Consider the following 224,447-nt stretch of genomic DNA (forward strand, 5'->3'; position numbering starts at 1 on the left):
AGACTTTCTGGACAGACATTAACCCTAACCCTAACCCCTAATCCCTCACCCTAACCCTACCCTAACCCTAACCCTAACCCTACCCTAATCCTAACTCCTAACCCCTAACCCTAACCCCTAGCCCTAACCCCTAATCCTAACCCTAACCCCTAATCCTAAACCAACCCTAACCCTAACCGCTAACCCTAACCCTAACCCTACCCTAACCCTAACCCTACCCTAACCCTAACCTAACACTAACACTAACCCCTAACCCTAAACCAACCCTAACCCTAACCCTACCCTAACCCTAACCATAACCCCCAACCCTAACCCTAACCCCTAACCCTAACCCTACCCTAACCCTAACCCTAACCTAACACTAACCCTAACCCCTAACCCTAAACCAACCCTAACCCCTAACCCTAACCCTCCTTGAAGGGAGTCGCCAATATTTCTCAGTGAATGAGCACTAATGTGGCTTTCTAGATTGACTGTTCAGTGGGTTGGACAGAGCATTAATTTAACTTAATTTTTTTTTAAAATTTTTAAAATCTTGTATGTATGTAATTACGTCATGACATCAGAGATATGCAAATTAGCACATGATGTCTAGCAACATCTAGTGACTTTTCCTGCAGACTTTAGCTACTTCCCACTGAAAATAGTTGGCAACACTGCAGACAGGTAAGAAGTCATTTATACATACATGTACATATATTGCCCATGACCTGGAAGTATGCATTTATAGAATTTGCGGGAAAAGGTCAACTGTCCAGCATACTGTGATGTCCACAATACAGTGAGTCTAGCTGAGTGAGTGAGTTAATTTAGGTGACACAGGATTAATTTATGCTTGATGCTAATCTTTAAAAATAAGGTTAGCTGACTAACATTCACAGTTAGCATTAAGTTGGATCCTACTCTTCTAACGCTACTTACCAACATCTTCATAAAAGACTGAGGATAAAATTACACATAACCATAGCAACAATACTCATGCTTCAATCATTCTGTTATGTAATGTTATGTTGAAAATGTTAATAATTAGTAAAAATGTTAGAATTTCTTATCCTAAAATAAACCACCTAAACTGTTATGTTTAAAATTAATAATACAACAATTAATAATACAAATAATGCAAAGGAACATAATGATACTTTAACTTTGACATGCTATCACCTTACACAACAACTTAATGTTTTCTTTTTTTTACACAATGCAAATATTAAAACGCTAGTCAAAAGATCTTTATAACAGGTTGATAAAATTATATTTGTCCAGTTGGACAGTTCACCTACTGTAATATGGCCTTTTGCACTTCCTTTTATTTCATTTACATATAACAGCACATACAGACACTCCATCTGCACTTGTGATCATAATACAAAATTTTATGCTAAATAACTCCAGTAATTAGTAATTAAACTAACTATAAATAACCCACACAGCCTGTTTACATAAAGCCTTAAATGCCATCAGGAATCATCTTGGTTTTTTCTCCCCTCTGTTGTTGACTCATGCAAACAACTTTTCACACCACATTTCCATCAATGTTAAATACTCCCCCTCAGGGCCAAATTAGCACCCAGCAGGAGCGGACTTCCCCAATAAATAAATGCCTCGTGGCGGGTTGATAAGTCACAGCTCCTGGTTTTCTATTTGCCTTTCCCTGATTAACACAGGAAGTCACTGCTCAGACTTTCACATGCTGTCAACCACTCACCCGTCATCCCCAAACAGTCATCAGCGGGGGAACATTTGGGTGTGAGGTCGAGTCAAACAGCAGGGGAGTCCTCGTCTTCCTGTCTGGAGGTGCAAATGAATCAGTGGAGATCCGTCCCAGCAGCTACCTGTTGAGAAGTGACTTTAATGCCACTTTCATTCATGTCGTCTTGTGTCTCCTGCTAGTTAATTAGCAACCTGGTGGTTCACGACCTTCTGACTGGTGTTTCTGCTAATGTGAAGAGACGTCAGTATTTACAGCTGTAATGATTTAAAGTTCACAAACACGGAGCAAATCTTTCACGCTGTTTGTGAGTTTTTACACATTACAAAAACACAACTTTCCAACTTTACATTTCTGCTTAAAAGTTTACTTTTATCAATTACCTCGGTGCTCTATAGGACAAAAAAAGGCCTTTTGAATAGTCAATACAAAACAATTATGTTATATCCTTTGTTTGGAAATACCTTTCTAAATATGTGTGCAGACTGAACATTAAGCCAATTTTATAGGCGGCACGATTGCATACAACTTTAGCCAAAAATGTGCACTTTTTCCTTTTTTTTTTCCTGTTTTATGACTTCACTTCATGTAAGTAAAGAAGTAAGTAAACCACTCAAAGGTTTGTGTGTGTATTTGCATCAAACATCTATTGTTCACATTGTACAAAAGTTAGCTGTGAGCTAGTTAGCTGCGTGCACTGATCAGGGAATGAAGTCGTACAGCTTCAATTGTTTTAACCTGAAACTGAAAGTTGGATCTGTAATTTCAATACATGTTTTTATGGAGGAATAAATTGAACTTCTGAACATTTTCAGCTTCTGAACACATCTTTGCTTGACCTCCTGCCTGCTGGAGCAAATCTGCATGCTTTCACATTAACTCATGTTTTTCATTGACTTTGTATGAAATAACATCACAACTAACGTTTGCTGTGGTTCAGTCTGAACAAACCATAAAGTGCAACACACACAGGTGGTAAAGGACTCGTAAAAACACCCACACCTATTGCCATGCTTGCAGGATGGTAATGCTGGTCAGTTTGTTGGTCCACCACTTTCATCCAGACTGAAATATCTCAACCACTCTCAGCCTGCCATCTTCCCCAGAGGATGAATCCTCATCCTTGTTCTGGTCTGAATCAGTGGATGAGTTGGTAAACCTGGTATGGTTTCAAGAAAACCAAAATGCATTTAAAGCCAGGTGAGAGAAGAGAGAACGTTCTCTCCTCTTATTGGTCAAATGTGTCTGGGGCAAGAGTGAGAACATAAACACAGGAAGAAGCTCCAATCTGCCCAAATATCAATAACATATTCTTTGTAGTCGGTCAGATTGAGGTCGTATCACATTCCCACCACAAATGAATTGCTCCAGAAATGGTTTGTGACCAGACTGAGACCACTTCTTCTAAAGGGTCTCTGTGTGGTTGTTTGATCCAATTGCTGTGTTCAGATCTGACAAAACAAATTGTACCGAGGAGGAAAACCAACCAGAGTCACGTCTAACCAGACTGACCTACACACTACCATACATCAACTACTGTTTCTGTTTGTATGGAACGGTCAGTGTACACTTACAACTCTTCTGACTATCAGCTCTGTGTGTAATCATAACATGTCCTTTATTCTCATTAAAATCAAGATGAAATGAAAAATGCCTTTTTAACCCTAAATGGGTTAAAAATCACATCCCCGGACATATTGTGCACCTATTTAACAATATGCCAAAAAAATCAATATCTTTGTATTCGTATATCAAAATCCAATCAAAAATCTGATGTTTTCTTCCTGTAAAACAAAATATGACATTCTTACATAGGCATGAACCAACCAATAATATCATGACATTCACCCATCAATCAATCTTCAACTTTCAGCAGCACAGAGCTAAGATTCATTATGACTTCATTATGACCCACTTTTCAACATTTAAATCAAATTGCTCTCAACGTTATGTCCCACCTGTCTGTCCTGTTTCACTCTGAAATATGTCACAATACGGATGTTAGATACTCGCGAAGTGTTTCATCTGGACTTTAAGTACATCCATGTACATCCATCTCTAAATGCATCCTAACAGGATCATACAGAGCCACTGTGAGTTCATCCGAGACCTCCACATGTCTTTATCCAATCCAAGTGAAATCCTCCTTAAAACTCTGTACCTTTGTAAAACCTGAGGTGGGGGGCAGCCCTCTGATGACAATGTGTGTTTTCAATTAGGGCAGGCTCAGAAAAAGATTCCCATTCATCCCTTTAGTGGCTCGTACACAACCTCCTTTCACCTCGACCCTGTCGGTCCCTCTATGTTTCCTTCCTCTCTTAAAGATTTACTCCGATCTCCTTCAGAGCTGGTAAATCCAAATGAAATCCAAATGGTTTGTTTGTGTGCAGACCCTCCCGCTCTGTGTAAATGTCAGCCAGCTGACAGGAGGAGGCTTGCTCACAGCTACCAAACACTGCTCTTTTCATTGTGGACTCTTTGTGGCCTCCATTAGTGGTGGAAGTCGGTGGCTGAGAACTGAGCCGGCTGTCACGTCTGATTGGTGGAACATGAAGGCCTCTCAGCGCCGCCACTTCTCGTGGAAAGTGAACGCATACCGCTCAGGAAATGAGATGTTGAAGATTTCACTCAACAACTGGTCAAGTAAAACCTACAAATACACAATCCTCTTAGGTCGAATTACTTTTACAACTCAACTGTGTTAACATTGTTTTTAAAAAAGCCACATTGGAAAAGCTTCCCCAGAGTCTTGGAAAGGTCACTATCAACTCATTGATAAGTAATGTTGCTTGATAACTTATTAATCAAACTGAATTTCTCTTTTATTTCACTTAATGTTCATGTTTTTTTTACCCTAACCAATCAGCAGTGACTGTCACTTTTTTATGGCTGTAGTTTGGTAGCTAGCTATTCTTAATTCTGCCCACAAAGCTTTGATTGGTCGACTGTTTCTCCAGCCAGTTTTCCAGGACTGGAACCAAGCGCTAAATTGAGGGGAAAAAACTCAAAAATGTCAGCAGTGATGTCTGAAAATTGACTGTAAGCAGCCAACATTTTCTTCTTCATTTCACTGCTGCTTTTGTCGATGTCAGATAATAAAGCTACAAAACTTACCAGACAAGTAGAAATTATGCTAAATCACCAGGATCAGTAAAGTACTCTATCTATCTATTGATTGACAGCCATGAACTCCCACCCCTGACTTTAGCCTTCTCTGATTGGTTGAATGGGCGAGGCTCACTTAAAAACATTAGAAGGGAATTAGAACTAAAACCAATTTGTTCAAAACCACAACACACATAAACACAGCACTAGTCATACATTAAGTTCTAGAATTTAATTTGTGTTGTCTCAGTACCTAACAATACTGTGTCCTGAGCTGGACACTTTTTGTGTTAACATTCTATTAAGATTTTGCTTCAGCCACTGTTATAAATGATCATGTAATGTTTCCAACTTGTTTAATGGTGTTCTTGCCTTTCTAACCATATATTGTTTTATCACTTTATATTTGTCTTAGCTAGAGTCAGAAAAAGGATGCTATCGCCAGTCATTCAGCTGTGCGCTAGGCTTGTCCTGATTCGGACACCCCTCTCTTCACGCTGTAAACACTACATGCTGCTGATTTTACAGGGTTTTCAAGTTATTCCTGAATTGATCAAGTCTACACCAATTGTGACAAAACATCCCGGACTGTACTTCCATCTTTCACAATAAGTTAACATGCTTCAACAACTCCAAATAATGCAGTTCAGGCTCCTTAATTTCCATTTTCACCACATTAACAAAACATCCAACAGGTGGTGGTAAACTTTCCTCCAAGATCAGGCACTTGCAAAATACCATCTGATGAATTAAATTTAGCAATTATACACTCATACAAATGCATATAACAATTGCCAGTAATACACAAGTATTTATGGCAGGACTGTAAACATAACTGTTTATGACTAAAATGGTAATTTTACAACATAAAATAGACAGGAAAAATGCAAATAAATAAGACAAACAAAATTAAACATTTAGACACCAATAACACCAAAAGTCATCATCATCCAGCTCCTCTTCCCAGCCCACTTAAATAGTGTAAAACCATTTTTGGCAGTTGTCACACTGGATCCATGACACCAATCCTTCTGAACTTTCGGGCAGCCGGGGACCATGGGAGGCACAAGAGGAAGCCAAGGGGGTTGTGGGACCGGTGATGGGAAGGCCGGAGCTGGTGGCTGAAGCAGCCCTGAGGGACATTCTGTAGCTGAGGTGGGAGTCACCAGGCAGAGTAGAGGAAGTGGCTGCTGGGCTGGTGTCTTCAACCCACTGCTGTTCTTCTGGCCGCTGTTCTTCTGGCCAGAGGTTAGGTCTCCCACCTTGCAGCACGGTCCTCCACCTCCCTGATGACATCATACATCTCCTGAGCCGTTAGGATCCAGGTCTTGGTGGTGTTCCTCCTGACCTTGCTGGTGTTGAAGGTGAAGTTGATCTCGGCCAACTTCATCCTCAACTTGGAGGTGGGCCAGGTCACAAGAGCTGCCTGGCTTCAACACATGCACACAGAAACACACTCACAGGTTATTTTCATTTTAAATCATGGTGCATAAATATATGTGATCTAGACAAACAACTAAACAACTAAAACAACTTTTTAAAATCTTATGTCAAAATGTTTTAGGGTTAATTTTTTATGTCTACTGTCATGTTGTACATATCAGAAAAATTATAATGTATTTTTCATAATATACACATCACAAAGCACAAAAAAGGCCAATCTAAACAGGTGAGTTTTTAGTTACAATTTAAAAGAAGCAACAGATGTGCACTGGCACAGACCCTGAGGGAGGACATTCCAGAGGTTAGGGCCAGCCACACTGAAGGCTCTGTCACCCACAGTGCAGAGCCTGGAGCGGAAAGTGGAGAGTAGATGGGCATCAGAGGAGCGTAGTGAGTGAGTAGGTGTTTAGGGATGGAGAAGATTGGCTAGGTAGGGAGGCGCCAAGCCATGGAGAGATTTGTAAAGAAGGAGATGTACTTTGAAACAAATGAAGTATTTAACTGGAAGCCAGTGCAGTTGCTGAAGCGTATGGGTGATGTGCTCCCAGAACCATGTTTGGCAGAGAACTCTTGCAGCCGAATTCTGGACATACTGTAGTCTATTTAATCCCCAGATGGGTACACCAAGGAGAGGGGCATTACAGTAATCGAGTCGGGATGTAATAAAGGCGTGGATGAGAGTCTCTGCAACAAAGGGGGAAAGAGAGAGGTGTAGTCTGGACATGTTCTTCAGATGGAAGAAGGGAATTTTGGTGATGTTTTTTTAATATGTGTGTCAAAACAGAGGGTGAAGTCTAGAGTTACCCCAAGATTTTTAACCTCAGCAACAGAGGATGTAATAAATCCAGGAATGGCTAAGTTTTGATGGGGGACTTTGCAAAGTGTGGCTAGGGAGATAATGAGGTTCAGATTTATCCTGGTTTGTGTGTGAGGTAATTGCAGGTCATCCAAGCATTTATATCATTTAGCATTCTTCCAGGTTGGATGGTGGTGTGTGCGAGGGCTTGGTGTGTATGTAAAGTTGTGTGTCGTCAGCATAGAAGTGAAAATTGAGGCCATGTCAACAAATTATATGTCCCAAAGGAAGAATGTAGATAATGAACAGTAATGGTCTAAGAACTGAGCCCTGGGGAACACCACGGGAAAGTGAGGGGGGCATGGGAGACCTAAAGCTGCTAATGGAAACAAACTGTTTTCTAGCTGTGAGGTAGGACTTGAACCATGATAGTAGAGTGCCAGTGACACTGAGTATTATAAAGCAGTGAGATCTAACAGAATAAGTATGTTCAGGTAACCAGAGTCTACAGCTACAAGCAGATAATTCTTAACTTTGGTGAGGACAGTGTCAGTACTGCATTTTGCCCTGAACCCAGACTGAAACTCTTCCCATACATTGTTATTTGACATATGAACCTGGAGCTGGCTGGCTATGGTTCGCTCAAGAGGATTGACAAGAAATGGGATATTGGAGATGGGTCTGTAGTTCTTATAGTCCTCCAAGTCAGTTCCAGGTTTTTTTTAGGACTAGAGTAATAGCGGCCATTTTTAGACTTGAGGAAACAGAGCCAGACAGAAGGGATGTATTAATGATTTGTGTCAGCAGGGGGCATAGGACAGACTGACATTATTTAATTAGAGGAGTGGGCATGGGGTCAAGAGGGCATGTGATAATCGTTGAATTTATAACAAGTTCAGTTAGATATAACTCATCGACAGGGGAGAAAGCCGAAAAACAGCTAACAGGGAGGGGAGGGTGGGTGGTGATAACATTAAGTTGCATGGACAAATGATGTAACTGCTGGTAGATGGAAATAATTTGCTCTGGAAAAAGTCTATAAAATCACAGCAGAGTTTATTAGAGGCAGCCAGAGGAAATTGTTTAGACGGTTGAAGTAGCTTATTGACGGTTTGAAAAAGGCCTCTGGGGTTACCTTGTCCTTTTGCAATGACGGTAGAGAAGTAGGTGGTCTAAACCTTGCTCAGAGCTTCCTTATAGGTTCTGACATGATCTTTGTAGGTTAATGCATGCACAATGAATATTGCAATTTAACCAGGGGAATGAATTGACAGAGGAAACAAGGCTCCTAGCAAAATGAGACTTGTTCCCTCCGTCAATTCATCCCCCTGGTTAAATTACAGTATTCGTTGTTTCAAGCGTAAATGTCGGAGGGTAGAGCGACTGTGGAAATCCATCAAGGTCCATGTGCACCGTCTCCATTACAAAGACCTTTTAACTGAGTTGAAAAACATGGTTAAAGATGTCAGGGCTTCTTACTTTGCCGACTTAATTTCCTCCAATAAATGCAACCCTAAAGTCCTGTTTGATACCATCACCAACATTATCACTCATGCACCTCCAGATGTGCCTGATTTTTCAAATAAGGGTTTTGGCAACTTTCTCTCTTTCTTTGTGGATAAGATTAGAGATGTCAGGGCAAGCGTCATCCCCTCCTCTACCCCCTTTTATGCCTATCCAACTCAGTCGGCAATTTTGGACTGCTTCTCTCCTATTTCCCTACAAGACCTCACTGATCTGGTGGGCAGTATGAAACCTTCCTCCTGTCCTGTAGATATTTTACCAACATCCATGCTTAAAAATGTACTTGGGTCTATTGGTCCATTCTAGGTCTCTATTATAAAATGCTCCTTGCAGTCTGGTTATGTCCTTGCCCATTTTAAACATGTAGTTGTTCATCCTTTTCTGAAAAAAACTAACCTTGACCCATCCCTTCCCATAAACTATAGGCCAATATCTAAGCTGCCTTTTATCTCAAAAGTTTTAGAGAAAGTTGCTGCCAAACAGCTCACTGCTGTCTTTACTGCACACAACATTTTAGATAAATTCCAATCTGGTTTCTGTCAGAAGCATTCCACTGAAACGGCTCTTCTCAGAGTCTCCAATGACATAATGATGTCCTCTGATGTGGGTGAATGCTCTGTTTTGGTGCTACTGGATTTTAGTGCAGCTTTTGTAGATCACGTCATCCTGACTGAAAGGCTTAGGCTGTGGGTGGGTGTCTCTGGAAGCACCCTGGACTGGTTCTCCTCCTATCTCTCGGATGGGATTTTTTCTGTGTTGCTTAGACCCTACGTGTCTGAGACTGCTGCTCTTTCCTGTGGTGTGCCCCAGGGTTCTGTCGTGGGCCTATATTATCTGCTCTGTATATGTTTCCCTTAAATCATATTATTAGCAAATTTAACAGTATTTCTTGTCACTGTTACGCTGATGATATTCAGCTGTATGTCTATTTTAAACCTGATGAAACTGATACTATCTGTTTTGCACAATTGTCTGACTGCCATTAAGGACTGGATGGCTAACAACTTTTTACAACTTAACACAGATAAGACTGTGGTCCTTATCATTGCTTCAGATAGCATAGCTTCCAAGGTTGCTCAGTGTATTGGGTCCCTTTCTTTAGCTGTACAGTCTAACCTTAGAAATCTCTGTTATATTTGATCAGGCTATGCAATTTGATCAGCATATCACATAAATCCTTAATCCATTCATGTTTCTTGCATTTAAGAAACATTGCCAAACTCAAGTCTGTTGTATCACAACCTGAGCTAGAGATGATTATTCATGCTTTTATATCATCCTGGCTGGACTACTGCAATTCCCTTTCCACCTGCCTCAGCGAGTCATCCCTGAACAGTCTATATATGGTGTAGAGCGCTGCTGCAAGGCTGTTGACCAGGTCCAGAAAGTGCGAGAGGCACACAGTTGATGTGAGGGGCATTTGTGACTTGATTCTTTGTTTAAGTCATTTCCGTGGCAACTTTTTTTTCAAGACGGCCCACTTTTCTGCCCCCCCAAGTCAACTACAGATTATGTCAGTCTGTATCCAATATTTTAATTGGTTAGACAAAGCTGTGTAAAGCTAGTTACCAAATGCACTCATATGAGTGCAGGGTTTAGGCATTACATCGAAAAAACAGACACAACTTGTAGCAGTAAAGATTGTCGTCCAAATGTGTTCTTACGGCTTTCTCTCATCAAAGTCACTTTTGTAAAGTAATTGGACATTTAAATGTCCATGTATTCATATGAAATTAGATATGTAGATTCTTAGATATGTATGAATTAATTCCACTTATACCTTGGTGGCGATTGCTAAAATGAACCCCCATAAAAAGACCAGAAAGTGCGTCAGACCAGATGTGTCCGACTTGGGACAACAGCCATGGAGAGTGTCCAGCTCAGGACACAGTTCCACTACCTGAGTGACAAGCTAAAGGTCGTGCTGTTTGTATTTTTTCGCACCAAACAACCAATGTACCAACTGTACAGATGTTAGCTGTTAGCTAGCGAGCAACTGACCATGTCACCAGTAACTCTGGTTCTTTCTGGTTTTTCCTTCCAGTGTCTCTTCTTTTTCCTCTCATCTCTGTACATTTATAAAGCAGATTCTTAAAGCTGCAAAATAAATGCAATTTATTTGCTTGAGTTGTAACATTTTCGATTTATAGGGATGCTTCTTCAATGTCGAATTTGTATCTAATTCATGCATGTATCAGTGCCCCCTTTGAAATTCGCTTTGCATTCTGTTTGAACACAGTAACATCTGACTTCAGATTTGTTGTCATGGTAACATTCACATAAGGTAGTTGTATTTTTAGTGGTATAAAATGACTAAGTACATTTACTCACGCACTGTACTTAAGTACAGTTTTGAGGTACTTGTACTTTACTTGAATATTTCCATGTGATGCTACTTTATACTTCCACTCCACTACATTTCAGAGGGAAATATTGTACTTTCTACTCCACTACATTTATTTGACAGCTTTAGTTACTTTTCGGATGAAGATTTGACACAATGGATAATAATGGATAATATAACAAGCTCCACCAAATAGTGATTTTTCCCTCTAAACTTCTCACATGCTTTCATTTCACAGATTTGTGTATCAGAACTTTGTTTTTTCTTCTTTCCTCTCCCATAAATCATCTCACGACCCCTCAGATTTATCTGCTGACCCTTTGGAGGGGCCCAACCCCTAGGTTGGGAACCACTGGACTAAACTAGCTAACTGTATATAAAGTAGTGTAAACTAGCTCCACCTCCAGCAGCTACAACAGTAACATGCTGCTCTAACACTGATGCTTCACTATTAATAATCTAATGATGTCATATATAATAATATATCAGTCAGAGGGACCAAACCACTACTTTTACTGCAATACTTTAACTACATCAAGCTCATAATACTTATGTACTTTTACTGCAATACTTTAACTACATCAAGCTCATAATACTTATGTACTTTTACTGCAATACTTTAACTACATCAAGCTCATAATACTTATGTACTTTTACTGCAATACTTTAACTACATCAAGCTCATAATACTTATGTACTTTTACTGCAATACTTTAACTACATCAAGCTCATAATACTTATGTACTTTTACTGTAGAAGGATTTTTCATGTAGGAATTTTACTTGTAATGGAGTATTTTTACATTGCTGTATTAGTACTTTTACTGAAGGATCTGAATACTTCTTCTACCACTCTGTATTTTTAAAAGTTAGCGAACAGTGCTCACCTTTATCAGGTGAAAAATTTAAAACTCTGGCGAAAAATTTAAAACGTTTTTTCATTACCTCTCAGATGGTTTGGTATCAGGATTATCTGTTTCCACACAACTTATTTGTGTCCTGCATTTTTAATCTTTGTTTTTATATGTTTTTAATGTTGTATATGTGAGAATTCAGGTACATTTGGTATTTTATTCTGTTCTTGTTAAGCACATTGTAATTGCTGATTTTTTAAGTATACAATCAGCAATTACAGTGCTTTACATAAACTAGTGCTTTACATAATTATGACATGGTCTGTTGTACTTCTAGACTGCAAATTAAATTTGAACAGATCATTACAGATCAAACATTTTACTTTTTTTGCTGTGTTCTAACAGTAGTTTGAACATCAAATAAAAAATGATGGTATTAGTAGCTTCAGACATTTATCTCAGGAAAATATTCAGTTAGAAAACATGAACAAACATTGTTTTCTTTTTAAATACTCCTAGTGTAATTACATCAAAATCTGTGTTCAAATGCCATTTGGGGAAATTTAAGAAGCCAAAAATCGTCTTTTATAATGTGTATCGCATAGGTGGTTACCTATTTCATAGTTCTACTGTATATTCATTATCACAGAGTTACATAAGTGGGAAGTTACAATCCAGTGAGCTAGAGTTAATTAAAACAAATTAATCATGACCCATTTCCCTGATTCACCCTTGGAGAAGTCAACTCTGCATAAAAAACAGTCTAGCCTTGTTCAGCCTCATTATTGAATTTAAAATAAAGCTTCATTATACACACATTAAAATATTTTTCTCCAGACTCTTTTCTGCCTCGGTGGTCGACCATTAGACGAGCCTCAGTGCGTCTGGCTCATCCTGTGCATTTTATACTGACGCAGGTTTTCTGAAAGCTAAATTTAAACTATTTAATCACCGAAACTCGATCAAACTGTGTGTAGAATTAAAAAAAAACCTGCAACAGACAGCAGCTACAACTCCCACTATTAGGGATGAATTATAGATATATCTTTTGGGGAGAATTTCCACCTACCTATACACACTACTTTTTAAAAAGTGCACTTTTTTTTACACTGCATGGTCAAAAGTATGTGGACACCTTAACATAACCTCCACTCTTTCAGGCTTTCCACAAGATTTTGGAGCCCGACTGCAGGAATTAGCTTCAGTCCAGTATCCTATCCTATGAATCACGTTCATACTGGGCATACTGGACAGGTCTCGATTTAAAGGAAGCAGTGTGTCCTTTATGTCCAGAGATAGAGAACTGGGAAAACCATTTCTTTACGGAGCATGCCCCTGTGACAAATGTTGACACAGGAAATAGTTCCCAAACACAGGTACTTGCACTTCAGGTGACTGTGGTGCTAATTTGGAAGAATAAACATCTATTTAAAAGACATTATTGTATTTGGTTTTAGGAGAATAAATGTTCTAATTGGATTACAAATTGGTGTGACTCTGATCCTTTATATTTATTGTAACAATAACCAAAAACCTACCAGCAAAGATGAGTTGATTCCATACATGAGATGCAGTTCAAAGCAGTTTCTATGACATTTCAGGAAAAAAAGAAATTTAAACAAATAAAAAGTTGCAAACAAACACACAAAAAACAAAGAAGACACGATAAGGCTCTCATTTTAGTACAGCTGTCTAACCAACATTAGACTAAGTGCTGAGTATTGATCAGATATGATGTAATATGTGATTATAGATACTGATTTTGGATACCTTTTTGAATTTAACAAAAGAAGGCAAAGTTCTTAAATGTTGAATGTTGTCTAAACACAAGTAGCCAAACACAAACTTCTGAAAATCTTGAATTATCTGATTGCAGAATAAGTCTAGAAAGTTTTTTGATGTCTGATTGGATCAAATTCAATTTCATTCTCAAAAAACATGGAAGATTTGGTCAATATCAGTTCAGTTTTCAAGCAATTTAGAAGTGTTTTTACATTTTCCTGTGTGATTCTTGATGTTTCAGGGATCTTTCCATGAATTATATCAGAAATCAAATCTTTGTGGCCTTTTCTGTGTTAAGGAGGCTGAAAATTAACCCCAGCTGTATGTAAAGAGGCTTTCAGGACAGGACAGCCAACATGTTAGTCCTCAGTATTTCACAAATCTGACTCACACAGCCCTTCAGTCATGCAGCTAATAGCCAAGTGACATTTGGAAGTGAGTGGAAAAGACGGCGAACGTTGGAAAAGAAGGAAGCATGAAACTGGTTTGATCCCATTTTAGTCTTTCTCAGAGATAAAGGACACAGTGGCAGTCTTCACACAATGAGGCTTCTGTCATTCGTTGTTCCATTCAAACTTTACTGTACTGGAAAACTGTTGAAGTTTAAAGAATGTTATATATGTCAGATGTCAAAGTTATGAGAGTGTTGGAGAGAACATCTTGATGATTTATTCTTAAAGTCTTACCAGTCAGTGGAACTAAAAATGTAGTTTTGAGGGAAAGCTTGAGGAAAGGTTAAGACTTTAAAAAATCACAAGAATTCAGCCTCTGGGGGCCACAAATGTGAGTTTAGATGCTGATTTTGGATACTTTACTTTGAGAAATATAAAAAAGAAAAAATACCTTTGAGAAATGTAAAATACAAAGTCCTTTTTTTTCATTTACCCAAAGAAACCAAAGCTCATAAATGTTTTCTCAATATAAGCAGCCAATCTAAATAACAGCCTCAGTAAAATGTCAGTACTCGACAGTTTTTAAAACTTAGTGATACAAGAAAGTGTTGAGGTTTGATCCCCAGCCCTTAATAATTAATAATAACTAATTTTAGTCATCTTTGCCCACTGCTACCTCTATTATTATTAGTCATATTTCTATAATTATTATTGTTGTTGCTGTGCTTCTCTGTGTCTCTCCCTCTTTCTCTCTCTCTCAACCCAACCAGTAAAGGCAGATGGCGTCCACCTAGAGTCCAGTTCTGCTCAAGATTTCTTGTTAAAGGGGAGTTTTTCCTTGCTGCTGTCACCAAGTGCTGCTCATGGAGGAATGTTGTGTCTGTAAAATAAAAAATATGATCTAGACCTGCTCTATGTGAAAAGTGTCCTGAGATAACCTCTGTTGTGATTTGGTACTATATAAATAAAATTGATTTAATTTGTCTTATTTAAAGAATGCTGTTTAACACCATTAATTGTTAGCACTGTTTTATATATGTATATTTTCAGACCATTTGACTGTGTTTAGGTCAGTTTGGTCAACTTTGCATTGGTACTATTTCATTTTTCTGATACATTTAGCTATTTCAGCTATTTATTTGGGCAACTGTTCCAACCATTTATCCATAACTTTTCACTAACTATTTTAACCATCCATCCATTGCTTTTAGCCATTTCAACCATATTTTTTTAGCAATTTCTTCCAACCATGTATACCTATAACTAACTTAACCATTCATTTTACCTAACTATTTCAACCATATATTTCAATCATAATCTATTCCCAGCATTTATACTTAAAGACCTGGTATTATGTCCCTTTTTAATCTGTGACATTTTATTCACCAAAAGTTGTTTAGATTTCTCTAAATCCATGTTTCCTCACAGCCCAGATTCCTCTCTGTCCTCCAGCAGGTTGTTTCCAAAGCTATTTACATCAAATCTGCATTATTACTGAGCACCTCCTCTGATTGGCTGGAGGTGGGGCCCATACCTTCATCCCCAGCCAATCAGAAGACGACCTAATGAATAAACCAAATCACTGTGATGTTGCATTAACAACAACAACAAAACACTTTCAGGTAGACAACTGGCAGTTAATATGTGAAATCGGAAAACTTTTGTTTATTTCCATAACATCCATAACTGTTACATTTAAAGATACATAGTTAAACACAGCGGTCTGACCTGACAGGATGTTTCAAACGTAGCTGAGGGTTGCTAGCTTAGCTTTAGCACAGATATATTATATTCCTTTAGCTGTGTAACAGAAAGAAATCATGTTTTAAAACTTCATCAAAACACTGGAGATGAAAAAGCTGAAAATCCTGCTGTGTCCCATCATCAGCCTAATCCACCCCAAAGCTTATTTTTCTTGTTTTCCAGCACTTAAAAGCTAACTTAACCATTCATCTCTCACTTTGAGCTAACTATTTCAACTGTTTATAACTCTGCTCACTTGATGATTTTTAGTGTTAAGATGAATTTCTATTCTAATTAGTTGAAACACAAGTACCCCAACTACTTGTACCCCCAACTACAAATTGGGGTACAAGTACTGTGGTTGGGAATCACTGCTCTCGATTAGTCTGAGAGACCTTTGTGAAAGCAGCCTCTGATCTGTGAGAGGCAGCAGCCAATGGAAAAGACAATTCCTCCACCAGGACCAATAAAATCTCACACTGTGTTTTTCATCTGCGAGAGGCAGCTGAGAACAGTCGCAGCACTACTGTAAACAGAGCTACTCCATCAGCTCTGCACTGATGTATTACTGCAGCAGAAAAATGCTCAGCCACGCTATATATTAGGTCATTTGGCTCAGCGCTGGAATCCCATTTAGCAGCTGATAAAAGCATTTGGGATGAATGCTGGAGCCCTAGGGCGGCTTGGAGGAGTCCCTCACCTCATCTGGGTTCAGTCATTGAACGCTCTCCACGGAGCAGTTTGAGGCCGCTGGTTGGACGGCTGCAAGGGAAAAGTGTGGGCAGACTGGGACACGCGCAGATGAGCAAGATCAAAGGTGCTTCTGGCCAGCGTTTAACACTGGAAAAACCATCGCACGCTGCACGGGCCAGAGAAGAAGAAAAGACGAGGAGGTGGAGGTGGAGGTGGTGGTGAAGTCAAGGGCGGGGAGGGGGTGCTGTATTAATGGTCCACTTTATTGCTTTGTACTGTTAAAATTAAGAGGTCAGATTTCATGACAGCACTTCAACCGTACATGCTCGTCTTCTTCCAGCCTGGTTTCGGTTACTGTTTCGGTTTGCAGAGACCCGAGAGGACCTGAGAAGTCAACCTGACTGACTGCTGCTGGATGATGATGATGATGAGGAGGAGCAGCTGACAGCTTTTATTCAGGAAGAGTCCTCTTTAGTCACATAGACTGCACACACTTAAATCAATAAATAACTTTAAAACAAACACTAAGAACATAATGTTGGCAGAACGGGATGAACGGGAAAACCTGCTGTTATTGTCTGAAATCAAGTTGTGAAAAAAAACGAATAAATCAACTGATTTATAGTCAATACAGGGTTTTATTTTATATAGATGGTGCTACACTAGTGATGGAGGCTTTCCAGACGTTTTGACAGAAGTTTGTTCACACGTGTAATTCTTTTCACCAAGTGGGACAAATCATAGCTGTCAAAAATTCCCAACTCCATCTTGCAGTTTTAGAAAAGTACTTTCACATCATAAACTCTTCTGTTGCAAATTTTATATTATAGTAATGGTTATATCTCTAGCTCTAGTCTCTATTCTATTTATATTTATTCTGTTTATTTCATATATTTGAGTTAATTAACGACTATAAAGATATTCAATTAATCTAATTAGTTATGTATTTTAGACTTTGATTGTATGTGTTTCTTTTACCGCCCTCATTGTTTTTGTATTTTGATGTATGTCAAGTGGCTGCTGTAACACTTTCATTTCCCTTTGGGATCCATCCATCCATCTGTCTGTCCATCCATCCATCCATCCGTCTGTCCATCCATCCGTCTGTCTGTCCATCCATCCATCCATCCGTCTGTCCATCCATCCATCTGTCTGTCCATCCATCCATCCATCTGTCTGTCCATCCATCCATCCATCCGTCTGTCCATCTATCCATCCATCCATCTGTCTGTCCATCCATCCATCCATCCGTCTGTCCATCCATCCATCCATCTGTCTGTCCATCCATCCATCCATCCGTCTGTCCATCCATCCATCCATCTATCTGTCCATCCATCCATCCATCCATCCGTCTGTCCATCCATCCATCCATCTGTCTGTCCATCCATCCATCCATCCGTCTGTCCATCCATCCATCCATCCATCTGTCCGTCCATCCATCCATCCATCCGTCTGTCCATCCATCCATCCATCCGTCTGTCCATCCATCCATCCATCCATCTGTCCATCCATCCATCCATCCATCGGTCCATCCATCCATCCGTCCTTCCGTCCAGTCCCTGAAATGTTCAGGAACATTTCCTGCATGGGGTCATGGGTGAACGGGGGCAAGGATTGATATTCAGGGAAATCTGTACCGCCAATTTACCACCTCAAGACTTAGTAACATTTCAGGGAAAATGCTGGTGCGGTTGTGTTGTGAATGAAAGCTGTAACATTACAGGGACGAGCACATAAAGGGTTTCATCCGTCTGACGAAAGACGCTTTCACATGGAGTGAGCGAACCAATCACAAGACTCCGCTGATGACGTATTTCAATCTGTGACTTGCTCACCGTTGCCTTGCTAATGCCTTCGAGGGTGATTGTTTTGCAGACTTGTTCAATATTAAATACATAATAATAATAATAATAATAACAACAACAACAACAACATTGGCACTGGACAAAAACAGCTCCTCGTCCGCCATGTTCCTGAAAATAATAAAAGACGTCTTCTGCCTTGCCCCTTCTTCTTCTTCTGTTGAGTTTTATGGCGGTTGGCATCCATAAGTGTTGCATGACCATCATCTGCTGGACTGTCCCTCGCACTATCTATTTTGGCATTGCCATGGCATGTGTGAGAAAGTGCAAATCACTAGCAGTGCCTAAAGGTTATCCCAGTAATTTACCGGGAATTTCAATCAATCAATCATCAGGTCTTGATTCTGAAACTGTCCAGGGTAGCATTAAATATTTAACATAAGTTCGGGAGAGTTTTTAATGCAAACTCTAATTTTTCTTAAAATCCACCAATAAATGTAAAGGTAAAACAAAAAAATTGCATACAAAAAATAAATATTTTTGCTCAGGTTAAATGTGTGTTTTTAGGTTGTTTCTTTTATAGGGAACAAAACATTCATGAAACTTTTTTTTATCCTTAAGTTGTGCAAGGTTTATGTCATTTATTTGTACTTAAGTGTTATGAAACAAAACATTTCCCACAGAAAGTCACAACTAGCTGAAGCTAGCAGCGTATTTACCATCAAAATGTTACTCACCTTGTTTGTCTAAATTAAAACTTTCCTTTGTGGTGAACAGTGTCAATCTATAATCTACATGTTCTGTTTCAGTCATACTTTGATTTTAACTGAAGCTTTTATCTTATATTCTGATATTTAATGAACCTCTAAAACACTCACTGCATGTAAAGTGAGAGTCTATAGAGAGCAAAAGAAATAAAATCAAGAAATGTTGTGAATTTCAGTGTTTCAGTGACATAGAAAGTGCAGGATTATTGTTCCCCGTCTGCTGGTCAACTTTTCACCCCAACACCTGTCAGTCATCCTGATGAGCTGTTATCTTGCCTGAAGCAGAAATAACAGAGTAACAGGCGTTAAGGACAAACAAATCAAGCTGCAATTAACAAGAATTAAAGTTTTAAGTCCTGCTAACTTCGCCTACAGGCTGCAGCAGAAGTCAAGAAGTCACCAAAACCCTCAGGATTCATGTTTGGCCTGTCTTGTTTAGTAGAAAGCTATTCACCAAACTGTAGAGTCATTTTGCTAATAGAAGAGTTAGGTTTGTTGTTTGTTAGGTTGACAAATAGCTCCACCATTAACTGCTCCTAAAACTACGTCTAGTTTTTACATTTCTGTTTTTACACCTGTTCAGTAAACAAGATACATCATGCAAATCAGACAGCTTCAGCTTTGGAATTGTTGAAAGTGAACAGTAACAGAAGATGGACCCAAATACAGTTTAAGAAGTATCACTCTTAAATCCAAATATAGCAGACAAAACAAGACAGAGAGAACAGAACAGAACAAAGGATCCAATAAGACTGAACTGGCTGAAGAGGCTGTAAATGAAAATCACTCAAATCTACAGAAATAAACGCCAAACAAACTCTTTTTCATAATGTGTTGAGGACGAGTTACACAGAGCCCAGCAAATGAACAAAACTCACTTTTTTGTCTGTGTTGTCTCCTTTTTCAGTATTAACTACTTCTTTACATCAACTGTCTCGCTAGACATATTTTCCATGTTAAAACATGTACAAACAAAATATCAAACACAAATCAGCATATTTTTTCTCTGTATCAATTTTTCATAGCTCTACACACCACTTAAAAACTTAGTTTTAGCTGTAATTTGCATCATAAATGCACTGACACAGATACTAACAAGTATCACTTGGACTAACGTAGAACTAGTAAATCTCTAAACTGTGTCTAAACAGTCCACAAACACATTCAATATTGTGAAAACACTTTAAATATCACTAACAATGTACATGGAGCCAGTTGGAGTGGACCAAGAAACGAGTGTGCAAAATAATGCTAACTGTTTGTAGCGCTTAACATCTAATATAACAGTGATTATGCTAGCTGTTTTATGGCTACGCTAGCTAGTGGTTTCTCACACAGATAAGGAATTGTTCAGAATTTTTTCACTTTGATGGAGCTAGGCTAGCAGTTTCCTCCTGTTTCCAGTCTTTGTGCTATGCTAGGCTAAAAACCTGGATGTTCTGAATGCGCAGAGATGAAACTGATATTCATGTTGTCTTCATGTTGAAGTGTTCATTTAATATATGACTTGGTTGCTTGATAGCTGGCAGTCTTAACATGTCAGCTACATAACATTCTCTAGCTAACATCATGTATGTAATTAGTACTTATAATTAGTGCTTCGGACATTGGGGGGTGATTTTAAATAGTTTTAAACAGCCAGAATATAATTTAATATGACATGCTCTGAAATTAACATTAGCTTGTGAGCTAATCGTAGCCACCAAGCACCCGATGTCAATGGATGTTGTTTTTTGGGCTAAATCTGTTGAAAGTTGGGTCACATTTAGTTCCTATGATTTGGTCCAAATTTAGCCCAAGATGGACGTCTTTTTCAGTTTAATATAGCCTTAAAATATGATTCAATTCAATTCAAATTACTCCATGCATCCCTCAAGGGGCAATTTAAGGCAAGCGAGTCTGCAAACAAGTACACACATACAATTTATTCACACACATTAAAGTATAAATATCTAAAAAGACAAGACATAGCTAAAAAAAATACTAATATGACAATGTTAGAGTTTAAATACACAAGGATCAATGGCAGTGGCCGGTCTTTAGTCGGCCAACGATATCCAACAACACAAAAACTCACATTATATCAGAAGTGTCAAAGTACATTTATTAGTCTGTACAAGGTAAACTGACCCCTTCCTGATGGCTTCGGGTTAATGTAGTCCTAGGGGACATGTGGGGTTGTTGATAATCTTATATGCTTTCTTGAGGACTTTTTAGAGCTGCGGTTAACAACAGTCTTCAATTGGTTCTTGTCCTTTTAACAAAGGGATGTAAACCAGCAGATAATAATAATAATAATAATAATAATGATTGCATTACAACTTCCTTGCAAACCATCCAACCATGACAAACTATTAAATTTACAATTATTATTACATTTTCAAAATTTCCAGGTGATATGATAAATGTGTGTTTTTCCCCAAATACTCACCGGATGGATACAACTCATTCACTAATATTGCAAATAGAAGTTCCATCATATTTTTTGACAATACAAAACATGACTTACTGTTGCTACCATCAATCATTTAGTTATTATATTGGTTTGGGTTTTTTTTTTAAATCAATATTCTCACATTGCTTGGCAGATGGGTACAGGACATTCATTCTCTTGTAGCTGCTTTGAGCTCCACTGGAAGAATGTGAGAATTTTTTTGGCATCTTTAAAGAGTTAGTGATAAACTGAGGCTGACATTATGCCTGATCTCATTTTTCTACAACTACCTCTGCAGTGGACACACAGAGATGAAACTGATATCCATCCTCTCAGCTCACTCTGGGGAAGGCAGCTCACAAGAGGATTTCCTAAAAGTAAAAAATAAAGTAAAAAGGCTTTTGCTCCCAAATTTCCATTTTTTCATTTGCATTAAAGCTGCATATGAAAGGTTCCTCCTCTCGTTTCTCTGCTCTTCATCTGTTGCAGCTCATGTAAGACGATCAGCCGCTGGACAGCCTCAGCAGCTTCCCAGGTGACTTATCAATTGTCTCTTCTTTAATCCGGAGCTTTTCTGAATACTGAAATTCCTAGAAGATTGTCTGAGCCCCAGCAGACAGCCAGGAGCCATCCTCCTCTCCGAGCTAATATCATGAATATGTGGAGAACTTGGACAGGTAGCCAGATCAGGGAAGTGCAGCGTCTCTGCTGTCGCTGAAGCCAATAAGTGAGTGTGAGGTGACACTTCACAGACTCCGATGATGAACTGTCACACCTCTTTAGTTTTGACCCGGAGTCGTCTAAACCCGCCCACATCGCTGGTTTCCACATCATCATCTTCAAATGGTCCCACACTGTCCGAGACTGTCTGAGTTTTATCATGAGAGCCGGGTCTCATGGGAAACTTGTTCTTATATATGTAGTTAATTGAGGACCAAAGGGTCAGAAAAGGTGACTGGAAATATGCCAGTTTAACCAGCGAGATGTGAGAGATTTCTGAGTGGGACATTAAAAGGCCTGCAGGTTGTTGCACCAGTGATCGAAAGAAAAAAGCTTCTGCAGCAGTTATGATTATTATTTTAGAAATGGGACTGACCTGAGATCAGTCACTACCGTTTCCACATTTAAAAGAAAACTTTAAAACCTTTTGCTTTGTTCAAGCTTGTGGCTGAATGACTGATTTTTATTTTTAATTTTGTGAAATTGTGTGTGTGTGTGTCTTAATTGTTGAGTTGAAAACATTACACAGGTGTCACTGGAGTCCTGACATGTTGTGGAGGGTTGAGACCAGACATCACCTGCTGGAAATAATAAAGCTTCATATCTACATATGTTACGATTCAAAAGTTTTGGATTGAAGTATTCCAGAAAATTTGATCAATCAACAATGTAATTAGTGGCTGTTTCTGCTGTTGCCAAAAAGAAGATTTTTGGTAAATGGAGAGATGAAAGGTGCTTTACAAATAAAATTGACTTGACTTGTCTCGTTTAAAAAAGAAAAGTAACGGCACATCACATTGGAGGAAAGCACAGCTATAACTACATAAAAACAGTATGAACTGAAACGTTGTAAAGTAATAAATATTACAGCAGTAAGCGAGACAGTTAACCTGAGGAGATCAGGTCGGCAGAGTCAGTAACATCTTTTAAATGTCTTCTTAAAACACTTTAACAGGAAAGATTTTTTATTGTCTTTGAACTGTTTTGTGTTTCTATTTCTGTTTTTATATTATCTTGCGTAAATTCTTATCATTATATTATTATGAAGTATGAAATCTGAATACTTTTTCAGTCTCTGGAGGTGATGTCATGTCAAACTAAATTTAGCTCCTTGTTGATTAATGAGCTCTTCACGCCGTATTTCCTCTCTAAAAATACACGTCCAGGTGAAGTTTGTGATGAGCCGTTGCAGACAGGAAGAAAGACGTGTCTGTCTGTCTTTAAAAGACGAGGTCAGAGTCACCCAGCTGAGGTCAATCCTCCTCCTGTTTTTTAGGAAAACTTCCACCTCCACTCTGAGGACTCGTGTGTTTAAGCGCTGGAGCTCCATTAAGAAAAATAACCGGCCACACAGGCAGCGGGACGGTCTGGTCCACCACGGTCCAGCAGCTCCTCCGGCCTCGAGGACGAGCTGAGAGACGGAGGGAAAAACAATCCATCCTCCGTTTGATGCTGCTGCTGCTGCTTCACAGCTGCTGCAGGCACCAAACTGAGAGAAATGAGCCAAATAGACTCGTGAAGATTGTTCCTCCATCACACGGAGGAAAAGATGATGTGACTGAAACATAAACTGGACGCGCTACGTTAATTCACCTGTTTGTCACATGAGAAGGTTCGAAAAAAAGCAAAACCTGGTTTTCAGATCAGGAGAGTTTTGATGAGTCCTGGACATCCTTAGTCAAATAATGAAACCAGGGCTTAAAATTAACTTTTTTGATTTCCAGCCAATATGGCGACTAGATTTTAAGAATTTCCACTTGCCAAAATGTTTTCTTGAAATAAACCAGATCAGTGGTTTCCAACCTTTTTGTCTTTTGACGTCTTACAAAAAGCAGTGTGTAGTCGGGGTCACATTTCACATGTCTATGAGTTGTTAACAGCTCCACCAAATAGTGATTTTTCCCTCTAAACTTCTCACATGCTTTCATTTCAATAAATGTTCAAATGATCCAATATTTCAGCAAAAATCAAAGATTAGAGAAAAAGTCCAAAAACTGAAAACAGATTTGTGTATCAGAACTTTGTTTTTTCTTCTTTCCTCTCCCATTAATCATCTCACCACCCCTCAGATTTATCTGCTGACCCTTTGGAGGGGCCTGACCCCTAGGTTGGGAACCACTGGACTAAACTAGCTAACTGTATATAAAGTAGTGTAAACTAGCTCCACCTCCAGCAGCTACAACAGTAACATGCTGCTCTAACACTGATGCTTCACTATTAATAATCTAATGATGTCATATATAATAATATATCAGTCAGAGGGACCAAACCACTACTTTTACTGCAATACTTTAACTACATCAAGCTCATAATACTTATGTACTTTTACTGCAATACTTTAACTACATCAAGCTCATAATACTTATGTACTTTTACTGCAATACTTTAACTACATCAAGCTCATAATACTTATGTACTTTTACTGCAATACTTTAACTACATCAAGCTCATAATACTTATGTACTTTTACTGTAGTAGGATTTTTCATGCAGGATTTTTACTTGTAATGGAGTATTTTTACATTGTTGTATTGGTACTTTTACTGCAGTAAAGGATCTGAGTACTTCTTCCAGCTCTGCAAAAATAGCAGCCGGAAGTTAAGAGACGAAACAGGAAATGAAAAATGTAAAAACTACTACATGACGTCATCCAGGTGTTGTTATTTTATGGTCTCTTAGTGTTTAAATTTAAATAAATAAACCTAACAGAACACAATAACACATAAATATAATAACTTTATTTATAAAGCACCTTTAAAATGACATGACTGCTACTGCTCTCACATGACTGACTGTGATTGGCCTGTAGGTGCGGCCCTCCCAGCGTGCTCATTGGCTGTCCGACCCCCCGCTGCGTCTATTCCCCGTGGCCGCCCCCCAATCAGCAGACAGGAAGTAGAACCTCCTGGTCATTACGACTCGTTCTGCTTCTTTCCTCCGTCATGTGGTTCTGATTTGGACATGAGGCAAAGTGTTTTCATTGGCCGGCGTTTCCTGCTACAGACACTCTTTTGTGCCTCGTCCTCTCCACTTTTATTTCCTTTAACATGGAGGTAAGAGGCCGCTCGGCTTTTCTTCATGCAGCTAATTGGGAGGTGGTCTTTAAGTGAAGCACTTTGCCCCCCCCCCCCCCCCCCCCCTCCTCGTTATGACAGGGTTAATGGCTTTAGTGAGTGGGTACTTTTTACTGGTCCTCCAGGGTCCTGAGACCTGCTGTTCTCTGCTGGGCCTCACAGCCAATTACAGTAATCAAAGCCAATGTGTGGCTACAGAGAGAGGAGCCACATGTGGAGGTTCAGGTGTAAAATAATCTGTGGAGGCTTTCTTCAGCAGGAGAATAAACTCCTTGTTTAAATCATATTTACACTCCCGCGTTCGTTTTCCCCCCATGAAGGTAAAAAAAAAAACCTCCAACCAGAAGATTTTTAACAAATTAATGCTCAAAGAACTTCTTTTGGAGATACAAAATAAATCGCTGGGATAATGAAATATTTTAAGGGATATTTTACCTTCTTTAGGAGCTAAATGAGGCTTAAAATATTTGAGGAGGGAATTAAAAATGTATACAAATAATCGCTTCATCAGATTAATCACAACTGACTGTTTGTGTGTTTAAACCTTAAAGGACGAGTTCACAATGTTTCACGTCAGTCCAGAACCAACAGTCAGGAGCCCAAATGAACATTAAAGCTGTTTTTCTTGCTGTAATCATTCCTCCTGTTTATACTGACCATTAGAAGATCCCTTCATAATGACCTTACAATGGAGGTGATGGAGGAAAAAATCCACAGTCCTCCTTCTGTGCAAAAATGTATTTAAAAGTTTATCTGAAGCTAATATGAAGCTTCAGTATCTTTCAACTTTACAGTCTTTTTAGTACCAAAGTCCCTCTTTCTGGCTGGACCACAACAGCGGGGCCTTATAACTGAGGTTGTCTGAGCGCCCTAGTGACTGAGTGATGAAGTTACACCATTGGTCGGCTGGCTGTGTTGGAGTTTCCTCATTGGCCGTTGCTCTTTCAAAATGAATTGACACAAGATGATGGAAGTGGAGGACGGCAGCGATGCAGAGCGACTGTGTGAAGTCGGTTAAACTCCTGTTTAAACAGACGCGTAGCAGCGTCTCTGCGTCTCCTCCTCTACCGTCCACGGCGATCGACTCTCCGACTGACATCACCGTCAGCAGCCGGCGGGAGAGACGCTCCATGCTGTGTTTGGATTTTATAACTGAACTGATACCTGGACGCAAGATGTTTTCACATCACAAAGGATGAAGAACAGCATTAAAACAGGAGTTGTGGTGTATTTTCCTTCCAGAGCGACCTGGTACATCTTGTACGCACTGTTTGCTCTCCTTTTTTGCCGGCATTAAAGAACACTTTGCTGCTTGGACCTCTGACTCCTGATTTTTTATCATCTAAGAGTAGTTTTTGGACCTTGTGTTTTTCCAATTGCCTTCCATCGATTTGACACGACAGAGTCTTGCAGGTAAAACATGTGATTCAAAAGCTGTTATATGAGGTTAGTGTGGGCCAGCTGGTCTGCAGGTGCGCTTGATTTGACTGTAACTGCAGTAACCGGGTGGAGATAAACCTCCTGAATTTGCAACCAAAATGCTGTAAAAACTTTCTCACCACAGTCTCCTTAACTGAGAAAGAGTCAGAAAAAAAAGTGCATAAAGAGTTAAAGCAGCCAAATAATCACTGTGACAAAACACTTAATACAGTGGAAAACAAGAGACGTCCGCTGAGTGAAACAGATAAAAGATCAGGAGGACTTAATGATAATTAGAACAGTTATAATTAAACAAAATCAGTTCTTTTTCAAATCAAACATCCCAAGATATGAGTGGAAAGTTTTGTTCTTGCAGCTGCATTTATAACCTTTTTTTTTTTTTACTCAAACGTAGCCTAATCATGTCATGTGACATGTAAATATTACTGGGACCACTACAGAAAATTGCAGGTGAACATTAAACATCCAGGAATTCACATTATAGACACGACGGCTGACTATCACTGCAACACATTAACCTGCACGGTCCAGACATATACGAGGTCTTTTTGTCTTTTTGAGGAAACACAAAGAGGGAGTTTGATGTTAAAAAGACTGTAAATGTGTCAGATATCCACTTGATATGACTAACTCAGACTGCTGAAGCTGAATAGAAGTTTCACATCAACTTGAGTGCAGCGCCATGAACGTCTGCTGTCTGACAATATGCTCCATTTTTCACGTTTGTACGATTCATCACTTCGAGACAAAGACACACCTTGTTTTGTTTTCACCTGCCTGTAACGTCTTCCATCATCTCGTCTGAAAAACAGCTGCAGGTTCCCACGAGTGGCGTTCACACAGTAAAAAAGTGCCGAACCCGGACCTGCAGCACAGATGTTTATTGAGTCTGTTGGGTTTATTTTTAGACTGCAGCGGGGTCAAAGGTCAGCTGCCACACATCTGTGCAGGCGAGGTGTCTGGAAAACCAATCAGAGGTGACGACAGAGCTCCAAACAAACTGCTAATGGACTCTTTAATGTTGATTCTTTGTGTAACTACGGTGCAGAACATAACTTTTCATCTTAAACTCAGTTTTTTTTACCCTTAAATTTTCCCTTTAAGTTGTTCATTATTATAATCTGATTTTTTTTTCATTGCAGCATTTAATAAAAAATGAAAATATTCTGGTTTCCTGGTGCATCATTTTAGACAATTTTCCCCAGAATTTGGCAACATACAGTATTGAATATCTTTGGAAACATCTGCGCTCAATATGAAACTGAATACCTTCATTTTAAACTTAAACTCACATTAAATTAAAATATTTTTAATGGGAATTTAAGCTGACTCTCAATGGATTGTATTATATAATGTTATTTTAATGTTGTTATTTTAATTTTATTTGAATTATCTGCATATTTTAAAGGGTTTTTAGGAGTAAAAAAAAACATAAAAGTTATTCCTTAAAGCGAGCCTCTAACTTTCACTGAGGAAACGTCTTTTCTTTTGGTTCTACTGTTGTCACATCCTTCACTGTGATTATGGCTCATTAATGTGACCGTCCACATCTGAACCCCAACAGTTCGCGTTACTCTGACTGAGTGACTAACGGCAGGTAAAGCTTCATTTATACTCCCGAGCGGACACACACGGACAGCTGCGGACACCACGGACGGGTAGTTGATGTGTTCCTACTACCTTCTTGGGTCCGCTCGGAGAACACGCTCCACACGTGCGCAGTAGATCTACAGGAACACAACGTTGTGTCCACGCAGACACAACAAATTGGACTCGCAGACGCGGGAACTATAATTTGAGCTTAAGGGTCTCGCCCCGGCAGGTGTGGCACTCTATGTCCCACTAATGTTACGATACACAACAACTTCACACATCTCCAAGAATACAGTCTGGTGGACGCTAATACGTCTTAGCGCTGTTGATAACGATGCCAGTTACATGTTGGCAAGCTAACGAGTGATCGCAGTTCACAGAAGAGCTGATAAATACATGAAAACAGGACGCGTCTGGCAACAGATACTATTAGTGGTCATTGTGACAAAAATGAACCCGGTTATGAGAGGTTTAGGTTTAGCAGAGGCAGGTAACACTAACTCTAATGCTGCCGTACTTTGTAGCAGTCACCCTGCTAATGTTAGCATATTGAATCTCAGCAACAAAAAATAACAGAAAATGTGATCACACATAGTAACCAATGCAGAGCAGAATTATTAATTTATGATCCTGGTAGAGTAAGTAGAGCATTACTTTCCACTTTATTATTGTTGGAGTATGAGAGGTTAATCTTGTCTGATTTCACTCTTTTCTTCTTACTTGTAACGCTTAATGCTCTGGTTGATGGCGACTGTTGTATTTCCCCCGACATGTTTGTTGTGGTCACTTTCTTTCTTGTTCTTTTTATGTTTTATGGTATCTGGCAAACTCTCAAACAAATGACTCACTACCGCCAGCCGCTGCTATGGAGTGTATCATTGGTGTCTTTCCTTTTACATTGGAACCTTTGTTCACACCTTGTTGCTTGGGGACATAGATATGACGCTCAACCGATCAGACCTGACCGCTTTAGTAAAAGTAGGGTTTAGCAGCTAAAATGAAACCTAACTCTATCTAAGAATTTACTTTACTGAGAAGAATATGAATGTACAAACCAGATTTGGTGAACCAACTGACTGACACTGCCAACCATAGAGGCTAGAATGGCTAAAAATATCAATTATTGCAGCTTTAAAGATAAAATCCAAAACTTGTTTTATTTAAAATATATATTTTTGCATTGTTATGTTCTCATTTATTAAAATGAGTTGAAGTGTGTTAAAGGAGAGGCAGACAACCTCTGCTTACATCACAAAAATACTAATGTTTTTAATTTTATGTGTCATTTTCATGAAATAAAACATTAATCTTTAAGGGGAAAGAACAGACGCATTACTTCACAAAGCAAAAGCCAGATATCTAACCGCGTGTGACTGTTGTTTAGGCCGTACTTAATCATGAAACATCAGGATCTGGATGCCACTGTGACCAAACTTTTTTACGATGTATCTCCTCCTCAGAAAACAACAGCAGAGTGACACATCATGTTATATATCTCTGTTTTCCACAGACAGCAGATCTTGTGTCTCTGTGTTGTTTCCACGTCGCTGCAGCAGCTCTGCAGAGGAAAGTTTGTGCTCTGGGAAAGCCCCCGACCCTCTGACACATGTCCCCCTCCTCTGTAATTGCGCCAATTACTTTTCCATAACAGCCCTGAAACACTTATGTATGTGGTTAGAATAACAATTTCCACATGAAACACTTGTTCATTCATAAGGTCCAGAGGAGCGGAGGGATCCTCTGCAGACGTCACAGCAGTAAACGCCGTGCTGTGGAGACGAGCTGCAGTTACATGTGATGTCAAAGCTGCAGGACGGCGGCGGCGGCGTTTGTTTCCTGAACTCTGATCTGTGATTAGCGAGCGGCTGCCACCCTGCCCTCAGCAGCAGGATGGGACCATCCTCTCTGATGTGCTGCTTCTTGTTTTGTGTCCTCAAAGTACAATCTGATAAACACATTTAAGATTAATGTCGATAAACTGAAGACAGAAAGTCTCATCTTGAGTTTCTGGATAGTTCTTGTTTAAAAATGCCTCGAGATCTTTGCTCTGCTTCAAGCAAAAGTACTCAACACCAACCGGCCCTTTAAAGACAAAATGTCAGTTTAACACATGAAATATCAATATCAGATTAAGCAGATTACTGTGAAATCCCTGTATCACAACCTTGCTTTAAAGTCCAATTGAAATCACATTTAGTCATCTTTTTGCAGTCAAAAATGATTTCATTGTGTTTTCTAAATGGTAATAGATTTTTATTATTATTAAGGTCTTTGGTGAAATATCAGAAATGGTCTTTTTGGTCTCTGCCAGCTAAAGAGGCATGTCTGTGTCTGTGTTTGATTGACAGCAGCTAGAGAGGCGTGTCCGTATCTGTGTTTGATTGACAGCTGCTGGAGGGGCGTGTCGGTGTCTGTGTTTGATTGATAGCAGCTGGAGGGGCGTGTCAGTGTCTGTGTATGATTGACAGCTGCTGGAGCGGTGTGTCGGTGTCTGTGTTTGATTGATAGCAGCTGGAGGGGCGTGTCTGTGTTTGATTGACAGCAGCTGGAGGGGCGTGTCGTGTCTGTGTATGATTGACAGCTGCTGGAGAGGCGTGTCGTGTCTGTGTATGATTGACAGCAGCTGGAGCGGTGTGTCGGTGTCTGTGTTTGATTGATAGCAGCTGGAGGGGCGTGTCGTGTCTGTGTATGATTGACAGCTGCTGGAGCGGTGTGTCGGTGTCTGTGTTTGATTGATAGCAGCTGGAGGGGCGTGTCGGTGTCTGTGTTTGATTGATTGCAGTTGGCACATGTTACACCATGTGAATGGAGACAAAGTAAACAAACTGCTGTGGCTACAAGCCACGGACAGACAACGTGTTGTTAGCAGTGGTGTTGAAGAGTAAGAACTAAACCAGCACCTAACGGGTCCGAAGTGACATTTGCAGGTATATTTGTTTGGTGGCTCGTTCAACAAGCTAAGGTAAGTAGTAAGAAAAGTTTATTTAGTATAACACCTTTCACAGAGCAAGAACACAAACAGCTTCACAGGATAAGACTATAAAGCAGGAAAAAAACACTAAACAAACAATAAAACATAAGCAACAAGACATAAAAAACACATAGAATTACAAACACTAGACTAGAGGATGGCCAGTCTGCACAGATGAGTCTTCAGCTGCTTTTTAAAGGCGTCATCAGCGACCGCAGATCGTATGTCAAGTGGAAGAGCGTTCCACAGTGTAGGGGCCACAACGTCAAAGGTACGATCACCTTCTGTTTTAAGTCAAGAGCGAGAGACAACAAGATGCAGGACAAGCGAGACCCTTAAGCTAATGTGGGTTGTTGTTCAGAGTCTGTGGCTCTTGTGTTGTGTAGCAGGATGCGATCAGGCTCAGTGTGACCGTCTGCTCTGCAGTGCGACGTTATTGCTTTAGTCAAAATTTGATTTGCTGTGTGGAAATAAGGAGTCCAGCTGCATAAGCAGATGATGGAACGGTATTTAATTGAAATAATGTAAAACTAGGGGACGCCATCATGACATGAAATAACGTTTGCTCAAAAAACACACAAATCTACACTGGATTCTTCTTCTTGGATGCTTTATCCATTCCTCAAATAAAAATATAAACTTCTTGTCCGGAGTCAAACTGTGCGACATGACAACATGAATCTTTCAACAGCTGCATGTTTCCTTCTTTCTGCTGCTTGGTTATTTTCAGATCCTCTGAGTTTCATGCAGAGAGACTGAAAGAATGAAGCAGCTTCGAGCCAAATGGGTCACAGAGTCTGAACAGCACGAAGGAGAAAACACAGTCCTGATGTCTGCATCCTGTCCAGCTTATACAACCTGTTACAACCTGTCCACTCTCACCCGCCGCTGAGGGAGATGATGTCAGCGTCAGTGTGGCGAGAAACAGAACCGCAGCAGGAGGCCGGGTTCACATCCATGACATGACGAGTGGAAGAAGTTACATAATCTGTCATTAAGAAGGTGAGTGCAGCAGGATGTTTATAGTTTTTAGTTTATTAATATCCCCCTTCTGAGGATGACATCATGGTAAACAGTTTGATTTGATTGGTTGATGGAGTGATAAGCAGTCTATTTATAATGCTGCTTCTTGTCATTGTGAGGAGTGTGCTGACACACCCGGCTGTCAGCACATTGTGGACGGGTGACCGAGAGGCACGTACAGCAGATTTACACCCACTGACTGAGCACAGGTCAAAGGTCACGAGGTGAGCTCATCAGTCTGTCTCAGGTTTGGTCCAAAACATCCGATAAAAATGATTTTTCTACCCTTTTGTCTATTTTTAATTCCTTTAATTTACAGGCTTATGCGGAAAGTCCTTATACGTCTCACTATGTTACCATATGTAGTATTTTCAGTTAGGCTTTTCAGATATTACATTATTTTGCATGTGAGCGGTACTACACACTACATATACAAGTCTTAAAGTGTGTTCAGACAGCCGTTTGTGTTTATTCACCCCAAACAGCCGAAATACCAACTGTATGTTAGCTGTGAACTAGCTAGCAAGAGACGCACCAACTGTTTCTGAGCGTTTGTGTTCAGTTCAGCTTCAAACTGAGCGTCAGTCTCGTCCAGTCTCTCCTTTTTTCCTCTCGTCACTCTACGGTTATGAAACACATTCATAAAGCTTCGGGATATGTGTGAGTTTTTCGCTCGAGTTGAAACATTTTCGACTCGTGCGGACGTGAATCTGCGCCACCTCGTGTGCAGCGCGGGTGAGCCAACTGTCAATCACAGCTGTCAATCAACGCGCACACGGCAGACATCAAAGTTACTACAAGTCTTCAAAGCTTATTAATGGAGCAATAATTTCCAAAATGACCATCAGAACACTTATTAGAGGGTCTGAATTACAGATTGAGACCTTAATGACACGTTGAAAATAATGATTGACTCAGTATTTCTAGAGAATTGAGTCTTTTTGAATCAGTTGGAACTTTAAGGTACTTAAAGTAGGTTGATCTAAACACACTTTGAATTGCATTCACCTGTACAAATAAAGTTTGATTGATTGATTGATTGATTGATTGATTGATTAAAGCGTCTCCTGTATGACTGCTGTGTTCAGATCTGCCCAAACGAGTCATATCAAAGAGGAAAACCAACCAAATTAAGTCAAATTAAACCAGACTAAACAAGTTACAAATCATTCATCGGGTCGAAATCAGAGTTTATATTCAGACTTTAGATCTTGTAGTTCAAGGCCAAAAGGTTTTTTACTAGAAACCAAACAGAGAAACTGATTTGCTGATAACACTCGTCGTCTTCATTAGCGAGTCCCGCTGAGAGCAACTTCCACCCCAAAACAACTGCGGCACTCTGTTCAGCTTTAATCTACGGATAAACCTTCCGTCCTCCTCTTCCTCTAATGAGCTCATGTGTGATTTTAGTTCTGATATCATGTCCCATCGTTCTATTTTAAACCCAGAAACAAGCCATGAACCCTCCGGCGTCGTCTCCTCCCTCCAGGCCGTCCCGTCTCGGAGGTTTCTAATCCCCTCGGTTTTAATAACGGCGATGAGAGTGAAGACGGAGGAACTAATTGTCCGAAGAAAAGCAACACGGTTCAAACTGTGTTCTTTGGCTGACAAGTTCGCAGAAATCATCTCAGTGTAATGAATCTTTTCTTTTCTTCCTCTCTACCCGTCGTTACTCTGCTCTACACGCTCCCTCCTCTTCCTCAGCTCTGTTATTGATCATCTAAAGATTCTTCTGCGCTTCCTGGATGCTTTTAATGTTTGTTATGAAGCCCGACAGATACATCCGTCAGCTGATATTATCGGCTGATATTGGCCTAATATTTTTTTTCTTGTATTTGTGTTTTCTTTATTTATAATTATTAATAATTATTAAGTTTACTGTTTCAGTGCACTGATGTCATTTTGGACAATAAAGTTTATTGTTAAACTGTAAAATATCCTGCGTCCGTTACATCTTTGTCACAAGTGATTGATATTGATATTGATTGATATATATCCAAACCCCAAATAAATCCAGTTTATTATCACATTTCATTATTTGGTTGTTTTTGATTAAAAGTTACTAAAACAATTTCTTATTTATCAAAAGAGTTGCTGGTTAATTTCCTGTTGATCCAGAGTTATCTTTAATTTTAACTGCAATGCTCGGTTAAGTTAACTCTGGTTAACATGTTTCAGATTGTTTGTTTAATGTATTTTTGACACCATTATGAACTGGGTTAATATCAGGGACGTCCCAGTCAGGATTTATTGGCCCTGATCATCTGACGACCAGAGGTCCAAATTTATGGATCTACTCTTCTCATTGGGAAGTGTTTTTCTGTTTTTCTTTTATATTTATGTGCGGTATGTATATTATTTGAGTAATCAATAAGCTCATTTTGACTTTTTTCCTCTCCCCTCTTTTCTTCTTGTTTGTTTGTATTTGTTGGATTTTATTTATTTAACAGGTTAAAATCAATCACACTTAAATTTATCTAAAAGACACAGCTGACGTCAAACTTTGTCTCCTAGAAATTACATTTATATTCAACTAAATTATAATGGCAAATATGTTTAGCAGGAAACATGATGTTTTCTGTCAACATGATGAGAAAACATTAATTAAAGTATCTGACAAGTCGTGAAAATGTCGATACTAAGCGTTTACGTTGTTGTTTTTAGACTCTGACTTAAGAAAAGATAATTTAAGTTTATTAACATTAAACTGAAACAATGATCTTTAAGTGCTTTTATTGTCTAAACCTGAACACACACAGGATGTGAAGCTCAACGTCCACCATCAACCGTGACCTCTGACCTTTGACCTTTGACCTTCGGCTGCAGTCAGATAAAGAAATGTAGATTACTGTTCTGGAAAAAACGTTATCTGTGAACATAATTACACGACGTAATTGGGAAAGTTAGTCGTAGTCTAAGAGACTCTCAAGATACGACCTGAAAATTAGATAATATAGACGTTAATTCATACTGAAATACAGTTTACTCAGCATACAAAGTAAAAATAATGTATCTGAGCTATTTGATCTAAATACTAAATACTGAAGGTCCTGGTTCAAAATAATTGATCTGATATCAGTAGAGCTGAAACGATTAGTTGATTAATTGATTTTTTTTTTGAAAAAATGCCAAAAATGTGCTGCTTTTAGCTTCTCAGATGTGATGATTTTATGCTTTTCTTTGTCATACGTGATAGTAAACTGAGTTTATTTGAGTTTTGGACATCATTAATTAATTAAAAGGAATTTTCACTATTTTCTGACATTTCATAGACAAAACAATCAATTAAGAAAATAATTGGCAGATTAATTGATAATTAAAATAATTAATATTAATATATTAACTATAATTGTTATTTGCAGCCCTGATAAAATGGCCATTATAGTTTCCCAGAGTCAAACATGACGTCTTTAAATATCTTATTATGTCCAAACAACAGTCCAGAACTCGTTAAGATTTACTTCCTGGTTCGTGTATAAATGAGTCTGCAATATAAACTGTAGATTAGAACCAGTTTTAAATGTGAGTTTGTTGGATTTAATCCAACAAGCAGCAGGATTTAAACTTTGATTTAAACAGATTTAATCCCAGTTTTGTGGTAGTTGTAAAGTAAACTGAACCAGTGGATTGACTCTCTTATCTCCACGTGTGTTTTCACTGCAGAGCTGTACAGAAACTCCTCCAGGCTCCGGGACGCTGTGTGTGTGTGTGATCCGCCCCAGCTCGGGTTACTCTCTCTGGGTGTGGAGCGCCGCGCTGAAAGCTCCTCTTCCTTGTTTTGATTGTGAGCAGGGAGAGGCCCAGACTCAGGCTCCAGGATGCTGAATTCTAACAACATGTCATCATGGGACATGAAGAACCGCAGAGCTGCATCAAGACAAGTTTAGAAATCCTGAACAGCTGATGAGAGATTACAGTCGTAGCCAAACAGATTTCTGAAGATCAAAACTACACTTGGAGAAAATATAAAAAGACAAAAATCTCTGCAAGTAGAGTCCAGGTAATCTGTCTATTAGATAACACAAAAATCTTGTCTGCAAGGCTGATATTTTGTCCTGGGAAGAGTTCATTCTCTGAGGAGCATGAATGTGCTGGAATTTCACGTAAATCTGCCCCCAACATCTGTAGATACCTTGGCCAAAGTGTTGTTGAAGTCCTGATAAAGGTGACAAGTCAACAAAATCATTTGGATTTGTCCTCCTGAGAGCAGGAATATCCTTTTTAACAGTGCTGGAAGAAGTACTCAGATCCTTTACTGCAGTAAAAAAGGAAGTATTGCAGTAAAAGTACATAAGTATTATGAGCTTGATGTAGTTAAAGTATTGCAGTAAAAGTACATAAGTATTATGAGCTTGATGTAGTTAAAGTATTGCAGTAAAAGTACATAAGTATTATGAGCTTGATGTAGTTAAAGTATTGCAGTAAAAGTAGTGGTTTGGTCCCTCTGACTGATATATTATTATATATGACATCATTAGATTATTAATAGTGAAGCATCAGTGTTAGAGCAGCATGTTACTGTTGTAGCTGCTGGAGGTGGAGCTAGTTTACACTACTTTATATACAGTTAGCTAGTTTAGTCCAGTGGTTCCCAACCTAGGGGTCGGGCCCCTCCAAAGGGTCAGCAGATAAATCTGAGGGGTGGTGAGATGATTAATGGGAGAGGAAAGAAGAAAAAACAAAGTTCTGATACACAAATCTGTTTTCAGTTTTTGGACTTTTTCTCAAATCTTTGATTTTTGCTGAAATATTGGATCATTTGAACATTTATTGAAATGTGAGAAGTTTAGAGGGAAAAATCACTATTTGGTGGAGCTGTTAACAACTCATAGACATGTGAAATGTGACCCCGACTACACACTGCTTTTTGTAAGACGTCAAAAGACAAAAAGGTTGGAAACCACTGGTTTCATCTTTAACAATGTGTTGTATTTTAAAAGCTTGTTATATTATCCATTGTGTCAAATCTTCATCTGAAAAGTAACTAAAGCTGTTAAATAAATGTAGTGGAGTAGAAAGTACAATATTTCCCTCTGAAATGTAGAAAGTAGCATCACATGGAAATACTCAAGTAAAGTACAAGTACCTCTAAACTGTACTTAAGTACTTGAGTAAATGTATTTTTCACCTCTACGGTCTCTCATATCAGTCATGGAGCGTTTTGCTTTAAAAAAAAAAACGTTTTTAAGCATCTAACTTCATGTCAAAGCGTTTCCTCTTTATTTCACAGTGCAGCTGCTCTGATGGATTCATGTTTTCTAATAGTTTCAGCTCTTCTAATACCACGTCTGACACTGATCAATGTGTCTGCTGGTTTTTTGGATTCTTCTTTTCACTCTTTGGGAACATTTCTGTGAATGAAACTCGCCCACAAACAGTGTTGCAGGTCACCTTATATGGACATTTTAGGGGTGTCGAAGAATGTTCATCTCCTCGTGAACAGGTGACATTCATCAGGCTGAAACCAGACGTTTACAAAGAGTTTGTCACATTCAAGCAAATTGTTGGAGCACAGGAAAAAAAACAGAGAGATTCAGGAAATGAAAATGTTCTTTGCATTGAATATAAAAGTAGAAACCTGCAGTATTTCAGAGCATATCCACCAGTGTTGAGAGCATGATGGAGTGCAGGGTGGACAACCTGTAACCCCTCATCCTTTACTTCCTGACAAACAGTGGAGTCCATTGAGCAGAGACAGGAAGCAGAGGCGTCCGTGTCCTCGGCTGTCTACAGATACTTTAAATCAATCTGGACTCGATGAAAAGGTGTCAGACTTTCTCTCTGATGTTAAAGGACGGGTTCACAAATTTTCAAGTCTGTCCTATACCAACAGCTAGGAGCCCAAAGGAACATTAAACCTGTTTTTTATTGCTGTAATCATTCCTTCTGTTCATACTGACCATTAGAAGATCCCTTCATAATGCACTTACAATGGAAGTGATGGGGGACAAAATCCACAGTCCTCCTTCTGTGCAAAAATGTATTTAAAAGTTTATCTGAAGCTAATATGAAGCTTCAGCGTCCAAATGAGTCAAATCAAGTAGATATCTTTCAATGTTACAGTCTTTTTAGAGCCAAAGTCCCTCTTTTTGTTACTATAAATATGATATAAACAAACAATTAACCCAAGAAAATTATCTTTTAAAAACAAGGACACAATGGAGCTGCAAAGAAAAGACAAGGAACTGAGAGGCAAACTCAGGCGGGCAGAGGATGCACACAAGAGACACTTTGAGGAGACACTGAAGGCTGGCAACCCCCCAAAAATATGGGAGACCATGAAAAACATGACAGGTATGCCAAGAAAACACTACAAGTCATTTGTGACTAACGATGAGCTGGCGTCTGCAAATGATTAACACCATTTTCACCAGGTTTGAAACAACTTGGAGCTCTGAAAGATGCCGGGAGGTGCTGGAGTCAGTAACTGTGGGGTCTGAAGATAAGAGTGGAAATCTCAGCAGGTCAGGTGGCCAACATCTTTCGACATCTCAGTACACGTAAGTACTGACAACATCAGTGCCTCTATTCTGAAGACATGCAGTGAGTAGCTAACCCCGGGGTGGCAGCCCATTTTCCAGCATTCACTAGACACACACACTGTCCCCACAGCATGGAAAACTTCACACATCATCCAACTTCCTATGAAACCATGCCCCAAGGAGCGCAATGACGTTCGACCTGCAGCCCTGACCTCTGTATTAATGAAGTCATTGGAGAGAATCATCTGTCAACTGCTCTCTTAGTATATACAGGAAAAACTTGACCCGTACCAGTTTGCATACAAGCAAGAGCACAGCACTGAAGATGCTGTTGCTACCCTCATACATCTGGTTTCAAACGAGTGGGAAGCTCTGGGTCTGGAAAATGAGGCTAATGCAGAAGTGACTTAAACCTGCATTCTCTCTAATGTCCAGCAGGGGGCGACTCCACTGGCTCCAAAAACATGTCTGATTGTATAGAAGTCTATGAGAAAATGACTCTACTTCTCACTTTATTTATTACCTCAGTAAACACTTTCTTAATGAGTTTATGGTCTCAATCGCTAGTTTCAAGTCTTCTCCAATACAGCATGATGTTCATTTTGTAAATTATGGTCCTGTTAGTAAAAAAGGTGAGTAAAATAGACGATAAAGCAGGGTATGCTTTAGAGTGTGGTGACGTTGTGATTGACAAGTCACTAGCATACCTATTAAAAGACCCTCTAAGGAGTCGGATGTTCAGTTTTGTTTCAAGCCTGTTTTTCGCTAGCCAAAATTAGCATTGGCGTTAGCAATATCACAGTTAACCATAAACTGTAAATGCACTGTGCTAACCAAGCTAGCAGCTGACGCTAGCATTATGGTCAGCTCCACCTTCTTGTCCAAATATGGTGTCTTCTGACTCCAAAAAACCAAGATGGCGACGGTCAGAATGCCATACTTAAGGCTTCAAAACGGGAGTCCACAAACCAATGGTTGACGTCATGGTGTCTATGGTTTCAAAACATCTGGATGCACTGAAAATAAAACTTAATAAAAAAAGACTTCACTGCATTCAACACAATACAGCCAGACATACTGCTCTGCAAAATGCCCCCCCCCCCCTCCAGTGTGCTTAACCACTACATCATCAAATTCTCCAATGATACTGCACTGGTAGCACTGATGATGGAGGGGGAGGAGCCTGATGTTCACCTGGACAGTGTCAACAAAGTGGTTCAGTGGTGTGATCGTAACGCTCTCATGTATTTTGTATTTTGTATGGTGTGTTCTGTGCGGTTTGTTTTTTTTGTTTTGGTTTGGGTTTTTTTGTTTTTTGTTTGTTGTTGTGCTGTTGTATGTTTTGATTGTGGGGGGACTACAGATGCAAATTAGCTTCGAGCTAACTCCGGTGCAGTGCATCTTTAATGTTTAAAACTGCACACTGTCCCAATCAATAAATCAAATCAATCAATCATACTCAATACCCTCAAAACACAGGAGATCATCTTCAGAGCCACACAAGACTCAGGTTACAACTCATAACCAACCCATAAAACAAAGATCATCATTCAGATACCTGGGGGTGCACATGGGCAGTGCACTGTCTTCAATCTACCATGTGGACTTCATCTGCAATAAGGTACAACAGAGAATTTACTGTTTAAGGAGACTCATGTCATTTGGAGCCAGGAAGGAAACCCTCAATCTATTCTTCTGCTCCACCATAAAAAGCATCCTGCGATACAGAGGCTCAGTCTGGTTCAGTGGCCTCTCAGTCCAACTGAAAGCCAGGATACTACAGCTGCTGGGGATCTGTTCAGGTCACTCTGTGGAAAGCTCCTTCATAAACAGCTGCATTAGTGTGCCCTCAGATATCCTACATGAGGAGTACCAACTTCTGCCCTCTGGGAGGCGCCTTAGGGCTCCAGACTGCAAGAAGAAAGTACAAGCACTCTTTTGTTCCTCACTCTGTAACACAGTGTAACCAACAGAGGAACACGAGGAGGTGATAAACCTGTGTTTTCTCAGATGTTGCTTATATATTGTATCATATCATTTTGATGATTGCTGGAGGGTGATCATACAGATGTTCTTTTATTTTGAATTATGTTATTCTGATGATTGTTGGAGCATGTGACGCAACAACAGGGAAACACTGTCTGAGGAAACACAAAGAGGGAATTTGATGCTAAAAGACTGTAAATGTGTCAGATATCCACTTGATATGACTAACTCAGACTGCTGAAGCTGAATAGAAGCTTCACACAGACTTTTAGTGACTGTGTGGACACACTGTGGATTTTGGCCTCCATCACTTACATTGAAAGCACATTTGAAGGATCTTTTAATATCCAGTATGAGCAGGAGGAATGATTACAGCACTATTCTTTAACGCTGTCCTCACAGTCCAGTTTGAACCCTTTTCTGACTGAAAAAAAAGGAAAGTAAATTCCCATCTCTTCTACCCACGCTGTCATTCGACTGTCCTGTTATGTAACAATCCAACCGACCATCCTTCACTGAGGGCGCGGCAGGCAGACGTCGTCCCAGCTGTCAGCTCTCGGTTATAAATGAACTTCTTCTTCTTCAGTCACGGATCTGTTTGTGTCTGTTGCTCAGAGAGTTTGTATGAACGTCACAGAGAGCCGAGGAGGGAGGAAACTACAACATCTTTACAAACTTCAAGCCAATATATACTGTATATTTGAGCAAGCTGTATATACTGTACATAACCATCTACTGTGTGTGTATAAAGTAACATCACTTTTTACACATTTATCTCAGTACTCTTTCACACCTTTGCACTATAGGAACGGTTTCAGCTGTGTATAGACATTGTATGTTGTTGTCCACTTGTTGTTTCTATATGTATGTATCTATTTTTCACAAACGTGCTTGCACATAATGGTGATTATATTTATGTTTAATTAACTTTCTTTGGCTTGTTGTCCTTCACCAGAGTCAAATTCCTTCTATGCATAAACATACTTGGCCAATAAAGCTGATTCTTGATTCTCTTTGGCATCTCTGCAGCTTTATGAAGCTTTTCAGCTTCTTTTACCTGCTAGGTTTGGTTTTGCAGCACATTTCCTGGTGAACATAGTGGAGCATTTAGCAGCTAAAGAGTCAGATATTTCCCTCCGGAGTCGATAGAGAGCAAAAACAGAGCTAAAGGAGAGTGAATATTGGACTTACATTCACCAGGTGGACAGATATCTGTTAAATGCTCCACTATGTTCACCAGTTAGTCTACAGCTAACTGTGTCTGTTTGCTGTTTGGTGCTGAGCAGGTAGTGTACAGCGGCTTTTTACAGCTTTTTCTCTGAAAACGACGCTATGAGAGCGCTGAGAGTGAACCAGAGCAGTAAAGTTGCAGCCGAACAGATAAACAATGAGCTGAAACTCGTTATAAAGCTGCATAAAAAAACAGATTCTCACTGCTTTAAGGATTATAATTTTGGTCTGTAAGTTTCACTTTTGTCATTAAGTCCCTTCTGTCCATCCAGGTCGTCTTCTGATGTGTTTTATTGCAGGATTTCTTTACAGAGACGATGTCAGATACTTCTTCTCTCCCTTTTTCTCACTTCTTCTTACATTAAAGGTGTATTTGTGCCACTACTTGTTCTACATTTAGATTCTGTTTCTCTCTCCATGATCTGGTTTATTTTCCCTGAACTTCAGAGCCACACAGCAGCCCTGCCCTCCTTCTCTTTGTGGAAAATGTTCTCCACAAATTAGCTATCCAAACATCACTTCCAAAAACGGACAAATTGAATAATTCAGCCCAATTAGCTGAACAAACACACACTTTCACGCATGTTAATGGAATTAACGAGCTGTACTTAACCGTCTGTTGATATTTCCGTCTTTAAACCAACATCCTCCATGTCGTAACATTGATTAACTCCCAAACAACACAGGCAGGAACCTCGAGCCCGACGGGCCGACACTCGTCCAGGTGAGGTCTCTCTGTCCGGCAGACCTGAACAACAACACCAGCATTTCCAGGCCACCAAAGAAGAAGAAGAAGCAAATACAACACGCTGATTAATTAACGACAACTTCACTTCAGAAAGGTGTTAACTTAGAGAGGCACTGAGTTGACTTCTGGCCTACAGTCCAAAATAAAAACACTGAGCAGCTTCCAACAAACAAAAGTCATTATAGTGTATAAATAATGTTTTCATTATGAAAGGAAGCATTTGTGAGAGAACTAGAAATCTTGGTGTCGTCATGGACACATTGAGACAAATCAGCCGAATATCACCTTAAGAATATACTGAGAATTTAAGGATTTATGTCTAAGCAGGAGACATGTCACATGTCTAAGCAGAAAAATGTTTATCATCCGTTGGCTCGACTACTGTAACAGTGTCTTTAGAGGTCGATCAGTCCTCACCAAGACACATCAGTCCAATTCACAGGAGTCGGTCGCAGCAGATGTTTATAAGTTCAAACTTAGTCTCATTATACCTTCAGTGTATCTTTCTTCTTGTCAGATCTCATGTTTGGATCCAAACCAACAATGAGCTGATCTACTAACAAGTATTGTGTGTGTATCCAAAGCCTGATATATCTTATTCCTCCGTTGTTGTCCAAAAACTATTAAAAACACATCAATCACCATCAACAACCCGACCGGTCGAGGCAGATGGCGCCCACCTAGAGTCCGGTTCTGCTCGAGGTTTCTTCCCGTTAAAGGGGAGTTTTTCCTTGCTGCTGTCGCCAAGCGCTGCTCATAGAGGAATGTTGAGTCTCTGTGAAATAAAGAGTCCAGTCTAGACCTGCTCTATGTGAAAAGTGCGCTGAGATAACTTCTGTTTTAATTTGGTGCTATATAAATAAAAATGGACTTGACTTGACAGTGAGTCACATCGCTGCACTGGGTGACCTGATCCTTCATCATGAAGAGTTTGTTCATGTCAGTTTGTTTAGAAACGGCTCCAAAGACTAATAACAGCGGTCATGTTTTCAGTCTCCAGAGAGTAGTTCTGTGTAAGGCAGACGCCACTGAGCATGTGCAGGATTGTCGTTCTGTTTACAGTTTCACTAGCTTGTTGTGCTACATATCACAACCTCTTGACTTTGTCTTGAAGTTATTTGATCATTTTACAGTGTAGTACAGTAGTGCCTTACACAGAACTACTAACTAGACTCTTTTTTTCCCCTCGTCCTCCTGATCCCAGAGCATCTCGGCGCCATGAACGAGTCACTTTTCTTCTTTTTCTTCTGTGCCAAACTTCTTCACTGTGAAGCAGAGTGTTGTAACAGATACCGATGGGCAGAAAGTTCAAAGTCCTCCTCCCTTTCTTCTTTTTTTTTAGTAAGTTTTAACAGTGAGCACCCTTCCTGGGAATAAAGCTCCTTCTGTGAGTCCAGTTTGCAGCTTCATCGTGGCCTCGATGGGAGCTGACAGCCGGTTTCATCAGGATAAGATTTGGGATGAAAGCTGCCTGGACTCGGCTCAGGACGGAGGAGGGGTCCAGTTATCGTCAAACAAATGACAAGCGCCGTGTCCGACAGTTCTGAGGCCCGAAAACCAACAAACCTGGAGTGACTTCAGACAGCAGGCTTTATGTAACTCTGCTCTGCTCTCAATTAAATTATGTGACTTTTTTTTTTATCCAAGATGAGCTCATTTTACTCATTACAAACACTACAACAGAGAAGTGGAGCATGTACAGTAGTAGTACTTCATGTCTTTCTGCTCTGGCGTGTTTAGTATCACATGTGTTTTGTTGTTAAATATAATATCTTTGCATGATTTCCAGTTAAAAATTCTTTATTTATCTTCTAGTGGTCCTTTATGCAGCCCCTCAGTTCAGCCTCTGTCTGAAACAGGCCGTTTTAGCTCCTGTCTCTTTAAGGCCCCGCCTCCTGATGAGCCCACTCTGTTCTGATTGGTCAGCTTTCAGGAAGCTTCCTCCGGCTCCGGAGGCTACGTAAACAAACTATAGTAGCAGGATTTCACTTCTTTTTCTCAAATGTCAACTTCTCAAATCCATCCGTACATGTTGGAGCTGAACAACACATGGAAACATGGAAGCCCTGACTTCTGACTTGCAGGCAGCATTTCTACATACGTTCACCTCAAGTTTTTGAACTTTGATCATGTTTAACATCCGCCATCAGAACAGGATATAAATAACAGAAAACCACAAAAAGCTGAATATGTCCTCTTTAAAGTAAAATATGCTGGTCCGGAGTCAGAGGCCAGAAAATAGTACAAAAATAAACAACCATTAATTGAAAATACACTTCATTAAAACTACAAATGGACACCCCAGGACAGAAAATGAAGAGACTGCATGAGAGACTAACACGTTGTTGGTTTGGGTATTTTCATGGGATTTATTGTTAAAAATAAAAATGTAAAACATCAGACTGAAGGCCTAAACACAGCAGCATTTAAAAAGGCAAAACATTTGCAGCAAATTCAAATAGTTTCAATGTAATCATCACGATTAGTGGAATTGTTGAGTACAACTTTGGTGACCTTTGACCTGCAAATTTGCGCTGTCGACCAATAGCAAGCCGCAGATTAGATTACAGGGACACTCCAGAGCTACTTTCTATTGAAGAAATAATCCATATGAAAACTGTTGAGTGTTTGAGAATGCAGTAATCACCATGAAGTTTGGATTTTGGCTGACTTGACGCGTCCATATACCTTCATTATGAAGCTCAGTGTCAGATATATCTGAGCTTCCCAACCGTAAAACAACTTTAATTACAAGTCGTAATCTCCTAATTATGATGGTTCCGATATGACATAAACGTGGCATAATCTTCGATGGGCAGTGGGGTTTATGGGAAATATAGTTCATTAAAGTCTGTAAAGACTGAATGGGATTTTCTTACTTCTGGAACAGAATCTGGATGTTCTGGTTTCACTTTGTCACTATAGTTATGTGTGTGGATAAATATGTAGATACTGGGAGAGACATGTGTTTTATTATTCTGTGGTCCATCGGTGGGGGTGGTGGGAGGGTTTCTGGAGATTAGGTTGATGAGAAACACATTAAAGTTGCAGCATGATGTAATACAGTTTATGTGGTATGTTATGCATCTACCTGTGAACTCAATAAAGAAATAATTGCAAAAAAACAAACTCAGTTCACATGAAAGAGATTAAAATATAGCCCTCACACAAGAAGACAAAAAATGTTAGCCAGCAGATGTCACTTTGTAAAATGAACTGTTTCTGGCACAAATGTTTTGGTGCTTCAGAAATCGCTGTTTCCTGAATCACTGCATAAAAACTGTGTGCTGGGCATCAGAAAATGATTCAGCTTTCATAACACCCTCTGTGTGTGTGTGTGTGTGTGTGTGTGTGTGTGTGTGTGTGTGTGTGTATCCGTCTTTTTATAAAACCAGCCTGTAGTCGGTGATCCTCTGTAAAAGCTGTTAAGGGTTTGTTGATCTTTGTGATTACATGTCGTCTTGGCACCAGCGGGTCCGAAAGATTCGTGGGAGGTTCGGGGAAACATTAATGCGAGGGAAAGTGTTTGGCTGGTGAAGACGGAGCTTTTAGCACATTCCTCTGCTGCAGAACGTAGACGTGGTCTGGGTTCAGTCCTGATCCGGCCCTGCTTCGCTCTCCTCCCGGAGAAAACTGGGCAAACTTAAACCCAGTCAATCAAACAGGCTGAATCTGAGTCAGCAGGTTGTGGATTCTGCCATGCTGCCGATAGCTGAGCTGGCTTTCACTCGTCTCTCTTTCACACTGAAAGAAAGGTAGTTTTGTGTTTGAAATATGCTCCCTTTTTATTTCTCTGTTAAGGAAACCGTTCAGGAAAATCCTGACCTCCATTTGGAGTGTTGCAACGCTTTTTTAAACAGCCAACTTGCCACGGTGGTGATGATTATGAGTTGTTTTAAACCTCTGCTGACATATGATGAGCTGACTGACAATTCAAAGTGACAACTGTGACCGCATGAGTTGGTTGACCCCGAATTTTATGTGATAACTAAAACATACAAGCCTCATTATGACAGTGGAGACACAAATCAGAAACCAGAGGCCCCATCAAACCAGAGTTTATTTTATATTTAAATTAACTCGTGTTTTTTATGGCATGTTTTGCCTTGTTCAGGCTGTAAACAACACTAGTTAGCTCATCACCATGACGAAGCAGTTGAATGAATGACAGGCAGAATCGGGACGGTACAGAGTCCCCTGTGCAAAGAAAAATATCTATAAATAAATCATTCACATGACATCAGTGGTTAATCAGTCCCTCCAGTTTGTTGTGATTATTGCAGACAAAAATGTTTGATTTTGCAGCAGCTTTTCTCAATTGTGATACAATTTGCAATAAAAATTTTGTGGTAAAATTACAGGAATTGGGAAAAATTGCAGCAAAGGAAAATAATGCGATTTTTTTTCAAACTACTACCGATGAAGAGTCAAATGTAATCACTTTGCACGCTGCCATGACGGAAGTTATCACGACACCAAATCACAAGCGGTCTGTTGATTTGGCCATTTCATGCAGAAAACTTGCAGTAATTTGGTAAAACTGCAAGCTCTCACTCTCGATTTCTTGAATTTGCGTAAATTATTGTTAATTATTAATTATGCCAATATTGATTGTCAGGCTGCAAGCTGAAGACGAATTTCTACTTTTGTGCAACAATGATGGACAATAAAGTTGTTTTGATTTGATTTATTAGACAGTAGAGAGTGCACAGAGTCGGGTATGACATCTTAACCAGTACGCTGCTGGGTCGCACCAAACCAGCATTTATGACAATAAAATTTCAGACCAAAACCAATTTTACTAGAAATGCGATAGGGTTAGGGTTGGGGTTAGGGTTAGGGTTAGGGTTGGGGCAATTAGCGGCTTTACTTGAATATAACCATGTGTTGCTTTTGTGTAAAATTCAACTTTGGTGAACTTTGACACCATTGATAACATCAACAAGCTGTGTCACACCATTTAGTTGGAAATACAGTTAAAAGTATCCTTAATTTTACAGCTTTTTGGTCACAAATCAAACTAAAGAATTTAGATAGTTGACCAGATGATGGCGCTAGATGAAAACTCAGGAGATCAGAGTTATTGCAGTTCATCCTGATGGGAACAAGAATGTGTGAACCAAATTCCATAATATTCCATCCAATAGTTGTTGAGACATTTCACTCAAAATCACAAAAGTCAACCTGAGGGTGGCGCTAGAGAGGACCACCAGAGTCAGCAGGATTCATCCTCTGAGGAACATGAACGTTTGTACAAAGTTTCACGGCAGTTTATGGAATAGACACGTAGGTTTAGGTAACACTAACTTAAAATATAGAGTACATGTTTGAAAGTGTGTCATTTAAAGAAAAAAAGGGAACAAATCACTAAATTGGGCCAATTTATTTTGAGATAAAGGTTGTTATAATATTAAAATATAGACATAATTCTATTTGGAAGATAAAATCATAATATTTGAATAAAGTAGTACTGTCTGAGAAAAAGCTGTTATATTATATTTCAAGAATTTTTGAAGAATAGAGTCATAATATGTATAAATTAATATAAAGTTTCAAATGGCATGTTAAAGCTAACTTACCTGTTTTTTTTTACGACAGAGTTAAAATCTCAAAATAGTACAACTTTTCTCTCATAATATCAATTACATTTTTCTCAACATATTTCAACTTTATTTTCAAAAGCTGCAATTTTGTTGTTAACAGTAGTTTTATTACACCGTCGTAGCTTTGAAGCCTTTTAATACCTCAAATTTAAATTTACTGTCTCAGTTTTAGAAAACAACAATTTGAGATTTTGAGAATAAAGTCAGTTGAAAAACAACCTTGTACTGTATTTCTAGAATAAAGTTGTAATATTTTGAGAAAATAGTTGTAAAATATCAAGAATAGAGTAATAATAGTCGCTCATTTGACACGTAAAAGCTGACGGACTCCTCTGTTTACTATAACGAATATTAAAACAAAAAGTTGGAATATTATGATTTAATTCTAGAAAGATTCTTTTCTCATAAATTTCCAGCTTTACTTTCGTCATAGTCTGGCTTCTTTTCTCAGAAATACAGAAGTTTTCAAGTATTTTAACTTACATTTCTGAAATCTCAGATTCTCTTTTTTCCTAACTGTGGCACTTTTTTGTAGTTTTAATACTTTTTAATACCTTCAATTTGGCTTTATTATCTCTTTCAGGGTTTATATGGAGCCGCAGATATCCTGTGAGAGTCTCAGATGGAGAGAAACTCTCTGGTCAGCTGTTTCTTGTCCCACTCATCAGGACAAACTGCGGTTACAGAAGTCAAGAGTTGGTCCCCAGAACTGCCACCACATGGTGTTTGGATCAGGTCGTGTAATAACTTTCTCCTTGTTCAAGACAATTATCCTCTCCACCTTCCACCTCCTCCACATCCATCAACACGTCTGTCCTCGTCTCTACCTGCCAGCTGCTTCCTGAAGCCCTGACACTAAGAGCCTTTATGCCCTGTGGATTTTGTGGCTTGAGGCTTTGCCACTCGGTGCCCACGGAGAGTTCTTGGAAGGCCGGGGATCCACAAAGCCTCCCAGCCACCTCAAGCCTTCGGCCCAGGCCACAGAACAGTAAACCTGGCAGAGGCTGAGACCAGACTGTGGTCAAGTCAACCCTCAGCGCCGGAGCGAGGACTCCCCTCTGAGTGAAGGAAGTACAGAGTACACACAGCTACATGAAAACCCCCAGCACAAAGATATTATCACATAAAACAGGTCATACTGGAGTGTTGATCGCTGGAGACGCTGCTGCTGCTGCTGCTGCACCAGAGTTCAGCTGATAAAAAGCCAAGACTGGTACTGATATCTTCTGACCTAAATCATCAGCTACTGACATTATGAAGTGTAATATGTTTCCATTTTCATGCCAAACATACAGTACAGTATATGGTGGGTCTGAGGTGCAAAACACAGCAATAAAACAGAGAACACAACATTTTAGAAAACACATTAGCAAATTAGAAAACAAAAAGAAAAACAAAACATATCATAAAATGGAAAGCTAAGGACATAAATTTTGTGATTGGATCAAACCCAAGTCAATATTTTGTGAAATTTTATGATGTTTTCTAAAATGTTTTGTTTTGTTGTTGTGTTTTGCACCTCAGGACCACCATACAACCAAGTCTAAATTCAGAAGCCAATGACCATTTGAGGGTTTCCTCCTTGCAATAAACGATATTTAGCCATATTAGTTGTCAGAAAACAACTATTTGCTATGTAGAGATATTGTGGAGTAATGGCGTCCTGACCAGTGAATGAAGTCACACTTCCTCTGTGTGTGTTGTTATCTGAGCTTTTCTGTTCTTTGTTTTGGTGGCTGCATCGGCCGTGCGTGTATGTTAATGCATGTGAGTACCTCCCTGTCCTCCATGTCTGTTTCCAAGATGGCGGCCACATCACAAACTTTCTCAAATTACAGCTAAACAGTTCACTAAAATATGTTTCTAAAAGCATTTGAGGTGAGAAATAGGTAACGGAGTAACACAATCTAGATCAATATTTGATCCGCTCTGCCTAGTTTGACAGTTTCATCTGAGTTCCGTGAGTTGTCGACTTGTTTTTTCCAACTTTATTGAGTAAACGACACACACATTTGTTTTGGTCTGAGATGTGCTATAGTGCGACATCTAGTGGTTGAATGTCGTGTATCACAACTTTAAAACTTCTTTATATATTAAATATAAATAATTTATCCATTAAATACCTGAATAGTGAATAAGAATCAATAAGAATGAACAACACCTTAAATTAACAATTATATTTTAAATTAATACATAAATTAAAGGGCAAGTTGTGCCTCTTAAAGTATGCATAATTTGTTAATTAAGGACTTTTTTTTGTTTTTAGGGGTTAAGTTATTAGGCCCGCAGTAACACTGCTGTTAACTGTTTATTATTTTACTTCCTTCCATTTTTTAAAAATGTTTTTTAATATTTGAGCTGTTGTTTAAATTGTTTTATTTTAAGTTGTTAAGCACTTTGAGCTGCATTTTGTGTATGAAAGGTTGTATATACAGTAAATAAAGTTTATTATTATTGTTATATTACCAGAAAATGGCAACATGCTAGTTGGTGAACTGTAGCTAGCGAGCTAATGGCTAACACACTAGTTAGCTGAGAACTTGCTAGCACAATAGTTCTGTCAGTTATTAAGCTTTGTAGCTTGGATGCTAATGGGACAATAAATTGACACAATTTGCCATTGAACATTAGTTAGACACCTTGCTAACCTTAACTAAATTGCTATTAGTCAACTTATTTTCCTGTTAGCGACAGAACTAAGAAGCTTAATAAATGACCAACTAGCTTGGAGAACTATTGTGACAAGTGCTAACAGATGAACAAAATTCATGCAGATTCACTTCATCACTGCTAGCAAATCCACTGATCACAGTGATTAAACTGTATATAAAGTAGTTCAAACTAGCAGCTACTACAGTAAAATCCTGCTCACACACTGATGCTTCAATATTAATAATGTACGTCTTTAATAAATGTATTTAATATATCAGTCACACGGCTGATTTTCTACAAAACAAGTACTTTGAGTAGTTTAAATAAATTAGCTGATAATACTTTTAAATGCAGGACTTTTACCATAATAGTCGCAGTGACGCTATTTCAGCCATAACGCTAATGTAGCTTATCTCACCTTGTAAATGGTCACATAGTTTAGTAATTATTGTTACACGCCAGCATTTGCACTGCAATGTGTCTCAATAATAAAACGTGAGATGCTACTTTTGCTGAAAAGAAAGTTGGAAAAGAGGCTACGATGAGCTGCTAACCCGACAGTACTCTGTGTTTTGATTATGATTGGACTTTATTTATTTATTTATTTAATAGGGACAGAGCACATTAATGAACATCAGTATACAATACAAGATGTAAACATTCCAAAGTTAGCAAAAAAAAGCTAATTTACATCCGTAGTCCCTATGCAGGTAACAAAAACAGAAACAGTTTAAGTAACAACACGCAAATACAAATATACAAATACACAGCAGGAAAAGACAAAATATATTGTACACACGTCCGGTTAAAATTATCACAGTTCTAGTTTGCCTTGAGCCATTGTTTGAGATGAGATGTAAAGGTGGGATATGTGGGGAACTCCCTTATTGAAAGTGGTAAGCCATTCCGATATTTACTTCCCTTTATTGATAGTGGAGTTTGTCCAAATGTATTGTGTCTAAATGGCACCACACAGTCCCCTCTAGTGGTGGCCCTGCTGCTATTGCCATTGTCACCGTCTGTTTAATGAATTCATATAAAGGAGGTGGGGCCCAAGCAGAGCCTCATACATAACACAAGCATATTTAACATTTTTAAAGTTCTCAAAACTCAATAAATGATACCCCGAATGGCTGAAACAAGCCACCTAGCAGCTGGCGGACCTGTCACTCAAAGCAGCCATGTCCTTCATTATGCGTGAGTTATAAAAAAAATTCACCGCCCGTACAGTTGTCATGAAAGGGGAAATTAGCTACAGAGACCAAAACTGTTGTTTGTACCACACTGTAAACATGTTTATTTCTGCTGTAAAGTTGGACATTTTAACATGGGGGTCTATGGGGATTGACTCGCTTTTGGAGCCTCAAGTGGCCGTTCAAGGAACTGCAGTTTTTGGCTTCATTTTACAGCCCCAGAGGTTGCCGCCTGGTTGCAACATGTCGGGCTCCCTCTGTAGATATAAAGGGCTCATTCGAAGGTAATGAAAACACAACGATTCTTATTTTCAGCAGATTAGACACTAATTAAAACATATTTATGAATATTATGTGTCATTTCTGTCAAGTCTGTTCTGCTAGATGCCACTAAATTCTACACGCTGCACCTTTAAGTAAAGGCTCTCAGTTCTTCTTCCACCACTGGCTTTGTGTCTGAGAGCCATTAGCAGCCCTGTACTGTACGTCATGAAACATATTTCATCTTCAGGGGGAAGTCTCCAGTATTTCAAACATTTATGTCGGCCCGAAAGCACAGCCAGTTATATTTAACGGCCTCTGAGTTCTTGGCGATACCACGTTCACAATGAGCTCCGCTGGGAAGCACTAACTTTAACTTTCTGTTGAGTTGGAGAGCTCGAGAACCTGAGAGCATTTAAATGTATTTCTAAACAGACTTTTAACTCCAACAATAAAAATCTGCAGTGTATACTGAGCGTCTCTGTATGGAATTGATTTCTGGAGCTATAACCTGTTTCCTGTCAGAAGTGCTCTTTAAAGAGCAGCTCACAAATAATGGAAAATGTTGCTGCTAAGCGAGCACTAACAGTTGGATCCGGCTCATAAACATGCGCCTGTATATTAGAATTTAATTAACCATCAGAATCACCAGTTTGAGTCCCATTTTTCTTCTGTTTGGTTTGGAGAGTGTTTCTCATACCGTGAGGTGAAGTCAGCTCAGACTTTGTCTCTTTTTTCTGGGTATCTGTAATGATTTTACATGTTTATGACTGTGACTCATTGAAAAGAATGTTTTCCATCACTGAGTGAGGTCTTTTCTGCAGCCACCCACTGCTCCGTCTCCTTCATACACACCCAGTTAACTCCCATCAAACCCTACAGTACCTCCACCATTTACACTGTAACACCAGCCTGCTCCCAGCATGCCGCCTGATAATGAGCCAAACATCTTATTACAATGAGATTTCCACGTCAGTGTTTCTAAGTAAAGCTGCAGGTAAAAAAAAAAACATGCTGTCAAACCCCAAACTTTATTATTTTATACAGCACCTTTCATACAGATTTATGCACCTAAATAAGAACATACAACCAGATCTATTTGTGTCACAGCAGCTTGCATCTCTACAGCCTGAAATTCAGCTTGAACGTGTATAAAACATGGATGGATTACTGAACAGGCCTGCCGGGCACAGGGCCAGGGGCGCCAACCAAACCCAGTCCACCATTTTGGACTTTGAAAGTGACTACAAACAGACATAAAGCGCCTACAAACAGATGCAAAGAGACTAAAAACAGACGCAAAGCAACCAAAAAAAAAAAAAAGATGCAAAGCAACTACAGAAAGACACAAAAGCGACTACAAAGAGACGTAACACAACTACAAACAGCCACAAACAGAAGCAACATGGCTACAAAGATGCAAAATGACTATAAACAGACGCGGTCACGTCGTCTTGTGGAGGGGTTGATTACATGTTGGTTGCCAGGGGCCAGTTGTCTCCGTGCAGAGTATAAAGTGTCTTTAAAAAGCGTTCAGGAAGTGTTTTACTGTCTCTGTCTGTTGTTGTTTGTCACCTTTTTTTTTGTGACACTGATCAAAAGAAAAAGTCTTTAACAGATCTAAAAGTGATTAAAATTAATTAAAAACATAAAATACAAAACACTTGTTTGCATATATATACACCCCCTTCAATAGGACACATCTATATCATCACTGCTGCAGCCAGTGTCTCATAATTAATGCATTTTTTTTCAAAAATTAATAAATAAGTAAATGCATATCACCATTTCACCCGGCACAAGACAGAGGATGGATACTAAAGCATTTCCAAGTTTGTTTGTCCTGCAGGTTCCCATAGAAAAGTTTCAATTAACTGTTTCCTCATCAGGAAGATTCTTTTATTTGTAGAAAAGCCTTTGAAACTGAATTTAGACTCTTGTGTTGAGACGTTTTTACACAAACTGGGACCAAACAGTTAAATAAATGAAAAACTAAAGTAATTCAGCTTTTATTGTCTGGTCATTTTCAGGTAGCAGAAGGTAAAAAAAAAACAAACAGTAAAGTATGTTGACCTTCTGTTGCTGCTCAACTCCTTCATGTGTTGGAGAACACTGACACCATGTGGACACTTCCTGCAACTGCAGCAGCTTCACAGTACGAGCTGTTCTGGAGCTTTCAGTCACAATCACACTGTCTTCCTCCGTAGAGATGCAATTAATATAGTCAAAAACACACATACACATAAAATTATATGTATTTTACATGTTTTTTTTTCTGGGTTCACACAGATTTTTACTGTAATTTGAGTTCTTAGCTTCTTGCTAAAAGGTCTGTGAGGCCAGTTTTTAGTTTTCTATGAGATAATAATAATAATATCCATTTTCTATTTTTCGGGGGGGGGTCTGTGTTCTCCCGTCTGACACATATGTTCCTCACAAACTGTTCTGAGTTCTTGAGTTGTTTTCTGGATTTTTATTTATTAAATGTATCAAATTTAAGATGAAAATAGGAAAATAAACCCTCAGTTTCCTGTTAAATCAGTCAGATTGATCTATAAAACCTGCATAACTGAATAAACAGTTGATACACCGACTCTACTTATGTTTTTATATTGTTTTATTCCTGTTCTATTTATGGTTTTGTATTTTCTGTGAAGCTCACTATGTGTTTTTCTCCTCAGTATTAGTTTTATTTTACATGTTTCAGCTACTTTGATGCTTCCAGATTTATGTTTCTTCTTCTCTGGTTTGCTGTAATATGTGTTCCTGTGTTGTTTATTAGGAAAGTTGATAATTTACACAAAGCAGAATCACTAGAGATCATAATCCATCGATTCTGGTTTTAACTTTGTCAAAAACAAGAGAATCCAGTTGATGTTGTAGTCATGTGACACCTTTTCTCTCCGTTTTACATGTATTTACTACTTTGTACCCAGATTTGTTTCTTCTTCACTGATTTACTCCAACATGAGATTTTGTTTTTATGTATTGGGAAAGTTAATAGAAAGGAGCTTAATTACAACAACAACAACAACAACAACAAAGACTAAAGCTCAGGATAAACTTTGAAATCAACAAAAACATGACGCAGCTCTTTTTCTATTATAGCGATTTTTATTGTTTCCCGCACAAAATGAAAAATGTCTTCTTTTAGAAGAAGGTGTTTGGCCTCTTGGTGGTGAAGCGGGGTTTGTGCTGGCGACGCAGGACTCTGTGAGGCAGAGGGAACTTGATCTTGGAGTCCTGCAGGAGGAAAGAAGCTCAGTTTAATGCAGAGAAACAGTCAGCGTGGACGTTACGAACGTTACGAACGTTACACTTATTTAAAAAAAACAAAACGTCTGTCGCCAGTTTCAAAACCGCCAAGTTTGAAGATGGAATCTGCAAATCTGGAAGAGGAATCTGGCTTTTTTGGTCTGTCGGGTTTTTAAACTGGAGCTGACAAGTGTTGAGGCAGTCCAGAGAGAGACCCGTCGCCACAACAACAACAACAACAACAGACAACAACAACAGTCTGCGGCAGACACTCACGTGGAACTGCTTGATGGCGGGTCTGCGACACTTGTTGGCAGCGATGACCTGCACCTTCATGATCTGGATGGAGTGGGCGCGAGCGCGATGGCGAGCTCCCATATCCCGATCTGAGAGACGAAGAAGACGAACCAGAGATGAAGATCCTCGACTCAGACTGACGAGTCATGTTTACAACCGTTTGTTTAAAACACGTTTTAAGTCTTTTTTTATGTCTTACTGGTCAAAGAAAACCAGCAGGAACAACAAGAACCATCATGAAGTTATTGATATTTTATTATTGATTATCTGCTTCAACTGATTCCTTCACATCGTCTTTCACTAAATGATATTTTGTTGTTTTTATTGATGTTAATTCTGTTTTGTAAATTATTTTCTATTTGTTTGATATTATAATTAATATTTACTTATTGTATATAATAACACCTAATAATATAATTAACCAATAATAAAATAATTAACTAACTTTAGTCCGTTCATACAGGTTGATGTTAAACGCTGGATTTTGTGTATTTTGGCTTTTTGTTAAGACTCGTCTAATAAATGAATGATGACAGAAGATGAACTGAGTTGTATTTAAGCTGCGGATCGATCTCATGAGCAGGAATAGAAATATATGTTTAAAATATAAAAAAGCGTCGTTTGTTGAACCTTGATTTCACTTTCAAAGGCACGTCAGCGTCAGAGAAAGGCGACAAGGATCAGTTTTCTGTTTGCAAACCAGACAAGATCACAACACTGATGATGATGTGATCTTTGGGTTTGGCTGCAGTCAGTCGGAGACTTTTTATTTAAAAATGGCAACAAAAAAAAAAAAAAAAAAAAGAATCTTTCAGCTTGTGAAATGTGAGAATTTGATGCGTTTCTTTGTTGTGCGTGACGGTAAACTGAACCTTTGAGTTGTGGACAAAACTACATATTTGAAGACGGAAATTATAAACATCTAATAACGACGCTTTAAAGCTAATCAATCACACTTTAACTCAGTATATTATTATCACTGTGTATTCTCTGTACATATTAGAGCTGAACTAGAGCTGCAACAATTAGTTAATCAATTGATTAGTTGCCAATCGATGAATCATTTTGACTCATTTCGTAAGAAAAATGTCTGAATTCTCTGATTGCAGCTTCTTCACTGTGAAGATTTTCTGCTTTCTTTAGTTTCTATGACAGTAAACTGAACATTTTTGAGTTCTGGACTAAAACAAAACATTTGAAGACGTCGTTTTAGACACATTTTTCACCGTTTTCTGATATTTTATAAACCTAAAAACTAATCGATTCATTGAGAAAATAATCGACAGTAAGCTGCTGCTCTGGACTGACTGTTAAATCAACAACATCTCAAAAACACAAGTTTAGATGAAGTTTGGTGTAAAGTTCAGAGGTTTTTGTGCAGATAAAGACACCAAAATCTTTTTAATTTTACTTTCAGTTATTAATCAACAGATTTTACACCATTGAGTTTTTTAAACATGTATTTTACTAATTTAAAAAGCCTGAAAAACATTTGTTTGTTCTTGATGCTGTCGAGTTTCTTATTTAATTGAGTTTATTCTAGTTACAGTTTATCATTTTTATTTTAAATTGTGTTTCTATTGTTTTTGTGATTTATGTGAAGCAGCTGCTGCAGTCATTTCCCTTTAGGATTACATCATAAAGTCTTCTATGTTTTATTCTCTTCATAAAGAAATATTAACAAATAATAATAATAATAATAATAAAACCACTGAAGAACTAAACATCCAACACTAGAATCCAGATGTTACTGCACATTTTCACACTCAGTTTCACAATCAGTGAAGTCTGGACGCTGTGTGTATGTGTGTGTTATGTGTGTGTGTGTTATGTGTGTGTGTTATGTGTGTGTGTGTGTGTGTGTGTGTGTTGCGTAGAGACTCACAGCACTGAGTGACGGCTCCAGAGGTGGTCAGGTCTCTGTACTCTCTGTACATGTTGTGGGTGCCGCTACGAGAGTCGTAACGCAGCCAGATACCGAAGTTCTTCACCTTCAGCGGGGTTTTCTCGTGAACCTGAACGAGTCCAACACACACACACACAGCAGGTCTCTGGTCATTTCATTGATTAACTTAATTAAACAGGTTAAAGAAGAACAGAAGTGAGGAATGAAACTGATCAAGATCAGATGAAACGATAAACCTCATTCTGGCTTAAAAAGAGGTTTCAAAAAAAATGTAAAAAAAAACAAAAATGTTGATTATTTTAGCGTTTTGAATCTTTACATCTCAACCTTTAGAGGCTCAGACGAGGTCAGCAGAGACCTGAGATCAGATTATTCTGACAATCAACTCAATAAAAAAAAAACAAGTTGCATCAGGAGGAAGATCAAAGAAACGTCCTGGAACTAATTATATATATAAAATGTGAATTAACTCTTCCAGTTCATCATTAACAGTGTTAAATTAAAATACATCATTTGAATTGTTTAACAAATTAAAAGACAGAATAAGCAGTTTAAAACAACTCTATTCAGATGGTTACTGTGTTCAGCTGCAACTATGTCGATTAACTGATCAACAAATCAATGAACTGTTTGGATAATTGATTCATTGTTTTGTGTCAAAAGAAAAAAAAATGTCCAAATTCTCTGATTCCAGCTTCTTAAATGTGAATATTTTCTGGTTTCCTGAATCAAACAACTGATCGATGATCTAAGAGGAGCAGCCGACGGATTAGTTGAAACCGACACCTACCAGGCCACAGTAGACTGTCTCTCCGGAGGCCTTCTTCATCTTCCTCAGCTGGGAGACGAAGTACCAGAAACGGGACTTGGCCACGACATGGTTCGGGGCGAAGATCCTCATCCGGTACAGAGGGGGGGCCGGGTTCTTGGCAGAGGGCAGCAGACGCCCAATGACTTTGTATTCCCTAAGCTGTGCAGAGACGGGAGACGTTACATATATATGAGGACAGATTCTAACATTTCCTGCTTTAGTTTATGACCTGGAAACTTCAATCAAAATGATCCATTTTAAACTTTTTCTTTGTTACATGTGACAGTAGTTTAAACATTTAATTGCTTTAACGATTAAAGTAGAACAAAGTGAGCAGATTACTCGATAACGACATTTATCAGTTAACGGTTACATTTTTGAGTATTTTAGCTACAAACCGTCTTATGAGCAGGAATAAATTTAACACCTCTTAACATTTAAATTGCGTTTAAAATTTGTTGAACCTTGATTTCACTTTCAAAGGCACGTCAGCGTCAGAGAAAGGCGACAAGGATCAGTTTTCTGTTTGCAAACCAGACAAGATCACAACACTGTAGTGATGATGTGACCTTTGGGTTTGGCTGCAGTCAGTCAGTGACACTACGTCTGTTCCATCTATTGATATATATATTGATGATCTATTGATAATCTATTGATATATATCACCTTCTCTGCAAACTTAAGTTATTTTCTGTGCGTCCTGTCATCATCTGTCACTTTTATCAATCTGTTATTGAGTTTTCTGAGCTCTTCTTTCATCTCATCACCTTTTAATAAAAGACAATCAGCCTGAGCAGCATTGTTAACATCTGTTCAGAGAGAACAGCAGTCAAACGAGGAGATTTTCATTCTTTTAATCATCCAGAAAGCCACCGGTGTTTTGGCAGGTATAACATTTTTACCTGTTTATAATTCGTTCTCTCTGCAGTTTGACTAAATGCTTCGTAGGTCTCACTATTGTTACTGTTACTGAAAACTGAAAACATCTCCTGGTGGTTTTTGATTGCTGTATATTGTGTTATTTATTCGTTTGTATGCATGTTATTGTGTTGTTTGAACACCAAGCTGCTGCCAGTAAGATTAATAAAGTTGTTTCTAGTATTTCAGGCTGCAAATTAACTTGTTTGTCCACCAACCAAATGACTGGTGATTGTTCAGATGTTACCAGCCAGTCAATAGATTAACATTGGGGAGGTTTCTGGCTGGTGAATGAAGCAAACCTACTAGCAACTTACATATTTTATCAGCATCTGGCTGGTGCTCGTTTTGTTGGCTGTATTGCATCAGATTTATATTTACAGGTGTTCTGCAAAGACTGGTATCCCCCATAAATAACTACTTCTACTGACCGTAAGCGACCTCAGACGGGTGGTTTAAAACTTGAGCATAGTTTAACAAACACTTGACGCTTTAAAAAGCCAGAAGAATTACAGACAATCATTAAAAGACAGCTACTTGTGTGTTACAAGCACCACGTTAGCAGCTAGCAGTTAGCTTCCATTAGCTAAATGCTCAGACGAATCCAACCATGAGATCCGTTTAGAGGACACATTAGCGCAAAAAAATACCTAAGAATGCGCTTTTTTTAATATATGTAGGTCGTCTTGGACTGTAAGTGAGTGTTTGTCTTTAAACATGCGGTTGTCGCTGTAACACACACCGTCCCGTTTAACTAACCGCCGTCCACATGGTACCGCGGACGCCATGTTGTAATCGCAAAATCAGCGGGACGAAAAAGCCTCAAATAATCACTTTACGGTGAACTTTTTAGACACATTAAAGCATAAAACAGACGAACGTAACGTTATTTAGTTAAATCTGTCCTCTGTGGCCGTGTGTTTTCGGCTTATAACGGTAAATAAAGGGTTTTACGTACTGTGCCGGACGCCTTCATGGTGCCTCTCGCTCACTGCCACAGTAAAAGAGGAAGCGCTAGGGCGGAGCATGCGCACGTCAAATGGACGGAAGGCCGGGCGGGGGCGGGGCCACGGCCGCCTCAGGAGGGCTCCAACCCGGCTGAAGTGCGTGTCAGGCCCGCTTAGATGCCAACGGGTTATTGTTTAGTTATGAACGATTCCTTCTTGTTAGACTCTTCCCTGATCCTCTGACCAGCAAAACATCAGGACACTCTGAAAGATAAATGTTTGACCAGACGGTGGCGCTGTCTCGCTGACACGTGACCAGCAGTTATAGATCTGATATCCGATATTAAACCGCTGAATCATGTAAACATATATATATATGAAAAAAAAACACGAACAAGTATAAACATATATTTAAACTTGTAAATGCATAAATCCTTAATAAACATATAAACATGTTTAAACACATAGAGAATATCTCCACTAAAATAAACACATTTAAACATATAAACACAACATTTATTAACACACTACCATAATAAAACATATAAACACATATAAACATCTACACATACATGTATATACAGACATAAACACATATAAACACATATAAACAGTGTTTAGTCATGTAATAAAAGTTATTCCTAATAGTCTCTCCCATCTAATGAAAAGTCATCTTCAATTTCAAGAAGCACTGAGCAAAGAACCTTTGCTGATGATAAATGATATTACAAACTGACATTATGAATGTTAAATGTAAAACATTCTGTGAAAGAAGGAAAATTACTCCCCTGGCACTGATCGACAGGTGGCACGTTATTATTACCTTATAAATTCTGTATTACCAATAAAATCAAAGAAATACACATTAAACATTTTACACAATATATATCCAACAAATCTTTATCTCTCCAAGTTTTCAGATATTGAAAACAAACATAATTTTTTGCAACAATGACGCATTTAATTTACTATTGTAGACATTCAGTTACGTTTTTAGACCCAAATGAAAGATTATATATTGTGTAAAACTAATCAGAATATTAAAATTGAGAATAAAAATGCAATTACACATTTTGAACATGGTAAATATAATATTGAATATCATATTAATGCAGTTTATTTATCCAAATTCTGTTTTTCTAATTATTATTATTCTTTATTTGTTTATTGAAGTTCATATTCTTGTGTCTTTGTATATCATTATGTTGAACTCGTCTGTGCTGTTTGTATATTTGGATGTTTTCCTCAATAAAGATTGAAAACGATGTGTCAGACCTGGAGGTGAACATCACTCATCACTGAAGCTTTGAGACTTTAGCAGCATGTTTTTCTGCTCAGGGACACTGAGCGCTTTCTGATGTCTGTCTTTGTAGCTGCTTTGAAGGACGATGCTGTTATTCTATCCTCCTCATCCTCCTCATCCTCCTCATCCTCCTCATCCTCCTCATCCTCCTCATCCTTCTCTGATCAAAGCAGATTTCGGACTGATTTTGTGCTCGAGTCTCCTCGTCTACAGTATCACTCTGAAAATACATTCACGCTGTTACACAATTACATTCTTAAGTCTGTGATTTTTACACTGACACATGCAGTACATTATCAGCTCTTGGCTTTATTTTAAACAACATTAATCCTAAATAATGATGGTCACAGTTCTGTGTTCAAACACTGCTTCTGCTCAGTCTTGTAATTCTGCCAGCGTGTCATAAAGACGTGTGAAGGCTTCTGGTAGATCTAACACGGCAGCTTTTGGCACATAGGATGCTGCAAACTCTCTGTCAACCGAGAGGACCGATGCTTTTATGATCTGTCCATCTTGTCAACAGTTTTCGGAGAGGTTGTAGAGTTGGGTTTTCTCAGCAGAGGTCAGAGGTGGGAAAGCTGACAGAGTGGATCTCTTTTTTGCTTTGTTGTGTATTATATACTACATCTTTGCTCTTTTGCATCTTTGGTGTTGCCCACTGGAAACTGCTCCTGTCTATAAACTATGTCATGAGAAAATGGCAACATCTATAGATGTACAGTATATATATTAATATAGATAGATGTTACTAGTGGCCTTTCATGGACAGTGAGTTAAATCATTAACAACCCAACAACAACAAACGGCAACGTGGTTAATTGGTTTTCCTTTAGTTGTGAAAACAGGAGAATAAACTACCGACACACAAGGTAAGAGAATTTGGACATTTTTATTCTTACAAAATGACTCAAAATGATTAATAGTCTATTGTTTATTGTTTGTTGTTCATTGTTTATTGTTTTTTTGGATCCCCATTAGTTGTTACCAGGACAAGAACATAAATGTATACACATGCCTTCACATGCATGCGTACATAAATACAATTAAAGCATTTACCTACCCCAATTAAAACAGTATAAACATTACAAAAAACAAATACACTTTCAATGCCATGTGAAGTGCATACATACATTAATTGATTTATTTTATGGATTAAACAGACAAGTAAAAAACAAAAATCCAAAGGATTGAATGTTCAAGTGAAAACATGTATTTCCAACATGGCCTTAAGATGTTAAAAAACAAAGAAAACATAAAGAAGCACAAAGACATTCAACATTAATATTAAACAATACTATCCAGAAATCCAAAAACACATCACCACAATTTAAGAAATAAAAAATAACTCCCACATCAGAAGACAAGGACAGTAACAGTGTGATTGCAGATTTCATTATAAATCTGTGACCCTGTTCCATAAGAACCTGACTTCTTACTGATTAGATATTTTGCAGGCATTTACCCAAGAATAACCTCTTTAGTTGCTTTTTAAAACTGTATGTACTTGTTGCTTGAGTAATAAAGTAACTATTTCAATGAGAAATGGCTCAATACATCACGGTTTTTTATTGCACTGTTTCTAAGTTGAGGTATTCTGTTGTAGTATCAGATATCCTCAAGCCTCTAAAAGTTATTCAAATAAAACAAAATGAGTTCTCTTTCAAGAGCTGCAAGGTTAGTCGATTAATCGATTATTCCATCGACAAAAGAGTAATCAGCAACTATTCTGATAACTGACTAATTGTAATTGACATTTTGAAAAAATAAGCTTCAGCTTCTCAAATGTATTGATTTATTGCTTTTTTGTTGCATTTATTGCTATCAGTCTGACAAAACCAGACATTTGAAGATGTAACTTTGGACTGTGGGGAAGTTTAATGGATATTTTTCAATATTTTCTGACGTTTTATGGATAAAATGATTAACCGATGGATCAAGACAACCAGTCTTCAAGCGGTTAATTGGTAACTTAACTGGTAGACAGTGCAACATGTGAGGAGGGGTCCCAGGCAGACTTTGCTTTATTTTAAGGGGTAACAGGCAAAAATGCTGTTAACTATTATTTTAATACTCGCGTGAAAAATATTGAACTCTTCCTTTAACTTTCCTACGAATCTGAACCCAACTTCAGCGTCGTTACAGTACGCGAACTTTAGCCATCAAATAACGATTTTATGTCGTCATTAATACAGTTTCACGGTATCCCCCACGAATAATACACATTTTAACAAATATAATAATACGTGAATTAGGTTTTACTGTTAATATTTGTACTTTTGAGTGAATCTCTTCCTGCGGCGGTGACCCGGATGCGATATTTTTTTTCCTAGGATGGCGATGTCATGACCCGCCCTACTCTGCCTCTGATTGGCTTACCCCGATATTGTTACTACTACTTCTAACCAATTCCAATCCTCATGCTTAAACCTAACCAATCCAACCAACGAAGGAAGCGAGTACTAGCCAATCATAAGCACAGTAGGGCGGGTCATGACTTCGCCGTCCTAGGGAAAAAAAATTGGCGACCCGGATGCTAACCGGGCGGACACGCCGCACCACCGCTTCTGTCGTGTAACCGACATGCAACCGATTTCTGGAGGCTTCGCAGCGGCTCCGTGATGATTTAACGACAGAGAGAGAGAGGAGAGAAAACACCCGATGAATTGAGGCTTAACTAAGGTGAGCTTTTCGGAAAGTGTCGTTTCTTTTTTACGTTAAATAAAAAACGGTTAGCGGAGTTTGTCACCGTGAGATTTTCACAGCGATGATGTGATTGAAGGAAGCAAGTAACCGTTACAGAGACGAACTAAACAAGGATAAAAAAGCGCCATTAAATGCCTTTTACTCCCTGTAGACTCTCTGTATCGCTGTTAAAGAAAGATTTCCCGGTTTTATAACGTGTACCAGTGTCAGGATGATCCAGCAGGCGAGCTCTGAGGCTAGTCGGCTAACGCTAGCTGCAGTTAGCCGCAGTCAGCTATTCTGCTGGCGGAGCGAAGTTGTTAGCTCGCTGGGTCAACTTTTCTGAGGAGTGGCCCGGCCAGCAGCTCGCATCTTCAGCCTCAAAAAACAGCTCGTTTATTGTAGACATCCAACCCCTAAAATGACCCGTGTACCTGTTTAATTAGTGGTGTTTAATTAACAACGCGACATCGTGGCCAAAATTGTTGACGCTGTGTTGCATCATGTGAGCTGTCAGGTTGTATTGTTCATCCTCTGTAAATACAGTCTGTGCTGGAAAGTAACGAAGTACATTTACTCAAGTACTGCACTTAAGTACAATATTGAAGTACTTGTACTCAGTAGGTGATTTGTTCATTTCTAACAGGGGTGATGGCCCAGTGTGACTGCAGGATTATCATACAGGCCCAGCCACATATTTTATATTATAATTGGTAATTTAATTTAGATTTTACAGAACTGCTTTTAGGCTGAATACATATTTTGTGTAGGCCTAGTCTTTTACTGGATGTGGACATTAAGCGCTTTAATAAAGCTTATTATTCATAACACACTGTAGTCTTATAAACTTTACCTGTAATTATGTAACTGTAATCTAATTGGTTAATGTTCTCAGTCACATGACCTGCTCCACTCCCAGGTGACATCAAACATCAATAGTATAAATTATATCTGTAGTCATGTCTCCCCTAAAATATTTAGTTAGAGAGGTGGATTAGTCTGGGGTGTATATTCAGCAGCACAAACGCTACTGAATGATTATAGAAATATTATAAGAAAATTATAGGAATACTACAGGCAGCAGTGTGTCTATGATCCTCTCGCTCTTCCACGACTACACGTTGCTACTTGTCACTTTACGGTAATGTGTATATATATAGAATTGAGCATTTATAGTATACACAGTACATTCAGACCAAACTCCTTCCGTGTAAGAATTGTGGAGGCCACCGTGCTCTTGGGAACCTTCAATGCAGCAGACTTTTTTTTTTCTAGCCTTCCCCAGATCTTTGCCTCAACACAATCCTGTCTCTGAGCTCTGCAGGCAGTTCCTTCCACCTCATGGCTTGGTTTCTGCTCTGATATACATTGTCAGCTGTGAGACCTTATATAGACCGTTGTGGGCCTTTCCAGATCATGTCCAATCAATTGAATTTATGTTCACAGCTATATAATTAACTTCATACTTTCTGCTCGCCAGCCTCACTGTCTCACACACACTTACACACACTCTCTCTCTCTCTCTCTCTCTCTCTCTCTCTCTCTCTCTCTCTCTCTCTCTCTCTCTCTCTCTCTCTCTCTCTCTCTTCAACCCCCTCAGCGATAGCACTGGTTAGGAAAAACCGTTGATCGTCTCTTCAATCGCCAATTGATCACCAATCGGCACCAGCCCTGTATTGAGTGTAGATTGATGATGGAACATAACAAAAAAGTGAAAAACGTGAAGGGTTTAGAGTACTTTCTGAATGCACTGTAGTTTAGAGATTATTATAAATCCAAGACGAAACTGACAGAAGGGCGGGACTGAAGGAAAAAGGCGCAATTACAAATCCTTCTGCTACTTCAGCACCACAGACAGCGCCATGGATTTATCAATACTCAGCTCAGTCAGGCTGCTGATATTTCAGAGTCGGGGTCATAGGTTCTAACTTAAACAAACCTCAGTGAGATAAAGGATCAATGAGTCAGGCAGACCAGGCTAACCCCTGCACTCTCTCTGCTACTAGTGGGTTGAGAGGGGGGAGGCATTTTGGTAATTTTGCTAACAAGGGGGACCCCCCCCCCCCCCTTCATCCCCGTCAAATCACCTACTGTTCGTACTTTACTTGAGTATTTCCATGTGATGCTACTTTCTACATTTCAGAGGGAAATATTGTACTTTCTACTCCACTACATTTATTTGACAGCTTTAGTTACTTTTCAGATGCAGATTTGACACAATGGATAATATAACAAGCTTTTAAAATACAACACATTGTTAAAGATGAAACCAGTGGTTTCCAACCTTTTTGGCTTTTGACGTCTTACAAAAAGCAGTGTGTAGTCGGGGTCACATTTCACATGTCTATGAGTTGTTAACAGCTCCACCAAATAGTCATTTTTCCCTAATGTAGTGGAAGTATAAAGTAGCAACAAAAGGAAATACTCAAGTAAAGTACAAGTACCTCAAAACTGTACTTACTTGGTTACTTTTCACCACTGCTGATGCATAAGGATTAATAATGTACTTAATATTTAGCTAATATATCAGTTACAATGGAGGATTTATTGCTCAACAAGTTCTTCTTATAATACTTAAAGAAAATGTAGTTTTACTTTTACTCAAGTAGGATTTTAGATACAGGACTTTTACCTATAATGGAGTATCTTTACATTGAGGAATTACTCCTTCTACTTTCTTCCACCACAGTTGAAAGTGTTTCCTCACGTTTTCCTTCCTTCATGCTTTGATTTTCCAGATGAAAGGAATCTGCCTGACAGCAGCAGAGAGGAGTGAACCTGCCTTGGAGGAAAGCTAACCCACGAATGGCCTGCCAGTCTGTCGCTGCAATCATGGACGAGCAGGCCCTGCTGGGGCTCAACCCGAACGCCGACGCCGGCTACAGGCAGAGGGTAAGAAGCTCCCGAGTTTCAGAACATTTCACCCACAAATGTTATTTATTATGGAAGAAGTGAAAGCAGCTTTAATAGATATTTGGATGTAATGTGTTGGTCGTGGCTCGTAGTGATGAACCTACAGAGAATCATCAGAGACTCTGCAGCTCCTCTCGGCTTTACGGAGCTTTATAGTGAGTTTCAGCTCATTGTTTATCTGTCTGGCTGCAACTTTTACTGTTCTGGTTCACTCTCAGCGCTCTCATAGCCTCGTTTTCACACGTACACTACCTGCTCAGCACCGAACAGACACAGTTAGCTGTAGACTAGCTGGTGAACATATAGTGGAACATTGGAAAACGAAAACACGTCGGCAGTTTTTATACATTGAGGAGGACGTAGAGGCGCTGGGGGGTTTTTCCGTCAGTAGAAACAAGACAAACAGAGTCGACACAGGTGGATCAGTTGAAATCTGACTTCCTGCTGACATCATCACCAGTAAATAGGTCAGTTACACAATCAAAACACCAACTAAATCAGCCACACAGGCACTAAACACACACACATCCCACCTCCATATTTCAGTTTTTATTCATGTCAGCTGCTTGGATGAAATTATTCATATCCATATCTATTATTTTCATAATTTATATATTGAAATATCTTGATAATCCAGTGAATGGTGTGGCATACAGTGTGTTGGAGTGCCTCCTTTTCCGTTCAATCCAGAATCGATATTCCCAAAGATTCCCACCCTTATCTGAGACATTTAAACAAGCTAATATTTCTATTAAAATGACTAAAACGATTATTTAATTAAAAATAAACTAATTTATTATCTGTTGACTAATCATTGCAGCTCTAGAGAATACTCTTTTTACTTCATATCACTTTTTTTCCAACTCAGCAGTGTCACCACTCCTGCGTCAAATTCCAGATATCATGAGAGTATTGTGTCTTGTCATGTGTGTCTTCAGGCCATGGCATACTTTGAGCAGCTGAAGGAGTCTCAGGATGCCTGGGAGGTGTGTGCAGAGGCCCTCGCTAAAGGGATTTACAAGTGAGTTTCAGCTCAAACTAAACCACCTGCCCAGATAACAAGTTAGCTTTTTTTTTTTTTTTTTATGGATCGTGTTTCACGTGTGTTTAAACATATTTTATTGTTTCAGTGACGACCATGTGAAGTTCTTCTGCTTCCAAGTTTTGGAACATCAGATCAAGTTCAGGTGAGGAGGAAGAACCCAGTGCGGTATCTTCTCTGTAGGAACGATTGTTTTATCCGACTGAACTGACAGGTGTACCGTTGGTTGTGTTGCAGACACGCTGGTCTGAGTGGCGCTCAGCAGCAGCTCATCAGAGAGACTCTGATGAAGTGGCTCCAGTGTCAGGTACAGCATCTCATCATATGTCGCAGAAAACATGTAAAACACAAGTATCGTCCTTTTTAAATCATCTTTATCAGCTGAGAAACACTCTGGAGGTTAACTGAGCAACTTTGACACAACGATACACCATAAACAAACATGAAAATAAAGTCATATATATCCTGTGGAGGTTGGGGGGGGTGGAGGGTTGTTATTAATAAGGGGTTTTAGACAAGAGGAGACGTCTGCGAATAAAAATCTCCTGAATGATGAACACTGAAGTAATCCCAACCAGGAGAAGCTGCTTGTTTAACAATGAAGACAACAACTCCCATGATCCCTTGCTACTTCACAACGTCATCAATGGAGGCTCAAAATTAAAAAGAAATCTCAAAAAATTCAGTTGCATTTTAGTGGGTTAAACTATTAAAGGGTTAAAAAAAATCAAAAACGAAATAATGGGCTAAATTAAAGAAGAAATTAGATAAGAACGATCAATTATGAGTTTTAACTGAGACTGTTGATGTTTTCTTCCGTCTGTGCAGCTGATAAACGCTCAGCCTGAGAAGCCCTTCATCAGGAACAAAGCAGCTCAGGTGTTCGCCCTGACCTTCGTCATGGAGTACCTGACTCTGTGGCCCAAGTTCTTCTTCGACATCCTGTCTCTGGTGGGTCTGAACCCTCACGGCGTGGACGTCTACCTGAGGACGCTCATGGCCATCGACGCCGAGGTGGTGGACCGAGACATCCTGCACGCACCTGAGGCAAGATCACGCTTTCTAATGACGGGGGTCCCATCAGCAGAGTTAAAATAAAGCTGGAAATGTGTTTGATTATCAGCAGACGTTGGGGGATTATTGCATGTTTATGCTTCCTTCAAAGATACTGATGTCAGAATTAAAATCTGATGTATCTGTGAAGTGAGTTTGTACTTTGAACTGACGGACTCATCTTCTCGTTTCCTTCCTCACTTCAGGAGACGCGCAGGAACACTTTAATCAAAGACACCATGCGGGAGCAGTGCATCCCAAACCTGGTGGAGTCCTGGTTCCAGATCCTGCAGACGTACCAGCAGTCCCACCCAGAGCTCACCTGTCAGTGTCTGGAGGTGGTGGGAGCCTACGTGTCCTGGATCGACCTCAACCTCATCGCCAACGACCGGTCAGTCTCTCGCTCTTCACAAACACACAAAAGAGAGACTTTAAAGCCCCTGGAAAGGCAAATCCATGATTGGCTATTAATCATGTAATTTGGGATCTAATGTGCATAAAGTAAACACCTAAAAACTATGAGAACAGCCTTTGACGTAGTCTATGTAATTCTTCAGAAAGTTTCTCTCCCTTCCCTTGTTACTGGGTGTCAGTTAGGCGGGGCTAAACTAGGGAATTTATTACGTAATAAATACCTGCGCAATCATATTTAGGAGAAAGATGATTGACGTGGCTATCTGGCCAAGCTGACTTCACAACACTTTCTCTCATCTCCCCCATGATAAAACAATGCAGTGCACTTTTCTTTGCTTTTAGCTAGAATGAGAATTCAATTAGCCTGATATAGTTTAAAAGTTACTATGTTAAGCTAACTAGCAGACTTGGCTACACCATCCAAATCTGTATTAATCACTGAGTGGATAAGTAGCTCAAAAGTGTAGCATAGCAATGCTAATGCTAACCATTTCATGTAAGTGAATGAAAGATGCTAAAACACTTAGCTTCTTAGTCTGGGAGGTATAGTTCAATAAAAACAGATATGTGTGGTCTAGTCTAGTCTGCTAGTTAGCCGATTAGTCAAGATAACTAGTAGACCACCGGGGTAGTTTTGAATAGAAAAGCTAATATTAACTGTTTCATGTAAGTGAATGGAAGATGCTAAAACGATTAGCGCCATACTCCAGGAGGTATAGTTCAATAAAAACACAGTTTCAGGTGGTCTAACCTAGTTTGTTAGTTAGTGGATTAGTCAAACCTTTGACCAAGTAGGGTCCATTCGATAGATTTGGTAGCTACTAGCAAAACGTTCAAGCTATGCTAACTGTTTCATGTATGTGAATGGAGGATGCTAAAACGATTAGCATCATACTCTGGGAGGTATAGTTAAATAAAAACACAGATTTGGGTGGTTTGACCTGTTTTGCTAGTTAGTTGATTAGTCAAGTTTTTAACCAAGTAGGGTCCATTTGATAGATTTGGTATTTTATTCCATATCAGCAAAACATTTTAGTGAATGAATAGAAAATAAAACAGTACCTGAGCTGAAAGTGAGCTGTCAATCAAACGTGATCTGGACACGCCCACACAGTCCTGAGAAATGCTTTGAGCAGCCAAATGAGCTGTTTGAGCTCAGTTTTCTAATAGTTATGAATGTTTATTTTCATTCAGATTGTTGTGGATGCTTAATGAGACACTCAACTTTGATATCATATATGCATTTTTTTTATAATTTCAAGCCACGTTTCCAGAGGCTTTAACAAACAGAACCAGCCAGAGAAAAGAGCAGTTTTCTGATGTATCACACGCTTCACGGTTTCAGGTTTGTGAACCTGCTGCTGAGTCAGATGTCGGTGGAGGAGCTCAGAGAGGAGGCCTGCGACTGCCTGTTTGAAATCGTCAACAAAGGAATGGACCCCGTCGATAAAACCAAGCTGGTGGAGTCTCTGTGCCAAGTGCTGCAGTCCGCTGGATTCTTCAACGTGGATCAGGTGAGAGTCCACCTGCCAGAGCTCTGCTTCGGTTTTAACGATCTGCAGTGACGTGAGAGGTTCATTTTGGAGCAATGAACATGTCTGGTGACATAAGCAGGGTTTCCATGACGATAAAAAGCTGTAAAAAGTCATTCTTAAAGGAAATTTCTGGTTTATCGCAACTTCCGTCCATCATTTCATCAGTTAGCGCTGTAGACAAGACAGTCGAGTTCAGGTCTAAGCAGCTCTGAGTCACTGAGGTGAGACAAGGAAGCAGACAGTCCAAACATGACCTTTAATATTAACCATAATTATTCATCCAAACCCTGAAATAGCTGAAAAAAATGGAAAATAGTTGAGATGCATGTTTTCACTACGTAACTGGTAACACTCTACTTTAATCCGCCCATATTTAGCATTTATTTAACATTCATGAGCATCATATAACCAGTTAATAAAAGGTTTATAACTCACTGTAATGCAGCTGTCTGCAGATATAAGTGTTTACTGTAATTCCTCCTGTGGACACCCAGATGTGTTTGCTGCTGTATGAACAGATAATGACAATATAGTAAAACACAGCTGTAATAATATAAGATTTCTTCACAGGACAAGTTATAACTGTCCATATATCTGCTTATAACTACATGATAGTGTGTTTTAAACATCATTTAATTGCTAATATGGATACCCGTCCTTTTTGTGTGTGATTGTTAAAATCCAGTTAGTACATGTTGCATATTTTTAGTTTTGATTGGTAGTAAAGAAGTAGACAGGAAATGAGAGGTTTAGATTTTTAATTGGTAATAAATTCCATCAGATGGTATTAAAATGTCTTAGAAAGTGTGTGAAGAGAAAACAGTCGATGGTGGTTGGTTTGGTCTTTGCAGCTCAGTGCAGATATGAGAGAAAAGAGGACCAGGTTTACTTCAGAGCCACATGTTTATATTCACACCCAGAGGCTTTTCCTGCTTCCTGGATGGCAGAAGTTTTTATTTCTCTCTTCCTGTCTCGTCAGGAGGAGGACGTGGACTTCCTGGCCAAGTTCTCGCGGCTGGTGAACGGGATGGGACAGAGTCTGGTGCTGAGCTGGACCAAGCTGGCCAAGTCCGGCAACGTGAAGGAGGCGGCCGAGACGCTGCAGGCCATGGAGGCCAAAGTGCCGCTGCTGCTGCAGCTGCTGGTGCACGAGGACGACGACATCTCCGCCAACATCGTCGGCTTCTGCTACGAATACCTGCACGTCCTCAAACAGGTGAGTCCTGAAGCGTCAACTGGACCAATGTAGGGCTGCAAATAATGATTATAATAATGATTATTATAATCGGTTAATCAATTAATTGTTTAATCTGTATAAGATGATGTCTTCAGATGTCTTGTTATGTCCGAAAAACAGCCGAAAACCCAAAAATATTCAAGTTACAAGTATATAAAACACAGAAAAGCAACAAATTTTTGCATTTGAGAAGCTGTTGCCAGCAAGCGTTTGGTATTTTTATTTTAAAATGACTAAAACCAGTTATCAATGATCAGAATAGCTACCAATAAAGGTTTGGGTCGATCAGCTAATCGACGCGGCTCTAGACGAGTCAGGAGGAATTACAAGCTTCTTCTTGGTGGGAAGTCCTGGAATAAAGTTGTGGAGATGTCAGGAAATATTGATTGTAGAGCTTCTACGATTCATTCATCTTAATCAATTAATCAATAGATATTCAGTTGAGAAGCCTTATTGATAACGGAGCCAACTATTATATTAATATTTTCTAATATTCTCTAATTTCAGCCACTCAGTTGTGAGAGTTTGCTTTCTTAGTCTTATATAATGTTAAACTAAATATCTTCAGTTGCAATTACAAGAACCATTTAGTAGCTTTTCTGGAGCTTTCAGTCATATTGCACATTCATATAAATATTATAAGTATTAGAAATAAATATGTTGAAGTTTTGGACATAAAAGCAATTAAATAACTTTGGTCTTTCTGGTATTTTAGACCATTTAAATAATAAATTATCGCCTTAATCACTTTATAGGAAGTTAGTAGAATATATAAAAATACTTTGACATGTTGCATTTGTTAGTGATTTTTTTTACATATTGGAAATGGTGTAAAATTTCTGCCGCTACTCAAATGAATGTTGTGAGTTTTCTGTGAGTTGAATTTGTTGTTTTAGTTTAGGAAACACTTTTACAATATGTTTTTTGTTTTTTTGTAGCTTCCCCAGCTGACAGACCAGCAGAAAACAAACATAGAGGTGAGTGTTTGATTGCGATGATGCTGTTAGTTGTAGCTTTATATTTTCAAGATAAAATATTAATACTTTGCATTTTCACTGCAGGCAATCATGCTCGCCGTCATGAAGAAACTGACATACGACGACGAGTACAACTTTGAAAACGAGGTATTTTTTCATTATTCGGTGCTGACTTTTAGCCGTTAGACTCGGTGAACGTTAAACAGTAACGGACCCTCTGGTTTCGTCGGTCAGGGTGAGGACGAGGCGATGTTCGTGGAGTACAGGAAGCAGCTGAAGATGCTGTTGGACCGTCTGGCTCAGGTGTCTCCAGAGCTGCTGCTGGAGGCCGTACGCCGAGTCTTCACCAACACCATGCAGTAAGAGCCTGAATTTACTTATGTAGAGAGAAAAAAAAAAACGATTTGTGACAGCGCCACCAACTGTTGGATCACCAGATTTGAACAATGTAATCCTGAGATAAAGTAAAAAGGTGTTAGAGCACCATTCATTTAGAGTCCGTCCACCTTTTGTGGATTACATTAATAAATTACTGTTGGCTTCTTACTTGCAAAGCTTTTATTGCTCTTACAGTAACGTAGCTGGTTCACTGTCTCTCCTCTGCTCCGCTGTGTTGCACACACACGGGAGGCCGAGCCCCGCCCTCGCTGAAACACACAGAGCAGAGGAAATGACACAATAGAGGGATTACTCATAGTATTTACCTAATTTATGTGCACTCGCTTCATTTCAGAGAGTCTCTACTGCGTTTTATTGTCATTTATGGTCATGCTGCTTCTCTCCTCTGCTCTGTGATGCGACACAGCGGAGCAGAGGAGAGACAGTGAACCAGGCGAAGCACTCAAGTTGACAACTACACTTGTTATGTTACTGTAAATACAATAAAAGCTTTGCAAGTAAAAAGCCAAGAAGTCATTTAATCCATGCGACAGATGGACAGACGATGGGGGGGGGGTATAATATGTATCCAGTGTTTTCCCTATATTCATTTTGAATATGAGCACCGCTGCTAAAATTTCAGACGATCATTAATGTCAACGTGCTACTAATGATTTTCACTCGTACACTGTGTACAAAAACCCTGCGTTATTGTGGATTTTTTTTTTAGTCATCCTCCTCCTCTTCGTTCATCTACGTGAAAGGTACAAGAGTAACGTAATGTGCGTGTGTAGTCGCGCGAGCGGCAGAAACGTGACGTAAGCGCGAGCGGAGCAGACGAAAAGTTTAGCAGTAAGTTGTCGATCTGGCAGTAAATGTAGAGTGCAGACTACAGATTGTCAGTTAATAAATGCTGCAGCTCCTCAAGACAAAGAAAATACTCATCTATCAAAGGGGGTTAGCCCCGAAGTTAGCAACAACGCGTTAGCTTGACCAGGCTCACTTAAGGTGGACTGACTTTTAAAGTGGACCAGCAATTCTCATTTTAGTGTCAATGTGAGCCGCTGTTTGACAGAGAAATGTCTGGTGAGTCTCTTTCTTGAGTCCCCCCCCTCCCGCCGCCGCTGCCGCCGCTCCAAGGCAGTCAACCTATGGGAAACACTGGTATCATTATCAGGATATGAGCCCTAATCATGCACATTTAACACCATTATTAACTAAAAGAAGCTAAAACACACAGTAACGCCTTATTTTAAGTCTCTATATTTGACATTTAGAAACAGCATAAAAACAGTTAGTACACTATAACGATATAAATGTTTATTAATGTGTTAGTCAACAACTATAACTCCTCCTGTGCTGCTGTATAAACAGATAATGAATGTAATAATGTAATATGTCGTCATATTATAGTTGACAAATTCTGTACATATGTTCATATATCTGCTCATAACTACATTATATTTAATATATATTTACTGAATGTTAATATAATGCTTATGGATGTTAAATAGGAGGACTTAAGGTAAAGTGTTACCAAATAAATAAATAATAACAGTAACAATCACACCAATGAAAATCTGCATGGAGGTCTGAACCAGCAGGCGTCAGTAGTCCAGTCTACAGGTTTTTACTCCAGTCAAACAATAAATAAGTTTATCTTGTATTTGTGTTTTGTTTTTTTGTTTTTCAGGAACTGGCAGACGGCTCCGTTCATGGAGGTGGAGGTGGCCATCAGGCTGCTGTACATGCTGGGCGAGGCCCTGCCGGCGTCTCACGGCGCTCATTTCTCCGGAGACACGGCGAAGACGAGTGCTCTGCAGGACATGATGAGGACGGTCAGTCACATGATTCCACTCTGATATGTATAGTTCAGTTATCTGCTCGACGGTACGGACACCTGAACGTTACTTTATTTCCATCCTCAGCTGGTGTCCTGCAGCGTCAGCAGCTACCAGCACAGCTCGGTGTCTCTGGAGTTCTTTGAAACGGTTGTTCGATACGATAAATTCTTCATCGTGGAGCCTCAGCACATTCCAAATGTTTTGGTGAGTAACTTTTTTTTTTTTTTTTTGCAGATTATAAGAAAATCTACACTCTGAAATACATTTTTAGATAACTCCTGTGTGACTGAAGATGTGTTTAAATGTGTTGCGTTCACTGTCAGATGGCATTTCTGGACCAAAGAGGACTGAGACACAACAGCCCAAAGGTCCGCAGCAGAGTGGCCTACCTCTTCTCCAGATTCATCAAGACTCTGCAGTGAGTCCACTAGAGTACATTACAGTCCTGCACTAAACTCAGACGTGTTTATTCAACTTAATGATATTTTAATGAGTCTTAAGATAATAACTTCAGAGCAAAGATATTAACTTTGTGTCACATTTGTGGGCACAAGATTGTATCTAGATGTCCTGATAACATTATAACTTGAATAAAATGAAAGTGCACACAAGATAATAACTTGTTATATTGATAATAAGATATGGATCTTGTGCAAACTAAATTAGAACTTGATATCTTTGTAAATACGATGACAAATAGGACGTCCTGTGTGATAAACATGATGTTCTTTGTGTTGTGAGTTGTTGTTGACGCTCTTGTTTTTGACAGTAAACATATGAATGCCTTCACTGAGGACATCCTGACCAGGATCCAGGACCTGCTGGAACTCACTCCTCCTGTAAGGATCAATATCTGATCAATCACTCATATCGTTCTTATACCCAGAAACTCTCAGCTGCCCAAAGTTAACTGTTGTCCCAGATTTTTGCAATTAAAGAAATGTGACATTAAAATCAAGATTAATTCCAGTAGAAAACAATACAAACAGTTAAAAAACAAGTTAATAAGATTTTGAATTGTCGTCTCTCCAGGAAAACGGCTTCCCGGCTCTCCTGACCAGCGACGACCAGCTCTTCATGTTCGAGGCGGCGGGCGTGCTGATAGTGAACGGCGAGAGTCCCGCGGAGAGGAAACAGGCGCTGATGAGGAGCCTCCTGACGCCGCTGATCGACGCCTTCCGCCTGCTGCTCGCCAAACTGCCGCAGGAGACGGAGGAGGAGAGACAGGCCGCCCTCGCCGACTGTCTGAGCCACGCCGTCGGCTTCGCCAGGTGAGGATCCAGACGGGAGGTTTTGGGAACAGCGACACAAGACGTTCAGACACGTTACTTAAAAGCTTCAGAAACAAGTAAAGCTGCAAAGCAGCGTCGGTCGGGACCTCGCACTCATTTTGCTTTTTAAAAATGAGGGATATTTATAACAAGTGTGGTGTGCTTTTATTTTGAAAGATTGACTGACAGGATGAGAATTTTCTGCAGGGTGAGACATGTCTGTCTTGCTCACACCTGTGTGTAAAACAAATTAATTTCCTAATTTTTTGAGCATGTTTAGGGGGTCAAATTAAGGGTTTAAGTGGCGTAATAATAAAGAAACAAACAAACAAACACACGAAAAACAACAGGGTTAAACAATAGGTTTTGGGCTCAGTCCCTAAAAAATAATAACTTGATAGAAGTATAACACAAATGATCAGAGATTCAATCATTTCTTCTTCTCTGCAGTCGGACCAGCAAAGCTTTCAGCAACAAGCAGACGGTGAAGCAGTGCGGCTGTACGGAGGTCTACAGAGACTGTCTGCAGACCTTCCTGCCTGCGCTGAGCTGCCCCGTCCAGCGGGGGGTGCTGCGCAGCTCCGTGCGCTCCTTCCTGCACCGGATGATCATCTGCATGGAGGAAGAGGTGCTGCCCTTCATCCCCGCAGCCTCCGAACACATGCTGAAGGACTGCGAGGCCAAAGACCTGCAGGAGTTCATCCCACTCATCAGCCAGATCACCGCCAAGTTCAAGGTACGCTGAGAAAATCTGTTTTCAAACTGATATTAATCAATTAATATTAATCAATAATAATGAACTTTACTTATGCAGCACTTCAGAACAAAGTCACAATGTTCTTTACATGGTTGACAACATTTAGACAATTAAAATAATACTATATATGAGATAAAAGGTGACAAAAGATCATCATCGACCACAGTGAGGTAACTCTTCTCTCTTGTTGCCACGGCAGCGGCAGGTGTCTCCGTTCCTGCAGCAGGTCTTCATGCCGCTCGTGGCCGCCATCTTCGAGGTGTTGGCGCGGCCGGCGGAGGACAACGACCAGGCGGCCGCGCTGGAGAAACAGATGCTGAGGAGGAGCTACTTCAGCTTCATCCAGACCATCACAGGAAGTGGCATGAACGAGGTGATGGCCAATCAGGGTGAGCGAAGAGCAGAGGCGGGTCTTAAAGGGGAAACATCAGAGTGACGTTTACAAGTCTGTTCAGACTCCGTTGGTCTCATTTTGAGTTTAATAAATACACACTGATGACTGAGCGTGATGCTAGTCCATGCCGGCGTCAAGATGTTGTTGTCATAGAAACAAGACCCATGTGCAGCGCTTCATCCCAGCACTTTTCTGCCAGCCTTAATTGTTTTTTTTTTTCCTTGCGTTAAGGAGCGGAGAACATCGAGCGAGTTGTTTTCACCATCATCCAGGGAGCCGTGGACTTCCCCGATCCCATCGCTCAGAAAACCTGCTTCATCATCCTCTCCAAACTCGTGGAACTGTGGGGTCAGAAAATCTAGAAAAACATGAAACTTACTTTTTTTTTGTTGTTGTTGTTTTTTGTTTTTTTCTGTTTCTGACGATGTTCTGATCAAAACCGCAGGAGGTAAAGACGGCATGGTGGGTTTCCCCGACTTCATCTACAAACACATCGTCCCCGCATGTTTCCTGGCTCCTCTCAAACCGACCTTTGACCTCTCAGACGCTCAGACAGTCCTGGTGAGTTTCTGTGTGCCGGCGTCTGACCTAGAAACACGCGGCTTTATCAGCTTCACAGCATTCAGTATGAACGTTGTTTGTTTTCCAGACGCTGTCAGAGTGTGCCGTCACGCTGAAAATGATTCATCTCAAAAGGGTAAAAACAGTTTTACTAATTCACTAACTTTCTTTTCTTCAAGTTTTAAAAACTGTATTTTAACACATGGATGAATTTTCTCCTTTTTAGGGGCTGGAGTTTATTCAGTTCTTACAGCAGGAGTATCTGCCCTCACTTCAGGTGTCGCCAGAAATCTCTCAGGTAAGTCGGTCAGTTCTGCAGGAAAAAGGGAAGATGCTACCCAGTTGCTTTATGGGAAATGTAGGATCCTGAAAGTCAGCATATCCTGATTTCAGATGTGAATCTATCGACTAAATTCTAAAACAGTTTTTTTAGCAAGAATGACACGCGTCCATTGTCGTCGTGTTTCTTCTTCTTCTTCTTCTTCCAATGAAACGCTGCACTGCTGTCACCATCTGTTCTGTCAGCGTTGTAACAGCGTTTCTTCAAAGCTCAGTTTTCCCCGTAGACATGACAACATCAAGCGTTTTCACATTTACAAACTCTGGAGGAGGTTTTTGGAAAAGCTTCATTTCTGGGGCAGAAAAAGGGCTTACCCCTAAATGCCACCGGGCGCGTGTGCGTCGCGTTCCGGCTCTGACGCGGCTGCTGGAGCTGATCGCGGCCGCTCTAGTCAATGTATCCGACTCCACCGGGCGCACCGCGGCGCGTTTCAGAAGCTTCCCAGAAGCGTCTCTCTGCTCTGCTGCACTAAAGATAGGCGCCTCGTCTATTTTTCACAGAAGCCGCGTCAAGCAGCACAGAGCAGATGGAGCTGGGCAGGAAGTCAGACACCGAAACAGCATTGAGCATCCGGTCAATTTTCAAAATAAAACACCCCATGCAGACTCCTGGTCGTATATCAACAATAAACGCAATTAAAACAGACGAATAAAGAAACCATGTAACTACGTAGCCTAATTAACCTCAGCAGAAGCACAAAAATCAAGGAAAATGACCAAATCAACGAAAGCTGAGCAAGTTAACACAATTGGACAGTTTAGTTGCCCTGCTACTGCAGTAATTACGGTAGCCTTAAGGGACTATCAGCTTTGACTAGGCTGCTGTAATTACTGTAGTAGGAGTGCAACTGACTTTTAATGGTGGAAGGCTTCCCCGCAGTGAAGACGCTCTGCTTCTGACGCGCTCCCGGTGAAATAGGGCGCCGTGCAGAGGACGGAGCAAAACCGCATCGGAGCCGGAACGCGGCGCACACGCGCCCAGTGGAATCCCGGGGTTAGTGTGGACGAGGTCTTCAGGGGTATCATCATCATCATCACTGCCTGCTGTGCTGAGTGTGCTGCTTCCTTGAGCCTAGATGCCAAATATCAACACACTCACACAACGTACATATTCTACTCTGACGGACAACTCGCTCTCTGTGAATTCATCTTTAAATTTAATATTTTACATAAAATAAATCCGTAGTTTCGGTTCTTATCGCCCCCCTCCGCTCAAAAACAACAACAAACATTTTTCTACTTCTTCACTTTGCTTCTGTGCAGAGTTTGTTTTCACATTCATCTGCTGAAGAAGGAAACTTTTAACACGTATATACGAGCATGATTCATGACATCACAACCAGTTTTGAGCCAATCGTGGTCCAGTATGCAACCTTACACAAGTGTGATGTGGAAACTTGAAGCCTCCAGTGAACAAACACTGAGACTGAACTTTACAGTGAAGGAGGAAACATCTGGTGTCCAGCAGGAAAACTTTAGACATCAACAATATTTACAGATTCAGAGATTCTGGTTTTTTACATGAAGGAGGAAATGATGGTTTAAGAATTAAAGAATTATTATTGAAAGCAGAGTATTTCTTTTAAGTCTTAAAACATTAAATATTACCTTTATTCAGGTGTTTTTCACCCAGTTTTCATGTTTTTTTCTTTCTAACAGGAGCTGTGTCAAGTCATCCAGCAGCCAGACATCAAAGTCCTGAAAACTTACATTAAGGTTTGAGTTGTTTTTTTTTTTTATTATAATCGATGAGATTGGCTGGTTGTCAGTTTATTTGATCAGTTTGATGGATCACCTGACGATTCTCCTTCACTCCTCTCCGTGCAGGCGTTCTTCCAGCGAGCAAAGCTGTAGGGAATAAAACTGGAAGTTCACTGGGACTGAAAGGACATTTCACAGGAAGTGGTCGGTCGTACACGCCACTTACAACGACAACAAAAAAATGGAACTTAGCATAGGAGCTGCTTTTGCACTTAAAAAGTAAATGCATAACAAAGCCCAGTCTGTCTAAGTCGGGTAAATGGACAGAAGGTCGGTGGACGGATAAATCCCTCCTGACTGCCGACGAGACGAGCTGTCCACGTGGACTCAAGAGACAGAAAGAAGCTCGACTGCTGATCAGAAACAGGGAGAACTTTCTACGGAGTCGTGTGGAAAGGGCTTTTTAGAAGTAAACAGATCTGTGGGAGAGAGGACACTACCTGTCTGGAAAACATTTGGTAATTATCCTTCAACGATCCGAACACTTCCCCTGTTAGGATTTGTGAAATGATAGCTTTACTCTAGTCAGACCTCGACGTTAGAAACCACCTTTCAGAACATGCTAGATTTGATTTTTTTCGGATGTCATTTGCTGCCACAGATTTTGGACAAAAAAAATAAGGGCTGAATTGTATTATTTTTATTTAAATGTGGCATTGATTTTTTCTTTTTCTATGTGTTGAGGATTGGATGGTTGATTTTTAAGTTTGAAGTGAAACATTAAGTGCTTACAGCCCGGCTCGATGTGCATTTGCCTTCAAGGTTTTTCGGACTTTTATTTTCCTCAATTCTCAATTCAGAAGCAAATATTATCTGTATTATCTCAACAGCTCTTTTTATTTGTTACATAATTGGATGTAGATACTCAGTTCAGAGCAACATCATTCCCCTGTGGTGTTTTTTGTGATAAAAAAAATTTAAGAAACAATCCTCATGGAATATTTCTGTTTCCTGGAAAAATAACTGATGCTTTGGGCTGTCTTAATTTCTTCTTTTTTTTTTTAAATAGATGTTTGGCATTTTTTTTGCCTTTATTGATAGAGAGGAGTCAGACAGGAAACATGGGGAGAGAGAGAGAGACATGTATGACATGCAACAGAGGTCACTGGCTGGAATCGAACCAGCAACATGGCGTGCACAGTAATCATTAGGCTACCGGAGCGCTCCCGGGATGTCTTAATTTCAGATGGAAATGAATATAAAATGGAGGAACAAAGTGTAAATAAGAGAGTAAGATGTTAAAAAATGTAAATAAAGTTCCTAGGTTTAGTTTTTTTTTAATCTTCATTACCATCTGGACTCTATGGAAGACCATTTCTGTCATAAAAACGAATAAAAAGAACGAAAAGTTAAGACTAATAAAAATAAAAATACCCTCAAAAGTCAAAAGTTTGACTTGCTAATTATTTTGACTCAGTATTTATGACTTAGTATTGCATAAGTTCGACTTGATAAACTTACAAATTTCATAATTTCACAAAGTCAAGATTTTTTACAAGTTTCAATTGTTTCGTAATTTTGAACCAATAACTTAACGAGTTTTTGTCATTAATATTGTTTAAATCATATTTTGACTCACTATCACATAATTTTGATCTGGAAAATCTTGCAATTTAAGTTGCATTTGTAAAATTGTGACAAACTATCTCATATGATCTCATAATTCTGACTAAAAAGTCATAATTCTCAGTTAACTTCTATCATAATGGTGACATAAGTATGTTAGTTTATAATAATCTTAAAGATCATTTTAAATTATCATCTCATACTTTTGACTTGGTAAAACATGTAAATTCTACAAGTATGACATAATGAGTCAAATATTTGGCTTTCAGCATTTTGACCCTCCAAAAAGACCATGATTTGACATAAAAGTCATCATTTTAAGTTACAGCCTTTTAAGTTTTCATATTTCTGATTTAGTATCTCATATTTTTGAACACCTAAAAAATCTTGATTTTGACTTAAAAAGTTTTTTAATTACTATGAGTCTTTATTTTCATATTTTTGATTTGCTGTCTTATAATATTAATTAGTCAAAGTTTTGGCTCAGTATCTCATAATTTTCCATTTTAAATCTCATAATTGTGACTTAAAATTGACATTGACATAATTTTGATTTGATATCATAAGTTTGGCTTACTTGGGCTATTTTTATTTTTGTCATTCCTTACTTTTAATCTTTTTTTTCTTTTTATGGCAGGATTGAACTTCCGTATCAAACGCATAACTCATTCATAGGAATCATTCATGTACAGCTCATGTAAAAATATGAATTTGCCCGTGTACAAAAGCAGCTCGGTGAATTTTATATTTGTGACAATTCAGGATGATCGACAAATTGATTATGCAACGCTTAACCGCGAGCAATACTGTGAAGGAGCTGTAAAACAGTTAAAAACTGTCCTAACGAAACCAATCAGTGCGAGACGATGAGATCCAACTGTGACAACTGACTGTAACGACATTTCTGCTGATGTAAAAAAGGCGAATCCACTTTTCAAACTGCTGTCGACTCTGTACTGATGCTTCTGTTCTTTAAAACTTTGGATATTGTGATTCCCCAGTTTGTGCTGTTTAACTGTACATGTCGGTCACAGAAATACCCCCCCCACCCACCCCACCACCCCACCACCCCTCATGTTCTGTTTCCTCTGTTAAAATCAGTTTGTGATGTTCAGTGCAGTCCTTGTAATTTGACTTCTTACTGTAGCTCCAATACATTTTCCCTGAAACGCTGCCTTTTGAAAACCTCCAGAGAAAAGTGCCTGAAAGTGTTAAGTGTTCATACAGGCATATAAATAAAGCTAGTTTACGATTAAATCTGGTGGTGTTCTATATGTTTCTTGTCAACACATCCCATAAAAGTCCAAAAACCAACGTGTTAGTTCGCTTCTGACTTCCCTACGCACTGTGGCTCTCAGCTCCAAGCCAGTTCGTACTGAAGATGCCAATATTATCTTAACCTTAAAAACTGATCATAAACATATAGTTTCATTTATTTAAAAAAGGCCTCAATAATTCCCTGAAACATAGGCCATTGTAGTTTTGAGCAAATGTTACTGAAGCAGGAGAAAATAGTGAATTTATGGGACTCACATTTGCATTTAAATAATACCCTTTTAATAGTATAAGCTCGTTGTTGGCTTTGTTTTTTTGTGGGATTTGTTGACAAGAAGAAAAATAGAGAAAATCGCCAGTCTCATCCTTTAATTAATAATAATAAACCATTTCATAAACTGAAACGTGAGGATTGAATTGGTTCTGTGTGCCTCCTCTACAATGAGTCAGCACCAATTTAAATTGACATCAAAATCTGCCATTATTTTGATCCTTGAAATTTTTTTTTTTACCACGTACGCTAATTCAGTCTTAACTAGCTAATTTAACAATATCGCACCAAAACCTCTATCATCAGTCTATTTATGCAAATAGTCTCAAAATTTAGAGAAATTCTTGTTAGTCATCCGATGTTTCCGATGGATATCAGGTAAATCTGTGTCCCCAGTACAGAGTTTGATCAAGGCTGTATTCAGCCTAGCTTAGCACAAAGACTGGAAGCAGGGGGAAACTGCTAGCCAAGCTAAAAAGTGACTTCTAACTCCAGCTAAAACCAGAATCTTTCCTTTTTACATCTGTTCAAAAAACTAAGATAAAAAGTAAATCGGACAAACTTGAAGTTGTCGGAAGGATTTTTTTAAGGAGTTAGGCTAGCAGTTTCCCTCTGCATCCAGTCTTTGTGCTAAGCTAGGCTAACCACGTCCTGATACAATGGCAGTTAGCTTCAAACTACCATAACAGCTAGTTACAAACAGCTAGCATAATGTTGGACATGCTAACTGTTTGTAGCTACCACAACATCAACTAGCTATGGAAACCTAGTGATTATGCTAGCCAGCTACGGGCTACACAAGCTAGCATTTTCCCCCTGCTTTCTGTCCTCATATTAAGCTAAGCTAAACATATCGTGGACCTAAATCTCTGTACTTAATGTTTAATAGGTTGTAAGAAGGTGTATTTTCCTGACTTTTATCACAGCATGCAGTTGTTGGTCGACAAATAGCTCCACTTCTAACTGCTCCTAAAACCACAATGTCTCATTTTTACATTCCTCTTTCTACACCTGTATGTAAAATGGACAACTTTAGAGTTGTTGGAAGGTGTATTTTTTGCACTTCTAATGGGCTAGCAGTTTCTCTCTGCTTCCAGTCTTTGTGTTATGCTAAGCACACAAAACTGATACCCATCTTCTCGTCTATGAATATTAAGACAACAAATGAGAGGATTTCTTGCAAATTTTCAGACTGGACTTTTAAAACTTTGTTTTGTTATTTGTGGAAAAATAAATACCTGAGCTCAGGAATACAAGGTACGTTGCTAAAAGCTGCTTCTAGCTAGGATTATGTGTTTTAAGGTGCTTTCTGTTTTTGAAGGAATGGTTTCACATTTTGGGAAAAAGTCTTAATTCATTCTGAGAGTGAGATGTTCAGATGGATATCAGTCTCCGTTTTGTTTAATAAAGAGCTGGAATCAGGATGGGGATAGCCTAGCTTAGCATAAAGACTGGAAGGAGTGGGAAAAGACTAGCCTGGATCTCACCAGAGTTAAAAAATACACCTACTAACACCTCTAAAGCTAACTTCACATATCTCGTTTTTTTTAATCTGAAATGTAAAAACCACAACCTTTGGACAGAGCCGAGATAGACAGTGTTTCAGTTTTGCCAGTTATGACTCTGTAAACATGCATATCTGTTACAACGCTAAAACACAGTTTGCTCTGACAGGATCTGCACTTAATTCACGTTATTAACGTCAACAAACCAAGTCTGTACAACCTGAATGATAGATATCCCCTCACCTACACCTGAAGTGATTCTAACGTGATTGTATCCCTCATTGTACCGTCATAGTATTCACACCGACACTAGAAGTCAACGCTGCCACTGAATGCTTGTTTTCAGTAAACCCAAAAATACAGAATTGGCTGTCTTTAAAGAAATGTGGCAGATCAAAATCACCACTTAAAGATGCTTATTGACGAATTTTCAGGTTGTTTCAGCCTGTTTTTTTTATTTTCTTTCCTTCGTCATCTTCAGCAGACCGAGGGGAGAATTGGTGGTTTGCTCTTATCTAAGAAATACTTGCCAAATGAATTCATTTGTTCATTGATGGTGAAATGTGTTGAGATCTTGATTTATTTTTTGATATGGTGATGAACCTTCTGTTAGAACATCTGTTAGAACCAATAAAGTGTTTACTAATCAAGAGGTATCATTCACTCTGCGTCATTTATTAACAGCCAAGCAGAGAAAAGTTTATACAGTCTTGCAGTTCGTTAAAGATTTTAGGGGGGAAAACACTTGTATAAGAGCAGATGTTAAGAAAACTGAAAATACGAGAAGTATGAACAAGTGATTCAGCATGAAGGTGCAACAGCAAAAATATTACTGTAAATTCACAAATACAAATAGTATCGAAAGTTTGTATTTAAGGGTGCAGTGTGTAGGATTTAGGTTGTAGATCGCAACCAACAGAATCCTCCAACGCCTCTTATTTTCAGGTGATTATACACCAATTAAAACCTACTTATATTCCATTTCTGCCAAGTCCTTTCCACTACATGCCATTAAATTCTACACACTGCACCTTTAACTCAACTGCCGAGGAAAAACTGTAATATCAGACCGGCCTTTATTTTTTATTTCCCCTGTTTTATTTTTAAGTATACTTGATCATGATTTGGCGAGAAGCCTTTCTGACCTTCCTCCATGGTTGTTGTTTAAATTAATAATGTCCATGTCATCATGAGTCATATAATCTCACCACTTTGCTGAAAACATTTTGTTTAAAACAGAAATACAGTTTTCATTTACGTGTTATTTCCAATCTTCTACTTTGCAGTTTTTCTGATCACTGTTAAGCTGTTAATGTAACACTTCCTGTAAATATTTCATATTAAAAGTCAGTCTGAAAGGAAGTAAACAGCAACAACAATAAAAGGTACAATATGGCATTAAGATTTTCCACAAACCGAAAAGATGTAGGCTGAAGCTACAACTTACTGCGTCTCCCCTTTAACACAAGGGAACAGTTGTGCAGGAAGCGTGCGCTGTTTTTATCATCATAGTCAATGAAACCAAAGTAGAACAGTGAAATAATTAGTGAATAAAAACAATATTTCACCAACCAACTATTTTTAGTCACGTCTACTTTGCTGGCTTTTCGTTTAGTGTTAAGATTCAGTCACATAACATTTCTGTTCTACAAAAATTCTCCACTCTTTGCCCCAAAAAAGGATATTGAGAGTGGCTTAAGACTGTAGAAGAAGGGAAGGAAGAACAGATTTGAAATAGTGAGTTTCATTGACAGTAGCTTAAAACTATGGGGAAAAAAACAGCAAAGTAGTTCAGATTTTAATAATTTAGTGCATGAAAATAGTATTTCTGTTAAAAAAAGAGAAACATGAATACTGTTCTCACTCACTAATTATTTTTCAGCATCTTCTACTTTGCCATTTTTTTTGTTCGGTTAGAAGCTTTTGTCCAATGAAACTCCACATTTCCTGCGCAGATGTTTCACATTAAAAGCTTACTAGTCTTACTGTGAAACATCTGTGCAGGAAATGTGTGTGTTTCATTGGACAAAAAAAAAAAAGAACCAGAGAGACTCAAGATTTTCTAATGTTTACAGACTTGTGGCATTTTTCAAAAAAATTAGAATGTTTTAGTTGATTTTTCCATTTTAATGGAGTTTAGAAATGTTTAGTCTCATTGACACTATTTTCAGTCACTTCCATTTATATATAATAAAAAAAAAAACCGAGAGAGGAAGCAGAGAGATGTATTTTTCAAGTTTTTCTTATTTCTCATGGAATTTTAAGTCTCCTGATCTGAGACATACATCTCTGCAGGAAATGTTTAGTTTCACTGACGGCGTCTTAACAGTGAAACTAGACTGAGAACAGTATTAGTGTTAAAAATAGAAAGTAAGAGAAGTGAACATGACAAAGTACAGGTGAATCCACCTCTTCGTTGGTTTGTACCCGACCTTTATTAGGGACAGGCATATTTGTTTGTGCTGCGTTATCCGGAGCATTTACAATAAACTGTAATGATAATACTACCTTAAATTCAGCGTTAAGTGATCTCCTTTATTTGGATCACAGGTTTGGCGTCAACACAAAAAAAATATTTTCAGGGTTAGAAATAAAATTTCTTCATTTTCTCAATTTCACACTCTCAAACTTAAATTCACTCCACATCAAAACCAAACAAACAAAAAAAAACAAAAAAACAGCAAATATCTTCTGCTTTTCGAGCCTCCTGCACATCAGTCTCGTGTGTCGCAGTGTCTTCAGTTTGCTGTGTTTTTATGAATTGTCCGTCTGTATGGCGTCATGCAGCTTCAGCCTTTAATCACAGCGATTGGCCTCAATTTGATCGCCTTCTTACTGATTCCAGCGTCGTGACACGTGTTGACGACGTCTGTCACGTTTTTGTATGATTCAGGAGCCTGAAGAGAGAGAAATGATCATCTACGGTTAAATTCAAGCACACAAAGTAAAGAACAAAGTTATTCAGACCTCAAACAAAACTGTCGCCATGAGCCAAACAACGTATGAAATATTCAAATCATTTGAGAACATCTTCCTCACCTCCTCCATGACCAGTTTGGGTGAAGCCACTCTGATGGCGATGCCCATGTCAGCCAGTTTGTCCAGGACGTCTTGGAAGTCCAAGTTCCTGCGGGACTTCGCTCGAGAAAGAGCGCGACCCTGAACGACAAGACACGAGGAGAAGTTGTCATAAAATATAAAACGTACGTTCAAAGATCAAAGGAGAAAATAAAACTTTGTAACTGATTCCTCCCCGTTTAGATATGGTGGTGTGCAAAGTTTGGTTTTATTTTGTTCCCACAAGATAAGCGGCATGTTGAAGCTACAACAAGGTATTAAGCTGCTCTTCAATCTGTTAACAGTGGTGATGTGTTTGTTATAAATCCTGCAGACTGATAAAAATGATAAAGACTCGTACCGCTCCGTGACAGGTGGTGCCAAATGTTTCCGTCATTCCTTGTTCGGTCCCTGTGAGGACGTAGCTGCAGGTTCCCATCGTCCCTCCGATCAGCACCGGCTGACCTGTGAGCTGTGACAAGAAGAAGGAGGAGGAGGAGGAGGAGAAGGAGAAGGAGAAGGAGAAGGAGAAGGAGAAGGAGAAGGAGAAGAAGAAGAAGAAGAAGAAGAAGAAGAAGAAGAAGAAGACCCGGTTCAAACCTCAAGCAGCACTTTGAGGACGTTTTCAAACCTTTAGTGTGTTTGTTCTGCTCTGAATCAGTGGATGAGTTGGTACATTTTAAAATGTGACACTAAAAGCCAGGTGTAGAACGTCCTCTCCTCTCATTGGTCAGATTTGTCTGGGACGGGATGAAGAACGTAAACACAGGAAGAAGCTTGTTTCTGCCCAAATCTCAGGAAGACAAGATACGCCGTCTCTGTACGATTGCTGTGTTCAGGTCTACTTAAACAAATCGTAACCAAAGTACATTTACTCAAGTATGTGTATTTAAGTACAGTTTTGAGGTACTTGTACTTTACTTGAGTATTTCCATGTGATGCTACTTTCTACATTTCAGAGGGAAATATTGTACTTTCTACTCCACTACATTTATTTGACAGCTTTAGTTACTTTTCAGATGAAGATTTGACACAATGGATAATATAACAAGCTTTTAAAATACAACACATTGTTAAAGATGAAACCAGTGGTTTCCAACCTTTTTGTCTTTTGACGTCTTACAAAAAGCAGTGTGTAGTCGGGGTCACATTTCACATGTCTATGAGTTGTTAACAGCTCCACCAAATAGTGATTTTTCCCTCTAAACTTCTCACATGCTTTCATTTCAATAAATGTTCAAATGATCCAATATTTCAGCAAAAATCAAAGATTAGAGAAAAAGTCCAAAAACTGAAAACAGATTTGTGTATCAGAACTTTGTTTTTTCTTCTTTCCTCTCCCATTAATCATCTCACCACCCCTCAGATTTATCTGCTGACCCTTTGGAGGGGCCCGACCCCTAGGTTGGGAACCAGTGGACTAAACTAGCTAACTGTATATAAAGTAGTGTAAACTAGCTCCACCTCCAGCAGCTACAACAGTAACATGCTGCTCTAACACTGATGCTTCACTATTAATAATCTAATGATGTCATATATAATAATATATCAGTCAGAGGGACCAAACCACTACTTTTACTGCAATACTTTAACTACATCAAGCTCATAATACTTATGTACTTTTACTGCAATACTTTAACTACATCAAGCTCATAATACTTATGTACTTTTACTGCAATACTTTAACTACATCAATCTCATAATACTTATGTACTTTTACTGCAATACTTTAACTACATCAAGCTCATAATACTTATGTACTTTTACTGTAGAAGGATTTTTCATGCAGGACTTTTACTTGTAATGAAGTGTTTTTTCTGTATTTGTACTTTTACTGCAGTAAAGGATCTGAATACTAGATAGATTCTTCCACTGCATTTATGAAGGACTGAACTACACAAGTGTGAAAACACCTTCAAAGTTTGAATCTTGGTTAAACGGTGTGAGCAGTGAAGACCTGGTAATCGACGGGGATGAGCGGGTGGTGCGGGGGGAAAGCTCTGGTGGAGCCTTTGCGGTGAATCAGCAGGGTCTTCTGCTTCCCGTCCACCATGTGCTCCTCCACTTTGGCGATGTTGTGCGAGACGTCGTAGATGACGTGCATGTCCAGGTCGTCCGGTGTCGTGCCGAACACTTTAGAGAAGGCCTAAAAAAAAAAAAAAACATTGGTTATCGTCAACAGAAACGGGTTGCTGTGCTGTAAAGATGTAACCATGGCGGCTCCGGCTGTACCTGTCTGGTGAGGAAGGTCATGGATGAGCGGTTGACCCAGGCGTAGTTTCCTGCGGCCGCCATGCCCTTCAGGTAGTCCTGACCCTCCTGAGATGTGATGCGAGCGCACGCCAGCTGGCGGTCATTCACTATGATCTTGTCTCTCTTCATCGCCTTCTCCATGGCAACCAGGGCGTCTGCAAACAATCAGTGCGTTTACATCCACATTGGTGGCAGGAAACGATGTTTACATCTATGTCTGTTTATTTCAATTAACATATAAGATGCTCATATGTACAGAAAACATCTTTACACTTCCTGTGATGTCACAGCAGCAACCTCAAATTCTTCTCAAACTCGTCCACAAATGGAGCAGAACAGGTCGCCTTATACGGACATTTTAGGGTGTCAACGACCAAAATAATGTTCTTTTTCACAAATTAATCATTTATTTTGCTATTTTTTTGATCACTATTAAACTGCTGTCAATGAAAAAAAACATTTATCTGTTGCTGGGAGGCTTTTAATGTGAAAAATATTCAGGAAGTGTTGAGTTTTTATTGACTGCAGCTTAACAGCGATCAAAAAAACGACAAAGTAGCAGCGACAGGAAATAATCAGTGAATAAAAACAGCATTAGTGTTAAATAGAGGAACTTTTATTAAATAATTTATAATTACATTAAATTCTGTTGTATTTGGATTAGATCAGTCTCATTTTTGATACTGCTGTTGATGAAATCTCAGGTACATTCATTCATCAGGTTAAAACCTGAGATTCACTACAAGTTTGTCACATTAAGAGAGTTTGTTGGAACACAGAGAAAAGTTCAGAATAATACAAATGTTCTTATAAAATGCATATTTTACAACTCCCACCTCTCTAGAATAAACTCTTTGTTGACATTAGCTGCAGAACAAACACATCTGTTGTTAGATAAGTGTAAAAATAAGACCTCTAACGTGAATTTTAATATATTTAAAGTCTTAAATTTGATCATTTCAGACTTTGTGAAGACAGAACAACCTGTACTCCAGGTGTGTTAACCAGTTAAAAAAGAAGCAGAGCGCCTACCTGTGGCGACCTGGTGTCCGAGTCCTCTGCTGCCGCTGTGGATCATCACACAAACCTGACCTTTGTGGTCGATGCCCATCTTCTTGGCGGCGTAGTCGTTGTAGATCTCATCCACCACCTGGATCTCAGCGTAGTGGTTTCCTGCTCCCAGAGTCCCCAGCTTCAACACAAACACAACATAAAGTCTGTGAGTCCCGTCTTCACCTGAACAACAACGCTCCGGTCGCTTCTACTTTGATGTTTTTTCAGCTGCAACATCACTCTGTTGCTGGCAAGGTGAACATCTACCTCAATAGTAAATCATTATTTTATGTCTGTGAGGCTTTTAATGTGAAATATCTTCAGGAAGTGTTGAGTTTTTGAGTATTTAGAAATATGATTTTCAATCTAATTCGTTCAACATTAAATTCACACAACTTTTTCACCAAAATGTTATTTTTCACCATTAATTCTAATTTCTTCTACTTTGCTGTTTTTTCGATTGCTGCCGTCAATGGAAAGCAAAATTTCTCTGTTTCTGGGAGGCTTTTAATGTGAAAAAATATACAATATATAACAATATCATTGCTGTCTTTTGTCAAAACCACGCATCCAAAACATTATTTGTTTTGTGACTAGATAATCCAACAGGTTTTTAAATTATTTGATTAGTTTAAGACGTTAAAGAAAAGTTTATCTGGAAAAATAAAAAAAACATTCACAAGATTTTGGAGATGTTTTTCCACTGGACAGAGACAATATATATAGCTTCTGGTGTAAATGGGCTGCTGGGATACCTGAGGCAGGCCTCTCTTCTTGGCCTTGGAGGACACTTTGTTGGGGTCGGCCTGCAGCATCCTGCCGTACTCCTCACAGTGCTCCTTGTCCTCCGCCCAGGCGTAACCCTCCCTCAGGGACCAGTCCACCCCCATCTCCAGAGCCTCCTCCAGGTCCCTGAACACACACACACACACACACACACACACACACACAGGTGGAAAGGTAAACAGGTGGAGACAGTTTGGTGTCATTTAGTTTCAGTGTGTGAGGATCTCTTCTTACTTGGCTCCCATCGGGATGACTCCCTTGGATCCGACTCCCACCGGGATGTGGTCGAACAGCGACTGGGCCAGCTGCTCCTTCACCGGCTGGACGTCGCGCTCATCCAGGTTCGTCCTCAGCAGACGGACGCCGCAGTTTATGTCAAAACCAACGCCACCTGCAGGAGAAATGAACAAATATATATTAATATATATATTAGTGTTGTTTATAACGGTTATTCATATGGATTAAATTTTCAGTGAGATTTACTGCTGTTAGTGTCATTTTAGGAGCTGAAAATCTTTGGCAAACAAACAAGATATAAAGAGTTAAGCAGTGAGCTTTAGAGGTGCTGGAAGTTGGATTTTGTTACCTTTGGACAGAGCCAGGCTAGCTGTTTCCAGTCTTTATGCTAAGCTAAGCTAGCTAGATGTTAGCTGTAGCTTCATATTTAGACACAAGAAGAATCAATCTGACTCACAGCAAGAAATAAAATTAGAGGCTTTCCCAAAACTTTCCCTTTACGTTACAGTCATCTGCCTGTATGAGAGTCCAGCTGTAATATTTCCAAAACAATAAAACACACTTAAACCGTCAAGCTGCAACAATTAGTCAATTAATAATTTTGAGTCATTTAAAAAAAAAAAAAAAAAAAAAAGACTCAAATTCTCTGATTCCAGCTTCTTAAATGTGAATATTTTCTGTTTTTTTTTTAGTCTCTATGACAGTAAACTGAATATCTTTGAGTTGTGGACAAAACAAGACATTTGACGAAAACAATTATTGACATTTTTCACCATTTTCTGACATTTTATAGACCACTAATCACTAACGAAAATGATTGTTTGTTGCAGCTCTACTTCACTGACCATCACTGGCTGGATAAATCCATGTCAAACCTTCTTTTACCTCATTGGACACATCACATCATCATAACTGAAATACCTGGAGACACCACAGCATCGGGGTCGTTCATGTCAAAGGCCGCCATGTTTCCGATAGCAAATCCATATCCGGAGTGAACGTCTGGGAGCCCGATGGACCTCTGAGGAGCAACAAGACACAGAGTGAGATATGACCGACTTGCCTGGAAACATCTGCTGCTTTCATCTCCTTTTTCTTTATGTTTCCTGTCACATCTTCAGTCTTTCAACACACGTTCACTGCTGAATCCCTCTGAGGGTTTAATCATGTTCCTCACATGTATGATCCCCGGCAGCGCCGCCACGTTCCCGATTTGTTTCATGGCCGGCAGGAATCCACCAATACCTGAGAAAAAAAGAAAATAATAATAAATAAATAATCCACAGAGGGTGGAAGCAGATGATTACAGCGGGTTAAACAGCAGCTGACCTCCTCCTCGACAGGCGTTACGAAGCTCCTCAAACATCAGTTTCTCCAGTGAATCATTAACGTAGAAGATTCCTTCAACCTGGAAAACAAAAACTGCTGTTTATGTCACTTTAAATATGATTATGTAGAAAATGTCAACTTCAAAATAAGGGATGTACAATAATTAGAATGATGAACAATTATTATAATGGTCATTACTGTCAATAAAGACATTTTTCATTTCATCCTGATAAAACCAGGTTGTAGGAAACATTTTTGGCTGACGGACTTTGAAACGCTTCTCTAAACTGATAAAAAGCTGTTGTGAAAACCAAAAGGAGAATATATTTAAAAACACAGAGAAAGGTAAATATGACTTTATTCAATCCTTATTGTAAAATACAATAAGGATTGAATATATATATATATATATATATATATATATATATATATATATATATATACATACACACATATTTGGTCATTGGTTATTAAATGTCATTTCAATTAAAAGCACAAATATGACATAAAAACTGTAAAATACTGAAATTGGCATCAAAAGTCAGAATTCTTGTTTAACAGTTTGAGATTTAAATCCAGTTTTAAACTGTATTTTATTTCAAAACAGTTCTTGTACGGCTGCTTGCGTTTAGACAACATTTAATATTTCACAATTTTGGCTTTTGTTCAGTAGAAAAACATTCATTCCTAAAAAGGAAAGATAAACTTTAAAGTGTCATTTTCACACCTGTTATGAAATGCATGTATTGTATTATCACTAGTAGCAAACATTTAGATATCCAGTCTCAATTTATTAATAAGCAGTAAACTGTTTCCAAGTGTCATTTAATGAACACTTATTTTTCCGTGACATTTTTAAACATATCTACTGTGTCATTTTTATTTTTTTAAGCAGGATACCTGCTGGACAAACTGTGATACAGACACTGTTTTTATTATTATTTATTACTTACATACTTATGTTTTCATTGTTTTAATGTTTTTATGATTTCTTGCCGTTCTCTGTGCATTTTGATCTACTTGTTCTTACTTGTCTTGTTTTTCTGTGGAGGACAAGGTGCTAAATGACCTCAAACATATCTTTGACATTTCTGTCCTGCAGTTTTTTTTGCCAACATAAACAATAATTTATCTGATTTTTCTTTGTTTGTTCTGGCTCTGGAGAAAATCTGCTTCTTTCATTCATGACTAAAAGGTTTTAAAAATGCACATATTTTAAACTTGGTTAACTGGTTAATGAATCTCACTTGAGCTGAAATTAAATAAATAAATAAATAAATAACCACATTTCAGGGATCCTTATAAAAACATTTTACGTTAAAACAAGGTGGGAGAAGTACTGAAAAATCCCACTACAGTAAAAGTACATAAGTATTATGAGCTTGATGTAGTTAAAGTATTGCAGTAAAAGTACATAAGTATTATGAGCTTGATGTAGTTAAAGTATTGCAGTAAAAGTAGTGGTTTGGTCCCTCTGACTGATATATTATTATATATGACATCATTAGATTATTAATAGTGAAGCATCAGTGTTAGAGCAGCATGTTACTGTTGTAGCTGCTGGAGGTGGAGCTAGTTTACACTACTTTATATACAGTTAGCTAGTTTAGTCCAGTGGTTCCCAACCTAGGGGTCGGGGCCCCTCCAAAGGGTCAGCAGATAAATCTGAGGGGTGGTGAGATGATTAATGGGAGAGGAAAGAAGAAAAAACAAAGTTCTGATACACAAATCTGTTTTCAGTTTTTGGACTTTTTCTCTAATCTTTGATTTTTGCTGAAATATTGGATCATTTGAACATTTATTGAAATGAAAGCATGTGAGAAGTTTAGAGGGAAAAATCACTATTTGGTGGAGCTGTTAACAACTCATAGACATGTGAAATGTGACCCCGACTACACACTGCTTTTTGTAAGACGTCAAAAGACAAAAAGGTTGGAAACCACTGGTTTCATCTTTAACAATGTGTTGTATTTTAAAAGCTTGTTATATTATCCATTGTGTCAAATCTTCATCTGAAAAGTAACTAAAGCTGTCAAATAAATGTAGTGGAGTAGAAAGTACAATATTTCCCTCTGAAATGTAGAAAGTAGCATCACATGGAAATACTCAAGTAAAGTACAAGTACCTCTAAATTGTACTTAAGCACAATATTTGAGTAAATGTATTGTGCACCACTAGTAGAGCATTGTGCTGAATTCCCTTATAAATATGCGTATTTCATATTAACATGTCTGCAGAGACATACTGTAAAGCACTAACATATTTTACATTTCTTTTTATCAGTGGGATCCACCCATTAATCCACGCAGCACTGAGCTACGTCAGCAGGTTTATGTTCACTTTGAGGTTAATACTGTAGATTCTTGTGACTACATTAAGCTTATAATGTCATATTTTTTTTTAGAGATTCAATATAAAGTTTATATAAGTAGGTTAGCCGACATGTGCTAGCCGGCTGCAGCTGTACATTTAGCTTTAGCCACGTTCACGGCTACTTTCCCGGATTCTCACCTGCATGTTGGGAACAAAACCTTTTTTAATCCTCCAGCAGTTGCTGGTGATCTTATCCAGGTACTGCAGCTCATCGTTATAACTCCGACTCATTGTTCTGATCCAAACAGGCTGTTTTTAACGGTGAAATGCTGCGTTGCACCGGCTGTATGATGCCAAGTGCCAACAGTCAGAGCGCTACGGAGGCCCGCAAGCATAAAACGCGTTCGATAATTTGGTATGACGCACTTATATTTCGGACACAAAATGTCTACTGTGACCATCTGAAGTTACACCTACGGATCAAACACTGAAGCTGCTGTTATTATTATGTTTTTTCATATAGTTACTGTAATCGAAAATAGTCGGAGCATTATTTTAAAACGCTACATCCAGCTCGCCGTAGTTGTAGTGAAATAATTTCATCAAGTTCAATGGAGACAAACGGAACAAAGCCGGATATTAGGCGACAGACCTCCAAAAGAAAAAGCATAAAATGTGCCTTTTATTTATCTAAGTACAAAATTTATAGATAGATAGTTGTCAGACAGATATATGTATACCTAATATCTTATAGGGCTGCAATTGCCAATTATTTTAATTATGGTTTAATCTGTTTTTTTTTCTAATTCATTGAGTCGTGTTTAGTCAATTAATTGTCAGAAAATAGTGAGAACTCATCCAGACTTCAAATTTTGAAAATGTCCATAACCCAAAGATAAAAAAGTATAAAACTGAGAACACAAAACACATATATAAATATTACACAGAATAAAGTATAAAATCAAATAAATGTGATTAATTTAACTTGACACAATAAAAAATACATTTTAAAAAGAATAAAACAATATAACTGGAAATTGCATTTTTACAGAATCAGAATCTGTTTATTAGCCAAGTATGCAGCATACAGAGAATGTGTCTCGGTGTTTGCTCCCACAAGTGCAACATAGAAGAGAAAAACAAGAGAAGAACAAAAGAACAAGAGTGAGGTAATGATAATAATTAAATAAGCAAAATAATATTAAAATTAAATGAAAATCTATTTACAGAATGGAGTAGTAATAGTTTTGAAATTGGATATATGAAATATTGACTTTACAAAGGAAATATGGACTGAGTGGAGGTTGAATGTAATGCACAATGTAAAGTCCAGTTTGATGAAATATATGAAAGTGACAAGTGCAGCGATTAAACAAGGGATGTGAAATGTAAAGTCAGCATTTGGCTTTCGTCTGTTTTTGTTTTTCAGGGAAATGTAGGGGAGTGTGAATTCTTATGTTTAGCTACTCTGACTGTGCTTACAGCCTTGCTTCACATATATCACTGCAAGCACCATTATCTGTCTCATTGTGTTTTCAGGGTTTTTGGTTTTCTGTTTGCTCTGCGTGTTGTCTCCTGTGTCTCTGTTCTACTTTTCCCTCCACACCTGCCCTGCATCAGGTTCGTTAGCCCTGCCCTGTTCCCAGATTTTTAGCCAGTCAATCAGCTCCTTGCGAGTCCTCTGTCGAGTCACCTGTTCCCTAGTCCCTCATTAGTCTGTATTTAAGTCCTGTTTTCAGTTCAGTTGCTGTTGGATCCTTTGTTCTGTATTGTTCAGTTTGTTCTGCTCAGCTCTGCTGTGTTCAGGTTTGCTTTGACCTGTCAGCTTTGTTTTTGCCTGCTTTAATAAAAAAGAAGTTATTCTTCATCTTCACTCAGCTTGCTGTGTCCTGCATTTGGGTCCATCTCCTGCTACTCTATGACAGTTTGCCTTTATCTTTCTATCTCTGTAGATGTATTTACTTGGTAACGTGATGCCTAATAGTTAACCAGCCAATGTTACAGTTTTTCTGTGCCTCAGTAGTGTTGCCAAACCAGCAGATGATGCAGAAAGTTAAAACAGTTTCAATAAAAGCACAGTAAAACATTTGGAGCATTTTGTTGTGGATATTAATAGACAGCAATTTCTTTAAAAAGCACATTCTTTGTTGTGTTTTAGTGCTTATGAGCTCAGTCCACAGGTCCCATTTAAGCTCATGGTCCTTTTATGAACGTTTTTTTAAAATTAGTTTATACATTTAGCTTCCAAAAATGTGCGTTTATTATTTTAATGTTTGAGTTTTTGGTTTTAAAAAATCGCTCCAGTAAAGGTTTTATTTTGAAAATGTTAACCGGAACCTGTGTGTAGCGTGTTGTTGGTCCGCTAGTAACCAAAGAAGAAGTCGCGTTGCTGTTGACGCTGCCTTTGAGTCTGTGTTTACAGCGCGACTTATTACTGAAATGACATAAAAACACGCCGGACATCATCACATCAGTGCAACATGTAAGTGTTTAACTTTGTGGTTTTAAAGCTGCGACTGTCTTCATCACTTTAACGTTATTTAAACAAGAAAACTAACCGAGTTAACATTGATTAACTAACTGTTACGCAGCAAGTAATATTAGCTAACGTTTAAGCTTCCGCCAAGAAACGAAAACGAAACGTTTCAGTGTTCTGTTAGCTTGATTTCTTTAATATATTTCTGTTTTATATGATTTATTTATCTTTATTTAAGGCTAGCTGGTGTGTTGGTGGGCTCGTCCTATGTGAAGGCTATCATCTAAACTCTTAACGTTAACTAACGGAAAGTTAAAGTTATTTTAATCTTAATATTGAGCTAAAATATATGAATATAGTGTCTGGATTCAGGCTAACACACAACTAAAAGACTCAGACGTGCAAAACAACGTAAATGACTCATCAAAAAATGTAAAATGGAGATTCCTGAAGGGACTTCGCACTTAAATCAGCTGAAATTTCCCCCCCTAACAACATTGTTAATTTACAGAAAATACATAATAAGGTGCTTGAATGTGATTTCAATGTGTACAGCATCATTATGCATAAACCAACACAGTTTGTGGGGTAATATGTTGATAGATTATTAAATGTTGTTCTGATAGGATGAAGTCTGGTAAAATGGGACAAATAAGTTTCTTTAAATATTTGCAGCCAATCACCAAGCATGTTATTGCATTGTTGCTACAAATGTCCTTTACATGAAACTATCATTTGGATTTGTCTGAGATAACTGGGATGGGCAGAGCAAAGAGTCAAAAAATCACTGGTTAAACCATGTGGCATGTTGATTTTCTCATTTTGGCAATAAGACAATGAGGGTGTAACACCAAAAATGGTTGCATGATATTGCATTTTGCATTAACTGTTTAACTTATAATCAAAGTATTTGCAAAATACACTTTACTTTTTATGGAGAAGGGTTTTAAGTGACTGTCCCATGTTACCTTAGGTAAATGGGACACTTTTCTGAGGTGAAACCCTCATGTTTCTAGGCTACCAGGTGCCATAAAATCATGAGTTAGTACACTAGCCTGTGCTGAACTGATAAATGGATTTAGTCATTTCAAAAACAAACACGAAATGGGCTCCAATTGTTCTTCAGTTTAACTGAATTGTTCGATGTCCTTTATAACCATCAGTAACTGTCCCATTTCACTTGAACATGTCACTGGAGTGAGGTAGGTGTTCCCAATGTGTTGGCAACATATTTTCTTTGAAGAAATAAAGTAAAGATCCATAACAAGTTCCAAAAGTAACACTGAAGGTCTTCAAGAATTTGAAGTGGTTTTCCTGGTAATCTACCAAAAGTGTCCCAAAGTACCCAACTTCACCCTAGCAAATAAGCTAAAGGGGCATTTTAGGAGTAATTTAAGCCTCTTTCACGCATAGTTCTCAGTAAATTACTGGGATAACCTTTCAGGCACCACTAGTGATTTTTCACTATTCACATATGCAGCTACATTCAGGAACATTTCCGTCTTGCTCCTTTTCACACATGCCATGACAATGCTGGAATAGATGGGGCAAAGGACAGTCCAGCAGATGGTGGTAATGCAACACTTATGGATGCCAACCGCTCTGTGCGGACTGGGAGGAGCTGCCTTATTTCTGAATCTGTCCAGTTTCCAGCCATTCTTGAAAAAAGGAGCATGAAAGTATTGGCAAGGCAACAGTAAACAAGTCGCAGATTCAAAGACGTCATCGATGGAGTCTTGTGATTGGACTCACTCCATGTGAAAGCGTCTTATAGAGTTTATACTTTATAGAGTTTGTAATATAAATAAATATAATTGCATAATACTTATGCACTTTTACTGTAGAAGCATTTTTCATGCAGGACTTTTTCTTGTAATTGAGTATTTTAACGTTGCTGTATTGGTACTTTTACTTAAGTAAAGGACTAAATTCTAGGAACACATTCAGTCAGTTTGATTATTGATTATGGTGTCATATTCCAACCTGTCTCTCTCTCTCTCTCTCTCTCTCTCTCTCTCTCTGACATCACAGCATGAAGTTGCGCGTTCGGGTCAACAAGCAGACCAGCCGGGTGGAGTTAACGGGAGAAGAACCCAGTCTGAAGGATCTCATAGATCACATCAAGGAGACTGTTCTTCCTTCTCTCAGACTCAGGTCAGACACAAGACCTTCCAATGTCGTTGACTTCAAAACTAGCTGGACATACAGTCAGAGATACAGTCATCTTGTTTGTTTGTGTAATAGTTTTTATATCTGACACACAAAAGGGCTCCTAAAGGAAAGACTCAAACATACAATAAAAAAAGCAAAACACTGACGTTTCAGTGGCACATACCAGCCATGATAGTTTATTAATGGAGCAAAAGGTGACGTCATTAAATGTCTTGTTTGGTCCAATAAACAGCTCAAAACCCCCAAATGTTCTATTTACCATGATGTAAGTCAGCAAATTCTCATTTAGTCAATTTCTTCTCAGCTGTCACAGCGTTTAAAAGTCCACAGCAGAATAGTATGAAAACTCATGTCTTGCACTCAAACTTTAAGAAAACTGTGGCAGTTTGCTTTTCTTCCAGGGCTCAGTCAGAAGTTCATGAGTTAAATTTAAAGATTAATGGATGATATATTGAAAAAGTAAAATATCTACCCTAAAATTTGAGAAGTGTGTTAAAGGTTCTGTATGTAGGAATCAGAATCATTAGTGACATCTGGTGCTCGCAGTGTGAAACTATTGCAGGTTGTGTCTTTTTCCATCTCTCACTGCCAGTCATATTTTTTGAAATACATATATTTATGGTATTTTGGAGGGATTTTTGACCATTTTTATTAATTGTCGAGTTGTCAAAAATGGTTCAAATTTTGCACCAAATCTGTGTAACAAATGGTATCAACCCAAAAACTGCTGCAACAACGTATGAAACATAACTGAGCATTTGAATGGCCTTCATATACTTCCATCATAATGTTCTAAGCTCTTGTACATTCTAAACTTTCAAAAATTTGAATAGGCACCTAACCAAAACACATGACCAGAAAACTAATGACTTGACACAAAATGCTGAGCTGCATCTTAAATTAATCTTCAGGTTTCTAGCTTTCAGATGATGTCAACTGTTGACCTGCTATCTTCCCCTAAAGATCCGCTGCTGCCACCTAAAAACCACAAAACTGGGTCTATGTAGGAGGGGGACTGGAGGAGGTTAAACTCATTAAAGACTGTTTACTGTTTCATGCTGCAAATAGTTTTATGCACTCAATCTTTTCACATTTAAGTTATTGTATACTTCTTAGTCACAGGCAGCATTTACAATAATCCAGTCTCTTGTGATGATTGATAATTGAGCAATTAAAATTCATTAAAAAAAAAGTGGAATAATGTGACACAACCGGCAGGATTGTGTAACACATCACCTACGAGACAAACAGAACAAGGACCCAAGAAAAATAAAAAAAACTGCTCCATAGTGCTACTGTGAGGGAAACGACATATTACTACACATGTAATCATGTTTAATTTCCACTGTGATTAATTATTCTGAATCTTACCATGTAACTTTTAACTAAGAGAACTTTAGCCTGATTATACTGGAGTACTGTTAGTGTAACAGAAGGGTTCATGGAGTGTGTATGGAGCAGATGTTGAGCAAAGAACTGTTTAGCAAGGCCAAGGCTAAAGTGACGTATCAGAGGACAGCAAGATTGCCGCAGTACCTTCGGAGGGAACAAAACCAGATAAGGATATTTAGGAAGGTGTTTGGAAGAAACAGCTTTTGACAATAACCCTCGTGTGTGTGTGTGAGAGAGTTTTCAGGATGAAGTTCCCAGCAGGTGTAGAAACGTATCAGACGTGAAGCTGTGTGACCTTCAGCTTCCGGTTCTCAGCAGATGATAAGAAACAAACAAACTGACTGACTGTTGTATCAGTTAATTGCTTCTGAGGATGAGGGGATGCTCTGTAGCCTATGTGACAGGTGTGGCTATGACTATATATCAGTGTGTTTGACTTCACCTTTTCACTCTTTGTCTAACACAGACACTGAGTCCGTGTGCACACATGATGCTCTGAGCTTTATTAAAGTGTGACAGTATCATAAGAACATTTTTGTCTCCTTCCTCTTTGTCAGAGTGGAATTGCAAAATTACAGCTTCTAGAAGTCAGAAACTCCTTGGGATACTGTTTCTTTAATATATTTAGATTCACTAATAAAACCTTTTTTATTGATAAATCAGCAGCTATGATGCGGCCAGGACTTATTACAGCTGAGTGTTTTAAGCTGGAACTTGCAGGTTTAAACAGGTTTGATGTTGCTGACGTGTTTTTCTGTTTCTCTTTCAGTGCAGACACAGACTTCAGTTTGTCTCTGAACGGCTCAGAGCTTCTATCAGACACCGGACAGACTCTGTCGTCCTGCGGCATCGTCTCTGGAGATCTGGTCTGTGTGATCCTGCCTGAGTCTGCAGCCGCCGCCGCCGCCGCCACAACCGTCGCCACCGCCACAACCACCACCGCCGCCGCCACAACCACCACCTCAACCTCCTTGTCCAGCAGCAGAGAGAACCAGAGCCGACAGACAGCTGCCATGTCCTCCAGCCAGGTGAGTCATTCATCTGAGTCCTGGATTTAATCTGGTGTCACAGACTCTCTCTTGCTGTAATCATTCCTCCTGTTCATACTGACCATTAGAAGATCCCTTCATAATGACCTTACAATGGAAGTGATGGAGGACAAAATCTACAGTCCTCCTTCTGTGCAAAAATGTATTTAAAAGTTTATCTGAAGCTAATATGAAGCTTCAGCGTCCAAATGAGTCAAATCAAGTAGATATCTTTCAACGTTACAGTCTTTTTAGTGCCAAAGTTCCTCTTTTTGTTACTATACTTCCACCTGCAGCTCAACAGGGAAACACTGTCCGAGGAAACACAAAGAGGGAATTTGATGCTAAAAAGACTGTAAATGTGTCAGATATCCACTTGATATGACTAACTCAGACTGCTGAAGCTGAATACAAGCTTCACAGACTTTTAAATGACTGTGTGGACACACTGTGGATTTTATCCTCCATCACTTCCATTGAAAACACATTTGAAGGATCTTTTAATATCCAGTATGAACAGGAGGAATGATTACAGCGAGGAAAACCTCTTTCACTGCTCATATGGACACCTGACTGTTGTGTAATTGTGAAGCGTCCTTCTAAGTGTTTGTGAACTGCAACAAACTGAAAGAAAAACTGTCACCTTGAGTGTAAAATAATGTCAGTGAAGCTCAACATGTTTGTGCTGAATGCTGAGTCATTCCTTTGAACTCACAAACCGCTTAGCTGCACTAAAACATTACAGTCTTGTGTTTCATCCCCAATTCATAACAGGAAATAAAATGTGTCCACACTGATGGTTGAAGCAGCTATATGAACAGCTTTGTTGTTTCAGCAGCCCAGCAGCAGCAGCAGCAGCTGTGCAGCTCAGTGGGAGTCTGAGGAGAACAGTGAAGTGTTGGACTCTGAACCTTCAGTCCCCAGCTGGGAGCCGATGCTGTGCAGCGAGGCCGAGGAGGGTCAGGCCCCCCACTCTCTGGAGCTCCTCTATCACAGCGCCCAGACCACCAGTCCCAGCGATGCCCTCATGGTGGCCGGAAACCTCCTGATGCTCGAAACTGGCTTCACTCCTCAGGTAACACTGTGCAGGGAGGCTAAAATATGGTCAAATAAATCATAACTACAGACCTGTCTGTAATATAAGCATTCATGGTGGTAGTGGATGAAATGAATGTGTGTGTTCAGGGATGTGAGCTGAAGTCCGGTGGGATGCCTGTCGGCTGGAGGTCAGCAGGTGGAGTCTACAAACTGCAGTACACTCATCCTCTGTGTGAAAACAGCCTCGCCATGGTGGTGGCTGTGTGCATGGGCCCCCTGCTCGTTATTAACGGTAAGGAATGAAATAATCAAAGTCCTGGTCCTAGATGACATAACTCAGTCAAATCTGAACACACAGACATGAAACACATATTGACATCATTCAGTGTGACTTTCAATTCCCGAGGATCATTATCTCTGACGTCCATCACCAGTAAACCTCCATAAATCCACAACCAGAGAAAAAAGAGTCTGCATAACCTGCCTGACAATCATCACATTTTCAAGTTTTCTTCAGTATCACAGTAATCAGTCACAGTTGTCTGAACATCACGTTACACTGCCGACAGGAGCTGCTAACAGCTGATTCACATGACTTTTAATGGAGACTATTTGATAAAATGTAAACAAATCTGGTGTAAAAACGTGTCTGAAAGAGAACAGCAGCTCCTACCTGCAGCTGACAGAGTCTGATGGGAATGTCATTAGTTTTACTGGATGAAAAGTCAGAGGATCACCAAAAATTGATCCTGAAGGGAACATGGATGTGTGAACCAAATTTCATAACCATCCATCCAATAAAAAACACTAAATTCAATCACATGGTGGCGCTAGAGGGATAGTAAGAGGTCAGTAGGATTCATCCTCTGAGGATGAAAAGTAGTAGATGAGATGTTTCAGTCTGGACTACAGTAGTGGACCGACCAACAGACCAACATTACTGTCCTCAGAGCCGAGCTGCTAGCATGACATGTATGAATAAATTAGCTTCTGTAACTCAACACAATGAAGCGTGTTCCTGGAGTTTCCATGTTCTCAGAGCGCTCGGCTCCACCGCAGAAGCTGCCGTCAGATATTTCAACTAAGTTAAACAACAGAAAAAACTACAGCTCCTATTAAAAGAACCACAAACTTAGTTTCCCCCATATCCATAAACCTTCCCCGTCTTTTCTTCTGCAGGCGTTTGTAGCTGTAATCTGTGCTGCTGTTATTACAGACATGTCTCAACTCGCCGCCACCCTCCAGTCGCTCATGGACTCGCCTCTTCTGTCGTGCCGTGATGTTTAGCCTGCAACCCTCTTGAGTTTGTTAAAGGAAACCGCTAAAACCATAAATATTGAATAAACAATGATATTAGATGGTTTTTCTGAAACTTCCCGTCCTTATCTAAACATATGAAGCAAGACACACAACTTACTGTTGGGAACGGTTCTGTCTCGAGGCTGGATTTTACTAAATTACGACAAACGTCAATGAGGTTTTGAATGAGATTTTCTTACATCTGGACGGACTAGTCTTAAAAAGCACTGATCAAGGTTTTCTCAAAAAAGGCCTTAAAAGGTATTTAAAAGTCTTAAATTTCATTCACAAAGGTCTTAAATATTTTTCTAGCCTGCCATAGGCAGTAATGTTAGTTGTAAAATTTTAGCAAAACCTGGCTGGAAAATCCCCAGTAATGACAAAAATGTGAAATAAGCAGAGAATAAGCAGATACCCTGCTGGAGCAGAACCTAGAAGTTCTGGTTTGACTTTGGCTCTTTATAACTCAGAAATGTTTCCCCATTTAATTTGAAGAATAAAATACTACAGATTAAAATCCCAGACGTCAGCAATGGAGAATAAATTAAAACATATTCACCACAACGTCTCTTCGTCCGCTGTAACATGTGTCTTCTCCCTCCAGCCACTCTGAAGGTGAACGAAACCGTCGACACGGTCCGAAAACTGTGTCTGAAGCCGTGCAGCTACGTGACGGACGAGTGGCCAGGTGAGAGCCCTGATTGGTCGACGTGACACCACACGAGGTTCAGAGCTCCTGTAATGACTCCTGTCGTGTCTCTTTGGTTTCTCAGGAGAAAGTGCAGCTGCAGCTTTCAAAGATCTGAGCAAACTGTCACGGATCTTCAAAGACCAGCTAGCATACCCGCTGATCGCCGCAGCCAGAGAAGGTACTGAGTTTAACGTGATTACCGGAGCTTTCGACTCATTCTTCATGCCACTGTGTCTTTGGAGGAAAAATGAAAGTGTCCTGGTGAAGACTGGTGCAGTCTTTGTGTTTTTTAAATGAGACATGAAATTCATTCTTCACCTTTTGGAATATTAGCTTGACTAAATAATCCTCGCTCAAAGTCCACTTACTAGGTTTATCTCTTAATTGTTTTACTTGGATCTTGTGGTGAGATTGCTCATTTTAACTACAAGACCTATATTTAAAAAAAAAAATAATAATCCAGTCTGTTTTTATTTTGACAAAATAATCGTTACGTAAAATTCACTTTCAAGCTTTTTCTGGATCTTTCAACCACATGTCACAGTCTTCATCAGGAATTTTGTCAGCTGTCAGGTTGCAATCTGCGCCCTATTGTATATATTAAATTAGAGATGCACCTATTGAGCACGATATCTCAGGAACACCTGGAGGGAATTTCATTACATCTGGCACATCTGCAAATATCGTTATTACGAGAAGAGATTCAGCTGAGAGTCTGAGGTTCAAACTCTTAATGAGAAGTGTGATTAGTTAACAATCAAATGAACATTAGTGATAAACTGTTGACAATAAATGCCTTGAAGCTGCTCTCTAAATTTTAATTGTGATATAAAATTCTGAAATAACTAGATGCCAAATTTGACTGCAGTAAAACAACCTGAGAGATATTGAAACATGAATTAACGTGAGCTTTACAACTGTTGTATTGAACTGATTGTTGTGTCCGTGGCGTCTCAGCCATGGCTCTGCCAGTAGCCTTCGGTCTGGCTGCTCTTCCTCCTGAGCTCGTCCTCAGAGTGCTCCGACTGCTAGACGTCCAATCTGTGGTCCGACTGTCGTCAGTCTGCAGACACTTCCACGTCTCCACGGCAGACTCCTCACTGTGGAGACACCTGTGCCGCCGAGACTTCCCCAGTCAGACCAGTAAGTATGCTAACAAGTGATCTCGTGATGTTTGCGCTGAAAGTTAATACAGAATGAAACAACTGATCTCGTCTAATTGTCTTTCTTGTTCATAAACAGATTCAGATTCCAGCAGATCCAGAGACACAGACTGGAGAGAGGTGAGGAAACTCAATTTCTAGTCACAGTCATCAAAAATTAACAAAATTAAATTCACTTTTAAAACACTGAATCTGTAATTGAACATTAAATTAAATTTATAATGATATCAATTAATCAATCTGTCTTTTTTACTTAACTAATAGTAAAAAGTTCATTGTATTCACAGTTTGTTCACTATGAAACCTTCATTTTTTATCTTAAATTTCCCTGAATGTGTCCATTAATAATAATGTAATTCAGGTATTTTGATGGGATTGAAAGGTGATAAATAATGGAGTGTAATATAGGTATTTTAATGGATTATCTGCACTGTTTTAGCCACATATATAATAATAATTTATACCTTAATGGGGCTTTAATTTTTCTAATGCTGTGAAAATTCAGTGATTGCTTTTAATGCTGTTAAATAAAGTTTAATGACTTTTTCCATAAACAAAACTCCCTTAAAAATACCCCTTAATATATTATATTCCATTATAAACTACAAACGCTTCGGGGATAATTAATCAATTGGTAGTATATTAAGGTATTTTTAATGGATTATCTTTACGTTTAAGGGCATTTGAAAAACCTTTTCAAATGACCAAATAACTTCAAAGCCATCCCTGAATTTATATTTTAAAAGGACCTTAATTTTTTAATAGGGCAGAAATTCAGGATTAGCTTTCAATATATAGAGTTAATTTATGCATTAATCCATGAAAAAACTCAAGTTTATAAATGAATATATCAATGATTTATAATATAAATTCCATAACTTCCATCTTAACTGACGTATTTAAAGTAGTTTAAGGGATAATTAATGGATTATAGACATTTGTAATGAATTATCTGCATAGTTTAAGTGGTTTTTAAGGGGTAAAAAAAAGTATTAGAAAAATAAAAGATAAAGTCAAAGAACCTTAATTTTTCAAGTTATTTGGTCAAGAACTTAATAAATTTCAATAGTGGTTTTACACCTTAAAAACATTTAATTCATGCACAAAATCCATTTAAAAAAAAAAGTATTTATAATCGCAAATTTGAGGTAAATCCCTTAATTTGCAGCTGAAGTGAAAATGTTTAATGTACAAATTAAGTGATACCAGAAATGTTATTTTGTATATTTTATAGACGATGATATAAAACCAAAAAAACAGCAAATGGTCACATTTGAGAAGCTGGAACCAGTTTGACATTTGTGCTTAATAAATTACTGAACAATTAATTTATCATCAAATTGTTGATCATTGTAATTTTCTGTTGGTTGACTAATTGTTTCAGCAGAATATTCAGAAATATTTTAAATATATATATTATTTAAGTATTATTTAAATTTCAACATCACTAGGGTTATTAAAGTATTTAATTCAGATCTATTTCAGAATTCTCATTTTTTTAAAAATGTGAATAACAATTTTGACTTGTCAATATTTGAACTTTTTAATTTAGTTTTTTTATCTCATGTTTTACTCTTTACCTTGTTTACTCTCTAACTCTGACTTTTAAAGAGTAGGTAGGAGTAATAGGTGATATGGCCAAAAATGTTATCAAGATATGTTTTTTTTATATTGATCGGTGTCGATAATCATCACATTATCACATATTCAAGAGTATTCTCCTTAGGACAGAACTCTAAAGAAACCAGTTGTTCTATAATGAACAATTATTTATTATCAGAATGAATAGGTGACAAACATTTAAACACTGAATAAATAAAATAAAATCATAAATATGTAAACAACTGCTGTGATTCCCATCACATCAAATGCCTTGTTTCAAACGCCTCTCAAACATTTAAGAGGTAGTAAACTGAACATTGATTAAAGAAAAGAAAAGAAAAACTTAAAAGTTGAGGATGATTTTGCTACTGTAAATTATTTGAATATTGCACATATTCTTGGGACATTATTAACGCAAGTAGCTAACCCCCGTTAGATAAACGGGGTTGCAGTCCTGCCTTGTCGAGGTACATTTTGCATAGTTAATTAGTACCTCAAAATGATTAATAACAGATATTAGATTTGTCAGGTTTCCTCTGACAGTTTTATTCTGACGTATGCTAACATTAATGTCTTTCTCCAGCTTTACAAAAGGTTTTATAAGACCCGCTGTGATCTCCGACATGTCGCCCGTCACCGCTCGCTCCCTTCTTTCTTCCGAAACACCCGCAACATCTTCGGCCCGGTGCCCGTCCCCCTCCACCCGCCACTGCCTGGCATCATTGGCGGGGAGTACGACCAGAGACCGAACCTCCCCCGCAGCCTCCTGCCTCGCCCTCGCTACGACCCCATCGGCCCGCTTCGAGACCATGATGGACGACCTCTGAACGATTTCCGCCGACCGATGGGGAGTCGACCTGCAGACATCCGACGAGGATTCATCTGATTCTCACCTGTTAAGACTCAGTTTTCAGGACTGATTAGATCTTCTCCTGCAATAAAAAACAAACATTTGAAGCTGTTATCTTTTATTTTTATGTAACATCAAAGGCCTGTTTTGTGAAGGAGCCGTGTCAAAATATAAATTTAAAATCTAATATTGTTTAAGGTTCATTTTATAATTAGGTTTTTCCTGTCGGTGCATTGACAGCTATAGAAGCCCATTTCTGCCAAGAAAAGTGAAAATGAAGAAATGGTATGAATGACAAAAATAAAGTATTCGTGGGACGTTATCTAGGTCTAGACACTAACTTTGGCAAAATATGAGATAGTAATAATATATCTTTTTTTTTTGTTTTTTTTTACTTAAGTTAAAATTTACGCTATATTTCTATTATAATTTTGCCTCAAAAACATGAAACTTTTGAATTACTATCTTAAAATTATGCCAGATTACATAGTAAAGAAAGCCTCCATATTTTTGGCTACTTGGAATAATCTGCAAAAATATATATTGCATATGATGATCTGATATTTCACCAAAGACATTCTTTACTTCCTTTTAATGACGATGATTTTTCTGCAGCGATTTGAGGCTAATATGATGAGGTGGAGATTAAACTAAACTGTAAAACGCTTATTTTTAAACTTCATTTTGATTTAAGTCTGAAAGCCTGGAGGGGATCATGTCTGTACGTGTATCTGTCTGCAGCTAATCTCGCATACTACTGGACTCATCAGCCTAATATTCTTTGTGCACATTTATGACTGTATGCTCAAGGACTTCTTGTGGTTGCAGTGATTTACAATTTTTGAAAAACCTGTTTTATATTGTCATTGACTGCTGACTCCTCACTCCTCTTAACCGGCTGGTAGGGGCACCATGTGATCAACAGCTGCTTCAGTTTGGAATCTTGTTTCCTTTGTTGACATTTTGACCCAATCCCATTGTCCAGACTCGCAGATTTTGAGTCATGTTCCTGCTAAATCCGCAAGGTTTAGGGCTGTCCCACTGTCAAATCATCACGTGTATGAGGGCTCGCTCACCGACTTTATGAGCCCTTTATGCACACTTTCTGTAAGTCCACATTGCTGCAGACTTTGCCTGTGGGAATTACCCACAGTTCATAGCATTGTGATGTGAAGTCAATGTTAAATATGGGGTTACCAGGGGAAGCCTGGAAGTGTTAAGAAAAAATGGTAAACAAACTGGAACGTGGGTGTTCAGCCTAGCATAGTGGGTGTGCTGGTTTGCCTAAATTAACAAAGAAGCACCATAGTAATAAGGATTTAAGATACATAAAAAAAAATCTGAGGAATGCAAGCATAGGTTATATTACACATCTTGTTTATTCATCAGCCATTTCTTCTTTACTTCAAGTTTTGTTTAATGATGCTGTTTTGACAAAAATGACTAAATTGATTAATTGACAATTACCTCTCATCCACTCTGGATAGCAAGAGCCTGGAGGAGGTTCAAATAAGGCAGTTGGTCCCTTACTTGACTGTGGTGCACATGATTATTTTTTGGGTTGGATATTAGCTAGCTGTTTTATACTTTGTTTAATGTATTATGTGCTTTATAAGGGAATGGTTGTACTAGTTTTCTCTTTTTCTGTTTTTGTTGAAGTGAGCTCACTAAGACAAATTCCAATCAATCATGTTGATATGGCAATTAAGTATTGAATAAAAAGTCCTAAACCCAAAATCGTACGTAACAAGTTTTGGTGTCGTCAAGGTAATGTGATGTGTCAGAAAGCACTGTCCCATTCCTAGTTATACCATTTCGAGCCTTTGCAGTTTCTTGCACTCAAACACTTACCAGCTGACGTCAATTAAGTCAATGACGGTTTAGGGTTTAGGCCTTAGAAGGGGACACTGGGATTGGGCCATACACTTAGAAATAACTGACCAAGCTAGTGCATCACTATGATCATCAGATTGTGTCAGAACCTGAGCCTATAACCTGTCTACTCTTGTTACACCTTGATAATGTAACCTGCATTTTGTCTCCCCTTCATTCCACTACTGTCACATATACACACTGGGTACATCTCAAGTCTCTTAATTGCATCCACGTTTCCCTCACTTGCGTCTTTTAAAGCAGCGTCAATTAAATATGACGTGTGGCACAGCTGCGTCATCTATCCATTGTTTCGCTATAGCTTACCACTGTGTCACACCTCTTTCATAAGTCATGGGTGCCGATAAAACTTCCGCAAAGGATACATCTGTGCATCCTCGCTCATAGCTTCTCCAGCAAGCCTCCTCTCTCCTCGAGATGCATTTTAGGAATTGAGACATCCTTAAACCATGTATATATAAGAAGGAGAGAGGAGACGAGGGGGCATGAAATGAGAAGAGCCTGAGGAAGTATGTTTTTAGAGAAATGGGACGTCCTTTCCTCTGAAGCCTCACGTGAAACGACGTCTGTTTCTGATCATGGCGGCAGCTGATGATCTAGATGAGCTAGATCAGCTGTCACTCAGCTTTAACAGCCATCGAGACTTTTAATGGAGTTATTGTCTACACATGTGCACTGTGATAATACTAATAATCTATAATAGTAAATAATATGACTGTCAGAGAGGCTGTTTTCTCTCTGCAGCCTGTTACCTGTATACACCTGCACATGAATAAAAACCTTCATTCTTTATTTATACTGTGTACTGTGTCCTGCTCAGAGGCACATGAACCATTTCTGCTGGCAGAATGTGTTTATATTATTTAGGGTGTCACAGGGTGAAGTCCTTTCCACATTAAATAAAGGTACAACTGGACCTGACTTCAAAAACACTTCAAGATGTATAAAGCTGCTGAATGTACACTGTGTAAATAAACTTTAGCACAATAGCTAAATAGGCCTGTTGACAATGGTAACGACATATTTCTACGTTGCTGGAACACCCAGGAAGGATGTCCAGCTGATGGCCAGGCGACGTGCTGGACATCAGCACATCTTCCTTTTTTGGAACTATTTTTGAATCATTGCGGTCTTAATTGGACATTCAAACATTCAACATTCAACGTCTCAGTGTTTGCTGGGATAATAAAAGTTAATGGGGAAAATAACAGATCATGAAAAGAAAAATCTTTCTAATAAATGAAGAAAGTTGTTTAAGGTTCTTTTGTTGATCAGACCGAATATTAAGAGATATTTAACTAGATGGTGAGTCAGAAAACAAATACAATATAAAACTTGGGAGTGATACATTTTACTTTAATCTGTCATCCCACCACCCTCCCTTGAGAAATGTATAAAACTTCTCAAAACCAACATCACAGAATGGTTTACACAAACAAACATAAACATACAGGAATAAAAATAAAACATGAGATTAAAATTTAAGATGTACAGCATATAAAACAAAAATAATTGGTAGAGCAGTGGATAAAAATAAGTTTTAAGAAGTGATTTAATGAAAGATAATGACTTATCAGACTGAGCTCCTCAAACAGGTTGATCCAGAGCCCTGACAGCAAAGACCAGGACCCATATTTATCTGTGCTGATAATCAGCACTAATTCATTTCCCACCACTCAGTGTCAAGTTATAGAAAAACAAGCTGCATTCATGCAAATCGTGGCTTTATTTATTTAATGATTAATGAGCTTTAAACTACTGATGGCAGAGATATATTTAAAAGAGCTGCAAGGACACAAAAGTCAACAGGAGGTTTAGCTGGAGATGAGTTGGACAGTGGAGAAGATACATTTCATGTTTTTAATGAAGTGCCCACAGTTTGTATCATTATTGCTGTGTGCAGCGTTGTACAATACATGCAAGATGCTGCACCAATGTAGAAAAAAAGATGTAAAGGATGTGATTGGATAGGGCTGGATCACACAGCTGGATCACATGATCTCACCTACAAGTTTAACTTATATAGTTATTGTCAAAGCCACCTGATGGCTCACCAGTCTTTACTTACAGGATACTTACTTTTTTGCATATAAAAGCTAGATACCTTAATATTTACATACAGAGCAACTCTGAAATGTAAACTGGAGCCATGAAGACCCTTTAAAAGTAATCGATCAAATCTTTACAATCAATCATAAAACAAACAGGTAACCAGAGAAGCAATGATAGAAATGGAGTAATATGATCTCTTTTCCTGGTTTTAGTTAAATTTTAATATGTTTTAATGGTGAAAACAGGACTGGACGAGCTGCTGATATGATCATCAAACTTAGGCTGGAATCAAAAAATACAAAGTTTTTCACCACAGGCTTGATGTTGTTATCAACAGAACCAAGATATGATTTGACCTGCATGCAGGTTTTCTGGACCAATGATACATTCTTTCAGAATTTAACTGAATGAAATTTGTGGACATCCAATCTATCACATCTGTCACATTTGGGCCCGTATTTATCAAGCGTCTCAGAGCAAGAAATCACTCCTAACTGGCCAAAAATGATCAGAGTGACGCATCTCTGGTCCTACTTTTAAGAGAAAAAGCATTTCAGCAACTTTTCAAACTTGGTAAATGATTCCTATATCTGCCAATATTTAGGAACTGCAGGAGATGGAGTTCAGGCAGAGATATTCCCTGAGAGGAGAGATGTTTTGATGACAGAGAGCTTATTAAAAGATTGTTTGGGCAAAAACAGAATGATTTGTGAGACTGACTTTGTGTGACTGACACATGAAGTTTCTACAGAACATTTAAAAAAATACAAAATGTCCTCACAATGTTACACTTTATCGTAACGGAGAAAATGCAGCTGTGCAACAGTGACGATTCTGTCAGAACCGACAATGATGGCAGTCATGAATCAAACTTTGATCTGGCTGAATGCACGTTGTAAAGATGATGGGCATGATGAGGGTCCTCAGTTACAGCCCACTAAAACTTTTATTTGAACACAATCATGTCAGCTGCATAATGAAGGATATCTCATCTCGTTTCATTACAACAGGTCAAATATTTTATAGGGTTATTTTTTTATTTAGACTACTTCAAATAACAGCAGAGCTACAGCCTGATATTTGAGAGCAGAGGATGCACCTTAATAATATATGTTTCTGTTGTTATGTGTATTTACCTTCACGAAGAGAACAGAAGTTAACTTGGGGTGTAGTTGAAAGAGGTATGGGACAGTGGAAAAGAAGATGTTCTTCATAGAGACGGTTTGCAACATGTGTCTGTGCAATATGTGCAAGATGCAGCACTATTACAGGCTATGACACCATGTGGCTGAACCAAGATAATTTCACAAGGCTGAGTCAAATTACTTGTTATCTTAATTAACGTAAAGGCTACATTTATTTCTCAGGCTTTCTTTACGATTTGTAAATATCATCTTATAATAAATTTTGGCATAATAGTTTTGTTATCTAACCTTAGTAAGTTACCTGCCTGGTTACCCCCTATATACATAATATACCAAATTACCACTGTTTACTATTTCCAGCCGAGACTGTGAGAAAACTACAACACGTCATCATTATTTCTACTTTGCTGCTCTGACTGTGGTAAAACAGCGACGTCTCACTCTCTCCCAGGAGTAATCCTTCTCCTGCTGACAGTCACAGTAAATTCTCTTCTGCCTCATGAATTAGTTTTAGTCCTCAGTTAACTTTCAGTGCGATTCTGAGACGCTTCATAAATATGGGCCCAGGGTGAGAATCTGACTTACAATACTTGTTTTTTTTTATCTTTTCTGCATCAAACAGTTCATGTATAATACATTTGTAAAGTGCTGATTCAACAAAATCCAGTGATAATTGTTCAGTTTGTGGTCAGTTAGGAGACTTAAGTGAAGATGACAGAATCCAGATCCAGACTCCAGTCCAGATGGATCATCAGGATACAGCTGATCCTCTCTCAACACACACTCCTGGATGTTCACTCACACTCTTACAGAGATCGTAACTTCCAGCTGATGAGAGAAGAAGAAACAATAGAGGTCATGCATCAGTGTTTAGTGAGACTCACTTCATCAGCTGTCAGTCAGTGATGCAGCACATCCAGTATAAAGAGCAGCAACACAAAAGTTGTCTTCACATCAACTCAAACACATGATCACAACAAAGCTTCTGGCTGATCTGATTGGCTGAATTTTCTCTCTCTCTCTCTTTGTCTTTCTGTCTAATCCTGAAGCCTGTAACCATTCTCCTCTCACAGCTTCACTGAGGAAAGCAGCCACTGAGAAGGTTAAAGGTTCACCAGGAAATACTGGATCTTTGCTTTGATACTAACTGTGTTTAAAACAATACTGCTGAAACCAGCACAGACTGTCTCAAACTCTCTACTGACCTCAGAGTCTCCAGTCTACAGTCTGGACTCTCCTTAAGGTCACACAGCAGCTTCACGTCTGAGTCCTGCAAGTTGTTTCCCCACAACTCCAGCTCTCTCAGATGGGATGAGGGGTTTGACTTCAGAGCAGAGGCCAGAGAAGCACAGCTGACCTCTGACAAACTGCAGTAACTCAATCTGAATGAAGAATAAATTATGTCAGTTTAGAAAACAAAGTTCCTGCTTGAAATCATTTAACATTTCATAATCTGTTCAGAGCTGAAGAAGGTTTAGAATGAAGAAGTTTAGAAAATGGAAATTCCAAACACCTGAACCCAACAGGATGCAGGTTAAAAACTTTCAAATACAAACAGTGAAAAAGAGCTCTCATTAATATTAATGACAACATACTGCTACTTCATTAAAGATGTAGTGACTTCACCTCTTAAACTCTGTAGCTCCACCAGTGACTCCATCTTTACAAACTCATGTTGTGCAGCCAAATACAAGTAATAAAAACCCACAGAAATTTATTTCAGATTCTACTCAAGATCCCAACATTTACAAAAATACCAAATATGTCAGGATGGATTTTGGGAAAATAGGGGGGAAAGGATGTTCAATGTATCTACAGCATTTATATTTAATGGAATGGTGCCGCCATAAAAAATTACGGCATTTTATGTTTAGATATTTCAGTCAGTATAAACACTGCATAGCTTCATAAAAGTGTTGGCACAATTAAATACTGGATATTATATTAATTGGAATTTAAAGTGAAGGTGAAATTTAATGTAAAAATCAATGTAAATGTAAAAAAGAGTTTCAGAGGTTCAGAATGAATTATCTGGTGTAGGATCTTTCTTGTTATATGAAGGTTTTAAATGTGCAGCTCAACATTGCTCTGACAGTCAGTTTAGTGTCACCATAACTGTCACATCATGTTTATCTCAGAACAGAAGTAAAAACTGGTGTCTGACCTCAGAGTCTCCAGTCTACAGTGTGGACTCTCCAGAAAATCACACAGCAGCTTCACTCCCAAATCCTTCAGATTGTTTTCACTCAGTTGCAGTTCTCTCAGATGGGAGGGGTTGGACTTCAGAGCTGAGGCCAGAGAAGCACAGCTGATCTCTGACAAACTGCAGTCCCACAATCTGAATAAAGAATAAATGATGTTGATAGAATCCATTTATAATCCAATCAGATGTGTTCAGATTTTAAATGTGTAGTTCAACATTACTTTTTCCTCATCAATCAGCTTTTCACTAAAATGAGCAGAGTGACTTTGTCATTGTATTATTGTGGATCGTCATAATGTCAGCCTTCTATAGACATCATAAAAATGTCACCACAACCTTCAGACGCCTATTCATGTCAACATTGATTCATAAAAAATACTATATTCATACTTAAAACACCTGCATTGATCTCTCTGTGTCCCTCTTTGTTTTGGTGTGTGTGTGTGTGTGTGTGTGTGTGTGTGTGTGTGTTCAGAAGTATCAATATCAATGATCAGAGATTATTTATTAAAATATTACAAAATGAAAGACTATGATAAATAATATTTCTCCTACATCAAGTAAATTTGACAATTTTAAAACAGTTAGTTGAAAGGATCTTCTGTACACCAAAAATTATAAACATTAATTTACTTTAACAACAGTGGACATTTTCTACAGTTTCTTTGAGAATCAGTCATGTTTTATAACTACAGACTAAAATTTGTTCAACCAAAAAATTAAAATTTGGAAAACAGAACACAGTCAATTAACTGACCTTAGAGTCTTCAGTCTACATTGTGGACTCCCTAGAAAATCGCACAGCACCTTCACTCCTGAATCCTGCAGCTTGTTTTCATTTAGCTGCAGCTCTCTCAGATGGGAGGGGTTGGACTTCAGAGCTGACGCCAGAGAAGCACAGCTGATCTCTGACAAATTGCAGTAACTCAATCTGAATAAAGAATAAATGATGTAGATTTGTAAATGGTAAACCGACTGAACTTATATAGCGCCTATTTAGTCTTCTGACCACTCAAAGCACTTTTACACTACAAGCCACATTCTCCTATTCATACATTCACATTCATACATTGATGGCATGGGCTACCATGCAAGGTGCCAACCTGCGCATCATTAGGAACTGATCATTCACACACACATTCACACAATTTGGGGTTCAGTATCTTGCCCAAGGACACTTCGACATGTGGACTGGAGGAGTCAAGAATCGAACCGCTTAGTGGATGACCCACTCTGCCTCCTGAGCCACAGCTGCCTCTAGATTAAAATCCATTTATAATCCAATCAGATGTGTTCAGGTTTTAAATGTGTGCTTCAACATTACTATGTCCTCATCAATGAGCTTATCACTGAAATGAGTAGACTAAGTTTGTCAATGTGTTACAGGGGATCATCATAATGTCAGCCTTCTACAGACATCACCGAAATTTCACCACAACATACAGACAACAATTCATGTCAACACTGATTCATAAAATGCTGCTGAACTCAGTCAAGTCTGTAATTAGAGGATCAATATGAAAACGTAAGTGTAATTAAAACACGTTATTGGTGGCAGTAATCATTCCTCCTGTCCACACTGACTGTGAACTGGTCTCTACCTAACACAGCTACACTGAAGCTAATATAAGGCTTTCACATACTGGTAGACACCCACTTCATTTGTCTAACTCAAACTTTCAGACTATTTAGGACAAAATTTGCTCTTTGAGTTATGATCCCCCCACTGCAGCTCAGCAAGAAAACACTGAAGATATACTAGCTTTATTTGTAACTCAGACTAATGAAGTCTCATATTAGTTTAAACTTTGGTAATTTTTACACAGAACAAGACTGGATTTTGAATTCCTGAAAAAAAACTAAATTCTACAGATTTATGCTCAGGTAAATCCCAAAGAATTTATGAACCAAACATTTGAAACGTCAGTGAAGGATTTAAATTGAATATATAGAAAAAAGAAAAAAAACGAACAAAGCTATAGCCAGTGAACTGACCTCAGAGTCTCCAGTCTACAGTTTGGACTCTCCAGTCCAGCAGATAGAAGCATCACTTCTGAATCCTGCAGATCATTGGAGCTCAGGCCCAGCTCTCTCAGATAGGAGGGGTTGGACTTCAGAGCTGAGGCAAGAACTTCGCAGTGAGCCTTTGAGAGTCCACAGCCAGAAAGTCTGTTATGACACATATATGACAACATATGTGATCATGAACGAGGACACTTTATATTTACTTCATGAATTTGATGATCAAACAGTTTGACATTTGCTGTTTAGATTAACATTTACTTTTCTCATCAGTGGTTCAGCCAATCTTTTTTAATGTTTTTTTTCTGAGGCATTTTTTTCCTTTAATGTAAAGTGACGGTTGAGAAATAACAGGAAACAAGAGGAGAGAGAGACAGGGAAAGACATGCAACAAAGGTCTGCCACCAGAACTGAACCATGACTTTGCAGTTATAAAGCATGCATCTTAACCAGTAGGCTACCAGAGCACTCCTAGTTCAGCTGATCATATTTTACTGTGCTAGAACAATAATTCTCATCACTCTCTCTAATACCTGCAGACATTTAATCTTTATTTTGCTGTAATCTTGCAGATGAAGGGAGAGAAAATTGAGTTACAATGAGGCCTCCATGATGTGCAGTCTATCTATGTGATCTGATCCCATGTCTGTCTCCACAAAGTTAGCATGAGGCCATCTTGATTAGAAAACCATTTTTACTGTCCACTATTTTTATTTGACCGCATGATATTTTTATTCAGTTCAACTCAGTGAACAGTAACAGTTGAGAAAGATCATCTCTCTTTGCTACCTGCTGCTGTCAGGTTCACATCCATAAGCAGGAACATTTAGTGACTCTTGACAAACACAAATGAAACAAATGGCTTGACAATATTAGACCTGTACATAATTTAATATTAATGTATTAAATATTGAGATGTGCATGACAGATGACTGCATGATGTTTTGTTATCAACATTCTTTTCTGAGAATCTGAAAAACTGATTCAGCACACAAACCCAATTAACAAACCAATAAAGTTGAATTATTTTCATCATGATGTCATCAGAAAGATGTTATCAGGGTATCAGCATTAAAATATAACATTGACCTTTAATGTGTATAAGATCTCTTTAAGCAGTCTGAATTCTACCATTCTGCTCTTATATATTCATCATCAGCATTTCCTGCTACTACTCTTCTCTACACCAACAAGAGAGAAAACACCTGAGAGTTTCTTTCTGTGACCAACAGAATATAAGAAAGACTTAAAAACAAGACTATGTAACACTGCTTCCCTCTTTAAAATAAAATTAAATCTTGAGAAATAAAAGGCACCATTGCTTGATTCAACACACTCAGGGGTTTTGTCTCATATGACCAGTAGTTTACAGAGGCTAAAGTTGGTTAATGTTAGCAAACTTTAGATATTGTTCTATAAGTGTCATCATTGAATCAGAATGCTGATTTGCTGATCCCCTGTGCTCACTATGACATGACTCAGAAACCATTAAGAAAAAAACGATGATGAAAGCAAATCTCTCTGACTTCAGAAATCACCTTTGGAAAAATGACAAAGATCTTATTTTAACCATCCTATTTTGTTTGGGTCAAATTTGACCTGTTTTCAAGTTTAGATGGGTGAAACATACTCTTCCTTTTTAAAAATGAAAATGGACTTTTCTCCTTTTTTCAAAGGAAAGTATATGCGGTCAATTTTCACCCATCACACAATAGATGTAACAATAATGGTTCATTTAAGGTTAAGGGTTAGGGATAAGCTCTTAATTATAGTGGTATAAAACAGTGTCTGTCTGATTATATATTATTTGCAGAACCTACTCATGTAATAATAACTTTACTGCATTCACTCATAACTGTAAAATACTGATATATGTTGTGGTAAATTGCTGTCGTAATAAAGCCTCAACCACAACATCTAAAGTCCTTCATTTGGTTTACCAGGTTTGAATGATGCCTCCATCACCCAAAGGAAGATAAATAGTAGAAAAAAATGTAAAATCCAACAATTACTAGAAATAAATAGAATAATTGTGTTCATTAACTTAACAGCTACAACATAACCAAGTGAAAAATCAACATTATTTGCACTCACAACATTTGAAACAGCTCAAGAACACCTGTGACTAAATATAACTGACATAATATTTCTGCTATAAACAAGTAGAGCACTATTTTAACAATATAATAAGTTTTATATTATTTATATTTGAAGAAATAACCTACTAATCTACAATGATTTATAATGTTAATCACATCTGGACTTACACAGCCTTTTTGCAGTTCCTCACAGCTGGGACCAGTCTCCGTCGTCCCTCCTCTGATGTGTTGTACTTCTTCAGGTCCAACTCATCTAGAATCTCATCTGACATCTGCAGCATGTAGGCCAGGGCTGAGCAGTGGATCTCGGAGAGTTCCTTCTTTGATCTGTTCTCTGACTTTAGGAACTCTTGGATCTCCTGATGTATTGAGCGGTCGTTCATCTCCATCAGACAGTGGAAGATGTTGATGCTTCTGTCAGGAGAGGTATAACGAGTGTTCATCTTCTTCAGGTTATTGATGCCTCTCTGGATGATTTCTGGACTGTTCTCTGTCTGACCCAGCAGGCCTCCTAAGAGACTCTGGTTGGACTCCAGAGAGAGGCCATGAAGGAAGCGGACAAACAGATCCAGGTGGCCATTTTTACTTTTGAGAGCTTTCTCCATGGCTCCCATCAGGAAGTGATCCAGAGATGGGTCACGGCCATCATTGTTTCTAAAATTAGCAGAAGTCTTCTTGAGAAAAGACTTTTGTTTTGTTTCCCTGTGTTTGTAGTCTTTTCCCAGAAAGCCCTCCAGTACCTCAGTGTTTCTGCTGGTGAAACAGTGGTACATGTAGACTGCAGCCAGGAACTCCTGTACGCTCAGATGAACAAAGCAGTAGACTGTTTTCTGGAAGATCACATTCTCTCTTTTGAGGATCTCTGTACAAAATCCAGATAACAAAGAGGCTTCTGTAACATCAAGACCACACTGCTCAAGTTCTTCTTGGTAGAACATGATGTTTCCTTTCTCCAGTTGTTCAAATGCCAGCCTCCCCAGCTTCAGAAGAACTTCCCTGTCAGCATCCGTCAGCTCCTGTGGACTTGTCTCATGTCCCTCATCATACTTTTGCTTCCTCCTCTTTGTCTGAACCAGCAGGAAGTGTGAGTACAGGTCAGTCAGGGTCTTGGGCAGCTCTCCTCTCTGGTCTGTAGTCAACATGTGCTCCAGAACTGTAGCAGCGATCCAGCAGAAGACTGGGATGTGACACATAATGTGGAGAATCCTGGATGTCTTAATGTGTGAGATGATTCCGCTGGACAGCTCTTCATCACTGAATCTCTTCTTGAAGTACTCCTCCTTCTGGGCATCAGTGAAGCCTCGTACTTCTGTTACCCTGTCAACATATGTAGGAGGGATCTGATTGGCTGCTGCAGGTCGAGTAGTTATCCAGATGAGAGCTGAGGGAAGCAGATTCCCATTGAAGAGGTTTGTCAATAGCACGTTGACTGATGACTGCTGTGTGACATCAGACACGACCTTCATGTTGTTGAAATCCAGTGAAAGTCTGCTTTCATCCAGCCCATCAAAGATGAACAAAACTTTACAGACAGCGAGCTTCTCAGCTGTGATCTTCTGTAATGTTGGATGGAAAACCTGTATCAGCGTGAGCAGACTATACTGCTCATCTTTGATCAAGTTCAGTTCCCTGAATGAAAGCAGAATCACCAGACTGACATCTTGGTTTTCTAAGCCCTCTGCCCAGTCCAGAGTGAACTTCTGCACTGAGAAGGTTTTTCCAACACCAGCGACACCGTTCGTCAGAACAACTTTGATGATGTGTTCCATTTGGTCAGGCAAGAGTTTAAAGATGTCGTGGCACTTGATTGGAGTGTCATGGAGGGTCTTCATCTTGGAAGCTGTCTCAAGCTGCCTCACCTCATGTTGGGTATTAACGTCTTCACTCCGTCCCTCTGTGATGTAGAGCTCAGTGTAGATCCTGTTGAGGAGGGTTTCACTTCTTGCTACATCAGTTCCTTCAGTCACACATTCACATCTCGTCTTCAGACTGATCTTATGTTTATCTAAAACCTCTTGCAGACCACTTTCTACTGAAAAGACAAGAAAAAAACGGGTGTAATTAAAAAGAAATATGTCCCACTGCGTTCATTTTAAGTACTATAGAGGAGGTAGATTACTGTCCTATTTTCAGAGATGATGACATCAGCAGACAGATCTTCAGTCTTACTTTGTACAGTGCTAGTCTCACTGTCAGTCTGCAGTCCAGGTCTTGTTCTGGATCTTTTTCCACACTGGGGACAGGAGGAGTCTCCTGATGAAGCAGACTGGTCCCAGTATGAGCTGATGCACTGTCTGCAGAACCAGTGTCCACAGCTGGTAGAGACTGGATCCTTCAGGACGTCCTGACACAAAGAACAGCAGGACTGCTGCTCCTCCACAGAAACACTCCTCCTCCTCCTCTCTCTGTGAACATCAACAATTTTTTTAGAAAACATGACATTAGTGGTGGCCAACTGACAGCTGACAAGTTGCATGCATCTCTTTCCCTACATGAACAGTCTAGACTGTCAGTATTTGGACAGTTACACATTTTTTTCAGGCTCTGGGCTTCAGCACATTCAGTTTGAAATAAAATATATACTATAATTACAAGGGTTCAAAAGACTGACACAACAATGTGCCAGCAAAGGCAGAGAAGAAGAAGAAGACTGTAAGCTAGTAAACATGGATGCAAACAATGCAGGATTTAAAATACCAGCTTCAAAAATTGGCTTTGGAAATGTTTCATGAGGAGGGAAATTGAACACATTTGTTAGACCACAAGGATTCACACAATGTGTTTTGGTCAGTAAGTCAATGTAAATATGACTTTTGTCTGTTAACAAGAAAACTCCACAGGGCTCCTTTAAGCTACTATGAGACATTAAAAGTCAGGAAAAATAAGCAGGAGGCAACTGAGCAAAACAGAAAAGTCCACTTGTGAAAAATAACAGACTGCTGCTCTTTAGTCTTGTGTTGTGGTGCTGCACTGAGAACTCTGGTAAATATCATCATAATGCATCTTTTCATTTGTGTTTCTCTCTCTCTCACTGTTTCTGCTATAATCTCTCTCCCTGAGTCTGATTTAACAGTTTTACAGATTTTACTTTTTCCAAACGTTAAATGTCAGGCTCAGTTTCCTCTGCTGCAGTGGTCAGTCTGCAGTGATAAATCAGCTGCAGCAGGCTGTTTGTATACATTTCCATTACTTCCTCCCATATTTTGGTCCTTTGAACAGGAACACGTTAAGGCACATTCTGTATTGCAGAAGGCCACACTCTCAATTTTCTTCCATTTTACCTTCACAACCCCCCAGCGCAGTCATTTAGTAAATAAGGACACACAGAATTTGACTTGTTACTAAATCCTTAGTAAATATCACCCTGGGTTACCTGCTACTACTTTAGATTGTTAGACTGGAAAATCAAATAGCAACAGCAGCCCTGTCTCTGTCTCTGGTTAACATGTACATGAAGATCTGTTCTAGATTACAGCTGAATGGAAGCTAGTTCATTATTTCTTGTGTTTCCTTCATATCTACACAACAACCTTAATGAAACCATCACACTGAATCATCTTCAGGTCAGTTTACAGTAGAAACAGTCTCTTACTTTGTGTCTGAGGGTAAAGGTTCATTACTGAAGTATGGAAGAGAACCTTTGGAGCAGTTGCTCTTCATCGACAGACGGCCGGATATTAGAGACTCTGCTCTCTGTCTGTGGTGCTGACCTCTGGAAACAAGTGTTTTACAAACATCATTAATTCTCATAAAGAGTAGGTATATACACATGCATATTATCACTATTTAGCTAATCACAACAGCTAATTGTGTCTGTCTGTCTACAGCTGAAAATGAGTGAAGAGATTTAAACTTCTACATGTGTAAACACTGTGAATGAATTTGACACACATCCTGAACATTAATCTCCTGTAAACTCACAATTTGTTTGTAGAGTCTGATGCATGTATGTAGTTTGACTGTTTCATGAGCTACAGCTTTGTTAAACACATCAGGTGCAACTTTATATTTAGATGACTAAATTTGATGCAGAAGATCTTCAGACTCTCACTAATAACTCATGGAGATGTTTGTTGTAGAATGTGGCTTGTAAGTCAGTGGTGTTTGTTATTAAATGACATTTCAACCCAGAATCATCTTCAAGTCAGTTTACAGTACAAACAGTCTCTTACTTTGTGTCTGAGGGTCCAGGTTCATTACTGAAGTATGGAAGTGAACCTTTAGACCAGTCGCTCTTCATCGACAGATGGTCGGATATCAGAGACTCTGCTCTCTGTCTGTGGAGCTGACCTCTGGAAACAACAAATGTTTTACATACATCATTACTTCTTGTAAAGAGCAGATATAGTGATACATGCATATTATCACTATTTAGTTAATCACAACGGCTAATTGTGTTCATATTTCAGTTTAATTTTTTATTTCTATTTACAGCTGAATACAGATGTGAGTGAGGAGATTTGAACGTCTACATGTGTAAACACTGAATGAATATGACACATACTGAACGTTTATCTCCTTTAAATTCACAATTTGTTTGTCAAGTCTGATGCCTGCATGTAGTTTGTATCATTTACAGATATTTTTATGAGCTGCACAGCTTTGTTAAACACATCAGGCAACACTTTATATTTAGATGACTAAACTTGCTGCAGAAGATCTTCAGACTCTCACTAATAACTGATGGGGATGGTTGTAGTAGAGTGTGGGTTTGTTTTTAAATGACATTTCAACACTGAATCATCTTCAGGTCAGTTTACAGTAGAAACAGTCTCTTACTTTGTGTCTGAGGGTAAAGGTTCATTACTGAAGTATGGAAGAGAACCTTTGGACCAGTCGCTCTTCATCGACAGACGGCCGGATATCAGAGACTCTGCTCCGTCCTCCTCTTCTCCCAAATCATTCATCTTCTGGAGTCTGAGAGGTAAACCAGTAACACTTGAGACACACAGACATGCACAGTATAATAAACCCAGTCCGTCCTCTCAACCTAGTAGCTTCTTATTAGTTTACCTGACTTTAACTACAACCATGTGTGTTTTCAAGCCATCATAAAGATAAACTTTGACTCTGGTTTAAATCCGACAAACAGACTTCAGATAAACATCTGTGCGGTCCTTAACTGTGACTTCTCTCTATATTAACTGCTGCAGTGTGTCACATTACATCACTGTGAGGACGCAGAAACCAGGAAATGAAAAAAGGCAACAACGTTTGAAAACGTCAACACTGCAATCTCATATTTTTCTTACACAATTTGATCAACTAAACAATTAATCCGGAAAATAATCATCAGATTGATCAATAATGACAGTAATCATTATTTGCAGCTCTAATATTAACACTCACCCTGCCTCAGACTGTTTTCCTCCTTCTGCTCTGTTGACTTTACAATGGAGTCTGACTGAATACTTTGAACTTTACTCCCTACCTGTTTGCTCCCCCTGCCTTCTTCTTTACTGGAAGTCGTGTGTGTGTGTGTGTGTGTGTGTGTGTGTGTGTGTGTGTGTGTGTGTGTGTGTGTGTGTGTGTGTGTGTGTGTGTGTGTGCGTGTCCACAGCGCCATCTTGGATCATCCGAAACCCAGAGTTGACTGAGCCTCATAGTACTAATTATCTAGACGGCCTATGTTTGGCTCAGTGAAGCAACTAATGAAAAGATATCCTGGGTATGTACAGGTCAGTTTACAGTAGAAACAGTCTCTTACTTTGTGTCTGAGGGTAGAGGTTCATTACTGAAGTATGGAAGTGAACCTTTGGACCAGTCACTCTTCATCGACAGACGGCCGGATATTAGAGACTCTGCTCCGTCCACCTCTTCCTCCAAATCATTCATCTTCTGGAGTCTGAGAGGTAAACCAGTAACATTTGAGACACACACACATGCACAGTATAATAAACCCAGATTACTTTAACTACAACCATGTGTAGGGTGACCAGATGAGAATGGGTGAAATTCAGGGGAGGAGAGTTGGGGTGGGCGTGGTCTCCAGTAGGGGAGAACGGGGTAAATAGAGCCAGTGGGTAAAATGAGCCACCCCCTTCATCTAGGTAACCATAAACAAAAATAATCATGTGACCACAAATAAAGAAAGTATAGTTCACATTACTCTTGTCATGCCAAGTGAATTCATCATGTTACTAGAGTTATTAGTCTTGTATCTTAATTAAAATAGATAAGTTGGACATATTACATGTTAATTTAATTCAGTATACGCTACAAAACAAGGTCATAAACTTAGTATAACTGTGGATCTGAGCCACTGTGTGAAACAGTTTTGTCAAAATGGAGGTTGTAGGTTAAAACGTGCCAGTGATGTTGGAGCAAGTTGAGTCAATGGTTCAATTTACCCCCAAAAATTATTTTCTGATATTCTAGAGACTAGAGACCATGTTAATGTTAATGTTTGATCACTGTTTATTCATCAACAGTGTTACAATGTTGATGAATAAATACCTAATTGTTGACTGATGTTAAGTTTAAGCCACACACAAACATGCTGTACATACAGACAGGTGACAAATTGAAGGAAAAACCAACATAAAGTGTCTTAGTAAGGTGTTGAGCCACCAGAACGGCTTCAATGTGCCTTGTTATTGATTCTACAGTCTCTGAACTCTACTGGAGGGATGAACACCATTCTGCCAAAAGATATTCCCTCGTTTTGATGATGGTGGTGGAGAGTGCTGTCTAACACCTCAGTCCAAAATCTCCAATTGGTGTTCATTGGCTTGAGATCTGGTGACTGTGAAGGTCATAGCATATGATTCACGTCATTTTCATACTAATCAAACTATTCAGTGACCCCTCATGCTCTATGGATGGGGGCATTGTTATCCTGGAAGAGACCACTCCCATCAGGATAGAAATGTTTCATCATAGGATAAAGGTGATCACTCACAACAACTTTGATTTCCCTCTAAGGGGACTAGTGGACCCAAACTATGCCAGCAGAATGCCCCCCACAGCATAACAGAGCCCCAAGACCCCTCACTGTAGGGGTCCAGCATTCAGGCCCGGACCAGTTTTTCCTTTAATTTGTCACCTGTCTGTATACACAAAAGCACATTTAAACACATGTTCTTTCTGTATCTAACACACAAAGATCACAGTTTAATCTTTACTGAAAATGTTTAGGTAACATGTTGAACAACAGGACACAAACATAGAATTTTACTTAAAAATATAGCCTTTGTTAAATTGATGGCATTAATGAAGTTCAAATTTATCTCAAAATTGTTTGGAGTTGTGCCATTTTTATATCAGTATTTAATGGTATCACTATTTACCCATAGAGTACTCATTTTACCCCTACCTTGGGGTAAGCTGTACCATAGGACTAACTTTTTTGATGGGTCATTATTCTAAAACCATAATAATTAGATAACTTGTTTTAATTTCCATGGATACACAACAACCTGAGGTTTATATAGTAACTATTATTTGAAACAAATACACTTTTATTTTGCAGTAAAATCATCAAATGTAAAAAGTGGCTCATGTTATCCCGTTCTCCCCTTTACCACATTCAGTGTCAACGAATAGTAAAACACGTCAAACTCTTAACTCAATGGTAAAATGTATTAATTTCTTATTATTTTATTCATGAAGTCAAGTGTCTGTCATTTAGGAAAAAGAAACACAATCACTGTATCGTATGTAACAGTGTGTAAATCATTATCTGTTAAATAAAATTTATTTTATTTTATTTCATGTCATCAGTGCGGTGCCTCTCACATCTGTCTGCGTGACGCGCATGTCAGACCATTCCTCCGCGGCTTCCCCTCCTCACAACTTCTACTTCTGTTTCATTTTAAAAAACAATTAATTCAGAACAGGATTACAAGTAATATATATTCAGAAAAATAACTATATATTGATTCTAGAGCAGCAATTGCAATTTACAGCATTTTCATGTTGAAACAACTGAACAAATGACTCAAACAGATGGTTTAATTCTATATGTCAGCAACTGCTCGTTATTCGGGACTGTCCCGACTTTTCCGAGAAGTCTGGTCACCCTCACCATGTGTGTTTTAGCCATCACAAAGATAAACTTTGACTCTGGGTTAAATACGACAAACAGACTGAGATCTGAGTCGTTCTTAACTGTTATTTTACAGCTGCGTCACATCACTGTGAAGACGCAGAAACCAGGAAATGAAAAAAGGCAACAACGTTTGAAAACGTCAACACTGCGATCTCATATTTTTCTGACACAGTTTGATCAACTAAACAATTAATCCGGAAAATAATCATCAGATTGATCAATAATGCCAGTGATCATTATTTTGCAGCTGTAATATTAACACTCACCCTGCCTCAGACTGTTTTAATCCTTCTGCTCTGTTGACTTCAAAATGGAGTCTGACTGAATAGTTTCACTTTCAGGGTTCCTCACTGTTTGCTCCTCCTACTGTCTTCTTTGTGTGTGTGTGTGTGTGTGTGTGTGTGTGTGTGTGTGTGTGTGTGTGTGTGTGTGTGTGTGTGACAAGTGTCGCTCCAATTCTCTGAAAAACTCAAGTGATCTTCGTGAGCTTGACGGTTGCAGCAGTGATGCTCCGCCTGTGTGTCTACACCGGAGGCATTCAGGTGCAGTGTGGAGAGTAGGTCACCCCTGTGTTGGAAGCATGCAGAACCCAATACACATGACTGTAGTGATGCATTTAAAATGGAGGAAAATAGACTTGAAGAGTATATGAACACTTCAGGTCACTGTTGCACTGTTGAGCCGGTGCAGACAGCTGCATAGATTAAAATGAGAGTGCATCTGTTGTGAGTGACATGTGCGTTAAAAATGCGACACTGATAGAGATACTTTGCACACACAGTCAACGGCAGAATAAATCTGTAATTGTGCTCTCAGCAGTGATTGAGAATAAACAGAGATAAAAGGAATCAACCATGAAGGCAAAGAAGAGGGAGAATGCTCTTCTTCTCTTTACTCTGCTGTTAGAGGAACTGGATGTTGTCTAAATTCTCTCTCTCTCTCTCTCTCTGTCTCAGTAGGGCTCGCTCTACCAGGTGGACAGGGTGAAATTGAAGCAGTGACAGGGAAAGCTGGAGAGGACATGACTCTGCAGACTGGAGTCACTGGACTACATGGTGATTATCAGATCATCTGGTCTAATGGGGAAGAGCAGCGTGTGATTGTGAACTTTGATGAAGGCGTCCTGATACTGAAGACATCAGAGAGATTCCACCTGAACATTGAGACTGGATCTCTCACCATCCGATCTCTCAGCATCAACGACACCGGACTTTATCAGGGACAGATCATCAATGGAAACGGCTCACAGCACATCTTCAACCTGACTGTCATGGGTGAGTGTTCGGAGACTTTAATACAAAGCAGAAGATGATCCTGAGAATGTGTGTGTTTGTTTGTTTGTGTCTGTGCATGCAGTCATACACACAAAATCTAAAAACCGACTGTCCTGGTGGCTGCGTGGGAAAAAGATTTCCAGATTCTGGTGATATTCTTTTAAACCAATAATAACATTGTTATGACTAGACTGCAGGTTAAGATCAATACAGAAGCCTGGAAGGGACATGGTGGGGGGAAAAAATACAAATTTTGCTTGTTTCTCCTGCAGCAACAACAAAAAACTTCCAATCTAAATCGTTCAGGATAAAAGCATGATCTTGATAAATGATAAATGACCATTTTGGCAGAGAAACTTCACACATTTGGGTGTGTGGGGATGGGGGCTGTACGCACTTATGTGAGAGAACGCATAAGTGTGTGTGTCCATCAGGAACAAAATTTTGATATACCTGTGTAAATGTATGTGTTTCATCATTACTGCCTCCACTATATACATGCACATACAAACATTTAGTTCATCTCAGTCTCACAGCTGCTAATGAAGCTTGTTGTCTCCTGTTTTTTGTTTCACAGAGGCTGATCCCATCAAACCAGCTGCTGGACTTCGACATGACACTACTGCTCACAAGAGGAGTCACCTGGCAGCTGTCCCAGTTTACCTCTCTGTTGCAGTCTGCATTGTGCTGCTCATCTGTGCAGTTAGACACAAGACAATCAAAGGTCAGTATTAACAGAGTTCTGATCTTCATATGAGTTTAGAAGCTTTGTTGTCTCTCATCCACAGGATCACCAGCAGTGGGATCTCATGTTTTCTCTTCTCCACAGGAAAAGGTAACAGTGAGGTTGTCTGATGTCAGAGGATAAAAGAGGATCCTGGATGAATCTCATCATCGGGATAGATGCATGGACAAAGTGAAACTATTGCAGAGGAAAAGAGCCAATAATACAACTTCCATTATGCTTTTATGGTGAAAAAAAGGAAATGATTAACAGTAACTAGGATATCCTTTAGAGTAAATCTGCTATCCTCTTTGTTTTCAGGACTGCATTCTTTTCATTCAGAAGTCCCTCTCTGGTACACTGCTATTCATAGACCAGAGATCTGGTTCATGGCTGGAAAGCAGTCTGTAATCTTTATCTGTAGACGTTTTTTTACACTGTCTCAAAACTAAAACATTTAAGGAGGATTGTTACTGACAGATCACATTAAGCTATTTGCTAACTCTTATACCACTTTTGTCTTCTCTAGACTTGAATGTATATGTGGTGATTTTATTTAGGAGGCAAGAAAAGCAGATTTAAAGACAAGCTATGACAGCACAGTCATGCCATCCATTCAGTCACATTATGCTTTACATTAAATTATGCTCGTGCTCACAAAGCCATGAGGTCCCTGACATCATTCTGTTATCAGTTTGCCAGCGCCAACTTTTAGAGAAAAAGGACTTTTTAAACCAACATGTAAAATAACAAAATTACCGCCACATTCACAGAGTGAAGAATGTGCAATTAAAACAGCTGTTAGCGTTTTGACTGTAATGTTAAATGTAATGTTTGTCATTTCTGCTTTGGTATACACTACGTTCATGAATGTAGTGTTTAACCTGATCTCTGTTGTGATCATGTTAAAGTTTATGTTTATGAACTTGATTTGCATTTAAACCAAAACTAAAATCAGTGAAAACAATGATGTTAGTAAATAGTGAAAAATGCTTGTTACAGTTTTCTCAGAGTCAAAGGTGACGTCTTCATAGGCCTTGTTTTGTCTGACCCAAACTTCTAAACTCAAAAACGTTCAGTTTACTATCATGTATGACAAAGAAAAGCATTAAATGAGAACATTTGAGAAGTTTGAACCATACAGTTTTGGGCATTTTTGCTTAATATTACTAAAAAAGTACTAAAAGGATTGTTCGATTATCAAAATAGTTGAACATTTATTATCTGTTGATCTACTAATCGACAAATAGTTGAATGGTAAATGTAATAATAAAAACAAATATAAATAACTTAGAAAAGGCAGGCAATAAAATCAGATTCCTATCTCCATGTATAGAACAGAGGTTAACTTGGGGTTTAGTTGAAAGAGGAATTGGACAGTGGAAGAGAAGATATTCTTCATGGAGAGGGTTTGCAACATGTGTCTGTGCAATATGTGCAAGATACAGCACTATTACAGGCTGTGAAACCATGTGGCTGAACCAAGATCATTTCACACAGCTGAGTCTAATTACCTGTTATCTTCATTAACATATAGGCTACATTTATTTCTCAGGCTTCCTTTACACTTTGTAAATATCATCTTATCATGAATTTTGGCATCATAGTTTTGTTCCATAACCTTCAATCAATCAATCAATCAATCATTTTTTATTTATATAGCGCCATATCACAACAAAAGTCATCTCAAGGCACTTTTCACATAGAGCAGGTCAAGACCGTACTCTTTAATTTACAGAGACCCAACAATTCCCTTGGTAAGTTACCTGTCTGGTTACCTGCCTATACACATAATATACCAAATTACCACTGTTTACTATTTCCAGCCGAGACTGAGGAAACTACAACACGTCATCCTTATTTCTACTTTGGTGCTCTGACTTTAATAAAACAGCAACGTCTCACTCTCTCCCAGGAGTAATCCTTCTCCTGCTAACAGTCACAGTAAATTCTCTTCTGCTTCATGAATTAGTTTTAGTCCTTGTTAACTCTCAGTGTGATTCTGAGACACTTGATAAATATGGGCCGAGGGTCAGAGTCTGACTGAACACCTGTTTTTTTTCTTTTCTGCATCAAACAGCTCATGTACAACATATTTTTAAAGTGCTGACTTCAACAAAATCCAGAGATAACTGTTCAGTTTGTAGTCAGTTAAGAGACTTAAGTGAAGATGACAAAGTCCAGATCCAGACTCCGGTCCAGATGGATCATCAGGATACAGCTGATCCTCTCTCAACACACACTCCTGGATGTTCACTCACACTCCTACAGAGATCACCCCCATCTGATGAGAGAAGAAGAAACAGAGGTCATAAATCAGTGTTTAGTGAGACTCACTTTATCAGCTGTCAGTCAGTGATGCAGCACATCCAGTATAAAGAGCAGCAGGGACTTCAGTCCTGACCAGACCAGAAGTAGGACAGCTGTGCAGCATTGCCAGCTTCCTTAGTTCTCATGTTAACATGTTGGAGTGAACACACTGAGCTCCAAACTCACAGACCTGCAGAGACTTTTGGTATCAAGTCTGTTTACTCTGCAGATTTCACTGTAGTACACGGACAAAATAAACTGCTGAGTGTTATGAACACGTCATTACTGTACAAACAGAGACATTCACTCATCAGTTTTATCTGTTTCATCAGTTTTATCATCAATTTACTGTTGATACATGTGAACTGTTAGAAAAGTTTAAAAGCTACAGAGTCTCTGTGGGATTTTAAGATCTTTCCTGCTGTTAAATAATCACATGACAATCAGTCAGAGCTCTCAGCTAAACACCTGCTGGGATTCCTGGACTTCAGCAGTGGTTCTGGGGTCTCATTTATAAAACAGTGCGTAGGATGCATACTAAAAGTGTACGTGTGCACAAAAGCTTAAAATGGCGTGCGCCAAAAAATAATCAGAGTTATAAAACCAGGCGTGCGCACGAATGCACGTATATTTCCCTTTATAAATCACAGTCCACCTGGAAATGTGCGCACACCATATCCCGCCCTCTACACGCCCACATTCAACCATAAATGGTCAATTCAAAAGCCTTCATGGATATTGATGTACATGTGTTTCTTTCGCCACACCAATCTCTCTCTCTGTCTTTAGAGACCTGACTAATCAGTGTCAAGAGTCAGCGTATTGACCCTCTCGCTCATCACTTGCACTTGGGCAAGTGAATGAAAGTGACAGCATGAAGGGACTTTTACTCTTTTTTTCCCCTGTTTTCAGACGTCTTGAAGTCACGTGTGTAACCCAAAACAACCATATAAAACTTCAATAAACATTCTTGCGGATTGTAAGTCAGACATCTCTGGTTACATGTTTGCCACACCCTGCAGTGGGCCAGCTCCCAGTTAACCAGCATAAATAAATGCTGTAAACACTGTAAACACACATAAACACTGTATTTGAGTGCAGGTGGTGAAAATGTGGCTGTGAGGTGACTGCAGAAGGTTGAGTGTGCATGTGGCAGCCATCGCCATGTCTCCAGTGTCTCTGTGCTTAACAACACATAAACTACATGGAAACTAAACTCATACATGGTGATATATGCACAATATAATGAAATATTAAAAGTCTTTTAATGCTCTGTCCTCCAAATATATTTTAGTTACGTTTGTTTAAGTTAAGTTATTTGATGTCATCTTGGATTTCTACAACCGATGATGATAATTTGATCAATTAGTTGATGAAAATGAATCAGTATATTCACACTTAGCTAATATCAGAGAAAGGAAAGCCAGACTTTGCAGAATCCTGCCACCTGCCACATCCTTACATCATTCATTTCAGCAGCTGCTGCTCCACAACTGACTCTCCTTTGTGCTCTGGGTGAGACAGCACTGATTAAATGTTGAGCAGACTTTAATAACTAAGTTGACTTATATCCTTTCAAATTGAAAGATGATTCTGGAATAATTATGGCTCACAACAAGCCTAAGTACTGATAAGACTGCTGGTTTGAACGTTTATGATAATGTGGATCAATAATTAATGTTTGATATTAAGTAAAATTAAATGTGTGACAGGATTATTGTACAATCTGGCTTCAATTCACCACCTCACCATCTGTGTCGTCAATTTCCCATCTCCAAAATGTTCGTATGCATGGGTCAGAGTTTACTTACAGGGGTGCACATTCTCCCATCAGGTTTGTTTTTGTCAGCTGTAATCCAGCTTTATTTCTTGCAGACATGAACACAACAACAACAGTCGTCTTCACATCAACTCAAACACATGATCATGACAAGCTTCTGGCTGATCTGATTGGCTGACTGTTCTCTCTCTCTCTTTCTGTCTTTCTGTCCAATCCTGAGGCCTGTCACCATTCTCCTCTCACAGCTTCACTGAGGAAAGCAGCCATTGAGAAGGTTGGAGTTTCACCAGGAAATATTAGATCTTTGCTTTGATACTAATTGTGTTTAGTACAATACTGCTGAAACCAGCATGGACTGACTTCAACTCTCTACTGACCTCAGAGTCTCCAGTCTACAGTGTGGACTGTCCTGAAGATCACACAGCAACTTTATGTCTGAATCCTGAAAGATGCTGCGACCCAGATCTAATTCTCGCAGATGGGAGGGGTTGGACTTCAGAGCAGAGGCCAGAGAAGCACAGCTGATCCCTGACAAACTGCAGTCCCACAATCTGAATAAAGAATAAATTATGTCACTTTAGAAGACAAAGTTTCTACTAGGAATTATTCACTGTTTCATAATCTGTTCAGAAGAAGGTTTAGAATGTAGAAGTTTAGAAAATGGAAACTCCAAACACCTGAACCCAACATGATGCAGGTTGAAAACTGTCAAATATACTCAGTGTAAAAGAGCTCTCATCAATATTAAAGACAACATGCTGCTACTTCAATAGTCGTAGTGACTTCACCTCTTAAACTTTGCAGCTCCACCAGTGACTCCCTCTATACCTCTATCTGTGACAATATAAAAAACCCATCAAAATTTATTTGAGATTCTACTCAAGATCTCAATGTTTACAAAGATACCAAATACATCAGGATGAATTTGGGGAAAATAGGAGGAAAATATATGTACAATATTTATATTTAATAGGATAGTGCCGCCATAAAAAAAAACACAACATCTTATATTGAAATATTTCAGTCAGTATAAACACTGCATTAAAGTGTTGGAACAAGTAAATACTGGATATTATACTTGTTGCCCTCTGATTGAGTTTATTGGTTTAAAAAAATCAAGAGTTTCAGAGGTTCAGAATGAATTATCCAGTGTAGGATTTTTCTTTTTATATGAAGGTTTTATATGAATGTGCAGCTCAACATTGCTCTGACACAGTCAATGGACTAAAACACTGAAGAATAAAATAGACTTTCCCATTAACATACTCATTGTGGATCAGCATTATGTCAGCTTTTTGTCACATCATGTTAATCTCAGCACAGAAGTAAAAAATGGTGTCTGACCTCAGAGTCTCCAGTTTACAGTGTGGACTCTCCAGAAAATCACACAGTAGCCTCACGTCTGAATCCTGCAGTTTGTTTCTACTCAGATCCAGCTTTCTCAGATGGGCAGGGTTGGACTTCAAAGCTGAGACCAGAGAAGCACAGCTGATCTCTGATAAACTGCAGAAAATCAATCTGAATAAAGAAATAAATTATGCAATAATGCAATCAGTTGTAGGTTCAGGTTTTAAATGTGTAGTTCAAAATTACTATGTCCTAATCAATGAGCTTTTCTCTAAAATGAGGAGAGTGACTGTCATTTTGTTATTATGGATCAACATAATGTCATCCTTCTACAGACATCATCCATGTCACCACAACATTCACCATATTCATGTCAACATTGATTAATAAAGAATAATTTAAACACCTGTATTGATCTCTTTGTGTCCCTGTGTGTGTGTGTTTGTTCTGAAGGATCAGTATCAATGATCAGATATTGTTCATTTAAACACATTAAAGAATATAATAAAATTTCTCCTTCAGCAAGTAAACTTGGATCAATTTCAAACACATATTAGTTGAGAGGATCTTCTGTGTACAGATGTGACTCTTTATTAAAAACTATAAACATTAAGTTACAACTAGCAGTGGACATTTTCTACAGTTTCTTTAAGAATCAGTCATCTTTTATTACTAAGGACTAAACTTTATATATTAAAAAAATGAAAATATGGGAAAAAAGGAAATTAAATTCATGTATGTGCATAAATTAGGTTCAGCTGTTAAACATTAAGATCAACAATAGCAACAGACAGTCAGTGAACTGACCCCAGAGTCTCCAGTCTACAGTGTGGACTCTTCAGAAAATCACAAATCAGCTTCATCACTGAATCTTGCAGCTTGTTACCCAATTCCAACCTTCTTAGATGGCAGGGGTTGGACTTCAGAACTGAGACCAGAGAAGCATAGTTGATCTCTGACAAACTGCAGTCCTTCAATCTGAATAAAGAATAAATGATGTAGATTAAAATACATCTATAATTCAATCAGATGTGTTCAGGCTTTAAATGTATAGTTCAATGTTACTATGTCCTCATCAATGAGGGTTTCTCTAAAAATGCAGAGTGACTTTGTCATTGTGTGATTGTGGATCATCATAATGTCAGCCAGTGGTACCAGACAATTATCAGCAGGGGGGCACAGGATTGTCATGAGTGGGCACTCCTTTTTACATGGCCTTAGATTGTACATTTCTTTCTTCTTTTTGTGGTAGTGTAATGTAAATGATCCAGATGAATGGCCATCTATACATAAAAGAAGAAACAACACAATGAAGTGGAAACCGCTTATAATGATCATGTCTCTCCCGATCAAATTGATCACTATAAGTGGATGATTATTATCAGAACAGTGGCATGGGCTGTGCTAAGTGTGCGACTGCACAGGGCCTGGCGCCTTTAGGGCCTGGTGTATGTCGTGCAGTTTTGTTTTTTTTGTTTTTTTAATGACTAAATTGAAATTCCTGTTTGTCAATTCCATTATGCATAGTCAAGGTCACATGAAAAAAATCAAATTATTCAGGTTTCTGATAGGTTTTTGATATTGTGTTATTATGTAGTTCGTGCTCCATCTCCCCTGGGAGAATAGAAAAAGAAGCTCTTTATTGAAAAAGCTGTATATCTTTTCTGTTAAGAGTTCATTTTGGGATTTTCAGCTAACGATGGGCATTTTCTACTGTTTCCTTAAGAATCAGTTATCTTTTATAACCACACACTAAAATTTGCACAGCAAAAAATGGAAATATGGAAAAAGAAAAATAACTTAATGGATGTAAGTTATGTATATACATAAAATAGATTCAGTTGTTTAACATTAATATCAACAATAGTAACAGACAGTCAGTGAACTGACCCCAGTGTCTCCAGTCTACAGTGTGGACTCTCCAGAAAATCACACAGCAGCTTCACTCCTGAATCCTGAAGCTTGTTGTGGCTCAGATCCAGCTCTCTCAGATGGGAGGGGTTGGACTTCAGAGCTGACATGAGAGAAGCACAGCTGATCTCTGACAAACCGCATATTCCCAATCTGAATAAAGAATAAAGGATGTAAATTAATATACATTTATAGTCCAATCAGATGTGTTTAGGTTTCAACATTACTATGTCCTAATCAATAAGCTATTTCCTAAAATAAGTAGAGTTACTGTCATTGTGTTATTGTGGATCATCATAATGTCAGCCTTCTACAGACATCATCCAAATTTCACCACATCATTCAGACACCTATTCATGTCAACACTGAGTCATAAAATGCTGCTGAACTCAGTCAGGTCTATAATTAGAGGATCAATATGAAATCAGACATGTAGGACTAAAGCCTCTTCATTATTTATTACATGACTTCCTTCCTGTATTTGGTACTTTGGTTGCTATGTGTAATTAAAACATGTTGTTAGTGGCAGTAATCATTCCTCCTGCCCATACCGACTGTGAAGTGGTCTCTTCCTAACATAATTACACTGTGGGAAATGAGTTCATAAGTTCAGCTGAAGCTAATATGAGGCTTTGACAGTGTGGTAGATGCCCACTTGATTTGTCTACCTCAAAGTTACAAACTATTTAGAACAAAATTCCCTCTTTGAGTTGCGATCCTGCCACTGCAGCTCAGCAAGGAAACACTGAAGAAACACAAAGTATTTCTTGATATGAGTAACTCAGACAGCTGAAGCCTCATATTGTTGTCTTTGGAAGTCATTTTTAAACAGAACAAGACTATGGATTTTTAATTCTTGAAAAATTTAAATTCTACACATTTGTGCTCAGGCAAATCCCAAAAATTTATGAACCAAACATTTGAACCTTCAGCGAAGGATTTGAATTGAATATATAGAAAAAAAACTACCAAAGCTACAGCCAGTGAACTGACCTCAGAGACTCCAGTCTACAGTTTGGACTCTCCAGTCCAGCAGACAGAAGCTTCACTCCGGAATCTGACAGACTGTTTCCACTCAGGTCAAGCTCTCTCAGATGGGAGGGGTTAGACTTCAGAGCTGAGGCCACAATTTCATAGCGAGTCTTTGAGAGTCCACAGTTAAAAAGTCTGTCATGACACATATATTACAACATGTGTTATCATGAAAGACGACACTTTATATTAACTTCCTGCATTTGATGATGAAACAGTTTGACATTCCCTATTTTGATTAGCAGTTGCTCTTCACAACAGTTGTCCATCACCACAATCCAAACATGGACATTGTGGTGACATGTCCACATATGCGTCTTAACCAGTAGGCTACCAGAGCACTCCTAGTTCAGCTAATCATATCTCACTGTGTTTGAATGAAACAATAATTCTCATCATTCTCTCTCATACCTGCAGACTTTTAATCTTTGTTTTGCTTTAATCTTGTAGATGTAGGGAGAGAAAATAGAGTTACATTTTGGGTTCCAAATTTTCACAGTCTGTCTGTGTGATCTGATACCATGTCTGTCTCCACAAAGTTAGCATGAGGACATCTTGATTAGAAAAACATGTTTACTGTCCATTATTTTTAATTTGATTCCAGAATATTTTTACTGTTCAACTCAGTGAACAGTTACAATTGAGAAAGATCATCTCTCTTTGCTAACTGCTGCTGTCAGATTCAAATCCATAAGCAGGAAAATTTAGTGACTGTTGACAAACACAAATGAAACAAATGGCTTGACAATATTAGACCTGTACATAATTAAATATTAATGTAATTAAATATTGAGATGTGCATGACAGATGACTGCATGACGTTTAGTTATCAACATTCTTTTTTGAAAAAATGATCCAGCACACAAACACAATTAACACACCAATAAAGTTGAATTATTTTCAACATGATGTCATCAGAAAGATGTTATCAGGTATCAGCATTAAAAAGATAACATTGACCTTTAATGTGTATAAAATCTCTTTAAACAGTCTGAATTCTACCATTCTGCTCTCATATTCATCAGACCTCATTGTGCATTTTCTGCTACTTCTCTTCTCTACACCAACAAGAGAGAAAACACCTGAGAATTCCTTTTCTGTGCAAACAGAATATAAGAAATACTTAAAAACAAAACTATGTGACACCATTGCTCGGTTCAACACACTCAGGGGTTTTGTCTCATATGACCAGCAGTTTATGGAGGCTAATGTTGGTTAATGTTAAGAAATTTTATATATATTGTTGCATAACTGACATTGCTGAATCAGTTTGATTTGCTGATCCCTATGCTCACAATGAAATGTCTCAGAAACCATTAAAAAATGATGATGAAAGCAATTCTCTCTGACTTCAGCAATCACCTTTGGAAAATGATACAGATCAGAATTCTTAATCATAGTGGTAAAAAACAATGTCTGTCTGATTATATGTTATTTGCAGAATTTACTTATGTGTTGGGCCTCAACCATGGGGTCAGACAAAGGCAGGCCTACATGTAAACTCTGAGGCCTGGCAACAAGGTCACCCTTTCCCTTTGTTCCCTGAAACAAAGCAGCAGCACCAAAATGCTGCTCACAAACTCCATTTCCCATGATGCTTTGCCAAGTTCACGCCTAAGTGTGAACTCAGCAAGAAGCCTCAAGCTCTCATCACTGATTGGCAGAGACGCATCAACACCACAGGGAACCATGGCAACACAGCCGTGACATCACCGCTTCTTTAAGTACCCATTGGAGACAGTTATCGCACCTTTCCAGTGTAACCGTGCTAGGAGAAGGTCTGCTTTCTCCGTCAGCCAGATTACTAATGGAGGTAAATCGTGCACATGTACTTATCCCGCGTTTTTTGGAGCTTCTCCCCTCGCTGGACGAGATGAGACTTCGACCCATGTTCACACGAACACTGCTATTGGATCCACAAGAAACTGCTGTTGGCAACCTAGCACCCTAACTGTGCCTGCAGAAGGAAGAAAGGATTTTCTTCACAGAGACGTGGATAACTTGTATTCCCCACTGTCTACCGACTGAGTCGCCCATCCTGAGATTCTTCGCCGCCCCACCGAGAAACCAGCCACTGTTAGCCTTGAAGAAATAAGGACAGCACCGCCCATACCATGCATCAGAGGACCTGTGCTGGATTTCACTGATGGACTGCTGCCTGTTTAGTTTGTGTTCACCACACTAGACTGTTTTGTGTTGTCCCACTCGTATTGTTGTCTCCTGACTAGATCCCTGCTTGTGTTGTATCAGTCTCATATGTACATCGCTTTGGATAAAAGCATCTGCTAAATGAAAAATGTAAATCTAAATGTAAATGTGATTGAGAGAGTCAGAACTCAGACGTAAACTTCACCGTCCACTTGGTGGTGCTGATATCCCAGATATCAGCTCTTCTAAGTGGTTCCCCGTATTATTAATATTAATTATTTATTGCTTTCATAATTCATAATTATCTCTGATCGTTATTAATTATTACTAATAACCAAACACACTCCTACCCAATACAACACATAATAACTTTACTGCATTCACTGATAACCTTAAAATACTGATATATGTTGTGATAAAATGCGGCTGTAATAAAACCTCAACCACAACCTCTAAAGTCCTTATTTGGTTTACCAGGTTAGAATTATGCCTCTGTAACCAAAACAGAGATAAATAAAAGAAAAAAACTGTAAAATCCAATAATTACTAGAAATAAACAGAATACCTGTGTTCATTAACTTAACAGCTATAAACACAACCAACTGAAAAATCAACATTATATGTACTCACAACATTTGAAACAGCTCAAGAACACCTGTGACTAAATATAACTGACATAATATTTCTGCTATAAACAAGTAGAGCACTATTTTAACAATATAATAAGTTTTATATTATTTATATTTGAAGAAATAACCTACTAATCTACAATGATTTATAATGTTAATCACATCTGGACTTACACAGCCTTTTTGCAGTTCCTCACAGCTGGGAGCAGTCTCAGTCGTCCCTCGGCTGAAGTATTGTACTTTGTCAGGTCCAACTCATCCAGAACCTCCTCAGACATCTGCAGCATGTAGGCCAGAGCTGAGCACTGAATCACATGGAGAGTCTTCTTTGATTTGTTCTCTGACTTCAGGAACTCTTGGATCTCCTGATGTACTGAGAGGTCGTTCATCTCCATCAGACAGTGGAAGATGTTGATGCTTCTGTCAGGAGAGATACCATCATCATGATAAACACCATCATCATAATACCAGTAACCGTTCATCTTCTTCAGGTTGTTGATGGCTCTCTGGATGATTTCTGGACTGTTCTCTGTCTGACCCAGCAGGCCTCCTAAGAGACTCTGGTTGGACTCCAGAGAGAGGCCATGAAGGAAGCGAGCAAACAGGTCCAGGTGGCCATTTTCACTTCCGAGAGATTTCTTCATGACGTCCATCAGGAAGTGATCCAGAGATGAGTTACTGTGGTCTTTTCCCAGGAAGTCCTTCAGTACCTTTGTGTTCCTGCTGGTGTAACAGTGGTACATGTAGACTGCAGCCAGAAACTCCTGAATGCTCAGATGAACAAAGCAGTAGACTGTTTTCTGGGAGATCACACTCTCTCTTTTGAAGATCTCTGTACAAACTCCTGATAACACTGAGGCCTCTGTGACATCAAGACCACACTCCTCCAGATCTTTTTGGTAGAACATGATGTTTCCTTTTTCCAGTTGTTCAAATGCCAGCCTCCCCAGCTTCAGAAGAACTTCCCTGTCAGCCTCCGTCAGCTCCTCATCATACTTCTTCCTCTTTGTCTTGTGTGCATCATACTTGTGCTTCTTCCTCATTGTCTGAACCAGCAGGAAGTATGAGTACAGGTCAGTCAGGGTCTTGGGCAGCTCTCCTCTCTTGTCTGTAGTCAACATGTGTTTCAGAACTGTAGCAGTGATCCAGCAGAAGAGGGGGATGTGACACATGATGTGGAGGCTCCTGGATGTCTTGATGTGTGAGATGATGCTGCTGGACAGCTCTTTATCACTGAATCTCTTCCTGAAGTATTCCTCCTTCTGGGCGTCAGTGAAGCCTCGTACTTCTGTTACCCTGTCATAACATTTCTGATCTAGGATCTGACTGGCCGCTGCAGGTCGGGAAGTTATCCAGATGAGAGCCAAGGGAAGCAGATTCCCCTTGATGAGGTTTGTCAACAGCACGTTGACTGATGACCTCTGTGTGACATCAGACACAACCCCATTGTTCTCAAAATCCAGTTCAAGTCTGCTTTCATCCAGGCCATCAAAGATGAATAAAATTTTACAGTCTTTAGAGTCGAGCCTCTCTGCTGTGACCTTCTGTAATGTTGGATGGAACTCATGGATCAACCTGAGAAGACTGTACTGCTCATCTTTGAACAAGTTCAGCTCCCTGAACGAAAGTGGGATCACCAGACTGACATCTTGGTTTTCCAAGCCCTTTGCCCAGTCCAGAGTGAACTTGTGCACTGAGAAGGTTTTTCCTACACCAGCGACACCGCTCGTCAGAACAACTTTGATGATGTGTTCCTCTTGGTCAGGTAAGACTTTAAAGATGTCGTGGCACTTTATTGTCTCATGGAAGGTCTTATTCTTAGAAGCAATTTCAAGTTGCCACACCTCATGTTGGGTATTAACTTCTTCACTCTTTCCCTCTGTGATGTATAGCTCAGTGTAGATCCTGTTGAGGAGGGTTTCACTTCCTGCTCCATCAGTTCCTTCAGTCACTTGTTGACATTTCCTCCGAAGACTGATCTTATATATATCTAAAACCTCATGCAGACCACTATCTGCTGAAAGAGAAGAAAAATATAGATTTGAACTACTATCAATATGTTTACATGCATTTATGTAACCAGGTTACACGGAGAAACCAGGTTACTTGGGTAATTGGGGTGTAACACTGCCACAAGTGTGAGGGGAAGAGTAATATATAGATATATAAATCGTATGGTTTAATACAAAAAACTCTTGCAAGGTTAAACCTCTGATTAACTCTATCCCTGTTACTCATGCTGTTCCCTGTACAACGTATGGCAAGTTTGATTTCTTTTGGACCCTCTTTCTTCTTTTTTTGCAATGCATTGCTGATCCTGATTTCTATTTTTGCTTTTTGAAGGGAGGGTATATTCCATTTCTGGTGTTCTTTGGACATTTCACTTGGACTATGTGAATGGTATAAGGAGGTTTTTCTTTGAGTTGGACTAGCATTGGACATTCAAGTACACACTTAATGAATTCCGTGTGAATTTATTGTGTTCTCTTAATAAACTGTTGTGTTAGGATACATTTAAGTTTCCAGTTAGTACTTTCCTTTGTTACTGTCAAAAGAGCTTTAAAGACACCCAAAACTTAAGCTGATTGCTATAGGGGGAACATGTTACTAAAATGTTAAGTGGTAGAAAACAACTTATTTAGATTTCTAGAGGATACTTTTTGTTAGTTTAAGTCCTGGTTGGACTTTAAATACAAGGATAAATCCCTCTGTGTAATGATCTCTCCTTTCATTCAGCTGCTGGACTTTCCCTATCTACAGTGTTTTGTTAAGTACATGTTATGTATTTACATGGCAGAGAAATTGGCGTTCTCCAGGAGAAATCTACCTTGTAAAATAATAAAAATAATGAATGTAATTTGTACCACACTTCACATTCATAGTGAAACTCAACGTTTTTCTGATCCACAACCCTGATTATAGTAATCAATAACAGTCACTTTGTCGGACCACCTGTCAGAATTACGTAACTGCCCACCTGACAAGAGTTCATTCATGTTTTCCACAGTTGCATCTACAATCTTTCAATAATGCAATGATGACCCCCCAAATTACCCTTACAGTGTGAAACCAGCCTCCAGGAAGTACTGTATGTCTCACAGCTGCCAGTGTCTGTTGGTCAGTGGAGGAGATATTGCCAGATTTAACGTGGGCATCAGTTTATCTAGTTATGTCTGCATCGTTACAACATCTGCAATTTGAGCACTATGTGTAAAGAGGTCTATATCTCCCACACAGTTCTTTCTATGCTGACGTAAACCTACTTAAATCAAAGCTGAGACTTTAATATGATTTTTATTTTAAATCAAATGTGCTGAAGCACAGAGCCTGAAGAACAAAATAATAATAAACAAAATGTCTAATTGTCCAAATACTATTTGGACTGTATTTAAAATTATGAAGAAAATATAAAGAGACAAGCTGTTTCTCCTCACAGATCTGATGTCTGGGTGTGATGTCATGTTTGTCTCTTCCTGTGACTGACCTTCTGCTCCTGAGCTGATGTTTGGCAACTCCCTCACCAGATCATTCCTGCTGATCTTCTTTAAAATGCTCTTGATCACTTCCACAGCTCCAGCAAATTCATATTTCTGCACCATCAGATCCACCACGTTGCGCCTCTCTGCCTTCGACAGCTGGCTTTCTTTGATGGGTGGGATGTCGCCCACCTTTTCATACTTCAGGGACCACTTGAACTTCTCAAATTCATCATCTCCTAGATCATCAAGAATGTTGAGGAGGTCCATCTCCGTCATCTTGGCTCTCTGGTAAAATCAGAGCATGTTGATAAAAGAACAGTTGTGTTTCTGTCTGTCTGCCAGTAGAAACTCATTCTGTGTTTCTACTGGATCTGACTGATTTGACAAAAAGCCCAGTTTAACCGCAGTTGTTTAAGTATCAGAGAAACTCAAGAGGATCTTCAGTAAAAATGTCTACTCAGAAGCTGTTCTGGAGTTTTCTTTCAGATCAAGTTGTGTTAAAATTGACATTTTTCTGGCTTAAATGTTGAGAATAAAAGTCTAATCTTAAACAATGGTTGACAAAGCAATCTCACCACAAGGTCCAGTTAGACTTCTGCTTTCACAACTCACCTGTTTGTTGCAGTTCAGTGAACTCTGGCGCATTCACATGTTCTGGTTGGTTCATTAATGCTGGTGTGAAAGCTGTCAACTGACAGCACCTGAAAATGAGGATCTTGTCTCAAAGTGCACTCTTGTGTGTTTTTTATTCTGTGAAAGCAAAAACAGAATTTTAACAGGATGTTAATAGTGGTCTACATATGTGATTAATATGGACATTAAATTAAAGTAGCGTTAAATCCATCTGCTGAACACAGATCTGTAAAAGAAGTGATCTTAGAAGAGATCTGTAAGCCAGCAGTTCACCAATAAAAAAATGAGTGAAACACAGTGACTATCCTCCCGTAATATCATGCTTTTCATACTGTTTCGTCCTTCCTGTCTGTCTTTAGTTGTGATAAATCACATTGTAATCATAACTAATGATGCTGATAGTAAGTTATTTCTCTTTGAGCTCTTTGTGACATCAGATAAGATCAATAAACTCAGCAGGTTCAGTTTGTGATTTTGATGATTATACGAAGAGTTTTCAGAACTCAACACCTTTTGGAGCATTTTCTGTTGTACAAATAAGAAACACAGTTTAGTTGTTTGTGTCAGAACTGTGCCTTTTGCTTCTTACTGCTAATGCTGAACCCAGCTTAAGGCCTTCATCATTTCAGGTGATATCGTACTTTTACAGCATTTTCACAAACAAATGTTTAAATACCAAATATTAAAACAACCCACATACACTCTGAATATTAGGTATATGCATCTTTTTGTATCTACAGCTGAAAACAGATGTGAGAGCAAAAAAAATTGAACTTCTACATGTGTAAACACTGTGAATGAATATGAAGAATACTACTAATAATAATATCATCTTCAGGTCAGTTTACAGCAGAAACAGTCTCTTACTTTGTGTCTGAGGGTCCAGGTTCATTACTGAAGTCTGGAGGATGATCATTAGACTGAGAGGTAAACCAGTAACACTAGAGACACACACACATACACAGTAGAATAAACTCAGTCCTTCCTCGCAACTTGGAAGCTTCTTAACAGTTTACATGACTACAACCACGTGTGTTTTCCAGCCATCACAAAGATAAACTTTGACCCTACGTCTAACAAACAGAGTTCAGATAAACATTTCAGTCATTCTTAACCGTGTCCGTGTGAAAAACCAAGAACAAAGGAAATGTGTGAAAATGTCAACATTGTAATTTCATATTTTTCTGACACAGTTTAATCTACTAAACAATTAATCCAAATATAATCTGCAGATTGATCAATAATGACAGTAATCATTATTTGCAGCCCTGATATTAACACTCACCCTGCCTCAGACTTACAGACTTCTCCTCTTTGTGCACTTCAAAATGGAGCCTTCCCCTGTTTGCTCCTCCCTCCTTCTTCTTTCCTGGAAATCACATGTCTGTGTATGTATGTATGTATGTATGTGTGTGTGTGTGTATGTGTATATATATGTGTGGGTGTGTGTGTCAGGTACAGGACATGAACCACACGCCTTGTCCTGCAGCTCAGCTTGTTGAATGAACCACCAAACAAACATTCAGCTGGGAATAACTCTGCCCTTGTATATATATGACTGAAATGAACCTGTATACTTAAAATGCTCTGAAGAAGGCTCTGCGCTGAAACATGTAAGCGTTTTTCTAATGTGATGGGAGCCAAATAACCAAGTGAAATGTTAGTATTTTGTCCTCCTTGACTAGGAAATTTTAGATGTGCTACCTTTTTTTTTTTTTTTTTTTTAAAAAGTTTATATATATATATATATATATATATATATATATATATATATAGCACCTTTCTAGGTCAGACGTCATAAAGTGCTTCATAATGAAAGATGAAGACAAAAAGAAAATAGAGACACAATATAAAAATAGTAAATAAAATAGAAATTGATCAATAGAACACTACTACTCAAAGGGAAGTCTGAACAGGTCTTGAGCTGCTTTTGTAAGACAGATCCAATGGGAGACAGTTTCAAAGTGCAATCAAAGGCTCAGTCTCAGTTTGGAGTCTGGAGCGAAGAACAACCAACCGACCCTGATCAGACCTTAAAAACCTGCTGGTAACCCACTGCTGATCAGTGCTGGAGAGGAACTGACTACATTTACTCAGGTACTGTAATTAAGTACAGTTTTGAGGTACTTGTAGTTTACTTGAGTATTTCCATGTGATGCTACTTTATACTTCCACTTCACTACATATCAGAGGGAAATATTGTACTTTCTACTCCACTACATTTATTTGACAGCTTTAGTTACTTTTCAGATGAAGATTTGACACAATGGATAATATAACAAGCTTTTAAAATACAACACATTGTTAAAGATGAAACCAGTGGTTTCCAACCTTTTTGGCTTTTGACGTCTTACAAAAAGCAGTGTGTAGTCGGGGTCACATTTCACATGTCTATGAGTTGTTAACAGCTCCACCAAATAGTGATTTGCCCTCTAAATGTCTCACATGCTTTCATTTCAATAAATGTTCAAATGATCCAATATTTCAGCAAAAATCAGAAAAGATTAGAGAAAAAGTCCAAAAACTGAAAACAGATTTGTGTATCAGAACTTTGTTTTTTCTTCTTTCCTCTCCCATTAATCATCTCACGACCCCTCAGATTTATCTGCTGACCCTTTGGAGAGGCCCGACCCCTAGGTTGGGAACCACTGGACTAAACTAGCTAACTGTATATAAAGTAGTGTAAACTAGCTCCACCTCCAGCAGCTACAACAGTAACATGCTGCTCTAACACTGATGCTTCACTATTAATAATCTAATGATGTCATATATAATAATATATCAGTCAGAGGGACCAAACCACTACTTTTACTGCAATACTTTAACTACATCAAGCTCATAATACTTATGTACTTTTACTGCAATACTTTAACTACATCAAGCTCATAATACTTATGTACTTTTACTGCAATACTTTAACTACATCAAGCTCATAATACTTATGTACTTTTACTGTAGTAGGATTTTTCATGCAGGACTTTTACTTGTAATGGAGTATTTTTAAATTGCTGTATTGGTACTTTTACTGCAGTAAAGGATCTAAATATTTCTTCCACCATTGCTTAAAATAAAACATCCAATGTAGGTTATTGATTTATCTCATGTTAAATAATCACCTGATCAATATTTGAGATGATAAAGAAAGTAAATATTAGTCTTCAGGAGTCAGGATCCCCTACACATGAGCTCCTAACACAATGACGTCATCCTTTGTCTTAAAACAAAGAGTGCACTCGTTTTAATACCCCGCTTCACCGGAGGACTTAGCAGTTGTATGACGCCGGTGTTACGCAGAATTTTGTCACCACTCATATTCTGTGATCAGATTTGATCTTTTAACTGCATGTTTTTAATATGCTACACACTTCAATTTGAAGGCTGCTGTTAAACATGTTGCTGTCTCCATAGTAACTAGATAAACTCACAATTTATTGATAGGTTTTCCTCCAGCGTCACACAATCTGACGGGTCACAGATATAGCTGTAACACCGGCACCGGTGGCGAGGAAGGACAAAAAACATCGGATAAGCCGCTGTTTAGTAATTCGTCGGTTAAAGCTCTCCAACAAATAACTGGAACTTTCTGTGACATTGCGTGGTTTACTCGATTAAATATTTATTAAATTAACGGGGCTAATTAGCCGAAGAGCTCCAGAAAAAGTAAGTTATAACTGACTCTCAAGTCATCCGTTAAATCAAGCGTAGCTAGCGTTAGACCCCGGCTGGGAGGGCAACCATGAAGATTAGCTTGCTATTTGGCTTAACTACAATTTACGAGACAAGAATACAAACAATTCACACGGAAATAGTTTATTATTCAACTTCTTTCCTCTCCGTCTCCACCGACCGGCCGGGCGGGGACTCCTGATAGCTCCTATCGCATGGCAGCAACGCTAACTTGGGTGCGTCTGATTCATGAACCGCTACGCACCGGAGAGGCAGCGAATGGTTTGATGGAGAAGGAAGAACTTGAACGTTTTTCTTAAATGTTACTTGATGTTTTTACAAATATAAATGAACTGAACAAAGTAATGGAAATGATAACGCCAGCTTGCTAAAATGGTAGACTTCAGCTCAATATTTAGCCTAAAATTTGTTGATCTTTAGTGACGTTAATACAGATGACAGTAAATTAAAGGCCAGTGAGTCTTTGCATTTAGCCGGCATTGGGACTTAAATAGTAGGAAAATTAAATGGTACAGCAATTTATTATGATGAGGGAAAATATACAGGATAAATGCTAGCTTCATAGTGTTATATTCTGTGACCTGATAGATTTTGTTCTCCTAATCCCAACCACTCATTATCTTAGATATGGAAGCCCATGTCTGTCAAGAAAAAAAAAAAAACACACACAAAAATGACGCTCACACTAAATCAAAATTATGAAGTCACAACTATGAGACAGTAAGTCAAAACCATGAGATTAGTCTAAAATGTTACTTACGCTACAAAAAAATAAAGTAAATTAATTGTCTTGCATGATTCCTAAAGGACTCCTTTATAACTTAAACATATTCCTGAGGGACTTTTTGTAAGAATTATTAGAGAGTAAATCAAAATTGTGACATATATCAAAATTGATATAGTAAGTCAAAACTGTGAGATAAGTTGTGAGAAAGTTAAAATTATACAAAATGAAGTAATTGTAAATAATATAAAAAAGAAATTTACAATAAAAATATGTAAAATATATTCCTAGTGAAAAAGTGTGATATGTGTCAGTTGTTTTATTACATAATAAAACCAAGCAAAACCCTGCCAAATTATCTTATTAAATAAAAAAATAGAAAAATAAATAAACACAGTAAGTAAAAATTAAGTTAATAAGTAAGTGAATTTTTTGACTCAGTATCTCATCATTTTAATTTGAGCATTTTTGTTTTTGTCGTGCCTAATTCTTCATCTGTTTGTTTCTAGCTGTCAAATAAATGTAGTGGTGTAGAAAGTAAAATATTTCCGTCTGAAATGTAGTGAAGTGGAAGTATAAAGTAGTGTCAAATGGAAATAATCAAGTAAAGTACAAGTAAATACACTTAGTAACTTTCCACCAGAGTCCAGAAACTGTCAAAAAAAATGAGAGGAGTAATTATTAGAAAACAAAAATGGTTTATTATTATATTGTTATAAAGTGTCTTATGTGTTAGGTGTTTTATGACAGAATAAAACCAAACCAAACTCTGCCAAATTAACTAATTACATACATTGAAAATAGAAAAATAAATAATCATAGTAAGTCAAAGTTTAGACAATAAGTAAATGTAATTTCTGTTGCAGTTGTTCATAATTTTTGTTTTTATTGTGCCTAATTTTTCATCCTTTTTTCTTATGTAAATTATCTTCTGTACTGTGGAATAGGGTAGTAATATTAATAGTGTCACAGAATCTGCTTGGTGACAGAATAAAATGTATGTGAGCAGTATTTAAATGAAGATAATAAATAACTCATAATTTTGACTTAAAACATAATTTTATTTTCAACATTTTTGTTGCGCCTACCTTTTCCATCTATTTTTTTTTTCTGGCATAAATTATCTTCCATACAGTGGAGCGTAATGGCTTCACAGAATCTGCCGGGTGACAGAATAAACTGTAACACCAGTGTGTGAGCAGTATTTCGGTGCTCTGTACCTTTAAAAGCCTCGTGTTGTTACAGGAAGTGTGAGGGGTGTTTCCAGCTGATCTGCACAACAGAAGGACCAGAGTGTCCCTGAGCAGCCCGACCTATCTGCTCTTTTCTCCGGCTGCAGAGCAGGGCTGCCCGGCACCGGCCTCCGGCAGGTGTGCATCGCCTCCCCAGGTGTTTAAATCGGGATTAAAAACGAGGAAAAAGCCGGGGGGATCCTCGGTGTCCCCCCCCCTCTCCTTCTCCCTGCTCCTTCCCGCTCCTCCGCGCTCCTTTAGCCGCCAGTTAGCTGCCGTGAACCGGTGCTGTGGGTATCTGTTGGCCCGGACCGGACTGTCATGATCTCAGCGCGGAGATGGCGTCCTTCCCCGGTTTGTGTAAGGCTGTCGGGCCAGCGGAGGAGGAGAACGGAGAGTCGGACGGGTCTCTGCAGCAGATGCTGAAGGCCATCGCCGACGAGAGGAACCGACTCAACATCCGACAGGAGGTCAGCGGACTCGGTGAGATGATCCCACTGGTTTTATTTTTTTATTTATTTACTGGGGCCCTGAGTGGCCCCCTGCAGGTTCCTGTACACCTTTATGTTTACCTAAACTCAGCTTTTATCATCTGATTTATGTATTATTTACCCACAACAACATATATGTCATATAAATGTCAGGATACTTTATCTTGGGCCTATGTGACAGTTCTTGTCCTGGGCAGTAAGTGTCATTTCCTAATTGGTTATGCAGCTTTTAGGCATAAGCAATCAGGAAATAACACTTACCAGCCAAGAACAGAAATAGTGTTAGATAGTGTTACCAACCAGGCAAAGTAGGCTGTTGCTCCAGGCGTACACTGTGAGAGCTGCAACCAACAATTATTATCATGATTAGTTGTTTGGTCCAGGCCTTGGTGGAGGAAGTATTCAGATCCAATCTCATAAAAGGATCTCAAAGAACATTAGCATCATTTAATAATTTAAATCTTGCGTTGTTTACATCCATGTTTGGTCACTGGCAGCCTTCTTCTTCCTTACCTTTGTGGGCACATTGCTATTTTTTTGTTTTACCACCACAAACTGTCAGTTAGCGTTATAGCTTGATGTGTATCACATTGTGCATCTTCGTGCACAATAAAAACAAACCCACTGGTATAAACATTGCTCCATAGCGCTACTAGTGTCCAAAAACTCCACAGGGTGCCTTTTTAATTTAATTTAAAGGTTTAAAGTAGTGTGTTACCTGAAAATTAAATAAAGTCCAACCTGCAGAGCAGCAGCATGAGGTTTCAACACAGAACAGCTGGCCGATTAGAACTCCGACTAATGCTCTGTGGGTCTGAGATTGTAAATAAATTTAAAAGGTTGGCGTGGGACGTTAAAAGTCACACCCAGGTTAGAAAATGTTCTCAACTAGTAAAGGAGGAGTGTAATCCTTGAACTAATCCTCAGCAGCTTACCCTGATGATCATCGTTTTGTGTCATAAATGTCTTTTTGCTCTATAAAAGAGCTGGACAGAGCAAATTTAGCACGACACATCTTAAAGTCTCTTAGTTGAATCCACGTTTCCTTCACTTGCATCTTTTCCTTTCGTCTTTGTCCCTTCCACGGAGGATGCAAGGAGACACCTAAGGAAACCAAGTGAGGAGAGAGGAAACGAGGAAGACGTCCTCTCCTCTGAAGCGTCACATGAAGCGACATCCGTTTCTGATGACGACGGCAGTTGATCGCAGCTGATCAGCTGTCGGTCGGCTTTAACAGCTGTAGAGACTTTTGATGGAGTTTGTGTCTGCACAGTTATCACTGACGGAGCAGCTGTTTCCTCTCTGCAGCCTGTTACCTGTTTAACAAACACCTGCACATGAATAAAAGCCTGCATTCAGTATTTATACTGTGTCCTGCTCAGAGGCACAGGAACCGTTTCTACTGGCAGAATGTGTTTATACAGGTATTATTTATTAATTATTTATTGATATCCTGATAGTGAATTCATTATTTAATAACTGAGAATATGGCCACGGTGTCTTCTGAGCACCAGAAATTATTTATTTGGCTCAGGTAAAATGTCTATGAGTTGTTAACAGCTCCATCCTCTAAACTTCTCACATGCTTTCATTTCAATAAATGTTCAAATGATCCAATATTTCAGCCAAAATCAGAAAAGATTAGAGAAAAAGTCCAAAAACTGAAAACAGATTTGTGTATCAGAACTTTGTTTTTTCTTCTTTCCTCTCCCATTAATCATCTCACCACCCCTCAGATTTATCTGCTGACCCTTTGGAGGGGCCCGACCCCTAGGTTGGGAACCACTGGACTAAACTAGCTAACTGTATATAAAGTAGTGTAAACTAGCTCCACCTCCAGCAGCTACAACAGTAACATGCTGCTCTAACACTGATGCTTCACTATTAATAATCTAATGATGTCATATATAATAATATATCAGTCAGAGGGACCAAACCACTACTTTTACTGCAATACTTTAACTACATCAAGCTCATAATACTTATGTACTTTTACTGCAATACTTTAACTACATCAAGCTCATAATACTTATGTACTTTTACTGCAATACTTTAACTACATCAAGCTCATAATACTTATGTACTTTTACTGCAATACTTTAACTACATCAAGCTCATAATACTTATGTACTTTTACTGTAGGAGTATTTTTATATTGTTGTATTGGTACTTCTACTTATGGGAAATTCCAGTTTATTTCCCATAAATGTGGCCATTGTGGCTCTATTGGGTGCATCTCAGCTGATATGGCAGATCAGAACGACATCTGGTTCGAGCGAGGAAATATCAAATAAAAGACTTGAGATGCATGAAAAATCCTACTACAGTAAAAGTATTATGAGCTTGATGTAATTGATTTAGTCATTTGTCGAGCAAAAATACCGAAAATTAATCTCAAATGTGCAGATTTGCTGCTTTTCTCTGTCATATATGAAAGTAAACTGAGTTTTTTAGATGTAACTCTACTACATTTCATAGATAAAAATGTGGTTGACCCTCCACTAACTCATAGATACTGCTGCTGAGTACAGCAACTAATGATTACTTTCATTATTGATTAGGCATTTATCCATAAAAATATTGGATAATCGTGAAAAATTCCGGCTGTTATTTTCTGTCGGCCAAGGTGCCGTCTCGAAATGTCTTGTTTTATTCGACCAAAAGTTCAAAACCCAAAAATATTCAGTTTACAATGATGTAAACACACAAAAGCAGCAAATCTTTGCATTTGAGAAGCTGGGACCAGGAATTTTTTGGTATTTTTGCTTAAAAATGGACTAAAATGATCAATTGTTTATCAAAATAGTTGCAGATTAACGTTCTGTCAATCAAGTAATTGTTGCAGCTCTATTGCTAAGTTATTAACGTTTATCATGAGTCTTTTGTAATTGGATCTTGCTGATGAAGCTTGTTTAAAGGAAGGTGAGAGGCGTTATTGATCAGATCTTCGGTTATCAGTCCTGAATAAACATGCAGAAAGCAGCAGTTTGGTGTCCTGCAGCGACTGAGTTCACAGTTAACCCCGACTGTACTCTGCGGTCGTCTGGTCTGGAGATGAAACCGGCTCCAGCAGTAGATCCCAGGAGACCGTTGTGGCGCTGCTTGTTTCTGTGGCTCATTTTGTTCTGACGGTGAAATAAATAGAGCTCTGTCCTCCGACCCATGACTTCATCACAGCACACGAGCCTCCGTTTATCAGAACAACCACGTCTGCATTGTTGACGTCACTCGCAGGGGAAGCGCTTCTGTTTCAACCAGAGCTGAAGGGGTTCGTTTATGAGTTTCAAAAGGATCTTTAAGTTGCATCTAAGCCTGGTTTATTACCGACCTGATGTCATATTCCTATAAATATGCCGGTACCCGTTATCACATAGTCAACTGCTTGTTTTGATCTAAAGGTGTTTTGCAGACTTCACATTTTAGCACCATGTTGTTGCTACAAGTACATTAAAACTGCCTTACAGCATTATTAACTGTCATGAACAATATATTTTTATATATATTATAAAATATAGTAAAATAATAGTAAAAATAGGGAAAACCTCAGCGTAGTCCACCTATAATTTAAACTCTGTCTCCTAGAAATGACATTCATATACGAAACAGCGTTGCTTTTTGCTGTGATAATGTATTTATATTCTTCATTGCTCTCCGTTATAATGACCTGTCCCTCCTGACTGAAGTAGGCGACACGCGATTGGTCTATTTTGCGCGGAAAAAGAGTCAAATGACGCCAAACGCCCCCCTTCATGGGGACGTGCACAGAAAGCCTGAGTTAACAAAGAAAGTTCATAACCTCCGTCGTGATACCACTTATCTCTGACTGTGAGTTTAGGGTTTGTTGAGCCAGCTCACACAAAGAAAGCCTGGGTATGTTGAACTTGCTTCGTAGTTCAACCCCTCTGGATCTTTCTCTGACCTGAACCAAGTGCTGCCAGAGTCTGAACACAACCACAAACACTTCTACCAGCTGATATTTCACTGTAACATCAGATATTTGGTGGAAAAAAACCAACCAGATACGTTGTCTCTGAACGTTTCACTCTCTCGTTCAGTAGTTTGACTCCCATGATTCCCGTCTGTCTTGACTTGGACTACAACTACCAGTTGCAATTAGATCAAAGAGTTTTATCTGGTGAACAGTGGAAATCATTACATTTTCTTTAACAGAATGGGAAATGACCCAAAATAAAATTGATAATTCATCCCTAAAACATGTGTAAACCTTGTCCTGAATAACTGAGCATGACAGAATGCATTTATTGTTTATTTATATGGTCTAGTTTGGCTGATTTTGTGCATGTTCAGCAGGTTTGGTTCATACTTTGATACTTTGCTGCTTGGTTATTTCTGGCAGCTGGTCGGCCGTCTTTGCTCTGACAGTATCTGGTGTTTCTGTACTTTATTCCGAGGTCCGGTGTGGAGAGTCTGTCCTTGGATGGTCCTCTACTGGCTGCTGTGTGAGTCAGGTCTGACAGTCAGCAGTGACTCAGGACTTTACGTAGCTGGAGACACAGACTGAAGATCTGTAGCACAGGAACTTAAACACTGACTCATAGTTTAACACCAGTAAGTGTAAAATACACGATTTGTATGAGGTCACCCAAACATTCCCTCCATTTGTGATAAACTATGAGCATTAATGCAATTAATCGTTTTCATGGTTTGTTAATGTGCCGCTCGCTTTTTCAATTCATAAATTAATTGTTTAATCGCCAAGGAAATGTCAAAAAAATAATGAAAAAATGGCCATCAAATGTCCCAAAGTTTTCATTTTTTAGAAATGTATTTATATTTCTTTTCTCATTTGTGTAAATATGGTTTTTGATTTATTTTTAATTGACTGTAAAATATATAAATAGTGTAAGAAAGCTTGAGGTGCAAATGTTAGCATATGTAAGAAAATCTACTTTAAATGCATTCTTACAATTAAATCTCTATAAGAAACATCACAGAGACCAAGAAGATGTCTTCAGATCACTTGTTTTGTTCAACAGTTGGTCCAAAAAAAGATTCAGTTGGCAATAATATGTGGCAAAGGAAAGCTGCAAATCCTAATTTCCCTGTCCTCATTTGAGGGGAGATCTTTGGCATTTTTGCTTGAAAAAAATGACTTAATCAATTATCAAAATAGCCGCCCAATGTTTGACTGTTGAATTGATTAATTGACTTATTGTTTCAGTTCTACTTTGAAATATTAAAAAGTAGAAAAAAAGAGTCCAGGACGATGTCTTCAAATGTCTCGTTCTGTCCAACCAACAGTCCAGAACACAAAAATATTTACTTTGCAATGATATAAAACAGAGAAAAGCTGAAAATCTTCACATTGGAGAAGCTGCAACCAGAGAATTAGTTTCTATCCTTGATGAACACAGTTTAACAGAGTTTTATTTTCTGTTGTTTCAGCACAAAATGTTTTCACCTAGTAATGTTAGCATTTGCTTCTACTTTGCTCTATTTTTTTCAATCGGTGTTAATGAAACTCAACACTTCCTGTGCAGGCGGTTAACATAAAGTCTGAAAGGCTACGATGCTGAAACTCCTGCAGGAAGTGTTGAGTTGAATTGACGACAGTTTAACAGCGATCACAAAAACAGCAAAGTAGAAGTTAGTAGAATTTAGAGCCGGAATGATTAATCCTCTTCTTGTTCTTTGTGTTGTTCTTCTTCTCATAAACTATTTTGATAATTAATTGTAATTTTCTAAGCAAAAAAAAAAAATCAATATTACAGTAATAAATTTTTGTCCTGTAACATACAGCGCTGTCAGATCCTCAATGGTCTTTTAGAAACCAGTTCAAGCAGAAGCAGCAGATGACATCAATGATTCAGGTTTAATTACCTCCTAAACGCACGAGTGTAGCTCTCCACAGTGAAATACGGCTCTGATGGCTGCTATAAATACACAACTGATACAGAATACAGCTTTAATGTTTGTTGTTCAGTAACAGAAAATAGATGCAGATGAATAGAAGCAGGTCCTTCACTCATCTGCTGAGATCTGCTCTTCATAAACTGTATGACGTGTCTGAGTGCAGCGTTACTGTACGGTAAAAATATCTGCTTTTGATCCGACTGTGACTCAAATGATTACAAATCCTGCTGAATTTTTTGATGACGTCAGCGTGGCTGAGCTGAAAAAAACAAAACAGCAAAAAAAAAAAAACTACAGTCTGATTTTCTGTCACATCTGACCCCAAAACATCATAAAAACATAATTTCTGCCAGTTTCTAACATTTTACATGTCGTTTGGTTTGTGTTACAGTTTATTATTATAGTATAGTCTGAATGCACATATGTGTGAGTATGACTGTAGGCCATCACAGACAGGAGGAGACCACAGCGGGAGGCCTCCCATCTGTTTACATTGTGCAGTCTGTTTGTTGAACATTCATGTGTCCTGACTAGAAAAAGTGTAAAATCTCACATTCAGACAAAACATGAACAAAATGTAGTGTTGGTTTAAATTCACAGGTCTGATAGTAGTGCCAGAACCTGAGAAGAACCCGTTCATAACGTATAAACAAAAGAAAAATAACGAATGAGAAATAAAATCAATAAAATTCAACTATACTGTCATTACTTATTGACAACAAAACGACTATTTTTGTTCCAGGATGGTGAAACCTGGTAAAAATACTAAAAGATAATGAATTACTGTAAAAATTGAGTGCTAAATTATTAAAGAGGCAAGATAATTAAAGTGTACACTGTGCAAAAATGCAGATACTTTTGGATTTACAGTATTTGGCCAGGTTTGATGATATCTATCATACACGATAGGAAAACATGTTTTAAAAGAGATATAATGTGTTAACGAGTGAGCTGTAGAAATATTAGTACATGTATTTTTATCTTTGATTTTTGAGGCTAGCTGTTTCCAGTCTTTATGCTAATCTAGTCAAGTGGAGTCAATTATAGAAGACATTTAAAACAACAAATGTTGACCAAAGTACTTTACAGAGACACGAGAATTACAATCAAATAAAAATACAGACAATAAAAGTATATATTAAAAATGTTGGAAAAAATCAGGTTGCTCAGAGAACCACGTTTTATTAGTCTATTAATTGATTAATTGAGCAACTGTTTTGACAATTGATTAATCATTAGTCATTTTTCAACAAACGCTTCCTTGTTCCAACTCATCAAATTAGATGATTTCCTAAAAACTTTTAGGGATTTTTCAGGAAATTGTTAAGATATTTTTCACTGTTTTCTGACATTTTACAGACCAAATGAATTATTAATTATCCAAACAATAATCACAAAATCTTCAACTGTTCCTTTGAGATTAGATTAGGTGGATTGGTCAGGATTTTGGGGTTTTAGTGGGTTCAGGTCTGCCTGAAAACCTCCAGCCTGAAGCAAAAGAATAGAAACAGGGTGAAAAAAGAGGAAATCTTTAGTCTGAATGCTGGATTAGTCAACGCTGCCATGAGGGCAATTGTCACATCTGTGTGACGTCTTCAAGTTGAATCCTTTTCATCCAACCTGCTGCATGTCATCAGTTCCACCGCAGGATTTCAAAGAAGATGAGCCTGAAGGCCTCATCACATGACATTCATTCATTCACTCATTCAGCCTGAACACATGACACACGGGAGGTCACATGGATTACGCCAACGTGGAATCTTCTCTTTACATCAGGTCAAGTCATGGCAGATTATCTATGAAGCACATTAAAAATCAGTGTGTTTAAAAACCTAAACAATAAGAATGGCCTGTGAGGCAGAACTCAGAAGATTAAGTCATGGGGCATTCCTAATATGAATAGGGAGTCCAGTTATCTTAATTACTATAATTGAGGAGGTCTAGAGCTGCAACGATTAATTGATTTGTTGATTTGAAAATTAATTGGCAACTATTTTGATAATCAAATAATCATAAGTATCATAAGTATCATCTTTTCAAATGTGACGATTTAATTCTTCTCTTTGTCGTACACGATGATAAACGTAATATCTTTGGGTTTTGAACTTTTAGTTGGACAAAACGACATTTGAAGATGTCACCTTTGGCTGTGGGCAACTATAATGGACAATTTTACAATTTTCTGACATTTTATTGACAAAACAATAGAATAAAAATAAAAAAAACTTCATTGATACTGAAAATAATCATTATTTGCAGCATATAATAGTGATTAAGGAGGTGTTAGCAGTCCTTTTATGTTTTTGGGCGTCACTGAGGCAGGGATGTCCCAATCAACTTTTTTTGGCCCCGATTCAGATCCAAGAATTTAAATTTGAGTCTCCCATCAAACTTAATTCATCCCAAAATAAATTCTTGCGCCAAAGATGCTCCGTATACAGTACGCACTAAAATTAAATGCATAGCAGCATTAGATGTGAAATGATGATTAAATGTATCTGACACATTAAAATAAACGCTGTCCTGTTAAAAACTATTTTGTGTTTTGCAGGTGGTTCTAGTTGTCTTATAGGTGGTTCTAGTTGATATTTAGTTAGTTCTAGTGGTTTTTTAGGTGGTTCTAGTGGTTTTGTAGGTGGTTCTACTTGACATTTAGGTGGCTGTAGTAGTTCTATAGGTTTTATTGGTCTTTTAGGTCCTAGTAGTCCTGCAGGAGTTTGCAGTTGTCTTTTCAGTGGTTCTGTGGAATGTGTAGGTGGTTTTGTTTGTCCTTAAGGTGGTTCTAGTGGTCCTGTAGGGGGTTGTAGTTGTCCTATTGGAAGTTCTGGAGACGCTGTAAGTGGTTACAGTTGTGGTTCTAGTAGTTCTTTAGGAGGTTGCAGTGGTCTTTTCGGAGATTCTGTCGAACATGTAGCTGGTTCTATTTGTCCTTAAGGTGGTTCTTCAGGGGTTATAGTTGTCTGTTGGGTGGTTCTAGTGGTTCTTTAGGAGGTTGTTATGGTCTTTTAGGTGGTTCTAGTGGTCCTGTAGAGGGTAGTAGTTGTCTTTTAGGAGTTTCTGGGGACGCTGTAGGTGGTTACAGTTTTCTTTTACGTGGTTTTAGTAGCTCTTTAGTTTCTAGTTGTCTTGTAGGAGGCTCTAGTGGCACCTACAGTTATGGGAGATTTTGGAGTGATGTGACAGCGCTTTCTACCACCATCATAAAAACACCAAAGGAGAACGTTCCTTTGGAAGAATTCAGTTCATCCCTCCGGTAAAGTTCCACACAATTTGAAAATCCGTGACAAGGAGAACTGAAGCTGTTCTTTATGCTGGTTTTTCTTTAAATTTGTCATCCATCTGTATACAGTATGTGTCGGCCTGACTTTGAGATTAAGATTTCAGTTTATATTTTAGTGAATATGTTTGAACCTCTCTGTATTTATAATAATCACAGACTGGTAACTCATAAATGTGGATTCTGCATCTTTAGCCTTAGTGGCTGTTCATCCATCCATCCATCCATCCCTTTAGGTCAAACTTTCATCCAGGTCACTGAAGCTTTGACAGAGCATCTCTGAGCTCCCACCAAGTATTATATAACTGTCATGAAAAATACAAAAGCCCGAAACATGGCTCATGAAATTTCTCTCCGATGCCAACACAGAGAGATTTCGGAGTGATTCAGCTCACTTTCATCAGATGATGAGTGATAGTGCGCTGGGCTTCATAACACAGTTGATGTATTTTTAAAATGGGATACGCAGCTATAAATAGAACAGGACTTTTATCAATGTCTCTGAGGCTGCTGCAGAATGGCTGCACTCTAACGTGAACATAGAGATGTGGAGGATATCAGACTTTAACACCCTTAAAAAAAAAAAAAACTTTACCCAAATAAAGAAACTGACAATAATGAGAAAGTAGAAATTGTCAAATATGTTAGCCTGTTGGTTACAGCGGACTGTAAGGGTCAAGAGAGGGTTTTTAATATTAATGAGACAGCGCCAGTTAGAAAGCACAAAAACTATCAATTCTTGTTTTTAAATATTTTCTTTCACTTTTTTCAAAATTGAACATTTTACATGCAAAACAACAATACACATGAAATACAGAACAGCTAATGCAACTAAGGTAAAGAAAGAAAAAAGAAGACACATTATTTTACAGGTCCTTTTTAATATTATACTAATTTCCTGGAAATTTTCGGTGTGAATGAACGGTAAACTTTGAGGACATTTCTCAGAAAGGGTGCAGTTTGGTACAAAAGACAAAACAGTTGAGTTTAGTTGGTAATTACTCATGTTTGGGTTCATATGTAGCTGTTAATTTGCAAAAATCCTCACTAAATTAGATTCTTACCAATTCTTTAACTGACAGACAATACTTAGTTTTCAGTGTGTGGTTCTGTGTGTCAAACTACATATTAGCACATAAGATTCTTTTTTAAAACTCTATATAATGAGTATTTTAACATTTACTGTCAAATTACATAACTCTTTCAAAGAAATGTCCTAAGAATGAACAGTAGCACAGCAGCTACTTTTAGGAATTTATTTTTAAAAAAATCTTTAAATTCCTGTAAAAAGTAAAAGATCCATAAAATTAAGTGTTACTGACATTGTTAATAGACGCTCACTTGTATATCATTTTCATGAAACAACCCAACATGCTAATATATTGTTTGATAAACCAAACTACACGGTGAAAAGTACATTTTTTACCTTCAGTTAAAGAATTGTAAAGATTCAAATTTTATTAAGTTATTATGACATTAACAACTATGTTTGAACTCAAATATAATGAGTGGGCACTGACCAACTAGACCAGCCGAACACTTTTTTCTATTTTTATCAGAATTTGTACCAAATTGCATCACCCTCTCTATAAAATGTCCTAAAAAAAAACGTTAAATACCTGTAAATTACACCGAAATTGATATAAAATTAAAACACCTGTAAAATAAAGCATTACGTAAGACAATAGTAACTAAAATTAAAATAAACATTTAGACAGTAATAAAGTTTGTTTCTCAAACAATAACATTTTTTGTCTAATTGTATAGAATTATTGATTTCTGTAATACACATTTAATCTGACAGTCTTATAATTTTCATTTAGTGCCACACATTTTTTGGCAATAATTTAGTAAGATTTCTGTAAGTTTAACAGCGTTGCCATGATGATTGTTTAAGTTGGTTAAGTTACCTAACAGGAACATTTCAAGATCAACTGGGAGATTAATCCCGTAGATTTGTGATAAAATACCTCACCAATCTATTTTAGTGCTGTCATCATCACATTTGGAACAAGATGTATCCACCTATTGAGCCGTGGCCGCCCAAGTACAGCTATAACACATATTTCCATTCAAAAATGTAAAAAATCTTCTGGTATTCAGTGACGGCTGCAGCTCTCTGGAAGCTTCTCCTCCTCTGTTTGCCAGCAGGTTGTGTTCTCTGACTCACCTCTGTCCAAAAAGACGACGCTTCACGCCAAAATCTGACTGGACGGAGGCCAGAGGTCATTTCCTCTCTGCAACTAGAGCTGTTGTTGGCTGCTGTTAAGTGTGAAATGTGAACAGCTTCACTGCAGCAGACTGACAAGGTGTTCACACTGCTGATCACTCATGTTTGAACAGCGGAGAGTCTCCAATTTCAGTTGTGGTCATGATTTTTTACAGAGAGCTGAAATTAAACTAAGGAGCTATGGGGTAAAAAAAAAACTCATTTAAAACCCAACTGACATTTGAGATTACAGCTAAAAAGCTGAAAAATTACTTTAGAAGAGCGTGTTTGTGAATTTTATGGATGGAAACCAAGTTATAATGATTTAAATAAATAATAAGGAAATGTTTGTAGTGACAGTAAATTTCAACAAATGACCTTCTCTTTCAGCTCAAGCGTTTCCACAATGAAATCAAAGCCTGAGCAGATCAAAGTAAACAAGGTTAATCCTCACAGTCTTCTATTAAATTAACCTAATTCACTTTCTGTGTGTGAAATTGAATGAAATGCCAATACACAATGTTTTTCTCCCACATTATAGAGACAAAGCAGACATTCCTCTCGATCTTCCTCTCTGTAGCTAATGATTATTTGCATTATTGATTTTAATATGCTGATTATTTTCTCCTTTTAATCATTTGGTCTAAAAAAATGTCAGAAAATGTTAACCAATGTCCATCAACTGCCAAATATTAAATTAATCGCCAACTATTTTGATAATTGATTGGTTGCTTTGAGTCATTTTGTACAAAAAAATGACCAAATTCTCTGATTGCAGCTTCTTAAATGTGAATATTTTCTGGTTTCTTTAGTCTCTTTGACAGTAAACTGAATATCTTTGTGTTATTGGACAAAACAAAACATTTGAGAACGTCGTCTTGGACTTTGTGTAACACTGATCAACATTTAGCACCATTTTCTGACATTTTATAGATCAAACAACTAATGATAATAATAATAATGATAATAATAATAATATACTTTATTTGTATAGCATCTTTCATACAAAATGCAGCTCAAAGTGCTTCACATTGAAAAGATAAAAAAAACAAATGATAAAAGAAAAAAACATAGTAGCAATAATAATTGAGAACATTAAACAGGAATACATGCGTAGAATAAAAGGAGGCAAACAAGAAAAACATTAAAAGAGAGGAAACAGCTAAGTAAAAGACATAATCATTCATGAAAAAGAATAAAAATTAAAGTGTTTCAACAATTAATCAATTAATCAAGAAAATACAGACAAACAGATTAATCTATAAGTCTTATGTGAGCTGATGTATTGGACTCTTCAACAGTGTAAAACAGCCCAGAACTGTTTTTACTTGCCCAGTTAAATAAAAAGTTGTCCAATACTGACTTAAACTTAAACTGGTCAGTTTGATGCTGATTGGAGCAGCCAACCAAGGAATTAACCAATTACAGACAGGTCAATCAATAGCGACGTATCTACATAAAGAAAACGGTGAATTATTGTTTTTGAACTGATGGAATCAAACCAAGTTTATCTTTTAATCAGATTAATATTAATGTGATCGGGTTTTGATCGGGTTTTGATCGGTCCTGAAGGATGTGACTGTTTTCGGGGGGTTTCTCTGCTCTGTACGCCTCAGAGAAGCAGCTGGTCTGACAGGAAGTTTAACTTAATGCCATGTCATCCTCTGCCTGGTTGCCTGGCAACAGTTGCCGGGTGGCAGGCAGGTGCCTCGGTCGGCCTGTAAAGAGGTAGCAGAGCAACCCCGAGGTGATGAAGGGCGGGTGGTCGAGATAAGAGAGTGTGATCGTATTGATCGGTGCAGCTCTTTATATCATGATACTTTCAAATCATTTTTTCGAAATAAAATAAAAGAGTGAGTTTAATAATCCAGCAGGATGTGAATAATTTATCAGCTGTTTTATTGCCCATAAAGAGAAATAGCTTCTGATTTGAGAAACGGCCAGAAGAGAATAATGGAATAATAAATTAGTAGACGCTGCAGGACTGAACCGCATCAACGTTTTAAGAGCTCGCAGAGGAAACTTTACCTCCACAGACATTAAACACACAGTGAGGATGTGTTTTAATGTGGAGCTTTAATTATGGGGATATTTGTTGTGTTTTATATGTAACTTCTGTGGAGGCCTGTAAACCCTTCAATGAAGTTTCTGTACTTTTTTTTTTTTTTTTTTTTTTTGGAAAGTTCTGCATCTGGTTTTACATGTAAACGATCTAAAAGAACTAAATTTAGCTCCAGAAAGTCCAAATCCAGGATTCATCAAGCGGACTTCCTGCAGACTTCCAGAGAGTCCGCTTGGGATGCAGACTTCACCCGGAAAATCACCAGTAATCCACAGCAATATGGAAGTGAAAATGTTATATCAGTAATTTAAAAAGCAACAATCATCATTATCATAATGATATGTACCTTCATCATTCCTCTTGTTCATACTGGATATTAAAGCTATAATATGTAATTAATCCACATTAAAATGTCTAAAAACAACTAGACCTGTGTTATATATGTTGTTGAGTTGTGTACTTACATTATCACAAATGTTTCCAACAATGTTCAAACTCAGAGAAATCTGTAATTTAATCAAAGTAACGGACCGTTTCATTTGGTCGCCTGTCGATGGCGTCATACCTCCTCTACCAAAGAGTAAACACGCACCAGATGCATACGGCGGCGCTGTGTTTGTCCGCTACAATGGCGTCTACCAAAGAGTAACTTACACACATACAAGATAATACATCGGCGTTGTGGTTGTTCCACACAAACTGTTATAAATGGACTTTTATTCAGTTTTAAGACACATTTTCATGATAAATTTAGGTGGTTTTTAACTTTATCTTTTAGCCGGAAGAAGGATTTTAGTCGTCGGACGTCTGGATCTTAAGTTATCAGAGAAATAAACTGGACAAACGTTAGCAGCAGCTCGGCTAACAGCCCCTCCAGGAAGTGTGGTGGTCACCGAACATCGTCGGAGAAATATTGATTTTTTTTTTAGGTGAAACAGCTTTAATTAATATTTAAATGATTTTAATCTCCGGGTCCGTTTGTTCTGGAGAGGAGGAGACCTCTGTGGGTAAAAACATCCTGAATGATGAACACTGGAGTAATCCTATCCCGCTGAACGAAGACAACAACTCCCATGATCCCTTGCTACTCCGTCTTTTGTTATTGTTTTGTTTGAGACGCCTAGCAGCTGAAATTACATATTGTACGTTTAAAAGATCCTTCAAATTTGACCTGACGAAGATCCAGCTGCCGCCATGTTGTTTAATTCTGTGTATTTGTCTTTGTTTCGGTGTCCTGCAGGTTGTTTTAAGGATGACCGCATCGTGTTCTGGACTTGGATGTTCTCCACGTACTTCATGGAGAAGTGGGCTCCTCGGCAGGACGACATGCTGTTCTACGTTCGCAGGAAGCTCGCCTACGTCAGCACCGACAACGCCGAGGGCAAAAAGGTGAGCGAGAATAATCCGCACACACACACACACACACACACACACACACACACACACACACACACACACACACACACACACACACACACATATTTATGGTCGTTTGTGTGAACCAGGAGGCTGCGGGTTTAATTCCTCGTCATTCATCGGTGTTTCCTCTCAGCTCCTCTGGGTCAGTGATCATGTGACTGCAGGTTGTAGAAGTGCAGAAGTTAAATATTAGACTTGTGTTTGTTCAGTCTTTCAGTTTATCATGAACTCAGCAGAAAAAAACAGGAAGTCAGCCTTCATTACATTACACAACTATAAATGATCAGTTATGATAGAAAGTTTCTCTAAATGCTGAGATCCAGGAACACACATTATAAAACCATAATGTTTCCATTAATTTACCCTTTAATTGGCATTTTTAATTAAAGAATAGATAAATTAATGGTTTTCATTACAGTTCTATATCTTTTAATTATTTAAAAGATTATTTAATTACCTTTTTTTTTAATCTAACAAGTAACATCACGTTTCTCCGTCCTTGAAAGGCCTTAATTTTACTATTAAAAGAAAAATTCAGCATTTTAAAATGTTTTTCTACGTTGATTATTCATCGATGGCTTTTGTGAAATTTGGTCAATTTTGAGAAGTTTTTACCTGCATGGATTAAAACGTCCTTAATCCAAGCAGAAATCCATTAATTAACCTCAAATTTGGGATTCACCCCTTAAATTGGAGGTTGATTAATAGAAATATTAATATACAATATTTTAAAGAGTTTTAATGGGTTTTCTGCGAGGGATACCACTTTATTAAAGGAGGTTTTTCATCTTATTTATTATTTTTATCCCTTGAAAAGCCCTTAAACCATGCAGATATTCCCTTTAAAAAAAAAAAACAACATAATATACAATAATTAATTAATTAATTTACTTGTTATTAACCCCAGCATCAGCATGTTTGACCTACATGTAAGACAAGATGATTTCCTAAAATAGAACAAAAAAAAACCAGACAAACACTGTAAAAAGGTCAAATATGAGTCTCTTAAAAATATATTTGCGGCTGAAACTATTTCAGACCTTTAATGTGAACTGATTTCCTCTCATAAAACACACGACGTCGTCATTATACAGTGAAAAAAAACCTCAAATTAAAACAGTTTGAGGTGAAATATATGAATAAAAAGCTCCTGTTGTCTCTTCCGTTCTCTCTCTGTCAGTAAATAATAGATCCTGAACGTCTCCACAACAACTTTTTTTAAATAAAACATGATCAGACCGTCGGAGCGAGCGAGTCTGGGCGTTCGATGTCGATGATGAAGAACATCCAGAGGGACAGTTTGACCCCCTGAGCTCGGCCCTCACGCTCCAAACAATCTGAGTGTTTAAATGTATGAACGCAGCTTTCTGATTTTTTTAAAATATGCATCTTCATGAACAGAAGCGTCTGCGGTGCGACTGTTTGTCTGCTGAGCCTTTTAATCTGCACATCAGATCTGACGCCGAGACTGTATTGATCTTATTTATGGGGATGAGAGAGAGAGGCCTCGGTCACTTCCTGTGTTCAGATGCTTTTATTAAATATCTGATGCAGCAGAGAGACGATCTCTGCGTCACCCTGGCGACCTGCTCAGGTGATTCATATTCATAATTCTGTCTTTAAATCGTCCTTCAGACTGAGTTTCAGCTTTAGATCTAAATTACATAACAGCAAAACACCAAAAACAAACTTCCTGGTTCAACAACTCTGACACTCAAATGTATTTTACAGCCTCTTCAAATCCAAGGAAAGTCAACAAAGAGGGAAAAGAATCCCTAAAACAATGTGTCATATATGTAAGATTCATCTTCTGCAGGGTTGATGTTGCAGTTTATTTCTAAACTGAGCATTTGAAGCTCAAAACAAGTAAAAAAAACACAAATTTTGAGCTTGAATTAAAAAAATAAAACATGGAAAGAAGACAAAATATTAAAGATTAAGATGAAAAAAAGAGAAAAATGACAAATGACTGATGTTAAAACTTTTGTCAGACCTTATTTTGAAAGTATAAATATAAAATGTATAAATGTGTATAAATGTATAATTAAGCTCCGTGTTCCTCGTCTCTCTCATCGTTATAATTAGATTTTTCTGAATAACACTCGAGTCTCTCTGTCTGCCTTTTTTTAAATTTTTTTTTATTTGTAGTTTGTCCTACATCGTCCTCGCCTCCGTCCCCGGTTGCCACGGTTACGCTCTGTTGTTCTCGTGGCGGGCCAGGTCGGGTTAACGGCTCGCATCGTCTCCGTTTCATCACACCGGAGAAACGAGCTTCAGTCACTTTGAGGTTATTTTACTGTTTGAGTTTTTCAGACTCGGGTCAGTCACAGACTGTTTAGTTAATCCACTGATCCATTTAGTCTTTTTTTTTAAGCAAAAATGCCAAATATTTGCTGACTTTAGATCCTAAAATGTGAAGATTTTCTGTTTTTCTCTGGTTTTAGTTTTGAACAGATCCTGAGTTTTGCTTTAGAGGCAAAAAAAGGTGGCGAGTAATTCTCTTTTCATTATCTGTCTTCCTTTAAAAACATCTTTTTTCACAAGCTTTTAGTTTGCTTATTGGGTGAAACAGGTAATTTGTTAGTCTGTCCCTCCCGCCGCAGGAAATAATGGATTAATCCTGGAAAGCTGTTGATGTAGCACTTTTCTCCTTATGAAAATAACACGGAGATGATTCGACCAATGAGAATTTAGTCGGACGAGAGCATATCGACCAGTCGACCAGCAGACTGCAGCCCTAGTTGGTGGACAAACTGTGGAAATGCTGTTTTAAGCTGCTGTTTGTAAATGTGACTGTGAGGAATCAACCGAAGCTTCCTGCTCCGTCCTGCAGAACCATAAAGTTTCTAACTAACTGTTCTCTGTATGCTGAGTTTTATGGTTTGTTTTCAACACTCTCCTCAGATATGGATGTCAGTGTTGAAGTATGTGCAGTAAAAATAGAGAACAAAGTCTTTCTCCCACTTCCCTCTGGCAGCGGTTTGCTCTCACATGTCACTTTCTGCTCGCGTGCAGAATCACAAAAACACGCCGAACGTGTGAAAAAAATCAGTTTGCTTTGTTTTTTTATTTGTGAAAGACGTCGATCAGCTTCCTCCCGTCCCCATCATCGCCCTCACACACACACACACACACACACACACACACACACACGTACGTAACCACGGCAACCATTCCCTGTGCTCTAAATGGTCTGTGAGTGATATGAATCCTGGCATGTGGAGACCTTGTATCTCCCTGTAGACCGGCTGACACAGACCTTCATCAGATCTGTTTTTAAATAGAGACGAAGAGGAAGAGCAGCTGATTCTGAACCATTTATATATTTATATATATATATATATATATATATATATATATATATTACATTTCTGTTCCTACAGCGGGAATAAAGACTGTACATGTGGAGAGGATCTGTCTCTTTGCAATCAGGAATATCTACAACAAATTTCATGCAAAACATCCGTTTTAGAGAGAGAAACACCTGCAGAGTCTCCAACAGAAGCCAGGAACTGTTGTTTTAGGTTGTTGTTGTTGTGGGAGGTCAGTTAAAAAGGGACACACAGAGAGTTCTGCAACTGACACTTATTTTCATTATCATTCATTATTATTTATATTTAAAAAGATGTTTTATACATTTTTTTCGATTAATAAATGAATCGTTTGGTCTGTAAAACATTAAAAAAACGGTGAGAAAATATCTGTAAAAATATCCTGGAGCAAAATATGTCATTAAATGTTTGTAAATTAAATGTAAATTTTATTTACAATCGTGTAAGAAAACAAAAAGGCAGAAAAATTGTTAAATTAAATCATTAAAACACCTGGAACCATCAAATCTTTGGCATTTTTGCTTGAAAAGTGACTTAAATGATTCAGATCTCTGTGAATATTATCATTATTATTATTATTGTTATTATTGTTAAACATTTTGCCTTTTTCATTAAGATTAAAAGTGCAGATAATAAAACATCTGAATATTAGAAGTACTTTCTGTCCTACATTATGCAGACTGGACGAGACGACTGATGATATGAATATAGATGAAAAAGACAAAACTAAACTAATGATGAAATGTTATAAATACTGGACGTTTGTTTGTTGCCTTGTTGATGAATCAGATAAATACGTAAAAGGAAAACATGTGGAAATAACTAAAAATAAAAAGATCAACAAAAAACTCACAAATATCAGTGAAATTGATGGTAATTTATTAAAAAAAACACCTTAAAATCTCATAATGTCAGCAGACGTTGTTCAGCATTTCCTCGAATACGAGACGATTATAACTTATTCTGTTCCAGCAGACAGAAGGGATCTTGATTTAGTTCATCTTGTTTGTGCGAGATAAAGACGTCCATCATCTTTTGGGACTTCTGGGGATCCGTAGACGCCTCCTGTGTTTCTTCTTGACGTTGCCATGGTAACAGATGAATATAGAGCTGATGTTGCAGCAGGACTCTGAACCGACTCGTCCTGCAGGTCTGAAGCTCCTCTGATGTCAAACTGCAGTGACAGGAAGTCTCACCTGCACACACACACACACACACACACACACACACACACTCTGTGACTGTGTGTGTGTGTGTGTGTGTGTGTGTGCTGTATTAGCGTCGGTATCCGGTTGTGATGAAGCGTGTCGGCTGTGTTTCAGGTGGAGGTGGAGGTTTACAGGAGAGACTCCAAGAAGCTGCCCGGCCTCGGTGACCCCGACATAGACTGGGAGGAGAGCGTCTACCTGAACCTGATCCTGCAGAAGGTGATCCACACACACACACACACACACACACACACACACACACACACACACACACATTAATATTTAGTCTAACCTAACACATATAAATGTAGGATTTATTGCAGGGATGTTGCTTTATACTACATTATTATACAACATTAGTTTTTATCTAATAAACTGACAACTGAATATATGTTTTGTTTTTGTCATTATCGGTTCATTGAATCCATTTTGAGTTAAATCAATAACACAACAAAGTGTGCAACAAGTGAAAGAGTTTGAATATTTAATTAATTAATATGAAGTATTCTGAGTAGATTGATACTTGCAGTGTTTACATTCTTTGATGCTGATCATTGCAGGAAGCTGATGCAACACTTTCAATCAGAGCTGCAACTAAAGATCATTTTCATTATCGATTTTAATTATTTGGTCGATTAAATGTTAAAAAAAAAAGCCTCCAGTGGAGCCTTTTAATCAGCTGTTTTTGTCCGACTAACAGTCCAGAACCTGAAAACATCCAATTCACTGTTGAAGAAAAACAGCAAATCTATTTTAGAAGGTGGAAGCAGATACTTTGTGCTTGAAAAATGGTTGTTTTTTAATTTTTAGTTATTATGGATTAATCGTTGTAGCTCTACTTTAATTGATTGATTAGTTACCAACTATTAAATTAATCGCCAGCTGTTTTGATAATCAATAAATCGTTTTGAGTCATTTTTAAAGAAAAAAAATGTCCAAATTCTTTGATTTCAGCTTCTTAATTGTGAATATTTTCTGGTTTCTTTAGTCTCTATAACAGTAAACTGAATATCTTTGAGTTGAGGACATTTTATAGACCAAATAACTAATTGTTTAATTGACACACACAATTAATTGATAATGAAAATAATCGTTAGTTGCGTCTCTACTGCCAACAATAACCTGAAACCTGTATTATCTTCCAGTTGGACTATGTGGTGACGTGTGCCGTCTGCACGCGCTCAGACGCAGGAGATATCCACATCCACAAGAAGAAGTGTCAGGTGGGAAAAAAAGCATCAAGCTCGGCAGCAGCTCTCACACTCTAATTACAGCAGAGCAGCTCTCCAATTAGCTGGTTTCAGGCCTCATTTATCACAGCGGTGGTTAATGAAGATGTCTGTGATTTCTCTTTTTTTTTCTTTCCTCCTCTCTCAGGAAGTGTTTGCGTCTCCCAGCAAACACGCCATGGACAGCAAAGGAGAGGAGTCCAAGATGAGCTACCCCAACATCTTCTTCATGATCGACAACTTTGAGGAGGTAAAGGAAACAAAACTCGTCTGGTTGAACTGCTGCAACGACTTCAACCGTATGTGAGCCGCCTCGCAGCCTGTGAAATAATAAATAAACTCCAAAAACCATCAATCAGTCGTCGGCGACCAGTTCAGAGTTAAAATAAAGCTGAATCTGTACAGTCTGCACATCTCAGGTGAAGCCCACAGCTAACTCATTGACTTTATGGCTGTTTTAAACGCATAATATGTAATTTCAGCCGCTAGGCGTCTCAATCAAAACAATAACAACAGACGGAGTGTGATGACGGTGTGAAGTAGCAAGGGATCATGGGAGTTGTTGTCTTTGTTGTTAAATAACCAGCTTCACCGGGATAGGATTACTCCAGTGTTCATCATCCGCAGAGGTCTCCTCCTCTCCAGAACAAACGGACCAGCAGATTAAAATCATTAAAATACTAATTAAAGCTGTTTCACCTAAAAAAATCAATATTTCTCCGACGATGTTTGGTGACCACCGGACTTCCTGGAGGGGCTGTTAGCCGAGCTGCTGCTAACGTTTGTCCAGTTTATTTCTCTGATAACTTAAGATCCAGACGTCCAATGACTAAAATCCTTCTTCCAGCTAAAAGATATAGTTAAAAACCACCTAAATTTATCATGAAAATGTGTCTTAAAACTGAATAAAAGTCCATTTATAACAGTTTGTGTGGAACAACCACAACGCCGATGTATTATCTTGTATGTGTGTAAGTTACTCTTTGGTAGACGCCATTGTAGCGGACAAACACAGCGCCGCCGTATGCATCTGGTGCGTGTTTACTCTTTGGTAGAGGAGGTATGACGTCATCGACAGGCGACCAAATGAAACGGTCCGTTACTTTGATTAAATGACAGATTTCTCTGAGTTTGAACATTGTTGGAAACATTTGGGATAATGTAAGTACACAACTCAACAACATATATAACACAGGTCTAGTTGTTTTTACACATTTTAATGTGGAATAATTACATATTATAGCTTTAAATCCCACAAAGCATGATGGGAAATGTAGTACCCAAACTTATAATGCAGAAGGCTCAATCTATTCACGTACAGCAGTAGTGAAACTAAAAGTGAATGAATCTGATTCATTTGGAAACAATCAGTGCTGTGATGTCAGCAGGCTGTTAACATTCAGGTTGTTAGAAAATGACACGTAAAGTACAAAGTGGACAAAGTTTTCACAGAGAAGAAGAAGAAGAAGAAGATTTCTTGCTTTGTGTCTAAAAACGATACTGAAAAAGGAATCTGTAGATCATGTTGTTACTCATTTTCATAATATAGTACGTAGTATAAACGTAAACTAGTATTTATTTTTTTGAACACTATCAAAATAGTTGATGAATTTTCTTCATGGTGTGAAGTAATTTTACTGTATTTTAGCTCTAGTGGAAGCATTTCAGGAAAGTTTGATGATTATTGTGATAAAACTGTTTAACATGGTAATAATAATGTGATATGACCAATATATCATATCCTGATAACGATAAATGTCACAATATAGAACATTTTCTGTCAATTCAATGAATAAATAGTTAAATAACCTAATTACATAGCAGCAGAAGTATCCAACCAAACGACGAAAAATATATATATATAGAGAGAGATTTACGACACAACAAAATAAACAATAGAGGATAATATGGAACGATAGATGTTTTTCTGTCACCACATGATATTATTGTCATATTGCTCAGCCCGACTATTTGGAACAACTAATACAGATATAATGATATTGGAGGTGTTTAAAACTTGAGGATAAACAAGCAAAAATAAAACCAAAATCAAAATATTTCATGTATGTACAGTATAGTGCCGTTTTAAATACCAAATGAGTTTTCTGAGTATCCCAACTTCCACTGAAAATAATAATATATGAAATGCTTTGCAGTGACTCCTGTAAATGAAGGAAATGATTGAAATCAGCTGGAAGTAAACCTGCGGTAAAACGTTAAAGTGGTCAATCGCGGCCTCGCGGTCGCTGGGCCGATCGAGTTGATGCTGCCGGTGTAATGAAGCGTGACTTGATGCTTTTTCACTCCATTTAAACACAAACTACTGCGCCACCACCTCGTTTTATAGGTCAGCTGGAGGGAGAAACACCAGATCAGAGATTTCCCTCATGGGGAGGAAATCAATGAACGTTTTTTTTGCTTACTGTGTTACTCAGTCAAGCATCTCAACAGTCGTTCTGTGTGTGTGTGTTTCTGTTTTTATAGTCAAATGACCTCACAAACAGAGAAAACGGGGGCCTTATTTAGGGTTTGGGAACTGGGAAGATGACTAGTTTCAGGGTGAAGGTGTGTGTTTGTGTTGTTTGTGCAGGTGTTCAGTGATATGACGGTGGGCGAGGGGGAGATGGTGTGTGTGGAGCTGGTGGCGAGCGACAAGAGCAACACGTTCCAGGGCGTCATCTTCCAGGGCTCCATCCGCTACGAGGCGCTGAAGAAAGTCTACGACAACCGGGTGAGAAACTGTAACATCAAATGTTAACATGATAACAACTAATGATTGTTTTCATTATTGATTAATTGTTTGATCTATAAAATGCCTAAAAATAGAACTTTTACTCAAGTTTAAAGCCTTTTGTATCACAAATTAAAGCCCAAGAAACTTCCAATTTCATCTTTACTTTGTTCCCACCAAAAACAAATGCTTTGTCAGCTCAGTTCAGATTTTTATTGTTGCACAAAAGGAAATCATTTTTACACAAAAAAGTGAAACATAAACACAATAAGAACACAACTCGAGGACATTAAAAGTGCTGGAACTATGCAGCATGCTAACTGTAACTGCAAGCAGCTGAACATGCTAACGTTATCAAGCACCATCATAGTTATAATTATAACTCTGGTTCTTCTGAAAGCTTCATTATCAATATCTGACCTTCTGCTAACTAGTGTCTGTCTGCCATTCAAGATAATTAAATACAGATTTCATATATTTTAACCATCACACAAACCAACTCAAACAAAAAAAAACCTTAAAAATGGTAAACATGGGAATCTTCGTTATCTTACTTCCTATCTTGCATGATGTGAAAGTCCAGATAATTGATTAATCGTTCAAATTACTGTAAAAATATCAAACATTTGCTGGTTCCAGGTTTTCAGATGCAATAATTTGCTGCTTTTCTTGAACTTACATGATAGTAAATTTTATATTTTTGTGTTTTTGACTGTTGGTCGGATGAAACGAGACATTTGAAGACGTTAACCTGTGCACTAGGATATTATGATCAGTATTTTTCATTGTTTCTGACGTGTTATAGACCGGATGATTTATCAGAATACAAAACCGTGTTCATCTCGTGTGGGAATAAAGCTTTTACTACATATTGATGACTGATGTTCTGCTTGTAGGTCAGTGTTGCTGCTAAAATGGCCCAGCGGATGTCTTTTGGCTTTTACAAGTACAACAACATGGAGTTTGTGAGGATGAAGGGTCCACAGGGAAAAGGTCACGCCGAGATGGCTGTCAGCCGGGTGCCGACAGGTGACACCTCCCCCTGCGGCACCGAGGAGGACCAGGTGTCACCCATGCACGAGAGGGTGAGGACAGCACACACACATAAATCACAAGACCACAAGTTCTTACCTCAGGTTAGCGACGAAACAAACAAGAACCTTCTATGCCTTAAAATAAAGTGTTGATTTCATTTTTAAGGCATAAACAAATCAAATAAACAAAAATACCCTCACCTCTTGATGTAAAGATCCATAACAAGGTGTCACTGATGTCACTTGTGATGTTGGTGTACCACAGGGCTCTATTGTAGGTCCTCTCAATTTATTTAACCAACAAAGTCTATTGAAGTACGTTACCTCTTTAACAAAGGTGACTTTGCCAACATGGCAGCATAAAATAGGCGTCAATTTATTCTCATTGCACAAAAACACGTCATTAATATACAACTGTCACATCTGACATATCAAAACAGGAACCTGAGAAACACGAGAAAGATACAACTTGAAAATTTAAAACATTCGTCATGAAGCATTTTACACCATTAAACTCAGCAAAGTTAACATGGCGTTCAGTTTGTCAAAAATGCAATTATATTGATATCCAGTGATGATAGTACACCTTAAGAACGGTTTACTAAATTAAATATTGGCATAAATAACATCAAAATCATCTTAAGCTGCTCAGTGTTGTAAAAATTTATGAAATGTCTGAAAATCATCAAAAGTGTGTTAATTTTGTTTGAACACAATCGTGCATTGCATCGCAAAACTGTTGTTTATCAAACACAAATAGGTTATATTTCCCTGAAAACCTGAAGTTCTTTTCTTATTTATTATATAAGTTGAATTAAAAGAAGAATTTCTATTTTAAATTCTCAGTTTGTTTTTTTAAACTGGTTTCAAATCTAATCCCAGTTACGCCTGTTATTCTGCAGCCTTCAGATGTCCTGATTTCACCCAACAGGAACTCTGCAGTTCCTATTTGTTCAGTCTCAGCAGTATTTTTAAGCCAGGAACCAAAGTGTGTAGGAGTCTGGTTTCAGTTCCTCCTGTTTGTCTGTTGAGCTGAAAAAAAAAAAAAAAAAAACAGAACAGAAAAACCCCCGAAAACCTTCAGCTCACCAGGCAGAAACTGAGCAGCAGAAAGCTTCAATGAGCTCCGTACAAAAGGGAGGAAATCAGGTCACGATCAATAATAAATGCTGCTGGACTGAAATATGCATCATTTAATAGTCTGTCCTCCAGATGTGTCTCCCGGATGTGTGACGGACTCTCTTGAGTTCAGGATGAAATGAACACTTTTGATTGTTGATCTTAAAAGGTAACATATAAAAACACGGAACAAGCCGAGTATGTTTGTGTTTTCGTGAAATCAGGATCTGTTACCGATAATATTAAAGAAACAGTTCAACATTTTGGGAAAAAACCTGCAAGAGTGAGATGAAAAGATCAACATTTATGAGGCGTTTTAACAGAAAAGTTTGAAAAACCGTTCACACGTCTCCAATTTTAATCATCTGTTTAAAGAAACACTTCAATATTTTGGGGGAAAGTGCTTTTTGTCTTTGTTCTGCGGATGATTGATGTCATTCTTAAACACGTAAAGAATAAATCTGAACTGGTTTTATTTTTCCTCTTGTCAACAAATCTCACATTTCATCTTATTACATGTCTCATGTCACCAAACATTTATTTCACAAAATCTGTTGTAATAACATGAAAAATATCTAATAATATAATGTGAAAAAGTTTTTACGTTCGAACCAGAAATTGAGCAAATATTTTTTTTTGTTATGGTGGCAACGATACGCTTTGATTGTTTTTTATGTACAAACACACCTGATGAATTGATCTATTAACAAGTATTGTGATACATCTCACTCAAGTCTATATAAACCATAATAACTACTGTAGTAAGAACGTAAAGCAAAAATTCACAGCCAGAAACATTATTATATTAAATTTTCAAGCAGGAGCTTCATTAGAGACTGTAAACGAGGTGATTTTGTTCCCGCTGTTATTAATTTACACATAATTTTTACCATTAAGTGAAAAATAACAACTCACAGGAAACAACCTCCAGAACTCTCAGATTTACACAAGAAACGATCACAAAGACAAAAAATTTTTGATATTTTTACTGACACATTATTTAAAAAGATGAATTAATCACCAAACAGTCGTTAATTTTCTGTCTCTAACCTGCCAGAACAACAACAACGTCTCCGTCAGCGTGTCATGAATGTTACTTCCTGTGTTTACGTGTCTGACTCTTCTTCAGGTGACGTCCTTCAGCACGCCTCCGACCCCCGAGAGGAACCGACCCTCCTTCTTCTCTCCGTCTCTGAGGCGTAAGATGCCCCGAAACCGAATCGCCGAGATGAAGAAGTCTCACTCTGCCAACGACAGCGAGGAGTTCTTCAGGGAGGAGGAAGACGAAGGTAAAACCGGAGCTCAGACTGGTTAGACTGGTTAGACTGGTCTTTTACTGCAGGAGGAACATGTGTCTAATTTTAGCTTCATGTTTACTACCACAGAGTATTAAAATCTCCCCCCTAATCAATATTATTAGTCTTTCATAAGCATTTTTTTAGTTTTCTTGTAAATTTACTAGGACTTTTTCTTAAAATATTGCCTTAATTTTTCCAGAATCTCTAATTATAGTTTTTTGTGGCTCTAATATCTGAATCCAGACAATCAGTGTTAATAAGAGTCAGATTTGATGTATTTGGGATGTTTTTTTTTGTGCATCAGATCTTCACACGGCCACCAACCTGCGCTCTCGCTCTCTGTCGGGGACGGGTCGCTCTCTGGTCGGCTCCTGGCTCAAACTGAACCGAACTGAAGACTACTTCCTGCTCTACTCACACCTGACCTACGTCACGCTGCCGCTGCACCGCATCACCGCAGGTATCACTGCACGCTGACGAGTCTTTACACGCAGATATCGACATTTAAGGCTCAGAACGAGGCTTCAAATGTGTCGACTGAGACAAACTGGTGCATGTATGTCGGCTTTAATTCAGAGTCTGTTTATTGATTCATTAAACGATTTAATGTTAAAATGTTTAAAGCAAAAAAAAAGCCAAATAGCCGCTTCAGGTTTCAGCTCTTCAAATGTGACAGTAAAGTTAATATATTTGAGTTTTTGACTGTTGGTTGGACAAAATAAGACATTTAAAGACATGACCTTTGACTCTGGAGGATTATAACAGGCATTTTCCAATGTTTTTGACATTTTGTGGATGAAATTGATTAATTGATACCTTTTTGAGACCTCAGTAGCTCAGTAAGATGTTGATGGGTATAAATGTCAAAATGCTTAATTGTTTAAATTACTGTAAAAATATCAAACATTTGCTGGTTCCAGGTTTTCAGATGCAAGAATTTGCTGCTTTTCTTGGACTTACATGATAGTAAATTTTATATTTTTGGGTTTTTGACTGTTGGTCGGATGAAACGAGACATTTGAAGACGTTAACCTGTGCACTAGGATATTATGATCAGTATTTTTCATTGTTTCTGATGTGTCATAGACCGGATGATTAATCAGAATACAAAATCATATATATCTTGTGTGGGAACAAAGCTTTTACTACATATTGATGACTGAGGTTCTGCTTGTAGGTCAGTGTTGCTGCTAAAATGGCCCAGCGGATGTCAAAAATAACAAAATGTGATTTTGTTCTTGGTTATTGTGTCTAAATAAGAGACTGATCACAGCAGTCTGTGACCTTCCACTGGTGGTTTCCACAATGTATAAATCCTTCAGGTCTGCTGTAACAACTAACTCAGGGTTCATATTGACAAAACACTCAGCTGGAGGGTCCATGTTGAAAATCTCTGCTCCAGACTTAAACAGCGGATGTATTTTTTATGTAGCCTTCAGGTCTGTGGAGTCCAGCAGAAGTTAGTTACTATTTCACCATGCAGTATTAGAGAGTATTACAAGATACCGTGTTACAGCCTGGTCTGGTGACTTGACGGTACAGTTGAAATCACAGATCGCTCATCTGGTACAGACTGCTATGAAAGCACTCGTCCCTCTGAACAAGTTATGAGCAGTCTGTTATCAGACAGAACGTTCTCCACCCAGAGTTCCAGCTCTTACCTTCTGTAGAAGACTCAGTGATAGGGATGCACGATATTATCGGCACGTCATCGGTATCGGCTGAAATTAATATTTTCTGCCGATTTGTTGCCTTCTCCTCCGCCGCATAACTGTTTCCCTCCACGGACTGTTTCATCCTGACGGTCCCGGTGCTTCATCCGCAGACTCCACTTCACTCAGCTGCCCGTCAGACCCGCTGCTTCTTCTAGCTGTGCTAACGCTCTGCTAGCCTCTCAGCTAACGTTAGCCTCGGCTCTCCGTGTGGATCCAACCGGAGCACCGAGCCCCGGTTTGTTATTCAGGTTAAAGTGGGAAGAAGCAGCGGGTCTGACGGGCGGCTGAGTGAAGTGGAGCCTGCGGAGGAAACACCGGAACCGTCAGGATGAAACAGTCCGCAGAGGAGCTGCTGTGTTCAGCTGCACAGATAGGAAACACCTCGGCTGACAGGATGTACCACTCTGTTTGGAAAAAAAAAATCCTCTTCTTTTTGGTTTATAATGGCGGTTGGCAACCAGCGTATTAGGTGCATTACCGCCACCTTCTGCTCCGGAGTTTGGACCAGAGATTAAATCCTGCACATTAATCCTGTCTGTCTAATAAACTCAATGAAAACTCTACTGCTGCTCCCACTTGGCAGCTTCATTAAAGTTTTAATGCTGAGCTCCTGAAGTCCAGTCTTCCTCAGTTCTTCCTTCATATATTGTCTTTCTTGATCATACTTAGTACAATCTATGCTTACATGCATAATAGTCTCCTCAGCCAGCTGGAAAAAATATGTGCATATATCGGCATCGGCAATCAGCCACAATGAGTTGGAAATATCGGCATATCGGATATTGGCAAAAAATCCAATATCGTGCATCTCTACTCAGGGCTCCGTTATAAACATTCATTCCTGTCTGTGTCCATTTAGCTTCTCAACACTAACATGTAATGTAGACGTACAGTCTAGACCTGCTCTATGTGAAAAGTGCCCTGAGATGACTTTTGTTGTGATTTAGGGCTATATAAATAAAAATTGATTGATTGATTGATTGATGTCGGCCATGAGGGTTGTGCAATATGTCACCATTGTCAGTAGGTGTGTATGTGTGTGTATGGAAGCCATGTGCTGTTAAGATGTTGATGTTTTTTCTTTTACTATGCAGTATGTATGATTTTATCTCCTGCAGGACGGAGTCCAGAACAAATTTCCCTTCGGGGACATTAAAGTATATCTCATCTTTTCATGTAAATTACACAGAAATTATATTCTGCAGGTGGAACAGTGGACGGTAAAAGGTTAAGTAACTCGAGCAAATGTATAAAACCTTAAAAACCTCTTTCTGAAACGTCTGAACTCTGATTTACTTTGTGTGTGTGTTTGTCTGTCAGACATCCTGGAGGTGAGGCAGAAGCCCATCCTGATGACATAGCAGAGCTCGACTCTCCTCAGAGCATCACTACCAAGTGCCTCCCTGCATCAGGCCACTGAGACGACGGCGCCCCCCGCTGTCCAGCCCGAGACCAACAACCAAACATCTGCTTCACCTGGAGACGGAGGAGAAACGCGTTCAGAGGGGACGACACACAAACCAGCCATCCAAGAAGTGCCTCTTCTTCTTCTTTTAAGTTCCCGCTGTGTCCTGCTGGCGTTATCGCAGGCAGGGGGGGGAGGTTGTCTCCACGGAAACGGGCCCAGTGTCGAGGATCACATGACCTCAGTGTGAAAAAGGCAATTGGCTGAACTCTGACCAGGAAGGATGTGAAGAATGTGTGTTTTTTTTTTTTTCTTCTTGTAAATATCCTGCTGCTTTACTCACTGAGACGCCTTGAAAAAAAGGTTCTGCTTTTAATGACGACGCTCCGTTCGACTCGTGGTGGAGTTTGTTTCTTCTTCATTTGTGAATCTACGGCGACGAGAGGTGGAAGGATTCTGCGTCTGACTTGTTTAAAATGAAAAGTGTTTTTGTATGAAAGAAAGAAATGTAGATGGCTTCGTTCTTATTAGCAAACGCTGAGGGGGTCAAATCCATCTCTTCATATTTAAGACCGATCAATTAACAGTTATTTTCATTGATTGACTTACATAATATTCTATTTTTAATCAATCATTTAGTTTCAGACAGTAAAATGTTGCTTTTTGTGTCAGAAAAATGCTTCAAATGTGCAAAAGTATCAAAGATACGAAACACATTTGAGACCCTGTAAGTATAAATTTTGTATTTTTGCTTAATTAAATGATATAAATGATTAAATGATCATCAAAATCGTCCCTTTCTGTCACTCAGCTCACTGACAGATTAACTGTTTCAGTCGTGACTGGTCTGTGGATGAAGGTGAATCTGAGAAATAACAAAAAATCTTATCAAAACAACTGTAAACAGAGTGAAAAGCTTAAGTTTAGTAATTTGTGAGAATAGCAGACCATGTCTCAAAATATGTCAAAATAAAACTGATAAATCTTTTGCAGTTTTTTTTGGAGAAATAATGAACATAATGATAAACCAAAAGAACTCACAAGAATAAAGTCGTACCTTTACGCTCATGAGGAAAAACTATAAACTTGCAACTTTTATCTTGTATTACGGCTTTTTACCCTTTAGAATTACAACTTTTTCTACTGTTTTTTCTCAATATTTTGGCTTTTCTCACATTATTCGTGGACATTTTGTATATATAGAAAACAATTAGTTCCTGCACTGTCAACACTCAACAATAAATTACAGTAAAAAAAACAGCAGACGACAACAAACAGCCTTTACAGTGAAAATATTGATTGTGCTTTTCAGTGTTGAGACAATTTTCTTTTTTGATACTTAAATTTTACCAGAAAATCTTAATTCAGTCATAAACGCATCATGACATCTATACAACAAACATTACAAATAATGGACAATAGCTCAGTATGATTGTATGTATGATTATAATTCATAAGTGTTATCTACATTTTAACATTTTCTCTCACCTTGTATAGATTATTTTCAGTTTTTTCCATCTTTGCCGATTTAAAGCCAAATATCTACTGTAAGTAGATCAGTCTCTAACCTGTTACAGTAAATATGTTCACTTTCTCTTGATGTTAGATGTGAACGTTTTTGATGGATTTGACCCCTGATCTGACAGAAACAACGTTCACGATCTGATAAATGAGCCGAGCTGTGTGATGATACAAACTGTAGTCACATTTTCTTCTGTGGCTTTTCACCACTGATTTAAAAAAGACAGAAAAAAAGAAAAAAAAAAAACACAAACTAAACCCAACTTTGACTTTTTCACTGCTCTGGCTTTTTGTTTAAAAACTGCAACTCACTGGAAGAGACTTGAAAAACTCCTGAAGTAACAATGACGAAGATGGAGATGATGAAAAAAAAAAGGGAAACTGGAGGAAAAAAAAAGCTTCAGATCTGTTTGTTTGTATTTGCAAAAACAGGAAATGAAAAAAGGAAACGGGACTAACTGGATCGGATCCACATGTGGACAGATGTGTTTGAGTTAGTTGATGTTCTCCCTCTGTGCTCCTGAAGCCTTAAATCTGACTCTGTATGTAACTTTTAACGTTTCTTCGTGTTCATTTCATCAAACTTTTGATTCTGTCAGAAACAACCAGCGGAGGCTTCCAAAGATCGGTTATTTCTCCCCCGTCGTGCAGGAACAGAAACGGATCACTGCTGCAGCTGTTAGATTGTTTTCAACTTGTTTTCAATGAACTGTCTGTGAAAAGTCGAAAATAACAACAAATATCTTTAAGTTCCCAGAACCCAAAATCACACATTTACATTTTTAAAGCTATAATCAGCTCATTTTAGTTTTCCTTTTCAATAAATAATTTATTTTATAACATTGTAAATTATATTAAATGATTAGTTTGTTTACTGTTTTGTTTCACTATAAATTTAATAACTTGTTAATTGAAATAATAACATCAAAATAAGATGTTAAGACATCACATCTTGGTATAATGATTAAATTAGGGGGAAGAAAAATCTGAGATTGAGATTAAATTTGTAAAAATGAATATAGTCGAAGTTAAAGAAATAATTTGTATTATTAAATTACCATTTTATTTAAACTTTATTCTCAATATTACATTAAGAAAATTGATTTTTACTCATAAAATTGTGACTTTTTTCTTTGTAATATTTTTCTGGAAAAAAAAATACGATTTCATGTCTTGATATAAATTTTGAGACATGATGAATCGTATATATTTTGTATCAGCAGCCGTAAGACCATGTGATGTTTGGGGAATAAAGTTGTAATATTTTAGGCATAAAATAGTAACATTAAGAAAGAATTTATAACATTATCTTTATTATATTTATTCACATGAAAACTCTATTCTCACAATATTACATACAATTTTTACACTTTGTTGTAAAAATGAGCATAAATTGTAATGTTATGAGAAAGTATGTTTTAAGAATTTATTATTAAATTGCAGTTGCATCCACAAAAACTTTATTCTCAATAATACATAAAATTATAACTGTATTCTGTGATATTTTATATATGGACTTTTCTCTCAAAATATCATGACTTTTTTTTTTTGCCCTGCATCAGTGGCTGTAATACAATGTGAAATTTTGGGAATAAAATTGTAATATTTTAAGAAAGAATTTACGACATTATTATTTATAATTATTCACACAAAAACTTTATTCTTGCAATTTTTACACTTTTCTGGGTAAAAATGAGCATAAAATCGTAATGTTATAAGAACATTAAATTACAATTTTATTCACAAAAGCATTATTTTCACATTATAAATTTTTTTCTTGTAAAACTGTAACTTCTCTCATATTATTATTATTATTTTAAATTACTACTTTTATCTCAAAATACAAGATATCTTCAAGATTTTTTCAGATTTTGTTTCCCCTAATACTCTGTGATTGCCTTTTTTCTCTTTTCTTCAAGTTATAGAATCAACAATTTATCAATAAAAGAATCCACAGAATAGTCATATTTTTACTCAGTAAATTAAAGGATTTATTAATCTTTAGGTCTGGAAATTGGTATTGATCTCTCAACTCAGTTACATACAATTCATTAAGATTAAATTAAATCAGATAAATACTAAAATTGCATGATTATGAAAGTAGTTTTCATATTTATTCTGGGAACTTACATTATTTTTGGTTGAATTGTAAATACATTACACTGTATTTACACAGTATTAATCATTGACAACAAGTAACCACCGCCAAAGATCAATTTTAAGAATTAAAATTAATTGGATGTTTGGGTTTTTTTCTTACTGAGTCCACATGCAGAAAGATTTGTCACATTTTCATGATTTTACAGTTAAATCATCAGTCAACCTGCGAGGAGAATCGATTGATCTGATGTTAGAAACGGAATCGTTGTCGTTGGTGTTATTGATCAGATATTATCAGTGATTGATTTGCACTCAAGAGATGAAGCCATTCTCGATCAAAGTCAGTCCACAGTGTTCTCCTCCATATTGTGTTTAAATAGTGAAATATCCCACAGGGCACTTTTTCAGTTGGATGAGTTGAACGCTGCTCGTCTCTTCAGTGTTACGATGACGTAGTTTAGTTTCTGCAGCTGAATGTATCCACGCTGTCCAATAGCAAAGACTGCTTTAACTAAGAAACATTTGATATTACAGCAGAATGACAGTTTGCACTGTAAAACGCTTTTAGAACCTTTTTGAAACCTGTTTGTTAAAAATGTTTTTTTTTTTTGTTGTTGACGTGTTCTTACATCACAAACGCTCTCATCATGGCTTTTGTACACAGACACAAGTTAATGTGCATGTTGATCAGTTCATACTTCTGTCGCTTAGTTTCCAAACTGTGTGTACATTTTCCTGTATTTATTTATTGAAATACACATTACCAGAAAAACTATAGATTGTTGTTGGGTTTCTTATTTCTATATCACTTGATTTACATAAAATTTGCTGCTCCTCAGAGGAATTCAAACACATTTCCAATCTACTCTGTGAATGTTTCTGAATAAATTATTCTTTCTCTTTTCCTCTCAAAATTGTGATTTTACTCATATTTTCTTTTTTCTCAAAACATCCAGATATCTTCAATCCCCAACACACTGTGATTGCAATTCTTCTAATTTTTTTTTTTTTTTTTTTTTTTTTACAATTTATAGACTCAACAATTTATCACAAACAAAATTCCACTGCATTAGTCATATTTTTACTCAGCAAATTACTTCAAGGATTTATTGATCATTTTAATCGCTGTCAAAAGAAAACTCATCTCCAAATTTAGTGATTCTGAAGTTTTCACATAAACTAAATGAAGTATTTCTTCTCCTTCTTAAGCTATTACATAAATCATTAAAACCCATTGGATTAGTGGAAAAATGCATCAATACAAAGCTTTTTTTCTTAGTTCAGGAAAAGTTAAAATTTCAGAGATACCCGGATTTTTAAAATTAAGTAAATAACTGCAATAAAATAACACAAAATACCTTTCATTTTCTGTTTTGTTAGGCTTTTTGCTTTGCCTCTTTCCTCCTCATCCTGATCTGTGAGACTGCGACCTAACTGTCAATATAAAAACAATCTGTGATTATAAAGAAGGATGAAGGATCCTTCAATCAGTTACTGGTTTGAGTATGTGAAGATTATGGGTGTGTTACAGGTGCCTTTATTGATCAACCAATTTTCACTCTTGCTGTATCAGGACTTTATGCATGTGAGTGTGGTTTTTCTGGTTTTCACACACACACACACACACACACACAGGATAAAGTCAGCAAGAGCACATGTCCCTGGCTAAAGCTAGCTCCTCCATAGCAATAATTAGCATGTGGTAACCGCCCTGACTCAGCACTCTGTGACCAGCAGAGGGCAGCATAAGTCTTCCAGTTTCTATATTCAAGAGGCTCTCTCTCACACTGGTGCAAAAAAAGGTTAAAACCCACAAACTCTGACACAATTAAAACCCTGAAATGAGGACTGCAACTAACAATTATTGTCTCAATCTATTATTTAGTCTATAAGATGTGAGAAAACAGTGAAAAATTCTGTAAATTTCCACAACCCAAGGATATAATATTCAAATTACATGAAAATACACAAAAGCAATTTGAGAAGCTGGAACCATCAAATATTTGGCATTGTTGGTCAAAATACCACTTACATGATTATTTAATTTTGTAAAATAGTTGGTGATTCATTTTCTGTTGATCAACTAATCATTGCAGCTGTTTTGAGCTTTAATTATTCTCTTTAGTCTGCAAAATGACAGAAATACCTGTTTTTATTTCTTACAGCTCAAGCTTTCGCCTTCAATGTCTTTTTTTTGTCTGATCAACAGTCCAAAAATATTCAGTTTACTGTCATATGACACAGAAAAACTTCAAATCTTCACATTTGAGAAGCAGCAATCAGAAAATGTTTTTTTTCTCCCTTAAATGACTAAAACGATTGCCGATGAATTTTCTTTCAATCGTTTCTTTTAATGGTTTGCAGCTCCACCTGAAATATTGAGACAAAATGAAGTTACTCTGTGATTTGGTTGGAGCTCCTCTTCAGCTCATTGCTCATGTTTTCAAACCTAAAGTTTCCAGATATCAGCAGCGAACGAACGATATTTGTGTGATTTTTAAGGACACTGCATGGTTCAATAATAAGGTTTGACCCAGGTGAAGTAAAGCGTCACTCGCACACGCCGATGGCCAATCAAGAGTCGAGTAGGCAACAAACATCCCTCAGGATGACGTGAGCTCTGTCAAACAGAGGAATCAGTGGAACGTGTAATATTTCATAAATACTCTGGAGAACGAGAGACGTTAAAGGGGGAAATCAGGAAGCTTTGATTGGAAGAAATGAGTCTGAAAATGTATTTACCATCAGGTTCGAGTCTATTCCAGTATCTAAACAGTAGAGTTTAGTGTTCAATGTAATTTAGGAGATGGGTCATAACACTTTCAATATGTAAGGATGTTTGTTGCTTGGCATCTATGACACTCTGTGTTCTGTTTCATTTACTTAAATAAAGATTAAACATGACGATTAACTTTAGTCTTTGTCGTTATTTGATAACCACTAATAAAACTATTTGTTATAGGAGCAAGTAAAATCCTTTGTGGAGCTGAAAGTAAAAATAAAACCACAGAAATTAAAAAGCAGCAGCCATGTTCATTTGTTTCCTTTTATTCCCCAATAAATGTCTTTACAAATGTTCTCAGACGATGACAGCAGGCCTCATCTGGAAGGCCGGACTGAAGGCCACACAAAGGACACTTGGAAAAAAAGAACAGAGTCCATGTTTACAGAAAAAATAAAATATAATAACTGGTCTGTTACACACACTTCCCTTCTACACTGTTTTTAAGAAGCTCTTCAGGGGAAACATTCACACCAGGTTCAATCAGTGAAAGTACAAATCCTGCCGACACAATAAATAGTTTCCAGATCGAAAAAAAAAAAAAACACTCAGCAGACACACTCAGAGGAAGGAAACCTCTTCATCCTCGACACTTTCATTAAAATATTAACTGTTACTGCAAGTATTTAATTTGTAAAACCAAATTGACTGGACTTTTATTTGGAGGTTCCCCCCTCAAAAAAAAAAAAAAAAAAAAAAAAAAACTCAGTGGTAAGGATCGCAGATGAGAAGCTCCTCGCACAACAACTCGTCTGGATTCACACTCGACTTTCAGTCACTCGACGACCAAATTTTTTTTTTAAAAAAAAAATTAAAAACGCTTGAGACTGATAAGATACATCGTTCTGTTTCTCTAATACAACAACAGCAGCAGCAGCGTCGAACCAGAGGGAATGTAGCCGAGTCAACGAGCGACCACCTGCTTCTGATATTTGTGATTTAAAAAAAAAAAAAAAAAAATATTTCACAGTATGACGACCAATTTATTATGAGGAACTGAGAGGGAGGCGACAAAACAGCTGAATTATCAGGTGAGTTAAGTACAAATGTGTGTGTGTGTGTGTGTTTGTGGGTAAAACCGGCGTGATGAGGTCGATGCGTGGTCAGGTTCGGACCGGTGGACAGCAGAGGATGACCAGGTGAAGTCTGCTAAAAGCTCTGGATTCAGCCTTTCTTCTCCTCCAGGGTCTTGTGGAGCTCGTCGGCGTCCTCTGCGGTCTTGACCCGGATGAGGAGGGGGACGGGGCTGGTGGGGTTCTTGTCGTCGACGGGCGGGTTGGGGACGCAAACCACCATCACGTTGTTCTTACCGACTCTGGAGCACGGCATGGACGCCTGCACGATGATGTTCAGCAGGATGTTTCCTAAAGATGAAGAAGAAAAACAGTTTTAATACGACTTCTTTCCCAGAACCTTCATCATCAAAGTTTCTAGTTTCTAAACTCCTTTTGTAGCTTCCAACTTCAAATGAAACTTCCCCTTCAGTTGTGTTTAAAGGTAAACTATCGGGATTCACGATATTATCGGCACGTCATCGGTATCGGCGAATTCTGCCGATTATGAGAGGCTGATATGTCGCCATCTCCTCCGCCGCCTGACTGTGCTTCCCTTGATGGACTGTTTCAGATCAGCTGCTTCTTCCCACTTTAACCTGAATAACAAACCGGGGCTCAGTGGTCCACATAGAGAACTGGGGCTAACTTTAGCTGGGAGGCTAGCAGAGGCTAGCTGGCTGTGCTTTCCTCCGGTCGTGCTGTTACTAACACTCCGCTAGCCTCCCAGCTAACGTTAGCCCCAGTTCTCTATGTGGTTTGTTATTCAGGTTAAAGTGGGAAGAAGCAGCAGGTCTGACGGGGTGAAACAGTCCATTGAGGAGCTGCACAGATAAGAAATCCTTCGGCTGACGGGATGTACCACTCTGTTTGAAAAATAACAAACTTCATCTTCTTCTTTTTGGTTTATAACTGCAGTTGGCAACCAGCGTATTAGCTGCATTACCGCCACCTTCTGCTCCGGAGTGTGGACCAGAGATTAAATCCTGCACATTAATCCTGTCTGTCTAATAAACTCAATGAAAACTCTACTGCTGCTCCCACTTGGCAGGTTCATTAAAGTTTTAATGCTGAGCTCCTGCATCCAGTCTTCATATATTGTCTTTCTTGATCATACTTATGCTTGCATGCATAATAGTCTCCTCAGCCAGCTAAGAAAAATATGTGCATAAATCGGTATCTGCCACAATGAGTTGGAAATATCGGATATCGGCAAAAATCCAATATCGTGCATCTCTAGTATACTATGTAGAGAGAGCAGCTGTGGGCAAGTGAGCTAGAGAGTGAATGAAGAGCGAGCGGCGCTAGCAAGAACAAGGCAGTGAATCAGAGAAATAAAATGTTATTTTGAAGGCTCCGCATTGCTGGATTTAGTGTGAATGCAGAGCTTCTTCCTGTCTGCTGCGGCCTCTCTGCTCTGCTCTGCTCTGTGTGTAGCTCAGCTCCGCCCTCGGTCAACAGACACACAGACCTGCTGCTCTTCATACATCCATGACACAGACAGCAGAGAGACCTCACACTCTGTGCTGTTATTGGATGGAGGCGACACACTCACTGCCCAAAAAATGCGCCCAGAAACGCCCCGAACACAGCGAAATAATCAGAAAATACAGGCAGCAACTCTGCAGATAAATACGCACTTCTGGTGGGTCATCAGTGATGATTGAAGGGGATTATTTTTATATGAGTCTATAAATTGTTTTTGTTAGGAAAATCCTGCATATTATAACTTTAAACTTTAGATACAACTTACTTTCCATTTTTGCACTTCAACTCCTTTCATAACTTCCACTGCAACTTCCAGTTTAGTGCTCCCCAAGGTCCAGACATGCTAAACTTGCCTTAAGACTTGTGGTGACTGAGCAGCTAAAGACACACCTGTTATGACCAGCGTATCAACATTTCATCATTTTCATTGTTGTATTGTGTGTTTTGCACTTTTTAATCTTGTGTCACTTCATCTTCTATGTTTTCTTTCTTTTTAAATGTGTATTACGTCTTGTAAAGCACTTTGTTATTTATGTTTATAAGTGCAAAACAAATAAAACTCACTTACTTACAACTTGATCTCATCACTATATTTAAATTGTAACAACACTTCTTATTCTTCAGTTTGACACTTCAACTCCTTTAAACACTTGAACGTCACTCATCCTAACATGACGCTTAAACTTCAGATAAAACTTACTTTGTTTCTAAATTAATCCTGTAATGAAACTTTCAGCACTTCAACTCCTTTCATAACATTCACTTTAACTTCACTTAAACCAATTCTTCCACTTCAACTTTGTTCAGTGCTTGAAGTTTAGATACAAACAAAATTAACATTGTGTTGAAATTTCTCATTTCAGGACTTTAATTTGGCACTTCAGCTCCTTTCAGAGTTTTCATTAAGCTGTTAGAAGCCTCGGCTGTTCCTGCCATAAACAATCTCCCGACATGTCGACACATTTAAACCATTTCAAATGTTTTTTTATTGTTTTTAAATAACCTCATTTTTCATTTCACCCATAAAATGTCAGAAACGTACGCCCCCTCTTTCTCTGATTTTCCACCAGCCAGTTTTGATAACAAAACTATAAAAAAAAAAAAAAGCCATTCAAGACTGGTTTAACCTGAGCAGGAGCAGCGTTACCATGGCAACTACATGACTGCATTCCTGCTGGACTGCAGGAAATCTGTTTCCTTTGTTTGTTTTTTTTTTTTTTTTTGTTTTCCTGTCTTGAGAGACGTCTGAAGGAGGAAAACTCGTGTTTTATGTAACAGGATTGTGGAGATTACAGGTTAGAGAGACATCGAGGTCGAGCAAACACATTTCAGAGAATATAAAACCTGTTTGTTTCAGTTTAACAGCCACTGCTGAGTTAAAATACAGAGATAAACCTCTAATGATACTAGATTCAACACATTTAAAATACTCTGAAGCCTTTAAATGAGAACCCGTGTGTGTGTTTGTAGCAGACGTTCAGGAACCAGCAGTTCCTGCGTTTGTCCAGCAGGAGGAGCTGTTCCATCACAGATCAGCTTCATCTGATGGAAAACAGGAAAACGCCTCCTTTCCTCATTTGTTTTTTTTTTGGAAACATATTTGACTTTTGAATATTAAGATGTATTTAAATTATTTGTCATCTTTCAGGTTTTCTGGGGTTTAACAAGAGGAGAATGTTTCCAGTTTTTTTATTAACTGTATGTAGGTTTTATCTAGAAGAGCTGCAACGACTAGTCGATTAGTCGATTAATTTATCAACAGGAAACTATTTTTGTTAAAATCGATTTATTGTTTTCAGTCATTTTTTAAAGAAGGAAAAAGCAAAATTTCTCTGATTTCAGCTTCTTAAATGTGAATATTTGCTGGTTTCTTTGGTCCTGTGTGACAGTAAACTGAACATTTTTCACCATTTTCTGACAGTTTATAGACTAAAAAAAAACGAATCAAGACAGTAATGACGTTGTTTCTGTCAGCGGTGGAGTCACAGATCATGACGACCTCTAAGACATAAAACACTTACTGACCCGTCTTCTTCTACCTGATGTCAAGCATTTTACTTTACCCATGATGCCTTTCTGTGGTCCTTTAGTCTGATTGTAGAAAATAATCGTCAGATGAATCGATTTTCTGATGTGAACATTTAACATCTTCCTCCAACAAAAACAACAAAAACAAATCAAGAAGTAAAACATCAGGCTGCAACTATAACTTCCATTATTGATTAATCTGCTGATTATTTTATCAATTAATTAAAAGTTTTACCTATAAAATGTATGAAAATAGTGAGAATGGACTAAGTTACGTCTTTAAGTGTCTTATTTTGTCCAAAAATATTCAGTTTACTGTCATTAATGACAAAGAGAAGCATTAAATCGTCACATCTGAGAAGCTAAAAGCAACAAAACGTTTGAAACTAAAAAGATTATTGGATAGTTGATGATTAATTTTCTGTCATTCAACTAATTGATTAATTGACTGATCGTTGCAGCTTTAATCTGAAGTTTTCATTGAGGAACTGAGACAGATTTTACCTCCGTAACTGTTCACTGACAGTAACTTTAAGATTAATACCAACAACCAAAATAAAAAGATAAAATTAGCAAATTCACAAAACGACATAAAGGATGAAGGATACAGACAAGTGAAGTGACTTTGATGTTATTTTGATAACTTTTGATGCAATATAGTTAATTTCTGCTGTCTTGTCCACTTAGATGATCAAACTTCAGATTAATAACAAAGAGGGACAATCTGGCACTTTTAAATCTCTTTGAAATAAACTTTTATAGATGTTTTTTTTATCTTTTAGCTCTCCTGCATGCTCCATCCATCCCTGCATCACTCGACTGTTTAATCACTTTAATTTAAAAATGTGCTTCTGTTGTGTTTTGTTTATAAATGTGCAGACAATGTAAAGCACTTTGTAAACAACCTTCTTTAAAATTGATATTTAAATATCATTATTATTACTGCTACTATTATTACAAAAGAGGAGTATTATTATTATTATTATAATTATAATTATTATTATTATCATTATTATAAGAGATTGTTTATTGAAGAATTTTAAAAACCTGTTTGTGTTTTTTAAATCAGTGATGATGTTAAAATGAGCCGATAATCAAACAACAACATGTGGATGTGAAGTGTGTTTGCAGTTTCTACGTGTCCAGATGTTTTTACCCAGATTGGTGTCGGCGCGAATGATCATCTGAGTTTTTCCGTCCGCTGTCTGTTTGAGGTGCAGAGTTCCCACTCCTTTCTCTTTGAACTCAGACTCCTTCTTGTAGAACATTTTACACCTGACGGCAACAACAACAACAACAACAACAACAACAACAACAGACACACAGCAAGTTAGAATATATTAAAAACGCTGAGTCATGATTCACAAACTGAGAAATAAAACTGATCCAGGTTCAGTTTTGTGATGTTTGGACGACGTTACAGCACGGCGGCTAAAATCTCATGTTTATTTAATGTAATCTTGTTAAACAAACATCATTTTTAATAAGAACAATATGATCTGAGTTTTATTTCCCTTCAGACTATTCTGTGCTTGAAGACTCTTCTGTCCTCAGTGTTTCACCTCTACGCACACGATGAAACAGACTTTAGGTTGTACTTTACTCCAGTCGACTGCTCGCTGCTGTAAGTGCAACAACATCTGGCTTTAACCTCGGGATTCCACCGGGCGTGTGTGCGCTGCGTTCCGGCTGCGACACGGTTTCGCTCCGTCCTCTGCACGGCGCCATATTCCACCGGCAGCGCGTCAGAGGCAGAGCGTCTTCACTGCGGGGAAGCCATCCGCCGTTTAAAGTCAGTTGCACTCCTACTACAGTAATTACAGCAGCCTGGTCAAAGCTGATAAAGTCCCTTAAGGCTACCGTAATTACTGCAGTAGCAGGGCAACTAAACGGCCCAATTTTGTTAACTTGCTCAGCTTTCGTTGATTTGGTCATTTTCCTTGATTATTGTGCTTCTGTTACGGTTAATTAGGCTACGTAGTTAAATGGTTTCTTTATTCGTCTGTTTTAATTGCGTTTATTGTTGATATACGACCAGGAGTCTGCACGGCGTGTTTTATTTTGAAAATCGACCAGATGCTTAAGGCTGTTTCTGTGTCTGACTTCCTGCCCAGCTCCATCTGCTCTGTGCTGCTTGACGCGGCCTCCGTAAAAAATAGACGAGGCGCCTATCTTTAGCGCAGCGGAGCGGAAAGACGCTTCTGAAACACGCCGCGGCGTGCCCGGTGGAATCGGCTACATTGACTAGAGCGGCCACGATCAGCTCCTGCGGCCGCGTCAGAGCCAGAACGCGGTTCACACGCGCCCGGTGGAATTTAGGGGTACGGGAGACGGTACGAACAATTTATCAAACAAGCAGAACATAAACTTAAACGCTATGTGTTACAGCTACACGTAGCTCGTTATGCTAATAGTGAATTGTTACGAACACGCTCAAAACGGACATTCTCTGTATGCAATGAATGAGTCTAATTAGCCAAGTATCTTAAAAAGGTGCAACATAAACGACACTCAGCCCCACTAGACGGCAGCAAACAACTGTTTGCTATGTAAAGATATAACGGCATCCTGAGCAGAGAATGAAGTCACGCTCCCTGTTCGAGCTCATCTGTTCCTCGTTTGGACAGCCGGTCCCGCCATGCGTGCATGTGAGCGTGCATGTGAGTCCTCGGCCGCGTCACAAACTTTATCATATTACAGCTAAACACTAAAATATGTTCCTGAAAGGCGACGCAGTAACAGAATCTTGATACCTCATTGATCAGCGCTGCGTAGTTTAACAGTTCGGTCAGTGTGTTCAGATTCTGCTTCTGCTTCCCCTCAAACTTTATTATTTATTTTTTATTTATTACGTAAACCAAGAACTGCCGGGGCTCTAGTGCGACATCTAGCGGGGCTGAACGTCGTATATTGCACCTTTAAAATAAACTGAATTTACCAGTTAATCGTTAAAGACCTGCAGCCTTTCTATCAATAACGACCTCATGTCAGATGTTAATTAGTCTACAGATTAAAAAAAAAAAAAAGGTAAACTGGTTGCAAGTTAACAATAAATAAATATATCATTATTGTACGGAGGGTGAAAGCTGTAAACATCTGTGCTGTGTTAGAAAAAAAGTCTAAATATATATTAATCATCATCTTCACAACATTTGTAATAATAAAAGTATCAGTTATTGTATCTTATCGGCCACAACAAACACATAAACATCTTGTAGATAATTAAACAAATTAAACAAACTGAAAAGACTTTGGTTGAACTCCGACATCATAAACCTGTGATGAGGTTTTATATATAAATATAGTTTTGTTTTAAGACGACAAAAGCTGGAAAATCAGTTAAAGACTCAAACAACCGACTGATTAAAAAAAACCACAAATTAAAGTTTTAAATCATTTAAAAAAGGAGTCAAGATGTTTTTCTGTCTGATCAACAACATGAATCAATAAAAGCTTCCTGCAGCAGGTTCAATCTGTTCATTTACTGACTTCAGCTGTTTGAATAAACGTGAATAAACCATCAGACGTACTTCTTTGAGTAAAAGGCGTCGTCCTCTTGAACCTCTTTGATCTCAGGTTTCGGCGGCTCCTCCGACTCTTCGTCTCCGTTCTCGTCTAGTAAAAGAAAAACATTTTCATTGATCGATTGATCAGCTATTATAAAATGGAACAATCCAGATTCCATCTCCTTGAACATTTTCTGTTTTTCTTGTTCTTCTGTGACAGTAAATTAAATATTTTGGGGTTTTAAACTGTTGGTCGGACAAAATAAAGAGATTTTAAGACGTCACTTTCTGATCATCCCTGATCGATACATCTGTAGATTTATTGATAATGAACGTGGCCGTCAGCTGCAGCCCTACAACGACTCTCTGATTGACAGTTTTAATAACGACACGAGACGATCAGACTCATTAACTGTCTCTGATGTCAGACGGGAAAACCTGCTTTCACCTAATTAGTTATTAATTAGGACAATTTTAAATAAAGACTTAAAATCTTAAATCTTTATTATTTAACCATTAAAGGAGACCAGACACACAGTTTCACTGCTTTCATGCTGCAGTTTGTATCTAAATTCTATTATATTATTTATTTAAATGTTATTTTGATCATCTGCACATTAAACCTAATAAAACGTTAATATTCTGCTATGAAATGATTAGTCGATCGATTATTAATGAATTGTTTAAATCTTAATTTTTCTTTTATGAAGATAAACTGAAAATATTTGAGTCTGAAACGTTTTAAAGAAACAAAGAATCTGTTCATAATGAAAACAAACAGATTCATCAATGAGGAAAATAATAATCAATTATTTTGTTAATCCAGATTATTTCATCCACTTGTGTCGATTACAAACATTCATATAAATAAAATTAAAGCTCAACCTGATCATTCAAACTGATTAAAATCAGAGCTGAAACAATTAGTAGATCAATTAATTAACTGTTGATTTTATTTTCAGAGAAAGATTTAAAGATTTCTTGTTTTTCTTTGTCTTATATGATTGTAAACATTTAGGTTTAGAAACTAAACATTTTAAAGCATTTTTTTTTACTTCTTTTCTGACATTTTAAGACCAAACAAACAATTTGGGGCTGAAACTGTCAACACATAAACATCCAACACAATGTTTGTCCTTATAATCCAAAATATTTAATCTTCTATCATATATGATAAAAAACAAGCAGCAGATATTTGTCAGTTCATTGATTCTACCTGCGATGACAGAAATGTTTATTTGTGGTTCATCAGAGTTTCTTTCAGCTTCTTGTGCTGCTGATGAAGAATAAATATCAACTATGAATTAAGAAACGAGAGATTTGAGTCTCTCTGCTCCCTGAGTTTCAGGACATGACTGTGTTTTCTGTCTGCGTACCTGCAGGCTGAGCGTCCTCGGCTTTCTTCCCGCTGAAGGACAGCGGAGCGGCAGAGCCGGCAGCTCCGAACAGGGAGCTCTGGCTGGAGGAGGCGCTGGAGGAGAAGGAGAAGCTGGGAGGCGTCGATTTGGAGCCTAAGGAGCCCAGAGCCGAGCTGTCCACCTTCTGACCGAAGTTAAACGTGACGCCGGCGGGGATCGGAGCGGCGGCGGCGGCGCTTTTGTCCCGGCCTGAGTCTCCCGTCGTATCTTTGCCAAAGGAGAACAAAGCGGCGGCTGGCGCCGGAGCCGCCGAGCTGCTGCTGCTGCTGCTGGACGAGGAAGAAGAGGAGGAAGGAGGAGGAGGGGTGGCTGTGGTTGGCAGCATCCCTCCCTGCTTCTTCTTCTCCTCCGAGCCTCCGTCGGCAGATCCGGCGCCGTACTGCCGCTCGATGCTGGCCAGGTGCCGCTCATAATCCCTGAAGATGGGGTTGAGGTCGCACAGAGGGTTGTCGTTCACGTGCTTGGTGATCCAGTCCCGCACCGAGCAGTTGAGCGCGGTGAGCTGCCGGCTGTACTCCTTGTTGCTGACACTGCTGCTGCTGCTGCTGCTGCTGCTGCAGGAGCTCGAGCTTTGAGTCAGGCTCGGGGTGGAGCCATTGGTCTGCTTGCCGGTGATGTCATCGGTGGGCTTGGCGGAGGCGGGGCCGTTGAACGTCAGACCTGAGACGAGGGGGAGAGATGTTATAGTGTGATGGCAGCTGGATGAGGCTGAGAGGAGGAGAAACGTGAGAGGAGATGAGTCTCAGAGACCCCCCCTCCCCCCTCTGCAGCCCCCCCTCCTCCCCCCCCTCCTCCTCCTCCTCCTCCCCTCCCTCCTCCCCCTCCTCCCTCCTCCCTGTCCTGCCCTGCGGCGACACGACGACATGAAGGGAAAGAGCAGCCAGACACAAACACACAGACCCCCGCTGATTCAGCTCCATTACACTCTAATAGCAAACCAACAATGGAGGAGATTTCAGCTCCGTTACACGTCAACAGCGTCGTTCAGCTTTTATATAACTGAGAATTAAAATAATGTAAATCAGACAAAAGACGACGTGTTGAGAGTCTAAACTACATGTTATTGTTCTAATAAAGCAGAGATGATGCTGGACCAGTGATACCAGGAGCTTTTTATCTCTTTATACTGGTTGCCATGTTGGGGGAGGAGTCGGGTTATTAATTCACACATTTATAATGACATCATTACTTTAGGCCATATTGATGTTAAAGTTATATTATTGAATGTTTCTTTAACATCTTTGGACGATGTTTTTGTTATTGTGTCTGTAAACTATAAATAAATCATATCAACAGTCGATATTTAAATGTTTTTGTAAACAAGAAATTTTATGTTAATAAACAAGAAATGATCTGGAATTAATTAGAAAATTACAATAATTAAATCTCCCTTTATGGACGATGAAGACTAAACGAGGGAAAATAAACTGTAAATACAAAACTTATCCACATTTTTGCAACTGCGAGATTATTAGATTAATAATAATAATAATAATAATAATAATAATAATAATTATTATTATTATTATTATTATCGGCCCTCAAAATCCACATCGGTGCATCTCTCTCTGTCTTTTGTTCGTCATTTCTTTTAAAAGAATTTTAATTTTGACCAAATAAACAAAATGATTTTACATGTTAATCTTCCAAAAAAAAAAAAAACTTTATTAAGTACAAAAATAAATCTTTATATTCAATCAGAGTTAGTTTATAACGACACCAACAAAAAGGAGAATAATTTATTTTCACTATAAGTGACAAAGTGACAGGATGTTTGATGTTGTTAACGACCTGCTGGTCTAATAATAACAACCAGCGTTTTACTGGCTGCTCTTCTAACGTCGAGTCTGACAGCAGGTAAAAAACTAAAATAAATATTCTAGTAGAGCAACATTTTTCCTCGTATGTTGTTTTTAGCTGATTAAAAAAAACACAAACATCTGCTGAATCAACCGTCTTCATATTAAATATCAGTAAATCAATATCTAAATCCATTAATTAAGGTTTTATTATGAATTTTAATATGAATGATTCGATATCTGTTGTGTGTCTGCAGTTACTCAGTTAAAGCTGCATATATTACACGGCGGCTGTAAACTGTGAGCTGATTATTGATTATTGTTTCAGTCTGTGTGTGGAAGGTTTGGGAGGAAACAACATAAACTACAAAATTACCAACAAAGAAGAAGCTGCTGCTACTCAGCAACTAGTTTAACACACCAGTGATCAGCATCACTATTGATCTCCCCGATCGATTCCACTCCATCGATCGATTAACGATACTTCAGTTACAAAACCGATTCTGCTTTGATATGAAAGAGACTCTCACAGATCTGATGCTGTTAGTTAGAACCTTCTAACCAGAGCTGGGTATCTTTAAAAAGATCATGATACCAGTACCAATACCAGTACGCCTCCCAGTGACATTCATACCAACAGATTATTAGATAATAGAAATGCCACCAGTCCTCCCAGTCCAAATACATTTTGAGACGGTTTGGGTTGTAGCTGCGGCCAATCACACGTCACATTAAATCGAACAACGCTCGCTGTGATTGGCTGCGAGCAAAACCAAAAAGGATCAAATGCAGGAAGTTTCAATACTACTCGTTACTATTTATGTCCATCGATACGAAGCCCTTCATCTAACCTGCTGCATTAATAACAATATTAATCTTTACATTCATTGTATTTTGTATTTAATATGACCGACGCACAACAGCAGTCAATATAGTGCACCTCTACACACTAATAGTACCGGAGTTTTCTTCTCAACAGGCCAAACCTCCATTTTCAACATCTTTGCTCTTCTCCGTCTTCACAGTCTTTAAATCCGTGATGTGAGCAGACATCTGGCTTCAGGCTGAGGTTGGCGGCGCCTTCAGAGGAGCAGCTCCGCCATGTTTTTTTGATTCAATTGGAGGTTCACTAGTGTCTCATGAGGCCGGTTCAGACTAACATCGTTAAGACTGATCTCAGGATTTTATAAACCGATATCAGATCATTTCAATGAAGATCGATTTGAATCAGAAAATGGATTATTGGCCCCGTCCTACAAGTGACACAGCGTAGGCGTCAAACGAGCGGAGCGACGACCTGGTCTGACGGTGAAACCTCGACATCAAACAGGAAAATGTAAAGACTTTACTGAACAGTGAGAGACTCTCTGACTGCTGACGGATGGACGTCGGCGGCCAAGTATGACGACAGTCATCACATTACAGTACAGCTGAGTCTGAAGTTATTCAAACTAATTACTGGTTGACTTTTCCAAGTCCTGACTCAGGATGATCAGCTGACTGACTGTCACGTCTACGAGAGGAACAGACTGACAAAACACTCTGAACACTAAAGCTGCAGTCAACCAGAGAAAGTCTCGGTCGACTAAAATCGGACATAATCTTCAACTAATCGATTAGTCGCGGGGGGGGGGGGGGGGGGGCATTTCTCTGTTCTGCATTTCTCTGTTTTGCCTCTTCAGGTTATGCTAGCCCACTGTTGCTAACTTTGGAGCTAACTCCCTTCACTTTTACTTTTCCAGCATTTGGGGAAACAACAGACGTGACTTTTTAGCATTTATTAACTGACACACTGTAGTCTGTGCTGTACATTTACTGCCAGACTGACAACTTACTACTAACCTTTTCCTCTGCTCCGCTCACATCCACCGTCACCTCTCTGCCCCTCGCTGTTTCCCGCTCGCTACGCAAACATACTCCTTAACGGAGCCGCGCGACCAGTGGTTTCCCAGGCAACGACAGAGGTTGACTCACATACCGGAACAGCGCTGCACAGAGACTCCCAAACGCTGTCGATGAATGGATGTTTATTCGGATATCAAATATTAAAAAATATTTTTTTGGCTGGCGGTGGTTCTCGTTGTGTCGTTATGGAGAAACACAGATTCAGTAAACGTTGAGTACAGTTAGACCCAGCAGTCGCCATCAGGTTGTTTAAAGGTTTTGAATACACCCCCGTTGTTTTCACAGGTAATTTGTTAGTCTGTCCCTCCCGCCACAGGAAATAATGGATTAATCCTGGAAAGCTGTTGATGTAGCACTTTTCTCCTAATGAAAATAACACGGAGATTATTCGACCAACTAATCGACCAGCTGACTACAGCGCTACTGAACACTGATCTACCTCAGACTACGAGATGTGTGGATTCTACTTCATCAGTTTCTCTCTACCTGCCTCTAACGTGGACTTTACACTATTTTATTGTCAAGGAAACAACAGCGTTGCTCACTTGATGAATGTACGAGACTTTTAAGTTGGCGGGTATGAACCGAGAAGTGTTTTCTGTGATCTAACTGCGTCTCCTCACCAGGTGTAGCGGAGGACGTCGCAGCAGCAGGAGATGAGAAACCTCCGAATGACGGAGGAGCGATGCTGTTTCCGTTGGTCAGACCTCCGAGACCTTTAAAGCCTCCGCCGTTCCCGAAACCAGAGAACAGCGTTGGAGTGGAGGCTCCGCTGGCTGCAGACGCCGGCGTCATAGAAAAGCCTTTAAAACCTTTGAAGGCTGTGCTAACTTCACCCTGAAACACAAGACACAAGACAACCTGTTGGTTTACATTTAGAATCTTTTCACCATTAAACTTATTCTCAAAATTACTTCACATGTGAGTTTTGGAGCTTTTTGTAATCTGTATAAAGGAGTATTTGTTCAATGTTTCATTCACAAATTGATGTTAAACTATTTATGCTTTTACCTCTGCTCCAATGTTGCGACGTTTGGCTTTCTTAATCGCCCGGTTCTTCAACACAGAGTCGCTCGCAACTGAAAACGTCCCGGCCTGATGAAGGATAACATACTGAGTTAGATTCATAAAATCTGACACACTACAGACCTGAACTCTTCAACCACGGCGTCAGTTTGAATGTATTTATTTCAGACTTTATTATTATTAGTAACTCACCTCCTCTCCCTCCTCCTCCTGATCCCAGTTCCTGTCCGTTAGCTCTTTATCAGCGATCCTCTTCGCCATCCCCCCTGCTCTGTCACCAAAATAAAAGAAGCAGAAGCACGGTTAGCAGGCGGCCATTTATGTGGGGCTGATTAGAGGTGTAACGGTACGCGTATTCGTCCTGAACCGTCACAGCACGGATGTTACGGTTTGGTGCATGAAGTCATACGAAGAATACGCTTCAATGACCCAAATAATTACCGTCAGAATAGTTTAATAATCCTCTAACTAACTGCAGAACGATTTGGCGGTGCACCACTTAGCTGTAGCATGCTCATGGATGTATGCTAGCCGGCTTAACCAAGGTATCCTGGTTACCATGGTTACCCTGTAGTGTTGCTGCCGTCAGACTGACAAACACTAACAACCGTTACAGCCTTCTTGTCAATTAATCTGTCGCTTATTTTTCTCAGTTAACTGAATATTTGTTTGGTCTATAAAACGCGACACGTCCTCAAACGTCTCGTTGTGTCCACAGGTGTGTGTGAGAGGTGTTGATGTTTTGTTATTCTGACTGCTCCATTTATATAAACGCCTCCAAAATTACCCTAAAGTTGAACCAACACCTCTCCGCTGTTGTATCAGTTTTAATCACGTGGACCCGATTAACTAGAAGATAAGTGTGGACGTGTCGTAAAAACATTCTGGAGAGTTCATGTTAGTAGAGTTGATCCCAAAACACGTTTTAATCTATTCAGGCAGTAGGAAGAAGTACTCAAGTAACAGTCCTGCATGGATACGTAATGCTGATATATTACACAAATATGCAAAATATCAAATTAGGCACATATTGGATCAGTAAGTGAATGGTGTTTAAATGTAGGTTTCTCCATATTTTGTGTAAAGTCAGATAGTTTGGAGAACATACGGAGACAAGGAACAGAATTTATGATGATAACATTTCAGCGAGTAGAGATGACCTCGATTATAAACCGTTAAGACCGGAGACGACGCTGAGAGATCTGCAGTGATGTATTCGTTAAGACAGAACAGTGAGAGAAAGAACATGTTCGCTCCGAGCTCCTCCCGTCCGCTTCCACGAGTCATCGTCCACTAAACATGGAGCCTGTCTCCACAGCGAATCATCTGTTGAGTGTTTGATGGTTGTTTATTTGTTACTGTAGAACGTAAAAGCCGTGAAACAATCAGAAAATAAAGTTTTACTTCTCTCATTCGCTGCTTTGTTCTCGCCACCGCCGCTCTCTCTCTCTCTCTTTTTAAAATGAGTCGGGAAGCCTAACTTTACTTTTAACATTATCAAACAAAGAGAAATGTCCTCCTCGTCCTAACGTGGACACCTGTGAGTCTTAACTTCTACTGGCTTCAGGTCATCGACCCTGATTTATGACATCATTAGATTATTAATAGTGAAGCATCAGTGTTAGAGCAGCATGTTACTGTTGTAGCTGCTGGAGGTGGAGCTAGTTTACACTACTTTATATACAGTTAGCTAGTTTAGTCCAGTGGTTCCCAACCTAGGGGTCGGGCCCCTCCAAAGGGTCAGCAGATAAATCTGAGGGGTGGTGAGATGATTAATGGGAGAGGAAAGAAGAAAAAACAAAGTTCTGATACACAAATCTGTTTTCAGTTTTTGGACTTTTTCTCTAATCTTTGATTTTTGCTGAAATATTGGATCATTTGAACATTTATTGAAATGAAAGCATGTGAGAAGTTTAGAGGGAAAAATCACTATTTGGTGGAGCTGTTAACAACTCATAGACATGTGAAATGTGACCCCGACTACACACTGCTTTTTGTAAGACGTCAAAAGCCAAAAAGGTTGGAAACCACTGGTTTCATCTTTAACAATGTGTTGTATTTTAAAAGCTTGTTATATTATCTTCATCTGAAAAGTAACTGAAGCTGTCAAATAAATGTAGTGGAGTAGAAAGTACAATATTTCCCTCTGAAATGTAGAAAGTAGCATCACATGGAAATACTCAAGTAAAGTTGTAATGTTACTTGAGTAGATGTACTTAGTTACTTTCCAGAACTGTTAAAAGACAGATCTGAGTTTTGTTGTGTTCATCACAGAAACACCAAACTGTCCTGAGGATCTGAGGTTAGCTAACAGTTGACCTGTCAGACTAACATTAGTTTATCAAATCTACGAATATGATGAGAAACGTCCCCGTCAGATTAACAGTTAACCGGTGTAACACTTAACTAACCGAACAGACAATGAAACGGTTGCCATCATGTTCATGTTCCGGCTGTTAGCTGCTGAGCTAACCGGGCCCACACATTAGCAGCTAGCAGCTAACGCCATGTTAAACACCGTCTGGAAGCTAACATTAGCATCTCACACAGATTTCATCCTGTATTACATTTAAAGCTGTAAATGTACCTTTTTCTAGGAATGTAAATTCCAACCTCTCCCTCTGAATGATTCCCAGACAGCTGCAGGTACCGCAGACCGCTTCACTCACGTTACTTTAACACCTTCTCAGGTAAAAGACTGAACTGTGTTTTGAACGAGCCTCTCTCACGCCGCCATTTTACATAGCGGTACATCCGCGTGAGTTTGCGCGCCCCACTTTTTTGCTCATGCGCGCCAGGAAGAGTTCCCATGGGAGTTGTAGTCCGTAACAAAATGGGTCAGAGAGACTACATTTATTCATTTATTCTGGTTCGATATCAATACATGTTTTATATATAATAGTAATAAATATTCTGATACAGAGTGTTGAACAGTGCTGGAAAGTAAATAAGTATATTTACTGCAGTATATTTACATTTCAGAGGGAAATACTGAAATATTTACTGCAATACTTTAACTACATCAAGCTCATAATACTTATGTACTTTTACTGCAATACTTTAACTACATCAAGCTCATAATACTTATGTACTTTTACTGTAGTAGGATTTATCATGCAGGACTTTTACTTGTAATGGAGTATTTTTACATCCCTGTATTGGTACTTTTACTGCAGTAAAGGATCTGAGTACTTCTTCAACCACTGGTATTCAAGTAGTAACAGTACTGTCACAGTTTTATGCTGCTGTGTACTTCTTCTTTACTACATTTCAGAGAGAAATATTGTGAATTTGACTCCACTGCATTTACTTAGATCTAAAACACTGACCTTTGACCAGGAAATAAAATATACAGTTTATTCAACTGTGGAGTGTAATAATGTAATAATGTAATAAAAAAAAGTAGCTGTTTTTTTTAAAGATAAAGTGATGAATCAAAATTTAATTTATGACACTATACACAAACTAAAAACAAAAATTGTAAAAGTAAATAAATTTAATAATTATATTCTGTCTTCATATGATTAATTAATTTTTTAAAAATTAAATGTACTTTTTTTTTGTTCCGTTTCTTTATGTTTCTGCTATTTATTTGGGTTTTTTTTGCTTTGACATTTTGTTTTCAGGTTGTACTTTAATTTAAAGACATCGGCTCTCTTGTGCAGTTTTGTGTTCCAATACATGTTGGTGTGGCTGTTTTATAATGTTCTACCTCACATCTATTATATATATTTATATTTAATCATCCACGTTAATGCCTATAATTGGATTTTTTAGGGGATGAGGGCGTATTTTAAATTCACTTGAACAGAATTAACATTTACAAACAGTGTTTCTCACCAACATGTATCGTGTGTATCGTCTTTCTATTACCTTCATAAAACATTTGTAGAGATGATTTATTGAATAGTATATATCCCGCATTGTTTACATCCACGCTTGCTAGCTTGCAGTCTTCTTCTTCTTTATCTTTGTGGGCACATTAATGTTCAACACAAACCTGTCGATCGGTGTAAATAGCTGGAAACCAGAATATGTGTCACGTTGTGTGTTTTTGTGCACCATAAAACAAACCCACCGGTATAAATATTGCTCCATAGTGCTACTAATGTCCAAAAACTCTGCAGGGCACCTTTAATTTAAAGGTTTAAAACAGTGTGTTAGCTGAAAATTAAACCAAGTCCAACCTGCAGAGCAGCAGCATGAGCTTTCAACACATAACAGCTGGCCAATTAGAGCTCTGACTTATGCTCAGTGGGTCGGATAGTGTAAAAATGTTTAAAAATGTTGTCATTGGACATTAAAAAAAGTCACATCTAGGTTAGAAAATGTTGTCAACTAGTAGAGGAAGAGTGTAATCCTAAAAACTGGAGATATGTTTGAGGTTTTTAAACTGTTTTCTACTTCTTAACACAGAATTTTGTGGCCTGAAATTCAAACATGTTCCTCAAATGTAAACAGGTCAAACGTTATTTATGAGATAAATAACGCTTCTTAGAGTTTAAAGACGTTGCTGTTATCGTCAAGGTCAGAATAACTTACGTGATTTGACATGAGAAATGACAGTTTATCAGTCACTTCACCTGCATGGGGCAAATGGGCTCCGCTCCACATGTCATGCTTTTGATTTAACCTCCAGCTAAATGGTGATTTTGGGATTTGCCAGCCAATCCATTTCAGCCTTTACTCCACTTTTCAGTACTGCTGTGTGTTTCAGAGCTGAGAAAAAGAGAAAATCAGGATGCATGCAGCGACTCGAGGGATGGGGTGGGTGAGTGGAGGGGTAGGGGGGGTAAAATGGTGCAGAGTTGGGCAGCAGATGGCTCGGCTCCAAGCTTTCAGGATCCCCGGTCGGCCTTGCCAAATAGGAACAGGTGCCGGAGAAAGTAGGAAGTGAGCTGTGGGCCCTAGCGGCAGCAGGAGACCCTTGACCAGCTGGCGAGGAGAAAATGGAAAAACTTGGCAGCAGAAAAAAGAGAAAACCTGTATAATGTGGAGAGAACAGGCCATCCAACATGTGAAGCAGGGGTTCTTTAAAGTCTTAAAATAGAGCGCTCACACGTTGCACTCTGCTTTTCCTCACCGGTTTTATCTCTATTAAGGTTTTTTAAAAAAGATTTTCACTTTCCAGCAGAGTTTTATTTTTTGATCTGGCGGAGAAAGTTTCTAACTAACGTTCAGAGTTTAAAGTTTATTTTACACAAATTAAAGAAGTACAAACATCGATGAATTGATTCCTCATTTTGTCCATAAAACATCAGAAAATAGTGAAAAATGCCAGTTATAAGTTAAAGTTAAAGCTGACGTCATATATGACAAAGAAAAGCATTAAATCATCACATCTGAGGAGCTGAAACCAGCACATGTTTGGTATTTTTGCTTAAAAAAATAACAAAAACGATTGAATTTTCTGTTAATAGACTGATTGTTTCAAAAGCTCTTTTAACTATTTGTCAATTAATCAATTAGTCGATTGACATTAAATTAACAACAACTTTGACAATCAAATAATCGTTTTATTCATCTTTTGGGGGGTAAATATGTTAAAAGGTTTTTCTCAAATATATTGATTTAATGCTTTTCTTTGTCACACATGTTCATATCAGAATAATGAGACGTTTAAAGAGCTTTGACTCTGAGACAATATAACCAGATCAAATGATTCATCAATTAATCCAGAAAATCATTGTTAGTTGGAGCCTTAAAAACTTCAATTAAAGTTTAAACTTTTTAGAATTTATAATCAGTTAATAAACAGTTAATAAACAGTTAATAACTCACTATAATGTCGTTATAAACTGATCTGAGGACATATTTCATATTATTACAGCTGTGTTTTACTATGATGTCGTTCATTATCTGTTTATACAACATAACATTATTTACATTATAATGAGTTATAAACAGTTTATTAACTGTTTACAGACTGATTGTTAATGATAAATAGTGGGACTACAAAATAGACTTGATTTGACTAAATCACTTTTATTGGACTTGTTTTGGGGTTTTTATGACACAAACAGTCAGATTTGAAAACATTTAGACACAAAAACATCAGAATCAGCCTTAAAAGCTCTGAAAACCTGTTTTAGTCTGAGTCTTATTAACTCAGAAACATCTGTTACAGTCACGACACACGTCAAGACTTTTACAAGTGAGACTTTCTGTATCTTGTGTTTTGTCTGTGCTCTTCTCACTGGTTTGAAGTGGCGTCGACAGGAAATGAATCATCAATAAATGTGATTATCGACTGAACAAAAACATCAACCGTTCTCTGGCTCCAGATTCTTAAATGTAATTTAAGATTTTCTGCTTTTCTCAGTATTTTTAACCACCGTTCACTGAATATCTTTGAGTTTTGGATTGTTGATAGAAAACAAGACATTTGAAGAACTAATGATTAATCTATTAATTTAAAAAAAAAGACCTTCGTCCTTATTTAACCTGGTAAAAATCTTGTTGAGATTAAAATCTGTTTCTCAAGAGCAGCATAAACACTGTCACAACAATAAATACAAACAACACAAACAGACGAACACAAATGTCACACACAACAACCGAGTCAACACAATCATCTCTAAGTATCTATAAAGGTCTGACAGATCAATAACAACAGGCATCAGTGTGAGTGTGTTTTCTCTTCAGCCTGTTGAGGATTTGTGTACCGTCGCCATCACAGGCTGCCGGTTCAAACTGAATCATCTCCGTCCTGCTGTGCAGAGTGAATTACAGTGTGTTGATGAGGTGGAGGGGCCCCTCAGCTCATTATGAGGCCCCCCACCTCCCGGCAGGGGGTCCTCTGAAGCCCGGAGCAGCCGGCGGGGCTCGGAGCGAGTCGGTCCGGGGCCCTCGGAGCTCAGCGGGGCCCGCTCGTATGGAGCCAAACTTCAGAGATGTGAGCAGAATCAAAGGTGGCGTCTCCCCGGTGAACAGCTGATAAGCTATTGATCAGCTGACGTGAAGGGATGTCGAACATCAGTGATTACTGCAAATGAGGTGACATGAAGGAGAGCTGACAACAGGTCCACACAGCAGAGCTTATTACATTAATACTAAACAAAGAGTTCTGTTGAATGCATTCATTCATTCACTCATTCATTCATTCATTCATTCATTCATTCATTCATTCATTCATTCATTCACTCATTCACTCATTCATGGTGACACAAAGGAGAGCTTACAACAGGTCCACATAGCAGAGGTTATTAAATGTATACAGAAACAAAGAGTTCTGTTAAATGCATTCATTCATTCATTCATTCATTCATTCAATCATTCATTCATTCAATCATTCATTCATTCATTCAATCATTCATTCATTCAATCATTCATTCATTCATTCACTTATCATGTATTTTCACCTATATATTTTTAAGCCATTCATCTTCTCATTCATTCATTTATTTGTTTATTAATTTATTCCATACTAATATTCATCCCCTCTCTTGTTTACTCATTCATTCATTCATTTACCTGTTCATTTTTTCCATATGTTCATTCATTCATCAGTTCATCTACTCATACATTCACTTGTTCATTTACTTTAGGTTCTTCTATCCATCCACTCCCTCATTCATTCATTTATTTATTCATCTATTGGCTAATTCATTCATTGGTCCATTCCTCCATTTACATATTCATCCATTCATTCATTAGTTCATTTATCTACTTCATTGATTCCATATATTCATTCATTCATTTATTCACTCATAATATAACCCATTCACTTCTATTGACTCATTCATTCATTCATTCATTCACATATTAATTAGTATATTTACCTCATGTATTTATACATTCAAGTCTGTTCACTCAACATATAATCTATAGATTCATTCATTCATTCATTTTTGATATATTTATAACTTATTCTATTTCTTTATTCATTTATAACCCATTCACTCACTCAATTATTTGTTAATTCATTCATTCATTCATTTATTTTTTCATTCATTCATCTTATTCATTCGTTAATCCATCCACCTATTGATTCATTGATTCATTCATTCAGTCAGTCTCTCATTCATTCATTTGAAAAACAAATGAGTGAATGAATGAACTGCTTTATGTTTTTTTTTATTAATTTCTATCAGTTTTTATTGATTTTGTTGGTAAATGAAGATAAAATCAAACTTTTCGAGGTGTTTTGAGGCTTTAAGGTCTTTTGTTGTTTACGTTTGTGAATGAATGAATAAAAAGAAGAAGAAGAAGAGACACTTCTTCTTCTCTTACAGTAATCATCTCATCTCATTCCTGCCTCTAATTAATTATTATATTTGATTAAATCATTAAGATCTTGCCATCATTTTATTTCATGCATGCAATATTTCATGCGTCTCTCCTCTAATTGGCCGTTCAGCAGACAGGTCTACATGTCAATTAGGCTTTTGCAAATGGAGCTATAATTAGGTTGAATTAATTGACTGGCTATATGGACGGCAATTAGTACAGTGACAAATTAAAAGGAAGCAGAACTGATGTTCTTAATGATCCAAAATCTCGTCTCCATTTAAAGAAAAGTGAGAAGACGTTTTAAGCTTTTAAGCACAAAAAAAAGAGATTTTCTTGTATTTATTTTTAATGTATTTTAATATTTATTATCTTTACGTTTTACAGGAAGTAAAACAATAAAACAAACTATGAGAGAAGAAGAGGAAGAGGAGGAAAGTCTGTATGGACCACTGGGAGGAAAAACAACCTAATGCCTTCTAGTGGCTGATGATGGTACTAAAGGAAGACACATTTACAAGCTTTACTTTGAAAAACTGATTTAATTCTCATCATTTCTTCTGTCCATTAAGAGTTTAAAACAAATCAAAATGACTTTATTGGCTTTGTGTGAAAAATGAAACTCTTGAAATCCAGATTTTAATGCAACTCTTTCATTTTACTCACTGATTTAATCATTGTTAAGTTAGAAGTTAAGAATTTCCACCTCTGTTAACTTCCCACTGATGTTCATTTACTCTTTTATGTTGATGGAAACAGTTTTTATAAACACTGTTGCAGTTTCAAACAGTCAAACAGACAGTTCATCAGTCAAAGGGAACATCCATTCTTATATTTTATGATATTTATTAATTCAACCTGCAGCCTTTGACGGGTCTCGTCCTGTCGACGTGTGTCTTGTTATATTGATGTTTGTGAAGTTTCATTCTAACTGTATATTTGCTGTTTTGACAACAATAAACTTGACTTGAACATGAACAGTGACGAGCATCACTGCTACCAAAATAAAACGTCCATTCATTATTTATCATTGATCGAGTCAAAACTGTGTCATTATGACAAAAGACACTAATAACTAATGTGTTTCTTCTATATAACAGGAGGCTTCCAGGAGTTCAACTATCGTGATGAGTCAGGATGAAGGAGACCATGAAAAGATGTTTATTTGATCATGTGGATTGTAGAAGTGTGAAACACACGGGTCTATATCTGAAATAGAAGATATACAAGATTAAATGAACACAGAGAAGGAAATATTGTTTCAACAAAACTAAGGATAAACGCAAAAAATAAACTTCTTACCAAAGAATGAATGATGTGTTTAAACAGGACTAGAGTGCTCAGGAGAAATGAATCAAGATAATGACGTGTGAACCGACCGACCAATCAGTGAGAAGGAAAAGGGACGGCAGGAAGTCAGGTGATGGAAAAGGAAGTGGAGAAAATAATGCAAAACTAGTGAATCTTTACAACAGTGACAGAAAATCACTGCAACTTACATTGTTTTATTGCTGAATGTCTAAACAAACACTGTTAATATTTTACAGTTGCTGACACACTTTTCACTTCTCCAAAACTCTTCATGCAGCTTTCTTTTACCAAAATGCAGCTCAGCTCAACAGTTAAAGTCCAAACTGCACTAAATCAACCTTCATCCACATCTTCATCACATCTTCATCCCAGCCAGGAAACTTTATCACTTGTTACACACCGACAACAAAACCCAGAAATGTTTGGCCACACAAAAAAGGTGAAAATACCTTTATTATGATATTAATAATGTAAACAAAAACACAAATAACCCTGAAACATGAACATAAACTGAAAAATCGCTGCCACTAAAGCAGCCACCATGTAAAAGTTTCTAATTGGAGAATGATGGTTTACTCCGGGCTGCAAATAAAACAAAATGAGATAAATAAAATGAAACGCGGAGGACAGTCAGCAGCCTGCAGTCATCCGCAGCCAGACGGGATGCAGATGCAGCAGCTATATGATGAATTGTGTCTTTGATGCTTCGCTGCTGGATGCAGCATTAACAGCACGTCGTCTGATGTTTTTTTTGGGGGGGAGTTCTCGTTTCCCCGCCGCTGCTGCTCTCCGGATCACAGCTCATAACCGCCTGTGAAGCTGATCCTCCACCTGGGGAAATATCCATCTGATGAATGAATTTGCCCGTCAGACTCTTTAAAGCCGCTTGATTACAAACTGTCTGTTTGGTTTAATATGAAGTGGCTTGGCAAACACTAAAGGGAGTTTAGAACAATCAGACTGAGATGATTGAATTATGCTGATTAATAATTCATTCGTGTTTAATCCTCAAACTTTAGAACAAGTGAGTGGCCCGAGAGCGGCGGCGGCGTCACCGCTGCAGTGATGTGAGATTAGAAAAAGAGGTTTTCAGATGCACTTAAAGGGAAATGAAAGGAAATGTTTAAACCTGTCAGAGCAGCATTTAACACTGAATAAAAAGCTGCCTGATAATAAACGCACTGATTTTTTGTTTAAAACATAAAGCTGAAGTATAAAAGCCTGAAAAGTCTGTTTACTCACAAAAATCTACATTTTCCTCTAAATATTTTATTGATGTATTTATAGGGAGCATGCACAGTGTTCAACATGAACGTTATCAGCTGATGTGCTGCACCAGAGTTAGCTTAATGCTAATTTTCATCTGCAGCCCCTTCAACAGGTCACAATTAAAACATATAAAAAAGCACAATAACAAACAGTACGAAGCAAAAAAAACACACACAGGACACATCATACAAAACACAAAACTACACACAATAACACATCACATAAACACACAATGTCAACTCTATACACAGTAATTCAGCAATATATTGCTAAAATTTGGTTTGCTGTAAGAGTATATAGATAAAGATGAACAGATTTGCTCTTAAAGGTCCCCTCTAGACATATTTTTAAAGGATATATTTCTCCTCATGTCAACAAATCTCATGTTTTGCTCCAAACCATCAATGAACTGATCTACTAACAAGTGTTGTGTGTGTATCTAAAGCCTGATATATCTTATTAAAAACACGTCAGTGAGTCACATGTTCCCTCATCATGAAGAGTTTGGTCACGTGACTTGATTAAATGAGTTTTATTGTTCCAGTTTCTGTTGAAAGTAGTTTGAGAAGTCGTAGAAAGAAGCTCTTTATTGGCAGCAGATTGTCTTCACTGACGAGCAGCTCTAAGTGAGGATGATAAGCCGGAGGGTCTCAGATTTGGAGGCTTTTTTCATTATTTTTTCCTGAATATCTTCTGTTCTTCGCTGCAGTATAATTAAGAGCAGGTAGAAAGGCGCATCGCCTAAGAGATAAATTAACACGAGGGGGGGAAAAGTCAGTGTGGCAATTTTCAAATTCAGCCATTAACCTGCTCATTATTTCACCACATTTTCCTGCTGGTTAGAGAAACCTGCTTCACAGAGTCTTTTGTATCATTAATATGAACGTGTGTTGTACAAACAGCGGCGGCGAGGTTGACAGTTAAATGTGTCCTAATATCAGCAGAGACACTCCATCACTGGAGTGGTGCACTGACATTTTTATTTGCTCTTCCAAATGGATGGTTGGCAAACTGCGTCGCACCATGCAGACGGCGCAGAAGCCAAGAACGCATCCTTCACCGCTGATGAAAAGATACGCTGACATTTGTAAGGATTGTGTCTTTGGGCTTATGAGAGGTTAACATAAATGTCAGCCAAGTGCAGTCAGAGAGCTTGGCAGCAGAGACAACACAAGCATCCCCCCCCCCCACCACCTACCAAACAGCATCTCTATTATTAATCCAGTAACACTTTATAGTAAGAGTGCGTTAATTATCATCACTTCATGCCTGTAACACCTCATCAACTATCAGGAATGTACAAGATTCATTCCTTAAAGGATGGGCTCACAATTCTTCAAGTCTGTCTTAACGTTCGGTTTTTCTTGCTGTAATCATTCCTCCTGTTCATACTGACCATTAGAAGATCCCTTCATAATGACCTTACAATGGAAGTGATGGAGGACAAAATCCACAGTCCTCCTTCTGTGCAAAAATGTATTTAAAAGTTTATCTGAAGCTAATATGAAGCTTCAGCGTCCAAATGAGTCAAATCAAGTAGATATCTTTCAACGTTACAGTCTTTTTAGTGCCAAAGTTCCTCTTTTTGTTACTTTTGTTACAGATATCCACTTGATATGACTAACTCAGACTGCTGAAGCTGAATAGAAGCTTCACACAGACTTTTAAATGACTGTGTGGACACACTGTGGATTTTTCTTCAGTCAACTGAACATCCATGTCCTTGTTTTCAGCAAGAGTGTATTTTAAAGTGTATCTGTCATATAAAGTAATTTAAAGTATATCTTCCTCAATTACAGTCTTTTGAAGTAAAAAATTCCATCTTTGTCAGCTGCGGTGGAAGGATCGTAACTAAAAGAGGGAACTTGGCCCTAAAAACTTGACCCTTGACCCTAAATTCACTTGATTGGACTCATTTGGGTGACTGAAGCTCCCTGCGAGTCAAAACCTTCAACCTGCTCTGAACGTTTCGTTTGATGATTTTTTTCTACCTTGCTGACAAGCTGACGTCATCTCGTCACGCATGCCTGTAAATGGACTCGTCGCCTCTGTTGAGCCTGCAAACAGCTAGGACTTATGGGAAACGATGTTCATAAAGGCCATTAAAAAATGTAAATATTGAATAAAAGATATTAGATGGTTTTTCAGAAAGCTCCCATCCTTATCTAAACATATGAAGTGAGCCACGCGACATACTGTTGAGAAAGGTTCTGTTCCAAAGCCGGATTTTTACTAAATTACTGCAAATATAAATGGGATTTTTAGGAGGTTTTAGTACTTCGGCTCTCTATATGGGCCAAAACAACAAACATTTGCCCCTGTCTCCCCACACAGGAGATAGATTCTGCCATGAGTGTCTGCTTGGAAGGAAAGAAACACTCCAGCATCCCTAAACTACTGCTGCTGTAGTGAAAGTGTAGTATTACAGATTATTAAAGTGGTACCTGTATTATGTGGCATCTCATTCAGGCAGAGCTGTCAACTCTTTGCCAGCAACACAAACTTGACAGAATTAATTGTTGCTCTGCTGAGGCGGTGACCCAGTTCTCTCAGTCAGAGCTTCTTTCACTTCACCAATAAATAAACACAAGTTCTCCTGCGATTGGTCTCGGCTCGGCTCTGGCTACCAACCGAGCTATTCTGCAGCACAAATAAACAACACCGCTATTGAACGAGTCGTATTTCAGCAAAAATAAGTCGGCGGCAGTCCTATTCTGCTGTTGTGATAGGGAGAGAAATATATTGTTCAGCTGGAAATCGTCATGTGGAGATAATATGCTGACACAATAATGATTCGCTGTGTTTTTGTGTCAGAAACATGCGGCGCAGCAGGGAGGAGGCAGCCAGTACTGAGGGCTATCTCGTGTTTTTAAATGCTTTGTTTTTTAGCTTTCTTTAAAGTAGCTGCAAAGAATCACAAAGACAAAAAGCCTATCACAAAATACAAAATTATCTCTCACATGTAAACAAACATCAAGCAGCTTGCAAAATTTCTACATAATTAACAAACCATTAACAGGCCAACAATTATGTTTGGATTTATGTGTACTTTTACCAGCATGACAGAGAAATATTCAACTAAACAGAAACTTCAAGCTGAAAAAGGAGAGAGGTATTTGGTTTAATAACTTGAGAAACAAATATTGATTGAACAAATATTAGATTTGCAGAGCTCACATGGTGTCCAGCAGTAAACAGCAGACTGACAAAGTTAGCGACTAGCCGATGAAGAAAGTGTAAAATCTAACAACTAAAGAGTCAGATATTTTTCTTGGGAGTTGGTGGAGAACAAAGCAGAGCTCAAAGAGAGCAAGTATTGGACTTACGATCAGAAACATGACTCCAGTGGGACGATCATGTTTGCTCTGCTTGACGTAGAAGCAGGCAGCTGTTTGCTAGATGTTAGCTGCTTTATAAGATGAAAATGTGTCAGACGTGTTTACCAGCTTTGCTGAAAACAAGTAGACACAAAACATAATTTAAAGAAGCCTTAACCATATTGAAACTGTAAAGGATCAAGAATAGAACCCTGAGGAACCCTACAAGTAATTATTAACATTAGGTAATCATGTTGCTGTGTTTTCTGGATGTGGAAGTAGCTAGCTGTTTGCTAACATGTTAGGCACAACTACTTTTGTGTTTTAAAACTTGTTCTGTTGCATCATTGTATCAAACTTTAAACTATTTTTGTATCTCCAGTCATCAAACTGGTTTATTTCTGATTAAAATAAACTGGCTTGTTGAAAAAAGAGAAACTTGCAATATGCTCCAATTTATTGATTGCTAACTCATTAGCCAGAAAATCTCAGGGCTGTATACCCATCAACTTATTCTTCATCTCTTCTGTCCACAAGTGGCCAAAAAATCTAAATAATGGAGCTTTCAGTCAAATCAGTAATGGACCTTAAAGGTGCAGTGTGTAGAATTTACTGGCATCTAGTGGAATGGACTTGGCAGAAATGGAATATAATATTCACAAGTATTTTTAAATTAATGTATAATCACCTGAAAATAAGAATCATTGTGTTTTCATTATGCAGAATGAGTCCTTTATATCTACATAGAGAGCAGGCCCCTAAATCCTACACACTGGTCATTTAAGTTGAATCAGTTTGGCGACTTCAGTTAAAATTAAAGTTGAATGGGATGATCATGTTGATCTGTGTCTGCTGGATGTTTTAACCATTTGCTAACATGTTAGCCATTATAATTTACATGGTGATAATATGTCAAATGATCTGTTGTTAGCCTGTTGTTAAGCTCCTCCATGCAGCTTTAAGTAACACCCATGTTTAGGTCTAACATGTCCTCCCAGTAAAAAGTTGATGTTTTGTAACTCAGCTATGAACTTTGATGAGTTACAAAACCACATCAGTGACATTTTAGGTGTTATCATAAAACTTTGGATTTATATGGTACTGTACCTTTTGTGTAGTGCTACTTTTAGCCATGCTAACAGCTCGGCTCTATGGACACTAATGTTGGTCAGTCAGTTGGTTCACCGCTTTGGTCTAGATTAAAATATCTCAACAACTATCAGACTCTCAAGCAGCACCAGCAGGTCAAAGTTTCCATTATTCTGTGAAATATCTCAACATCCAGTCGATGAATTGCCAAAAAATTTGGTGCAGACATTCATGTCCCTCAGAGGATGAATCACTCTGACTTTGTTGATCCTCTGAGTTTTCCTCTAGTGCCACCATGAGGTTAACCTTTGTGACTTAAAGCAAAGTTTCTGATGGATTCAAAATTTGATGAATTACAGTAAAATTTGGTTCACACATTCATGTTCCCCTCAGGATGAATTATAATAACAGTGGTGATCCTCTGACTTTCCATCCAGCACCACCATCATGTACAACTTTGAATTTCTCTAATATTTTGGTATAAATACCTGCAAAACTGATAACATTCCCACCTGTCTCAGCTATACTTTGTGTTTACGGCTTATTAGCAAATGTTAGCATGCAAACAAGCTAAACTAAGATGGTGAACATGGTGAACATGTTAGCATACTGACATTTTAGCTCAAAGCACTGCTGCAGCCTAACAGAGCTGCTAGCATGGCTGTGGATCTATAGATGGATGTTTTTTAAAAGTTGGTTTTCAATTATCTTAATTGTAAATGCAGTCAGAGGAGGACATGCAGGAACTCAGACAGATTTGATATCAGCTGGACATTAGTTTTATCTTATAGTCTACCTCAGGCCAGGCCTGGACCGGCCATCTGTCAGTACTGGCATAAGCCTCCAAAGCCTGGCCGGTCCTGGACCCAACCTGGGTCGTCACTCACAGGAAATGTTTAACAAGTCATATTTGGAAAACAAATAACGTACTGCAGGCTGCTCAACTGATCACTGAAACTGAATTACTGAACTTTATGTTGGTGGAAGATGAGGTAGGTGTTACTTTGCCCAAAAGTTGACTGAAACAGATGCACTGACACCCAACACCACCAACTGAAGCGAAACATACTATAATTATACTGAATCGCTTCTAATTTAATATAAATGTGTGTCCCCACTGTGACGCTCTGAACCAGAGGTAAGTTCATTATTTCAGCTGTTGGTAAAATCATTTAAGATGAAAGCAAAAACCTTTTTACTGGGAAAGCTTTACATTATTTCTGCTTTATAACACATTTACCCGACACCGGAGCAAGAGCTAACAGCTCTGAGGCAAACTCATGAATACTGATGAAGTCCTTACGTCAGCTTCGGTAGGTGAGATTAGTCTGATGCCTTTTGTGTTTTAAAAGGTGCTGTAATACCAAAAATTCAGCCCTGAAATGTTGCTTCATATTGGTGACTAACATCACCTACGCACAGTGTCCTGGACCAATAGTAAAGAGGCCACAGACAATAAATGGCTGCTGAGGACATGCTGACCTCATGTCCTCTGTATTGTATCTGTAAATTTTGGATGTTTGATGACCCAAGGAACGGTTTGTATGGGTTTTATCTTTAAATTTGACAGTTTTTAGGCAATATTATTAAATTGATAAAATATAATAGAGATGTTTAGTATATGTAAATAAGAATTATATGCTCACAGTGTGCAGAAGGTCAGTTAGGAAGCTAGTTAACTTAGAATAAGTTGTTACTCTTTATTTAAGAGACATAGTTGTACCATCAACTCCTGTTTCATAACAACATCATTGTATATAATATAATTACAAACCAGTGGTGGACAGTAACCAAGTATGTGTATTTAAGTACAGTTTTGAGGTACTTGTACTTTACTTGAGTATTTGACACAATGGATAATATAACAAGCTTTTAAAATACAACACATTGTTAAAGATGAAACCAGTGGTTTCCAACCTTTTTGTCTTTTGACGTCTTACAAAAAGCAGTGTGTAGTCGGGGTCACATTTCACATGTCTATGAGTTGTTAACAGCTCCACCAAATAGTGATTTTTCCCTCTAAACTTCTCACATGCTTTTTTCTTCTTTCCTCTCCCATTAATCATCTCACAACCCCTCAGATTTATCTGCTGACCCTTCGGAGGGGCCCGACCCCTAGGTTGGGAACCACTGGACTAAACTAGCTAACTGTATATAAAGTAGTGTAAACTAGCTCCACCTCCAGCAGCTACAACAGTAACATGCTGCTCTAACACTGATGCTTCACTATTAATAATCTAATGATGTCATATATAATAATATATCAGTCAGAGGGACCAAACCACTACTTTTACTGCAATACTTTAACTACATCAAGCTCATAATACTTATGTAGTTTTACTGCAATACTTTAACTACATCAAGCTCATAATACTTATGTACTTTTACTGCAATACTTTAACTACATCAAGCTCATAATACTTATGTACTTTTACTGTAGTAGGATTTTTCATGCAGGACTTTTACTTGTAATGTATTGAGTATTTTTACATTGCTGTATTGGTACTTTTACATTTTGCCCCAGGGTACAAGGTTATAGCGGCCATGCATGTGGGATGATATATCTAGAAAATGTGTATAAATACATATGAACTGTGATATCAGCGAATAAAATAATAAAATAAAAAATCTTAGGAGGTTGGCAGAAATGTAATTTCTGGCTGCAGCCCTGAAACACACAAACAAACACCAGCAGCAGTATCTAACTACTGTATATCTAAAGTCTGTGTCCATTCAGAGCGAGTGGAGCTTAAAAACTCGGAGCAGCTTGGAATCGAAAGCCACCACAGAGGAGACTTCAAGAGTTTCACCGCTGAGCCGTGAAATGAAAAGTAGCAGCTGATGTAGCAGCAGACCTGGCCGGGGTGGGGGAGGGTTTCAGCGGGCGGGCGGGAGGGAGGGAGGGGGCGCCGCGGAGGGACGGAGGAAAGCAGGGAGGGACTACTTTCTGTCAACGCTGCAATGTGCCCACAAACTTTAGTCAAAGGGTTTAATTTAGGCCTGAATGTGTGAACGGTGGTTTATGGAGACTCCGCTGGGTTTGAAGTGTTGTCTTAATAAATCAAATGGAGTGTAGCTGAAGGAAAATGAATAAATACTTCCACTGCGGCGTCGAAAGAACTGTAATGTCCGTTTGAGAGTCTCTCGAGCTGCTGCCTCTGTCCATGGTGCTACTTTCTTTTTCAGCCGTTAAAATAGCGGTTCTTATGCGAACACAAGTCATTCAAAAACACACATATAATCGTCTTTTTCGTGTTAAAATTGAAAGAATTTGTGCTTAAAACTGTCGTGAAGTTATTCGCTCGCTTGACAATAATTCCAACTGCCATCTCTATTTCACATCAACTCTCCGATCACATACAGCCCGCGTGCAGCCCCGCCCCTCCTGATGTTCTCTTAATGCTCATTGGTTCCTCGCTCTGTCCCTCTGTGTTCGCAACTCCTGATTGGCTAGCTCTTCCCGCCCCCTCTCGCCCCTCACGCGCTGAACCAGCGGCTTTGACCAATCGCTGCCCGGTTTGAGAGTGCAAAGGGCGGGAGGAGGATGAGGAGGAGGAGGAGGAGGACGAGGGGGGGTGGGGTGTGGGGGGGTCAGGCTGACAGAAATGGGGGAAGAGAGGCTTGTTTCTGGGAACAAACTGCCACATTTGGCCTCTTTGTGTTTGAAGAGGAAAAAACTACAACTGGGCACATTTGGTTGGAGGCTTTCATTTTACGTCGACACATTTTCTGTTTCCTAATCCTCCACATTTTCCTTTTCTGACTCAGTGAGTTATGATTGTAGCTGTGGATGATGATGCTGCTGCCATTTTTGCTCCTCTTGTTAATGCTGTAATCCAGAGTGGATGAGTAAATGTCTAATCACAACCTCTTTAGGTTATTTAGAGCTAGATTACTTCTTGAATCCTTGAAAGAATGATCTCAACTTTGATATAACTTTGTAGGTTGATAAACTGAGTCACCATCATGACACATTTTAATAATGTATTTTAACAAGCAGCAGCACACAGTAGGCATATAGTCATTACAAACTGTGTCATTACATGCTGTGCAGTTGAACATTATTCAAACCTATAGATCTCTATTTTAAATTACATTGGTGATTCAAATGGATGAACATTGTCAAAATTGGTCTAAAAGGATGCAGAAGACATAATGTAAAATATTTACATTTGATTGACTGGTGCAACCATGTAAAACGTGGCGTCTGCAGTTTTAATATTTCACACAGTGTAAACTGGAGCAAGCTGGTACAGAACATACTGAACGTGATATCATCAGACAGCTCCCTGCGTCGAACAAAAAGGGGGGAAATCGTATGTAAATAATGTTTACATGTAATTCGGTGAACTCGCTGTCGTTGTGAACTGATTAAAACACAAGACAACATCTGAAACATGAGTCAAATATATAAATAACTTACACATAACGTAAAAGTTTTAAACAACCAGCAGCTCCAGAGGTCTGTTGGAGAGTTACAGTCGAATTTTTCATTCCTCTAAAGACTAAAAGCAGATTCTCATCTACACAACAATCACGATGGAGACTGTGCAGACACAAATGCAAATCACACTCATATATTCTGGGAATGTAAGAAAATGAAAAGATTTTGGGGCTGTGTTGAAAGTGATATTAGGTATTGTATTTAGGTAACAGCACAATCTGGGGATCAATAGGCTATCTTAGAGCCCTGATAGCAGCAACTAAGAACACAATTAGAAGGCAATGGAACAAAGTGGGTGCTGGAGGTTGTTCTCTTATCTTCTGTTTTTTGATTATGCACCACAACACCACAGCAAATTCTTTGTATGTGCAAACCTACTTGGCAATAAACCTGTTTCTGATTGAAGAGATTGTAAAAGATCACACAAAACCAAAAGACAGAGATATTGTGGGTTGTATCAGTATATTATTTACCTTACTGGCACTATACATGAGGTTCTTTTTGTATTAAAGTTATGAGAAACAACAAAATATAAGTTAAAAATGAAATGTAATGGAACAGAGGTATAAAATAGCATGAAATGGATAAGTAGCCACCTAAAACTACACATAAGTACTTGAATAATACTTTCCACTATTTGAAAATAGTTGGACTGTTTTCCAGCCTACAGTAGATTAACGAGGGGTCACAGATTAAAAACCTTTGCTGCTCCAACCATTTCTTTCTTCTGGATTTTCTCTAAATGTTTCTGCACTATTTCTTGTGAAAAAATAGATATTATAGTTGTTAGGCCTCTCATGTCTACACTGAGGTCATAACCTGTGATGAAGGGTCATAAGTGTAGAAACTGAATTAGGAGAGACATAAAGTGTTATGTGACCAGTGTTTAAGTTGTATGATTTGAATCCCCATAAATGTGATGCACTTATTATTATTTATTTTCTTTGGGGTTTTTTGCTGTTAAGTTACTAAAGCAGTGTACTTATTGTGAAAGGAAATATGACTATTTCACTGAAAATGATAAATAAAAGCTCAAATTAGAGCTGGTATTCTGCCTCCTCATATTGAAACGAG

General features: G+C 38.4%; 8 protein-coding genes, 2 long non-coding RNA genes and 2 other non-coding genes across 26 annotated transcripts; 4 read left to right on the forward strand and 8 right to left on the reverse strand.

Moving 5' to 3' along the window:
* Positions 1 to 24,825: 24,825 nt before the first annotated feature.
* Positions 24,826 to 43,418, reverse strand: LOC122974998. Its single transcript, XR_006400528.1, has 3 exons — positions 43,302 to 43,418; positions 31,596 to 31,601; positions 24,826 to 24,840 (listed from the first exon to the last, which is right to left on the reverse strand). It is a non-coding gene; the product is annotated as an uncharacterized LOC122974998 (long non-coding RNA).
* A 12,035-nt stretch (positions 43,419 to 55,453) lies between these two features.
* rpl18a (ribosomal protein L18a) lies at positions 55,454 to 60,611 on the reverse strand. Its single transcript, XM_044343145.1, has 5 exons — positions 60,507 to 60,611; positions 58,610 to 58,789; positions 57,799 to 57,928; positions 55,893 to 56,002; positions 55,454 to 55,604 (listed from the first exon to the last, which is right to left on the reverse strand). Exons 1-5 carry the CDS (start codon positions 60,522 to 60,524, stop codon positions 55,512 to 55,514), a joined length of 531 nt encoding a protein of 176 aa, XP_044199080.1. The 5' UTR covers positions 60,525 to 60,611; the 3' UTR covers positions 55,454 to 55,511.
* LOC122975652 lies at positions 56,533 to 56,665 on the reverse strand. Its single transcript, XR_006400759.1, has one exon. It is a non-coding gene; the product is annotated as a small nucleolar RNA SNORA68 (small nucleolar RNA).
* LOC122975653 lies at positions 59,084 to 59,218 on the reverse strand. Its single transcript, XR_006400760.1, has one exon. It is a non-coding gene; the product is annotated as a small nucleolar RNA SNORA68 (small nucleolar RNA).
* Positions 60,612 to 64,319: 3,708 nt separating the features above from the next.
* On the forward strand, positions 64,320 to 81,884 carry xpot (exportin, tRNA (nuclear export receptor for tRNAs)). Its single transcript, XM_044343117.1, has 25 exons — positions 64,320 to 64,477; positions 67,219 to 67,372; positions 68,332 to 68,414; positions 68,524 to 68,580; positions 68,673 to 68,742; positions 69,264 to 69,482; positions 69,695 to 69,879; positions 71,248 to 71,416; positions 72,417 to 72,653; positions 73,613 to 73,651; positions 73,736 to 73,798; positions 73,886 to 74,010; positions 75,723 to 75,867; positions 75,958 to 76,077; positions 76,197 to 76,291; positions 76,643 to 76,712; positions 76,906 to 77,144; positions 77,595 to 77,880; positions 78,101 to 78,290; positions 78,527 to 78,643; positions 78,741 to 78,856; positions 78,945 to 78,992; positions 79,083 to 79,154; positions 80,855 to 80,911; positions 81,023 to 81,884. The coding sequence occupies exons 2-25, from the start codon at positions 67,286 to 67,288 to the stop codon at positions 81,047 to 81,049; spliced, it is 2,916 nt and encodes a 971-aa protein (XP_044199052.1). The 5' UTR covers positions 64,320 to 64,477; positions 67,219 to 67,285; the 3' UTR covers positions 81,050 to 81,884.
* Positions 81,885 to 87,989: 6,105 nt separating this feature from the next.
* Positions 87,990 to 97,080, reverse strand: rtcb (RNA 2',3'-cyclic phosphate and 5'-OH ligase). Its single transcript, XM_044343129.1, has 12 exons — positions 96,800 to 97,080; positions 94,289 to 94,367; positions 94,137 to 94,204; positions 93,881 to 93,980; positions 92,957 to 93,113; positions 92,692 to 92,848; positions 91,916 to 92,075; positions 90,863 to 91,038; positions 90,588 to 90,776; positions 88,992 to 89,102; positions 88,613 to 88,732; positions 87,990 to 88,470 (listed from the first exon to the last, which is right to left on the reverse strand). Exons 1-12 carry the CDS (start codon positions 96,890 to 96,892, stop codon positions 88,363 to 88,365), a joined length of 1,518 nt encoding a protein of 505 aa, XP_044199064.1. The 5' UTR covers positions 96,893 to 97,080; the 3' UTR covers positions 87,990 to 88,362.
* Positions 97,081 to 98,945: 1,865 nt separating this feature from the next.
* fbxo7 (F-box protein 7) lies at positions 98,946 to 111,525 on the forward strand. 2 transcript variants are annotated; one of them, XM_044343130.1, is made up of 10 exons: positions 98,946 to 99,083; positions 101,109 to 101,231; positions 103,411 to 103,669; positions 104,505 to 104,744; positions 104,855 to 104,999; positions 106,611 to 106,694; positions 106,780 to 106,875; positions 107,655 to 107,840; positions 107,940 to 107,980; positions 110,046 to 111,525. In XM_044343130.1, exons 2-10 carry the CDS (start codon positions 101,110 to 101,112, stop codon positions 110,346 to 110,348), a joined length of 1,476 nt encoding a protein of 491 aa, XP_044199065.1. In that variant the 5' UTR covers positions 98,946 to 99,083; position 101,109; the 3' UTR covers positions 110,349 to 111,525. The 2 variants fall into 2 exon arrangements, with proteins under 2 accessions (XP_044199065.1, XP_044199066.1); XM_044343131.1 differs by having other exon boundaries at positions 104,508 to 104,744.
* Positions 111,526 to 113,540: 2,015 nt separating this feature from the next.
* Positions 113,541 to 130,145, reverse strand: zmp:0000001020 (protein NLRC3). 14 transcript variants are annotated; one of them, XM_044343104.1, is made up of 12 exons: positions 130,043 to 130,145; positions 127,434 to 127,571; positions 126,506 to 126,643; positions 125,899 to 126,018; positions 125,319 to 125,438; positions 123,896 to 124,131; positions 121,895 to 123,758; positions 119,601 to 119,774; positions 118,363 to 118,536; positions 117,567 to 117,740; positions 116,608 to 116,784; positions 113,541 to 116,230 (listed from the first exon to the last, which is right to left on the reverse strand). In XM_044343104.1, the coding sequence occupies exons 2-12, from the start codon at positions 127,559 to 127,561 to the stop codon at positions 116,209 to 116,211; spliced, it is 3,327 nt and encodes a 1,108-aa protein (XP_044199039.1). In that variant the 5' UTR covers positions 127,562 to 127,571; positions 130,043 to 130,145; the 3' UTR covers positions 113,541 to 116,208. The 14 variants fall into 14 exon arrangements, with proteins under 14 accessions (XP_044199039.1, XP_044199041.1, XP_044199038.1 ...); XM_044343106.1 differs by having other exon boundaries at positions 121,895 to 123,755; positions 127,434 to 127,592; positions 130,043 to 130,130; XM_044343103.1 differs by having other exon boundaries at positions 127,434 to 127,592; positions 130,043 to 130,130.
* LOC122974995 lies at positions 122,126 to 143,528 on the forward strand. The gene is made up of 2 exons (XR_006400525.1): positions 122,126 to 122,178; positions 143,423 to 143,528. It is a non-coding gene; the product is annotated as an uncharacterized LOC122974995 (long non-coding RNA).
* On the reverse strand, positions 133,466 to 148,714 carry LOC122974993 (NACHT, LRR and PYD domains-containing protein 12-like). The gene is made up of 11 exons (XM_044343148.1): positions 148,329 to 148,714; positions 147,911 to 147,984; positions 147,023 to 147,160; positions 146,416 to 146,695; positions 143,106 to 144,948; positions 140,116 to 140,289; positions 139,102 to 139,275; positions 138,019 to 138,189; positions 137,209 to 137,382; positions 136,242 to 136,415; positions 133,466 to 134,058 (listed from the first exon to the last, which is right to left on the reverse strand). The coding sequence occupies exons 3-11, from the start codon at positions 147,053 to 147,055 to the stop codon at positions 134,049 to 134,051; spliced, it is 3,033 nt and encodes a 1,010-aa protein (XP_044199083.1). The 5' UTR covers positions 147,056 to 147,160; positions 147,911 to 147,984; positions 148,329 to 148,714; the 3' UTR covers positions 133,466 to 134,048.
* Positions 148,715 to 150,301: 1,587 nt separating this feature from the next.
* kiaa0930 (KIAA0930 ortholog) lies at positions 150,302 to 187,487 on the forward strand. Its single transcript, XM_044343231.1, has 11 exons — positions 150,302 to 150,703; positions 152,700 to 153,169; positions 167,840 to 167,988; positions 172,673 to 172,777; positions 173,704 to 173,781; positions 173,936 to 174,037; positions 176,378 to 176,518; positions 177,415 to 177,603; positions 179,801 to 179,960; positions 180,274 to 180,429; positions 183,005 to 187,487. The coding sequence occupies exons 2-11, from the start codon at positions 153,025 to 153,027 to the stop codon at positions 183,043 to 183,045; spliced, it is 1,266 nt and encodes a 421-aa protein (XP_044199166.1). The 5' UTR covers positions 150,302 to 150,703; positions 152,700 to 153,024; the 3' UTR covers positions 183,046 to 187,487.
* A 2,255-nt stretch (positions 187,488 to 189,742) lies between these two features.
* On the reverse strand, positions 189,743 to 206,481 carry nup50 (nucleoporin 50). Its single transcript, XM_044343555.1, has 8 exons — positions 206,302 to 206,481; positions 203,907 to 203,985; positions 203,700 to 203,783; positions 203,312 to 203,525; positions 198,943 to 199,644; positions 197,591 to 197,675; positions 195,217 to 195,335; positions 189,743 to 190,856 (listed from the first exon to the last, which is right to left on the reverse strand). The coding sequence occupies exons 2-8, from the start codon at positions 203,973 to 203,975 to the stop codon at positions 190,657 to 190,659; spliced, it is 1,473 nt and encodes a 490-aa protein (XP_044199490.1). The 5' UTR covers positions 203,976 to 203,985; positions 206,302 to 206,481; the 3' UTR covers positions 189,743 to 190,656.
* Positions 206,482 to 224,447: the final 17,966 nt, after the last annotated feature.

The sequence above is a fragment of the Thunnus albacares genome, chromosome 23 (genome assembly GCF_914725855.1).
Source record: "Thunnus albacares chromosome 23, fThuAlb1.1, whole genome shotgun sequence".
Lineage (NCBI taxonomy): Eukaryota > Metazoa > Chordata > Actinopteri > Scombriformes > Scombridae > Thunnus > Thunnus albacares.

Bases quoted from the DNA above. Each gene is read 5' to 3' on its own strand.
- fbxo7 (XM_044343130.1), top strand. From the start codon at position 101,110: ATGAAGTTGCGCGTTCGGGTCAACAAGCAGACCAGCCGGGTGGAGTTA. The intron at 105,000-106,610 runs GTAAGGAATGAA...TTCTCCCTCCAG, and splicing joins CCCCCTGCTCGTTATTAACG to CCACTCTGAAGGTGAACGAA. The intron at 107,841-107,939 runs GTAAGTATGCTA...GTTCATAAACAG, and splicing joins AGACTTCCCCAGTCAGACCA to ATTCAGATTCCAGCAGATCC.
- kiaa0930 (XM_044343231.1), top strand. From the start codon at position 153,025: ATGGCGTCCTTCCCCGGTTTGTGTAAGGCTGTCGGGCCAGCGGAGGAG. The intron at 174,038-176,377 runs GTAAAGGAAACA...TTGTTTGTGCAG, and splicing joins TGATCGACAACTTTGAGGAG to GTGTTCAGTGATATGACGGT. The intron at 179,961-180,273 runs GTAAAACCGGAG...TTTGTGCATCAG, and splicing joins CAGGGAGGAGGAAGACGAAG to ATCTTCACACGGCCACCAAC.
- xpot (XM_044343117.1), top strand. From the start codon at position 67,286: ATGGCCTGCCAGTCTGTCGCTGCAATCATGGACGAGCAGGCCCTGCTG. The intron at 75,868-75,957 runs GTCAGTCACATG...TTCCATCCTCAG, and splicing joins TGCAGGACATGATGAGGACG to CTGGTGTCCTGCAGCGTCAG. The intron at 80,912-81,022 runs GTTTGAGTTGTT...CTCTCCGTGCAG, and splicing joins TCCTGAAAACTTACATTAAG to GCGTTCTTCCAGCGAGCAAA.
- nup50 (XM_044343555.1), bottom strand. From the start codon at position 203,975: ATGGCGAAGAGGATCGCTGATAAAGAGCTAACGGACAGGAACTGGGAT. The intron at 203,526-203,699 runs GTAAAAGCATAA...CTTGTGTTTCAG, and splicing joins GTCGCAACATTGGAGCAGAG to GGTGAAGTTAGCACAGCCTT. The intron at 197,676-198,942 runs GTACGCAGACAG...TTCTTTTACTAG, and splicing joins CGAGGACGCTCAGCCTGCAG to ACGAGAACGGAGACGAAGAG.
- zmp:0000001020 (XM_044343104.1), bottom strand. From the start codon at position 127,561: ATGAATGATTTGGAGGAAGAGGTGGACGGAGCAGAGTCTCTAATATCC. The intron at 119,775-121,894 runs GTAAGTCCAGAT...GTGTCATAACAG, and splicing joins AGGAACTGCAAAAAGGCTGT to ACTTTCTGGCTGTGGACTCT. The intron at 117,741-118,362 runs GTCAGTTAATTG...TTCTTTATTCAG, and splicing joins TGTAGACTGAAGACTCTAAG to ATTGTGGGACTGCAGTTTGT.
- LOC122974993 (XM_044343148.1), bottom strand. From the start codon at position 147,055: ATGCGCCAGAGTTCACTGAACTGCAACAAACAG. The intron at 146,696-147,022 runs GTGAGTTGTGAA...TGATTTTACCAG, and splicing joins CACTGAACTGCAACAAACAG to AGAGCCAAGATGACGGAGAT. The intron at 137,383-138,018 runs GTCAGTTCACTG...TTCTTTATTCAG, and splicing joins TGTAGACTGGAGACTCTGGG to ATTGATTTTCTGCAGTTTAT.
- rtcb (XM_044343129.1), bottom strand. From the start codon at position 96,892: ATGAGTCGGAGTTATAACGATGAGCTGCAGTACCTGGATAAGATCACC. The intron at 93,981-94,136 runs GTGAGGAACATG...GTTGCTCCTCAG, and splicing joins CGCTGCCGGGGATCATACAT to AGGTCCATCGGGCTCCCAGA. The intron at 88,733-88,991 runs GTACGAGTCTTT...CTTGTCGTTCAG, and splicing joins GCACCACCTGTCACGGAGCG to GGTCGCGCTCTTTCTCGAGC.
- rpl18a (XM_044343145.1), bottom strand. The intron at 57,929-58,609 runs GTAGGTGTCGGT...GGACTCGTTCAG, and splicing joins AGACAGTCTACTGTGGCCTG to GTTCACGAGAAAACCCCGCT. The intron at 55,605-55,892 runs GTGAGTGTCTGC...TTCCTCCTGCAG, and splicing joins CCGCCATCAAGCAGTTCCAC to GACTCCAAGATCAAGTTCCC.